General features: G+C 37.4%; 10 protein-coding genes across 20 annotated transcripts in view; 5 read left to right on the forward strand and 5 right to left on the reverse strand.

The window, feature by feature from the left end:
- Positions 1-5,482: 5,482 nt before the first annotated feature.
- On the reverse strand, positions 5,483-50,793 carry kcnk12 (potassium channel, subfamily K, member 12). Its single transcript, XM_038280107.1, has 2 exons — positions 49,882-50,793; positions 5,483-10,108 (listed from the first exon to the last, which is right to left on the reverse strand). Exons 1-2 carry the CDS (start codon positions 50,219-50,221, stop codon positions 9,216-9,218), a joined length of 1,233 nt encoding a protein of 410 aa, XP_038136035.1. The 5' UTR covers positions 50,222-50,793; the 3' UTR covers positions 5,483-9,215.
- Positions 50,794-82,685: 31,892 nt separating this feature from the next.
- Positions 82,686-108,062, forward strand: golga4 (golgin A4). 8 transcript variants are annotated; one of them, XM_038280139.1, is made up of 25 exons: positions 82,686-82,907; positions 84,892-84,972; positions 86,067-86,168; positions 90,063-90,131; positions 90,218-90,553; positions 90,647-90,694; positions 90,778-90,834; positions 90,927-91,025; positions 91,271-91,406; positions 91,826-92,016; positions 93,060-93,143; positions 93,581-93,728; positions 93,803-93,981; positions 94,158-94,256; positions 94,347-94,502; positions 95,109-98,863; positions 98,945-99,066; positions 99,306-99,436; positions 100,104-100,190; positions 102,328-102,348; positions 102,497-102,565; positions 102,861-102,936; positions 105,000-105,097; positions 107,521-107,607; positions 107,696-108,062. In XM_038280139.1, exons 1-25 carry the CDS (start codon positions 82,827-82,829, stop codon positions 107,708-107,710), a joined length of 6,327 nt encoding a protein of 2,108 aa, XP_038136067.1. In that variant the 5' UTR covers positions 82,686-82,826; the 3' UTR covers positions 107,711-108,062. The 8 variants fall into 8 exon arrangements, with proteins under 8 accessions (XP_038136067.1, XP_038136068.1, XP_038136069.1 ...); XM_038280140.1 differs by having other exon boundaries at positions 90,221-90,553; XM_038280141.1 differs by having other exon boundaries at positions 84,895-84,972.
- Positions 108,063-112,082: 4,020 nt separating this feature from the next.
- itga9 (integrin, alpha 9) lies at positions 112,083-184,813 on the forward strand. The gene is made up of 28 exons (XM_038280148.1): positions 112,083-112,258; positions 112,480-112,607; positions 117,958-118,064; positions 120,030-120,153; positions 121,695-121,762; positions 129,966-130,095; positions 131,162-131,247; positions 131,320-131,382; positions 131,840-131,977; positions 132,193-132,298; positions 133,705-133,799; positions 135,113-135,203; positions 135,516-135,561; positions 135,698-135,852; positions 138,303-138,463; positions 160,532-160,684; positions 162,416-162,492; positions 162,983-163,130; positions 167,983-168,069; positions 168,174-168,253; positions 169,918-170,001; positions 170,564-170,672; positions 170,777-170,884; positions 174,105-174,230; positions 174,335-174,454; positions 174,546-174,641; positions 180,561-180,680; positions 182,299-184,813. The coding sequence occupies exons 1-28, from the start codon at positions 112,083-112,085 to the stop codon at positions 182,395-182,397; spliced, it is 3,081 nt and encodes a 1,026-aa protein (XP_038136076.1). The 3' UTR covers positions 182,398-184,813.
- A 6,421-nt stretch (positions 184,814-191,234) lies between these two features.
- On the forward strand, positions 191,235-193,664 carry LOC119780192 (vinculin). The gene is made up of 4 exons (XM_038280111.1): positions 191,235-191,368; positions 191,447-191,619; positions 192,580-192,697; positions 193,335-193,664. The coding sequence occupies exons 1-4, from the start codon at positions 191,312-191,314 to the stop codon at positions 193,533-193,535; spliced, it is 549 nt and encodes a 182-aa protein (XP_038136039.1). The 5' UTR covers positions 191,235-191,311; the 3' UTR covers positions 193,536-193,664.
- A 1,456-nt stretch (positions 193,665-195,120) lies between these two features.
- LOC119780203 (zinc finger CCCH domain-containing protein 6) lies at positions 195,121-206,487 on the reverse strand. Its single transcript, XM_038280149.1, has 12 exons — positions 205,937-206,487; positions 203,600-203,825; positions 202,859-202,972; positions 202,536-202,770; positions 202,299-202,441; positions 202,049-202,177; positions 201,846-201,960; positions 200,806-200,915; positions 200,510-200,727; positions 200,049-200,431; positions 199,779-199,961; positions 195,121-198,791 (listed from the first exon to the last, which is right to left on the reverse strand). Exons 1-12 carry the CDS (start codon positions 206,020-206,022, stop codon positions 197,272-197,274), a joined length of 3,462 nt encoding a protein of 1,153 aa, XP_038136077.1. The 5' UTR covers positions 206,023-206,487; the 3' UTR covers positions 195,121-197,271.
- Positions 206,488-209,122: 2,635 nt separating this feature from the next.
- LOC119780205 (fibulin-7) lies at positions 209,123-224,425 on the forward strand. Of its 3 annotated transcripts, none has more exons than XM_038280154.1 (8): positions 209,123-209,420; positions 211,268-211,480; positions 216,697-216,873; positions 220,384-220,509; positions 220,596-220,733; positions 221,159-221,296; positions 221,628-221,766; positions 222,485-224,425. In XM_038280154.1, exons 2-8 carry the CDS (start codon positions 211,324-211,326, stop codon positions 222,855-222,857), a joined length of 1,248 nt encoding a protein of 415 aa, XP_038136082.1. In that variant the 5' UTR covers positions 209,123-209,420; positions 211,268-211,323; the 3' UTR covers positions 222,858-224,425. The 3 variants fall into 3 exon arrangements, with proteins under 3 accessions (XP_038136082.1, XP_038136080.1, XP_038136081.1); XM_038280152.1 differs by having other exon boundaries at positions 211,315-211,480; XM_038280153.1 differs by having other exon boundaries at positions 211,318-211,480.
- A 3,868-nt stretch (positions 224,426-228,293) lies between these two features.
- Positions 228,294-240,125, reverse strand: tmem87b (transmembrane protein 87B). 2 transcript variants are annotated; one of them, XM_038280151.1, is made up of 19 exons: positions 239,957-240,125; positions 239,165-239,225; positions 238,407-238,498; positions 238,179-238,313; positions 238,047-238,082; positions 237,663-237,810; positions 237,485-237,546; positions 236,707-236,890; positions 233,517-233,616; positions 233,326-233,419; positions 232,692-232,763; positions 231,196-231,304; positions 229,535-229,593; positions 229,335-229,438; positions 229,105-229,175; positions 228,935-229,005; positions 228,712-228,764; positions 228,597-228,627; positions 228,294-228,349 (listed from the first exon to the last, which is right to left on the reverse strand). In XM_038280151.1, the coding sequence occupies exons 1-19, from the start codon at positions 240,104-240,106 to the stop codon at positions 228,308-228,310; spliced, it is 1,674 nt and encodes a 557-aa protein (XP_038136079.1). In that variant the 5' UTR covers positions 240,107-240,125; the 3' UTR covers positions 228,294-228,307. The 2 variants fall into 2 exon arrangements, with proteins under 2 accessions (XP_038136079.1, XP_038136078.1); XM_038280150.1 differs by lacking the exon at positions 232,692-232,763 and adding an exon at positions 233,015-233,086.
- A 1,808-nt stretch (positions 240,126-241,933) lies between these two features.
- Positions 241,934-264,167, reverse strand: mertka (c-mer proto-oncogene tyrosine kinase a). Its single transcript, XM_038280166.1, has 19 exons — positions 263,923-264,167; positions 260,355-260,670; positions 260,173-260,273; positions 259,914-260,084; positions 254,452-254,538; positions 254,253-254,368; positions 253,984-254,173; positions 253,139-253,290; positions 247,951-248,089; positions 246,638-246,782; positions 246,085-246,173; positions 245,894-245,989; positions 245,214-245,294; positions 245,035-245,127; positions 244,822-244,940; positions 244,626-244,735; positions 244,352-244,511; positions 243,733-243,869; positions 241,934-242,717 (listed from the first exon to the last, which is right to left on the reverse strand). Exons 1-19 carry the CDS (start codon positions 264,002-264,004, stop codon positions 242,243-242,245), a joined length of 2,859 nt encoding a protein of 952 aa, XP_038136094.1. The 5' UTR covers positions 264,005-264,167; the 3' UTR covers positions 241,934-242,242.
- Positions 264,168-269,720: 5,553 nt separating this feature from the next.
- Positions 269,721-278,729, reverse strand: lhcgr (luteinizing hormone/choriogonadotropin receptor). Its single transcript, XM_038280108.1, has 11 exons — positions 278,479-278,729; positions 275,948-276,019; positions 275,755-275,829; positions 275,594-275,668; positions 274,311-274,385; positions 274,106-274,183; positions 273,948-274,016; positions 273,781-273,855; positions 273,360-273,545; positions 272,701-272,769; positions 269,721-271,000 (listed from the first exon to the last, which is right to left on the reverse strand). The coding sequence occupies exons 1-11, from the start codon at positions 278,631-278,633 to the stop codon at positions 269,794-269,796; spliced, it is 2,136 nt and encodes a 711-aa protein (XP_038136036.1). The 5' UTR covers positions 278,634-278,729; the 3' UTR covers positions 269,721-269,793.
- Positions 278,730-279,842: 1,113 nt separating this feature from the next.
- sft2d1 (SFT2 domain containing 1) overlaps positions 279,843-288,358 on the forward strand; it is a 15,855-nt gene continuing 7,339 nt past the window's right edge. The window contains exons 1-6 of the mRNA XM_038280156.1: positions 279,843-280,096; positions 280,603-280,689; positions 284,030-284,112; positions 286,548-286,629; positions 287,104-287,139; positions 287,211-287,269. Of these exons, the coding sequence (XP_038136084.1) occupies positions 280,031-280,096; positions 280,603-280,689; positions 284,030-284,112; positions 286,548-286,629; positions 287,104-287,139; positions 287,211-287,269 (413 nt within the window). The 5' untranslated portion in view covers positions 279,843-280,030. The remainder of the gene's footprint in view (positions 280,097-280,602; positions 280,690-284,029; positions 284,113-286,547; positions 286,630-287,103; positions 287,140-287,210; positions 287,270-288,358) is intronic.

Below are 288,358 nucleotides of genomic sequence, written 5' to 3' on the forward strand. Positions count from 1 at the left end.
TGTCTGGTCCAAGTTTCTTGGATCTTCCGCATAGGCAACACTTTACCAAGGGAAGCAGCCCATTCTTGGCCCTCTGATAGCACTGCAGAGCTAACACAGGGTCCATGGGAGCAGTCAGGGGACCATGACGTTCTGTGGCCTGCAAGCACATCTACCTCCCTGGAACAGGGAGGTAGATGTGCTTGTCTGTGGTCGAATGAAACAGGGATTGTGGCTGTGCTCATGGTTGTATCTGACAGTATTTGACTATTGGCTTTGCTCTTTTTACTTACATTTTTAGTTAATGTTATATAATGTTTCTATGCAAACTAAATCAGGCACAGTATGCTGGAAAAGAAGCATAAAAATCTACAATTTTGAAATCTTTATGCACAATTTAAATTTGATTGACTTTGCACATTGTCTGGATTAATACACATATGTATATATGTAAGTGGATGACAGTCCTACTCTCTGCCACGGACATTTATGGACATTTATCACCAGTATTTACATCCCACTAGGATCTAATGCTAGCAAAGTATCTATATATCTATATATATCTATCTATAGATATATAGATAGATATATATTTCAAATTGAAACCACCCAATTGAACAGCTAGTGTCTCTATATAAGTCTTTAGTGATACTCCAAAATGTTTATTTCATTCTGATTTATAACACATTTTATGTTGCTCATAAAAAAATATAAATTGGTAAGCAACATCATACAACAAAATCTTTCACACTCTGGAGACATTAACAAAAACTATACTCATGTTTTATTTTTTTTTACCTGATATAATTCTTATGCTACATTTATTTGTGCAGATTGGTCTAAAATGTAAACTGTAACATAAAGGGAAATGTATTTTTCTATCTAATCCTGGCTCTAATAATACCACACTAATAAGCTCATTATTTTGCATGTTTTAGCTTTGTTCAATCCACCCAAAAGCCCAAGCATCCAAATGAGTTTCATGGCTTTATGGAGCTTATGCACAGGCTTAGTCTTGGCAGTAATTTCCTGAAATCTGTGTTGCTGTCTGAGAAAACTCCAGAAGGACCATGTGGGAATTGTAATGCAATAATCATCTGTCATCAGAGCTATTATAACCCAAAATGTTCAGAAATCTATAAATGGATGAAAAATCCATTCTGTTAGGTCATCTTGAACCCTTCTCCTCAGATATTTTCTCTCTGCAAACCATTAAAAAAAGCCCTTTGAAGAGAAAGACAATAATAAATAAAAGAAGTCAATATCTGGGTCATTATCATTTAATGTAACTCCTTCTCATCTCATATAGGTTTCATTTTCCGTTACATAAATATAAAAGTACAATCATCTGTATAAATGTGCAACTTGCAAACTGAATTCATTTGCATACATTAACTGGATGTTACAGCATGAAGCAAGCAACATGAAACACACACTGAGGTATGGAGTGGTGTAGATATGAATACAGTCACCAGTTAAAAGAACTAGATTTTAGAGTCATTGTGGAGCTTCTAAACCAAGAGTGTGGCTCCAAATCATCTGCCTTCATAAAAAAAAAAAAGGCACACATGTCCTTTAGATTTGGAAATCAAAATCGGAATGAAAACCAGCAACTTTCAAAGCCTTGAGCAGCCAAACACAGTGAATGATAAATAATTTTTTTGCAAAGTCTACAAGGTGTTACCAAGCCCTCTCATATGACTTCCAACCAATTTAATGTCAGTACATTTTGATCACAACAGCGGCTGTTTTAACAGTCATAAACCCTAAGAAGTTAACAGGCCCTTCCTTCGCAGAAATCCAAGAGAGCAAATTGTTACGCATCACACTGTGACTGTGGAGAAATATGGTAAATAAAAGATAATTGTACCACCGCTCCATCAACCGCATCAACAAATTACACACTAACAGTATCTTCAGCCTTTTTTTTTCATGTCAGGCAAATTGTTTCATTATCAGGCTTTCCACGGAAGCATGACATTTTAATGAAGAACCGCTGCCTACAGAGCCGTGTGAATACAGTGCAATATGTGTTTACAGGAAATAAACAGTGTCAGTGATAATTTCCAACAGTTCAAGCATGAATTAACTCTGAGGACTCCGCTTTAGCTCAGGCAGCGCTGCTATCAGAGTCTGCTTTGTATTCTGAATTTTGCACCATCTGACTTTAATTACAGGGTTTGGTGCAGACATGAATCAATTGATAAAAAAAAGATATTGATATCCAAATTCAGAGGCATATCAGTTGCTACCAAACACAAACAACGCTTAAGACCACCTGTTTTCTCTTACAGATAGATATAGAGAACAGCGGGCCCATTAAAACCATTGTAATCAATGGAAATCAATTTTGCAAACTGCAAAAGGATGGTGAGGTCCTGCTTGTTATAAAAAAAAAAGGAAAGCATTTGTTATAATTCATGACTTCTCTAAGGCAATTGATTTAAAGCCACTCATTCAAAAAAGGTGACCAAATGTTACTCTTCATATAATAACGACAGCATCAGTCAGAAGTTTACATACATCATCATCATCATTTCCAGCCTTTGATGGTTGATTCTTTCATTAGTGGAGTTGCTGCACAGCATCAACTTTAGAGATTTTTAAGACAACAATTAGTCAGCCAAGTTTCAATTGGCTGCATATTGATCCACACAGACTCTGAATAATTACTGCAGGCTAAAATATGTATATACATACATCCACGCTAGCACTTGGACATATGAGCCTTAACAATGTTTGAGTTGAAAGAGCATATAGAAGCAGTATTGGTGTCTAAAGTGAATCCAAAAAGGGCTGAAATCATCAGCACAGAGAAAGAAACAGGTGCTTCAGATCCAGAATGACCCAAATTTGCTGCTAATCACAATCAGGAGGAAAAAGTCTTCCAGAGAAAAAGTTTTACGGTCACATATGACAAGAGTGTTTTTCCACACTGGTAAGACAAATATTTAGAGAAGGGGTCACCAACGTGGTGCCTGTGGGCACCAAGCAGCCCTCAAAGTCCACCCTCAGCATCTTCTGAAAACAGAACAACTCACCAGGGGACTAAGTTAGAAATTTTATTTTAAGCTGCAGCTCTTATTTTGTATCATTATAAAGCATTTTATCATATCATCTTCTCATTGGAACGTTTAAGCATTTATAGGGATTTAAAAATTACAATACATAAAAGTAAATTAGAAATGAAAAGAAACAACAGAAATATGTTTATTATCTATGAAGTTTAGGTCAACGCTGACTCCTCCAGTTCATAGGTCAGTATTGGTAGCCCCTATGACTCAGTACCCATGCAGTAGCCCTCAGTCTTAAAAAGGTTGGTGACCCCTAATTTAGAGAAATCAAGCTGATGTTTTTAGGTTCAAGAAAACTGTAATAAATTTTAAGCACGGCGATGGCAGCATCATGCTGATGGCCCTATAGACCAATGTTTTTAGAAACTAATGTTTGGACTGTTCTCAGATCTAGCCAACCATATTAAATGAGACAGCTCAAATATTCAGCCAGAATTACTGTTTAAGATTTTTTTTTTCATATAGAAAACAACAATACTTTCAAACTTAATGAGATGCTTTTGTTTTAAAGTCCACAGTATAAAGGAATTATTCATCTACATTATTTAAAGCCCTAAATTACCATTGAAGCTATGCTATGCAATGGGGAGTAAGATCTGTTGAAATTTCCAAATTACTGTATATATGCTAAAAAAAGCTGGATATGTTCCATTTTCAAGGAAGATACAGATTAAAACCTTGTTATTTTTATGTGAATAACATCTTCAGGAGAACAGTGGCTTATATTCAAGAAAGAACTCAAAATACCATGTTTTCTTTTAGTCCTGTGTGGTATGGTATAACTATACAAGTATATGAAAAGGAAGCGATCCTTTTAGAAAGTAAGGTTAGAATAATTAGCAGCTGATTATATAGGTGCGTAAAAAAATCAGAAACCTCCACCTCTCTAACCTTAGGTTACAGAATAAAGTTGAAGGTTCACATTATCATTTAGTTTAGATTAATTTAAAGAGGGACCTTCTATAAGACCCTTTTAATCCTCTGGGACGATTGATGGAAGGGAAACCATCACTGGTTCAGAAAGCTCTGCTAAAACATATGAACTGTAGCGTCATGACCGTAGGAGAGCAAAGGATTAGCTTTGCTAAAAGTTTTAACACATTTCCTCATCTTCTGTCAGGGAAATAAACATGTTTTGGGGTGAATATGAAATATAAATATATTCCAGTCAAAAACATAATTTATGCAGAAACAAAGCCAACCCTTTGAAAAATTTTCTCCTTTTTTCCAAATTCATGCTTATGCAGGATGGATAATTTCTGGTTCTTTCATCTCATTTCATCTGCTGATTGACTGTAAAACAGGCAAGTTGCAGACTTGTTCAGTGATCCACATGTAAATAATTGAACTATATGTAGAAAAATAGATTTAAAACAGTACTCTGTTTTATATACAGCTATGGCTTTACCATGATGGCATGCAGGAACAACTAAGACAGGCCTGAAAGTTGAACTACCTGAGTCATTTTCTCTATTCCTCTTGTGAGACTATAGGGAGGAAAGGAAATTATTCAGATCTATGCACTACAACTCAGAGCTTCATTCACTTCAGTTAAATGGTCTTTTAAAGACATTCCAGTTCTTTACATATATACATTTATGACATGTCTGTTATTCACAGTGTAAGAGCGATGAGCAGGATCAGACAGATCTGCAAGATAAAGGAAGCAGGAGGGGTTTGCTGCAGTGAATACAAAGTGGGAGCAGAAATGATGGGGAACACAGAAAGAAAGAAAAAAACAAAAAGCAAAGTGCACTGAGGGACATTAGATGCTGAAGATAGATGGAGTCTGTGGGTGAACCAGTGGCCGTACATTTGCATTGCACATGAGTCTGGATCCGAAAGGGGTCGATTAACATCCTCACGACTTCCAGCTGCTGTTCCCACTGCAGCGCTTCGTCCATCACTGTCACCAGGACAGTGTAGCTGATAGTTTCCTCTTCTGTTAAACTGATGTTTCCAGATATCAAACATTGCACGGCTCCATATCTCTAACATAAATAGCCGCTAGACTGTAGAGAACTCCATGTGATCCAACACAATCTGAAACACTGAAACTGAGAGTTAAACATCCCTGTATGTCAGATGCAAAACAACAGACCGGTTTGTGATTTTAATGATCGAAGATGACTTTTCCCTGATGCAAAGCTTTGTAAATTTAAATAAAACGTATGAATTTCTAAATGTAGTTATAAGAAAGTGTCAGAATGTCATTATAGTTTCCAGAGTGAGGGAAGTAAAGGTTGGCTTGGAGAATAAAAACGCAGATATGCCTCTCAGTAGGAGGCATGCATTGATCCTTCTTTGAGGACTGTGCTGCAGGGGACCTTTTCTTAAAGGGATGCTGAGTGCCCAAATTAAGCATCATCAAAAATATAAAGAAAAATAGACATAAATCAGCAAGAAGGAGGAAAAAAATATATATATTTCAGCATAAACTACATCTCTACTTCTAAGTCCGTTGGATCTGTTTTAAACACAGATTTTGATTTTACAGTCCTATAGAGAGTTATTTCAGAAATGTTTCCTCCTTCAAACTCTTATAGTCATCGCTTCTTATTTGCATCACAAACGTACTCTGCTGCTCCCCTTGAATCTGCTCTAACAGCTTTGATTATTATATGAGTTTCCAAACAGCAATGTCTTTATTAAATGCAGTTAAAATCTCTGCTCAAATTTCTATATGAGACCTTTGTATTAATTTACCAGTAGCTGACAAAAATCTAACTGATCCGTCAATGCAAACATATAATAAGGTTAAAAAACAACAAACCTGGTCTTTGGCTTTGTTGATGAAAACATTTCATCCATTATCCAAAGAGCTTTCTCAGTTCAAAGCTAGTAGGGAAGACGTCTGAGCTTTTTAGGCTTGTTTTGGATTTAAATCCCATACAGCTCAAACTCCCCAAAGAGCAGAGTTAGTGCCCACTTTGAGCAGCACTAATGGTGGCTGTGAGGTGCTTGGTTTGAATTTTACTGAACATCAAGCTTAATGTTTAAATGTTTCTTCCTCTATTTCCTTTTTTCTTGTCCTTTCTCAAGAAATAACTGGCATTTGACCCCCAGAAGAGAGTCCCTTATCTTGGAGAGCCGTATTAGATTCTTTAGTAAAGTAGTCTAAATTTTCCTCACTGGACTGAACTGAGAATTGTGGAGCTTAGTTTGTGTTTAAGAATTTTGTCCTTGGGATTAACCAACCTCTGTCTGAGAGATCAGTTATGTCTGAAATGCACTGATACTGTTTTTGAAGAAAATCTTTCTGAGTTTTTTCAGACGTTCCAAAAATGCAATGGAATCCTTTGTGTGTTTTATTTTCCTTTTATAATGGAACCAACAATCCCCTGTTAGGAGAGTCCAATCTGCACATGAGAATTACATCTGCAGAATAACAGCCTTCAGATGAAGATCAAAAAAATTTCAACCGCCAAAAAATTAGGTTTAGTTGTTTTTTTGTTTTGCTTTAAACTTTTAAAATAACCTTGTCCTGGATGATGGCGAATCTTTAACAGGCTTTAAATGTTTACCCCCCTAATGTGTGAATTCTTTTTCAGAATGTTCTCTGCCTTTAAAACCTTTTCAGAATTAGATGCACAAGCATTATTGTCACAAACACTAAGTGGAGCATTTTACAGGAAATATTAACGTATCTCAAATTTCATCTAGATTTATTAAAAGTAAAAGACCTGATAATAACTTGACTTTGATTAGGTCATTATGACATGCATTTGTTTGGATCAAAACCATCTCAAATGTTTACAGCTGTCCTGCTTAAAGTTGAATCTTCACCCCAGTTTTATTTTTTATCTTTTGGAGCCTCTTTTGGGTTTATTTTATGGTTTGCCTTGAATTAAGAACCATCTATCTCCACATAATCCAATGAATAGCCTTGTTGTACCTGCTAGAGAAAACAATCTACGCAGCATGGTTCTGCCATTACCATGATACACTATGTTTAGGGACAGTGTTGAGAGTAATAATGTTACCTAAAAAATTAAATTTGTAACTTTGCTTGTTAGTCATTAAAAAACAAACCAATTACTTTTCACACATTAGTATAGACAGTGCGATACCTGCAATCTAAAGCAGCGTGTTACTACAACTTGATCAATCAAAGCAACTATGAGCGGCAGATCTTAGCTGAGGGTCAAGTAAAGCTGATATAGTGACATACAAAGTGCTGATTGGCTGAGAACCTGTAATGTGGGCGGGTGTTCACCTTACCTTGAACACAGGCTGAGAGGAGAGAAGATGGCACAGAGCCAATGAGAGTCCCTAAAAGTAAATCTAGAATCAAAAGCTAAACATTCCTGCGATATACTCATTATGTGCCAGAAAAAAGAATTTGTACATCTGTTAGAAGCACCTCTGATCTAAAGAAGCACCTAACATTGCCACATGTTGCTCTCTGGTATACTGAGTTCACTTGCATGGTTTACTGCTGTTTTCCCCCCCAGAAATGCTGTAAATCTGCAGTTATGCTGGGTGTTTTTCTCCAGTGGTGTGACCCCTGTTTAATTCTACATGATCATATTGTAACTCACTTGTTTAGCCACATACACCAAAATGGTACAAATTAGTGTATGTTTTTCAGATACGAAACCTTTTAAATTATTTATTTCAATAATTTATATCAAAAATCTTATATTTAATAATTTAACAATTTGTATTGAAGTTCCAATATCAGGAAAGTTTTCCAAATTCTTCAACATCTTAGATTGTAAAAAGGAAATGCATTGTTATTTGACTAGTATTTAGTTACGTTGATTGTACATTCACTTACTCAACTAGTAGCTATAACTAGTTACTCTTTTAAGTGACATTCTCCTCACTGATGTGGACTGTCCATTCTGAAGGAGGGCCAATAAATGTAGATTTTTGTCCCCTGTATTCAGACCATTTTCTTTTAGGTCCTTGCTGTCTATTTAAATTAGTTTCGGGCAAACAGACTTTCTAATTGTTTTGTTTCTATTATTTGATTTAGGGGTGTCACAGGGGGCTAAGCATAACTAGGGAACCCTCCTCTTTATTTTGTTTTATCAATTCAGCATACAGGTGTGCATTACTGTGTTATATCACATTAAATCCCTATAAAATACATTGAAACATGTGGAATTAAGGGCCAAAATCTAAGAAATGTATGAATATATATTGGATAAGCTGAATCCTTTTGAAATCACAAAATGTTTCATGAAAACCTTTGCATTCTAGTGAAAAGGACCTCCTCATACATCTTTAACCTATCTAGTGTTTTTCTCCTTTTCTTCTTTTTGCAATTTCTTTATAATACACTGCAGTTAATACCAAACAGAAAAAAAACTCTTTATTTTCCTCACAGTGAGTTGTTTAGCTTGAAACATACAGCATGGTGAAAGAAAGATATGGTTGGTGCCATCTTTTACCCTTTAAGTCAGTGTCTGGCCACTCAAACATGTGCATATAGCTGATAAGAAGGCCAGTTTCTCTCTCTCAAGAAACAGATTTTCATTCTTCATCTTTTTCCTTTTTTCCATTTGCAGAGAGAGGAAATTTCTCTTTGTAGCTTGTTGGTGTAGCACTGGAAAGCTGTCCTATGCTACAACCCCCTTTAAATCAGCTACATCATGGCCATGATGTGAAGGTCTACTTTTCACTGTTGGCCCCAAGAAAAGAAATTAATCAACAAAAGGCAGGATAGGGGTAAAAGAAAGGAAACGTTGAAAAATGGTGCAAAATGTACAAGAAATATAATGCATAGATCAGTATGTGCTATATCAGTCAGCGGTTATACTTTTTTTGTCAGCATATGTACATTCAAATGAACTGGCAACACTCCAAGAAAGCAAAAACTGTGCAGTTTGCTTCACTTGGCTCTTTTACAGCACAATGATTCAACCATAAAAGGTCTGATGAACTGACTGGGTGCACCAACTGCTTCCAGCCAAGAGCTGATATTTTAAAGCTCATTCTTTTTGAGTCTTAGGTTGAGAGTGCTGTCACCATGCTTTAAGAGGAGCTCTGTGATTCTCTGTTCATGCCATCATCCTTAGAAGAGGTTTTTAATTCCAGTCAGGAGTATAAAAATGATATATGACATGCATAACAAGGTACCATTTCAGCAGAACTGCAGGGTTCCACTATAAAGTTGAGAGATGTTTGGATGCTTTGTTTTCCTCTCTGCATGTTCTACCTGGAGTTACTCGTCTCTGCCAGTCTGTTGTTCATGATACCAAGGGCCCCCACGCCCCCAGAGAAGCCATTATGGCGAGAGCTGCCACAGACCGTCCTGGGATATCCGTTGGCAGACTCAGACAGCTGCTTCTGCATGAGAGCAAGGGACACCTTGTTTGAAGCCGCCAGGTCCTTCATGGAGATCATTTCCCCTGATAGCCTCCGTCCTTCAGTGTCACTATCACATGGACCGTCTGAGTCAGGCTGATGACTGAACCGACTCTGACGACCCCTGGAGCCTGGGCGGATGGCGTTGCGCCTGCCCAGGAGGGCGTTTGCCTTACTGCAACGCTGACAAAACAAACAGCTCATTTTCTCCAGCATCCAGTTGAGCACCTGCTTGATAACAATAGAAATTACATTGAAGAGTGAGTAGATGCAACAGACGCCCATTAGCATTAGGAAGAAGTTGGCCACCCTATAGAGGCTTTGGTATTGGTAGGCAGCACTCTGGCTGCTGACAAAGTCGCCAAAGCCAATGGTGCTGAAGGTGACGAAGCAGAAGTAGAGTGAATCTAAGTATGCCCAGCCCTCTACGGGGCTGTACATAGCCGACGCACAGCAGGAGATGGTTATGGCTGACAGTCCCAGAATCAGCATCACGTGGTACACGGATGGCTTCCATCCTGGGAGAGAGTAGGCTGAGAAGTCATGCCGGATTCCTGGTGGAAGGAGACCGCTGTTCCTGATTCTTCTTTCTCTCACAGCCTTCATTACAACAGCCAGGAGTGTTATAATGCGCTCCAGGAAGAGGTTAAAAAAGAGGATAGTGGCAGCGCAGCCCAGAAGCCCATAAAATATCAGGAACACTTTCCCAGCAATTGTCACAGGCGTCGTCATCCCAAACCCTGCAGGGACATAAAGACATTGCACAGTTATCCTCAAAGCTGAGACTCAAATATATGGAGATGGCAGAGGTTAAAGGATGGCTGAGGTGAGAAAGAGTGTTCAAACATAGAATAATAAGTCTGCATTTATAAAGAAATGTATGGACTTTATACTGAAACATAAGTTACTGTATAATTCCAGACATAGTCGACCTGTAGAAGAGCTTTGCAGGTACAGCAGATCCTTAAGTTTCCAAAATACTCTTCAGTAAGTTATAAAGTAATCGAAGTACATGTTTTTTAATCAGAAATGTTTATTTCTCTTATCCTGCATAATCATACCATAAAGCTGCAGAAAATCCAAAAATCAGTTTCTTAGAAATTGTGAATATTAAATAAGATCATTAAAAAAGGGTAGTTAGTACAGAAATGTTATGTTAAGGACATACTACTGCCTCAACAGTCATGAGGAGGATTTGGCAGTTGTCAAAAAGAGTTAGTGATACCCACCACAAGGAGCATAACCACAACACTGCAGCGCGTATCTCTACGGTTTAGTTCTGCATCCTGTTTTATTATAGAAAATGTCTGGAAAGTTGAACAGACAGAAAAATGCCTGGTGGAAAGAAAATGCACGACAAGCAGGGATAACTACGGCCTTGACAAGTATGAAGCCAAAGCTTTTCAAGAGATTAGGGGAGATTCACAGGGTGTGGAGTAATGCTGAAGTTGGTGCTTTAAGAGCCAGCACACCCAGACATGACCAGGACAGGAGGAAAAACAATTGTCTTCTGTGTGGATTTTTAATCTGAGACAACACTATAAGCTGAGGAGAAAAACCGGATTTGACTATTTATCTGTGGTCCATTTGTTGAAATGAGAAATTGCCTTTAATTACATAATTAAGAGTTTGAATTAAGAGGGAGATAGATAAAATCCATGGGAGGTACAATATAAATTTCTGCTGTCACTTATGGTTTGGTGGGACATGTCATCTGTTGGTCCATTTTGTTTTATTAAGTTCAAAGTGCAGCCATATTGGAGGAAAATATGAGGCCATTTCATACGGTAATTCACTTTGATGACAAGATTTTTTGATAAATTGTTTTTGCTTTCAGTAGAATTTGGCTCCTGCCTTCACTGTTAAAAGCATAAATGCTTGATCGTCCAGGTTGGCTTGATACAGAATTTCAATGACCAGTCTGCCATTAATAAGCAGAATGACAACTAATCTGAGATGGATTGGAGGAATCCCTGTGATGGACTGGCGATCTGTCCAGGGTGTACCCCACCTCTCGCCTGTAGACAGCTGGAGATAGGCACCAGCACGCCTAACGACCCCGCTTTGGATAAGATGAATGGATGTATGGATTGGAGGAAATTTATTTTTTAACCAGATCATTTAATTTTTCTTGATGTATAAATGATAAAACAGGGTCCTAAATCAAAGCCTTGGGATACCCCGTATCGGAGCTTAATAAATATCCACCAGCTGTTCATACAGATGCTAAGGCTTCAAACAGAAGGCTCAGTGTCTTTTTAAAGAAAAGTGATGCTATTCTTAATGAATTGTGTATATGCAATATGCTGAATGTACTTAGAGCTGGGCGATATGGCGATATATATCGTGAGGACGAGAGAAACATGTCTATCGTGACCTTTCTCCTCTATTTTTTCTATCGTGATAAACTTTTTTATTATTACTGCTAATATACATTTTAATATAATTTGTTAATATAACAATTTTGCGTTTTTGCTATGCAAACTCTAAGTGTATATAACAAAAAAAAAAGAGAATAAAAAGATAATGTGTAGAGAACGTGGTTTTGCGACACTACACCGCTTTACGTCACGCGGCTTTGCACCATACGTTTGCGACATTACTGACGGAGAGAGCCCGCGAAATTTCTTTCTGGCTTGAAAAAAAATGAATGATGGACACCCAAGAAGATGTTACCACAGCAGCGGTTACAGAGTCCGAAACGGTTGCCAGGTCACAGACACAACAAACACCACTTTTGCCCAAAAGGGGAGGCAGCTCGGTTGTTTGGTTATATTTCGGATTTCAGCCATCTGATAAAGAACAAACGTAGCCGATATGTAAACTGTGCAGCAAAGCCGTTCCAGCGGCTGATGCAAATACTTCCGGCCTCTTTTACCACCTGAAGAAAAATCATGAACAAGAACACGGGAAACTACAACCACTCCGATCAAAACAAACAAGGGATGAAAATACAGGAAGCACTGGAAAGAAATTCTCACAGCCGAAGCTTAACGAAGCATTCGCCCAAGGATCACAATATGAGAAGACGTCTCAGCGACACAAGCAGATCACAGGTGCTATTTCACGCTATATCTGTAAAGGCATGGCCCCCGTTTACATAGTCGAGAAAGACAGCTTTCGGGACCTCGTCTAATATGCTTACTAAAATGCTCAACCCTGTCCATCTGACGGACTATGAAAACATAAAATGCAACATCAGTTGTGGTATTAGGGGTGGGTATTGCCAAAGAAGTCACGATTCGATTCGAAACACGATTCACAGGCCGCGATGCGATTCTATCACGATGCATCACGATACTTGAATTATTGCGATGCATTGCAATATTTTCTCCTCCATGTTTTGTTTTTGAATGACTCGGCACAGTATCCCACGGCCGGAAATGCTTGTGACACAAGGCAGCGTGCGTCAACACATTTGCAGCGACATTTACTGGACTGGAAGTTGTATTACACTTGTTTTTGGCTGATGTTAGCCAACCATTCATGCAATTTTATTTATTAATTTTTTTAAATTAATAATCGATACTTGGCGTCAAGAATCGATGCAGTAGATCACGAAAATTGGAATCACGATGCATCATCATGACGATTATTTTGCACACCCCTATGTGGTATATCGTGATATATATCGTTATTGTGATATAAAATAATCCATATCGTGATATAGTTTTTTTCCATATCGCCCAGCCCTAAATGTACTGATAGATTTTTACCTCAAAAGAGGTAATTTCTTAGAATCTTCTATGCGGCTGTCACAGTTTAACCTGGGTGTTCCAGCTGTGGAAGCGTCTTTAGAATGAACAGCAGATACTGTCTGCTCAGGAATTACTGTTAGTCTCCTGTCATGTCAGGTTTAATGTGATGCTAAGCCTAGAGCATTATCTCCAATATATAACTGTTACAATGATAATGTAGAAAACAACTAACTAATAAAAACAGCTTTTATTAGTTAGATTATTATTACACTAGGGCTGCTCAGTGGCGCAGTGGGTAGCACTGCTGCCTTGCAGCAAGAAGGTTCCAGGTTTGGGGTCTTTCTGCATGGAGTTTGAATGTTCTCCCTGAGCATGTGTGGGTTCTCTCCGGGTACTCCAGCTTCCTCCCACAGTCCAAAAACAAGACTGTTAGGTTAATTGGCTTCTCTGATTTATCCTTAGGTGTGAGTGTGTGCGTGAATGGTTGTATGTCCTGTTTGTATCTCTGTTGCGCTGCGATGAACTGGTGACCTGTCCAGGGTGTACCCGCCTCTCAACAATAGACAGCTGTAGATAAGCTTGGGATAAGCATGATTGTTACACTAATTAGAAGAGCACATTTTTTAAAGAAATGAATATATGAAAAAAAAAATGCTGCTGAAGTAAAAAAAAGTCTTTCAAGGTCCAAATATTACCTTGGATCCGTCTACAGGATTCACAGTTTTGTTGCATAAAAGATATTAGCTATAAATTACCTACTGTACATGCAAAGCTTCCTCCACTATTATTAGCTTTCTTTATAAAAGTTGTGTAAAAGCCCTTTGAATTAATTTATATATTTTTTTACAAAGTTTTTGATCTCAAGTATTCATGTAATACTTGTAATACTAGCCATTGCATTTAATTTATAGTTCAGTTTAACAGTGCTTTCATTACTTTGCTACACATACTACTCAGAACATCTTATGCACCAACTCAGACACAGACATTCAAAGCGTTATGCCATGTGTCAACAAAACAACAGATGCTTTATTTGTCAACAAATAAAAACGTGCTCAAATATCAACAAGTTCACTTTTAGGCCAAGGTTTATAGATTTTCCATTGTCATTTCAGTCTCCTCGGAGCATTAGGCCAGATCGTTTTCCTCTCTTTCTCCTCCAACCGCCCCTGTCCGGTAATAAATGGCATCAATAGTATGACAATACTTTCTTTATGATGGCCAGAATGGCTTTTTTGACCTTATCTCCGGCCATGAAAACCACTCTCAAGAGCGTCTTCTGTTGACATGCCAGCTCATTTAGATCAATTCTGATTGATACAGATTGTTTTATAGACAGGAGGGAACACAGCCCCATCGTGTTCAGTGCCGGCGGATAAAAAAACAAACAAACAAAGTCTTGTGTATGTTGTCCACACTGAAATATCTGCCTTTATGATAGTGACATAGTTCACCAGCAGACATCAAGAAAACCCTCTGGGGCGCAGACAGGTGAAGGGCACCGATTACCCAAATTGAGCCCTTCAGTAAAATCCTACTTTAGTGTTCATAGTTAATTAATTAACAGCCCAAGACTCTTTAACCTGCCTGAATCAGTGGGAAAACAGATTACATCTTCTCTGGGCTCGCTGAGACAGCCTTCCGCACCATCTCTCATTACCAAGTAAATTACCTAAGAGAGGAAAAGGCTCCAGGCATCGATTCAGTGTAGCATTTCAGAGTCATTACTCCAGACCACTGTGTCAAGACACATTAGAGGATAGAAACCAATAATAGGAAGCAAAGCCTAAGCAAGTAAACACAGGCTTATTTGTTTACAAAGACTTCTTTATTTGTACAATAAAGCAATTCAATGAAGGCTACAAGTGAAGCCAGCGGGAGAAAGATGAAGGCGCTGACCTCAACAATCGAGTTGAAAAGAATTATTTCATCCAGCAGAACTTGATAAGGCAGAAAATTATATGTGTGCTAATCCGATTCAGTCCGAGCTCTGGGAGAATGTTTATTCATTAACATTAAATAAAGTATTCTCTACTCAACATGGAAAATTGCGCTATGCTTCAGTGGCTGCACACATAATTACACACTAGAGATTCAAGAAGGAGGAGAGTTATCTAGATGGCGCCATTTGTAACCATTAATTATAATATGACAGTTTTTTTAGCAAAGGTCGGCTCTAATGTTTTATCAGACTGAAAGTGGAAATTGAAGGATGGAGAAAACCACGTTGTGATTTCACATCCCTTCGAGCAATAGCAGTTTATAAACACATTTCACCTCTTTTCTCCAGGCCACATTCAAATGTCCTCTTAGAATGATAGTTCAACTCAGAACAGTTTCTCAGTCCTGCAGGTTGCAAGTGTGAACTCTTCAAAATACGAAAAGCACAGGACATGCAAGATCGAAGTCATCAATTTTTTTTCTCCTATAGCAGTGATAATCTTAATACATAAAAAATTTAAAAACATTAAAAACAAAAATTCTCTACTCAGAGTTGATTTGTATTTTTCAGCAAACCATAACTAAACTAAAGTTTTAGCTCTTATTGCACATTTACAGAAAAATGGGTTTATACGTCCATTCTAGAAATAAATACATTTTTCCGAATAACAATATAGACACCTCAACTCAAAATCAAATAATAACATTCAAAAAGTTTACAAAAACAATCAAAAAGTCAATTATTGGAGATCCAGTAAAGTAAAGAGACAAAAAATACAATAAAAAGGAGACAAAAAATCTGACCTTTTCTTAGAGAGGAATTTGAAGGTAATGAATAATGAAGGTTCACAGAATAATTTGCTGAATAGAAGCTTAACTTCCATAAAGTTCCATCAGCAAGGCAAGGCAACTTTATCTATATAGCACAATTCAGTACAGGACAAGTCACTGCGCTTTGCAAAAATTAATCTATAAAACAGAAGAAAAGTGTAAAAATATTAAAGTCAGACTGTTTGCAAATGAAGATAAAGGCATAATAAAAGCAGGTAGTTAAACAAATAAAATAGTTCCACTGTCAAAGCAGCTTTAGACAAATAGGTTTCAGCCCTTCCATAGGCTTCTGGAAGTTAGTTCCAGATAAGTGGCAAACAGGAACTAAATGCTGCTTCTCCAGATTTGGTTCTAATTCTGGGTGTACAGAATTAGGCTTGAACTAGAAGACCTAAATGGTCTGGGAGGTTGATACACTGACAACAAATCTGTTATGTAATGAGGTGCTGATCCCTTCAGTGATTTATGGACAAACAGAAGGATTTTAAAGTATCTTCTCTGAGCTACAGGGAGACAGTGGGAGGGCTTCAAACTGGGCTGATGTTCTCTACTTCCTTAGTTCTAGTACGAACACGGGCAGCAGTGTGTTGGATCAGTTGCACCTGTCTGATGGACTTTTTAGGCAAACCTGTAAAGGTACTGTTGCAGTAATCAATCCTACTAAAACAATTACATGAATGAGCTTTTCTAGTTCCTGCTTGGACATTAGTCATTTAATCATGGACATATTCTTCAGGCTGACCTGGTAACTGTCTTTATGTGCCTCGGAAAGTTCAGGTCTGAGTCCATCATGACACCAAGATTTTGCCTATAATCAGTGGTTTCTAGCTGAAGCTGTAGTAGCTGAAGCTGTAGTAGCTGAAGCTGTAGTAGCTGAAGCTGTGAGCTAACTCTGGATCTCTCCTCTTTTTATCCGAAAATTATTACCTCAGTTTTGTTTTTATTCACTTAATAAAGTTATGGTGCAAGTTATGCATATGATCTGTTCTAAGCATCTAGCAAATGCTCTGACTGGTTCATATTCACCTGGTGACATTCTGATGTAAAGCTGTGTGTCGTCTGCATAGTTATGGTAACTGATCTGGTTGTTTGCTATAATCTGAGCAAAGGGAAGCATGTAGAAGTTGAACACAAGCGGCCCCAGAATGGAGCCTTCAGGAACCTCACATGTGATTTTCCTGGTCTCCGTTTTAAAGTTCCCTACTGACACATTGAAGACCCTGTGCTTCGGTTAGGATTTAAACCGCTCTGGTGTTGTACCAGAAAGGCCAACCCAGTTTTCCAGACAGATCAGAATCTCTCTTTGAAGGATGAAGAGTTTTTCAGCACAGTTCTGAATACATTATTTAAATCACAAAAATAATGAGTGAAAGAAGAACATGTACCTCAGTCTGTCAGACTTGACCGCATCTTACCAAAGTAAAACTTTAAAAAAAAGAGGCCTTGCACACCATGGCCTATTGGTTAGGGCAAAGAGCTTGGAATCCTGATGCTCCAGACCCAACCCCATAGACTGCCACTCTGGGTCCCTGAGCTAAGACCCTTAACCCCACACTGCTCCCCTGGTGCCGCACAATGGCAGCCTAATGCTTCAAAGCAGTGATCTAGGATTGTGATTTTGCCTACCTTAGATCACTTACCAGCTCAAGCCATGTAATGAGTTTTCATATGAATTGATAGAATGCTCTTTTCAGTACCAGGCATAATGCACAAAAACAAGAAGGATATGATTTTCCTTAAAGCATCTGGCTGTGACTACAGAGGTAATGCTGATTCTGAGGCAGTTTTCAAATGAGAAAACTACTTACAGTGTCATTGGTGAAGTTGGAAACATTGTGTGTTTTAATTATTGTCTAAATTTGACCTGAAGACTCAAACTAGAGACACGATAATTAGCTTTTTTGTTTTCAAACTTGCCTAAGAAACTAAAATCTAAGCCACTATTTCTTTCTAAAGATGAAAACCTGTAAAACTGCTGTAATCAGCACTTTTTAAAATAACACTGGATCAAAAAGCTGAACTGTCAAACACAATCAGCATCTACTACACAGTGCTGAACCTCATTTCAGCTCCTTTGTGTTCTTAAACATGCAGCCTCACAACTAAACATAAGCCACCTATGAAGTGTAACCTTTGACAGGCATTATTTTTGGCTGCTTTTCCGTGATCCTGTCAGAGGTAAAATTGATTATCACTGTGGGACAATTTGTGGAGTAGAAAATGACAGCTAACAACTGCAACATTTTAAGAAAAAAAAGAAGGTAAAGTTTATCCTCACGTTGTTAAGTTGACCAAACTGACTGCAGCAGAAATATAGGATTTAATCTGTCTGCTGGTGCATGGTATTCTTTATCTCCTTCCTGAAGGCAGGATGTCTGTTTTTATCCTGGATGGGTAAGGAAATGAATGATTGGAAGGTCACAAAGTTTATTAAGAGGTATGCTGGCGATTTCACTACATACATTTCCGATACATTACAGGCTATTATTTTCCTTCACTGAAATATTCTAGCAGATAAAACATAAAGTGTGAATAGACTTGATAAAACAAGAATAGAATAACACCAAGCAAACATAGTTAGATTTAAAGTGTGAAGCTTTCACTAAAAGGGCACTAGTGTGTTTTTTGTTTTGCAACTGATCTTAACTAAATTTGTCATAGCCACCCCCAGTATCTATACTGTGGTTATACTGTAGCTCAACAGCTTGATTATTGGTTCTTACTGAATAAATAATTTTTTTTAAAACCTGACCATGCTTCTTTTGTTTCTTCATTATAAATATTTTAAAAATAAAATTTGCACAGATATAAAAAGTCCATGTTCAGAGTTTTTGCTGCTGACAAGTGACACAATGACAGTGTCCTCTGCAAATCTAATGGCTCTGTTGCACTTTTGCCAATAAAAGAAAGCACAGTTTCAAATAAAGCACTGCATATTCTCACTACCTGTGTCAAATCCACCAACCAGGAAATATTACTTATATCAGTGTGAAAAGAAAAGTTCACAAATAAAAGTTCAAAGCAAATTCAGACCAGAAATACATTTGCTATATCATCAAAGCTTTACATCAGAGGTCTTCAACGTTTTCCAGGCCAAGGACCCCCAAACCAATGGCGAGATGGAGCTGTTGGGATCTGGAGCTGTACCACCTTCCTCCAGCAGAGTGCGCCGTGGGTCTCCTGGAGCTGGAGTCTTCCAGCACACCTGAGACGCATCTACTCATCAAGAGACCTGCCCTTTATAACCAGCTGCCAGACCTTGCTTCGACGCCGCAGTGTTGACCTAGTTTGGTTAGCGACCTGAGCCTAGAACCTGAAGAATCTTAGCTGTCTCTTGAGAGAGATCTGATTCTAACTCTCCCTTGTTTTTGCCTCATAGGAAACCTGTCTCTAACCTGAAGCTCTGGATGAGCTTAACCTGCCGAGATTGCCCTCGTGAGCCAAACCTGAAGATTCCTATGTGGATTCCCCTGCTGCTCTTAACTAAGAGCTGGAAACTCTGATCAAGGTCTGCCATTAAAGTCAGAAGCAAGACGCTGCAGCTGCTCTTGGACTCTGCTAAACAAACAGTCTCTGGACCCAATGGTTCCCTCTCTCTCAAAGAGAAGCCCTGACTCAATCAAGGTATACTCTTGAATTATCAAAGACTCATAACTCATCAGCCTGCTTCCTAATCAAACTATCATCTCTGCAGACTTCAGTGAACCAGCCCGGACCAGTTCCTGATCCAGTTCATGATCATGTGTTTTTGTGCATACTCAATAAACTCTGTTAAACTTTTACCCAGCCTCCGTTGTGTTCTGCATGTGGGCTAAGAACCTAAGACCCATCATGACAGGAGCGGGGCAATATGGTATGGAGCGGGGATATATGGTATGAAATTGTGTTATATCAAACTAGTCCTAATGTAACAAAAGTAATTTCGCCTTGGGATTATTAGCATTGATGACTGAAAGACATCTTCTGCCTCCATTTATCTGTTTACTACAGTGTGTTGAATTCGTGTTAATGTGTTTAAAGACATTTCAATTAATGGAAAAAAATTGCAGGAGGTAATATAAAAAAAAAAAAAAAATTGAATCAACCAAAACTTTCGCGACCCCCATGCAGAACCTCCTTGGACCCCCTAGGGGTCGCGGACCCCCTGTTGAAGACCTCCGCTTTACATCATATCTGCTCACATTAAGATCATTTTTTTTTCTACTTTAGGTTTCTTTCAGTGAAATGTAACTGTAAGTTAAGGCATCTACTTTGGCTCAAGTATTTCTGAAATGGAGGTATCGGTACATTGAAATTATTTCAGGTCATTATAGAGCACTTTGCACGTATCAAGGCTCGGTGCGGCCTGCCCTTCTCAAAAACCCAACCAGACAAATCAAACGCACCCTACAGGTTTTCCAAAGATAAATGTCATTTTCTTTAACGTTTTGACCCGTTTCACCCAGAATCCACTTTAAAAAAAAAAAACTTCTTTAAGGTTTTTCGAATCTTGGCGAAACTTTAGTGCTGCAGAAAAATAGTAACAGCTAAACTGTAGTTGGGGTTTATAATTGTTGCAGGTGGCCTCAACATAATAATTTTTATGACTCTCCATGAGTACAATCTACAACATACAATGATAAGTCAATCAATTTAATCAATCAATTTAAGCTTAACAAATTGTTATTCATATTAGGCTTGACAGGGCAAAAGGCAGAAAATGCTAACCTATGTAACAAAGTGGAAAACCTAAAATATAACACAGATCAAACATACCAAAACAGGAACTAATTAAGGTCATGCCACAGCATTTTATGTAGAGTTTTAGTCCTGATTCATTTTAGATTTTGAGCCAATCAGGTGTGGCGTGTTTGTTTTGCTTTGGTTTATTGTGCTTCTGCATAACTCAACTGGACTTGAGCTCAAGATCACAACTGATGGCAAACTCACGGCTCCATCAATAAGCCCAGGCTGTCCATGTCCCGAAGCAGTGGAGCAGACCCAGGCCTTCATACAGTACCTCCTCGAGCATATCTGACAACTGGTGTGAAATTCTACAAAGCTTTCTTAATTTTACAACATTTATACTGTCTTTATACTGTAGCAGAACCTACTGCTCCAAAAAAAATTAAACTTTTATCTCACCGGTCTTTAGAATATGCCGACTCTAAGAAATGTGAAGTTAAATAAGGTCATTCTATAAGTACTGTTCAAACTGCTTTGTGTCTTTTTGCAAGATTTAATCTAATTGATCACATTTGTCGTAAGAAGCAATGTTTTTGGAGTCTAACAGCACCCAAAAGATAAAAGGAACTACATATTTGGTATATTTCAGATGTAGAAGGGAGAAAGGAGCTGTCCAGTTCTGAAGCAGTGTCATACATGGGATCAAAGATATTGTCCTAGAGGAATGTTATTTTTTTGTAGAGTATTTTTCTGTCACTTACTACCTGCAATAGTTCAGGTGACATCAAAGCACAGAACTGGTACTTCTGATTAACTTATCCATCTGCTTTTTCTATGTTTATTGGTGATAACAATACAAGAAGGCTGACTGTGTCAAATAATTAATGATCACCTGCTAGACTCCAAAAGACAAAAGCTTCCCTAGGGGATAGAGTCTCTTCTAACGCTGCACCAAAGTTCCAGTGCAGGGAATTGTTCAGATGAACATCTCAGCAGACTCCATTAACTCAGTTTCATACAGGCATTTCCCTTTATATTTATTGGTGACGCTGTGGACAGTTTGCAACTGCAAAAAGCTCATTGTTTTTCCTCTATGCATTTATCTGGAAATGTTTCAGCTATTGACATAGTTTTTTACAACAACCTGGATGAGTCATCAAGTCGTTCTTTAAGTAATTTTGGTTTCTTGGTCATTCCCAGAATGTTTAGATACTCTACAGTGTTTTTCTAAATTAAAGATAAAGCATCTGAATTGGGTTCGCTGAAAACCCAAATGCTTTTGTTAAACCCTTCCCAGACATTTATGATTTAGTGTCTTGGTTGCCATTAAATTTATAGATCATTCAGCTTACTTCATGTTCCAACAAGTTTTATTTAAGTGATTTCTATTTTCTACTGGCCTGATACTAAAGAGGCCCAAGTATAGCCAGCTACACTAAACTCCTCCAAAAATGTTTTTATCTGAATAAATTCTGGATTTCAAAAGGGGATCAATCAATAATTAATCTATTTTAGACAAGTTCCTTTTACATAATAAATAATTTCCTGGGGTCTCATATATTGGTATTAAATCACACAAAGATGAACTGACATTTATGGAGCACAGATATGCTTTTGCCAAACAAAACTTCCTACGTATGAAAAACTATTCTCATAATATGAATAACATAGTAGGCTCAGCAGCTTAATATGAGTTTAGATGTAAATGAAAATGGAAGCAATACTATTACCAGGCTCCCTGTGTGTCTTACAATTCACGAAAAAGATCATCCTCAAAGCTTGTGTTGTGTTTGATAAAAGCCCGCTTGACACCTTTTACAAATTAACGCACCCTCAAAGAGGAATATTGATTCAACTGACTGGAATAATATCCTCCCAAGGTTGTTGCTATAAATCTCTCTGCCTAATGTTAGAGTAGGCTGTTGCAGAAATGAGTTCAGTAAAAATAGCTAAAAGGTTAGTTGGCAAAATCGGGATGTTAGAGAGGCGATGTTTAATAGGAACCTTTGAGACTCTTGATCCCAGATTGACAGGAAATCCTCATGCTTTTCCTTTTTTCTTAATTTTTTTTTGCCAGCTTTAAAGAAACATCTTTTCTTAAAACCTATAGCATCTTAAAAATGTAGAATTGAATTATTCTAATCAAATAACTAATAGATGTGTCCTAAAAAAAAAATGCCAATAAAACCAAATGTTCCTTGATCAGTAAATGCTTCCAAACTGTGCGGAAATAAAAACCAGCAGAGAACGGCACCCTTGCCCACCCTTCTGATGACAAGCTTATGTGACGAACAGGAACTGATTAGTCACGAGCATGGCTCAGCAGGGGTCCGCAGAGAGGACATAGGGCCAAAGAAGCAGCACTACAGCCAGACCTGCGACACTATCACTGAGCCATCTGCTGAGGTACTGCCAAGTTTACTGACTGCAACAGAAATACACACAGGATGTTGCCAGGTTTACAAATAGCGCATCAAAAAATAGGTCAGTTAAATTGGAAATCATATCAGTGCATATGTGCACTGTACTCTGAATAGAATACTGTAATATCACCTGTCTAAAAGCCAGGACATTCAACATGTCTGAGAAAGCCTGCAGCAAAGCAATGAGACTTTGAATTTATCACCCTGCTCACCAGCACGTAATACAAGTTAATGGCATTTGTTCTGCTTGTCAATGCAATGATAATGAGCATGCAGCGATAAGAAATATTGGACCAGCAGGATTATAAAGAACCGTGTGGGGGACATTCATTAAACCCTGTCGATAGAAGATATAAATTACATATGTATCACTTTGTATAGGTAGCCTCTAGAGCAGCAGTGTTACACCGATCAGATGAAGGCCTAAAATAGATATTTTTATGATTTTATAACTACTAAATCTATTTTTTTCTAAAATTGTATATCAGTTTGTAATTCACCCACAAAACAGAGCCTGGAGGACTGATGACTCGGCCGTAGTCTATATTGATTTTTTTTTTTTTTTTTTTTACTCAGAGGAAAAAACAAGCTGTATTGCTTTTGGATCTGGATCAACATTTATTCCTCGATTTTATTTCAATGCATTTTTCAGAATTTTGGTTGACAATAAAACACATCGAAATATGGGCTTAAAACTATTAAAAATACATTAATTCTCATTAAACCTTTATGCTGTTTTTGATATCACAACCACAATCTTATTATATCAATATGATGAATAAATAAGGTTTCTTTGTCTTTCAATTTAAAGCCGTGAATAAGGGCTAATAGGCTTGTTAGAGAACACTGTAAACAAACACAACCATGAAGACAAATTAACATGCAAGGCAGGTCAGTTATTGGGATTGTGGAGAAGTTTAAAACTGGGTTAGGTTGTGAAACATTGCTGAATCCATCATCTGAGATGGAAAGAGTGCAACAAAACTAAAAACTTATCAATACATGCAAATCCACTTTAAATGACAGGTCAATAGGAGAACATTATGGAGTGGCTAAGAGCCTCATCGAAACTCAGGGGGAGCTTAACAGGAGAACTATCCATCATGTACTCTAGTAATCTAGATATTATTGAGGAAAGACAAGAGGAAGAAAGAAACCAATAAAAAATGTTGTTAGAAGTTTTCCTGAAGTCATCAGAGGCTACAGTAAACGGTGTAAATCTTTTGTTTTCTGTATGGAAAATCTTATATTCCACAATGAGACACGGTGGTGGCAGCATCCTGCATCTACTGTACGGCTACAACTAATGATTATTTTGCAAAATGATTCATCTGTCAATTTTTTTTTTTAGATTAATGGATTAATAATTGGATAGCAAAAGGATTGTTAAACAAGGCTTTTAACGGAATTAAACCAGGTGAAACTCAAACTCTCCCACTTCAGGAGTTCTGGATAGAGCATACTGACAGATGAGAAATGTTTTTTATCTTAAATGCAAAATGTTTATATATTTTTTTCTTTTCATTTTGATATAATTCCTGCTTTAGAATTCGAATACAGGACAATCCTGGATAGACACCTGGAATCTGCAGCAGGACGCAATCCTTAATTTATATATATATTGTTAGGATTATTTTTATTATTCATTTATGAGTCATTAAAACCCTAATATTACTTGCATGTTACATGTCAAAACTAATGTTTTTCCAACCGGGTTTATCTAATAAGGACAGTTCTTCTGTCAGGATGAACGCTTATCATATTCTTTCCGTACATAATAGAGATTTAGAAACTAAGAGTAAATCATTCTTAACAGCGAGTTCTCTTTGCTTTCATCTGGGACACTGAGTATTAGTTTAATATGGCTGGAGCCAGGGATCCGAACATTCACAAACGTGTATGATGTAACCGTGTGACTTGATCACATGACAGGGTGTAATACTGGAGTTGTAAAAAATGCTTTTTTAACTGCATTTTACGGCCTTCTTCCTGGAGAAGCAAGCCTTGCACTTAACAATTGCTCTGGTCGTTTGCCATATCTCATGGTTATTTTAATACACATACTACATTAAGAGGTGATCTTCTTTCAGGAATATGTATATATATATATATATATATATATATATATATATATATATATATATATATATATATATATATATATATATATATATATACATATATATATATATATATATATACATATATATATATATATATATATATATATATATATATATATATATATATATATATATATACATATACATATATAGTATATTTGCTGTCCCTAGAACTGTACTCTTCTGGACTGAGATATATCAGAAGTATTTCCAGGAATCTGCTGTAACCACTCCTCAAGGCCCAAGTGCCCCAATGACCACTGGCACTATGGATACATTGACCTTCCAGGTTTTCTCCAGCTCTACACAGAGCCCGTGGTATTTCTCTAGTTTTTCTAGTTCTTTTTTTCTGATGTTGCAGTCACTTTGTATTGCTATATCAACCACAATGGCAATCTCTCTCTCTCTCTCTCTCTCTCTCTCTCTCTCTATATATATATATATATATATATATATATATATATATATATATATATATATATATATATATATATATATATATATATATATATATATATATATATATATTTATGGACAGAAACTTCAGCCTTGCAAAGATATTTTAACCTGACAAGGATCAGGTTGTTGAATGCAAATGAAACTGCAGTATTTCAATGAATAACCTCCTTTTTCTTTCTTGTGTCATGTTGTCTCATAATTTCAAAAGTATAAAAGTTTAACACATTAATGCAACAAAATAACAATGTATATGGGTATGAATACTTTTTAGAGTGCTCTAACTACAAACTATAATGAGGATTTTGTCAACTTAATTTACTGTATACCATATATTTCATATGACTTGATGCTTTTCTGGCAGATCTACACCATGTCTCTCAGCTTACGGATAAACTTTTCTCATAGGTCGCTATTCAGTTCTAAGTTGCTCATTTCAACTGTGAACCTACTGTAGCTTTTAAACTACTCTTATATCAGCACAATAAGCCTTCATCTTAAGCTGTTAAGTATTACAGATACAATGCTTTTGTAATACGAACTCCCACCATACATATCCGCCTTAGCTTTTTGCCAATTACAGGAAAATATTCACAGCATTTGCCAAAGGGGAAATGAATGCTTGAGGTTAAGCAGCCATGTGAAAAGCAAAATCACGAATCCATGAAATTCAGGGCTGTGCGGAAACTTGATCCCCGTCAGGGACTGCAGAGTTAGTGACAGCTGCAATAACGATCTCAGATCTCACATAGAGAAACCGCAGAAAGCTGTCAAAGAAAAGTGATAAAGGTACGCTCTGTTGCTCACAATTAGATCAAGTGCCTACTGTACCTCTCCAGAAACTAAACATGCCATTTCTGTGCCAGCCTGAAGGTAGCTATATAATTTGAAGGTGGACATGTGGACCAAATATGTTAGGTTGCACATGATCCTGTAAATTCTTTTCCCTGAAAGAGTATAAAAAACAACCTTATCTAAACAGGTTATATGACCCCAGCAGATGTGGATGTTGTATCTCGCTGCTCTGAGGATGGATGATGCAGTAACGGTTCTTTCTTTTGTAATCTAATCAAAGTGATGAACCATCTTCCAAACTCAAGGACAAGCTCTCAGTTAGAATGTGCATCTTTAACTTTCTCCCACCATCTTCAGCTTTGGTTGAAACTCATGGAAAACGATGAGGCTCAAGGAGATCTGAAAGTCCTTTAAACTAGTTTGCATACATTTACATATCTTTGGACTGTTTGCTTCTATTTATTTAGAACATATCCAGCTGTTACACAAACAGTCCTGCAATAACACAAAGGAATATCCACTCCTCAAGAAAATTAGTTTTTGATGCTAATAATGCAGATAAATCTTACTGCCAGCTGGAAAGAAGTTTCTTTTTCTGCTTATTGCAGTTTTAAACTTTTACACCTTATAGTTTTTAGTGATTTTTTCCCCTTTTTGAAAGACATGAATCCAGATTAAAATCGAAATGGTTCTTGTCAAAAAGAAATCTTAAATAGAATCCACCACAGCATATTCACAATCTGCTCTGTTATTAAAAACAAAGTATAATGCAGTTTGGGGAAAAAGGAGCAAAAAGAAACTGCAGTGTCCTGTAAAATGAAATTGGTCTCACTTGATAAGCTGGGTCTGTAGGATTCTCTACGTAGACAAACACGTTTAGGCCAGTTAAAGCGGATTTATGACCACCTGGAAAGGAACTCAGAGGTGGGTACTCAGGAGCATGATGGAGATTTATTGAAGTCTCTCTCTCTCTTCCTCTCTCTCTCTCTCTCTCTCTCTCTCTCTTCCTATCTCTCTCTCTCTTTCACAAGCGTGTACATGTTACCCACATTTATACATGACAAGAGAAACATAAAGGAATAGCTGCGTTTATAGATCTTTGGTAAGCACTCAGAAGTAGATAACAACGGTAAGAAGAATATGGCGTGATGATGAAAAAAAACCCATGTCTGCAGCTTGTAGCTGTATTTCTGCAACTTTTATTTCAGGTGTCGGTCACCAGGACAGGCAGAGGTCATAATCATACCTGGTGATTCCGATTCTCTAGATTTACAATTAATTCTTTTTGATTAGATGAAATAATAAATTGAATTGCTGGTATTACAAACCTTTTGAGCTGTTAGCTAAATTACATCTCCTGGCAGTTAAACAACATAGTGATAATGGTATTATATTAAAATTCATTAGAAACTTAACAAAGTAATGGTAGTTAAGGGTGGATGTATAGATGGTGGAAAATGCATATTTAAAAAATGTATCAATGGTTATATCAAATGATCTTTCGTTATTAATATAGAATTGATTTAGACTTGGAAAATATTTTTTTAACACAGCCCTAATTATTAATAGGTTAAATTATCAATTAAATTTAAATCTAAAGAGGTTAATTAAGTCAAATTACCACTTCTTCACAACTTCTAAAGCTTTAACTTGTGTTCAGTTACAATAATATTGTGAGCACAACCCTCTCTGGTCGTTCTTTCAATGCTTTATAGAGAATACTGAGTAGAAGAGCTATAATACAGATTTAATAGACATTGTACAGAAATATTTTCCTCCATAATTTAGACTCCTCCCCATAGACCTTTAATGCTGCAGAGCTGCTATTCAGCTTGGCTAAACCACCAACGAGACCATTTTTATACTGAGTGTTCGAACTGTGCATTTTCTAAAAAGACTTGTGGTGCCTTTCATGTGACTGAAGGCCCTCTGTTTTCCATTTTTAACTGTGACATTTCCTTCGAGCCTGTGATGTCACCCAGCAGTCCGACGAGATCTAAAGTGGAGGGGGGGGAGACTGACTTATTGACCGGCTCACATTAGTCCTTTGAGGTGATTCTTATTCTTTGCAGCATAACTGTTGTTACACAGGCAGAAAGGCTCCACAGAAAGTCTCTGAGGTTTCCAACCTTTTAAGCATGATAAGATATAGCTGTTAGACAGGAATCAGCAGTTTCTGGGACAGTCTAGCAACAGAAACCAAAGTGAGAGACAGACCACAACAAGTCTGAAGCAGCGCAGCCATGAATTCATTTTCACAGATTGCAAAGTGGTCCCACCCACCTCCTGGTAACACGTTTAGCAACAGTAACACCAACACAGATGGCTTTAGCCCAGCAAGGCTGAACTCATTGATTAATTTAAATAAGAGATCAACACCTCACCATGTAAACACAGCACACCTTCAGGAATGAGTAAGTCCGTGGTCTCTCACACTGCTTAAAAGTCAGGAACACACTCCACCAGACTGATGTGACCCTTCCTTGTAACCTTGTTGCAACATGGATTACAAAGCAGAGTACAGTACTGGGGGGGCTGTAATAGGCAGTTCTTCTCTAGAAACACAGGGTCCGGTCAGGCATGTAATAGTTTCACAGACCTCAGCAGGGAGGGTCAATAAAGTTCAGTTGCTAAATCAGCGTTTTTGAAATCAACTCAAAAAAGACTCACAGAGAAATATTGACTCTCAGAGACTTAACGTCCAATGACTTTCTAAAATAACCAGAGGGCATCACACACAGAGTACCCTTGTATTATAACAGAACAAGTCTATGTGTTTTATTTCAAATGATTTTGCTTGGTTTAACATTTTTCTTAAACTCCCAAACGTCAATCTGCACACCAACCTTGTATACATGAACTAATTAGCCATGCATTAAGTCAAACTAGTAGTGGCATATATAAAATATTTAGATTCCTTTACACGCTAATAGTGATAATAATAATAAAAATACAAAGTCCCCATTTTGTTATGTGCTCCAAGTGCTGCTAACTTGATGGGTGTGATGTAAAGATAACACACCGGCCTGCAGTCATGCCACATAACACCAATTATCAAAATTAGTTTATGAGTTTCATTTCCACTTTCTGTTCTGTCAAATTATTTTTGTTCATTCTTTCATTTTATCAAGGAGTAAACTGGAAACAGAATTGCCACTGATTTTGCTGCAGGACTTCCTGACTTTTTTAATATCAGTTATTTTTTTCTGCTCAGTCTAGGGCTTTTTTAATTTTTTTCTTTTTTTTGTTCTTTCTCTTTTTATTTATTTTAGAATATAATGATACTGACTCTAAAATATCTTGAATTATATTTTGTCCTTGTCTTATATAAAGCTCCAACTCGGTTTTACACAGACTCATCAGTTATTAAGGGAACCATGTCTGTTTTACAACATAGAAAAAGTGGGATGTGAGATAAAAGGGTGGAAGATCTCAGTTAATGTTATTAGTTCAAAGAGTCTGTTTTTGGCTCCTTAAGTGTTTATTGGAAATTAGTCTGCCTTTAACAGAAAGTTAGAAATATCCCCAACAAAAGAAGCAGGTATTATGCAATGTTCAGATATGTCGGTGCTGTCCATGGTGCTAAAAAGACAATAATGCAAAATCCACTTTTTTTAGTCTTTGAATACATTTTGTTGCTCACTTGGAATCTCAAGGAACAAAGAAATGTTTAAATTAGCCCTTACATGTGTTCTGTGAATAGCTTTTTGTTTGTTTAGCCAATTAATTAAATCTGTTCAGTGTTCTAATTTTCTCTTTATGTTTCTTAACAATAATACCTTAGCTTCTAAGGTAAGTACTTCTAAGGACCTCTGTCTTACAAGTTTTTCAAATCTGCCAATTTCATTTATCTTTTTTGTAGTCTACATTAAAGAATTTCTAAACTCTAATTTAAATTGTTCAGTTGTTTTGGGTATGAATCCACACAATTTATCACACCGTCCCCCAATGTTCTTTAAGTTAATACCGGTAGTTACTAGATATAGATGGATGGTGTGTTAACAAAGTTAATCTGACCACTGTAGTTCTGAGGCCCATCATCTTCATTGTCCTCTAGCTCTGGGTCATGGCAGGGTGTAAATCGTCTAGTTCTTTTTAAAGAAGCAGACCAAAGTGAACTGTTAAAAGAGGGCCTTGGAGCTACAAAAGTGAGGAATTAAGACCAAAGCATTCCAGTTCCACTTTATGTGATCACAATCGAATATTTTAAAAGTAAAAAACAAAGTATTTAAAAACACAATAGGTCCATTTTAAAACTAAATTTTGTTGAATTTGAAATTTTTTTTTGTGCATGGTGGCACTGTTGCCTTGTTGCCAGATTGTTTTGTGTTCAAATCCTGACTAGGGGTCTATTTCCATGATGTTTCATTTTGTTCTGTGGATATCTGGCCTCTCCCTCTATTTCATCTACTCTCAGATTAATTAGACTCTCTAATTGTGTGCCGGTGTGTGTGTGTTGGGGTGGTGGTGGGTGGGGGGTTATGTGTGTATGGTTGTTTGTCTTTAGTGTGTCTGCATTGTGCTGGATAGAGTTGCAACCTTTCCTGGTGACTTATCTCTTTCAATAAATCCTCCTGCACCGACTAACACAGACTTCTGCTGCTTTAGTCACATTTAGTTGTTTATTCAACTAACGGGGCAAAATTTTGTTTTAAATAAACACTTGGTATGCATTTAGTCAATTTAAATAATATCCTATCTTATGCTTCCAGTAAAACTAAAGCTAAGAAAACGCTTGACTTAATCCTGATTGCGATTCAATTTTATTCAAATTGGAATAAAACAAGATAAACAAAATACGGTAGCTGCATTTATAATCCACAAGAAATGGTGTCTGATATAAGCTTGACTTCATTTATTACTGCATATTTAATAAGATGAAGAAAAAACTATAAAATTTGTGCAGCAAGTTAAAAACAAGCTGTCTGAATTGCACTTTGTTCTTTTTAAGGTTCAATCTTAATCTAGGAATAAGCATTAATATTATAAAAAAAATATTTTATTTGTCTTAAAGCATTGAAGCATTATTTTAAATCTCTTGGACTGTCATCTCTACGGAAGCGTATTGCATTCACAAAAGAAAAGAAAAAAACACCTTATCACATAATTACGAGATCAGAATCTCATAATTACGAGATATTATCTCGTAATCATGGGATCTTTTCTGATAATTACGAGAAAAGATCTCGTAATTATATAATTCTACATATTTGGTTATGATTACTTGAGCCGGTAATGAAGCATCTCTCAGATGCTTCATTACTGTGACAATGACACTCTCAGATCATGGTCTTCATGATCACTTCTTAAAAATATCTGTATCTGTTCCACTGAACAGTTCTTTGTTCAGTAGTCTGTCCTGTGGTCTGTCCTGATACACATTGGAGCTCCGCTGCTGTTTTCCACCTCATCAATAATGTATGCGGCTATAACCCTGGGATTACTACTAGTGGATTAAGCAAGAAGCCTTATGACCATACGCGAAAATCTGTCAACAGCTCCATTAATACGTATGGTTCCGTATGGTTTTAGTTTTTCATATGAATCGACATGCCACATAAAGTTGGGACCTGGTTGTTTTAAACGAAAATTCAGAAAAGAAAAGCTGAATTCTGGTCTATTTACTGAACACTGGCCTTATTTGCCCCGTCTCCTATTGTGTCTTCTGCAAGTGGGTGGCTGTAAGGGTTTTGGAGCAGAAAGCTGCAGTAGCTGCCAGGGGGCAAGTACAAGCAGGACCCAATTTATCCCAAGTAATAAACATCCCCAATCAAAATCCACCACAGTACAAAACAACATTGTGATCTTACTGTGCTGGGACAGAACATTTATACTTTTACCCTAAAATATTTAAGATTAATTGCTCTATTTTTCTGGCATTTGTTCTTCTCTTAGATGATTCTATGGTGACTAATATTAAAATTCACAGGTCATAAAACTTTTACAGAGAGTTGTCCTATGTTCTAATTGGCAGCTGTCAGCTTTCACTCTTCCCTGATGGTTATAAATAGTAGCTGCATTGATGGAAACTGTGTTACCAGAACAGGCTCTTGTGCCCTCCTTAATAAGATTCAAAACAGGAAAACTAAAACGGTAAATTTAGGGCAATGATGCAGTGAAGAACAGTTGGAGGATTAAAAACTGTATGTAGTTTAGAACAGTATGGAAGTTTGTTAATTGTGTATACATGCAGCAAGTACAGTAGAGAAATAAAATCATTAAAACAAAACATTTCACAAACTTATACAGTAGAAAGATTCCTATATCCCAATGTAAAGTTAATGGATCTGCATTTTATTCTTTACTGTCTGCCATTTTAAGAAAGAGTTCTACTTCTTTTTGCATATACAGGTGCTGGTCATAAAATTAGAATATCATGAAAAAGTAGATTGATTTCAGTAATTCCATTTAAAAAGTGAAACTTGTATATTATATTCATACATTACATACAAACTCATATATTTCAGATGTTTATTTTGTTTAATTTTGATGATTACAAATGACAACAAATGAAAATCTCAAATTCATCATATCAGAAAATTAGAATATTGTGAAAAGGTTCAAAATTGATGGCCCCTGGTGCCACACTCTAATCAGCTAATTAACTCAAACCACCTGCAAAAGCCTTTAAATGGTCTTTCAGTCTAGTTCTATAGGCTACACAATCATGGGGAAGACTGCTGACTTGACAGTTGTCCAAAAGACGACCATCGACACCTTGCACAAGGAGGGCAAGACACAAAAGGTCATCGCTAAAGAGGCTGGCTGTTCACAGAGCTCAGTGTCCAAGCACATTAATAGAGAGGCGAAGGGAAGGAAAAGATGTGGTCGAAAAAAGTGTACAAGCAAGAGAGATAACCGCACCCTGGAGAGGATTGTGAAACAAAACCCATTCAAAAATGTGGGGGAGATTCACAAAGAGTGGACTGCAGCTGGAGTGAGTGCTTCAAGAACCACCACACACAGACGTATGAAAGACATGGGTTTCTGCTGTCGCATTCCTTGTGTCAAGCCACTTTTGAACCACAGACAGCGTCAGAAGCGTCTTGCCTGGGCTAAAGAGAAACAGGACTGGACTGCTGGTGAGTGGTCCAAAGTCATGTTCTCTGATGAAAGTAAATTTTGCATTTCCTTTGGAAATCAAGGTCCCAGAGTCTGGAGGAAAAGAAGAGAGGCACTTCATCCACGTTGCTTGAAGTCCAGTGTAAAGTTTCCCCAGTCAGTGATGGTTTGGGGTGCCATGTCATCTGCTGGTGTTGGTCCATTGTGTTTTCTGAGGTCCAGGGTCAACGCAGCCACATACCAGGAAGTTTTAGAGCACTTCATGCTTCCTGCAGCTGACCAACTTTTTGGAGATGCAGATTTCATTTTCCAACAGGACTTGGCACCTGCACACAGTGCCAAAGCTACCAGTACCTGGTTGAAGGACCATGGTATCCCTGTTCTTAATTGGCCAGCAAACTCTCCTGACCTTAACCCCATAGAAAATCTATGGGGTATTGTGAAGAAGAAGATGCAATACACCAGACCCAACAATTCAGAAGAGCTAAAAGCCACTATTAGAGCAACCTGGGCTATCATAACACCTGAGCAGTGCCACAGACTGATCGACTCCATGCCACGCCGCATTGCTGCAGTAATACAGGCCAAAGGAGGCCCAACTAAATACTGAGTGCTGTACATGCTCATACTTTTCATGTTCATACTTTTCAGTTGGCCAACATTTCTATAAATCCTTTGTTTTTATTGGTCTTCAGTAATATTCTAATTTTCTGATATGATGAATTTGAGATTTTCATTTGTTGTCATTTGTAATCATCAAAATTAAACAAAATAAACATCTGAAATATATGAGTTTGTATGTAATGTATGAATATAATATACAAGTTTCACTTTTTAAATGGAATTACTGAAATCAATCTACTTTTTCATGATATTCTAATTTTATGACCAGCACCTGTATACTTATTACAGAAATAAACACAGTATTTTTTTAAAAGTCTAACGATCAACTATCCACCAACACTTTTAGCCAAAGAACAGATGCTGCGATGCCCTTAGTTATATAACAGTAATTGCTGATCTTTTTATTTTTTGTTAGTTTTTATGTCAACACACCCATGCCCTTTCCTGGCTCACTTTTGAAAATTCAGCATCCTCAGCATTTACCGTCTGCCGAAATCAATCAGATCAATAAATCGTTAATACATTTTAAAAAATAGCAACAACAACATTAAAGCTCCATAACAAAGCCCTTGGATTCCAATCTACCATCTATCAGAGCACAATCTGGATCTCAAAGAAAATCATAAAAGCAGCATCAGCACAGTCAGAAAAAGGATCTGACTCTTGGAAAAAGTACCGATTGAACATAATACTAGATAAACGGTTTCAGATTTATCACTTTACAACCATGAACTTCAACAGATTTTGATGTAATACACCAACACAAATTATTACACAGTTGAGAAGCAGATATAGTAGCTACAATCTTCAAAGAAAATAAAAAAATAAAAACTTGGAAAGTTTTTTGTCTTCATCCCCTGGAGGCAATACTGTATTAAATCAGTCTTCTGCTGTGATTTGGGAGTTCAAGCTTCATCAGCTTTGCACATCTAAAAACCATTTTACTCGTTTTTCTTTTAAATACAGCTCAAGGTTAGTCAAACGGGGAAGAAAAAAAAACATCTGAGTGGCAGTTTTTAGAGTCTTGCCAATTTTTCCCATTGAATTTAGGTGTAGACTTTGACTAGGCCACTCTGGAGCATTCCATTGTAGCATATCTATGTTTGAGGTCATTGACCTGTTGAAGTGTAAGCCTTCACACCAGTCGTGTCTGTTGTATTTTTATGTTTAATGGCATATTGCTTTCACTCCATGTACTCTATGTATATAGGTTACTGGAACCAGAATTTCCCTGAAGGAATAATCCCAAGGGATATATACATTTGAGTCTAAGTCTTAGGTTTTGTACCAGGATTAAGTACCCATTTCCCACCAGACTTCAGATTTGATCCTGGTAATGAAAGAGTCCCTATAACATAATACTGCTTTATAGTACTATAATACTAAAGCATTTTTCACTCCTCCTACTCTTACATCATTTTGAAAAATACCGCCTCTGTCACTGTTTTGTTGTTGTTTTATGAGAAACGTTTGGTTTTTATTGTTTGGATTAGTAATAGAACAGTGCCCCCTGTTTAAACTGCTGTGTTCCTTTATCTTGATGGCTATTGTTTACAAATGTTCTCAGAGGCCCTCACAAAACAGCCAAATCTATATTTTAATTAAACTAAAAAACTGAGCATACCTACTAGTTACATGAGTTTTGAAAGGATTTAGTCAGTAACAGGATTTTATTTAGTTCAAGACCCATACAACTGAATCATATAGTATCAAAAAACATTTCTGATGTATTCTTTTCCCATCTACTTTGAAATTTTGCCCAACTTAGTGTTGGCATTTCAGATAAAGTGCGTAAAATTAAGTCTAGTCATAAAGCCACACAGTTTTGATAAGCTTCATGGAGCCTTAATATTTTGGAATGGCCCTGTATCAAGCCACTCATCTCCCCCAGCTCAGAGTCAGACCACCAGTCGCCTTCTATTTCCATAGGAACCTAGGGTCATGGTTGACATTTTCAGCTGAAACCTGGGAAATATCCCATCATTTGGACCTTAGCTAAATGAGGGAGATAATTAAAAAGATTTATCTGTAAAATGCTGGCCCAGTCACCTCCACTGCCCAGTGGTTGAATGTATAACCTTATCTGACATGTGAATGGGAGATTTGCATTAGGAATGTGCAACCTGTAGATCTACAGTATCTGCATATTGCTATCATGTCTATATGGACCAAACTCTCTGAAGAATGTTTCCAGGACCTTGATGAATCTTTGCCATTAAGGATAAAGACAGTTCAAAAGGAAAAAGGGCGCCCAACCTGGTACTGGAAAGGTGTACCTAATAATATTGACAGTGAGTGTATAACCACAACATTAAGCACCATAAATTGAAATCATAAATCATCATCAGCATCATAAATGTCTGAAAAATCAGAATACACATGCACATTCTGATTGTTCAACAATGAACTATGGCCAAAGATGTTGCACATTTGCATTGTTGAATAAAGAAGACCTTCTAATCACTAAATACACATGCTTACTTTTCATAATCCCCAGACATACAATGGTTCAATCTTCAGGAGTTCTCTGGAAATAAACGTAAGCTGTGTTGAGGAAGTACTGTTCCAAATCTGCCTTTTTGTGCTACGAATATTACAACAAACACAATGTAATCTCAAGGTAAGTCTTGCTGTCACAGTGTGGTTTTCTGCAACACCTTTGTACTAATTCTATAAAATGTACAAAAGAAGACTGACTCAGTGTGACAGGGGCTTTATTTCCTCATCAGTTTATGTGAAACTTATTTAACCACATGGGTGAACTATACACACATACTGAGCATTAACCTCTGAGCCTAAGATAGTCAGGTAATTGGCAGCTATAGAAAATAAAAAAGTAAATATACAAGTAGTGGTTTGGGATTGAGATTAGTTTGTTGGTGGGTCGTGTTTTAAATAATTCACTTCATAAATGTTAGACAACATGATTTTTTCTAAATGTACATGTTAACTTAAATGTGCACAATGTAACTATTTTTGGATGTAGTTGGACGGATGGTTTAGGCTAAGACATGTGATAGCATGAGCTTTGCAATGTGGAAACACCAAAAGATTAGCAGATATTTGCCAAAGCTGCAGAATGACACAACATTTTGTTAAAAACATACTAAGTATGGCATTAGATTTTGAAATGAGTTTGTCTTGAGTTACTGGTGGACTCATGTGATTTGAGATATAAATTCTGGTGTATGTGCAAGGTAACAGGAGGTCCTACTATCATTCATATTGCCTTAACCTTTTCTTTTGTCTTTGGTCCAAAAAGAAGCAGTGATACTTTCTTTGTATGTCATTTCAGCGGTGTTTCCTCGTCATTTGCCATTATCAGAACATTATTCTGATTCAGTTCAGGTTCTTACTTTGTGTCTCCTAGTTTTAACTTTAGCTCCTCTTTGGCTAACATAAATATAAATCTTGCCATGCATATAAAATATGTACCTACCTTTTTCCAAGATAGTTGTGTATTTCTTCAGCCTCCCTGACTTCTGCTAAGTTCTGCATGATGCAAAGGTCGTTTATTATATCTGAATACACACTGCTCAAACTCAGCAAGTTTTGCCTCAAGGTAAACAACTTGAACTACCTGTGCATTGCCTGCTTGCAGCATATTGTCCATTTTCTTATTATGTCTCTTGTTTCGTTGTTTCTCTTAAAAGTTTTCAGTTTGGGATAATTTAAGTCTCTATGATTTTTTTATTTTTTTGCATTAAGGGAAAGTGACTGCTATCCAAGAATTGTATAAAAGGAAAGCGTTTAGAATCTTTAAAAAAAATAAAATCAGACAATGTGGTACCCAGAGAAATCATTATGCATAGACTTGCCTGTTAGTCTAACTAACAAAGTACTAACTAAGGGAAAGCAATTACTGCCTACTTTTTCTTCTTTGAAAAAATATGCATTTTGCTGCCTGTAAATGGAGCCTGGCTCATCATGGTGAAGACTTCGAGGAATAAATATTGCTTCTAGTGCCACTAAAGGAAAAATCAGAAGACCAGTGAGGTAATTAGGCACTGATGGTCATTTGGGGAATGATTAGCGGAACCAATTGGCAAACAGATATCAGAGGCTCCTGTTAGCAGTATTTCTTGTTTAGCTGTCGAGTGAAAGGCTTTAGAGTGTGCCAGGCTACCACAGAGAATGAGTATGATATTATTGAGGCTCCACACCAACATGGGTACCCTTTTCTGTCAAATAATAATTTTGAGAGGGATCTTCCTGTTCAGTTGTTTCCCAAACTAAAAATAGTTTTATTATTATTATTTTAAATAGTATTTCTTTTTGATTATTCTATTCCTTTTTTATGAATTATTTGCATACTTTCTTCAATTTTAGATGTACCTAACTAATATTTGGTTTAGTGTAAAAAGTTGCAGCTTAGCCACGCACCAACAAGCTCTTGGTGGCTGAAACAGAAGAATATGTTTAAAATAGTGGGAATGATGCCAGAAAAGTTCTTTAAAAATTACTTCAACGTCAAAGCAGATGGGAGAAAGAGTAGGCATTATGAATACAAAAATATCCATATTTACTTGTAATGCAAGATTTTACAATTGGACTGGAAAGTGTACAGATTGTATGGTTTATATGGACATAAGTAATTGGAATAAAACAGCTGGTTAGACATGAAATATGTCAAGTGTAACGTCATGATAGCACCTAGCCTATTTTGGAAATATGTCATACTGTTTGACTGGGGGTGCACATGCATGCTCAGATCAACTTGCCCAATTCAAAATAACTTAAAGGCGTGTTTACCTCTGGTCCTCTCCCTGATCTGACCAGTGATGAAATGTTTAGCCGCATGTCGTCATTCAGCCGCTGGTATTCTAGGTGATGTCCTGAAAGCGATGTGGGCTACATTGATAATTGGGAGTCTTTTTAGGGAAAGCCTGGTTGGATTGGTCAATTATAGAGACGTATCTAATCTTCCTTTCCTATCTAAAATTCTTGATAAAAAAGTTGCCAAACAAGTGTGTGACAAACTGCGCTATAAGGAACTTTTTGAAGAGTTTTAATCTGGTTTTAGAGCACTGAAACAGCTCAAGTCAAAGTCACAAATTATATTCTCATGGCCTCAGATAATGAACTAATAACTGTATCAAACTGATTGATACAGTTGATCATAATATTCTTTTAGAAAGAATATATAGAATAATTTTGTAGGAATTGAGGGAACAGCAATAGACTGGTTTGAATCTTATTTATCTGACAGATTTCAGTTTGTTCACATTAATGATAAATCTTGCTTCTGCTCCAGGGTGACCTTCAGAGTACCACAGGGACAAGTGCTAAGACAATGCTCTTTTCTATATATATGCTCCCAATTATTAGAATTATTAGAAAGCAGATTAATTTACATTCTTATGCTGATGAAACTCAGCTTTATCTGTCTATTAATCCAGATGAAACTAACCCATTACATAGACTACAGGCATGTCTTGAAGACATAAAAACCTGAATGACTCTTAACTTTCTGCTTCTGAATGCAGACAAAACAGAAGTTAAGCTGATTAGTCAGTCACTTTGTTTGGATAGAATTAAAATCATCTCCTATAATAAAGTAAAAATATTGGTGTTATTTAAATCCCATAATAGAGAGATTTCTAGAATTGCCTTCTGTAATAATGCAAAATATACATCTGAACATGCTTTGGAATGGGGAGAGCAGGCCAGCATTAAGCTCCAGGAGTAGCCCACACCTCCACTCTATTAAAATGCATTATACCTACAATCTGTGTTCATTCCAAGAAATCAATCAATCTAAATCAGGCATGTTCAAAGACAGTCCTCAAGGGCCCCTGTCCTACAGATTTTCAATGGCTGTGTCTGAACATCAGGCCAAACATCTATAATGGGCACTTTATAGGGGTTACACCATTTTAAATGAGTGTACAAATGTCTTTTAGATGAAGAAGTAATGGACTCAAAAATTTCCCAAATGCACCTTGAAAGAAATATTTTTTTAGGAGTTCATGAAAATACAAAATAATGATTTACCCGTTTGAACAGAGGGATAGAAACATGCCCATTTTATCTGTTACCACGACTTCTTTTTATAATCCGCAACATCTTGATGGCTAAATCTAGGCCAGAAATTTTGCAACTCAGTGTCAAATCAACAAAAGGTGAGGGACTTAAGCTGCATGTCTCGGTTATTTCTGTGAGCCCCGCAGAGTGTTCACCATTCTGCATTTCAGATTCACAATGTTCACATTGGTTGTCATCATCGAAGAAGAGAAGTTATTGCTGCATGAAGCTCATATCCCACCAACGTGAAAAAAATAGAAGGAATAGTAAATGGCCTGTACTTATATAGCACTTTTTCAAGTCAGGAGACTAAAGCCAAGCAATTTATACTACATTCAGTCATTCACACACGCTACACTGTAGCCACAGCTGCACTGGTGCTCACTGACAGAAGTGAGGCTGCCATACACTGGCAGCCACCAGGCCCTCTGACCACCATCAGTAGACAATGCAGGTGAAGTGTCTTGCCCAAGGACACAATGACACTGAAAGCCAGAGCCGGGGCTTGAATCGTCAATCCTTCGGTTTCAGGGCAAGCTCCTACACCCAATGCCACTGTCGACCCGATGGAAAGGTTATTGCTTCTTTAGTGCAGGACTACAAGGACTCACCTCTGCCTCCCTGCCTCTGCATTTGGGTCCTCAAAATCTCAACCAAACCTTGTATTGTATGCTCATCTTATTTTGATTAACCACTTGATTGACCACTGTCCTTTCAGATTATATATATTGTTTTATTTACCCATATAAATTGTGGATTGGTTTGATCACATTATGTTTGCTATAAATTAGTCAAAAGCTTATTTGATCACAATCCAGATTCTTCCAGATAAACGTTGGTTCTTAAATGTAAAACCCATTTTAAACTGTGACTGAATCGTTTTATTGGTTTTGGTTTTCAACAGTGTTTTTCCTTCTTCTTTCTGTACATAGTAGCTTAGTTCAGTTGAGTTTTATCAGTTCAGTTTAAGAGTTTTTCAATTAGATATATTTGACAGAGCTGAATGATTTTTAGGTATCAAACTTTAATATTTTGAATTAAAGTTGTGGTGAATTTATTCTATATACGTGCACAGTTAGCTGTTTGATGCTATTTAAGCTTGATTCACATGTTCCTTTGTTGTCCTAAAACAGTCAGTTGGGGCGTGTGTTCACAGAAAAATATATGATAGCCATATTATTCGATTAATTTGATTGCCCACCTCTAAAAGGGGTCCGCAATAAATATATCATAATTGCACAAAATGAGCTGTGCAGATTCTTCATCTATTAACATTTAACTGCTAACATTAATGAGCTACCAAGAAACAATTTGCAGTATGTGTATCTAACCTGCTCTATTTTTAATTTCCATGCAATAGTGCCAGGCTGACTAAAAAGCAGGAATCATGGAAAAATAAAAAGTGATGTTAACACTGGTGGAATATTATTAGCGGTGGCAACCCCTACTGTGATAGCATTGATTATATGGCATAATGGGGACCTACACTGGTCCTGACCTACTGAACCTTCATTTAACGCTGTTGAGGGAAAGGTGTGTGGAATTCATATCATACGGAAATTGTTATATTGGGAAGGTTAGTTTCTCCAAGGCTAAAAAAACATATCTTCACATGAAGATTGGTCCTTCACCACAAGGCTGATGGAAAGGAAGGATTGGGATACTATTTTTTTTTAAGTAATATTTCATTAAGAAAAGTGTGGGTGCATAATGGCAGGTTTAATGTAAAGAATGTTGTAGGAACACTGTTTTGGGGTTAAGACATGCCTTATTAAAGGACTGAGGATAATGTTTCCTGCCATGATGTTGGCGCTGATGACTTGCTGGATTGTTCATGTTATTCATCTGCTCCAGCTTCTATTTAACCAGCTCTCTAACCATTAATCAGTGCCAGATTATTCTCGAGCCAGTGGGGAGAATGTGCCAGCATTACCTTAGTTTTTCTGATTACCCTTTCTGCCTCTCAACAACTGAGCCTGTCTGTTCCCATGTGATCTATTTTAACCTGCCTGCTTCCAGTCATCAGACAAGATTATTTTTGAGCCAGTGGTGAGACTGTTCAGTTTTACCTTAATTTCTGATTACCTATTTCTGACCAGTTGTGCCTCTCAACCACTGAGCCTGCCTGTTCCAGTCTGATCTGCAGCCACCAGTCTTCCCGTCTGGATTCTGTGTGTTTGCTGACTTCCTATCACTTACCTGGATTTCCCTTCAGAACCTTTTCTGACTTCTGATCTCCTGGTTCTGAATCCTGAGCGTGTTCTCAACACAGACTTTGCCCTCTGACTTATCCTATCCTCCTTATTTTGCTTGGATCTGGTCTCATACTTGTTCCCCTTCTTCTGGAGCAGCAGCGTCTGGGACACTCTGGGCGGCACTCACTGCATCTTGTTGGCAGACCACCAGCTGGATTCTACCTCATTCTTCAGGCATGAACTGAACAGTTAAATCAGGTTAGTGACTCATGTTAATAATCATCCTCCGTCAGATTAATCTGGTCACTAACCTGAGTTTTCCACTTGCGGAGGTTCCTGCCTTAGATGTCTAAGCTGCTACTGCAGATCCGCAGTTTTTAAATTAACGCTTTTTGAGATATCTGACCGTCTGTCTGCCTTGAACACTGGGTCCCCCGTTCTGAGCTGTGACAGGTTGCTGTGAGAAATATCCATCCGTTCATCTTCTACCTCTTGTCCATTGGGGCTACGGGGGGCTGGTGCCTATCTCCAGTGGTCTTTGGGCAAAAGGCGGGTTATACCCTGGAGCACTCAGCAATCCATCATCACAGAGACATAAAGCCATCCACACACAGGCAATTTAGAGACACCAGTTAACCAAACAGTCAGGATTTTGGACTGTCAGACATGGCTGGAGTATGCACATAGAAGTCTGCATGTTCAGGGAGAACATGCAGACTTCAGGATCTTTCTTGCTGCTGGACAACAGTGCTCATAAATGTGGGAAACATATCTTAATTGTTAAAAGCCTAATTTGCATTTGGGTGGCCGCAACTCAGTGGTTAAAGCTAAAATGGCTAATGTGTAAAGTATTTTGCTTGTTTAGTATAAAAGAAAGGCGGCATCTAAGACCAATCCTCTAACCATTTGTGCCGTTTTAGCTTAAGAATGCATCATATTTTAAAGCAACACAAGGCACCTGTGGGTTCAACAAGCTAAAAGAATAATATGGTATTCTCTGGAAGAAAACATCTTTACTGTGTTGAAAGGCCATGAAGCAGCACTTGTTTTGATGTCTGAGTATCTCAAGTCAGCAAATAGCTTTCTGTATATGGCAGTTGTTTAGATCTTATTTGAGAAAAAAAAAAACAGCAACACACTTTGCAGTCATTCTCTCCTGTATCTCTGAAACAACACATCGCCAAAGGCACTAATAGTCAGTGATCCAGTGAACAAACCTCTGGTAAACAACCACATCATGTGGTCACAGATTTGCTTTTATCTTTCAAAGTGGTACCATGGAGGCACATCAAGGAGAGCAAGGAGTCATTGCTGATTTGAAACATCTCCCACAGCTGAGTCAGAGACAGGAAGTGTTTGGGAGGAGCTCCCAGAGCACATAGGGGGAATGCCTCCCTGAGAAAAAGTAGTGTGGGGGAGGAACTCAAATCCTTTTCTTGTCAACCGTTTACAAGTATACCATACTAGAGGACGGGCATAAACACGCCAATGAACTAAATTGGTGGAGGACATCAAAGTTGGAAGAAATCAACTCAAGCCAAACAGAAAAACAAATGGATATTTAGAGAAAACAAAGTTCTCCCTTTTACTCACTTCTTTACCTGAGCAGCTGAGTCAGTTTAGATACTCTGCCTGTCAGGGAAGACAGTGATGCTACATGACAACTAGAGTACAAAGGAGGACAACCCGCCTCAGACATGTAAGCAAACACAGCTGCTGTAGCTGAGTGCACAGTCGCCCTGAGAGCTTCATAGAAGTGCATTTGTGTATCTAACAGCGGAAGGTGGGAAGGCCAATAAAGCTATCTTGACAGGTTTACAGTAAATAAAGTTGTGACAGATCTGCCTATGTGAATCCAATTTTCCCTGAGCAATCATAGCGTACATGACCATCAGTTTCCCCTTTCATCCTATTTCACTGCACTTTTCGATTAGAAGTAATAGCCAGGGGTATGCCATCATGTGGTACTTATACATATACATATATATATATATATATATATATATATATATATATATATATATATATATATATATATATATATATATATATATATATATGTGTGTGTTTACGCTGTCAGCTTTAACTATTACCTGCTGTGTTTTTTATCCATTTATATCCACTCTCTGTCTAAAGTAATTGAAAAAAGAATTTATACACTGATACATTTTTCACTTTCAGAGATCTTAGTTTCTAGAGGCGCTGTGGAGTCCCAAAGTTTATGTAAGAATCTATCAAAAGGACAGTCATGATCACCTGTTGAGACAGAGGTGTGGCAAAGTTCTTTGGCAAGAGCTGAGAGACTAGTCCGAGTGGAAGGAGTGAAATACTGCTTGAAACCGTATTAGGAGCTGCAAAACATTTGAGATTTGGGCAGAGAATCAAATTACAGCAGCTCAGCACTTAACACATAAACAGAGCCATTGATCGGTAGTTAAAAGCACATAAGTGTAATTGCCCAAATCCAGAAGTATCTCTATTTATGAATTTTGCAGTCTCTAAAAGCTTCTAAAAAAACAGCTGTAGTTGTAGTAAAAGTTGGTCTTACAAGATATTAAACCAGGAGAGCTAAAAATAGTATCAGGATCATTATATTCAGCATAAGGATGCCACCACCACATTTAAAGGTGTAGTGTTTTGTAACATATCTCTTGGCTTCATCTGAAAGTAGCTGGTTGCAGAGGATTTTATTTAAGGGTATCAGGATAAAAAATTGCCGAATAAAAAGGCACATTACAGAGTATTCTTTTCCATTCATGTCACAAATCAAATTTTTTTTTTTGCTGGTCAATTCTATGAGATCTCGATAAATAAAGTTTACATGTCATAACAAATGTTAAAAAAAGGGATTTAAATATTTTTTGTAGGGGCCGTATCTGCCTGACGATGGATGGGTAGAAAATGGGTGTCAGAGCCATCAGGCATGCAGAGCATTACACCGTTGGCCCTGGAGTTGCCCTGGGAGGTACACTTGCTCTTTTCTGACCTATTGCATGAGTAAATGTTAAATGGGGGGAGGAGAATGGAAGGGGCTTCTCATTGACATTCTTCTTAGTTTGATGAGAAATGTGGCAAAAATAGAGAGGGTGCACCCATGGGTGCTGTCCTATAGCCAGCAATGAGTGAGCAGTTCCAAATGGCAAACAAATCAGATGTTGCCCCCATTTCTAAAGTCCATCAGAGCCAATTTGAACACATGAACAGAAAAAAGCGAACTAAAAACTGAGCAGTTTAATCTGATATTCAGCGTATGAGCCAGTGGAAAGGAAGTGCTCCACAGGGAGGCTGCTCCAGACCCTCAGATATCCAGACTGAAAGTAATGATATGATTATTTAACCATTTAGAAAGACAGGTGGTCCAAAAAACCCATCTGGTGAAAAAATACTTTATTGTTAAAGTCTTCATAGTTTGAGGTTATTACTGTGTATTTGGATTTTTTTTTTCTTTTTGCTTTCTGATTCAGCTTTATAAGACTCTTGAGTGTATGGAGGATATGAAACATTTACACGCCCCTGTTAAAATCTCAGGTCTTCATATTAAAAGGGAGATATTAAAAAATAGAAATAATTTCAGAATTTACTCCACCTTTATGCTAACAACAGTTTAAGTATTAGAGATTTTTGGGAGGTCAAATATGTTTTCTTTTTTCTGATTTAATTACCAACAATAATTGTCCAACCCTGGTTCAACCCTGGTTCTAATATACACATCAGTACCAGTGTATACAACTATTCCACTATTCTATAAAGAGGCATCTGTTACATGCATCACTGGCTCATCTACTAATTTAGATCTTTCAACTGCTCTTGCTGTATTATCTCTATTGGAACAGTTAAAACCAATGGCTTTCCTTTTTGTAGAATAGAGTCTGCAACCTATTAGGCCTTATAATAGCGCTTTTGACTGTCTTAAATCTTAATTAATAAAAGAAGATTTTATTACTGTTGCCACGTGCTAGCCTGACCTTTATTATTCTAACGTGAGAAACCCAGCTAACTGGGATGAAAGATGCTGAATTTAAGACTAGTGTTGCACCGATACAGATTCCAGTATCGGACAGGGCCCCGATCCAGCATTAAAATGGTGGTATCAGTATTGGCGAGTACCAACAAATAGGGCACCGATACCATTTTGAGAGCCAAAAGTTTATTCAACTATTGTCATCCATTCCAGGTAGGCAATAAAACTTCTACTGGATTCACTTTGTATTAGTCTTTTTCCTGCTTCACAAAGGTAGGCAGCAGCTTGACAAAGCCATGATGGCAATTATTGTACATCCAAGTAGTATGCAGTCCTTCATATGCACACGCACACATCAATTTCAAACAGATGGTATCGGTATGGTACCGGTATCGGCCAATACTGCACACCCAGGTATCGAGTATCGGTATCAGTGCCACAAAATGGCATTGACGCAACACTATTTATTGAATAATTTTTTAACAACTTTTAGAATTTATTTTTTTTTGTCTAAGGTTTTAAAATACAAATGTTCTTTTTAAAACAACTTCAGTCTAGGTTTAGATCAAGACAGTAATAACACTTTTTTTTTTAAACAAGATAATGATATAGCTATGTCTGTTTTTTTTAAAGTTCCCAATGATCTTGGTGTGGTTGGACCTCACAGCAGCCTTTGATGCAGTGTATCATTCTCTCACATGCTACAATGTTGTGTCGCTGCCAATTTAAAACTTTTAACTCTTCTAGTACTCCTCTTATGTTCAATTCCACAAGGCTCCATTCTTGTCCCTCTATTATTTTTACAACATGCTGCCACACAGATCTGTTAGAACCTCGCATTATTTATCTTTTCACTTCCATGCAGATGACATACATGACCAATGGTCTCTTAAACCAAGTTGTTGCTATGCATTTCATTGGCTACTGGATTAAATTACTGCCATCCAGCAGTGGTTTAGCTGGAATATTTTAGTTTTTGTAGACATCAAATTTAATTAATTTTATTTGGAGGCAGCACCACTTTACTTGCGTTTGAGTCCAACTGAGGGAAAACTGATAGAAAGTCATCAGTAATATTTGATGAGAATTAACATTAAAACAATTTGACTGACTCTGTTTTCAGGACATATTCTTTATCATTTGCATTTTGACCAAAGTAAAGCCTTTTTTGAAATGTCATGAAGCTATTTATGCAAGGGTCTCCCAGTTGAGGACAAATCACATTCAGCTTATCCAGAATGCAGCCACCAGTATTTTAACCAACACCTAACAAAGATATGCACATGACCCTTGTTATATGTTGTTTACGTTGGCCAATTGTTAAGTATAGATGTTACACCGTTTTGTAAGAGTCTTATAACTTTGCCTCCTTGGCTGCTTAGTGGCGCAGTGAGTATCACTGCTGCCTTGCAGCAAGAAAGTCCTGGGTTCAATTCCCTGCCTGGAGGGTCTTTCCGCATGGAGTTTGCATGTTCTCCCTGAGCATGCATGGGTTCTTTCTGGGTACTCTGGCTTCCTCCCACATAAACAAAAACATGACTGTTAGCTTCTCTAAATTCTCCTTAGGTGTGTGTGAATGGTTGTTTGTCTCTGTGTTGCCTTCTGATGGACTGGCAACCTCTCTCGCCTGTAGACAGCTGCAGACACCAGCAACCCAGCTTGGGATAAGCGTGACAGAAAATAGATGGAAGGATGGAACTTTGCATCTTTAATTTTTCCTAATCTTTAGGCATTTCTCTACATGTAAGGTCATTGGGATCATTCAATAAGCTTAAATTGGATCCTCCAGTGATTAGCTGAAATGCTTCGCCCGGCTGGCATAGCATTTCAGTGACACAACATTTTTTTGTTGTATCACCAGCACTCTGGAATCTGCTACTTTGCACCTTTACGCCATCACCCAATTCTTTTTTTTTTTTTAATACAAACTGAAGACAAAGAAGGAACAGGACTTTTCTTCTTTAACCAAACAAAATATCTTCTCTGATCTTGTTGAATGTATTTATGGTTTCAATGTTATATTGCTTGGTCTCCTTTTTTGGGTGGTTTCAAAGAGCTTTTTAAATCTTTAGATAAAATAACATATTTTCCAGACTATAAGCCGCTGCCTTTTCCCATGCTTGGAACAATGCTGCTTATACTAAGGTGGGGTTTTTATGTGGATTTTTCCTAACTGCCGGTGGTGGATGTTGGAAATCTAAGAAGGGGCTAACTTACATATAGCATATTGCTAGCTCATGCTAGCAGCAGGCACAACAGAGAACAAACGTCCCGAATTCACTCATTTTGTCATTTATTTGCTGCATTAAAGCTGTCAAGTAAAATAACTGACTGTGCACAACTCCTACAGAGCTGAAATGAAGACCTGATGAAGCCCCATCTTTCCTTAGAAGCTCTTACTAAAGTTCAGTAGTTATGAGCGGCACATAGCTGGGTGCGTTTAAAAAAAAAGTAGCTTATAGTGATCTGCACTCTATAACTGGAAAATACAGTATTTCCTTTTTTGGTGGATTTGTTATTCATGATTATGGCTCGGGAGGATTTCATCAGAAATGGTTCAATGTGCTTTAGCAGACTTCAAATGTGCCTTTGTTCATTTTTAACAAGACTATATTTCCTAATTTCTTAAGAAGAGAGGTCCATCTTGTTTCATGTCATCACATTTCAGCTGTATAGGAGATCTTTGTTGCATTTTTACATGGTAAATACTTGCTGGAAATTTTTGCATTAGGCTTCATGGCAACATCCTCTAACCATAAAAAAAAACTATCTAATTTCATTGTCTTGTTAACCAGTTCTATAAATCAATACAAATTGGTCACTTTGACCAGAATATTGGTTAAGTAATATAGTTAGCTTGAAAACCAAGGCCAGGGCTTAAACCAACAATCATCTTGTTGAAGGGCAAACTCCTACATCCAACACCACTGTCACAACACCAATATTTGAAATTTAATACCACTTAATACTAATGTTACAACCAAGGTTAAAACTGAGATTAGCATGCTGCATATGTGGACATCATTGTAATTCTTCTCTACACACTGCACTTGACTACAGCCAAACAGTCAGAATAGTAAACCAACTGTTACCATTTTTATTGGTTATTTGGATAACCAAATAATTTGGTTGATCAGAAACTGACGGCTGGGTCAGAAAATTGGTTTAAACAACTAGATTATTTTTCATCCAACCTATTCCTAAAGTGTATCTTTGTCCTGACTAATACTGTTTGTGATTTAAATCCGTCTAATGTTCATAAAGCTCTCAATGGACAATGGCATTTGCTGTGGAATGCACCAAAAAAAGGGCCTCACTAGAAGAGCAGAACTTTTTCTGAGGTTAATCAGAAGCATTTTATGTGAGTTCTGACCCTTATTTTAGGTGAGTTTGAATGTTAAGGCTGTTCAGATTTGTTCAGATTTGTACAACCAAATTATTTTAGCCTATCTTTAACACCCATGCCCCCCAAACACCTGCAGGACCTCGCCTTGCCCAGGAGGGATTTAATTTACTTTTTCAGTTAAGTTTAAAAAAAAAAACATGCATCATAGGCAGAAAAAAGCTTTTGAAATTATGTAGCCTATTTGATTCTCGTTGATCTGATCTTATAAACAGAGAGGCTATTTTTAACAATGGTGTGTGGATTTTTGTTCTTCAGATATGGCAAAATGGACTCAAAGGTCAAAAGTAAGCAGTTGCAAACATCACCCACCTATAGTCGACACCACAGTTCCAACAAAATAAAAAGCGCCTGTAAAATCCCATCTCGGTCTTAGTGCATCAGCCCGGATCCCGGCGGCTATAGCGGCTTCGTACTCCCGAAGAAAAGAGTTGAGCTCCTGTAGGCTGATGTTGAACGTCTCACTAAAGTTAAGCAGCGTCCCGTTCCAGCGGCCGTGAGCCCGCAGCTCCGAGGGCCTCTCTATGGCTGAGAAAACTGCAGCGCCGCACAGCAGGTACACCAGGATGAGGACGGCGAGCAAAACGAAGCGCCCGTTGTCTTCGTTCAGGTGCAGGGAGCGGCAGCCCTGCAGTCGCAGGCTGGGCATCATCCAAATTTCAGCACCACACGCGCGTCGGACAGCGACAAGCTCCACATCGAGTGCAGCGTTCACGGGTCGGCGGCCACGCGCTTGAAGTCACAGTCCTGCTGAGCTTGGAGGCAACATTTCCTCTACTTACTTTGCGTACCACATTGTAGTTGTTTTAAAGAGTGATGGTTTTCACTCCTTATGTAGATGCAAGCGTGGTGATCCTCAAAGAGTTCACAAGTAAAGCTCCAGGCGCTTAGTTTCATAATACATACATATTCTCCCACGTTAGTGGCAATGCAGTTGCTGTTAAGTGGACTGCAGATTGAATCCAACAACGACCCGCGCGTCTTTGTGCACCAACAGGCAGCCGAGGACTCCGACTTTCCCGCACCAAATCCCGGGTTTCTCCAAAATATAAACAGGGAGGATCCAATATGTCTAACTTACAGATGCCTTATACAAAAAAATTATCCAATTCTCGATCTTAAATAAAGTCCCGCATCCTCAGGTTTGGTGATCTGGGAAGAGAGAAGCTGCAGTCTTTGTGTGCATGTTGTAGTGGCACGCTGAATCCCACTACAGCGCATATGGTGAGATCACTCTTCACTATAGATCGGGTCTTGTGCAGTTGGCAGGTAATGAGGAGGATTCCCGCGCTTCTTTCCCTTTCTTCAGATGACATGCATATTCCCTGCAAGGCAGACTTTGTTACCATATGCAATGCTCAATCTGGGTGTTATTTTATTGATCAGATTTATACATTTGAGGGGCTCCATGGTGCAATATAGGATGTTTTCTTTAGGCTAACCACTGCAACTAATACAAAGCACTTATATATAGCCTAAGGTTGTAACAGACAAATAAAGTGTGCAATTAAATATTTAACAAAGCAGACATTTTTGCAGATGGAAGAGAAACTAGGCTCTAATTGGTTATCTAGAAAATTATAAAATATAACCAGAAATGTTAATAAATGCTTAACTTGTGTAAACACTAACTAAGATAATGTCTTGAAAACACTTTTAACTGAAAAGTGTGGTGTACTTTTGTAGCCAGCAATTTATATAATCATTTCCTGATGCTATTCAGCTGCAGATTTTAAGGGGATATATTTGACAGTTTTGACTATAACGCTTTGAACAAACATGGGGCTATTCTTTCTGACAAGAGCCGGAGTTCAGTGACATTGGGAGCATCTGTTTACGTTATGTATTTCAACAAATTCTCTTTTGGATTCATGTCTGGATTTTGACAGTTCATTTTCATTTGAGGAATATGGATCTATCAAGTTTTCATCCAGCCTGTTATTAGCTCCACTTAACTCCCAATATATGACCAATCTATAGGTAAAGAAAAGCACTTTCACAATGTGATACTGCCTCCTTGTTTCACTGTGATGCTTGTGTTCAGATTGATAGACAGTATTTATTTTCCTCTAAACATTCTGGATGCTGAAAATACTTTTCATGTCAGGGTTCTGCCCTCTGTTTAAGTTTGTTCTTAGCTTCTTTGTATTTGTAGTTGTTGTCTAGCAGCTCATCATGTATGTTTTCCCTGATTTCCCCTTGATTGTGGTGTTTTCTATATTCCTTATTTTGGATTTTTGCCTCAGCTGCTTGTGACTACTTTATCAAATCAGTAAAACTCATCTCTGCCTCTTCGCCTCTGCACTTGGGTCCTCAAAACCTTAACCCAACTGTGGCATTTCAGAAATGTTCTCATCTAACCAGAGCATATCTTTCCACTTTTTCCATCTGTCTCCATTACATTGATTTGCAGCAAACTCCTATTAGAAGTCATGTTTGTCATGTTTGCCATTACCCTTTGTAACAAATATTCATGGATCAGTGCTTCTATATCCCTTTTGTGTGTCTGCTTTATTCTCATTGAACCTCCTTTCAGCCTTAGCAGAAGACTGCGGAAGCTGAGCCTGATGTGCTGCTGAGACTTCCATACTTTGGTTTTACTCACATTTTAATTAAACAAGAAAAGCTTTCACATGTATTCCACAGCTTTTAATCTCACAGAAGTAGTCACAGATAAAGTTTCCTCAAAAAGAAAAAAATACATATTACTCTGTACTTCCAGACTCTCAACTAGGTGAGTGACTTGAAAGACTACCCCATGAACGTCGCTCTTTTCTTAAAGTGACAGTCACCTACTTTACTGCTCTGCTAGAATTGAAAAAATACTTTTTTCAGCAACGTTCAATAACATTTAAAATCAACATGTATACAAATGAAGTAGTGTCAATTTAACTTGTTCTTTTACCGTAATTACCTATTTATTGCCCATTGACAAAAATAAAATATGCCTTGAACCAACAAACAAAGTATTCATATTTATAGACATAAAATATATGAACTAAAACTTTGTTCTTGGTTCTGCTGGAGGGTTCCTCCTGTTAAAAATGGAATCATTTCCTCTTCACTGACATGTATTCTCAGTGTAAGTGATTATTGCAGTCAACAACACAATGCATGCTCATCCAAGAGTGGCAAATTCTGCAGCGTCAGTGAGTGAGCAATTAATTGGGTTTACTATATTGAAAACTTTGAACCAATGCCACTGTTTGATTTGATTGAAATGTCTTTGTAAAGTGGGATGACATGTATTAAGTAAAACTGAACTAAAAAAAAAAAAAAAGGTTTGCACTGCTTTTCATTAACATTTACTTCTTTCATTTAACCATCCTAGGTTTTTGGAGTGCACAACATATAAAAGCTCTTACCTCTTAGCTCAGGATCTCCTCAGGTTCTCCATAGTAACCAGGGTCCTCTAGACTATTATGAAATGTTTTATTTGCTTTATCAGTCAGCTTAACTTGTAAAAAGATAATATCTTGTTCAATCCACCATTTCTGAATGGTGGACTGAACAGAGCACATTGAGCTTAAAATATTATTTAATTGCATACATCTAGTTTAAACTTCAACTCTGACTTGTCTCTGGTGTTTTTTGTTTTTAAACAAGATGTGTGTACTCATATCACAAGTTTCTCTAACAAACCTGTGATATGGTTCACAGAACAGCTGTACTGATACTGAGATTAAAGTAATCACAGGTAGACTCTGTTTACCAATGAGGTGACCTCTGACCTCTGATTGGTTTAGCCTTATTTTATTCAAAGGTAAGGGGGCAAATTATAAATGTATGCAAAACATTTCAGATCTTGATGTATTAATTTTAGAGTAAACAACAAATCACTGGTTTTAAGATATAATATGACAACAAAAAAAAGGAAAATGGCCAGAAAATGTATGTCTAGCAAAAAAAGTAAATACAGAAATAATTTCCTCAAAATAAATGCTCCTGAAATGTGTCTCTTTCCACATAAAAAAAAGACTAACAACGTACCTGACAGGGAACAAATGTGATCCATGTTGTGTGTATTCAGACACTGGACACAGTCACGTTGGGAAATTGGTTGAGGACATATGGGTATGATCTCACCCTGATGCTGTCATCATTCAATTAACTTAAAATGACAAATTATCCACTATGTCTGCTCCTAAAGAAACTAGACGGGTGTCCTGACTGTGGTTTCTTTTATCCAAACAGTAGGTCAGCATATTTACAAATAGATTTTATGACAGTGCTCTGATTATCTCATAAGGTCTATGAAAAGTTACTTTTATTTCTATTTGCAGTGTGGTTAAGAATCAATTAACAATCAATTACTACTTAGATGCATGAAGGAAAAACGTAGAATATGCATAATTGCGTAGAACCCTTATGAAATAGTCAGGATATATCTAAAAACATAAAGAGCAATATGGAATAAAGACAATGAACGTAAATATACCAGAAAATGTGGAATCAACATGTTAGACTCACCAGGCTCTGACAGGCATGCTCTCCTTTTCCAGGGGGAAAGATGGCAGCAGGGTTGCACTAGGTGACGTTATTGATTACCCTTTCTAATCTAGTTAATTGCTTTACAAATATAAAGACTGACTGCAGAACAAGGGCACGCTCAGCACAATTATCTCAGCTATACAGTCTGTCCTTGTCAAGTCTGATCTTAACCTAAAAATGCAGGAAAAATTTAACAGAAGAAGACTTCAATGAGAATGGGAGTCTGTGGTCAGACAGTTGGCTTGTCATTTTATTTATGAATAAATGTATTAGATCTGTATGATGTGGGGTGTATTTTAGAAAAAAAAACTTGCCATGCTGTAGGACTTATTAGTAATAGCAGTGAAAAATCCTTGTAAAACCTTAAGGCAGAGGAAGCAGAGAAACACACAGCTTGTGCTTTGTTTCCAATTCATTTATGCTGCTCTTCACCTACTAATTTCTTAATTTCAGAGTGATTGGTAGTAGTGGTGGTGGTTGTGGGAGGTGGTGGGGCAGTATCTCACCATGTACTGGCAGGGAGGTGGGAAAGTCATTAGGCTTTCAGATGCTTGCTCATACCTGCAGGACATTTAGGGTCCCCAGTCCACTTCACCGTCAGTTAGTGCTAGCATTCCTCGGTTTTGTGAGTTATCTGCAAATGTGGAAGCAAACTACAGAGATCCTTGCTTTTCACTTACCAATATATTGTTTTGTTTTTTTATTTATGCTATTTCTTATGAAAGTACAGAAAGGACCAAAACATTCAATGCAATTATGAGGTAATTATACCTGTCTGTCGTCAGATTGTATAGCGCTGTAGCCATGAAGTGGGGTATAAATAACTGATTTTACCCACTATACTGATTCCAAATCACCTACATTAATGTTCTTAATTAGATATATAAGTTCCTTTTAGATAAGATTAGAATATTACATTACCCTTTCCGGACCTTTTAAATCAAAGGGTTGCTCTCTGCCTCAAGCTAACATGGTCAAGTATCCTGGGGTCTTATTAATGACCAATGGTTGGCATAAAAAGAAACCATCTTGCAGCTTTGTCTAATAGCTGCTTTGGGGAGTGGCGGTCTAGTGATTAGGGCATTGCGGTTGGAATCCTGAGTATCTGAATTCAAGCCCCACTCCCACGGCCTGCTGGGTTACCTGAGCAAAGACCCTAACCCCCACACCTTTTGTTTAGTCAGAAGTATGTTTAAAAGAATGCTTAAACACACAAATTTAATGGATTTATACAATGGGTTTATACTTGCATAGCTATGTTTATTTAACTTTGTTTTAATTTCAAACCAACAATGATTATTAAAAAGGTTGTACCTTTCTAATAAAGTCAGTTAAAAGTATTTAAAGAGATCATGTCAGAGTTTTCTAATGATAATACCCACTGTGGCCAAGACACAGAACCGCAGCACTCTTCTGCTTCTTCTCATATCTCATGTTTGTACTTTACAAGTATTTTATTTTATTATTTACATTTTTTCCCTTACCTGGAGTTGCCGTTGTTGTGTGAGTTGACCTGGATGCAGGCCGTGTCTGAGTTTCCACAAAATCCACCTTGAATATAAGACTTTGATTGTTTGGAAGGTCTGACATATTTGACATGGGCGTGCTTGACATCACATCTGCGCAGCAGCGTGGAAATTTCTGACAAAAAGTAAACTCAGGGAAATAGGCTACAGGCTTATAGATGCATTGGCGCTGAACAGCTTAGGTGCCAGTCTGCTCATCAAATGATGTTTTAGTCATAAAGGATCAGATAAAAAGGCTACAGTAAAATATCAGTAAAAACTTGCATAATGTCTCTTTAAATAATGTAAATTATGTGACTAAAACACTATTTTGAAGAGGGCTCAGATGTTTGAAAAATTTACTTTGATAATATGAGGATTTCATCACCAGTCTGTTCAAAACTTTATAATTCAGAGAAATACCTGTTCAGATGAGACGTAACCAAGAACCTATTTTGAATGATAGTGATCCTGAGGCGAGCAGACGAAACAGCTTTAAAAGCTGACACATGTCTACAGTGGAATAAAAATGATCCCTCCGGTCCTGGAAAGGCTTTAAAACTGCAGACACTAAGCACATCGCTGCTGAGAGAAAATGCAAAGGAAAAGCAATGGGAAGGAAAATATAGCCTAAGTCTCTTAAGGACATTTCTGTGCAAAACTATATTATTGTTTTAAGTTTAGTTAATATGTCTGCATTTAAGCACACTTTCTAAACATAGTGTTCAATTAGTTATGTCATTTGGGGACAAAAAAAATGTTAATTAAAAATTAAAAGCAGAAATATACCACAAGTAATATTCAAAACATTCCCCATAGGTAGCATACAGTTACTCTCATTAGTAATTACATTGTACCTGTTATATTACATGTAAATTATGATTTCATTTGCCCAGAGATTCTTATTAATTTCCCCATCTTTAAACGGTAATGATAGTAAGTGAGGACATGCCTGGTGGGTCGATCTGGTAGCATCAAACTCAAATATTCTTCAGGAAGAACCGGCCTAACCATGTCCCACTACTCATCAACAGCCCAGCTGTAGAGGTGGTCAGCAGTGTTGGGAAAGTTCTCTTTCTATGTGAACTAGTTCAAAGTTCAGTTCACACATTTTAAAATGAACTAGTTCAGTTCATAGTTCATAATTCAAAATTTTGAACTAAGTTCACAGTTCCAAAAAATGAACTAGTTCATAGTTCTTTTTTTTTTTTCATATATTGCTCAATTACACCATAGCCTACTGTAGAACCACAGGAAGCAATTATTTTATCAGTTGTAACACTGAAACTGTGCGTCAGATTTCATCTTCATATCCAGTTTTGAATCCTTATCCAACCAGCATTTCCCCATTGTTGCTTTAACGCTTTGTTGTTGCCCATTCACTTCACACTAGTAGCAGCTGCAGCTTTCACCCCTACAGTATATTCTCAAAAACATCAGGAAAAATGTGCTGCTTGAATGGTCTTTTTTATGAGGAATTATTAAAAGAAAAACAGGAAAGTAGTCTTTAAGGTGCAAATGTTTTTTTTTTTTTTTATTATTATTATTCCATTTGAAATTCCATTTCAGTACATACTAAAAAAGAATACTGGAATCCTGGAAAATTATACCAGGCAGATTTAAGTACGGATTTTTTTACTGAAAGCCGGCGGGCAAAGTTTGCAGAGAAATGTAAGATTGTTGCGATCATCCTCACAGACCACCTGGTCATAAACCTCTTTTAAGTGATCATACTGCTGCTTTGTCGCATCCACGGTCGCCTCCATGCTGCTGTGGCTTCAACGCTGCATTTTGTTTTGATGATGCACGCGGCTGTAGGCTACGACACTGGTAGCTGGTGTTGCCAGATTGGGTGTTTTTCCCGCTACATATTAAGGCCTGTTTACGGTGTGATTTAGCCGGGGTTTCGCCTGGAGGACTCTATAGAAATCTGGCAACCTATCGAACGGAGTTGAACTGAGAGAGCGTGCCGTTCACAGACACCAGAATGAACGAGTTCACAATAACGTTCATCAGGCAGTAATACAGTACGTTCAGTTCACGTTTGCGCAAAATATGAACGAGTTCATGAACTTTCGTTCAATGAACGCGTTCAGGCACAACACTGGTGGTCAGCAGCACCAAATTCCTAGGGTTGCATCACAGACACCTTCAGCTGGACTGTAAACACCACCTCACTGGTCAAAAGGGCGTAAAAAGCGCTTGTACTTCCTACGGAGGATGAGGAGAGCCCACCTGCTCCCACCCATTCTCTGATCTTCTACAGAAGCACCATAGAGAGTGTTCTGACCAGCTGTCTCACTGTGTGGTGTGGAGGCTGCAGCACCTCAGACTGGAAGAAGGTGAGGAGAGTAGTGAGAACAGACGAGGGGATCATGGGGGCTCCTCTTCCCTCCATTAAAGACATTTCATCCCAGCTCTGTGTGTCCCGACCCCGTAACATTATAAAGGACCACTCAGACCCCCACCATGGACTGTTCTCCCTGCTGCTCTCTGGGAAGAGGCTTCACAGCATTCGATGCAGCAACAGCAGATTCTGCAACAGTCTCTTCCCCACTGCCATTAGACTGCTGAACTGTTGAAAAAAATGTGAATCAAGTTACAGACTCTGTATCACACTGATGACACCAAACCAAAATACTGAATATTTGCAACATATATGTATTTAATGCTCTGAACTTCCATATCGATGTGTTTTTTGCACCATGTGTTTTTTTTCTCCCACACTGTTTACACACACTCTGTGTATACAAAATGACAATAAAAGTTGTCTAAGTCTGTCTAAGTAATGTTTGTTTGTCCATCCTTTTTGCTAATTTTTTCTTTCATTAATATAATGATCCCATCACACAGCCTAAATATAACAAGTAACACTCAAGAATGGATTAGATAAAAAAATAAGTAAATAGACAAGAAAGAAATAAAAACAGGACATAAAAAACACAAAATAAATGGACACTTTCAAACCCTAATCACTTACAATTGCCTTTTGCTATGTCAGCAGATGTATGTTCAAGTAGAAACTTGTTCTTAGTAGATTTTATCGTGATAAAAAGTCGTCAAAGTCATCTTATATCCAGTGGTTTTAAACTTGAGCCTGCAAGTTAAAGACATATGATCTGCAAGAACATCTTTACTCTTGCCAATCCATTCTCTAACCATTCTCCTCTCTATCGAAAAATCTGTTCTGTAAATATACTTGCCCTTTGCTTTTTTCCATTTATTGCATTCAATTGTTATAATCCCCCCCAACCCCACCAAAAAAAACAAACAAACAAAAAAACACACACACACAGAGAGCTTTTTCATTTATACATTTACATCACAATTTAAAATGGGACTCCATTAGCTTATAATCAGGGACCCAGACCCACACCAGAAAGGAAAATACACATCAAAATGGAAATATACAACTTTACTAATACACATAAAACACAACAAAAAACAAATCGCCATCCAGAATCTTCATACCTCAACAGCATGAAAATTCTGGATCTTTGTACACTGTTTACATTTCCATACAATTTGCATTGTGTAAGGAATCTCTTCATACCAGAACTCATCACAGTCACAAAACACAAGAAAGAAAGAAAATACAGCCATATAGGAGAAACTACTATGTTTTTATATTGATGACAGACTCTAAAATAACATTTTAAGCAAATTCTGGTTTTCAGCTTTGTTATATTAACTGATAAAAAAAATAAAAAAAAACACCAGTGCAGTTAGGTACTTTGTAGAAATGCTTCAGGCAGCAGGGCACATGCAGCCTAAATGGCCTGTTACAGGAATTACAAAGGATAAGCGAGGAAGACAGATCAGAGACAATCCTTCAGAGTGCAGCAATGGGGGCTCCTGCAGAGAATAAAGATGAGGAGGCAAGAGGACAGGCATCCATTAAATAATTGTGTGAAGTGAAATACATGGAGAGAAGTGAGGGATTCCCCTTAGTACTCTGAGCAGAGTTTGCCCCCAGTGATTGAAAACATATGGTCAAATCAATCATCTTGTCATATATAAAAGTGTCCCTAACAAATTGTTTATTTTTTAACCTTTTGTGAACAACAAATACGCTACAGAATGTGTTCATCATCTTCACACGGAATACCCTTGTGACGGACATATCTGTGGGATTGTTACTTGCTTTTTCATGTCCTCTTGCTTGTTGCCTTTTTTCAACAAGTATTTTGGACGGACAATCTTTCATGGTTGTCTTGCAGTTAATTTATACCTTTTATGATTTCTGCATTGATTTGCAGTAGGTGAGTTCACAATAAATGAAAAACCACTCCCAACTCATCCCACCAAGACTAGTTTGCCATCAAGAATCAAATTAAATTTCTACCCCAGCAACAATAGTTCCTCCAGGGAGCCCTGAGAGGTAAATCATTTCGAAGGGGTTGGTTAGGGCAGCTCATTCACCCACCGGACTGGCCTTTTATTTTGCTAAAGAAACACATCCTTTTGGCCAAACTCAGCTTCTCAGCAGTGGATCGACGTGAGTCCTGGTCAAAAGAATAGGTTTTTTCTAATCTTCACATCACTTGCTGTGCATTTCTCTTTAAAGAGTAAAGCTGTTTTGGCTGAGATATGGAGACGAATTCTGCGTAAGAAAATGGGGAAACATTAGCATTTCTTTCTGTAAAACCGGTGAAGACTAAATATGGATCCATTGTTTGATTTCTCAAACATTACGTGGCCTGTCTGCTCTTAAACTTGCCATTTCCTTTGAAGTATTTAAGCTATTTAATGTGCTTCTAAAAGTGTTAATGCTATAATGAGAACAATCATCACAGCATTTGTTAATACTATTTAAACCTTCTCATGTTTTGTCAAATAAAAAATTTGAAACTTACAATTTTTTTGTTTGGATTTTATGTCACAAGCCAACAACAAGTAAAAGGTAAATATAGCTTTTTCTTATGTAGTTTGACTAACCACTATAAGTTTTTTGTGAAAAAAGAAAAAAGGAAAGCTATACTGTACACGTTTTTCTGTTTTCTGCTGCAGCCTATATTTATGCTGTAGAGCCTAAATACAATTCATAGCAAACAACCGGACTAGAACATCACATACTTATTTCCAGGCTGTAAAACAACTTTACACTGCAAAAAAAGAAGTATATAGTATATCTAAAGTATTTTTTTCTTAAAATAAGTGATTTTTTTTTTCTTGGATTGGGGAGGAAGGTGAGACACTTTGCCAGTGGAACAAGACAATTTGCATTTGAAATAAGAAAAACAAAATTGCATTGTCTTATTTCAAGTGCATATTATCTGAACATCTTATTTTAAGAGTAAAAATACTCATTCTGTTGGCAGATCATCTTATTTACCTACTTAAATTACTAAGGCTAAATGCACTTAATTTAAGATTTCTTTTTACTTATTTCTACATTGTTTTTGCATTGTAAGCTCTTTATATATACTATAAAAGGTCATTTATGCTATAGGACTTTATTAAAGACCCCTGCAGTTTGCTACAGGCCAATCAGGAGATACTTTAACCATTAGGAAGGAGCTGCTCTTGTTAGACAATATTTTGGCTTACGTGCAAAATAGGAAGAATTAAATACTACTCAGCCTGATAACACATTTTGCTTTATGAAAAAAAAAATGGTGGAAGCATCATGCTGTGGAGATATTTTTCTACACAGTGAAAGCTTATAGGAGTTGAACAGTGAAAGCAGCTATATCTGGGCCAGCCTGGAGGGAAACCTGGAAGCTACAAAAAAAAATAAATAAAGAAAGAAAAATACTGCAGCTGGGGCAGAGACTCAGTTTGAACAGGGCAGCTACCCAGATAACAAAATCGGAGCATTGTTAAAAGAATGATCAAGTAAAAGTATAGATCTAAAACAACATTTAAAATCAATGCTAAGATTCTAAATTTAATCCAAAATGATTGAGCTATTATTATTCTCCAAGGACAGATAAGCAAAAGGTTAAGTCTCCAGATGTGCAAGACTGATATAACCATTTTCCAAACAATGTTTAATAGAAGGAACATGAAATTTTCTGCGAACAAAGCATTTTTTTTTATTTGAGATGGAAAATCATTTTCAGAATTATACACAACTATGTTGGTCTATCATATTATCTGAATAGCATATATTGAAATTTAGGCTTCTAAAATAAAGAAATGTTTAGGTCAAGTTTATTGCTGCCACACACTTTATTTATTATTCCTGGCTTGTAGACAATATTTTTTTGTATTCTCTGCATCACTTCCTGCCATCCCGCCATGTTTTAGCTTCTCTCTCCTCCTCCTACTTGAAGGTCCACTCTACTCTGATGTAACAGTTTATTGGATATAAGAGGCTATCTGAAGCACAACTGCTCATTTTTGTTAAAATCATAAATAGCTGGTTTCAGTTAAGAGGACTTAATGAGAAAGAAAAAGCTCCAGGCAGCCTGTTGTTTTCTCTGCAAGAGAAAATAGCCTATCGGTTTAGATTTTGAGTTTCTTCTGCAAACACATCTAATACACACAAACACACACACCCACACGCACACACACACCCAAACAAGAACTCAGAGTGCATATCTGATCATTTGCATGCCTTTAATGCAACACGATGGTTTAGAGGTAGCTACACAGCAGTCTAGGCTTTTTTTCAAATCAAAACTCCAGTTTTTAAGAGGATTTTGAACCATATTTCTCTTGATTAATCACTCTGAACAGTCACCCAGTCAAAACCTGGAGGCGGGCTTCATGAGTAACAGCTCCAGGCTGTTGTGGTCCATGGGAGTTCTCCTACTTTTCAAACCTGTTTATTTTTCCAGTAGCTCTCAGATCTGAGGGGCAGCCAGGGGCAAGAGTTTAAAAACAAACATTAATTCCTGTGAATTTTTTTGTTTGTACACACCTCTTTAGGCTGTATTACTCCTCTTATAAACAAGACTATTGATATTTCTTTATCAACAAGTCCCGACTTTGTAGATACAGCTTTGTGACTAATTTTCAGTCTAGTACCAGTGAAAAACATTTCACTGTAGATGCCCAAAAACTGATTTCTTACTAAGCATCTATGTGAGTTAAATCCTTAGCACCAATATTTAGCTTCAGCTGCAACTCTTTGTTTTTGTGGACCTGCTCATTCTGCCTGATTGGATATCATTTATACAACTGTTCTACCCTCTCCCACCTGTGGCATTAGGTTAATAGGGACACGTTGATTAAGAAAGAAATTAACATTCTTTTGAAATTTGGCATTGTAGCAGGGACGGCCCAAACCTGCATGGGCCCTAGGCAAAATTTGACTTTGCAGCCCTTTATTTCTTCCATAATATAGATATATGCAATTAAAAAGGCCAATGATCAGATCATTCAAAATACCAAAATAAACTCATTGCTGCTCTGGCAGCTTAAATTATGGGCTTCTACTTCTATGCATCTTATAGTGTTACTAAGAGTAATAAAATAAACTAGTATTTAAGTTATTCACAATAAAAACATCATGTGGATTGTACTTTTTTGGTTCCAACTGCAACAACATCTTGCAAAAACATCAAGCACAAAATACAATATATTTCATAAATAAAAGCAAATCATCAATCTCTATAAAAACAGCCATAATTAAATACAATAAAAAATAAAATATCATAATTTTCTTAGTAATTGAAATTAAAAAAACATAAAACCAGGTAGAAATTGAAATGAAATTTAAGGTTGAATTATTAGTTCCTAAAGTTATGTAAATGTTTGTAACTATATACAAAAGCTCTATTTTTAAAAATCAAAAACTACCTTTACCCACACATCTTACTTTTGTGGTTCCTGTTTTTTAATCTCTGCACATCACAGGATCAGAGAGAAAAGCTTTTTCTTTATACTAATCCCTGCCAGCCTACTCTGTATTTCTTTTGGAAGATCTCAGGCAGTTCTTTAACAACTTGAATTTGGAAAAGCTCCTCTCTGCAGATGCAACAGCCATGGGAAGGGTTAAGGCCATCCTGGGAGCGACCCAGAGATTTTGGTTGAACTCAGATCTCATTTGAAACAGGTACATTTGTAAATGAGCCTGTGCTTCGGGATGTCTGGAGGGTTTTCTATCTCTGAAGCCAATGCATCTTATTACTTCTTATTAGACTGTCGTACAAAGATAAGTTTGTCTCTGACAAGTTTACACTGGTCCTTCCTTGACTGTGTGTCATTTTTTTTTTCATTCATAAGTAATGGTTTCTAGATAATTAAAGATATATTGGTATATTAATGCACACCTTTGTCATAAAATTTTATGCTTTTGTTTCTTTAATCATATAGAAATCATAAGGGCCGTAAGGAGTCCCTAGTTTGCATGTGCCTTGGTCTGGCCCTGGAAACAAGTACTGTACTAAAAATAAGAGAAGTAGCAAAAATAATTGAAAATATTTTCAAAATGCATAACATGTTCAAAACTACTGTGATAATATTACAGAATAAATTGGTTTTGTAAGAAGTAAAGGATAAAAAAATGAGGTAGATTCACATGCAGTAGGGTATCCTGCACTTCTTATGATAAATCAAATAAAAGCATGTCTGCAATAATATTTTAATTATGCATCACTTTAAATTATACATTTCTTTCCTGGGTTTAATTAAACCCCAATTTCCTCAATGCAACAAAAAGCTTAAAAGTAATTTTTTCTCTATGCTTTTTTTTTTTTTTTTTTTTTTTTTTTTACAGGAAACTCATTTATAATATCTATTCCAATTCACCATTCCGGGAAGCAATATGTGGTTTTTAATGTTGGTTACCAGTGAAAAATGCAACTTCTTCAATAAGAATTCGGAGCAGCCTATTGCGTTCCAGGCATTCTCTGAAGGTTTCCTGCAAACATTAGAATATTAACAGTAGTTAATAATAGTAGTGTGAGAATCTGTTGACAGTACTGTTTTTTTTTGTTTTTTTTTTACATAAAACAACATGTGGGGAAAAAAACTAACAATTCACTTCAATATTGATGCACTATGCCCTCTTTGAAACATGGTGGAAAGAGTTTAATTCTGTAAGATGCTTCTTTTCAGCATGAACAGATAATGTGATCAGAGTTAGAAAAAAACAAAACAATTATTACACTGGTTGGGGCAGCTGTCTGTCGATCGTCACCTCACAGTGAGATGGATATGCTGGAAGAAAAGAAAGCCAGACTTAAAGGCTGGTTGCAAGATCTAGACAACCCATCTGACATGCCTTCGCTGGGAGAAACAGGGCAAGAGGACTTGATATCACCCCTGACTGAGGTCAACAAGGTGGTAAAAAAAAACTAGATGATGGCAAGGCCTTAGAGGTGGAAGAGACCTGAGTAATTTAGGTCTCTGGGTGTTGTTGGCTTTTTTGACTGACACACCTCTTCTGTTGGTCCCCCTAACCACAGGAGGATCGCACTTCTTAGCCTCTGCAGGAAGGCCAGGCTGGTGGAGGGGAGAGTCCAGCTGATTGTCTTTGGTTCAGGAGGAGAAGTCTAGCAGTGGAACACAGCTCCAAGAGTTTCTGCTGAGATGGGTGCTCTCACGATCTGGATCCAGATAAGTTAAAGACGAGTATGATTGTGAGTACTTTCTATTTTCTTGTTTTACAGCAGAACATGCTGTACTTTAATGAAAATGCTTATGGCTTTTGGTTAAAAAAATGTCAGAACAATTGCTGAAACTATTTCAGATTTTACAAGCTTTTTCTACTCACAAACACTCCCTGTAAACAACTAAATAATATTGCAGTAATCATACTTTATCTCCGTATAATATAGACCCTTACTAATGATGCATATTTTATTTAAACCTGATGGTCTGAAACACCATGTGCAAACAGTACTGAAGGAAATCTGTCTCTGCCCACAGCTCATTTATCATGATGACAGCTTACTATAGCTTTTTTCTCACTCCATAAGGTCTCTCTGTTTCAGCGCTTTACCAAACTTTTTTAATTGAGGTCTTGTGTGGGTGATCCTATTACTTTGCTATATAGTGAACCCAAATAATGTTACACACCTGCACGTGTAACACAAAGATGTTTTTCAAAGAACTATTCTTTTTTTGTAGAAAATGAAATAATTTTGACTTAAAGGTTTTAGGCTGGTCATGTTGGAAAACTCAAGCTTGAGATTTACATAACATAGAAAAAGATATTTTAATGTTTTATTTAAAATCCTTCCAAGGAGGAGAAAGGTAGGCTTTTTATAAATGTTATTGAAAAATATATTTTGGTTTTGATTTAATGACTTGTGTCTATATTTTACAGTTACTTTGATACCTCTATTGGGAATGTTTTTATGTCTTGGTTGTTTCTGTACTATTTTCAGTTTTTCATTGTTTTGTTTTCCTATCGGAATACAAAACACAACAATTCTGACAAATTTGGGGTTTTTTATTCTACATTTTTGATTATTCACCACTTTGCAGATTTTCTGTATCTAAGGGGATGAGCACAGTCTTGCTTAGTGACAGTTTTTTTTGCCTTTAAGTAAGTTCTATCAGACGACATTCCAAGTTTCTCCTCCTCCGGATTCGGGGTATAAATCTTAAATCCTGGACTCAAGCAAAAGCTAAGATAATTTTCCTTCTGTTCAAGTCTTTAAATTATTATTTTCTTCAAGTAATAAGATCACATTTAAGGTTAGAATATAACATCAGTCAAATATCAAAACATATTTTAATACATGATATGAACTTGATGAAAAGTATATTAAATACCTGGTTAAAGGTTGTTATTTTCAAAATGTATTTATAATCAGTAGAATAAGTGCTTTGAGTTTTCTTATTTCTGTTAAAACATATCTTAAAATAATAATGAATAGAGGCTGGAGCAGGTGGAGCAGATGAGCAGTAATGAGAGAACTGTGTGGAGCTAGGCAGGTGAATGAAATTAGCCAGTCAAAATACAACAGAGAATGATATTATATCCAAAGTCATAATGGTTTATTATGCTAATACAGAACAGTTTTAAAATGCATGTTTGCTCCAAGGCAGAGGATTAGGGTTTTTGTTCTGCTAACAAATACTGCATTTATCCAAATTGGACGTGACAAGATTACAGTTTCTTTCTTTTACTAATGGCTCAGCTGTTTTAGTTCAGCCGCAAAGAGCTCCAACGGTGAGGGATAAGAGCTACCAGCAGGACTGCTCTTATTCTCCACCGCAAAGCAGCATTTTTCTACCACCAGTATGGTGATCAGAGCTTAGGTCGACAATTCATCCTGCCTTTACAGGAAGGAGCCCTGCATCCAAATTACGAAACCAAACCTTTTCTCTTCTCTCATGGAGGCAGTGAGGAGGCTGGAGACACTTTCAATGACAGGAGTGATGACTAATCACATTATTAGCAACAGATGAGCTGCTATCTGTGGCAGCTGATGCCGTGTTGTATAACAAAGACATGAAAGTGGATCTAATTGGACACATATGCATATCAGTGCAGAAGTTAATGGGAAATTGGTTGGTATAATTCATTAATAAATAAGATAAGTGAGTAACTTTGGTGAGGTTATTCTGCCTTTTTGGGATACAGGCACAGTAGTATCCCAGTGTATCAGCATAGTAAACAAACAAAAAAAATCAAAGGCTGGGGTCTGGTTTCAGAATAACAATGTCAAATAAGCCAATATATAAGCCAATATATAAATGCGCTCAGGAAAAACCAATGCTTAAAAGCTTCAACGTCTTAAGTATCTTTTTTCCTCTAATGGAGAAACAGGACCGGCTCCAGGTTAAAGCAAATTTTGAGACTGCTTAAGTTAACCAGGACAGTTTAATAAATGCAGCAGCCTTGCCTGTATTCAATAAAAAAAATTATAAAATCTTGAAAATAATGTTAATGAAGTAATTATGTAAAGCTTGTTCCACCTTTAAACAGCTGCTTCTATAAAACTAGTGTATGCACACTGTAACCTATCAGTGAGTTGTACCTCGTTTCAAAGACAGTATGTGAACACAACATGAAATCTTTCTACTGATTGTAGGCTCCAAATAAAAATGATTGAAGTAATTCAGAGAAATATCCTTTTTTTGTATTCATTCAAGCCTCTTCCTAAAGAAACGGTGGGAAACTCCTGGATAATTTGGCTTCTTAGTTTATATGGATAAACAAAACAACTCTGTAAATACATCTATTCACATATGATGGCTTGTTGCTCATTAAACAAACATATAATTCAGATTCTATGTTTCAAAGGTTCTGTGATTACCATTTAACAAGTTATTTACAGACTATTAATTTAACATGCTGTAAATTTTAATGACAGTTTCCCTATTTAAGACGATTTACTATTAGGATTCTCCTCTTTATGTGAAAGCTTGACCATTCCTGCCAAGATTAAATGTTGAATATGATGAAATTTACTCTGTAAAGAGCCTTAAAATGACTTTTCTTGCAAATAGGCTTTATATAATTTAACTGAAATGAATTTATTAACTGATGGTCAAGCATGCATAATATAACAGGCTTGTTAATGGGTCAATTGTGGCTGAAGTCAATGGGCTAGTCTGAATTTTTCCATGTAATTCCCTGTGAGTGTACTATTGGTAACTGTTTTTTCTTTTTCTTTATTGTTCTAAACAATACCTCTACCTCTTTGCAATTTTGTACCTTTAAAGTTTTGGGTATTTGTACCAAACTTGTTGATTAGTTTCTCTGTATCATTAAGTTATGTATTATTAGAAATTTAATTAATTAATTTATGTAATTCTGAATGTATTTAATGTTGAACACAGTACCTTGAAGCCAGACTAAGATTTGTTAAGAGGTTCAGATAACTGAATTTAGATTATCTGACAAAAACCCTACATGGAAACTAAAACCTTATTGCTTCATTCAATTCAGTTCCAAACTATGTTATTGATCTTGAAGGGAAATGTAGTTTTACCTCATAATAATAGCCATAGGCAGGAAGAATCTTCTGCATCCCATGACACAGAAATATTTAAAAAATTCAATGTTAATGTTATGACAGCTACTAAAAACTGATGATGACCTGCTGATCATGTATAAACTAGCAAATTTTACTGCAGTGGGGAGAAATATTCAGTTACGGTAACAGCAATTGTAATTTCTGTGATTACAACCTTAACACACATTATATATCAAATAAATAAATAAGCACGTATCACCTTTTGGAATCAAACAAACTTACATATAAAGTCCTGTATTTATGTAGAATTGAGATGGACTGGAGATGCTGTAAAGCATTTAAATGGGAAAAAAGTGGGGTCTACGAGAAATAGCAATGTGAAGAGCAGCAAGTACTGTAAATATTAAACAGACTCAGATGACAGCCTCCTCCTTTGTTTATATTTTATACAAGTAAAAATTAGAGGAATAAACTCTGTTCTACTAAAACACCACAACCTTAATTTTTGTCATAATAAGGTTCCATAACTTTAATAGTTACCTCCAAACAGCTAGATTATTATTATTTTTTTCTTTTCTTCAAACCACATTCCTGCAGAGCTATGATATACTGGTGTTGATGAAACAAAAGGAAGTGAGAGAAGAAACAATAATGTCCCTGGGGTAAATGAGCAGCCGTTTTTGATGCTACCACTGCAGAAAAAGCCCTAATAACTTTCTCTACAATGAGATTCTGCAGTTTAACTCTCCCTCAATGCTCCCATTTGGTATCCATGATCACAGAAAATTGAGGCTTACATGCAGAAAGTTACACATAGAATAATGGGGGTATTGGTGGGATCATGACGTAAAGAAACACACTGAGAGATGATTGAGCTCATATTAAACCGCTTTTCATAAATGTGTTTGTTAAATATTTAATTATTACAGAAGGTGGTAACCCTGAGATCAAACACAAGCCTGGAAAGATGTTGGTCAAAGATGATGTAATCAAGCAGGACTTTTGCTCTTTCACACCAAGCAATCGTTAGGGAGTCATAAAACCACATGTGCAGAGCATTTATTAGTTAAATTGTTAATGGCTAATTTCAAAGCAGATAAAAATCTATAACCTAAAATCAAAAATGTATTTTATTAATGAGGCTTTAATGTAAATAGAAGGTATGTGCTTTTGTTCATGTTACAGAATGGGGAGACATGCCGTTGCATACATCACTGGAAGCAGTAAAAAAAAAAAAAAAGAATTGTGGGTAATAGAGCAATGACCCTAATGAAGATCACAAGCCAAAACACTTTGGTCAGCAAAAAAGTTAATACTGCAAGTGTTGCAAGAGGCTTCACTTCACCAAGCTTGTCCCATGATTACTTGCAGCCACAGTGTCTACCTCAGCACTAAATCCTTTTTAGTGTCACGCTAAAAAAATTTAATCAATAATCATTCTTTGTCAGGTTTTCTTTGCTTTTAAGGTTTTAAACCTTTATAACATCTTACTATTTAAATATCAGATATGGAGAAAGATAGCTCAATTGTTTGTAGGAGCCTCTTTGTCATGATCTCAACACTGATGCTGGTCTGTTTCCTCACAAGACACCCCTGCCCATTCTCATTACTACTCATCTGACCCCCATGCACCTATCAGTATATAACCAGCCTTCAGACCAAACATCAGTGCCAGATTATTTTAAGCCATTGGTGAGATCTATTCCAGCATTTTGATCCCTGACTGCCTGTCTGTTTTGCCTGATCCTGATCTGTTTGTCTGCCTGCCTGTTGCCTAATCTGGAACTTTTTCTCAACCTCGTCCTTGATTTCCCTCTGGTGCTTCATTGGAGTTCCTGGCTCTGACACTTGATTTTACCCCAGACTATGAATTCAGTCCTCCTGTTCTTCCTGACTATTGTCTTCACAGTTTTTACTCTCTGCCTGACCATTCTCATTGTAAGTCGGCTGGAATTATTCTCTGGGATGTCCCGACCAGTGACGGCAACATCAGCGCTACTATCAACCTGCTAAAACCTAACCTCATGGTTGCTCCCAAACTGAGGATTAAGAAAAGGTTTGTGACCATTATGTTTATGATTGATGCACATCGTAAAGCTAACCTGGTTGCTAATCACCTGTCTCCATTTCCAGAGTTTCCTGCTTTAGTCACTGACACCACCTGCAGCAGTTTCTTTTCAATAGACTGTGTTAAGCTTTCACACTGGTTGTCTGGTGGGAATTCTGGTCCATCTGTTCTGATCATCACACTCTAATCCATAAAAGTCTGTTTATGTTTGGCTTCATACCCTACAATATAGATAAAATCATGAATAAAATATAACGTATGACTTGCTATAGCAGAATTGCTCATCTGCTGAGGATTTAGCCTTCTAACCAGGTTGATCAAGTGGGGATGCATGGGAATTTTTTTTTTAGGCTGATGTTTATCCTTTGGAGAAGAGTATAGGTCATTTACAGCAGCAGGTACAACCAAAATTAAGCTTTGGGTGTACATTACCATCACTAACACTAATGCAGCTCCAACTGAAACAAATTGCTTCAATCGGTGACGAGTAATTAAATCAGTTGATTCAACTTAATTTCAGCTGAAGCAATTTTTTTCTGTTTGGGCTGAATTTTCTTTTTAGAGTGTAACTGGAAGGATGACGTCATTTAAATCCTAACAATACGAATAGTAGAAACTAGTACCAAGAATTAGCATTTCTTGCAGGAAGTCCTTCACAATAAAAGGTGCTCAGGAAGTCCATCTCAATGCTTAAGCACCTTGAGATGTCCAGGGGTCTACCTAGTGCGAGGACCTAGAGAGTCACTGAAAAAGAAAAAGAGCCATAGCAAATGTAACATTTAAATCATATAATTTGAAATCCAATTTGAAGAGGCAGTTTCTAATTAGACTAGCCTGACGTAGTCCGACTCAATTCTAGTCAGAATATGAGTCTGATACTGCTCCATAGAGCTGTGATTATGGGGCGTGTTTTGAACGAACCAGGAAAAAAATGCCTCTGCACTCAATTGGATAGACCTACAACCAATAAGAGCAACGGAGTGCGTGACGTATGTTAAGCGAGGCATAGTTGTTGTCCACAAAAATCAAAGCGTGCAGTTTCACGCCTAGAATAAGAAGATGAGACTTGATCGCGTTTCTCTGTTCCTCTTTTAAAATTAATTTGCTGTCGATATCTTCTAGAACAGACCTAATAGCAGAATCTACTCACCCAAACTCTTCAGCGGCAGCCATTATTGTTGTCACCCAAGCGCGCTTTGGTCACGTGGTTGATAACGTTACTCTTGATCATCTGTCCATCATCGTATAAAGCCCGCCCTGACAATTTGATTGGATCGCCTAACAGTGGGCTTTAATACTCGCGCTACTATGGAGCAGAGCCAGACCGAACTTCCCGAACTCAAACCTTGTGGGCGGGACTAAGTTCGGAATGGCACCCAGGCTATAATTAGACATTTTTAATCGAATTATTAAAGAGGAATTCCTTATTCCATTTCCACATTTTCAAATCCTTTTTGAAATGTTATTTTCTTTTTACCTTACCAGTTCCATTTACTATTTCCGTGACCCTTCTGGTTCCTGAGCATAATGAAAACCAGTTAAGTTATTCACAGTTGCTCCTCCACTGTAACCAGCTCTGTCTTTGGTTAGACAGCCACATTTGGTCAAGGAGAATAGCTAATAAGAGAGCTGGTTACATCTGTGGAGCTAATGTGATTGGCAGTAAACTACCATAGACAGATGAAAGTCTGATTGATAGAAAATAAGAAATTTTTGATTGAATATGACACTATTACTGTAATTAATCATCAAACCTTTGTAGCATAGAATTAAAAAAAAATAAATACATTTTCAGTTACTTCAGTTAACATAATTATGTGTTTATATGTTGATCAAAATTAAATGAAATGTGGAGCATGATTTAAAGTTGACAGACTACTTATGATGCCTTCTGGGGTTAATTTTATTCTCTCTCAATCCTATTTTTGTAAAAACATTTCTGACTAATGTTGGCTTGAGTTGTCCCTGCTGTTTTAAATTGTTGCTTTATGGGAAAGAAATCTGATAGGAGTTTCAACTCCAGACTAAAGCATAAATGACAAAAGAATATACAGTACCTTCATATTATATGAAAGTAACTAAAGCATCAAATCACTTTAAAGCCACATCTGGACTTGCAGCACACAGCAAATAGCAAAGCATCTTAATATTTAGAAACAAAACAAGATGAGATTTACTTACTAAGTTATTCTAATTTAGATTTTTATTTTTTATTTTAGGGAAACCTGGTCAAATAGTAACATCCTAATGAATATGATTGATCTGCTGGGATATGTTACTCGAGAAGTTGGCAGTGTGAGAAAGGAGTTGGTGACTTGATCTATAATAGATCAGCCTTAAATATTCCATCATTTAACTGTATACTTGCAGTTTAAACTGTTTACTTTTCACCCAGGATGAAATGCAGTATTAGTTTTTTTTATAACCGACTCTCATAATGTTTCATTTTATGACAAGTTTGATAAACTGTTAAGGTCACTAAAGCTCAAACTGATACAATTGTATAGAAATATTTTAACATAAACTGCATTCCAAGATAAATAGCATAAAATCATTACTTATGCAATAAAAATAATCCAAACTCATAGAACATTACCAAATTTATTTTCACAAATAAAATGGAATGAGTGATTAAAATCAACTACTTTTGATCAACTACTTTTGACTAATTTGATCACAAGAGGACCATGACCATGATGACAGACGGAAACTGACTAAAAATCAGACAGTTTTTTCTGGAGTAAATTGCAAACAAAATTGAGTCCCTAAACAGAGAATGCTCCTGTTTGAAAATGAGCTGAAAAACTTAAAATTCAATTCAATTCAATTCAGTTTATTTATATAGCGCCAAATTCACAACACATGTCATCTCAAGGCACTTTACAGTTCAACCAGATCATACAGTCAAATTGATACAAAGTTTTCTATCTAAGGAAAACCAGTTGATTGCATTGACTCATTGACTCAAATACAATCCCCCACACTAAGCATGCTTGTAGCAACAGTGGAGAGGAAAAACTCCCTTTTAACAGGAAGAAACCTCCAGCAGAACCAGGCTAAGTGTGAGCGGCCATCTGCCGAGGCCGACTGGGGTTCAAGGAGACAGAAGCAGAGATACAAAAAGCAGCTGTAAAAGGCGGCCCCGTCCAGGAAACACACAGCCAGGCAGACGAGCTCCAAGGCAGCTCCCATGTCAGAGGACGAAGAGAGCACATCCACTCAGTCACGGTCAGAGAAACAGGACCACACTGGAAAACAGGCCAATCTCCAACATCTATAAACAAGGGTGTTGATGGAAGCAGCACAGCTGATGTTTCTTTCCAGGATGACGTCACAGCCAAACAGGAACAGACGAGGCAAAGCTACTCTGAGGAAAAGCAGAGAGAGCAGAAGGTTAGAGATTGAACTAACAGATTCTGCAGAATAGGAGAACAGAGAGAGAATGAAGCAGAATGATGAAATGGGGGTCCCTATGTCCTCCAAAAGTCTAAGCCTATAGCAGCATAACTATAGAGATAAAAAAAGAAATAAAAAATGTAAATCATAGCTGTTATGTTCTAATGGAGACACATTTATGTTTACATGTTCATTAAAAAATAATAGGAAATGACTGCTGTGATGGACTGGTGACCTATCCCGGGTTTACCCCGCCTTTTGCCTACACACTGCTGGAGATAGGCGCTGGCCGCACCATGGCCCTTACCGAATAAGCAGGAGAGGATGGATGGATTGATGGATACAAAAAAAACAACTAATTTACACTTGATAAAATAAAGATAATATACAACCTATAAAAGAGAGGAACTTGGCATTAAAACAAATTGTTCAGACAATATCACAAATAAATATGCATGTTTTAAAAGGACTGGGAAATGACGTGGTTGGTGAAATGACAAAAGCAAAGTGATCTTTTTTATGCATGTGTTTGTTGAAACACAGGGCAACATGCAAACAAGCTAACCAACAGGGAATCCAGTCAAAGTAAATATTTAACTGAATATAAAAGGAAAGTTAGAACTGAAGATTTGTAAAATAGCAATTAGCATTAATTTATTGGAAGTGTTGCAGCAAATTTCCACCCCTGTTTTGTGTCATATTGGGATGTTCTTTCTCATGTTTTTAAAACACACCAGTGGATCAAGGTGAGATCAGTTAAGCAATTCTAAAGCTTGAGACATATTAGTCTAATCTTGCCTGCTAGCTGAATTCTCACAGTATTCCTGAGTTCACTAACACATGAGAATCCACCTTGCACCACTCCAGCTTAGATCTTTTGAATCCCACCCAAAATGGATTAGCCATTCACATTTTATTTTTGTACTTCAAAGCAAAACAAAATAAACATGGTGGCGCAGGATGAGGCACAAATCTTTAAAACTTTAAACCTGTATTTCAGATAAAACCAAAACATTTTTTTTCCTTAAAAGGTGAAAATCTTAACTTATCTGGATAGTAATGTATTAAATGGATACATGAAGCAACAATACTCTGCATACATGTGCATATTCTCTTATCAGGCTTCAGAATTATTAACTCAGTTGCTTGTAACATCTTAATTTATGCAGGAAAACTGGAGAAAAACTGTCTGCTGTTTAATCATACACAAAAAGTGTCTCACTGTATTTTTCTTTAGAGAAAAAACATGCAGAAAGATATAAAAGTATATATAAATCCAAAGAAAATCTTGGAAGTATCTGATTTCTTGGGGTCAGTGGAGGCTGCTGCTCTTTGAAACAGAACAGGGGAGGCTCAGTGATGTTAATTAAATCCAAATGTCACATATTGTATTAACAAATGCTGAAACACATAAAACACATCAATGGGAGAAAATAGCTGTTGTGAAGCACTTGGAAATAATAAACTCTAGAAACCTTGGAGTTCTGCACAACATGACTGTTCTGTCTGAATTATCAATTTTCCCTCTGGAAAACCTCCACACTGTCTGATGATGCTTGTCAAATAGGGAGTACAGCTTTTGGGTAACTGAAAAGTTACACAAACTAAGTTACAAATATAACAAACAGAATATGCTCTACATTATAAAATACAAAGCATATAGAGGTGGGTACATTGCATATTTACAACAAAGTACATGTAAAGAAATTATGTGTTTTTTGTTAAACTCTGTGAGATGGGCTGTGCCTATATGTCCTGTCATTTAAAGGATTATGGCTAAGCATATAGCTCCTATGCACCTGGAGGTCCTTATGCTAAATGAATTATCTATCTCACTATTCAGGACTGACGGCTGACCCACATTTGCTTTGGCTGAAGCGCAGCACCTTTGAAGGTGGCAACCCTTGGAAACTGCTTTGGGCTTACCTTTCTTATACCTCATTCAAAATAGTTAGGTTATCCTAAGCTATTTTCTGTATGCTGCTATAGGCTTAGGCCACTGGAAGGAACAGGGACCACTTTTCATCATTTTATTTCATTCTATCTCTGTTCTACCATCTACTGTATTTGATAGTTCATCTTATAACTTTATGTTCTCTCTGCTTTTTCTCATAGTAGCTTTATCTGGTCTGTTCCTTTTTGGCTGTGCCTTTATTCCGGTGAGAAATATCAGCTGGGCTGCTGCCATCTAAACTTTCAGTTTTAGATGCCTAGTCATAGATTTGGGTTCAGTTTCTACTGTGACTAACTTTATTTGCTCTCTTTGATCCCTTGACATGGAGACTGGCTCAGAGCTTGCCTGCTTTACTGTTTCTTTCCTAGACAGAGCCACATGTAGAGCTAGTTTACTGTTACGTTTTGTAAGTCTGTTTCTTTTTTGCATGTCTGCTTCTTTCTCCTTGAACCCCCCAGCTGGCCTTGGCAGAAGTCAGCTCACATGCTCCTGTCAGAGGTTTATATCTGTTAAAAGGTAGCTTTTCCTGTCCACTGTCACAGAATACTTGTTTAGTGTGAGGGATTACTGTAGAGCTAATGAAAAAATGTAAGCAAATATCGTCACCACCACGAGGAGAGTGCCCTGCAAGTCAATGACTCAATACAATCAGCTTTTTTCCCTACAGTTTTTTGCCAAACTGACTGTATGATCTAATTGAATTCTCTCTGTAAAGTCCCTTGAGATGAGATATGCTGTGAATTGGCATTTATGAATAAACTGAATTGAATTGTATTATATCTTTTTATTCATCTATAATTTTATATTAATCTGTGTCATAAATGCCTAATATAAATGTCATAAATGCCATTGTTTCTTTGGATGGAAAACCCTAAGAGGGTTAATGTGTAGGCTGCATAATTTGCCTATGGCTGACGTTTAGTTACAGCGTCCCTGCAAGAACTGATAAATTAAAAGAATTCACATAATAATTAATGCTATTGTTCCTGCAATCACTAGCTGCTGCTTAATAAAATAAAAAACAGTGTAATGCTTTAACGCAGCTAAGGACCAATTAGCAGAATTCTTAAACCCTTCATGAAGCTGTGGCTCACCTATAATTGGGGAAATAGCCTCAATAAATGTTATGTTAAAGCATAGCATGCAGGTCCACTCATCGTCCATGGCACAAAAAACAGTTTGAGTTTGGCATCAAGCCTTTGTTGAAGTCATTAGGAAAATATAGTCTTGTTTTTGCTCCTCATGTGTTCTCCTCTGCCATCAGCTCATTTGCAAACACCTGCTCCTGATTAACAGGGACTGCTCTTCAGCCAGCGGTGTTTTACAAGCCCACTAGATAAATCGGAAATGACAACGTGAGGCTGCTGCAGTGTTCCAGAGCCCTTGTTAGCATATAAATAGCTGCATCAGCATTTTATTTCTATATTGGAAAGGGTCTATTTGAAAATGGAAACTTTTTCACAGTTGTGACTCATCTGCTCAGTTAAATGGGGGAGTGCCATGATTACTGTCACAGGTTAGCCTTCCTGGAAGGACCGTTTAAAATTCTACATTTTGTGTGAGAAGTCCATTTAATCTGAAACTTGTGGATTGTATTGTAGGGCCTTTGGAAACATTTGAAACTTTGGGTTATTTTGATCTATTTTATTAGGTTAATGCAGATTATACTTAGGATCTGTTTGCTTATTTATGCAGCAGTTCCCACTCCTTTATTTTTATATGTACCCCACTTATTAAGAAAGGTCTGTCACCATTCCTACAAAAAAAAAAAAAAAAAAAAAACAGCAGAGCTAAATTATTTTCTTATTTGCTTAATTTTTGAAAACATGGAGCAAAATCCTTTTCTATGTGTTATAAAATAGGTGTGTTTAGATGCAGAGGAAGTGCTGGGGAAAAAAGGGATTACTTATCCTCACATTTCTGTTCCTCTGTTGTAAACATATTTTTCAGTTACTTTTAAAGCCAGATCACTTAAATAGTTTCAAAAACCATGGATAACTCTTGTCAACTGGCTATGAAACATTCTGGTTCACTTTTAGCTGTGCATTTCATCCCCATATGCCAATGACAGACACATGGCAAGAAACTGCTTCTGAAACAGGCTCTCAAAGCTGGCACTGCTCTGCAGTGACAGGATGCAGAAGCACAGAACAACCAGATGATGACACCATGGGAGATGGGAAAAGAGCAGCAGCTACCAGTCTTTATCAATAAATCAGTCAGTTTTGGAGGACTTGCCTCCGCAACCTTAGTTCATAATCATAATTCTATGCTCCAAGCAAAATAAAGTAAAAAAAAATTGAAATATTGTGTTGAAAAGGTAATATTGGATTGTCTCTGCCTTTGGAAAGGAAGAGAAAAAGAGCTTTTAAAAGATGCAATATCAGTGATTGTACACATTCAATTTAATTAGTGTTGTTCCCTAAAGAGAAACAATTAGGCATGAATTGATTTCATGAGACTGTGCAGTTTTGGGGCCAAACACGGCAAATGTCAGGGCTGCATTGCTATCCTGCAGGCTGGACTTTGATTCTGGGTTCTGTCAAACACCTGCCACTAAAAAGCTGGATCCCAGATCCTGATTCAGATCCAGCTGACTGCAACCACCAACATGGCATCTGTTAAATGAGATGCATTTAGAAATACAGTTTTGTCAATGCACCATAAATTAATTATGTTGGAATTTGACTTTGACATAATCAAGACTTAGTTTGGAGTCATCTATTCCATTGCATTGCAGTCCTACAGAAAAAGCTTAATGTTCCAGGAAAATACATCAAGAAGTTCATTTACAGTGATCCAATGAGACTTTTTTCCTTTTGGAAATGTCAAATATTACCAAACTCTATATGTATACATATTGTTTGTGTACAAATTCTTGTTTTATCTTTAAAAGCAAATTATGTAGCTACATAGCAACCGATCCTTATTTCATTTTTGGATGTTGAGGTGAATGATGCTCTATAAAACTAGAAATATAGAAATGTGCTCTAAAAGAAATATGATTTTATTTGATTTATCCAAATGAAAGAGACTAAATGTGTATGCATGCTATTATATCATGATATTTATTTGTGAAAGTAAATAATTTGTATTGTATAAACTCCCCCTTTTTTCATAATCTATGCTGCTTTGTTGAACGTGTGTCATATAAAAAATGTCTAAATAACATGGAAGAAAAGAAAGGGGAAAAGCTTAAAGTAAAACATTTTTTTAAGAAAACACTACTGAGAACATGTCTAATGTTCTGTTTGATGTACTGGAGAAATGCTAGGAGAACCTCCAGAACTGATTGCTCTGTTTTGACTTAACATCCCTGAGCTGAAGGCCTGAAGATGAAGAATCAACTGCTGTACAGTGGAGGGGAGAGGCATCACTTTGCCGTTAACCACCCATCGCTTGCACGTGCTGTACCAACCAGCCACCGGAGATCAACCTCAGTCTCCGATGGGTGGCTGCTGAGGCGAAAACAAAAGACTCAAAATGCTGAAACCTTAAATTATATCATTCTTTTTATTATAGAAGATTTGCAGCTTAAGATATTCCCTCTAAAGCTGAAAGACAAGCGTGACTCAGAGACTCAAATATTTCCACATGGCCTTATCCCAGAACAGGGAAGATACCACCTATTTAAACCATGACTCATGCCTACAATGTGATCTTCTCCATCAACTTTTCTGTCTGTTGCTGTTTTCATTGCATTACCCGAGGACACTATGACTCAGGAGAGCAAGATGCATGCTCTATATTTAGATGCGCATCGATACGAGATTAACATGACCCATCAGAAAGCTGGGACTTCAGTACGGACAGCATTTTAATGTGTGCATATTACAATGTAATAAAAAATTGTTTAAAGTGAAGACAGTTATAACTTAAATGTTTTAAATCACATGTTAAATATTTTTATTTTGTAGTTATCACTTTATAGAGCTAATTTCTGTAATTATTTTTCAGTATTTATGTTTGGGTTCATTTCAAATTTACATAATTTTCAAGTTTACAAAACATCACTTGGGTGGTTCAAGAGGATTTTTAAAATATGATGTTTCAGTTAATATTGTCACATATTTTACTGTAGTTGAAAGTGATGTTTATTGGCTTTATTCTTATTTATTATATTTTTGTATACTTTGGGGATAAGAGGTAGTCTCAAAGGAGTACATTTTGTATACTTGTTGAAATATTTAACATATTGAAAGATCAATTTATATGTATTGATAAAAGGGGTATTATGTGCACTTGGAAGGCCTCGAGGCATTGGGAATATTCCCCAGTTTCATACATTTTACAATCTTTTTTTTTGTGATAACTGAAAAAGATGACAGCACCTTTAGAGTTTGCTGTATTGAAAGTGTGTCACATTTAAAAAAAATTTCAGTTACAAACTGTTCTTTGTACCCAGCAGAATATTTGCAGAAAAAAAGGATGAATGGTAAGATATTACTTAGTTCTTTTAGACCCAGTCCAAGGGCTTTACAGTGGAAATGGAAATGATTCGAGAGGAAAAGAGGCATTCATTATTCCACAGGCAGCTGTGAAGGTGGCAACACTGGTTAACCCTGCAAATTTGTTCCGCTACATTCAACCTGAGTGATATTTGAATGATTAAGTTCTATTTCTATCAAAAGGACACAATAAACCTAGTCATAAATGTAGATAGATAGAGAAAACTCGTTAAAAGTCCTTTAAATGTGCCTGAAGCAAAACATTAGCACATTGATTGAGCAGCGCCCTCTTCTGTCCACATAAAACTGCTGCATGTATTTACAGTGCATCTCCCTCAAATGGATTTGTAAGAACTGTTTATATTTTTTCATTTCCAAAACTAACATCGAAGGTGTAACTGAAAATATTATTATTCTGTGCCTCAGATGTTTGATAGAAGAAAACCTTTATAGTCCTCTGTCTGCAGACATTTATAGCACCGTATAATGCATTTCTACCTATTGGGCTTTTCAAAGAATTGCAAATGTATTAATTTGCAAAAAAATTATATTTATAAATAAAACACTTTTTCCAGTGTAAACTCTACTCAAGTAGTGAGTAAGTAAATAAGCCAATGTCTATTTACATTTTAGTGTGTAAAGTTTTGTTCAAATTCAGAATATAATAATTTCAACAAAAAAAATATTATTTCTAAACAATAATTTTATGCATGACACAAACTTTTCAAAATAAAATTTTCACCATAAACTATATGAAAACTTTTTTTTTTTACAGTGTCCTTTCTGGCGATGTGGCAATAAGAATAATTGTCTTGATGCCCAAAAAGAGAGCCCAACATTTTGCTTTCACAAGTGGAGCAGTATGGCTATAACCATAGTGTTCTGCTTGATTTATGCATATATATATAGCTTTATCATAATTCATGCAGGGAGTTTTACAGATTTTATGGATATTGCAATGTGGTTGAACAGGAAAGGAAAAAGAGAAAAAAGGAGAAAAGATGAAAGAAGGAGGAGATAAAAGGGGAAATAAAAGGGAGATAACAATAAAACATATTCATTCTGCTTCATCACCTGCAAAGAGATGTAAAAAGAACAGCACAACCGACGGATATAATATAAGAATACAATAAAGTAACACCTTGATACTGCTGAAGTACATGTGTACTGTGGTAGCTGAAGACAAGAATATGGGCAGCTGTAGTTAAACGCAATTTTTACAATACAGTAGGTGATTTGTAAGACCTGTATTAAATATATCTACTTTTTACTGTATTTTCACAGTTCTCCCAATTGGCTTATCAAAGTCGATTATTGGGAGACTAAAACACCAAAGCTTTTGTAGAACAAATCATGAGTTTTTTAACATAATCTTTAACTTCCAATTTATGTTTGGTGCATTTTCATTTAAAACAAGCCTATTCTTTATTTATTGAGGTTCTTTTTGAAGGGTAGAGTAGCCAAAAAATATAAGCAATAGTAAGAGCAGGGATTCTTCATAATTAAAGCACTTTACTACAGTAAAAAGTAACAGAGAAATCAAAATTACTCTTTAAAGTTCCTGTTTTTATGTATTCTCTTATTCAATTAAATGTATCTGAGAAAATTTAATAAGTCACCACCTACCTTTGATCCTAGTTATAGCTATCAGTTGACTTTAGGTCTGTAGTACTATGACTGGGTCCGTCTCAGATTTATTTCCATCGTAAAAATGTTTTGATCCCAAATCGTTCCATTGCAATTCAATTTCAATTAAATTCAATTCAGTTTATTTATATAGCGCCAATTCACAACACAAGTCTTCTCAAGGCACTTTACAGTTCAACCAGATCAGTCAAACTGATTCACAGTTTTCTATCTAAGGAAAACCAGTTGATTGGATTGACTCAAATGCAATCCCTCACACTAAGCATGCTTGTAGCGACCGTGGAGAGGAATAACTCCCTTTTAACAGGAAGAAACCTCCAGCAGAACCATTGCACTGATTAAATACTTTAGTCACTGTTCTCCTCTAAGGTGATCCTCCAGTCTTAAATATTTTGAGGCTTGACCTCTTCTAGGTTTTTTTGCTCCATTGTACACTTCGCATAAAGTCTGTTCAGTTTCCATGCTAGAAAAAAGATAGGAAAGTTGTATATGAAGGGCTATGTGCTGTGTTGTTTTTTAATCCATGCATTGCATTATGTGCACAGGCCAAAACATTTAATTCTAGGTGTCATCTAACCAGAACATTTAAATGCTGGCAAAATAGCTATAAAATCCAAAATCCTATAAATAAATACATATATACATAAAATACAAAAAAAATGTCATTAATATCAACTTAGTACATCTTTGTACAAAATAGAGCGTGTGTGAATGCACTGTTTACATTTAGGCCGGACTGGCACTTTAAATCTGGACATCCAGCTTTCTTCCACGTTGGCCGCGCATGCGCAGAAGACGTTGTTACCTGCTGATGCGAACAGGGAAGTCGAGGCCCCGAAGACTGGATAACGGGCTGAAAATAAAACCAATTTACTGACGTATAGTTAAAGTGTCCCATCCACTTGCCGGTTGCGTGATAAAATGTTTAAGAAACTTAAGCAGAAGATAAACGAGGAGCAGTCTCCGCAGAGGAATTTGCAGACAGGACAGCAGCAGGCCCAGGTTAGTTGAGCTAACTTAGCTAACATCTGTTTGTGTTATTGCTAGGATGTCAGCTCATAAACTCTTACAGAAAAGGAGTTTGTGACTTGAAGGGAACCTTGTGTCACGTTCAATCTAAATAACTTTACATTAAATCAACTTCAATAAACTTGGAAGTGAAATATTTAGCACTATGCTAAGCTATTCTTCTAGGTTAGCTGTTTGTAGTTGAAATGGATAGTTGATAGAAAACTTGAACTGGTATTTCTGGTTGTCCTGGAAAGTAGAAAATGGCATAAGGAATGAACCATGAATGCTTTTTAGAGCACATACAAGCTTTAAATCTCACTAAACACGTTGACAGGTTAGGTGTGACTTGTGCAGCTTGTTAGGATTTTGCAGAATGAAGGTTGAAGGTTTTTGCACTTTGCCCTACATTAAAGACTCACCTCAGGTGGTCTGACTTTTAATTCGTTTTTTACTTATCTGTAATGATTAGTTAAAATCATAACATGTGAAAATAGTACTTTTAAATCTCTTTGTTTTGTAAGTTTTTGCTATTACTTTCTTTGTAACTTCAATGGTAAGTGTCATAAGGTTATTAAGCCAGAGGCCCATCTTAACGTGTTGATATGATAGTGTTTTAAATAGGAATACATCGATCCACATTTTTCCTCTTTTCTAAATCTGATACTCAATTTAGGAGACCTATAGATACTGTTCCTATACCAGAGCTTTGTTTTCTTTATTTTTCTTAATTTTTTATTTTTTTTAAAGTCTCTATAAACATTGATATATATCAATATTCGAATGAGTATCCTAAAGCTAACTTGAGTTTAGTATAAGGTCAGAAAAGAAAGTCTTTAAAACATTAAATCATCTTTAAAAAAAAAACAACAGCATCCTGAAAACAAATTTGCAATTATAAGTTTTCCAATTGACTGTATCTATTAAAACAAATACATTTTTACTGATTAAGCAATTTTTAACCTAAATTAAATGTCCTATAGAACCAGACTGAATACATCTGTTCCTGTGGATCAGGCACATTTCGTCGATACCTGACCTATAATTTTCTTCAGGTTTAGGACAGAGTCGGGTATTAATATCGGATCTGTCCATTTCTAGTTTTAAATCTATTCTTATATTTTTGGGAGTTTTCTCTGACTTCATTTTTAATCGATTAATCAATACAGAAAATTGCTCTTTATGAGTCTGTCAGTAACAACATCCACCTCAGGAGATAGACCGAGGGTTGTGTTAGTTAAAATACAAAACAGGTAATCCGTTATTTCATAACAATCGTCAACAGTTTGATGTTACTAACAGAATAAGGAAGCTGGAGAACAGTGTGGAATAGAATGAATGTGTATTTCCAGCATAAGGATTGTGACTCTGTTTTTGTTGGATGCTCAACACTTTCACACATGTGCTCCTGTCACCACCTGGTTCCACAATCTAATGTTCTAAAAGCACAAACAGCCCTGTGATCTTACTGAATACTTGTTCAATAGGATCCATAAGTTATCTAAAACGGGGATTTCTGATTGTATAATTATCCTGTATCTATAATCAAAATGGGCTATACAGTTATTGGAGGTCTGCAAACAAATGTCCCCTTTAGCAGAAATCTAATTTTGTTGACATCAAAGTAGTATTGTTGGACGACAGGTGGAGCTCAGACATATGGTTATGGTTATGGATTCTTTATTGTTACACTTGGCTGGATTGTCTTTATTTTGGGTTTGTTTTAGTTTATGTTTAAAAAGCAAAGAGTTTTACTATATATATCTGCACCCAAGTTATTCTCGTCTGTGCTTTTTGCAGTTCAATATCTGTATAACCTAGCATGTTTTTACTACAAATTGAAGAAAATCACAAAATGAGGTAGATAATAATTAAGACTTTATTCAGTAGCTAAAAGTTTGATATTAATATGTGAAATTATGGGTTTGTAACATTATTTTAAAACTGAAGATCCTAAAAACAGATCAATCTATCCTAGCAGACAGGCAGTGGAGACCGACGCGGCAGTCAGACCCTCCCTCTCCATCATGACGGCTCACCCTTCCCCAGTGACAGACAGGTGAGCATGGAGCCGGTCTTTTAATATGTTTGTCTGCAATGAATATGCATTATTTGTGTCGAAACGGTGAGCAACGACTCCGCTTATGCACTGATTTTCTGTCTAAATTATTGTCTCTGAATCCCTAAAACAAATCTGTAATGTGTTTTGCTTATTGCTACCCCAGTAACACACCAACACATCCTGCTGATTCCTCTGCAAAGGGAAGGTGAACAAGACAGCAATATGTTATAAAACACTGGGTTTAATTAAGGACAGCAGCCTGTGTTTTAGTGTTTATGAATAATTTATGTACCTTCCTTTCAGTGTTTTTCTGGAAACTGGTTGTTTTGCTCCAGCAGATCTGGGCTAGTCTGTGGAAGTATTTTTAGATAAATCAGAAGCACTTTGGGCGTCCAGAGGCGTACTGGCTATGACTGCAAGATGATGCAGCATATGGTTGGTGTATCTCCTGACGTGCTAAAATGTAAATGTCGAGTCTTGAAATATTTATCTTTTAAATTTTTCATTTAAAACTAGCGTTGGTGCAGTGCAAATAAATCAATTACATATTATTTACGGACATAACGCATAATAGAACAGGAGAATGTCTTTTTAGGTGAATATTTATGCACTAGGTTCTGCCTTTAGGGGAAATATAATGATGTATTTATACCCTAGTATCAGCAAACAAAGGTTCTGGTGGCATCACATCTTTTTTCCCATCTCATGGTTCTGTAACACTTTGACATCTTTGTCTCCTTTGTTTATTTGGTCACTGGAATCAGTTTTCTTAGTATAAATGAAATTGTAAAGAGATGTCAAACTGTTGATCATGATTCATTGATGTTAATGAAGTCTTTCACTTTTCAGCTTTTTCTTATTTTTCTTCCAGCTCATGTCTTGTCTCTCTGTATCTCACTCTCTGCTTTCTCTCTCCCATCCATCTTTACCACACTTGACCAGCTTACTTTTGGACAGCCTTGCTAGACCCCCCACCCTCCCTCCACTCCCTCAGCACTATTTCACTTTCATGGTGTTGTTTTTTTCTCATTGCTCTCTGTGTTCCTCTCCTTTCCCCACCTTTCGTCCCGACTCTGCACTGACGGGGTCAGATGCTGGCCGGGATGATAGCAGAGCCCGCTTTTCTCTCTGAGTATACTATCTTTGCTCTGGACCATTCAAATCGACCCAAAACGGCCCAGGTAGCCAGTGTGGTGAGTTTGTCCTCACTTCCTGCCTCGTCCTCCTGCTTCTCCTTCTCCTCTTCCTGTCCCGTTCCTTCCTCCCGTCTTCTGCGCGTTTGGGGAATCGTTAGAGGACTGTGTCTCGAGTAGGGACAGCTTGTTCCCTGGTCCCGTTTCCTTTTGGACTTAGCAATAAGAAGGCATCTAACACAGTAACCCGGTCCTGCATCTAATGGGAGTTGTGGTTTGTATTGTGGGATAGGTTCTTCTGTGCGTTGTGTCCTGTTTTTGTCATTGCCCGAACCTTTCAGTTGTCTTTACCTGGCAAAAAAATTAAGAACCCCTTCTTTGTTTTTTAGTACATTTAGCTGCTTGTTTTTTTTAGGCCTTCCTAACATCCTGCTAAATTTGCCTTGTGGCCTTTGTCCCCAATCTCCAGGTCTGTTTATTTGGAAAATTTAGATTTCCTGTAGAGGTCAATAAATTAAATTAAACAAATCTCTTCCAAATAAACAAACCCAGTAGGTTCTGTTTGATTTAGTGCCTTAAAGTTTATATGATTTCAGGTGGAGAAACATTACAGATTACATTTTGAGTTTACAACACAAAGAAGTCAAATTTGGTTCTAAACCACTAATAATGATTTCTATTTAGCATGATTCATGAGCTGCTATTAAAAATAAAACTACAGATTATATGCAAAACACTTGTGTTATGTCCATTATGGGTAAGAAGACCTGTCTCTTCCTGAATGGCTCACAGTGTTTCAGTATTGAACATTACTTGTTTGGTAGGCAGACAAACAGTCTCCAGGCTACATAGATGTGAACTCTATCTCATTGTGTACAGTGTAAACAGATTCCCAGCAGTAGGTTTAGTACCAACTGCCTCTGAAGACTTGTCTGTTTAGAAGACACATTTAGAAAAATATTGCTTTCAATTCTGGTTGATTTTAGAATTTTTCTTTAGATTTTCTGCCTTTGATTGTCGATATAAGGAGAAGCGGTGACATGACACATCAAACGTGCACTACCTGTAAAACAGGTTTTTATTTACTTATTAAAAAAAGACAAATAACAAAATGTTAAACTGTTCTCAAAAATTTCGATAAACGGATGTCTTTCTCTGCTGATGACTTACATAACCGGCGGGTAGACCCGTTTCTGAAAGATTTTCATGGTTTGGATTTCAGAGTGACCTGTTGGTGTCAGGGATGTTACTGTGTTCATTGGCCACCCCTGGTCAATCATTTGCCATCCCTGTGCCCGCTCCTACCAGGTGATTGGTTGTTCCCCCTGGGGTTTAAATCAATAGCCCTGGAACAAGCAGTTCTCCCCATTTTTTTACTGGCTGATCCAAATTTGAGGTCAGTCATAATGATGTCTAATTTCTTTTTATCCCCTTAGATCATAACCCAGAAAAAATGCTTGCACAATCTGTACAATTTATAAACAGATGTAGGACATGTTAACCAAAAAAACAAAACATAAGATGTTTCACAAATTCGATAGTAATTTTACTATCGAATTTGTGAAATAATTTATAGTAATAATTTATAGTAACGTCACTGATGTTTACTCCAGTGAAGAAAGCCCTGCATTGAAACTCTATTAAGTGCTCAAATTTGATGCATAGGCATATTTTAGGAAAAAAAAAAAAAAAGACAAAACAACCTTTTTCTTCTTTCCAATGAACTGTTTTGTAATTGTTTAGAATAAGTCTGTATATTTGATAGATAATTGCCATTTTGCCCTTCTGATGAGATGATTTTAATTCTGCAGATAAGAAGCCAGTAGTCTGAGTTTGGATGTTGTGCAGTGACCGCTTGGACTTAGACAACTTTTACTGTCATTTTGTATACACAGAGTGTATAAAACAAAATTTAATTTTGTATAGCTTTCATGCAATTTCCATTTCTTAAAGGGCAGTAGTGATCAAATGTGAACAGTGTGTGAGAAAAAAAAAACACATTGATATGGAAGTTCAGAGCATTTATATATGGTGCATAGCTGCAGCTATCAATTCAATTCATCTCATAATTTCTATCATGTTTCTTCAACATTATGTCTTCACATAATGTTGATTTCTAAATCACTTCCAGTTGACCATTAAACGGTTTGCACTACAGAACATTTTTATAGTTTTTTTTTTATGTTTGTTCTTCCAAATGACCATAATGCCTCAGAGGGTTAACTTTAAATTGACTTTCTGCTTGGTAACAGAGAATTTCAGAGTACTTCTATGGTGTATGCTTTAGTGATGTGGTTTTAATTATAATTTTTTTTAAACTAAAAGATAGATTAATTGATTTTCTTCAGTTATACACAATAATAGCATGAAAGGGCAGCGAACACCTCAGTGTGTGAACATTTAATACTAAAATATTTTAAAGCAATCTCCTAATTAGTGCAGTTAAATTTTGTTTCGTAATCTATTCCCCTGTAATCTTGTTTAATATAGTGATACAAATTGTGCCTTAAATGTCTGCTCACAAGAATTTTGTATTCCGTGTTTTGTGTGGCTTAATTTCCCCTAAATTTCAAACCTGGATTGTTTTACGTCTAAAACCTCCAAAAAAGCCCCTCCCTTTGAGAGACATCCTTTGAAGCCCGTCAAAGGCCTTGCTTTTATGATTTCTGAAGCTGAGTTTTGAGTTAAAATGGTAAATGTAACATAAAAAAATGGTTTTATCATCTTTTTTTGCCTACTATAAATCTAAGATGAGTTTTAAGTTAAAATGGTAAATGTAACATAAAAAAATGGTTTTATCATCTTTTTTTGCCTACTATAAATCTAATATGTATCTGCATCAATCAGATCACCATAAACACTGATACTGACCTCCAAATAAAACTTTCCTATTATTGAAGACACCATCAGTACCTCTGCAGTGCAGTCGATCCACCACACAACATACTGTATCTTTAAAAATAAACCTAGTTGTTTCTCAATCCAGAAAATCCTATCATGATCTGCTCTAAGTACACGTTTCCCACAGGAACATCTGCAAAGGTGCACCACCCACTACAAACATTTGTGTGTAATTAATCATCAGCCTCTGTGAAAATAACCGCCCAGTGCAAACACGATATTGGCTTAAAGGCTCATAAAATAGTCGACATAAACTGCTTCCATGTTTTTGAGAATGGTTTAAGAATGCTTAAGCACCCTTGGACTAATGAATCGGAATTTATACAAAGTAAAAATGCCAAGAAAGAGTGTTACTGCATGTGGGATATTTACTGTTTAGAAACTTTAGTAGCAGCTCACCTAAAACTTTATCCATCTTTAATTTAGATATTTTTGCTTTTTTTTTAAGCAGAGCTTTGGTCTGATAAACCATTTAAAACTGAAATATATATGTATTTTTCCCTACCACATATTTCTTAATAAGTGAGAAGGTAAATAAACACAAATAAAGAAAGAAAATGCATTTATTTGCTTTGTAACCTATAGAAGAAGGGGTATTTAGGAGCTGGACAAGTGAGGAGAATGGTTGCTTTCTATGAAGCTGATAACAAATCGATCAAACCAACTAGGCTGCTATATATTCACCTCCTTCTGTTTTGCCTTTGTAATATTCTAATACAGCTTCACACAGCACTGCCAAGCATCTCTAATTCAAATACCAGCCCTCCTACCTGACTTTAACTGTCTGTCTGAGCTCATGGCTGCTCTCTATAGTACTGTTTTAACCCTTTGTTTTAGTTTCTTTTACAGTAGAGATGCCTTCTTTTTTGTATTTAACCCCTCTGTTTTTCCAAATTGCATGAGGGTACCCATTGCCCCTGCATTGCTCCCAGCAATACTAATATTGCTCCCTTCAGAGTAATCAGGGAGAGCCACGCTGGGTGTGGATGACTAATTGGCCCAGGTTCACTGTCACGGCTTCTTCCTTTCTGATCATGTGTTTATATCCTTCAGACTGCCTCCAAAGGACTTGGACGATCTCCCAGAGGTAGCATCAATGGAGATGACAGTGCTTCTCCTCATGTATGTTTATATGTCCTCCATGACTTTCAGCTTATTACAGAAATTGTGTCACACGCCCCCTAATGTTTTCCCTTTCATGCTGTCAGCAGAGAGAGGAGTCGCAGGCACAATCGTTTGCGCAGAAACTGCAGCTGAAAGTTCCTTCAATGGAGTCACTGATTCGTAGCGGTGCCAGTCGGGCTGAAAATCTGTTTCGCTCCTCATCTAAAGAAAACCTGGTTCGGAGCCCCTCACATGACTCCCTGACACCTTTGGGAGAACATGAGCCCTCGGGGGCCCCAGCGTATGACCCTCCCTCAGATATCGAAAGCGAAGCTGAGGAGCCACCAGGGAGCGCAGAGGCTCTTTCTAAAGAGCAGTTGGTGCACCGGCTGCTTCAGGTGGAGAGGAGTTTAGGGAAGTACAGAGGAAAGTACTCTGAGGTGAGACACAGGACTGGCTCCAAGGAGAATGAAAATCCTAAGCATGAATAGGAAAGTAATCTTTCTTTTTGTGCCCATTTCTTTGTTGTGTAGCTGGTGACTGCATACCGCACAGTGCATCGAGAAAAAGAGAAAACACAGGTATGTTCAACTTCAATACAGTTTTAAATCATTCTTGTATGTTTTTTGAAACGATTCAGAAGTTTTGTTTGTCCTCTACGCAGGCCATCCTCAGTCAGAGTCAAGATAAAGCACTACGCAGGATAGGGGAGCTACGTGAGGTACTTCTGCTTTAAATGGCTAATGTCTATCTAATAATCACAGAAGTTGCACAGCTAAGTTAACTTTGCTATTTCTGTGTCTTTGTTTTTAGGAGCTACAAATGGACCAGCAGGCCAAGAAACACCTGCAGGATGAGTTTGATGCTGCACTGGAGGAGAAGGACCAGATGATCAGTGTCCTTCAAACACAGGTGAGGAACCTATGAAACATACAGTTAACAGGAATATTTTCATTCTAGGATAACAGTTTTAATATATATTAATCAGGTTTTTGAAAGTGTTTTTTAAACTCAAAATTGAACCTAAAACTTGCCAAGTTATTGCAAACAGATTTTGCAAAGTTGTTATAATTTTTCTGCACACGAAATGAAGCAATGACCATAAAACAAGAATAATCAACATGTTGAAGATTGTTGTTTATTTTTCTCTCTGAAAGGTGGCCTTATTGAAAAAACGAGTTAAAGGAGTTTCTGACGAGCCTCTTCCTTCTGAGGCTGAAGCGGCTTCAGATTCTACCTCTGCTGCTGAAAGCCCATCAAAAGAACAAGGAGTGGAATCAGAGACACATGAGGGTAAGCAGACTCTTGATAGATCTCTCACCTCTTTAGTAAATATAGTCCACCTGTGAAGGTCTTTGAGCTTTCATCCCTGCACAAAATGTAAATTTAAGTATCTAATGAGTGAGTATGTTTTTCTTAAAACAAGTGCATTTAGTCTTGAATTAAGCAGGTAAGTGAGACTCTGCCAATGGAACAAGACAATTCACTAATACTACTAATAATACTACTCTGCCAATGGAATATTAATTCCATTGGCAGATCATCTTATTTACCTACTCAAATTAAGGGATAATTATCTTATTTTAAAAAAATTCTACTTATTTTTCGATAATGTTTGCAGTGTTTGAAATTTTCTGATCAAACTTCTTCATTAAGGTTAGGTACCCTCTTTTTTTGTGTGTTTGACTGGTGCATTTGGTTTCTCTGAGCAGTAGAGGGCAACAGTGATCCAGCCAAACTCATGGAGGATCTTCAGAAAAGGGTTAAGAGGCAAGAAAACCTGCTACACAAGTGCAAGGAAGTGATGCGGACACACAAGGAGCGGAGCATACAGCTGAGCAGTGAGAACGAGGCTCTGCAGCTGCAGCTGCAGGAGAGACTTCAGGAGTTGGAGAAAATAAAGGTGCTCAAACTGAGTTTTAAAGCAGTACAATTCAAGTACAAATTACTCACATTGTTTTAAGTCAAACAGAGCTATGAAGTTCATAAACAGCTGCATGTTTTCAAATACTTTGTTGTTTTAAAAAGATTTTTTTATTGATCGTTTTTAACTATATTTTAGGTCTCTATAAAAAAATTGCAGTTATTTAAATGAGGATATGGCTTCAAATGACAAAGCTGTGTTGGGGTAATGAATTTCATGCTTCAAAATGTCTGCCAGAGTCTTTTCGGTTCAGTGAGAATGTGACTCCATTATCTCAGTGACACAGTGGATAGCTGTGGTACTCCGTGTCCAAACATCCAGATTCTCTGGCCAGGGTCCATGGCGAGGGGTCGTGTCATGTCAGCTTGACATAACTGAACAATTGTTTTCATTAAACTCAAAACATTTTGCTTCAGTGGTATGTTTGACTTCTGTTTCTTCTCCATATCTACCATCATGTTCTGCAGCATATGATAGCAGCTGTTTACAGCTGGAAAACACACTGTCCTGATAGACGGCCAGTCTGCTGCCGCAGGTCGTTTAGATCTCATTTATTTCCATGGTTTTCCCGGTCCATTCTCTGAGCAGTTTTTTTTTTATTTTTTGGAAAGGAAAGTTTAACAGGTGTAATGCCTTCTGAAGCAGCTAGACTAGAACATATTTTACAGATTAAAGCCCTTTTAGATGTCCTGTTCTCTGATATTTAATGGAAAGGCCATGTAGGCCTGTAGCAGCTCAAGTCCACTAAGCCTCCTCTACTGTAATCACTTGTAAATCTGTGGTCGCACAGAGACATGGTTACCACATGTGGACTCTGTGCTGTAATTTTGGTTAAGTTGTCGGTTTAGCTGGGCTTGTGTTAGCTGGTTTGTGGGTGAGCCAACCTTGGAGGTGCAGAAAACATCTTATTTTAAAGTTCTCTGATCAGAACCTATACAGAAAATGAGTTGGACTGAAGAGCTCTTAGTTATGCTGGTGCTCTATATTGATCTATTCAACTGTCCAATGTTTTATGTTCAAAGGATGTGCATACTACAGAAAAGACTAAGTTGATCACTCAGCTACGGGATGCCAAAAATCTTATTGAGCAACTGGAGCAGGACAAGGTGGGTGAGAAGCTTTTACTTTTTTACATCTTGATTAAAGGGCTTGTAGCTTAAGTATGTTGTTTTTCCTCAGTCATTGGCTGAATAGGTTGGACACAGTGATCCACCATATTGTTTCTCTTAATCTTTGACCTCTGCTCTACAGGGAGTTGAAGCACTCAGGCATGCAATGTGATGCATTGTGGATGTCAAATGCTATTAACAGCTTAACTTGGGTGTAAAATTGCAGACATACTCGAAGCATTAGTAAACGTTTTTTATTATTATGGTTGTATTTGAAGATGCACTGGTGATGTTTTTCCTAAGTACTGATGTGCAGTCATACTCTGAAAGAAAAATATCAGTCAGAGTCATCAAGCTTATTTTGGTTGGTTGATAATTGGGTTGCATCATTGCATATCACTACATATGTTAATTTAGTTTAACATTTTTCCCAGGGAATGGTTATCGCTGAAACCAAGCGGCAGATGCACGAGACTCTGGAAATGAAAGAAGAGGAGGTTGCACAGTTACGCTCCAGACTCCAGCAGGCTGTAACCCAGAAGGAGGAATTACAAGAGCAGAAGGAAAAGGCTGAGAAATCAGGTTAGGGCAAATCAAGTTTGAAATCATACAACATTGTACCGCTTTAAATGGTAACAGTTGTTCATGTCCTGAAGCTTTTGAAGAGCTAGAACGGGCTCTGGGTGAGGCTCAGAGGGCAGAGGAGGCCAGAAAACAGCTGCAAGTCCAGCTTGAGGAGAGAGTAAAAGAAGTAGAAAGGACAAGTGAGGAGGAAAGGAAGAATCTTCAGCAGGAGCTCACAAGAGTTAAACAGGAAGTTGTTGCAATAATGAAGGTCAGAAAGTAACTTCTGCTGAGTAGTCATGATTTTATCTTTCTCCTGAAGGAGGTCGTTGGTTTATTTAATGTTAGAACTTTTTTCAATGTTTCTATGTTTTTTAATATTTTGCTCCTCTAAAAAATCATCATCTTGTTTCTATGAAGGCATGTTAATTTTATAATTAATTTCAGAAATCTTCAGAGGAAACTGTAGCTAATTTGGAAAAAGCCCACAGCGAAGCTTTAGCTGCTAAAGAAGAGGAAATAAAGGAAAGAATCAGCAAAGCAGTGGTTGGTGCCACTTTCTTTATTTATAATTGAAGCATCATAATGTGAACAGACCTAAGAAAGATCTAAATGTCAAATGATTCTGTTTCCCAGGAGCAATGTAAAGTGGAGTTTGAGCAGTTATCTAAGGAACAAGAACAGCAGGCCTCTCTGGCAATGGAGGATGCAGAGTTACAGAAGACCGCTATTAGAATGGAAGCTGATAATAAAGTGAAGGAGATACAGCTGGAGCTGGAGGCTGCCAGAACAGTGAGTTATGCTTTTCTTATTTTAAGTGTTTAATTTTAACTTTAGGTGAAAAAAAACAACAAAAAAACTTTAAGACATTGACATTAAAAGTTTAAACTTTCAAAACAATTTTGTATAAAATTGAATATCATATTTTAATAAAGTAGTATTAAGAGTCCTTTCCTTTAATTTATCAGTAAATGAAATGGCTTTTGACATTATGCTAAATACAAAGTTTACTCTAAAACATGACATGTGCCCAGTTTTTATTTTGTAAAATAAAAAGAGAAAAAGTCCTATAAGGCAGCTTTTGCTGCCAGATTATTATTCGTTCAATTGATTATGAAATCAAAGGAATGAATTGACATAATGTCTTTGCAATGTTTTTAAACTTAAACTGGGTTTTTATTTTTGCTATTTACAGTTCATTAAATCATTTTGTTTTTTCAAACTTTGATACTTCGGTTTATTGAGAAATGCTACTTTATTAAAAATTTATTTTTTGATTAATTCAAAAATAAAGACCATAATAATCAAACACCAAAATAACCAATAGCTGCATACCTAATACCTTCTTGAAATGATCTGACTATTTGATCTGACTTCCTGCAATAAATGTGATTGCAGAGGATTTTGGAGATGGAAAGCTCTGTTAGCAATATCTCCCAAGATGAATCCAGTTTGTCTCAACAACTTTCCATTCAGTTGGAAGAGCTGAAGAATAACCATGAAGAGCAAATCGCCGGATTAAAAGCAAAACAACAGGATTTGCTAGAAAATGAGAAGGATGCTCTAATCCAGCAGCATAATGCTGCTTTAGAGGATATCAAGGAGAAACACAGAGCGGAAATGGAGACCCTCCTAAAAGATAAGGAGCTACAGTTCCAGGCTCATGTTGAAGACATTAACCTGAAGACTTTGGAGAAACTGGATGGGAAGCAGTCAGAGTTGGAGGCCCTTTCTGCTGAGCTTTCAGAGGTTTTAAACAGTAAACAAAGTTTGGAAGAGAGGCTGGTGGCAGCTCAAGAGAGCGCTAAGGTAGCTCTACAGGAATATGAGCAAAAGCTTCAAGAGCAGGTGTCAAAACACAGTGCTGAGGTTGAAAGTATCAAACATGAGCATGAGCAATCTATTGGAGGGGTAGAGAAAACTTTGAAACAGGAGCTTAATGCATTGAAGATTGTTCTGAGGGAAAAGGATAAAGAGGTTGAAGAACTTCTTCTTAGAGAGAAAACAGTACAGGAGAAAGAACATTCCACTGCAAAAAATCTAGAAATAAAGATTAGGGAGATTGAAGAGCTGCAACAGAGTTTATTGCAAACTCAGCAAGAAAACACAAGCTTGAAGGAATCAAATGCTCAGTTAAATAAGGCCTCAGAGGATCTGGATCAGTGTCAGAAGAGTTTGGCAGAGCTGAAGGATCAGTTGGAAATTGCCAACAACAAATGTCAGGAAAAAGAGAAGATGCTCCTAGAAATGCAGAATCAGTTAGAAGAAATCAAAGAGAAGCTCTTAGAGAAGGAGAGAATATATGCAGCAGAGCAACAAAAACACCTAGAAGAGCAAAGATGCCTTAAGAAACAACTGGATGATGAAAAAGCTGCTCATGAACTCCAGCTAAAAAGCACTATATCTGAGATGGAATCAAAGATGAAAAAACAGGAAACAAAGATGGAAAAGGTAAAGCAAAAGGCCAAAGAAATGCAGGAGAGCTTCAAGAAAAAGCTACAACAAAACGAAGAAAATATGAAGCAGGAACTCGCAAAAAAGGAGGTGGAACTTCAGCAGAAAGAGCAGCAAATCCAAGAAAAAATTGTGGAGATGGCTCAGAAGAGCTCACAAGGCCTCAGCAGTGCTGTATCAGATCTGCAGGCAAACCATAAAGAAGAGCTAGAGAAACTGCACACAACCCATAAGCAAGAGATGGAAGCACTGGGGCATCGTTGGCAAGAGAAACTTGCCCTGCAGGAGGAAGAGCTAACAGAGAAACATTCACTCAGCCTTCAAGAGAAAGCTCAGGAACTGGAGGAAACATCTCAGCAACTCAGCAGAAACCAGACGGACTACCAACAAGTGCTGCAAGAACTGAGAGATCTAAAGGAGGACCTGGCAATCCGTGAAACTACTGTGCAGAAGCTGCAGGAAGAACTTAATGAAGCAGCAGTTAAACTGGAAAGTTTGACTCAGGGAGAAGCACTGCTAAAGGAGCAAATCGAGACGACGGAGAGGAACCTGAACCAGGCTCTGAATGAGAGAAACGCCCTTCAAGATAAGCTGAAGACTGCAGAAGAAGAAAGTAAAGCAAGTTTAAAGACTCTGTCTGATAAGTTGAATGAAACGGAGGAACAGCTTCAAGCACTGAAAACTTCCAGAGCAACAGACACTAAAGATATGGAGAGTAAAATGGAGCAAACTTCTGCACAGCTGCAAGCGAAGGAAGCTGAATTCCAGCAGCAGTTAGATATGATCATCGACAAAATGGACCATTATTGTAAGGAGGTTCAGTCTAAAGTAGAGTATTCCTCTGATGAACTCAAACAGCGAGTAGAATGTCGCGTTAAAGAGCTGAATGATAGACTGCTGTGCAGTCAGGGGAGCCTGGGGCGCTTACAAAGCATTTTCCGTTCCAAGTTGGATAGAATATGCACTTTAGAGGAAAATCTCCTCCAGCACACAGAGGAGAACAAGAATCTATGCATTTCATTAGAACACATGACTGCTCAGGTAGATGTTCACAAAGAGCATATCAAAGCCTTAACTCAAGAGAAGGAGAGCAGCTCTCTTTCAGTCAGCCAGCAGCTTCAGGAAATGGAGGAACTGAGCGAAGCAAACAGAACCATGTTAGAAAACATGAAAACAAATGAGTTGCTTATCACCGACTTGAAAAATCAGCTTGCAAGTAGCATGCAGGACAAGGAGGAAGCCATAAACAAGCTGAAGGAGCAGTACGAGAAGGAGAGACAAGAGAGCATGGACAGATTAGAGCAGGAGAGAACGGCTGCATTGGAGCAGGCGGAGGTGCTGAGGATAAGCCTGATGGAGCAGGAGAAGAAGGCCGAGGCAAAGTGCAACCAGAATGAAGACACTGTTAAAGCTCTGCAGAACAGGCTCGAAGTGCTGGAGAAAGAAATCTCAGAAAAGAATGAAGCTCTGCAAAGGTTGTCGGCAAGTATTGACAATCAGTCCATCAGCAAGTCTGAGATGGACCAAGTGTTGAGTGAAAAAGAGCAGAAAGTCAGTGACCTCACATCAGAACTTAAAAGCTGCATCAGCCGACTTTCTGAGCTTCAGGAGACGCTCGACCTAAAGAAGACAGAATGCGAGCAGCTCACATCAGAGCTCAAACAGCAGCATATCAGCAGGGAGAACGAGAAGAAGGAGTTGGTGGAGCAGCTGCATCATGTCCAAATGCAGTGTGCTCAAAACGGTAATTTAGAACAAGAGATGGTAGAAAAATTGAGCTCCCTTGAGGAGGAGAACAAAAAGTGTAAACTTGCACTGGAGAATCAAAGAGAGGAATTTGAAAGGATGAAAGATGAGATTAACAAGAGCAAGGAGGAGAGTCTCAAAGGAACTGAGGAGAGGTTATCTGCAGAGAGCGCTCGGAAGATATCAGAGTTGAAAAAGAAAGCGGAGCAGAAAATTAGTCAGATCAGAAAACAGTTAACAGCACAGCTTGAGGAGAAGGAGCAGACAATTAGGTCTCTCCAGAGTAGCCTGGAGGAAAACAAGAGCAATGAGACCTTGAACAAAAAACAAGTGCAGACCTTAGAGGAAAAAAACAGATTGCTTGAAGAAGATCTTGTCAGGGTTAGAGAAGAGCAGGAGAAAATTCTGAGTAACGAGAGGCTTGAGAAAGAGAGATCTTTAGAAGAGCTGAGAGTCGAATATGAAGACAGGCTAATGTCTCTTCAGAAGGAGGCCGCGCAGCAAGTGGAGCTCAGAAAAACTGAAACGACTCTGCATGAACTCCAGGCAAAGCTAAAAGAAGCAGAAGAGCAAAATGAAACCCTCCTCACAGAAATAAATCGTCTGAAAGATGAAATGAGTGAAAGAGATGCTCAGCTCAGCCAGCTTTCTAGTAAGGTCCAGAACTCTTCAGAGCCTGAAGTCCAGGTGGAGAGTAGCAGCTTGAATCAAACAATGAGCGCCATTGAACATGAAGTAGCTAACCACTCTCCTATGCCAGAAGTGGAGGATGTTGATGATCAGACTTTGCAAACTCTTAAAAGCAAACTAAGCCATATGAAGAACGAGAAAGAGAGGATCCAGAAGGACTTTACCAGGTTACAGAAGGACATGAGACAGCTGAGGAAGGAGCATGAACACGATCTGGAGTATCTGAAGAAAGAGCTGCAGGAAGAGAATGAGAAAAGGCTAAAGTAAGTCTCTATCCGTATTTATGCACCATGTGTTGCTGGATGCTATTTTTCCAGCTGCATTTTCACCGTCTGCTTTTATAGGGTGGAGCTGGAAGATGTGGAAATGAAGCACAACTCTGCTATAAAGCAGCTTATGAGGGAGTTCAACTCACAGATGGCTTTGAAGGAGAAGGAGCTCGACTCTGCTGTGAAGGAGACCATAGGTATCACAAGTTTCCCCACTGTTCATCAGATTAAGTTTACAGGGATTAAATAAAGCAAAAACAAGATGCTTTCAGCTTCAGACAAATACTTATCAAATAGAAATCAATCAAATCACGTTATTGTACAAGAAAATTTTGAAGATAATTGGTGAAAACATTTTTGTAAAAAAACATAATTATAACTTATGGTAGCTTCAAACTTATACGTTATCTCTGCATTCTTGTTTTTCTGCACCCAGCCAAGGCCCAGGCAGTGGAAGCTGAGCTCATCAGTGGTCATAGAGACGAGGCCAGCCAGCTGAGGAAGGTGATTTCCCAGAAGGACGACGATCTGCAAAGAACTGTGCAAAAATATGAGCAGGTTATACAGGTAGGTTAGAAAACTTCAAACATTGCTGTTTCTCAAAGGCCACATTTGTTTTTAGAGTGACAAATAAGCTTGAATGTATGATGGTAAATGTCGATCCCCTAAAATATTTTTTAGCACAAAGATTGTACTGTAACTTTATTCACATGGATGGGTACAACTCTGGAAGATCAGCCAGCTTCTCTCTGCATCTTATTTATCCATCTTTCTGTCTCCACCTTTTTTATATTTGTGTTTCTGTCTCTGTCATGTTTCCAGTTACTTAAGAACAGTCTTGAGTCTTATTTTCAGAGATTATTTAATATTAGGTTAAACTTTGAGGCCTTAACAGAACACCCTCTTATTACACTGCATACAAAACACTTGGTTTAATAACAAGATCATGTCTGAAGACACTCTGTTGGACTTCCTTCCTATTGAGGTTTTAAATACCATTTTTATTTATTTTTTCTTCACAAGTCTGGACTCCTTAGTGTTGGTCTATCCAATTCAATTAATTAAAGTTGTCATTTAAAGTAATAAATCTTGAAAAGTTTCGGGGTTGGAGTTTTTGCAAGGCAATGTAACGGAGGGAAATCTAAGGTCAGCTGACATAGTTGAATTGTGAAGTTAAGATAACAAACAGGAAGTGCCTCAGTTGCTACTCCTGTAACTATTTATCTGTTTTTAGGATCGAGAGGAGGAGATGGGAGACAGAGTTTGGCAGGTTCAGAAACAGCTAGAAGAGCTTCAGTCACGCTGCCAGAGCACTTCAGAGGTAAAACCTGGTTTCAAGCATCTGCGTCACAGTCTAGTGATGCATCAGGGACCTTCGTGCTGTTATAGGAGGGTTTATAGCTGCAGCCAATATAGTCTCTTATATATACATGCCACAAGGGGTTTAGACAAAACCTTTCTGTTCAGATCATAAGTCACCTTTCTTGAGCTGCAATAAACATTAATGGTGACATAAAGTTACTCTTTTTCTCAGCTCCAAGACTAAAGGCTGAAATACGCGAATTTAGTTCTGAATAAAAGCATTTCAGTGCACATTAAATTGAAAGTTCAAATTCAGGTTAACCCATTTAGGCCTAAAACGCCTGGAAAAAACACCTTAAAAACCTATGGCCGATTTTAAAAAATACCCCTAAAACCTGAAGTTTTTCTGTAAATTCAGCAACTGTGTCAACGCCTTAATTATTGATATCTCAGCTTCTGTAGCAGATAGAACTCAAAATATATTTTATCTTTGAAATTCTTCCAAAAAAAAAATGTGAAAAGCAGTAATCAAAAAAAAAAAAAATTCAACCTTTTATTTTTTCCATATGTGATCATGTCTTCATTGAGAATGTGCAATATAAAACGTTTTCAAAATAAAGAACAAACATTACATAAATAACTATCTGATGATTACTTATTAACAGTATTATTATGCATAATAATGCATATGTCTGTGTTATAAATTGCATACAACCTACCTCCAGATGGCCACAAATCTGTCCCGGGACATATTTTGGGGGAACTGCGTCCTGAAGAGAGGTTTACATACACAGCCCAATAAATGTCTTCATCTCCGTCACAGTCACGGGTGACCACTTTGCCATCTTTGCTCTTGTTGGAGTTTGGTTTGTTTGGTCACTGTACCTATTCGTCTCGGTAACTAGATGCATCCAAAGTTCTTCATTAAAAATATGCTCAAATGCCTGCAGCGGTGTGGCGTCTGCAGGCAAATCAACTTTCACTCCAGGTGTGCGGTTGAAAACACTCCGTGCATTGCGGTGGTAGTTCGATTGGTTCAGCGCGTTCAAAGTCATCATTTCATCTATACCGTCATCAAAGCCGACACACTCCTCAAAATCACTGCCTTCCGACAACTCTTCTCTGTCAAACTCCTCCATGTTTGCTTGAAAAAAACGTCTTTCTTCTTGCTTGACTTATATGCTCTCCCGGCGTCAATGGTAGAATGACGCAACAGCACCCCCGGCTTGAATGGTAGAAATGCGGTAATGCTTTCCCGGCCTAAATGGGTTAAAGAGCATAGCATAGCAGTTCAATAAAGAGGAAATCTGTCCAAGAGTTGCCTTCTCTTTGAATGGCGTCTCTTTGCAGTCTTGTGGCTGCTCTCCAAAGGGCGCCGGATGCTGCAAGGTTGCATTTGAATCGCTTAGGAATGCTTTCCTTACGAAACGGATCCTGTGAGGCAGCAGTCAGCCTCTTCTCTGGTCTCAATTATTATCTCACCAGCTTTAGATTTATACTGCCGAATGCTCTGATGCTCTATACGCTAACTGGAAAGTGTCCAGTAATGGCTCCACAGAGATGTCTCCAGGTGCAGTTAGAACAGTGCAGAGGTTTTTCTTACATGAAAAAATATTTTTAGCAAAAATAAACACCAGATATAATATTGCTCTGACTGCTGCATTTTTCCCAGTTGAAGTCATTGGGACTGGATGGATGTGTGCCAATGAAGGCCTTTCCTCACCACAGACAGATGTAAAGATCTGTGCATCCATACATCAATTAATAATCCATTATTAGGTTATCCATCATTCATTTGTACATTACATATCTATCCCTCTATCCAGACAATATTTATACACCACCATCCATCCATTTTATATCCGTCCATCATTCATTTCAGACCCAGCCATCCATTTGTCATCTGTTGTTCGACTCTTAAGTTCATCCATCTGACTTTCTATCAATCTGTTCAGTCCTGGTTCTACTTTTTCGGTGTTCTTCTGAACCCTTTCCTCATCTAGTTGATTTTGCTTTGCAGTTTTGCCCACTGATAATTTTACGATTCATTATGTCAGATAATTTTAATATCTCCAAGGTTCAAAATAGAGACAAACTTTCATTTATTGATCTCATAATTTATATGACATGTCTGACTCCTCTTTTTGCCTATACAGGTTACCCCTGAGGACCTAAAGGTAATTATGCTAGTTCCAGTTCTCCTTCTGTAATCGTTTATAGAAGCATTATATACTTTAAATGTGGAAATTTAAAAACAATAAAGGTTTATTTATTTTTCCCCTTGCTTGTCAGAAGGACATTCATCCTCTGTCGCTTTGATTGCAGGCTCAGCTCGCTGAGAAGACGACCCTCCTGAGCGAGGCTCGGCTGAAAGAGCAGGAGTTTGTTGAGAGGGTAAGAGTCAGCGCTGCAGTGGGATACCCAAAGAGGAGCCTGTTCCCAGAAACCTGTGGCCTCCGGCAGAAACACAGAGTGCTCTCCTGCTGCATCGATTTAATTGCTCAACACATCTGTTTACATTTGATTTAACCCTGTAAACAATCGGAGCAACACCTCCCACCGATTTCATTTTTCAATAAACATCCCCTAATAGCCATTAAAAGCTTGTATCCCAGCTAACAGATTGAAAGAAATTAACCCTTAAAGGTCACAAAAATAACTTGTTCATGTTTTTCTTTCTTTCTGTTAGATTAACTCTCTTGAAGATAAGATCAAATTTCTCCACCGCAGTCCTGTTGTAACTCATCTTGGGGGGACATACAAAGGTAATCTTTGCATCAGCAATTACTCCTACTTTATGCTCCAACTTCACTTTAGATGATCCCAGCAGAAATAAAGTGAATAAACAATGAGAAAGATACAATAAAATGGATGGAATACTTTACAGTATTTACATCCACTAAAGTTTATAATGATGTCATAACAATGAATTGTCGGTATTGATGGTAGCTTTAAATGACCTGGTTTCTCATCTATAGCTTAAATCAAAATTGAAACATTTTGGAACCAAACACCCTGTTAGGTATCTGACCAAAAACTGTCAGCTCTAAAGAAAGGAACATTTTTTAGGGTATTTAGAAATAACAATCGAATTCTATTCAAGCCTTTCATGACCTCCTGTAAGTCTAGCGTCCGTGGTGAAGTGAGATTACATTAGTATCTACTGAAAATGTTCCGACTAAAAAAGAAGCCCTTTAGTCCTAAAATAACCTTGAAATTCTGAAATTTGAAACTCCTCAGATTAACGAACCAAAAGCTTTCTGCAAATATTGTAAATAAAACATTGAGTTGTTAGGAGTTTAGATAAAGATTTTGAACCTCAGAACTCTGAACTAACTTTTAGGCATGGGGGTGGTAGTATCATGGTGGTTTAAGGGTTTGGTTTTCTTTTTCCTGCCAGTAATACCTATGTATCATGCAAAGTGGATGAAATTATGTAGTGTATTAAGAATTGTATTGACAGTCTTAGTGAAGGTGAGTATATTTGAGATTGTTTATATAATTTTGATCCATTGCAGATTAGATTAAATCTGCCCTTAAATAATAATTAATTCATTAATTAAAGTTCAGCTCCACTTTTTTTTTTCTTCAAAGTTGCACCAACATCCCAATCTGGAAAAAATAATTTATGCTGATGAGTGTAATTGAAGGGGTGACTGATGCTGTGCAGACCACTGTTAGGAGTACTCCGGTTATTTTCAGGATCCACACACTCAAAATGTGCCTATATTTGCTGTGAATATAAAGCCCTGAAACAAGTTTCTTTATGATGTGTCTGTTGCTAGAAACCATCTTTGCAATGAAGTTTTATTTAAGTTAAGAATTATAGTTGAGTAGTCTGTATAAACTTGAATGTATGCCTTTAATTGACTGGGTAGAAGTCTGCAGTATTCTCTGGTTTATCGTAAACTTGGCAGTATTTGCAGACACTGAGGGAGGGCCGCTGGTGTAATAAAGAAGGTCTGCTGACAGGGAGTTTGGGGGTGGTGAAGAAGCCACCTTTTTAAACATAATGGGTTTTGCAGGCTGTGTGCTTAACTTTACTGCTGTATAGACTATTCTAAAGTCTTCTTTATTAGGAAAACAAATTATGTCTATCAGTTTATTTTCTATATGTTTGGCAGATTTACAAGCTTCCTTTTATTCTGTAAGTTCTCCATTAGGTATGTTTAGAGCACCCAGAGCTGAGGTCTTAGGCTGCTGATCACTGGTTTCATGAAGCAGTGATTGGTTGGGTAGTGAGCTCATCCAAGGGCAGGAAAAGGTCAGGAGGACAAAGGCTACAGGATTTATCGGAGACCCCTTAATCCGTGTCAGAGATCAAAGAGTAGTTTGGATGCCTTCTTCCCTTTTTTCATTCTAAATGCAAGGACATTTATTAAATCCGATGATGGTTGCTCTGAAGCACAAAGCATGTAAGTGTTTTTGTTTATTGAAGAGCTGCTGAAGCTGAAGCTGCAGCTAAATTGTGACTAGATCCATCCAAACTGTAAATTTAGCCCTTCCCCGTCCTGGTTATTGATTAACAATTGTAGCTCAGGGGGGGAATATTTAATTAATAAAATTCAGAAATACACATATATAAGTGACAGACTTAATATTTGAAAAGTAGAGGTTTACTCTTCAACGCAGTTTCATTTGAGGCTTTTTTCAATCAAGATGGAGCGATGAGCTCAATTTTATATAATAGGAAGGTGATAAATGTGTAATAGCAGATTTATTTCTTTTTATTGACCTTGTTTTATTTGTTTGTTTGTTTTCTTGTTTGTTTTTTATAAAACATGCTCCTCCATTTGAACCATGCAAATCCCTTTTTTTCTCATTACAGATCCTGGAATTAAAACCCCAGATTCTCTGTCAGAGTCTACAGAGATTGAGTACTTGAGGAAGGTGTTGTTTGAATACATGATGGGACGGGAAACAAAAGTAAGCCTTTATTTTATGAGTTCTTTATTGTTTCTGACAAAACACATTGAACACCCAGATATACACCCACTGAAAAAGTCTTTATATTGAAATTATTTCAGTATAAAACCAAATGAATATTATTTGAGAGAGCAGTTTAAATTCTGCTCTCATGTCAGTCGGATGCTGGATACCAGCAGTAATTCTTTGCACATTATATTTATCCACCCAGATGTTGTAACTTACCTTAAAGGTCCAGCTGATAGAAGGTCTAAATAAATGCGACTACCAAACTCCTAGCCCAGCGAACTATCCCCACCCGCCAGCAGCCAAAATAATTTTTCCTGTGAGTGGTCAAGCCTCGATCAATGCCCCAGGCCCTAGAACTGGCGGGCCAATCACAACGCAGAGATGTGTTTAGAATTTTTGAATGCAAAGCGGGCGGGGTTTTTAGGGCATGTAGACAAAGCAACAACTATTGAACAGTTCTTGTTTGACTCAGCTTTGGAATCAGTTTTAGACTTGGGGTTTTCGTTGAAACGTGAGCAGGAAGTGGCTCTACACTCTTTATTTTTAAGAAGGATGTATTCTTTTTTTTCTCTTATATACATATATATATATATATATATATTATTTTTTTTTTTTTCAATAAATAAATAAATAAAAAAGGGCGTATTCGCTATTTTACTGACAGGCTGTTTACACTCCCCAACCAGCTTTCTGTCTCACTTACGTCACAGTCATTTGCGCTCATTGGTCAGAGCGATGACCAATAGGCACATAGCGGTTTGAAAGACAAGGGGTTGCTCACATCAACAACATCAACAATCTTCTGATGTCTCATTCCTCGGAGCCAGACTAAATTACACATTTAATCTCACATTTAGTCTGGTTTATCAGGTTACCAAACTCCATTACTTGCTGATAATGCTAATCGAATCATGTTTGTCTTGTTTACTTATTGTTGCATTTTCTAATAGTTTTGACTTAAGGGCAGGTGTTAGCAACTTGATTTATCACCAACGAGCTGATCAGGGAGCACTTTCTATGCATTTGACTCTTTTTATCTTGTAGCTATGTGCTTCAATGTATTTGAAGAAGTATTTTTTTTTTTTTTTATGGCAGACCAACAAAAAATTAGTAAATGTCGTAAAATCAAATTAAAATCATGGTAGATTTTTATTTTTATTTTTTTTTCTGAAATTTTTAGAATTGGGTTTTAAAACCATGAGTCTAAATTGAAAATTGTTTGACTTCATTTACTGCTGCATACCCTTTGGGGAATGTCTCTTTTGTCTTTAAACAGACTGTTATTGAAAAATGGCTCAATCCTATAGGGATTGAGACATTTTTAATGTGTTTAACTGTGAAATGTTTGCTAAAATCTTTCCATCCAGCTTCCCCTGATGGAGAAAAGCATCCCTACAACACAGTTGTTTAGTGTTAGTATTTCACCTCACACAGCATCTATTGTTTCTAAAGATGGCAGTTGGTTACTCTGGGTTTAATTTATTAGGATAAGTTAATAGATAGTTGGATATATCTAAATAAATAAAGTTTATAGTTTAGATAAAGTTTCAAAAAGCATGTGTCCTTTTCCGTTTTAATTAATACTCATGTGCTACTCAGTGTTAGTCAACACAAAATCCTGCTTTCATTAGCTATAAAAACTGTATTTCTCAACATGGCAGCTACTTAATAGTTACATATGGTTACATATGTCGTTGGATTAAAAGTGATCCAAATTAAATCCAAACATTTCTTTAGGTTCTTGGTGCTTAATATTTTGTCTCTTACTATAGAATAACCAGAAGTTCTTGATTGTGTTTAATTATCCAGCTGATTTATTTTTACTCTTAAGGGATTTCCTTTATAGTTCACATTATATATGATAACAGTTGCAGAAAATAAGCTAATATTGGTTAAACTGTATTGCAGAGCGATATTGAGTTAATGTGTTCCCATCATGCAGAAACGGAAGGAACAGCGATCTTTCTAGCTAAGATGACAGGATCTTGAACTCGGCAATTATTTTCCCCTCCTCTCAACAAACACCTACATTTTAAAACTACATGGCAGCCCTCTTGTGTGCAGGATGTCCTAGAGGCTGCCTGCAAGCACATGCATCCTGCATGACGCAGATTTGCCATTTAATGTCCTGCTGGCCTTGTTTAGAGTTAGTGGAGCAGTTAGCTTTCCTACACTGCACCACTGTTTCTGATTATCTCCAGCATTTATGGGGAAATGCGTGCTCAGTGGCAGATGGGCCTGAAGTTGATTATAGAGATCATTTTCATTCTTCTCCTTTTGTCTTGTTAGGCTTTTATTGTCTCAGAGCAACTATAATTGGATTTTGTGATGTGTCAAAGGTAGCAGTGAGTACATTTTGTTTTTAAGTGGATAATTCTCTTCTTAAAACCAGAAAATGTCATTTTGTTTTGCAGACGATGGCTAAGGTGATTACTTCTATGCTCAAGTTTTCTCCAGATCAAGCACAAAAGGTTTTGGAGAAAGAAGACTCCAAACCAATAGTAAGCATGTTATTAACCCAATGACTAATATTCGGTAGCTCATATCTTCCTTTTGCTAAATATGAATGTCATGTTTGTCTCTCCACAGCCTTGGTTACGATGATTTTGTTTGCTTTGAGAACTTCATGATGAAGATATGCTGCTGATGGGGAAAGCTGCCATGGATTATTTGGAGTCCTTCCCTCTGAATCAAGTCTTTTTATGTTTGTGTGTAAAGTTGTGTGTTTGTGAGCACATTCTGGGGTATATGTGTGTTTGTGTGTGTGAGAGAAGTTTGTGAAAATTCATTCAAATGTACGAGGGAATAGTTTTGTTTTTTTTTTGACGGATACACAAATCCTCTATAATCCATCTCTACTTAAACTATAATTTATGTTTTTAATAATATTATGGGTTATTTTAGGATGTTTATATTAAAAAAAAAGGCTTGTGCAATAAATGATATCACACACTAAGGTTGACAGTCACTTGATTTATATGTTCCTGTGTAGTTACTTTGTCCGATTCGCTTCCTCTTTAAAATTGTAGACGACCCTTTAACTGTGCATTCGCACTATTAGAAGATTTTGGACTTGGTTTGTTCAATGCAGCTTTTTTTATGCTTTATATTTTGACACTGACTAAGAAACTACAACACTCCACAAGTGTAAATTGTGTAATAAAAAAAACTGTGATAAAGGGAACATGGCTTTACATTTTATGGCAAATTAAATCTTATTCAAAAATTTGATTTTGTCCCTTTTTTCATGATATGTCATATATATGAATAATTTACTTTTGATTTTAGTTTTTTAAAGCATTTTAATAAAGAGCTGAAGATTAAGTTTCTTACAAAGAAAGCTGTAGCATGGAGGTTAAAACATGTGGGTTTGAAACTCTAAGCTTGAGTCACTTTTTTCTTTGTTACAAAATACCATTAGATTTGAATATTAATTTACATTAGGAAGATAAAGTCTTTATCATATGGCTGATTCTGGAGGATATCATGCTTTTTGCCTATTTAAACATCAGTAGGTCAGCGGAAGCAGCTTTATTGCAGAAATATTAAAGAGGCAGTTAGGCTTGCTAACCAGATGTTTCTTGGGTGCTTTAGTTAAATCTTTGCTGAAGCTCTCAAAGGTCTAATTAAAATTTTCTTAATACCTTCAAAATTATCAGTAAGTTAAAAAAAAAAGTGAATTTTTCAATTAAAAGACAAATTTAACAAAAAAATCTTTTTTTTATCTTATATTTATGAACTTTGATAAAACTTTCTCTGAGGACTTTTTTTATTATTAATGCTGTTGTATGATGCACTGTAACACAAATGTTTTTAGGCTAAATTTGTGCTGAATCACACCCACATATTGCACATAAACAGTGCAGTATAAGAAACGTGAATATAATAGAAATATGCTATAGGTTGAAAAGAGCATAATAAACCTTTTTTTAGCCTATTTATGTTGAGAGAGCAACACAAAGTATCTCATAATGAACGGGAAGAAGAATGATCCATCATTTGCTGATTTCCTTTCTCGTTATTCACTTACAATTTCTAAGAAATATGTGTGGCCTTTATTTGCCTTCAGGCCCCATTCACTAAGATGGATAATCACATTTTACTGCACGTCTTTGGGTGGGAGTCTTTACCAGCTGGCAGTAATGCTTAGAAAACAGCTCAAACTCAAGATTGTGTTGGGAAAAAAAATAACTTTTGAATTTTTTTCTTAATATCTTCCTAGATTTTAGATCTGGACCATTCTGAATACACTTTGATATGAAATATTTAATAAACTTTTGTCTTTCTGCTCATGAAATCGGTTCTGCTCAGACAGGGGCGTAGCTAGATGGGGTGGCCATTGGCACCCCTGTTTCCACCCCTACAACATGAATTGTTGTTGCCATATGTTGGTGGTGGTTCTCTGTTAAACCAGAGGGTGGAAGCATTGATACTCTCAGGTAGAATGTCCTAATTAATTTGACATTTTAATTGTTGGTGTATTAAAAATAATCTCAAAAGAAAAATACAGATTTTTTTAATTTTTTTCAAACCAATATACTAACATTAAAGATGACAATCAGAATCTATAATCTTTATGAACTAGTTTTCATTTATTGGGCATTTATATGTTTCTGTAAGCCATATATGATTCTTAATGTTAATTAGAGATAAATAAACACATTTAATCATGTATATATATGTAAATGCTAAACAGAAAAATTATTGATTAAAGATTTAGTACATATTTTTCTGGAAATGTGGGTAAAAGATGTCCAAGTCACTTCAGTAACTTTGCATGCTCAAGACCTTCCTTGCTCTTCCGCCATGACATGAAAGAATCTCCCAAATACACACTGGTGGTATTTCTTTCTTCTGACACCTTCCTCTTCTTTTCATAAAATGATAAGAGACCTTGCTTCTTGTAACTCCTAACCATCTTCAGAATGTAAAATGGAGCTGCAATGAATGTCTGTCACCAAAGCTAACAGAATACATAAATGCTCGTGTGCAGTAACAGGATGTTACACAAACTGGTGTGCAATGGATAAGGGGAACCCTCTGTAGCTCAGGGGTGGAGCTAGATGGGGGGCCAGGGGTGACCATGGCCACCCTTAGCCAATCTGTGGCTACCCCTACCATTTTTTCCCCCTCCAATACAGAGGGTGGCATCAGTAATACTCTCAAGTAGAATATTTAAAACATTTTAATTTTTCATATATTAACAATTACTTAACAAAAACACAGTGGTTAATTATGCACATCAATATACCAACAATGGAGATGATTAGTAGAGAATTCATGCTCTTTCAGAACTAGATTTTGTGATGTATGCGGTAAAGAGAAAATTATGCGTCTCTCCAAGTCATCTAACAGTCTTCAGTTAAATCATAGATACTGTAAATAACTATTTCAATAAAAACCTATTAAATTATGAATTTATGTAGATATTATGATTGTAAATATCGATTTAATGCAGAATGATATTGATAAAAGTAGGTAAGTAATGTCGATGGAAAAGATGTTCGCTTCAGAACGCAAATTTAAAAGAATTTTATCCACTATACCTTTTATCTAGAAGGATGTTTAAATAAATGCATCAATTTTTTTTAGCAAAGGCTGTAGGAAACTATAGTTTTTTTTTTATTTAGACATATGGACGTTTGTGTTCCTGTTGGAACAGTATATATTGAGCATGAGGTTCTGGTGCCTAGCCACCTTTGGCCACCCCTCAGTGTGCATTGGTTATTGCCTGGCCAAACTTATAATAAAATTTGGCTACACCTATGCTGTTGCTTAAAGTCAAAGGAAGATTGTCCTCCATACCTTTATATAAAACAGCAAGAGCTTTAGAAAAATGTAGTTTGTCTTCGGTGATTTATTTGGTAAAACGGTTGGTTGGTTTAGTGTGATTAGTGTAGAATTACCTTAACTGGGTTCTGGCATCTATGTTTTCAACTACCCCTCAGTTGCACATTTATTTTGTTTACTAAAGCTTTCTGACGAAACAGCCCACTCACACAAAAATCTGATTTATAATAGGATAAATATGCACACAAGTGGACCCTTAAGTTGTAAAAGGTGCTGGATACACATATTGCTCTGCTGATTTCTTCTTGTAAATAAAAAGACAAAGAAAAAGTATAATTTTCATCACACTTCAAAAAAACTTTCTATTTTGTGTCAGTATCACATAAAAGCCCAGTAACACATTAAAGTTTGTGGTAGTTACCTGATGAACTAAGAACATTCATTAGAAATAGAGAACTTTATGCATTCAGACAAAAGCAAAAAGTTTCACACTTTGGTGGCAAAAAAAAAAAAATAATAATAACACCAACAATATGTTTGGTTTTATCAGAGAATGTCAGGTTTTGAATCCAAGGCATCTTATGTAAAGTATTTAATGCTTTTTAAAGTTTATTTGCGGCCTGTAGAGGACAGCAGCGAGTTCCCAACTTCCTCTTTTGTTGTGCCTGAACCCCAATAAAGCTCATGGATGTAATGTGATGCTCAGCGCCTTTAAACCACTCGCCTCTTTTCTGTCTGTGTCTGTTATGACAGAAAAGAATGTCAACAAACAGAGCTTCCGGTCCGACCCTTCATAATAAAGTACCGCCTTCCGATCAGTGACTTTAAAATTAGTTCACAGAAAGTGGTGCTCTTATTTTTATGTGGAAAAATAACACCTCTTACTTCCACTCTACCTCTGATGGACTTGACTCTTGGCTGCATTTATTTGAGCCAAGCGAGTCTGCGAGCAACTTTCCCAGTCTGATCAGAATGGAGAGAAGCTGACGCACGTTGTTAACTTTCCTCCTGTAGCCTTTGCTTATGCCACCGCAGAACAGATGAGGCGCTAAACGGAGCAGGAGCAACTAAAAATCAATTTGCAAAACTTTTGACGGGTGACCGGCAGGGGATTTCTCCACATAACTTTACGTTTTATCAGGTTTTTGACACTCTTACCGCGTTATTACGCACGACGCGCAAAAGGATGGTTCCTCCGCAGCGGCACAGAGCGGGAGTGCAGCAAAGTTTTTATGTCTTTCTCTTTATTTCTCTGGCTCGCTCTTATAATATTGACTTAGAACATCCTTTGGTGTTCAAAGGACCAAGTTCTAGTTTTTTTGGCTACTCTGTCTTGGAACATTTTCATGAAAACACACGCTGGTGAGTCTCAGCTGGGAATATATCTCTTTTTTAATTATTATGCTTTTGATTTTTTAATTTGCACTCACAAGTGTATATTTGAATATGGCCCTCATAAAATAACAAATTAGTTTGCTTTGTCATACTTTTGTTTTATCCTCTCCAGGGCAAATGTTGGAGATGAACTAAGTTGTTTTGTTTTGTTTTTTCCCCCCAATGCTCTCCTCTCTTTATGTGTACAGGGTCATAGTGGGAGCACCCAAGGCAAATTCTTCCTACAGCAGCTCTGTGCGCTCTCCTGGAGCTGTGTTTAAATGTCGGGTTCACAGTAACCCTGAGCGGCGCTGTACGGAGATGGATCTGGGGAGAGGTCAGTCACCCCCACCACTGCTGCCTGCACGCATCTCCATATAGTGGCACATATTACATATTCACTATAGTCACATGATCCCAAATTCTAAATTCAATTTAAGTAAAAAAAATAAATAAAAAAAAATAGGCTTCAAGCCACATATTTCTCTCTCTTCTTCATCCATTGCAGTTTTTAAGCATCTGTTTTGTTTTATCAGACTTTACAGTCCTCAAGTGTTGTTTTTTTTTTTGCTCTAAAACAATGGGTCTTATGTGCGCAGACTTCATAAATATTTGGATTAATATGATTTATGTTTCTGCTAATATTTTCCAAGCTCATGAGCCAAAGCGTAGGACTTAGTACTCCCTTACTCTTAAAAGCCCCCCTCTGCCCCCCATCATGCTCTGTTGATATGGTCAAGGCACAGAGGGCGCAGATATGGCTTTAATATTAACTCTGCTCTCAGCTAGTGAGCAAATAAAATAAAAAACAAACAAAAGAACAGTCCCAGGGAGACACTTGGCAAAATGTGCCATAACTGAATTAGTGGCTCTCATGGAAATACAACAAACTATGTCTCTGCACTTATTGTTTCCAAAATCATTTGTTCTCAGTATTGGCAAATTACAAAAGGAATAAAACAGTCACATAAACTGGGTTACTAAGGGATTTTAAACTTCCTATAGTTTATTAGCCAAAAACTTCCAAGCATTTTTATTGAACATTATGTGATAAACTAAAAAAAGTTTTAATCTAATATTATTTACTTTAAAAAAAAAGTCTGCAAAGAGTGCATTTTTTTCTTCAGTCCCCCACTATAATATATTTTTTTATAGAGCAACCTCCCACTGCAGTTACATCTGCAGGTGTTTTGAGGTATTTTACTACCAGCTTTGCATTGAGGAAGCTGGAGATTTTTGCCATTGTGTCTTTGCAACATAGCTCCAGTTAATCAGATTAAATAAAGAGTGCCTACAGCAATTTTCACATCTTGCTGTAGATATTATTTTTCGTTTAAATCTGGACTTAAATGATCCAATTCGACCCATAGAAGCATTAGATTTAGTTAGTACTATTTTTTTTTGTTTTGTTTTTTTGTAATTGTCCTGCATGGTATCTCACCAGCTTAGTCTCATTTTGCTTTTGCTGCCTTAACAGATTTTCTTCTGTGACAGGGTTACAGTATGTCCAATCTTAGTTGTTGATGTGCATGTAGACCAAAAAACTCAATATTTTGGTCTGAGTAATGCACTTTCTAATCAAAAGCTGATTGAAATCAAATGATAAAAAAAAACGGTAAGGGAATGAATAAATGCATTCTAATACTTTACGTCTTCTGGAGCTTTATTGGCTTTCCATTTAAAGGAATAGTACACCCAAAACATGATTAGCCTTCATTTTCTACTCACCTCCATGCTGAACAACACTCTGGAGTACTTTTTTGATATCTCAAATGCATCTGGAGATCTGGGAGGCTTCTTGCTGTCTGCTGACATTCAAATAATGGAGGTCCATGGCGCCCGAGACAGAAAGGTCCATAAAAGTCCACAAAAACGTGTCAATATTCCTCCATACTGCTCGTCCAATGTAATCCAAGTGTCCTGAGTGGGTAGCATCCAGAATTTACTCGAAACGAAGTAATTTAGAATGTTTTTAGAGCATAAACAGTAGTGTATAGGATTTCCTAATAGCGCCCCCATGCGCGCTCACGATTCTACGGAAGCCGGCAGACCAAACCGGAAGGAAGTGCGCATTCAGCGTCTGGTCTGCCGATAATGCAAGCGTAGAAGAAGAAATGTGCTGTTTACCTGTGCAAAGAAAGAAACAACGAAAGAAAAATGTCTGAGGACTTCAGTGTTGAGGAAGAGCATGAGTTCTTTGCCGAGCTGAATGCGCTGGTTTGGTCTGCCGGCTTCCGTAGAATCGTGAGCGCGCATGGGGGCGCTATTAGGAAATCCTATACACTACTGTTTAGGCTCTAAAACGTTCTAAATGACTTCGTTTCGAGTAAATTCTGGATGCTACCCACTCAGGACACTTGGATTACATTGGACGAGCAGTATGGAGGAATATTGACAAGTTTTTGTGGACTTTTGTGGACCTTTCTGTCTCGGGCGCCATAGACCTCCATTATTTGAATGTCAGCAGACAGCAAGAAGCCTCCCAGATCTCCAGATGCATTTGAGATATCAAAAAAGTACTCCAGAGTGTTGTTCAGCATGGAGGTGAGTAGAAAATGAAGGCTAATCATGTTTTGGGTGTACTATTCCTTTAACAGGTTGATGATTAAAAAATATGTTTTACATCTGTTGTAATCTGAGGAGTCTGTATCTGTCTTCAGAAGAAGGTAGTGAGAACAGATTAAGCTCAGTTTGGTTCCTCAAAATAAAACTTCCTTCTTTGGCAGTATTTCCACGTAGATGTCTTTGCAGGAGAGTCATGGTGTGTTAATTATGCACTCTCTAATCTGCAGTGGGTACTGCAGGTGCCCTCTGTCTTCTTCAGTTCAATTTGAAAACTGCTTTTTACAGCAGAGGGTCAAATGTTTTGTAATTACAGATACACATGGCAGGATAGCGGGGTGGGGTTAAAGGGAGGTTGGGGAGGTTTACTTTAACTTCCTGAGGAAGAAAAGCGTCTGTTAGTCCTTCCTCTCTGAGTAAGATATCGTTGTGTTCCCAGAGAGACCAGTTGAAATGTATGACTAGTGAGTCTCCTTAACTCTGCCTAATATTTTATTGGTTTTGGAAATGTCAAAAAGCTGGATTTCAGATTTTTCTCTGAAGAGTTTTCCTGAATCCTCTCTCTGTTGGCAGTTATCATTGATAACATATGTATCCATCCTGTTACTGTTCAAGAAAAAGATGGAGGATGTTTGTGCTCCAGCAGTGACATTCTGGGGTTTTTCATTCAGGAACAATAAGATTTGGTTAAAAATGGTTGAAAATGGACCTAAAATAAACATTTAGGCTTTTCACAGCTCAACTAAGTTTCTCTGCACTCCTTTTTTTGTATATGAATTTGGCACCAAAGGTTAAAGGTAACTGTTTCACAGTGAACAAAACTGAGGTACTTATTTTAATATATACATCTCTGTATTTGATTCTGTATGCTCTGCATGCTAATTGAAGATTATGTTTTTATTCTTCGAGATAAGAAAAGTTCAGTATCAGGGCACAATCTTTTCTCATCACAAAACCTCAAAACTGACTCAGTCAAAACCCTTGTTATTAACATGGATACAATTATGACTTATACTGGATGTTTTTAGCCATTGTTAAGCTTTTAAATGAACAGATTATCTGTTTATAATTGCAAAATGGATGGAAATCTAAACATGTGAAATGCCTAGAGCATTTTAACCAACTTTATAATATCTTATTTATGGGAAAATTTACTTTAACTGGTAAAACGAATCCTGAGTACATTTTTTTTACTCCATTAAATGTTTTTTTCCCTTGCAAATACATTCATATCTCTTCACAGTTTCACATTTTGTCACATTATAACCACAGACTTCAAGGCAAGAACATTATTATGAAGTGATTTAAGATGAAAAAAATCTAAAATAAAATGTGGTATAAAGTTTTTTTTTCAGTCACATTGAGGCAGTTTTAACAGAACCAATTTTTACTAGAAAGCTGCAATTTTGTGAGAGTTGGGACTCAACCTGTTTAGCACATCTATAAAGTTTAAGATCAGTCCAAACTTTTTCGATGTTTTCAACTTGTCTAAATGAATTATCCATTTCTAAACAGAAGTCACCCTCCGGCGCTGCAACTAATGTTTATTTTTCTTATTGATTAATCTTTTAAGTTAAGATAATTTTTTCGATTAATAATTTCATAGCATGATGTGATTATATATTGAATATATATTTATAGAATTTGTATCAGGGGAAGGTGTCAGAGTCTTGGTCTGTTTGTTCCTGTTTTTCTTGGTTTTCCATTTGTTGTCCTCTGCTGCCCTCTTGTGTCCTCCCTTGCTCTGTTTTTCTGTTCTGCCTTCACCTGTTTTCAATCCCCTCGTTAGCTCTCTCTTTGTCTCTGTCCCCTTTAAAAGCCCTCCCTCTTCAGTTCCTGTTTGCTGGATCCTCATCTAACTTCTGTCTGTGTACCTCGTCTCTCCCTGGCTCCTAGTTTTGGTTTACCCCTGATGTCTCCTTGGTTCAGGTGCGTTTGTTGTTTTTCTGTTGGACTCTGATCCCTGCCCCTGGATCTGTGAACCTGAATAAATTGACTTTAATTCACCTCTGCCTACTGGTCTCTGCATTTGGGTCCTCCTAACAAACACCGCCTCATGACAGAAGGTACCAGTATTCTGGATCAAGCTTATTTACTGAAAAACTATGCTTTTTTAAGCATTAATACAATGGTGTATACATGTTTTAGATGCTTTATTCCAATAATAATCAGAATGATTGTTTTTGGTCTTAAATTCCTCATAGTTTTGCGCCGATCCATTCATACAAGTTGGTTGCATTGCAGCGGGAAACACATACAGTAACACATGCAAGACCAGGGTTGAACATCTTTGCTAGTCATGGCTTGTGGTAAACTACAAACTAGACTTGATCCCACAATGACTTTCCTCTTGTCGCCTGTCTAGAGGACAATTTAGTTTGTTAGAAATAGTTGCACTGTCAACAGATTCCTCTGCCTGAGCTGATATTATTTGCTGCTCCTCTAAGGTTAACATTAGCCTTTTAAAGGTATTGTGAAGGATTTTTTAAAAGCCCTTTCCCCTTTTAAAAACAAATGTGCGTGCACGCAGTTTAAAATGTGCTGCTCTTATAGCTCATACGAGCTTACTGCATCCACATACAGCGGAGACAGCGGAGTATTTTTTTTTTTTAGACTTTAGAAACTCAGAAGCTGATCAAATATCGGGTTAAATATCGGTTTGGTGGCCGATGTCCGATATTCAGTTTTAAGGCTGATACAGGCAGATACCGATAGGGGGCCGATTATATTGTGCATCCCTATCTGAAACACTTTTTCTCCTCGATGTTTTTGGATCATTTTTGCTGGTCTGCTACATAAATTCCCAATAAAATTTTTTACTTTTTATGGCTGTGAAGTGATAAAACATAGAAGGAGTATTAGTAATTTTTGATAGTTGCTGTATTAGCAATGACACAATCAGTAAATCAACTATCGCTGTGCTACAATGAAATTGACATGATTTGTTTTTGTTTTTCCAATAAAATTATTTGTGCAGTTTTATTAATGTGTTTATTTTTTTCAAACTTTGCACACCGTCTTAAACTGAGCTGTGTAAAATCCATCCCAGACTCAGAAGAAACTAGTTGTTTTCTCCCTCCATCCTGATGACTCAGAGTCTGCAAACTGCTTTCTGTATCTTTCAGGAAACAAACTCAGAGAGTCGTGTGGAAAGACGTGCCAAGGAGACAGAGATGACGAGTGGATGGGGGTCAGCTTGGCCCGCCAGAACCGAGCCAACGGCAAAATACTGGTGGGCCAAAGTTTCTTCTTCTGCAGTTTATTTAATATGAACCATGTCTACTCGTAAAGCACAAACCAGATTATGCCCACATCATTGTTACAAATGTTTTACCCTGAACCACACTGTTAAACCACAGCTGGCCTCAGCTTTACTCCCTCGCTCTGGTTAAAAACGCCTCTTTCCATCCTCACAAACTCCTCCTGGCACAGTTACTAAGAATGAAGGATGTAAAAAAAGTATTCTCAAAGCTTTTCCATGAATGTGAAGCTAGAATGAATGTTTTAACTATTGTTTTATGCTGGAGAAGTTTGTTAAAAGTATATTTTACCATTTAAAGGGCGTCACAGTGGTGTAAATCCCTCACATGCTCGGTTAAGAGTTAGCACATAGATCGACAGTGGCCAGAGTTTGTTTAGGCTTCAGCCCCCACAGTGGTGGTCTGATGTAAGGGGCAGCCTTCCATGAAATATGAACTTCTATCTCCTGCTGAGGGCAGTGAGCAAACTCGGGGAGGGGGGTCTTTACAGAACTGTTTCTTGGTGGCTACTACAGCTTTAAAGGCAGTATTGACAGGTGACTGTTTATCAAAAAAAAAGCTTGGCAGCAGATTTTTAAGAAATCACAGAAAATGTATTTTTTAAAAAGATCTGTTGAGTCTATATTTTTGTGTTTGGTCCAGTTTGTAGTGGAATTCTCTGGCTTCTAACCAGTGCCCCCAGCCTCACCCGCCTGTCTGTGAAAAACTCTGTAGGTCTTAAAGTTTTAAGAACATGGGAGTTGAGTTGTGTAACAAAAAAAACAACCAAAAAAAGTTTTAAGCTGCACTCTCTGGCAGTTTTGACAGTGCTGCAATGAAACAGGAGGAGGCTGCTCTGCAAAAGGCCACGTGTTGCCCGGCCTCTACTAAGCATGCACGTTTTTCTTTCTTTTTTTTTGTTTAACTCATCTGTGCGGACTCAGCAGAGGAATAACGGCTGCTTGGCAGATGTGTACAGTGGTGATTTCATCTGTGCCTCCAGTGAAAGCTTTTTCTGTGACGACAGAGCTCTTTAAAACAGAACATGAACGTCAGCATGGTGCTGCCCTCTCGCTCCAAATACGCCTCTGTAGCAGAAGTGAGCAGTTTTCTCTGGTTTCACAAAGGAAAGAAAGAGATGCTGCATTGTTTCCGTCAATCAATTTCTCTTTGAAATAAAATATTGTCTCACCATTTTAAGTCATGATCCCAGAGAGTCATTTAATGCTGTGTTTATGTCCGTCGGCTGCAGGGGTCTCAAATTGCATTTGGAATAATTGTGTGTGTGTTTCTGTGGGGAAGCAAGGGGGAATTTTTTTTACTTGTTGAGGGGTGGGTGGTTGGGTTTAAGTGCAGGCATTCAGGACTGTCCCCAGAGCCACAGGAGCCTCACCACAGATCCCCAGGGTTACTAAATTATTACCACAGTCGCACATGTATGTAGCCTGTTTTTTAGGCCAAAATATAGACCTTATTATCCTGATAGGTTATAGATCTGCGGGTTGTATGATAGAAAACAGAAGAAAAACCCTGTAAAAATATTGTTTTTAAATTGCTTAATATCATCCTACAAAGAAAACTATCTTTAGAAGTTGCTCTTTTGCCCTTTGATCTGTTTTTTTTTTCTTCCTGCCTTTCGTGTTTGACGTTACGTTTTATCCAGTTTGCTGTTTTGCAATAAAAGCACACATGTTGATGAGAAATTACAGCTTGGCAAACACAGAGCTCAGGCTGCAAGAGAGATATTCACACCACAGACCATGGCTGTTATTGCATGGTCGGGGGGTTATGGACAAGCTTTTATGCCCCCCCTTCTTTCTGACGATAATAGGGAGCCACAGAGACGTGCTGACTCCGGCTCGGCAAGGAGGGAGCTGCTGAGGCGAACGGATCAGTGGAAAGATGCCTGAAGTACTCATGTTGTTACTGAATGAGGTTATTTCTGCTTCCTGTTGCAGGCTTGCGCTCACCGCTGGAAGAACGTCTTCTATGACAACGAACTCATCCTTCCACACGGGTACTGCTCCGTCATTCCTTCGACACTCCAAGAAGGGACGATACCGCTTATCCCTTGTTATGAAGGTATAACAGAAAAACAAGCGTTGCTCATTTTAAGACCAAAAATTTGTGCTTCAGAGTTTTTACACATGAAAATCAAAAAAATGTTGGTGCTATTTGGTATATTCATTTTTTTTATATTTATTTCTCATTATTACCTTCAGCTCCATGGCTTTGAACCTCATCTTTCTTTTCCCAATACTTTTAAACTGACTGTAAAACACACAATCAGTTCATTTTGAGGGTAGAAACCAAATCAGTTTGCTTATCTTAACCTTTGTGCAACAATCTTTGTTGATCACCTGCAAAACACCAACATATTGTACATACTAAATGATGTCTATGTTATTACCTCTTGTTTGGAACCTTTGATGATTAGACACCTTGTCTTTGGAGTGATAGCACCATGATATTTCATTATGGGATGACACACTCAAAAATAAACCTTCAGATACAGCTTTGTAATCTTGTATCAGTTGCACAACAACGTTGTGGGCATAAAGTATGGGTATAAAAGTAGAAATCACACTTCAAATATTTAGATAGGAAAAAATTGGAACACCATATTTACCTTTCCTCATGATGCTCTACGTTTTGTTGGCCTTTTCCTTGGTATATTTGTTTTCTAATTGTGACATAATGTCTACATTAACAAGGCTCAGAATCTATGACACATCTTTCAGTGTAAAAATAGAACCTAATGACATTTTGACTTTTGGTTAAGATTAGACCCACATGTTGATTGTATGCGGCTGCAGGCCAGTCTTTATTTTTTTATTTTTTTTTATCTCTATCATCTTGTGAGCTTACACATTTTTTCCTGGGATATGCTAACGGGGTTCAAATCATAAGTTGACTTTGCCCAGCATTTCATCATGGAGCGTTATCTCAACAGTCAGCGTCATCATCAGGGAGGCTTAGCTCTCCCTCTGGTCTGGAATTGGTGTTCTGGCAGGAGCAGCTGCAGAGCAGCTAGAATGTAGCTCAATCCATCTCTCTTCAGTCCAAAGAGACTTATATTTTTTGAAAACACTGCTCTGCTAAGGGGCAGGACAAGAAATGGTTTCGGCTTGGTTTCCCAGAAATTAGGTGAACAATAATAATAAAAAAAAGCTTTTGGTTATAATAAATCAAATCTTTTTTCCACCTGATTGTTTTCTGTGGTAAAAAATGTTCACCCTTTAATAACTTGAATTAACTTAAGCCAAAATACTGTTTGTATAATTTAACATGTGATTTATTAAGATGTATATCAAATTTCTCTTTGCACCATTACGATGCTCTCAGTTCAGGATTAGTTTCCTTTTTCATCTCTCTGCCAGTAGTTTGACCTGCTGTACTATATTTACTGTGAATTTTCCATTAAAATCCAAACTCAATATTTTTGTAACCTGTGAGCAACTTAAAACTGAAGCTCCACCCCTCCCTTCAGTCTGCATTCTGCCGCTGGATTTCTCAAATTGTACTGTGACTTTGACTTCCTCCATAAGGAAGGCAGGAGCAAAGACACCAGTAAATGCTGGTTGGAGCAGCTAAATCATTTGTGGTTTGTTTTTTTCTTGCAGACCATAAGCACAGGTATGGGGAAGAGCACGGCTCGTGCCAAGCTGGGATTGCGGGGGCTTTCACAGAGGTCAGTAGCAGTGCTTTCTAATCTTGATATCACATTTAATCCCTTGCTCATCTAATAGAAAGATGTTATCGTCAGGATGCCTGTCAAACATCATCAGTCAGTTCTATGATAATTTAAGAGTTTAAAGTGGATTTGCTGCCTTCACTGAAATCACCACATAGAGATGAAACCTCAGAATGTTGTTTCATATTTAGGGCTGCAACTAACAATTATTTTGCAAATCGATTATTCTTATACATTGTTTTTCTTCGATTAATAATCGGATAGCCAAAAATTCCTTAAAGAAGACTTTTTATTAAATTAAACCTGGTGAACCTCAAACTTTCCTACTTTAGAAGTTCTTGTTAGAGCATATTGACAGATTATTATTCTTTTTTTAATCTTAACTGCAAAATCTTTAGATTTTTTTTACAATCTTGGTATAATTACTGCTCTAAGTGGGTTGCTCTGTCAGCTGAAGGCATGTTTTTTCAGTCTCTATATTACATTTAACGATTAATCAATTACTAAATGAGTTGATGATTAGTTCAATAATCGATTAATAACGATTAATCCGATTAATTATTTCAGCCTTAGTCATATTAAATGTTTACTTCATTTTAGATATTGCAAATGATAACTGAAAAATAAGTGAAATAAGCCAGATGTTGTTGTTTTAGTAGCCAGACTGTGGTCTTCTTTATAAATGTTCAAAACTTGTGTTATGTAGGCAAAGACACTTAAACGCAAACTAATATTACACACAAACATCATTGGCCCTTTTCATTGACTAGATTTGCAATTGCTGCACTTTAGCTTAACTTTACATGCTACATTTCTATGCACATAATTTTCTCTTAGGGATGTTTAATATTTTCTACAAGTGTTTTTAAATTTATCTGTGCATTATCTATGCCATCTAAGCCAGGTCTCTGCAAACCATCATTATGGTTCATAATGAGAATAAGTATTCTTGACCACACAGGATGTTGAGTAATGTGAAATACAGTCAACGATTTTCATAATGCAAAATACCAACAATGCAATAAACTATTAAATATTTGTTTTAATATATTTAATATGGTTTGCATATATTTTTACTAGAGCTGCTAGTGCTTTGTCAGTTGATGAATACTCCTAAAATTTCAGATGCCAGTAAGGTAATGCAGATATTGCTAAAACAATGGTATTCTGGATAAGAGCAGCTCAATCAAGCTTCCGTCGTTGAAAGTTGAAGTTCAGATTTAGTTAAAACGTTGAAGAATTCATAGAGCTGCTGCTCCTACACTCAGAGAGAGCAACATTCAGTCATCTGGAGAGGATACCTTCTCTTTGGAGGATATTTAGGCACATATTACTGGGAGCAACCCATACAATAACATTTCATCCATTAGGCCTGAGAAAATGTTGGCATTTCCCAAAACCAGCTTGAAAATGTTGCAATATAAACTGGATTTTTTTTATATAGCTATTAAAATCTTAATAATTAAGAAATTATGCTTGTGTTTATGTAACTTCACATAAGTAAGTTAAGAACCCAACAAAAATAAACACTGATCCTAAAGAACAACTCCATCAGTTAGGTTAAATTATATTTAATAAAAACAAATATTTTTCTAAAATAGCATGTCCATAGGATGTATAGAATGGTTCAAAATAGAAATATTAATTTTACTGAAAAAATATGGTATATAAATAATTATTTTTCTAAATTCTGATGGGTCAAAATTGTGTACTGTATACGTTTTTACTGCTGGTTTTGATGCCGAAGATTATACGAAAATATTCTCCATCAGATTCAAGTGGTGTGAGGCACATCTCAGGCATTGTCAGATCCTAGTAGATCTGTGATAGAGCTGAGAAATGGCCGCTTCTTGGCATTATATTTCTCAGATTCAAGCACAAAAACGAAAAAAGGAAAATAGGTGAATATCTGTCACCAATTTAACAAAGTATAGAGTTTCTGAATCTACCCAGAAGTTGCTGCTTTTTTATCGCCTTTAGAAAACCTCATGGAACCACCAGTTGAATAAAACTAGTAGAAAAAGCTGTTAGAGGGTAGAGCGGGTGCCACATTTAAACATGCGCAGCTGGTAAGACGAGAGCCATCTTTCAGCCAGCGGACTGGCAGTGCACAGTAAAATGTACTGTTGGTGGAGTTCTGCTTTACTCTCCAACCCCTCAACTGGAGAAAATGGATCACTTTGGCACCCTTTCTAACAAACTAAGACTTGTAGTGCTTCAAAACTTCAATAACATAAAAAAAAAACATTTTGGTTTTGAAAAAAAGTAGCTTTTTTGAAACAAAAAAAACTTGGAATACTTTAAATATTCTGATCTTTTTCATGAGCACCATGGTCAAACCTTCAAAGTATCTTTAATGCTGTGCGCTTTGTTGACTTTGACTGTGGTATTCCAAGGATAGTTAGCAGAGACGTCCTGCATGGTGAACAGAACAAGATCTTTTTCACATTTGTTTAAGAAGTCAAATGATGTGGAAAATCTGAATTCTCCATTTGGATTTGCGCAATGTTTATATCACAGCCACAGGGGCTGTGCTGATTAACTGCTGATAAGTATTAGCTTATGTTTCCATGTACAGAGACACTAGGAAAGGCTTTGGCTGATACATGTGACCTGTGGTGTGGTTCCGCGAGATAAATGGTTAAAAAAGCAAGACTATCCTCTGAAGCTTGCATGACATCATCCTTGGAGGGAGAGTACCTTTTTTGTATACATCCAGTGTCAAAAGCTTGATCTCTGTTAAATCAGTGAAATACAACCACAGAGAAATGAAAAAAGCCTTTGATTCTATTGTATGCCGTTAGGAATGTGAAAAAAAAAATGGACAAACAAAATTAAGTTAAAAGCTTGTATATATGAGTCGTTCAACCCGGTTTTTTTGTACAAGAACACAGAAATACTTTCCTGATGTTAGTCATGCGTGACATGCTCTGTAAACTGTTTTCTTTTTTTTTTTTTTTTTTTTTTTTTTTTTTTTTTCCTTTCCTTTTTTTTTTTTTTTTTTACAGTGTCCTGTCTGGCAAGGTGGCAATAAGAATAATTGTCTTGATGCCAAAAGGAGCCCAACAGATTTTACTTTCACAAGTGTAGCGGTATCGCAATTGCCATACCGCTCCACTTGTTTCATGTATATAAATTGCTTTATTATAATTATGCAGGGAGTTTTACAGTTCATATGGACACTGCAATGTAAGTAGAGCAGAAAAACAGAAGAAGAAGAAGGAAAAAGAAAAAGAAAAAAACAGGACAAAAGATGAAAGAAAGAGGAGATAGGAAGGAGACAATGACAAAACATTTTCAGTCTGCTTCAGCACCTGTAATGAGATGGAGGAAAAAAAAAAAAAAAAAAAAAAAAGGAACAGCACAACCAAAAAACATGGTACGAGATATACAATAAAGCAAACACCTTGAAACTATCACTAAAGTAATATTATTAAGTCTGACATGTACTCTGTGTTACCTGAAGATATGAATGTGGGGTTTCTGTTTGGAAGTGAATCTCTAAGTACCTGAAGCCTAGCACCTGTAGTTGTTTGTGAGGGTGAACTTGTGCATGTAAAGTTTTAACCATAGAAAAAAATGCTCAATAGTGGTTGTGGAGAGCCGGAGAGGCACACCCCCCAGAGCACTGAGTCCAGCGCCGGGAGACCCAAAGCCCCAGGCGCCCAAGGGGACCCCAGAAGCGAAGGCACCAAGGCGGGGCCAGCCCCGGAAATCAGACCCCACCAAGGCAGGAGGAGAGACAGCCACGAGGAAGCCCCCCAGCCACCGCCATGCCGGCGCCCCGGGGTGCCGCGGGGACGAGTCCGCGGGCCCCGCCGGCAGCCGGCCACCCCGAAGTAGGGCCGGGCGCCGAACACCAGCCCCCCCACGGCGCCGACCGAAACGCCCCAGCCCCACAGAGCACCGAAACACGCCCCGCCCCCCCGCACCAAGCCCCGGCGACCGGCCGCAACACCCACCGCGACCGCACCACCAAGGAAAACACTAAGGCGGCCCCGCCCCCGGCCGGGGCCCATGCGCATCCGCCGCGAACCGGCCACGAGCGCCGCGGGACCCCCCCCAAAACGCCCCCCCGGCCAAAAGCGCAGCCCCACCCCACCAAGACCGATGCCAACAGCGCGCAACGAAACACACCGCGCACAGAATCAGCCCGAGAGCAGAAAAGCCGCCCGGCGCAAAACCGCAAGAGGAGCAGACCGCAGCCGGCGCAACCACCCCCCCCAGCAGCCCGAGGGGCAGCACAAAGCCAGAGCGGAGCGAACCGCGCCGCCCCCCCACCGGACGATGCCAAAGCAGCCCAGCCACGTCCGCCACCCCCCCCCGCAGCCCGCACCAGGCCCCGACACGCGGCCAGAGCAGCTCCGCCGCCCCGGCCCCCCACCACGCGCCGGTCATAGCCACCCCAGGCCCCCACCCGCCCCGCAGCCCCATCCGCCGCGATCAGTGGGAACAGAGCAGCCCCGCCATGCCTCCAGGAGGGAAAACCCACCCGAATACCCAGCCAGCGCAGCCAGCCCGCCCAGACCGGCCCCCCAACACTACCCCCGCCGGAGCCGCCCGGACCCCCACACACCAGCGGCGCGCCGCCAGCAGGACCCCCACCCAGCAGGCCCGCCTGCCCCCCGAGAAAACAGACATGCCAAACCCCCCAAAGAAAAAAAGAGAAAAAAAAAAAAAAAAAAAAAAGGGGCCCCCACAATGCGACAGCGGACACCAGACACCGACCCGCCCGCAACCGCTCCCCCCCACAGAGGAAGAGAAAAAAAAAAAAAAAAAAAAATAACAAATAAATAGGTAAATAAATAAATTAATTAATAATTACAACTAAAACTGTTTTCTATGTCTCAGGTTACATTGACCCTCAGTTTAGACCCACAGTGATGTACTCTGGACTAAGTTAGCCAAATGTGTCCCCAGTAGAAATGGCCTGGTGGGAGCTGAAAAGACAAATAAGATTGTTAAAGAAAATCTATTTTAAGTATCTTGATCTGTGGAATTCATAATTGGGACATCCCCCCTGATAATCGAATGAAAATAAAAATATTAATAACAAATATTTGATTTAAAAGAAGTCTATAACATCTATAAAGCCAGGAGACAGTCACTGTATACACTTTGGACCACTTATGACAGCCAGCGTGTCTTTCTAGCACATTTGGACACTTTGATACTTCATTAAATTCATAAATTGTATTGAGAAACACAATGATATAAATAGGGCTGAAACAATGAATTGGAGTATTCATGTTTAATCAATTATTGAATTAATCATCAACTAATTTAGCAATCAATTAATCGCTAACTGGAGTATGGAGACTAAAACATGCCATTAGCTGCAGATGAACACTTTTAGAGCAGTAATTATACCAACATTGCAAAATAAAATAAAATAAAATTTATATATATATATATATATATATATATATATATATATATATATATATATATATATATATATATATATATATAAATTATAAATTATATGTATTTAAGATGAAAAAACTTTTTCGTCTGCCAATATGCTCTACCCAAAACTAAAATGAAAAAGTAAAATTTTCACATGGTTTAATTTTGTATAAATGTTTTTTTATATACATATACTTTGAGGAACTATTCTCTCTCCAAATATGAATTGATTAATCAAAAAAAAAGTCTACAGATAAATCGACTAGCAAGATGATCGTTATTTGCAGCCCTGCATATAAATATAATTATAATAATAATAATAATATATGTTTTATATTTAGATGTTATGTAAAATGTAATCTCCAGTTCATGATAGCATGCTTCTGACATAGAAATTAAATATTTTGGTTTAGATTTGATGGAAAAAGATTTTAAGAAAAAGAGAAATAATTTAATAGCACAAATGAGTTTAAAGGTCCATACAGCAGGTTACAGTTTCTGATAAGGAATAAAAAAAGAACAGATTGAAAATGTTTCCTAGTTCTCACATTAGGTGCACCTGGTCAGACCTTTGTATTCATAATATTGAAGGAGATTTGCTCTTTTTAAATATCAGACTTTTATTGTGGCGTGCTCCACTGTTGAGGTGAAAGTCAACACTATGTGCTTTATGAGCTCATGCAATCTGCCTGAGGTCTTCAAAAAGAATAACCTAGTAAATAGCCCGACCCACCAGAGGTCAAAATTATTTTTGCCTGCGAGTGGTAGCCTATCAATGCTGATCAATGCCTCAGGCCCTAGAACTGGCCAATCACAACAAAGAGATGTGTTTTGAGTTTTTGAATGCAAAGCGGGCGGGGTTTTGAGGGCGTGAAGACAAAGCTGCGCGATGCTGGAGAAAGCACAACAAGGAAGATGGCAACAACTATTGAACAGTTCTCATTTGACACAGCTTTGGAATCAGTTTTGGAAAGATTAGGGGTTTTCGTTGAAACGTGAGCAGGACGAGGCTCTACGCTTATTCATTTTTTAAGAAGGACATATCCGCCGTTCTACCGACCACCAGCTTTCTGTCGCCATACTACGTCACAGTCAGTTGGGCTCATTGGTCAGGGCGTTGGCCAATAGGCACAGACATGGTTTGTCAGGCTACAAAAAGAAGAGTTTTGCACTTTATGTGTCTGGTAAAGAATTTAAAGAAAGCTCAAAATATTTAGAAACTAGTTATTCCCCTTTTTGAGGACACAGGCTACAATTGGAGGACATTCAAAACAACGGCTCTGCAAACATGTCCCGATCTGTTCATCCATGCAAATTTACTCTCAGTGAAGATGATGGAAATCCTTAAAGAAGACTCCAAAAACCCAAAAATGTTTACAGGCTGTTGCTGCTTCTATTATGTAGTGATTATCTGCACAATTAGAAAGACACTGTGAGAGTTTAACTACCATTGGAGACGAGCAAGAAGAAAACATTTGCTCTCTAAAAAAGCATGAAAGTTAGACTGAAGTTTCCCAGAGAGACAGATAATTTTTACTGCTGCCAGCTCAATATCATAGAGTCCAACATTGATTCCACCATGTATCAGAGGACTCTTTAGGAAAATTTGAGAGCTTCTTTGGAGGAAAGTTAAAGGTGGAGCAGATCTGGACACTCCAACGTAATGTTTGCCAAAAAGGAACAATTATATCCAAAAAGTGGTTGAAATTAAGTCTCACTGAGATGCTTTGGGGTAAGTTAAAATAGGCTGTGCCTGAAGGAAACCTCGCCAACATCTCTGAAAGTAAAGAGTGAGACAGCTTTCTTTATAACAATGTCAGACACTGGATTCAAGAAATGTCTGCCTGGAGTCAATTCAGGCAAAGGAGGTGTAGGACCAGCTATTAGAGGTTTGTCTTAACCTTTTTCGATATAAACATTTTAGTTTGTATCCTTTGTTTAATGATGCAATGATATGTGAACATTTCTTTCAAAATAACATTTAATAAAATGTATTTTCTACTAAAATGAAATTATTTACAATCATAGTATTTTTAGTAGTTAGTTCATTTTTTGTAAGATACCTAAAGTGCCATAAACCTAACAGATGATGTGCTTTGTGGGAAGTTTTAAACCAACTAATGTTAAAGAAGCAGAGAAAAGAAGTAGAAATGCAAAGAGTGGAAACCTGAGACATTATCAGGCTACCTTTTCCTCCATGGTAGAAGACCGTCAGAGACGATCTGGTAAACCGTTTGAACCCCCCACCTTTTAAAGAATGCAAGGAATTGAAAGAAAAGACATCCAACTGTTCTGGCTCTATCCTTGTCTGAACTTTTGCTCCGTGTCCCCGGTGGTGCCCAGATGTTTGACGCCACAGCAGAGGGAAGGCATACCGCTGACTAAGGTCCTGACTGTGTTGTTTAGTTTGTTTGTTTTAATGAAAACATCCCAGCAGTAAATCCACATTTCCGGGTGCAACTAATGTGCATTTTAACTGATTATGATGCATCTTTTATGGGTTGTTTTTGTACAAAGAGAGTATCTTATCTGATGATTTGCTGATGTTATGAATTTTAGTTTTCTTTTTTACTCTTTCTAAATCTCATCAATCAGGACTGCTTCTTTTGGCGCCCAATGAGAGTGAGTGTTTAAAAGCAGATAGCACAAACCATACTGTGGTCGCTGGTTAACCAGACATCCGCCCCTCAGTGTTTTTCCTTTCTTTCTCCTTCTCTGTACTTTGTCTGTTATAGAAACAGGTTACTGCAGTGAAGCCAGCGCTTAAATTTATCTGCTCTCTCATGCTTAGGAGCTGGTGGTGATGGGGGCTCCGGGGTCGTATTATTGGACCGGGACAGTAAAGGTGTACAATATGACTTCTGACACCCTCTACAGCCCAAGCCAAGACAACATCGACTCACACAGATTCAGCTACCTTGGTGAGAGCCACTAACTTAAAAGATTAAATGTACAATGCTGGTGATAAACTTAGAAACACTTCCAAAGAATTGAATGTGCCGTAGGAGACGTTATTCAGAGTGTGATTATACTAGTAAACTACGTCACTAACTGATGAAGGGCTTTGAAAGAAAGAGTTGTTTTTTTTTCTTGCAAAAGTTTGAGTTTATGATTCCTTTTCTATAACTTCTTCAAAGTTGAAGCTATGAATACAGGGCTATTCATATCTAGAGCCCTCTAGCTTTAAACATGGACCCTTTGCTTGTTTTTGGAAAACAACACAATTCATGATTCTGCCTGGATATTTGACAACTTCCTCTATCAGATATGTTTATTTGAATTGATTTGTTTATTTATAAAGATATTAGATACATTTTCAATATAGATTTAATACTAACCTGTCTGCTAATCTCCAAAGCTAGTTTTAACTTGTGTTTGGGATCATTGTAGTGCTTTAATAAGAAACAGAGGTAGTTTGGAGGTAGTTTTCCTTCTTTAAGAGACCAGGTTTCCTAGGAATTTTAATACTGGTACTTACACATCTCCCAGTTTTTGTAAACTTGACCCTTTGGATCAGATGGTTGAAATCAAGTCATGAGAGGTTTCCAGCAGCACATTAATCCAAGACACATCAGAAATGATTTAGGTAGGGATAAAGCAGGCTTACTGTATATTTGGAATATATTTTTTACTTTTAAATTATGTGAGCTATGTTTAAAGTCTGTTTGGGCTATATGTTACAAATCTAATAAAAATATCAGTCAACTGTCCAGCAAGAACTATGCTACAACAATGTGGAGGGCTCCCTAAATTATGTGGTTTTGCTAAGATATATATGCAACTTTCAGTGAAGGTGTGCGTATATATTTCTGTCCTGTATGTATATTTATGTTTCTGTGTGAATTTGAGAAAATCTGCATAAAATTTAAGATCTCTCACCTAATTTTTCTTTTCAAAAACAATTTAAGTGGTTTAAAAATCCATGCCCATGAGTGCAAACTGCTCAAATATTGAATAGGATAAATGATTTGTTCTCTGTGGTTCCAGGTTATGCTGTGACTGCTGGACACTTCTCTTCTACTAATGCAATAGACGTAGCTGCTGGGGCTCCTCAGCACAACAACGTCGGAGAAGTATGAACTCTACCAGTTTTGGAAATTGTTCATGTTGCGCCATTATATTGAGTTTATTTCTCTTCTGAACAGGTTTACATTTTTAAACTTGATGGTGGGTCTCTTGTGAAGACTTTTCAAGCCTCAGGGAAAATGGTATGTACCTGGATAGGATCCTCTGTAAACTGAAATATTTCAGATGGTCTTGCTTTTTACTCATTCATACATTTTTAGTTTTTTCTTGTTGTCTTACTAATTTTCTTTCAGCTAAAACAATGCAGACTTATTGGTTAATCAGCTTTAGGAATCTTGTAACAGGCCCTTGAGATACATTGCAGACTACTCTAATTGCTTTGTTGTTAGGAACCCGTTGTTTATGTCTGCGTTAGTGTTTAGGGAGAAACACATTGGCCACAAACCAAAACCTGAGAGGTTTTTTTAATCATTTATAGAGTTACGTAAAACCAGAGCCAATTTAAAGCATACACTTTGAAGAATTTGTTAATTATTTATAGAGAGATAAAAGCAAAAGTTAAGGAGAGAGTGATGTGTTTCAATGTACCTATACTGTCTGTGATCTGACCCATTGCTCTGTGGCTCAACTTGGTTCCAGATGGGCTCTTACTTTGGCTCCTCATTGTGTGCAGTTGATCTGAACCAGGACGGCCTGTCGGACCTGCTGGTGGGGGCACCCATGCACAGCCAGCTCCGGGATGAGGGCCAGGTGTCTGTGTACCTCAGCAAGGGCAATGTGAGTGGTATATGACTCAGCAGAAAAAGGAACACAACTCTACCACAACTGCAGACTGATATTACAAGAAAATGTATCTCTTTTACCTTCCCCATTTGAATATGCTTGTTTCTAAGTTTCTGAATGTTTTTGGATTAAGTTTTAGTGAGTTAAACCTCTGGGTTCATTTACCAAATGAATAACATCTGATCTAATTTGGTTCCCAAATGTTTCAGGGGGCGATGGAGGAGCATGCAGTTTTGAGTGGCGACATTGCTTTCAATGCACACTTTGGAGAGTGCATCTCAGCCATTGGAGACATTGATGATGATGGTTATCAAGGTTTGTCAAAAAAAAAAAATAATAATAATAATTTCTACTTTAGACAATATTGAAGATTCACCTTCTAGCATGAGAACAAGTCTAAACGTAAAGCAAGGACTATAAGCATTTCCCCATGTTAAGATTTGATATGGCAGGGAATGAAAATGAGTGTTTATAGAAGCTATTTATCTAGTCAAACTGAGATTGAGCTGTTTTCAGATTTTTTAGGCATGCAAAGCTGATAAAATTTCTAAACATTTTGTAGCTGTGAATTCAGTGATGGGTAGTTCTATAATAAGTATTATTTCCTTTCCAACTTATATTTATTGATTTTTTTTGTGTTGGTCTATCACATAAAATCCTAAGTATAAAGTTATCCTGGGACAGAAGTTGGCAAAGATTCAAGCAGTAGGAATGCTTTGGGTAGTAAAGCTTTAGATTATTTTTGGTTGCATATTTTCACAGCTCTCCAGATTGGCTGATCACCTTAATTCAACTCAAAAGAGTAACATTAGTCAAGTTCATAATCACTGAATAGTTGCTTGACATGTTAAGTAGGTGTTGCTAAACAAGTTCTTTTTCACAGAAATTACCCAGACATTTTGGAGTGCATTTGCATTTCTCACCTTTCTGCACACTTATCCATGCAGATACAAACCAAATTCTCCACTAACACTTAGACATACCGTTAAACTGTTTATTTTCCTGGCACTTGCTCGTTTTGGCTGAAATAGAGCTCTCCTTGGCGACCATCCCTCACTCACGGCAGGAAGCTTCTGCCTGGTTTCATCTCCCTGTGAGATATCCCTCAAGGCTTGCAGCCTGGCACCAGCATGTGTGTGTTTGTGCACAGGGAAAGATGGCAGCTGGGAATCATAACTCACCCTGTAACTCATCACTCTCGGGTTGTGGGAAAGTGCCAGATGTTCTTGTTGACTGACAGATGATTATTTACAACTTAACTGCTACCATTTAACTTTAAAGAGCTACCGTAAAACCATTGCCAACAGAGTTTAATTTTGTCTCTATACAGTAAATAAACCATTGTGTATTGCTTCTTGTTCCATTTCTGCCTGGTGCATTTCTCTGTACGGAGGTGTCTTGGTTTATTAGAGGAAGTCTAAATTTGGGACTTTCTGCTAAAATAAGCTGATGAGGGCATTTCAGTCTCTTTGCCAGCACCTAATAGCCTTGTTTCCACTTTCTCAGGGGTCGCACAAGTTTTACAGTCCCTAACAGTGCTTAATTGTCGATTATGAGTCTTGCTTTTTAGAGCTTGTTTCCCAGGCACAGGCCAACTGAATGCAAACAGGAGGTCAATGAAACCATTTTCCTTTCACAAACACACTCAGTCTTTCTTATAACCCCTCATTAATGGGCCGACTTTTAACAGAACCATATTTTCTCCTTATTTGTCTCCCCAGATGTAGCCATAGGAGCCCCTAAAGAAGATGACTATAGTGGAGCGGTCTATATCTACCATGGAGACTCAACAGGAATTACCAGAAAATACTCAATGGTATTTATCCCTTTATTAAATTAAAAAAATCGGGAAAAGGAAAACAGATACAATTGTTTCTGATGTGAAAGGCTTCGATCCTTTTTCTTGTTTGAAAATGTATAATGTTTGTTTTAACAGCTTTAACCATGACAACGCTGAACAATCTGATTAAAAACATGTGGCTGCCTTTCTTTTTTTTTAAAGTAGCTGAGTGGTGAAGAGCAGCATCGCAGGTGGTGTTTAGCCTCACGATTAAATGTTAGCCCCACACAGCTCCTGAAAAACACGGACAAGCTATTCTTTTTTGCCCACTTCTCAGTGGCCAGACACATTTTTAACAAGGTATTTTGGCATTTTGTCTGCTCTATCCATCAAGGACCTTCCCTTTAGAGGCCATGGATTCTGTCCTGATAAGAATGTCTTCAAAGACATTTGGGAGGTGTAATCCTTTCACTGTTTGAGGGTTTGCCTTGTAGAAACTTTACCCTACTCCCCTACCACTTGACTAAACTAAGCCAAGATGTGGAAAAAGACAGGATGAAACATTGTTCTCATTTTGTTTACATTTTAACCACAAACTTAAATGTATTTAATCAGGATTTGATTTTGTAGACTATAACAAAGTATTTGAATTTATTTGGAATTGTAAAAAAAAAATCTGAATGCTTTTGTATATATATTTGTTCTTATGCATGCCCTCAAATAAGACTCAGTGCAACCAAATCCCTTATCAGCACAGAACGTACCTTTTTAAAACTATTTAATATCTGCATAAGTTATGCTTTTCTGTAATGAAAAGGCATAAGGGAACAAACCAAAGCATGAAGACTTATTAACCAAATAGTCAAGTCAAGGATAAAATAAAGAATAAAATCGACCTATCAATGAAATGATAATGGAACAGCTGCATCCCGAACAACGCATGGCCATCCTGCCAAACAGACAGGCTCAGCATGGAGAGAACTGATGGGTTCACCTATAAAAACAAGAAAATCTATCAGGACTATTTGGACTGATGAACCTTAACAAAAACATACACCCAGATCTAGAATGCAATGATTTAGATCAGCGTTTATCTTTGTGTGCAAATGGCATTGTCTGGACCTAATTTCTATTGCAAGTTTATTACAAAACATATTAATATATTCAGGGAATTCTACATATTGGAATCTATTTCTTAAAGTTTTTTTTTTTTCAACATTTAATGCAGTCATGTTTTAGATCTCATACCTGAAACACAAACTTGGTTAAAAAAAAAAAAAACTGTCACTTTGTGTCAATATTGTTCACCTGATAATTTGTAATTATAAAAGGGTTCTTATTTGTTTCAGAAACTATCCGGGCGCAGTGTAAGTCCTGGGCTGCAGATGTTTGGCCAGTCCATCTCTGGTAATGTGGACATGGACAGCAATGGATATGCAGGTACAGGAAGAGCATACCAAATGTTATTATCCTTAAACATAAACATAAAAATAAAAAGGATTGGTTTCTTGTTTTCTGTTCTAGCATTTGAAGTTTTTTCATGTCAACAATAGTGTATTTTCACCCTTGTGACTGACAGAAGCATGTTGTTTACTGCATTCCAAAGCTGTCAGACTGAGCCTGTGTGACATTTAGACACCTCAGTCTGTGCATTGTTTTCAATCTGCAGGTGTTAAGACTGCTGACTGCAGATGTTGCAGTGCTGTCATCTCTTCTTAATGCTTTTCCAAATCAATGTTTTCCTTGCTGCAGATGTCACCATCGGAGCTTTTCTGGCAGACAGTGTGGTTCTGCTGAGGTGAGTTCTGCTGTAATTCTCTCTGCTGCTTGACTATCTGTTCAGGCCTAAGTAGTATTTCTTTCTCTTCCTCATAGCGGTTGTAATGATGGTTTTCTCCCACGCCGTGTTTATGTCTGGGTTTGTGTGGTCATAGGTCGCGGCCTGTCATTACAGTGGATGTCTCAATTATTCTGCCCGTCTCCATCAACATCTCCGTGCCTCAGTGCCACGAAGGACACCAGAACCTGAATTGCTTCAACATCACAATCTGCATGCGCTTCAGGGGGAGAGAGGTGCCTGGAGAAATAGGTGACAAATTTTGATTGTAAGATGCATCCATCCATCCATCCATCCATCCATCCATCCATCCATCCATCCATCCATCCATCCATCCATCCATCCATCCATCCATCCATCCATCCATCCATCCATCCATCCATTAAAATGTATAAGGATAGAAAATTTCAGAGAAGACATTATAAGTCATAATGGAAAATGCAGAAAAATAAACCTCTTTAGCTGGCTGATTTGAAATAATTACTTTGAGTATTGCAAAGCTGTAGAATGTCAGTGTTAAGTAGGAAATAAAGAATGGCATAAATGTACAGTGGGAAACTTAAGCTGACCGATGTAGTAAAATAAATGAAGTACAGCTCAGCACTGAGTTGTACATGAGAAAAAAGTGTTTCTAATTAGGTCTCCTCTGAGAGAGGTCTATTTCAGAAGGTGCCCTGAGAAAGGGTAATTGCCTTGAATATCACTTCCTGAAATTTCAGTGGAATATAAATATGTTTAGATAAAATAAGGCTAGGTTACTTGCCCATGGCTGACTTTGATCTTGCCCTCTGCTTACATGTTCTTGGGTGTGCCTGATGACAGCTGAGGTGCAGTCCTGTTCAAGTGTTTGGGTGTGGTCTTTCACAGCCTCCCCCAAGGGGAACAGCAGCCCTTTCGTTGCATAATGATACTGTCCAGGCTGGACAGAATAAAGCCTTTCTGTTTACCCGTCTGGCCGTTACTATGGAAAGTGAAGCACTGTTTGTTCGGTGACTCCCAGAGTAAAACCTTCCTGTACCTCCTGTGAAATGAGCTCATGGCGCTCACTCAGTTGGACAGCAGAAACAGAAGGCTTAGTTTGGTCTGAATTGGGTGTGTTTACCACCCCTCCCACTGTTTTACCAGAAAGACACCCTCCAGGGGAAATGACTGCAGAATGAGGCTTATTCATTCAGAGGAGCCCTTTTTAAATGTCCAGAAGCCCATATATGGTTATCCCAAAAACACGGTTAATGGTAACTTCATTCTTGTGACTTGTGAGGGCCAATGGGATGTTTTAAGGAAGGTACCAACTAGCAGCAAGACGGAGACCAGGGGAGACAGAAGAAAACACCAGGGAGAAGATTGTGGGGAACTTTAAAGTGGAGTTAGATTAGAAAAAAAAATGTTTTGAGCATCTTATGGAGCAATTTTCACCCTATCCTCTGTAGATGAAGTATAATGTAGCACATCTACAAAACCTAGAAAGTCAACAACTTAAGCTCAGATTGGGAAACAGCTGTTGACAGGAAGTGTTTTAGCCATGTTTTTCTCTGCATATCATCCTTCACATTGGGTGTTTCCTGAACAGACCTGGTGTTATGCCTGTAACAAGTATAAGATGCATTAACCAAAAATGAGTCCAGAATAAAGATTTTCATAAAAAGCAGTCAGATTTATTACTGCTGTATTCCATCCACCACAATCTGATAATGAGAGCAAAGACTAAAAAACAGCTTATTTGCATGCACCAAAACTGCACAACTACGGGCACCGTAGGCATGGATGGACTGGGAATCCAGGGCTGTTGGCTAGCCTCATTCATTACTCATACAGGTTTATCATCTCGTTATCTCAAGAAATCAATAACTGTTTTCCCGTGATAATGAGCTAATCATCTTGTTATGATTGTAAATTTGTAAATTTTTCATCTTGTAAATTTATGGTTTAACCGCGACAACGAGATAGTTATGTCATTATCTGGAGAAGGCAAAGAAAAGAAAAAAAATCGAGTAAGACCGCTCTCGGCTTCCGTAAATTTAGTTCTTCTCTTTTAGCTGTTATAAACCTCTTGGTTTCACATAGCTAAGAAATAGAATAGAATAAAATAGAATAGAATAGCCCTGTACTGTCCCACAATGAGGAAATGGTGGTGTTTACAAAAGCAAAGGTTATAGTAGAGGTGATCACACAATGTGCACCTAGAAAAGTGTATGAAAATAACAGATAGCAAAATAAAACAGAGTATTGTACGGTTCAGTGTTTTTACTTTGGAGAATAAAAAATCAATAACAGCTGTAGACATTTTCACAGTAAAGGATAGGTGGAAAATAATCATTAAAAAGTCATTAATAAGTCATTAATATTAAATACTTTTTATTAATAAACTGTAGCTCTCAGCATCTCTCTGCCTGCCTTATTAATGATACATTATTCAATTAGCCAGGGGAACTATGAAAAACTGCATTGGATGTACTGAATTAGTCTTGCTACACTCATCTTCATACATTAAAGCACTACATAATGATCCAACCAAAATGTTTCCGTCTTCCCACATGATTCATTTGTTTAATTTCGTTCCAATAGGCAATAATTTACTTTTTCCCATGTTCTGCTGGCAATGAGCAGAAAACCAAACCCTGCGTGTTTAAAGCGTTTCCCAGGACTGTCTTGACTCAACTGTGTCAAGACACACAGTTGACCAGGCTTCTCCCTCTTCTTAGAGTTGCTGTACAACCTGACTGCTGATATGGATAAACGACAGAAAAACCAGCCTTCTAGGATTTATTTCGCACAATCGGGGTCTCAGATCAGCCAAATGAACCAGCAGCTGAGCCTGGAATTCAACAGAGAGAAATGCCAAAGCTACACTGCCTATGTTAAGGTAGGTTTAGATTGTGATTCTCATTGCTACAGTAGCTGGTTTTCATCCACTTTTCTTTTTTTTACCCTGAGAGTTTCACTGGATTTTAGGCAGGTTTGTTTCTAGATGTGTATTTAGAACAAAACAGGGGAAAACTCACAGAAAAAGCTGCATAACAGCATTGCTACTGGTGTTAGGAGAATTTAAGGCTGCATGTCGACAGTCATGTGCTGGGAAGCTGTTTGCATCACCCTAATGGGTTGGGTTAAAGGTATCAGTCAGGAGCTTGATGGTCCCTGAAACCATGCAGTTCAAGTGTGTATCTGGAGAAACAAGAAACAGACTCTCCTTTGTCATTGCATAATCCCACTATTGTGTTCCTCTATGACTTAGTCTTGTGGCTGCATGGAGAGTCTTCATCCTAAGGGTATTATCCATGTATCAGCTCCTCTGGTACAAGGCCTGTAAATATTGCTGCTGTTTCTAATGGAGGTCTTAAGGCACTTTCGCTGTAGGAGGGCGAGCCGCCAGCTGAGCGAGGCTGTCATTACTGCTCCCTCATCTCATTCTTCAACCATTTGGCCGTAATGAATGCATACCCCTTGGACTGGCTCTAGCTAAGCTTCCTCCTCTGTAAGGTCGCGCATGTTTTTATAAAGATGCTTCCATTAATTTGAGTGTTTAAGACTTCAATATCTGACATTTCATACTTAAGATCTCCGTCCCTGTCTTTAACATATAGTGTCTCACTAAATTATTCTCACTCATTTTTTTGTCAAATTAAAAAACTTCAGTGTATTTTGTTGTAACTCTTTTTATCATCTTTTTAAAAATATCCCCAAAAAATTGATTGCAGCAAATAGTGTGGGTTCTCACCAGCTTCCTCCTATAATCCAAAAAATGAAAATAAATGTGTGCATGGTTGTTTTGTGTTTTCAGGGTGTCTTTTAAATATTCAAAAAGTTTTCCCTCCTCTTCTTATTTTGCTCCGTTTTTTGTTTGTCTCTCGCATAAAATCACAATGAAATACACTCAAGTTTGTTGTTGCAATGCAGCAAAATGTGGAGAGATTCATGAGGTGTGATTAATGATGTTAGGCAATGCAAATATAGTTTTAACTTCATATAAAAATCTGTAAATTATGTCTTTTTTCAGGAAATAAATCTCTTAATTCAACAATTAATCCAGAACTCTTCAGGCTTGTATGTGTCCAACTGGTGTGTAGATTTCACATACCGTGTCTGTGGCATCTCTCCTACTGTGTGAGATAAAAAACACTTCTGCTCTACAGAGCAACCCTTCAGGTAATATATTAGTCTTGGGATGCTACTAAAGTTGCATGATGCACATAAAGTCTGCTGCTGATAATGAAAAGCAGGGCTACAGATGCTCTGATCACAGTTACAGCCACTTCTAGAGGTGCAGGTAGGCAGATTTAGTTACACCTAAGCGGTTCCAGACTAACTGCACTGTTCTCTTCTGTTCGGCAGTCGTCATGCTAAACATCATCAGGTCCCTGGCTCATATGGAGGCCAAGTGGTTTTGATCTTCTAGACTACCTAGAGAAGAAAGCAAACAATAGCATCCTCAGGTGTTAAACTATTTCTGCCATGCTCAGGGGATTTTAAAATTGGACATTATAAATCCTTTTCAGGGGTGACTTGTGGATTCGTTTTGAGAAGCTTAACTGATGCGTTGATTCTGCATGATTTTATGATATTATTCTATTGCTAAATATGGCCACAGATTCTACCTGCTAAGCTGCACAACAAGGAAATAGCAAAAACTGTATAACCACACAGGATTCTAAAGGTGTGGTCCTAAAAATGACAACTTTGACCGACTGTTTACAATTTAAATTTGCAGGAACAGGCAAAAAAAATTATGTCTTTGCGTGAAAACTGTCCTAACATTATAGTTTCTGTCATCAAACTACATGGCACCGTAATCATAGATTATCCGATACTGCTAAAAGATGGTCTGGTATCATCTGCCCCCTTCATGTGTCTGCCTACATGAGCTAGTCCTGCCATTCCTCAGAGTTATGCTAATGGAAACCAGCTGGTAGCGAAACTGCATCCATAAGGATCGGAGAGGCGGGGGGATCGTGCACACCACCTCATCCTGTTCTCAAACAAAAACATACACTGAACTCGCAAGGCTAAGCCTGCCCTTCTCAGCAGGGTGCATAGCTGCTGTTGTGTTGATTGTAAATGTATGCTGGCACTGCTGATGGAAAAGTCTCACGTCAGGTTTGATTGCTCTAGCACTGATATATGAGGAAAACTGTAAGGCTGACCATGAACAATTTGGCCCATATGGCCACCCATAGTTTTATATCATCTGGAAGTTTTGACACCTTTTTTTTTTACTCTAGGAGCTGTGCAAGGCTGTCAGTTATTCATATCACATTTTTTATAAAGCAGAGTTTTTCAAAGCCCTCTCTAAACCAACAATGAGGTAAAAACTGCGCTCTGTCCTATGTAAAAAATATATATATTTTATATAGGCCAGAGCGCCTATATAAAATATATATTTTTTATATAAATATATATATATATATATATATATATATATATATATATATATATATATATATATATATATATATATATATATATTAGGGCTATATTATGCAATACAACTAACTATTTTTATTACAAATCGACTAATCTGTCAGTAAACTTTTTAAATTAATCAATTAATAATCTAACATAGCCAAAGATTCCTTAAAGAAGAGTTATTACGAAATTAAATCAGGTGAAACTCAAACTATTTCCCTTGAGGGTTCTGGGTAGAGCATATTCACAGAAACATTTTTATTGTACTTTTTTTCTTGAATTCAAAATGTTGATATATTTGTTTACAATCTTGGCATAATTACTGCGCTAAGTTGCTTTTTCAGCTAAAGGCATGTTTGAGAGTCTCAATACTCCAGTTAACGATTAATCGATGATTAAATTAGTTACAAAAGTGCTCAATTTTGGCTTAGCTTATGTCAATGGAAGTTGCGTACATATTAATATCGGATATCCATCTGATAATAGCCAAAAAAATTATATTGGATTATATCAACCTGCATCTGAAACCATCAGGTATTTGCATACTGACTGAAGGTCTCTGCTTCTGCTAAAGTTTCTGAAACTCACTGGTTAATATTGCATGGGTCAATTGCCTCACACCTACTGTTGTTGACTCTGTTGTAGTAATAGTACTTGATTTATTCTTTTCTAGCAATCTATAGTACCAAAAAAAGTAATAAAAGCATGTATGATTGGTGCTAATATCATGTCTGGTCAATATTGGTATTGGACAATTCTTAAAGTTGCAATATCTGTATTGTATCGGATATCAAAAAGTTGTATCGAGGCACATCTAGTACAGAATGAATGATTCAGAGGGATCTTAATTAATAGAGTTGATAAATATTTAGTGTTACTAAGAAACCACTCTTTAATGTGATTTTTAGCTATGCTTCACTTGCCGTACTCCTAAAGCCGGGCATACATTGTGCGGTTTTTTTGCCTTTTTCTGGAAGAATTTCCAGTTGTGTGTGAATATAGAAGCAACTCCAGTGATTCAGAACACTTTTTTCACAATTTTTACTTAAAATTTTTAAAAGATTTATAAGAGACCAATTTCTTTATCCAAACACCTGCTCAAGTAGAACCACAAAGCATAGGCCTAACAGTTAGAAAGCACTGTGTGCTGATGCTTAATAGGCCTCCGTGGTTAGCTTATCAGATAACAGAAGCCTGTTAGGGAGGGGTGTTGTAAAAGAGCAAGATAAAGTATCTTGTTACAGTTAGGAAGATAAAATGGGAAGGAAAAAATAAAGTGGAGCTTGAGCGTTAACCAGAAATATTTCTCTAAAAAGAAAAGAAAGTCTTGCATAAAGAACTGGGCATTAATTTTAACAGCCAGCTGCTAGACTTCATTTGTTAAAGTTGTGTAAGTGCAGCAGATTCGCTCAATTGATGTGAAATCACGCAAAAGCTGGATGTACCCCTCAGTGAATAACAGCGAGACATCCAGAGCAGAAACAGAATTATTCAGAGAAAAAGAAGTTGCCGCATTTTTCAGGAGTAATTCTTTCTAATATTATGCCGGCCTTTCGTGTTTGTCATTTTAAGCATGTTTTCTTTGGCATGAATTAACAGCGTACCAGCCCTCCAGATGGTCTTTGTTTGGTTATTTTTAGCTGAATAAACTCCATACAGACTTTCACTTAGGTTGTAAAAAATAGTCAAGATGACTGCTGCATTATGAGAAGTTCAGAAGTTCGGGCCAGATGTATTTTTCATGAGAAGGAAAAGCTATTAAGTTTAAAAGAGAGCCCCTGGATTTATGCAGGATGTCTTTAGTCTGATGTGTGATTAGTCAGTTCGTATTGTACTGTTGGCTTGTTATAAGTTTCGGGTTTTATGTCTCATTTTGTTGAGGTAAAGCTTATTATTGAGGCATTCAGACTATTCAGTCTTGTTATGGTGAAACAACTTGCATGTCTGCTTAATGATTGTTACTGAAACTGAAACTACAGCTGTAAAACATTTAATATCATGTATGAGACATGTTGCAAACATTTTGTAAACATACCAACTAACTTAGGCCGAATGGAGAAGCTAAAAGGACATGCACATTAATGCTAACTTTTCTTCTGCTTTGAGGTTTAAAAAGTATTTTAAATTGAACTGAATTAAAGTCAGCTGTCAGCTGCTTGTGGAACCTCAAATATAACAAAAAGAAAATGCAATTGCCATTTAAATAACTTTATTTCTTTTACTTTAAAGGAGTTTTGATCAACTGTTTCCTACATGCAATACGTCTTCTGTCGATAAAACTGAAGCAGTATGCAAAGCTTTTTAAATGCAAAGCTCCTAAATATTTTCCCACTGAGTATTTAGTGTTTGAGCAGACTTTTGTAAGATCTGAATTTTCTTCTTTTAGCCCTTTGAAAAAAATTGTAGATGTGTCTTGGTGATTTTCTTCATTAGATCATTAGCCCTCCACCCTTTTACTTCACAGTTGGAAAAAGTTTCCTTTGCCTTTATATTTCTTTAAATGTCACGTTGAAAACCTAACCACCCTATGAGTCAGATACTTCTAGAGGCATTTAAATTGCATACAGATACTGTAATTGCCATATGTATTACATTAGTTGACATGGCTTTGAAGGAGGTATATCCTGATCTTCCTTATATGTAGCTTGTTTCAGTTTATTAAAGTAAGTAGTTCTTCATCCTAAGCTCTTTAAAGTTATCCTGCAGCATTTGTATCAGTTTAAGATTTGCTAATAAATATATATATATATTTGATAATAAACCCTCCAACCCTGAACTAGATTGTTTTTTTTTGTCTTGATACAACTATGCTAACTTCCTACATTTAAAAAGACACGGCTTTGTTTGACTGTGCTTCCTAAACAAGTTAATTTTAGGGGTTTTATTTGTCATTATTTGGTCTTGTATGCCATTTTCTCAATGATAAGCCCTGTGGAGTCATAGATGGAGCTTTTGCAACAGCATTACATTGCTTCGCCTTTGAATAAACTTGCTGAACTTTTCAAGCGGGGCAGTTTTTCTATTGTAAATAATCTTTCCAAATCCGCTGTAGCTTAATTAACTTCCGACTGTTTATAAATGGCCTTATAATCCTCTATAAACTGATGCTTTGCAGCAGTTGCTTCTCTCAGATCTTTGAAAATTACCATCGTTCTGTTGTCTGTCTGTATAAAACAAAACAGAATGGTCTAGACTTGGTAAAATAACTACTTTCTTTCTCTCTCAAGATGTAGTTTACTGTTTTTGATCAGTTATTGATATCCTTCCTGTTGGAACCTGTCTGCCTTTCAAGTGTAGAGGTAGTAATAATGTATACATCTTTCAAATATTTTAGTTTTGTTTAAATTAAATACCTTTAAGCTTATTGTTTCAACTCATCATATATGCGACTTTAAACCTAAACAATTACAAATTATATATTTATAATTTATATAGACTGCAGTTGGATTATCTGGCAGCAAGCTGTAGAGGAGGAATTTTGAAAAGTATTCAGTTTATGCTCTGTATGTAGCTTCCTCGTGCCGCATGTCGAGTGTTCGGCATACATGTGCAGAGATTTAAAGCATAACAGGTGCCATGTCAACATACATTGTGATATATATTTAACTGCAAGCTGTAAAGCATTGTTGATTCTTTGAGCCAGGTACTGTTTGGTGTCAGGCTGACTATGATCACTGGGTTTTCATCTGTTGCTTGTTTTAGTAAATACCTTGTAAGCAGTCTGTCCCTTGTTTAATACTCTGAGCTTTGTTCATGTTTAAGTTTTTGGTTGTCCATCCATCATCATGTGCGTTTTTACTCCAGTAGCCTCATTTGAGCCAGGCCCACGTGAGCTTTGAATTCGTGCCAGAAGTCAGCTCCATTTGTGGTCAGGAGAAGTTTAGCGCCACATTGTAGATGCATCGCAGCCTCTGAGGAGGAGTTAAAATAAGCAGTCGGAGCCCTGCCTTTAACAGTTGTCTGTTTTATATAGCTGGAAAGGCATCCTAGCCCACTTTCCACTGGCCTACTTTACACACAGTGCTCAGCATGTATATCTCATTTTATCTTAACATTTGTTATGACACCAGTGGAGTATTTAAAGGTCCAGTAAACCTTGTTCTCACTACTGCGGCTGTTACAAAGGCTTCAGTAGGACGGATAATTAGATATGAGAAGGGATGCTGCTTCTGCACGCAAACAGATGCACAGATGAGAGTTTTTAATGCAATTTTGCAATTTTCAACTATAGTAGAGATGCGGTGGTTAGATTTTAGGTTGCAAAATAAAAAAGTGAGGGAATATTCCCCTTTAAAATAATACTAGAGGTATTTAAAGATTGCTTTGACAGATAATGAATCAAGCAACCTCTTTAGAGACCTTTCATTGTGGATTTTAAATTAGTTTTACATCTAAAATTGTTATATTTGAATACATTTTTATTATAAAAAAATGTTTAAATTTTTGATTTTGGATTTTAAACTTGTTTGATATTTAAAAATAATGGACATGAAATGTTACTCCGGAAGAACCAGGGCCTCATTTTTTATAGCCCTGTTCTGAAAAATTGCATACACTTACTTCGAGAAAACAAGTATATGCAAATATTGTCATATTTCTGAGGCAGTGGACAGATCCATTGAATGTGGATCAAGCACACATGATAAAATGTAAAACACCTGTGTTGATATGCCTCCATTTAAAAACTCAGATGGATGAAATCATGCCTTGCATCTCAAAAACAAAATTAGATCTAAAAAAGATTAACTTTCAGGCACGTGAATTAAAAATGCCCTAAATTAGGTTTACTTTATGTGAGTTTTGCTCCATCTAACATGAGTTATGTACTAAAATTTTTATGTAAGCATACTGTAAGTCCACAGAATAGATTAGTTACTCTGGGACCTTTAGAGAGATCAATACATCAGCCATGAAGTTGTAGGTTTGCACATATTTATGCTCTCGGTTCATTACTGAAACCACTTAACTTTGTTTGGCAAAGAGCATACACCACATTTTTGTGTGTATATTTAGCATATGCACAGAGCCTCTGGAGTCCTGCATTTTTTCAGTGGTTGACGGATGACTATATTGTATTTGACCAGCATTCCCACGCAAATTCCACAAACCCACCCATCAAGGTAAGCTAAAGTTGATTTGAAATATCAGCCACACTCACCATTTGACCCCAGTCTGCATTCTGCAGACAAACAGGAAACTTAGGAGAGAAAAGTAAAGGAGGAGTTCCTGTCACCACATCCCAAACAGTCTCCAGTGGCACAAAAGAGACACAGAACCTCTGCACTTTTTGACAGCCATGAGCAACGACCACACTGCTCTTTTTGTTTTCATCTTTTGAGCTAAACTTGAACATGCAATTCCCTTGACCCCCCCCCCCCAACCGTTTCATTCAGCTCAGTCCAAGAGGGCCAATCCAGTGAAAGTATATAACAGGAAGGTAATCAAACCCAGCTGTTCCTTGTTTCACATGGCAGTAAGTCAAGCAACTCTTTAAGAAGAATAGATTGAAAAATTGGAAGACCTACTAGAGCTAGTCACATTGGTAATATAGTAAAAAAAGCAGAGACTCTCATTAACTGACAAAATAATGTTAGATAAAAATTTAGGTTGCAAGAGATAGTATTTGCAGGATACTAAAGATGCAACCTTTGGGTTAAATTTAGAACAGGCTAAACATTTAATCAGGATTTCCCTACAAGATTTTCTCAGCAAGAACATGAGACTCTTCTTCAGGGCAGAGAACAAGCATTAGTTAGATTTCTTAAGTCTTTTATGTACAAAAAAAACTACAAGTCAGGTTTTATCTTTGCAATAACTGCTCATTAAACACTGTATTTTGTTGCCATGGCAAATTCATTATTTCCCTTCCTGAACCTGACCAGAGGTTGTGCAGGTTTGATGAATTGTTGATTTTGGCAGCTTGCTAGGCAGAATGTTTCTGCAGCCTGTTGGCCACAGTGCTGCCACATGATGCCACCGCAAGGCAGCTTAATGGGTGGCCAAGTCTGACCACAATGAAAGAGTCTCCCTGGCCAAGGTTTCCCCTTGCACCACCGAGGAAACACTGTGTATCTGAATGCAACTGTAGTGGAATCTTAGTTTCTTACTGCGATGCAGTGATGCATCCTCTCAGAAATTTCACTAAGTCAGTCTTGACCTTTCCTACTTTTGTAAAATTAGGATTATGAAACATGTTTTAAATCCATAATTGATATGTTTCCATACATTTGATCAAGTATTTGGTAGACAAGCCTTTTAAAATGGGTCAATGCTCCACAAGCCCCTCTCAGTAGTTTATTGGATTTTGTGGCACATTTGACTGTTATATTGTGACTGAATTAAAGACTCCCCACAACAAGGACTAACAATAATTGCAACACTTTCTTTACTGCCAATTGAACCATTTGTATACAAAATTATATATATATATATATATATATATATATATATATATATATATATATATATATATATATATATATATAATATTATATTTAACTCTATATTTATATTAAACTCTTTTAATGTTTTGAATTAGAAGACTTATACAGTATACAGATTTCTCTTTTTTCTCTTAGTGCAGGTCCACAGATCTCTACCTGTTATCCTGGTTTATTTCTTGTCTTCCATGCTGTCACATTAGGAGTCACTGTTTGAGCTGTACATAAAAAATGAAAATAACTGTTGCAGAAGCTAATAAAACCAAGACAATGTCCTGTTTTTGTGCCCAGGCTGTGTGAAGTAATAGTAACATTAGTGCATCTAAACTTTTAGAAGTGAAAAATTTGTAAAACTAAACTCTAAACTGAAACAAGAAACATTTAGTCTGTTTTTAAAGTGAAAGAGTAAAAAGAAAGGGTTGGTCTAGAAATAGACAGGTTTTGTCACAAAAGATACCCAATGAACATAAAATCTGCACAATCCATTTAGGTATGTTGAGCAATGACTGCATCTACAGAATCCAAGTGAGGTAAATCATACAAAATATAACTTTGCAAGCTCCAGTTTAATCCCAGCGTAGTCTGAAAACAATGGCTCCAACATTAACATGGAAACAAAATCTCCCAGATTTATATAAATAAGAAAATCCGCTGCAGGAAGCAGCTGGAGACCTCCCTCATCACCAGGATGGAGTAGATCCAAACTCACTGACAAACACACTGAGCTCCAATTTGAAAACTTCACAGTTTAAGATGTTTCTCCCTGCCAACACATCCATCAGGATGACCTTTACTCTTCAGACTGAAATAGCCTTTCAATAATAAATATCTCTTGCTATTAAGGTTCTAAAAGAATCTCCTCATTATGTGAAAATGTCTTTGCTGACTAACTTCCTGTTTATGCCCCCCCCCCCCCAAAAAAAAAATTTATCAAGATTTAAAATGAAGTTTATCTTTCAAACACAGGAAGTCTTGTGACGCGTGTTGTTCTTTCTAAACAGCAACATTCAGAAATAACACATTGACACCATTAGCAAGATGGATTCAGTTCATCCATCCTGCTAATCCCCATAAAACATCCTCTTTGATCTAGATCTTTTCCAAGCACAGGATATTTACTCTTTACCCTTTAATCTAAATCCCAAATAGTAATCCTCTATAACGGATATGAGATATAAAAGCATTGTTTTTTCTTGTTGATGGCCTCTTGATAATTTTGATATTCTTGCTTTGTGCTTTTAAGACGATAAAACCAAATTAGATTTCAATATGATTTTCATTAAATATAAATAGGGATGCAACTACTTTCAGCTAGAGCTGGGCGATATGGCGATATATATCGTGAGGACGAGAGAAACATGTCTATCGTGACCTTTCTCCTCTATTTTTTCTATCGTGATAAACTTTTTTATTATTATTATTACTGCTAATATACATTTTAATATAATTTGTTAATATAACAATTTTGCGTTTTTGCTATGCAAACTCTAAGTGTATATAACAAAAAAAAAAGAGAATAAAAAGATAATGTGTAGAGAACGTGGTTTTGCGACACTACACCGCTTTACATCACGCGGCTTTGCACCATACGTTTGCGACATTACTGACGGAGAGAGCCCGCGAAATTTCTTTCTGGCTTGAAAAAAAATGAATGATGGACACCCAAGAAGATGTTACCACAGCAGCGGTTACAGAGTCCGAAACGGTTGCCAGGTCACAGACACAACAAACACCACTTTTGCCCAAAAGGGGAGGCAGCTCGGTTGTTTGGTTATATTTCGGATTTCAGCCATCTGATAAAGAACAAACGTAGCCGATATGTAAACTGTGCAGCAAAGCCGTTCCAGCGGCTGATGCAAATACTTCCGGCCTCTTTTACCACCTGAAGAAAAATCATGAACAAGAACACGGGAAACTACAACCACTCCGATCAAAACAAACAAGGGATGAAAATACAGGAAGCACTGGAAAGAAATTCTCACAGCCGAAGCTTAACGAAGCATTCGCCCAAGGATCACAATATGAGAAGACGTCTCAGCGACACAAGCAGATCACAGGTGCTATTTCACGCTATATCTGTAAAGGCATGGCCCCCGTTTACATAGTCGAGAAAGACAGCTTTCGGGACCTCGTCTAATATGCTTACTAATATGCTCAACCCTGTCCATCTGACGGACTATGAAAACATAAAATGCAACATCAGTTGTGGTATTAGGGGTGGGTATTGCCAAAGAAGTCACGATTCGATTCGAAACACGATTCACAGGCCGCGATGCGATTCTATCACGATGCATCACGATACTTGAATTATTGCGATGCATTGCAATATTTTCTCCTCCATGTTTTGTTTTTGAATGACTCGGCACAGTATCCCACGGCCGGAAATGCTTGTGACACAAGGCAGCGTGCGTCAACACATTTGCAGCGACATTTACTGGACTGGAAGTTGTATTACACTTGTTTTTGGCTGATGTTAGCCAACCATTCATGCAATTTTATTTATTCATTTTTTAAAATTAATAATCGATACTTGGCGTCAAGAATCGATGCAGTAGATCACGAAAATTGGAATCACGATGCATCATCATGACGATTATTTTGCACACCCCTATGTGGTATATCGTGATATATATCGTTATTGTGATATAAAATAATCCATATCGTGATATAGTTTTTTTCCATATCGCCCAGCCCTACTTTCAGCACAGCCGACAAAGTTGACTTGTAAAATTGATCTCATCTTGTTCCCCCCCTTTTGCGTTTATCTATACAGAACTATATGACAGGAAATGCCATCTTATCTTTGACACTTCATAGGACTAAAAAGCTTCTTTTTTTTTTTCACGGTGCATATCTAATTGAGTCAAAATTCAGAAAAGCATCTTGAAGCTATTAAATAAATTACAGTAAGTGTGTTCAATACTTGTTCTATGTGTCATTTCACTTTATTTCACATAACTTAAAATTCTGGACATTTCTGGTTTGATTGCTTTATATGTATATGGAATGCATGGATTGTTCCCGGCATCTGGTGGAAATTTCCTGTCAATAGCACCTCGAAAAATATATTTACTGAGAAAAATAGTGATGTGTTAAATACTTATTTTACCCACTGTACTGTCCCATTGAATAACATTTCTAAAACAATCAACGTTGATAGTGTAATGCAGTTTGAGGATATGTGTAAGGAAGTCTTACTGATTGCCTTGAAGCATTGACTTTGTAATAACCCTTCGTCTTAAAAGCCATTTGTTGACTTTAGAAAATCAGATTCTTTAAATATAAAGATCAAGAAGAAGCAGCTTCAATACATCATAAACTCAACATTTAATGTAAAACTTTGAGTGAGCAACTCATCTCTCAACTTTTTATTTGTGCCCATTTTAAATACTTGCTGTGTAATCCATTTTCATAACTCAAAACATTTAAGTTGAGTCCACGCATATTATGTTTTTGAAAAACGTGGAACCTGAAAGATCAGTTTTACCCCATTGGGCAGTAGGTGTAGTTGGATGGGAATAAAATAGAGTGCAGGCATTCTGAAGAGGAAGAACAATGACCTGCTGGTTCTTTGATTAATCAAATTTCCATCCAAATAGGATGTTCCCTACAAACATACATTTTAAAGGCGGTTTCCGCAAAAGGAGCCTACTGTCACTAAGTTAAGTTTACTCAAAATTATTCAGTATTGCAAACTTAATGTGAACTAGAGGCAAAATGCTAAAATCTTTGAGGCAAGGAGTTTTCACGTTTCCTTTTAGTAAAGTACACTGAATGCATTTTACAGTGTATGTGCAGCTTTCTGCTGTTACCTGCTGGATATTGAAGGGACGGGAATCAAACGTATATAAATAAACATTTCAATTTATAAAGAAAAGTAAATGAAATACTCACAGTTGTCTGCTGTAGAGGCACAGTTAACAGCAATAGTATGGATGGTACCGGTAATCTAAAACTCACGGATTGCAGCTACTCAATGGCAGCACTAGCTGCAATTAGCTGCTTCAATTAAAATAATGTTATAATCTAAGCATTGGTGGATCAGTAGTTTTTTCAAGGTAAAGCTAAAGAAAAGAGGAATACACAGAGTTGATACTAGGAATAGATTTATTGATGCCTCCCTCCAGGAAGGAGATGCTTTTAAAATTATTTTCTGAAACACAGAGCAAATTAATACTTTCTATAACAAGAAGCACCTCTCAGGCTTGCTTTCTGTGGAAATGAGCCTCATGAGCCTCTAAAATTAATGGTAGCTATAATTTTGAATAATAAATGAACAGAGGGTAAAAAGAGAAACAAGCAGAGTGAAGAATCTTGGTCATACTGTATTGAATGATAAAGGTAGAACATTGCATTGCTCTCTTCATTGCCTAAAACTTGAGGAAAACCTTTAAAAACTGTTTGATTCCTTCTTCCGAACAACTTGTAAAAAAAGTTTGTTTTTCTCTTTTACTAATTGGAAACCAATTCTCTAGTTCTTATTAAAGGAATGATCATTTTATTAATTTCACATTCATAGGTCAGGTTATAACATAAATCAGTTTACAAACGTAAACACTTCTGAATGGCAATATTTGGCCTCCTATTTCTCTCCTCCTTTCCTGTTTAACACCATGCCATCTTGTTTGTCAAATCAGCTCTAATTGTGAAACTGAAAAGAGAACAGAAAACAAATAATGAGTGGAAAATTTCACATCCATGTAATTTAAAGACACTTTACTTAATTTTCATACATATTGATTATTGAAGCAGTTATAGTCATTAGCATTGCCGTTAAATCAAGTCATTGTTGATAGAGTCTAGTAGAAAAAAACGTTGCTGATGAGTTTTCTATGTAGGAGCAGTTCCCCATGGGGGAAGTGAGGCACCTTCCTTAGTTCCTTTATAAATCCCAGCTGTGGCTGTAGCTGTCCAACCGTCAGATGTTGAATGCCTTCATCATGATGCGAACACGGCTGTAAAAGTTTCCTGTAAATTTCTGTTTACGTGAGCATTGTTTTCTGTACCAATAAAACCAGCATAACCAAATTATTGGGTAAAAAAGCATGTTACCTTATATCCACCCATAAAGTTTTATTTATTACAGGTGTTTTGGGAAATTCTTCATTTTCCTTTTGGTTTGTATTTTCTGTAAGAAAAAGAAGTTGCAAGTAGCATAAAAAAAACAAAAGAAAAGAAGGACTATTTTACTGAGAATCAAACAGTATTTTTTTTTTGTCTTACCGGTATTTTTTATTTTACCACATGCATGACGGTGCAGATGGTAAACATTTCCTGTGGCTGAAGTGATGAGCTTGTCTGTGTATTCAGGAGGAAATGTATGTTTGCTCATGGGAGGCATTGCAACACACAGTCCTTCAGAACGACAGACTGTCCTCCTGCAATTTAGACTTTGGATGATGTTTAGTGTCTCCTAAATAGAAATAGGTAAACATAAGCAAAAAGCAGGAAAACTGGGAGTTTTCATGGCCAGAGATACTTATCTACATTTCCAAGTATGTAAAAACCAGTAGGATTGTTTTACACATTGACCAAGGAAATTGGCATCAATAGTTCAAGCTAATAGTAATGTTTAATAGTAGGCATTAAATTGTGGTTGTGGGTGCAGTTTTTAAAGATGTATTCAGATGCAAACTACAAAAGAAAAACTTGTGATACCTGCATCTCTATATATTTCTAAAATGCAAAGCAGCGATTCTGGGTTTTTAGACTTAAGCTAAGCAAAATTAGTTTTTACCCTTTCTTTTTCTCTTCTTTTTTTCTTTCCTTCCTTCCTCTATTTTTTCCATAAAGAAAATCCAAAACTAATTTTGACATCTCTACAGTGTTTTTGTACATGTTATATAGTAAGGTGGTACTTTTTATAGGGTTGACAATCACTCTTTCCTGCCTACATGTTGAGTCATGAGGTACTAAGGATTATTTTTTTCTAATCAAGTTGTTGCCGGAATTTGGACATACATCTGAGTAGCATCACTGCTTCCACTTCCAGGAATGGCTCATGCTGAATGAGAACAAGATAAAACTGCATGCATTTAGTATGACTAGTAGTGCTGTTTTTAAATTTCTCGGGAAAAGTTGGTTTTGGAAATAATGAGGGTTAAAAATTATATATTTTTTTCTTTTATTTCCATCTCATGTTTGCCTGACAGAAATTAAGTTTCTCTGACTCATGTTATAGTTTTACACTGACAATAAGAAATGTATTACGGGGGCACAGGAATGGGGTCTAAGGGAGGTTACTTTTAGTGATGACTGTACCATGATTAATTCATTTGAATTTAAATAAGTTTGATGATTTCAACAAGTTTTCTACTTTATTCATTTTCGGCAGCAAAACAATAAATTAATAAATAAAAATAGCCAGATTTAAATAAAAGACACCACTTAGGGGAAAATTTGACTTTTCTAAAATTGATTCACAGCAATCGTCTTCCATTTCCTGTGGGGGAAACTAATCACAACCAATTCTGCATCAAGTCAAGCTGCACACAAATTAAATTTTAACTTGTGTGAGCTTGAGAAATACAAAAAAAAAAAAGAAGAAAACTTGGTTTATAGGCGGCAGTGATGATTGTCACAAGTCCTTGACTGTGTCCTTGAAGGAAGCTATATCGTTGGAAAAAAATACATTTCCTGCCACTGACGACAACAGCCTGACCTGAGGAGGTGCACCCTGGGGAATTTTAACAGGATGTGAGGCTTTGCTGTTAGAGCTGATTGAACGTTGTTCTAGATATGTGATTCGAGGGGGTTGGTGGGGGTCTTTGACATTGTAGGTTCAGAAATCTATATATGTTTGAAAAGATAAAGGAGATTTATTTTTCCTGAGTTAAATAATGTTTTTGTAGTGATACATTGAGTTTTAAGGTCAGCTTTTAGCAGGAGCAGTGAAAAAATACAGTACCGGTAATTTACTATTTAAAGAAGACAATACTTCTATGGGGAGTTGACGTTTTATATGGTTTTAGCATCTTACAGCCGTGATGACAGTGGTAAGCATTGATAGCATTACAGTGTCCATATATATATATATATATATATTTATTCTATAAATTGTCATTTTATAGAAATACTTAACAAGTTTATATAATAACTCTTTGAACTCAGTTTGGTCTTCCTGTTATCTAATTTAAGTCTAACCCTGTAATTAGTTAACTCAGTCACAATCTTTTCACCAGAGTATTGTCATAATGTTGGAGGTAACTTTGAATAAACGTTCTAAAAATGTATGGCGAATGATGCCTTATGATTAGCTTTTCTACCTTAAAAGTAATTATTTATCAGTAAGCAGGTTTTACTTTTAACCTTGTTTATACCTCACAAAAAGAGAAAAGTCAAACCAAACGACATCAATAAAATAGGAAGTTCATATTGAAGTGATGCCAAGTCAAGAACGCACGATACATTTTTGACTACTTTTTCTACTGCCTTTTCTAGACTTATTGCATTACTGAGGGTAACAGCTCTATTTTCAGAAATTTACATATTTCAGATTTTTTTGTTGCAATGTGACAACATTAGATCCCATACACTCTTTTGCAGATACAGGTTGAGATCTGCACATCTAGATGAAGTAACTTTCAGTTGAATTTAGTGGCCATTCATGTAATGTTATTGGTTTATTTTTACAGATTGTTGTAGATTTTTCTCGGCACTGAATTATTGGTGTTGATAATCCTTACGGTTACACTACTGTTCTACTGAATGTGTACTCTGTCCAGGCACAGTGGGAATCTGTGACAAGCTTCACCTTTTTGTTTAACATTCGAATTTTACAGATGTGACCTATATCATTCTTTCCATATATTAATCTGTCTAAAATGAATCTCCTCAAAAATAATGTCGACGTTGGGTTGGAATCTGATATTGGATCTCATCTGTATTCTCCATTGATTTAGGGGAATAACTCTGCTCCCTGTGCCGCTAGTTTGTCATTCTAAACTTCCTAACATTTTTGATGATAGTTTAAATCTCTAAATGATGCACATTAAGGTCAATATAAGATAAGCTTAGTATCTGCTTGACTAACAAATGTTGCACACATTGCTCTAAATACATTTCTAATTGTCTCCTTGTGTCCCTCTGTACGCTTATCACCCCTATCGCTGACAAGCTGGATCCTTTCATCACTTTACTATAAAAGCTTTTTCCATTTAGACACAGATTCCCCCCGCACTTAACTCTTCAATAAAATAGCTTCAACCTGTAAATCATCTAAACATCCTTTGTCCTTAAAAGGAGTTCTTTGAGTAAAGTCGGGGCTGATGCTGAACCCTTTTGAGGGAGTGGTTTGGCTGAGAGTAAAGCTCTTGTGTGTTTCAGCCAAGCATGTGGCATTTAAATTGAGCATCAGAGCATTTCAGAGCCTTACGTCACCCTCCCCACACCCACAGTGGTAAAGCTGCTCTGTGTGCAGGAAGTGGGGAGTTTGGTGAGTTGCCATTGTGTTGATCCTATTAATATGTGACATGCAGAGATTATATTTTACATAAAAGTTTGGAAAATTTAAAAAAGAGAATTGAAAACCTAAAAATGTTTATTAGTTTAAATATTTTGATCAAAGCCCTTAACATAAAGTATATATGAGATGTCAACAATAATCTCACATTCATACCTGTATAATAATCCAGGTGTATTAGTCCACTAATTAATTAAGGGGTGGGAAATAGTTCATACTAAAGTCAAGGATTTTTCTGATAATCAAACGTTATTTGTTTCTCCTATGGAGAAGTTGAATTCGCCAATTTTCCTATTTTTGTATTGTTTCTCTGGATCCAGCTTAAAGGTTTATTTGATGCATGTTTGCTACCGTCGTCTTGAAATAACTTAAAGCATCTTTTACACTCCAAATTCTTCTTCATAAAACAAAAGGGTATATATCTCCACCCCCTTTGTTTAGATTAATGCTTTGCACAATCAGCATTTTTAAGGCCACTGCTGATAATAATAGTTTTAATAAGTCTAACAGATTACCAATACTGCCGATTTTTGAGGGGGCAAGTTTTGAAGCTAATATTCATCTTTCATTTTCCTTTGACATGGTAAAATGAACCAACTGTAATAAATGATACACAAGTCGCAATTTAAATAAAAAAATACACATTTCTAAACCAATCAAACAAAACATTAATAATGAAGAGCAAACAGAGGGAGCAGCAATCAATGTGATTTCAGGATCAGAATCAGAAATACTTTAATAATCCCAGAGGGAAATTACTTTTAACTCCAGTTACAGTTTTATACAATATATACACACATCCAACTATACAATATAATAAAGATAAAAAAATAAGAATAAAAAGAGATAAAGAGATAAAATATATACACAGATTTACATGATTTCAAGGCATGGCTGCTGAATGCACTAGTGAATCGGAGGGGGCATGCATGTATTTGGCTGCTGCAGATACAAAAGAAAAAACAAAACAAAAAAGCGCTAAGGTGGACCCGAAATATGGGCAGGCTGATATGTCTGTATAACTTTATTTCGCAAAGGTAGAAATGTCAGATGTGTTTAGTGCCTGACCCATAGCTGCTGTAGTATTACAGTAGATTCTCTTAAAGATAGATTAAAGATATCTGCATTTTTTCAGAGTTACAGTACCATGGGCTTCTTGGCTGCTTATTATGCTCTGTTGAAAAAACGGATAAAATGAGACTGTAAACAGAAAGTATATTGGCAGTCAAGTGAATGAGTGAGTGCTACTTAAATGTTGTTATAGTTTAAAACATGTAGAAATGCAGCACTACAGTATGTTCATCCAATGAATTAACACCACTTCTATTTTCAGGCAAGTAGTGTGAAGTGTATCATAAAATAACAAAACTGCTGGAGCATGCAGATTTTCTTAATGCTGTTGCAGAGAAAAATGCAGCTTAAATGAAAGCCTGCTGTTTCTCCCTGAACTTAGTTGAATGAAGTCCTCTGTGTTGAAGTGCTGCAAGAAACCTCAGTTAAATGCATTGAGAAATGTGACAAAACATGGGATGTTTACTTAATTTATTTCAGGGTTCAGATACAAAATTAATCTGTAAATTGTTTTCATATTAAAAAGCAACCAACCATTAAGAGAATGAATGATGTATTGACACTCCCAGTGGAGCATGTGTTTTAGAAGCATTCAACACAGTAAATGCCTGTTAACCCTTGAATAGCCCTGCTCTTGCTGAACCTCACCAGCCTGTGAGGAGCAGTTGTTGGGGTTCCTTTCATAAAGTCATTTGTAGCTGCCAGAAAACACTGGCCAGTTTCTCCATCTCGGCTGCAGCTCAGGAACTCCTCTGTTCCATAAATGCAGGATCAGGAGGAGGGGAAATTACCCTAGCAGAGGTGTAATTCTGGGTGGGGTAATTGGCAACACCGATCAAGGGATATTAAAAGCTCAGGACAAAAGTTACCAAACAGACCCGGTACTTTAAATGCACATGGTTAATCCTGAGAGAGCCCCAGTTTACCTGTAGTATTGCTTCCTGTTTGAAACATGAAAATAATTTATAATGTTTACATTCATTGATTATCTGTCAAATTCTGATTATGTGGATAAAAAATTAGATTAGATTTTCTGTTCTATTATTAGCCATTTTGTCCACTGTGTCCCCTGTGGCATCTATGAGATAAGCAGGGGGACTGAAGTGGTCCTCTCCCCGGAGGTCAGTTCAGTCAGAGGACAAAGGACAAGGGCCACTTCAAGCATCCTGTTTTAATCACCGCTGAGGCTGAAGGCGTTGCCAGCATTTAACACAGTGTACCACCACTAAATAACTGTGTCATGTTACAGAGAGATGTAGCCGACATACGGCTGGAACAGCAGCGCTTCTGTGCTTTCAAATGAGGCGTGAAGTTGTGACAGATGGACCGTGAACGTCTCATGTCTCAATCAGTCCTTCATCCTAGAATTGTTTGTGGATTCCGTTCTCAAGTAATATGATTTTTGTATTTTTCTCCATAATAGTTGCTAACAGTGGCAACCTGGGACTAATTACTTGATTAATTTTGTATATATTGATTATTTAATTGTAAAACTCAAAGTACAACTTTGCAAAGTAACTATTAGTTACAGACTTAAAAACTTTCATATCTGTTGTAAATAACTTAGAGCCATGAAAAGAAACTCCAAGGATAAGATAGTCAGAGTTATAACAAGCTTATAGACTTAGAGACTTAAACTTAATTGTCATCTTGCATACACGAGATTTTTGCAAGAGATGAAATTTTGATGCACACAGCTTTCATCAGTGAATGAGCAGCTTGCAACAGTGAAATGAACATTACCATTTATAAAGTGCAGCAGTGTTTAGAATGTAGACAGTGTAGGAGAAAAGAAAAAACAGTTAGTCATTGGTGCAAAGGGAATTGATGTGGAAAGGTTTAGTGTAGTGCAAAATAAAAAAAATAAATATGGTGCAAAATGCAGTAGAACATTCAGTTGTGTTCTACTTAAATGGATTATGAAAAAAATATGCTTTTTTAGAGATTAGAGTTTCAACAGTTCAGCAGTCAGACATGGCAACGGGGGAAAAGCTGCTGCAGAACCCGCTGGCCCTGCAGCGGATGCTGCAAAGCCTCTTCCCAGAGGGCAGCAGGGAGAAAGGTCCATGGTGGGGTTGTGAGGGGTCGCTGATGATATTATTGCACCGGACATGCAGCAAAGGAATGAAATGTCTTTAATGGGTGAAAGAGGAGCCCCGATGAACCCGTCTGCCGTCCTCACAGCAGGGAGGTATTGCATTTTCAATATCTATGACATATATTACAGTCAGAAAGGACAGCTTAGGTGCAAAGCTTGGTAACATATAATATCTTAATTTAAATTACCTTATTTAAATTACCCCTTGCAATCACTCAGATTGGACAAATTCCAGCAGTTTCTCATGAGATGTTGTTGGTGTAAACCTACCAGGGCTGGTCTTTAATATCTTTTTTTAAACAGGTTTTGGATTGCTGAAGTCAAACCATTTGAAGAGTAAAAAAAAAACATGGATAGAGCTCAACTAATAGCTATGCAGTAATCAAGGCTGTGTCCTTATCTGCGTTTGGCACCATTTCCCAAATGAACTTCAAATAATCAGAAATTTGTCTGTTCATGTCCTGCGCTAACATTGGCTCCTTCCTGTCATAACGCTCCCAGTGTTGATGGACTCGGTGTGTTTGACACCAGTAATGTGCCCATGTGCTTAAAGCCCAGACTGACCCTGTACCTAACAGAGGGCAGAGGATGGGTGGGTGGTCAGTGTGATCCACTGTGATAAAGGACAAAAAAAAAGAGTAGGTGATAAAGAACGGCTGGCTTTGATGGCAAGAGGAAGACAAAAGGAAGAGCTTTTTATTGACATTGAGGGCTTGGTTCTGTGCTGCTGGACATTGGTGAGGCTCAGAGACACAGGTTAGGGTTAGTGTTTTCCCTGCAACTTTTAGATAGCCATTTCAAAGCACTGTCTATCTACCTCCTTTCAAAGAGCGGAGTGTTGATTTGATAGAAGCAGCAGAATAAAATCCCTTATCACCATCAGCTTTTCCCATGTGTGTCATCCAGCTCTGTCATCTATTGAAGATTAAAGATCTGATCACATTAAGCTGCCTGTTTCATTCTGTCTGCATTATTTCCAAACCCAGCGCCAAATCAAACAATCATTGTTGAGGTCTCAGTCGGAGCAGCCAAAGTTAAGCGATATCTCCCAGAGGCAGTGCCAGCAGGTTTAAAAAAAGATCAACTTTGCTTGGAACTCGCAGAGGTTCTGCTTTTATTAAGTTCAAAAAGTAAAACGCAAAAAAAAATGCAAATAAAAAAAAAGGGGGCCACTGTTGAGAGAGAAGTGTCACTCATCCGTTTAAATAGTTTCACATGATCCGCGTTGAGCCTCGTGAGATATTATCACATCATATCCAGACTGTGTGATCTTCTAAAAATCTGCTGTGTTCTGTTTTTGCACCACATGTTAATTTGAAAAATACATTAAATTACTTTAATCACCAAGATGACTGTTACTTCTCTGAGGTTAAATGCAGCTTTTGCAGTTTTTCTGTCTGTTTTGTCCAAAATGGGACAGATTCTTTGCAATCATCTCGTTGTTTGTGTTCTCTGCAGAAAGAAGTGAAGGATGTATTCACAGCTATTACATTCGAGGTGGCGTACAGCCTGGGGAAACATGTGATGACGGGACATCAGCAGCGGGAGCTGCCTGCGCTCACCCCCGTGCTGAGATGGAGGAAAGGAAACAAGATTGCTGTCAAGAATGAGGTACAGCAGTTTAGCATAATTGACAGCAAGGATCATATAGTGTGAAAGATAAGTTTAAAGGTATTGGTCACACAGATGGTACGATTAAGGTAAATTATTGTGTCTCATACTCACGATTTATCAGTAAGATGAGCCGTCAGTTTGCTTAATCTTCACAATTATTGGTGCGCCTGGTAAAAATGTAAAAAAAGAAAAAAAAAAAACAGGAATATATTTTTTTATTGCTGTAGAATATTCCCCAAGTTAAAATAATCTCCAAAGTCCAAACTTTATTTGTGTACTAAGGACCTACTGTATGCTAAGAAATAACTGTTTTACTAAAACCCAGAGTAGCTGTTTTTTTTTCTCAAATCAGTTTTTAAATTTACATTTCCAAATGTTTTTCAAAATATATTAAAATGTATATTAGTGATCCATGACTGTTGAGGATCTGTGATGTTTTGGGCCAGTTCCACTCCCATGAGCCCTGAGAATCTTTTGCATTTCCTTACTAACTCTTTGAAATACAAGGGCATACTAAAAACGAATATTATGACTTCTAAAATAACTACTAATGGCTCATAACTTAGCCCATTCAACAGGATTAAAACCATATGTCCAAATCTAAAGAGAAATAATTCATCCTATAAAAGCTCCCCTTTTCCATCTCACTCTACAAATATATTGAAATCATGTGGGGTGAGATGAGGAGAAAAAAAATCATAAGAGAGAAACCAGGACTCTAGATGATCTAGAAGTTAGGTTGAGACATATGATCATGAAGCCTTTCTGTATTATGTAGAATAAGTGGTGTCTTACTGGAGGCGTGGGCTGTAGAAATCAATCATTGAGGGATCCCAATAAGAAGGGAACCACCTTCATCATTTGTCAGTGGAGGATTTTTCCCACTGCATGATTTTTTCAAATTAAGGGCCTCTATTTCTAGAATGAGATTCTACTATAAGAGCCATTTATTTTCAAGCTTTTTGCACAATGACCAGGGGGTGTCGATAAGCGTGGAGGACACTGCACCTTTAAGAGAACTCTTTTCTCCTCTGACCTGACTACTACTCTTTTCTAATTCTTTTTAAAAGAATGTATTTTCAGGCATTTTGTTTTGCTTGTTTTTAATCTGGCCATCATAAGTTTTGTTTGCTTGTTGTTTTGTTCTACTGCTCAAGTCTTTGAAGACCCCCAAATAAATATCATTCATTCTCTCACCCCCTGGACTCAGCAGTAGCTTCATTGCAGTTATTGTTCCCTGTAGGCATGTGGAGAATAAGTCAACCACAGTTTAGAATTATATATATATTTTTTTTATTTACTTATCATTGTTTTTCTTCAAGGTTTTTATCTGAGTTGCATCTTGAATGACCGATTTATTTTCTTTCAAATCATCCCTAGGCTTTCCCAAATCTGCTGCTCCACTGTTTTTTGTTTTTGTTTTTTTTTGCAATAAAATGATAAAAGATTTACCCTTTAAGTATATTCTCATTCCATTTATCAGAAATAAACTCAACAAAAGGAAACTAAACCCATTGGTTTTATTTTCCTCTTGTGATTTAACCTCATAGCACTTACCCAGCTGGGACTAAATCAAACCAAGGAAACAGATTAGCTTTCTTGGAATATAATATTTTGAATGGCTCCAACAACAGCACAACACTGCCCCCTGCCTGAGCACTGAGTCTTGTGTATTGTGCATGAACAGCGTGAGGTCATTTAAACTCTTACTTTGCATTTCCTCTTCAGACCTGGTTTGAGAAGAACTGCCTGTCAGATGACTGTGCTGCAGACCTGAGGCTTCATGGGAGGCTCCTGCTGTCCGGGTAAAAAAGTCTCTACATTATAGTTGAGCTTCACTCTGTGGGTCTCCTTTTTCAGTTCAGAGACACCAAACTGATGTAATAAGCCTTGTGGGTGTGGGCAGGGGAACCATGACGCATGCCTGGAAAATATCCATATGTTTTCCGTAGACAGGGAGGTTCCTTTTTTAGATTTTTGAATCTTTCTGTGTTTCATGAAAAACCTGTTTCTATTTGTCCTGTTATTCCAAAGTTTTTACACACAATTCATATGGTCTTGACTTAAAATAGAGTAAAAAATCCTCCTTTGAAATATATCCCATACCTTTAAAGTCAAAATCAGCAACATACAGTAAAACAATAACCAGCTATAATGATTGACATAAATACAGGATAACCAATAAAATCCAAAACAACCTGCCTAACTAGAGCTAACTGCATTTACTCTAACTCTGTTAAATGTTTCTTGATGATTGATTATTTTCTGTGCTGTTTTCTTTAAAATCCATAACAGGCTCTATATCAGACCACATTTGGCTCTTGGCGCAGTCCGAAACGTCTCCTTAAACGTGACTATCTCCAACGCTGGAGATGATGCCTACGACACCAACATCTACTTCAACTTCTCCAGGGAAGTTTACTACATCAACTTCTGGCAGAAGGTCAGTAGCACTTTGAGTATTTTACTGTTTATTTACAGTTTAGCATGTATGTTCAGTAAACATCAATTTGTTGTATGGTGCCTTGCAAATGTATTCAAGTCTATTATATATATTTCATAAAAAGTAGTGCATAAATGTGAAGTGGGAAAAAATTGGTTTTCTATGGGTTTTGTTTTTGGATTGTGGATTGCCTCTGTATTACAGTAAGCCACACAGGTTCAATACTTAGTGGGACTTCTGCTGTAATACCAGCAGGCAAAGCACTTCTTTACCAGCTTTGCAAATCTTGAGTACAGATATGTTTGCCTTTTCTTCCTTGCCAGATTGTATAGACCGTCTGTCTTTAAATCCTGAAATTAAAAAAGATCTGGACTTAGATTTGGTCATTCTAACACATGCATATAACATTTCATTTTAGTGCTGGCTTTATATTTAGATCCATGTTTCTGTTCAAAAATTAAACTTTGCCTCAGTCTCAAATCTACTGCACCTTCCAGAGGTTTTCATGCTGTGTGTTGCTCTATATTTTTATCCTTCCATCTTACTGTCCATTGTTATCAGCAAAAGGACCTTCTGCTGACCAAAGGCCCATAGCATAATACTGCCGCCACCTGTATTCAGTAGCTGTAACTGAAACAAGAGCTTACCAAATGCTCCTTTTTTACTGAATGTATAATAACTGGCACTAAGGGAATGCACATGCTATCTTGGTAAAAGAAACCACCAATGGTATTAAAATATGAAATGTATAAAGCATAGGTATAACCGAGAGGAAGATTAGCATGAGGTTGAATACAGAGGTAAATTAAGCAAGAAGTCCAGTTAAGAACACAGCGATCCTCTAGTCTATAACCACAGTTCCACCATATTTACATCATCAGTAGCCGTTCAGATTCAATATGCATCTAATCATCAGATGAAATGGTGCATAAAGCATGAAGATAATATATCACACTCACCAGAGAGTCTGATTATTCATAAACAAAATCCATCCTTCTGTCTTTGTGCAGGAAGACTATTTTTAGGCTCCAGTGGCCTTTATTTTGTTATTTTTGAAAGTATGTAGACAGGAAAGTGGGTTATCAAGAGAGGGGAGTGACATTCTGCAAAGGTCAGCAGGCCCTGCGACAGCCGGTACATGGGTTGTGCACTCTAACTCCACTCCATCTTAGCATTTCCATTTAGTATTAGACATTTAGGCCAGAAAAACTTTTAAAAATCTAAAATGCAGATTGTTGCATGCTTTAACTTGGCTGTAAACATTATGGTCAAACAGACTAATCAGAGGACAGAAAATGCTGACATGGGGCGGGCCCGCTAGCTGGTCCTGTTGAGCAATTCTGAAATCTGATTGATTGATATTCCCCACTAATACTGGTAACATCAGCCAGCACTGCTGATTCTGAAGGCCGTGGTCAGATCTGTAATTGAAGCAGCATAGCCAAGAGAAATGGTACAGAAGTAAGAGAAAGGATTGTTTGGAATAAAGGAATACAGTTGGATAGAAGAAAATGAAAGTTTAGGTTATGACTGTAGGTTAGTGTTCCTGATTGATTTTAGTCCAGCAGTGAAGGCTTTGAAGGTCCTGACAGCCAGAATTGGATAACTCCGAGAAATTACATTTACAAAGCACTTTCTTCCATGTTTGTCTTGTAAACATTTTATTGAGTTTTCTCATTAATACTGGACTTGATGGGTTATCATATTAAAGGAGGCTACCTGCAGTTAACTTAGATTTTTATTGTTAAAAGAAAGAAGTATACATTATTTTATTTTACTTCACAGTTTTGCAGAGTTGTTACTTGCATCAATTCCCAAGGGAAACAAACGAGCTATGCATTATTTTAAATGCAGCATCTCTGCAAAGATAATTTAGGATTAGAGGAGTGCATTCTGAATAATGAGGCCCAATAAGGTGATGTTATTTTGTGAGGACCTAGGATCTAATTCCCCAGAGCTGCATTGGTAGACATGAAGATGAAAGGACTAGAAGTAGGGCAGCTGCAGCAGGGCAGCAACAGCTGTCACATCTCAGAGGGCAGCCTCTTTAACCAACCTGCTATACACTTACCTCTGTTACTCATTCATCACAGACGTCTCAAGTCAACAATACATGAGTTACACTCGTGAGAACATTGCAGAACAGATCTAACCTATGTTCCCACAAGTTACCACATTATTTATGTCTAAAAATGTGTTTAAGAGCTTTTTCTTGGGTAGAATTGCACACGGGTGATTGAAAATGTTGTTTTTATACTTTAACCTCTAATAGTTTAAGCATACTGACTGTTTAAGATATATCTGCCCACGTCCACCCAACAGTAGCTGAGTCGATGGATTTAACAGTATCCACCTCTGCCTTTGCATGCATCTGTGTGCTCACTCATAGCAAACACACGCCAGGATCCACTCACAACCCAGAGATAGGGCAGGTCAGATGGCACGCTTTGTCTGCCTCCATCAGGAAGGCTTTTCCTTTTTAATAATGGACCCCGCGTTTATCCTTCAGCTGTTTTTTTGCTAGTGCAATGGACACCATCGCCTCCACAAACCACACAGCCTGAGGTGGAGTTTTAAGACTCCAACAAAGGTGAAATTGAATTTAAATAGAATACACACTGCAGGGAAATATAAAAAAAAACAGTGAGTGTGTTTCAGTTTCACAGCAGATCTAATGAATCCATCTGACATTTGGAGTCAGTTTACTAGGCAGCCTCGGAGCCTCGTTTTGCTTTGGAAGATGATAATTCAGGGTGGTCTGCTGCACAAAGGAAACAGGAAGTGAACAGTAGGAAGGGATTACAAAGAGGCCACACAGCAGATTTATTACTATATGCTTTAAGCAGTATAGTAATTACCACTTAACCAGTCTGAGGTGATGCTGTGACCCCCTCTTCCTGAGCCTTTTTCTCAACTCAGCAATGAACCAGTTAGACACGTGTCCCCCTTAAATTTACAGTATGGATCAGTTGAGTTAATTTTCTGATGTCCCTGAGAAATGGTTTGAGAAACAGCACAGTACCTCAACCTACTCATCTTGTTCCTTCAAATATGAGTTTATTTTTCTTTAGATCTTTTATGAATAATAGTTTATTTTTGTCCTTTTATAAAGAAGACCAGATGTTTTGTGCCACAAGGTTATCTTCCATATCCCTTTTCTTAATTGGCAGAGCCGAAACTGAAAAATCTAACTTCTTCTCAATTGCATCAAAACCTGAACACACCCAGGAAGCATTCAATATTCCTTTGGAGACTACTTCAAGAAGTGACAGGACTAGATGTTTTAGAAAAGCCGCTGTATTTCCTTGTCTTTATTCCCACATTTGTCATAGCACCAGCATACATGGTGAGTTAGGAAACGGTAAGACAGCAGTGTCATTTCAGCACTGTTTTGACATTTTGAGCATAATGACGCTGTGGTTAAACGATTAGAGGTTTGGAAGGTGATTGAGGAAAGTGGAAGCCAAGGAATATTTAAATCATTGATTTTCTTGGCTAAATTATGTGATATTTTTCATAGTTAAGCCGATGAAAACATTAATCTGCATACCTACAACGAATAGTTTTAAGTGGGTGATGACTCTGGCTTGGACTGGGCCAACCTAAGCAAAGCCAAATGTCAAAATACTTTGATCAATGGAGACTTTAGAACACAGGCAAATCATGGAGATAAACAGGCCTCCCCTGAATTGTCCTTCACACTAACATCCCACTGTAAAAGATGCCCCATGCATACTCTGGAGCAGCGTAAACAGAGCTGGTGATGTTTAGTAGCCCTGCCTCTTCAGTCCCAACCCTCAGTGAGAAAGAGCAGAAAAGGAAAGTAAAGAAGTGCTGAATAAACAGAGTTTGTCTGCTCTGTCACTGCCGAGTCACAGTGTGCCACTTGTCAACACAATCTGCTTTCTGTCAGGACTTTGCCAGGTGGATAATGGGTAAATAGGTTGACTTTCCTTATCTCAATCCTGCCCATCACCATGGGATCAGCACTGTTTCCACAGCAGCATGCAGGGTTACAGGAAATACAGGAAATTCCATCATTGCCAGCTAGCCTTGGAGACCTCCGACCCTCCACTGGCCTCTGTCGGCACAGCTCACTGTGATCTCCGTAAAGTAGAGCGCTACTTACAGTATTAAAGATGACTCAATAAATTGTGTATGGGTGGGTAGTGGGAATCTGCTGAACAGGGGGTAGGTGGATGATAAATCAACAGGAAGTCAACAGAGACTATCATCACCTCTTGCACCAACTTCTTACTGGATATTTCAAAAGTGCTGCCTCCCTTTTTTTCTTTTTTTACCCTCTGCAGTTGTGAGGCATCTCTGCTCCCAGAGAATGAGCTCAGCTGAAAGCCTCTCACTGAACTCTCACTAAAAGAATTCGTACTCCTCATGGGGTCAAGCCCTCACTGTTTATACAGCGCAGCCTGCAAAGCTCTATGTTGTTTAGACAAGCTTCCAAACACACAGTCTGGCCGTTGTCCAATTACCCACCCGCTAAGATGTGTGCCATCATAGCTTTGTACATTCTTTGTTTAAACCCGATTTAGAGCTCTACAAAAAAACTCAAACCTATTCCCTTAGTTGAAAACACAAATTTCTCTGTTCATACTGTAAATATTTAGAGGAATTTGCGCCTGAGTGTTTTCTATTGAAATTTTTTTTTTGTCTGCCTTTCAAAGCCGGCGTGATTTTTATCCCTGACCTTATGAGAACTGATCGCTTTTTGTTGTAGTCTGCCTCTTTTCTCCTGGTTCTTCCTTTTTCTTGTCATTCATCTAGATGCATGTCACCCTCGCTGTCTCCACTTTGTCTGCTCTCATCAACTCTCTGTCTGTCTTTCTCTTTGCAGGAAGATAAGGGTATTTCCTGTGGACTTGTCGATCTAGACTTCCTCAAATGCAGTGTGGGATTTCCCTTTATGAGAGCTCAAACAAAGGTAGTCGGATCTTCTTAATTAAGAATTAATGGCATTTTTTGTTGAGGAAGTGTGATTTATTTTAGGAAATCTGCTCATTATTGTTCCGACTCTTCTCTTTACAGTACCATTTTGCAGTCATCTTTGACACAAGTCAGGTTTCAGGAGGAAATGACACATTGCAGTTCTTAGTTCAAGCAAAAAGGTATGTCTAAACTAAACATAATTTCCAGCGTTAGTAAAAATTTCTAATTGAAGCCTTCTTTCTCTGAAATGCTTAACCACTTGGTTGATTATTACATTTTTTTTTACCTCATACACTTTTTCTCTGTGCCCTACATTACAGTCAGAAATGTATTTCATTCAGGATTTTGAGTGATAGTGCAGATGATGCAAAGTTGGAAAGATTGAAAAAAAGGAAGCATTTTTAGGCAAATAAACATTAGAAAAGATAATAATATGAAGGTGTTTGGCCAACTTTTGGTCCAATACCCTAAAATAAAATCCAATACTGAGTTCAAAAGTCACCTACATAGAAAATAAAGTCCAGCTGTATGTAATTTGACCTCTGTAAAAACACAGTTTTGTGAGGATAGCAGGTTTGTTAGATAATATTAGTAAAGAAATAACACAATGAAGAACAAGAAAAACACATGGCTGTCCTCCTAAAATGAAAAAGAGCATTAATCAAAGAGGCAGAGCTTTGTGGCAATGATTGAGTAGCCACACTGGGCTTAAGTGGTGGAATCTGCTGGCAGGACAGAAGGAAGTTGGAAGAAGTCCCATTTTTGTTTGTCTGAAGCCATTTAAAGGGGCTAAGTAAGCTTGTGGAAGCTCATTGCCTTTGAGTCAATGAGTCGATGCGATCAACTGGTTTTGCTGAGATAGAAAACTTTGAATCAATTTGATCTGGTGAACTGTAAAGTGCCTGGAGATGACATGTGTTGTGAATTGGCGCTATAGAAATAAACTGAATTGAATTGAATCGAACTGAATATCACACAGCATGCATGGAAGCATATAGTAGTGGCAGCATGAAGGTGTGGGGAAGAGTTGATGCTAAGATAACATATGAATTTGAAGAAAACCTGTTAATATCCGCAAAAGCTTTGAGGCTGGGGTTGAGGTTAACCATCTAGCTCAGTGGTTCTCAATCCTGGTCTTCAAGAACCTCTTCTCTGTATGTTATTACATAGACTCTTCCCCAGCCATCAAGTACTGCAGATGGCTGATTCATTTAATTGAGGTGTGTGGTAACAAGGAGACACTTAAAACAGGCATGGCAGTGGTACTTGAGAGAACTTGAGGGACAGGACTGAGAACCGCAGCTGATGAACAAAAAATCCCTCAGAATTAGGGCTGCATTATATTGCAATACCAAAATCAGTGGTGATATATGTCTATTATCTTTAGATGATACCTAATTTGTATGTGAGAATGACCCATTCAGTTTCTTATAACTCAACTTCACTTGCTCTTCTGTATAACATAGTTTTAGACAGTAACTCTAAATCCAGTTTATATGAATTTGAAATATTGTATAAAGAACAAAAATCTAGAAATCTATATCCTTGGATCTGCAAAGCTGGCATAGAGATACACCAAATGACTCGCAACACAAGAGTATGTAAACTGTTGGGCTGGATATCTATGCACACTTAAACCCTGTAGTTTTTTCAAAATAAAATACAAAACTGTGGTGTTTTCCTTCCACATTAGAATTATACCCTGCTTTATATTTATTAAGTATTTCACATAAATAAAGCAGAAGCTCTTGGTATTCAAAAGTATGAAAAGTCTGTGATTTAAGGAAACCTTTGCAACAGTTGAGACTCTGACTGCAATTTTTTTACTCTGCTTTTTTTTTAGTGCCAACCCTGAGCACAAACTTTCCGACAACAGCTTAGACCTGTCCATCCCTCTGATCCATGAGACCGACACCACCATTACTGGGTAAGGAACGACAGGATTAGCCATGATGCTACAGTTACCAGTTTACAGATTTAAAGCTGTCTAACAGACATCTCAGTCACATGTGGTCTGGTTCTCCATCTGTGGCCTCGCAGGAAGAGAGGGAGTGTTTTTCTCCCTGTGGAGGATATCAGCTCCAAAAGAATTATCTTTGATACTTTATCATAGCTCTACTTCACAGAGGAAAGAGAGAGATGTTAATTGATATTTGTCAGAGCTTTAACATCTGATAAGGCTGCTGTGGTTAATGATGGAAGCATGAGACTAAATCTGGACTCATTTTTCAGTTGCTAAAGAAAACCCCTCTAAACACTGCAGAAAAAGGGGAGAGCAGGGATTTGTTTTAGTTCTTTAAATAGGCTTTATACATAGTCTGGAAACATCCAAGGTATCCAAATGTTTAATGAACTATTTTCTTGAGAAAAAATGTATAAAAAGAATAAGTCTGACCACCAAACAAATATCTACCAAACCGAAGTGTGAACTTTGCATGTGTGACTTGTTCATAAAACTTTTGTATGATGGATCACTGGTTGTGTTGCAGTGTGGTGACCCCAGGCTCCTTTGTATATGGAAACTCCATAGATGCCTCCCGTTTCGTCCAGTTGGATGACATGACGTGCAACTTTCAGCTTCTCAATTTGACCTTCCAGGTACTTGAAGTGTAGAGAATGTATAGTTTCTATTTTAAAAATCTTCCCTTGTGTATAATCCTCTCACTTTATTTTCTTTATGTCTCTGTGCAATATGGTTCCAGGCCATAAACAAGGGGCCCAGTAGGCTGCCAGGCTCTACTGTGGACATCAGAATACCCAACAGACTTGTTGCTAAAGGACCAGACATGTTCCACGTGCTGGAAACCCAAGTGGGTACCAACATCTAATCATATTTTATATATTTTGTATGTGTGTATGTATTTATGTATCTTATTATTTTTATGTATTTACTTAATTAAAATATTAATTTACAGAAATTAATATTTTATGTTAATTTTTCCTTGAGAGAGTAACAGGTTTACCTTTTTCTTCCTTGACCCATTTCTTTAAACTATGCACGGTGGGATCATGAGCTTGAAACCAAAATGTTGGTGGTGCTGCTGAGCCCACCTTTCCATTTTGTCACACTATATTTTTCATTTAGATAGAGTAACACAATCCTCCCACTGCGTTAAGGTGTTTGCCTAACCCTTGAATAGCTTCTTTAATATATAGCTAGATCATGGAGGAGCTCAAGCTGTTAATTGTATTTACTGTGCATGTGTAGACGGTGGTGGTATATCCCACCTCCTCATCTCCATCTGGAATCACTTTCATGGGATCAGCCAGCTTGAAAGGATCAGGGACCTGCAGAGTGGGCTACTGCTTCGTACCACCCCAAGTCAGGAACCATATCTTATAGGCTTAAACATTCCAGCTCCCAACTCACTGCACAGTCACACATTTATGTTTTATAGCTTATATCTTTACATATAATCTGTTGATAGAGATTATTTAAAGTTCTATGAATGTTACTCCATTATTTTTGGTTTGTTTTATATAGTGGACAAGGGGTGCAGATACACCACAAATTCATAAATACCCAACAAATACAAAGAGAACTGCAAAGTCAAATATAACACATAACAAAAAAAATATTAACACACAAAATACATGCAGTAAATGGCTGCAATCACGGAAAAAAGAAAGCAGCAAAGTGCAAACATGTTGCAAACACAGAAAATATGGCAATCAAGCACACAAAACATATGCAAATGAAATATTCTGCAAATACATGAACAAGCTGCAAACACATAAATGATGCTAACACACAAAAGACATGCAAAGGGAATTGCTACAGTAACAAAACAGCTGTGATTTAAAAGGTACGGGAAGAAAGTGTAACACAATAGAATCAGTCCAGACCAGACCACTAGCGGGAGAAAATCATCAACTCACATGGGACCAGATCATGGATATTACTTCAAGTTAATGTCCTTAGATTGGGCCCTTAGTAAAAATGTACGCAGGAGGACATTTGCAGAAAAGAAAGAAAAGGCACGTTTTCCTTTTAATCTTTCTTAACCAATAATCTCTCTAAACATCCCATTTATGTCTTTACTAAGGTTCTTGTCCCTTAATAAGTTGATAAACATCTTTACCTAGTGGTCTGGAGCACTTCTGCTACGCAAAGCTGATTTTGAGCTTTTTCTTAATGTGAAGTTGTTTTTGCCTCTTTCCATATTTTTCCTTGCAGTGTTTTTTGTTTTTGTGCATGAGCATCATGTATGTATTTAATGAGGGTTTTGTGTTTTTAGTGCGTTTGCCCTTTGCTGCTCTCTATTTTTTATGGTTGCAGTATGGCTCCTTTGCAGCATTCTTCCATTACATTCATTTTGTCTGATAGTGTACTTATTGTTTGCAGTACTTTGTGTATTTGCACTGCATTTGCACCGATCGATCACCATTTTTCTTTATGCTCCTATAGCCCTAATTTTTTAATATTGGCTTAAGTTAGTGTCACCATTAAAGCAGAATATGAATCTATGCTTGAGCCCATGTCAGTACAGAGACACAGCCATGCTCAGAAATAGCAGGGTGAATAATAAGGAAGTCTGGGAGAGAATTTCACCTCCATAGCTTCAGATGAGTCACAGGAGAGTGTGGATGGGAAAAGGCTTCCTGGAGGTTGTCCAGTAAAACATACTTCTAAATCACACCATATGGGATCTCTGTGTAGGAGGAGTGCCAGTTTATTGCATAGGAGAACTTCCTGTAAGCCCTTGAGACTCAATAAACAGTAGAATTTGTCCTTAATGAAGACAGAGGTCCTGTGTTGTAATTTTTTGGATTAAATTCACATCCTAAACAATATACATGCATTGACTTAGCTGGGTCATTGAAGCATATAGTGCATCTGGGGTAGTGCTGTCGAAGATTTAAAGCATTTTTCCTTCTCAGCATATGAAAGGGTGTTTAAACACTTTACAAAAAAATGAGAAAAATGACCCAAGCACAGGATTCTGTAACCCGTCTTTTGCAGATTTAAATTGATATCCTTCAGCCAGCAGGCAGTTCTGGCTGAAGTAGAGGAAATCTCACCTCCTGATATTTATCTTCTTGCTTTGGCATTTCAGCATCTTGCCCCTGTGCCTTAGAGTACTTCTGTTGTTTCAGGGTCTATTGGCATTTATTAAAATTTTCTTTAGTAATAACTGCACATAATGATCAAAAGTTAAACGGCACACTTAAATTTGCAAAATATTTGTACTTTTTTGTTTTACATTCATGTAAAAGATGATTGTAGAAGAAGAATGCTGTAAGACAGGAGTCTAAGATAGGAGTTTTTCTTGGATATTTGGACCTATGACTAGTTAAAATTTATTTCAACAATCAAACAATGAAAACTAAATCCTTCAAAAGCTATTTTTGGGAAAATTGGAGGCATAAAGTATTGTTACTTTTTTGGAATAAGTTAGTACACGGCATAAGTTTATTCCAGCCGCAGACTGTGAGAAGCTTAAAGAAAAAAAAAAAACATCAAAACCTTGTCAAAGGATTTCCACCAGGGTCTTTCCCTGGTGATATAAGACTGCATTCCTGCACAATCAGAGAGAGGTTGCACCAGTTAAACTGTCATGTTGGTGTGCAAAAGGGAAACCTTTGCTCTCCAGAAGGCCAGACTACAGCTTGCCTGAGAGAAAATAGGCATAGACCAAAACACATGGGATTATTTTTCTTGGACTGATGAGTTTTTAGAGCCTTTTTTTTAACCAACAGGCGAAAGAAAGATGTTGGTATAAACCACGTATTTACAGTAGGGGTTCTCTGCTGCAGCAGGTTGGGATCAGCTCAATATTTAATCCACCATGACTTCCAACATAAATCAAGTGATGCAGTAAAAATGAACATATCTGTAAATAAAAAAGCCCCCGCAGAGAGGTGGAGAAATAAAGCTTTGGTCCTGTAATTTTACATTATTTTTTGGGTTGTCACCTGTTATGTCAGGTTCATTCAAACATGACCTAAAATGTCTCCTTTAGGGTAGCCCTATTGTTCCTGGCTATATAATAATTATAACTTAATTCTTTCATTATGTATTGATTTAAGGTGTCAGATAGTCGAGGGAACTGCACCTTTCACAGGAACCCGACGCCGTGCACCATCCCCCAGGAAAAAGAAAATATCTTCCACTCCATATTTGCATTTTTCACCAAATCTGGGCGGAAAGTCTTGGTAAACAGACAGCACCCACATATTGACTTCTCAGACTTTTTTTTTTATCTATCACACATTTCTCTCACTGCTTACATCCACTTCTCTGTGTGTGTTTTTCCCAGGATTGTGATCGGCCTGGAAGGGCATGTATGACTATCTCCTGCAGTCTGGGTCCACAGCTAAAAGAAGAAGCTTTGAACATAGATATAAAACTTCTACTGAACACAGAAATTTTACAAATAGTAGGATATGCTTCAATTACTCATTAGATTCACCTTGATTGTATTTAAATTAGGGGGGAAAAATTGTAATGTATTGCCTTAATACCTGCAGGATAGTTCCTCTGTGCTCCAGTTTGTAACCAGAGGCAACATCCAAGTAAATCACAGAGCGATTGAGGTGCCAAATGGGCTGCCAGAAGATATTTCTGTAAGTATTGTGTTAACTAACATTCTGCTCACTGATTTAAATCATATTTGTTTTTTGCCTTAAATTAATTTAACAGAAAAAAATGTCTTTCTCATCGAAATATGTAAAAGGCAACTTTGCCATACAACATTAGGGTCACATTTCTATGTCAGGTGCATGTTTAAAGATCATTTGTATTTTTCCCCATGGTCCTACATTGCATTATATTCAGAGCTTGCAGTACTTTTTTGTAGGGAAAAAAATTACTGAAATTCTTACTAATAGATCCTTAATGATCTTTTCAATAAAGTCACTGGTTTAAGAGTAGTATCTCTAACACTCGTATGATATGAATGACTAGGCAAATTATGTCAAAAGTACTGGAAGTATTAATGTAAATTTAGTAGAAAATTGTTTGTATTGCACACAGAAGAGAGAGACAGATGTTAAACCCCCCATCTGAACCAGTACTCAGTGCTGTCATAGTTGATAGAGAATGAAGATGAAAGGTATGTAAGGTGAGACCTGGGGTCTTAGCCCCAACAGTCTTATAGCACTAGATATAAAGCTGTGTTGGAACCTTGCTGCGTTGCTCAACAGTCTATGTTGTTTATTTCTATGTGTCCAAATGAGACAAAGCAGTGTTCTAATAAGTTTTTTGATTGTGCTTTTAGGATAAGTTGAATTTCAGACATGATGATAAACTGTATACAATTAACTTTAAATATATTGATAATGTAGAATGTTAATTTTGATTAGTTAATTGGTGTGTTTTAATTTGTGTTATAATATTCCCTGCCTGATTTGCTTCTGTCAGTCCGCCTCTGTATAACAGTCTACAAGTGACTTTATGTATATATCTTTGTATATATACATACAGTAATTTGAACTGACAATTTTTAATAAATATCAAGTAGGAAAAATTGAAAGGAACACTCTGTCATGAGATTAAATTGCTAATAGTAGTTTTCTGGTCACTGAGTATAGCCGTGGGTTTTCTGACTTAAAAAGGTTAGGTTGGGTTTGATGCTGTTTGCACACGCATACAACTTTTTTTTTTTTTTTTTTATTATATGTTCCAAATTCATTATGTATGTTTGCTTCAATGCATGCAGCAGCTTATCACCAAAGCAAATTGCTTTGCTTGACAAAAAAGCTGTTTCTGATGTTCTGCTTCTGAAGCTGGCAGAAATAGTTCTGATATCCCTTTAAGTTTAAGGTTGCAGTTTTTATGAAACTCCAATGTACTTTTTGCTTGATAGGACTGAATGACTGATACCTAATTTCACTAAAGATAATCCAAGGTCAGCTCTAATTGAACCACAGTTGGAGTATCTTTAGTGATATACAGTAATCATCTTTTTATGTGAGTTTAAAACAGTTGCCTTTTTAAACCCTGTTTTTCTGGCTGATGTGTATTCAGTAATGAATATCTCTGCATTATTACCATTATATAGAGAGTTAATCAGGTTGCTATTAGGCTCCACTAAACCACAAAAAGCCTCCTTTGTGGATCAGCTACATGAAGGAAATGAGAACAAGAACCAGCTGCTATACTGCGTACTTAGATTTGAATTGGCTGTTTTAGATGCACACAAGGACAGCCCCTCCCCCTGCTGCATTTTGCTGAGTGATTAAATGGACCTGCAGATCAAATTTGACAATTATCCTGAGGACCCAGGCTGCTCATAAGGGGATCTCTTTAGAGATTGGGGTGCTGACTAGATTGCCACCCCATTGACCCTGAGCAATGATGGTGCTTGGAAAATCTAGAGCTGTTATTAATATATCCATACCGCGCTGCTCTTTCAGCACTTAGTGTGTGTGCTCTGTCCCTCGACCATTGCTCTCCTGGCCTTTGGTAAACACTCTTACTCTATCCCCTGGGATCGCAGCAGGCTAGAGTAAACAGTGATTTGTGGTCTTTATATGTTCTGCTGCTTTCAGCACAACGAAGACCCCATTTTTGCAACACCAATGAGATTCTGTTAAATCCACATATCATAATTCCATAAAAAGCTGGGGAAATACTTTTTCTGTTTTGAAAGATGCCCTCTGGTTTTGATTTTTTCAATGACGTGATGTTTTAGCTCTGTTCCAATAGGGTTGGTGGTTGTAAAGAACCCAAAGGCCGAAAAGGGAGACACTGGTGGAGCAGAAATAAAGATGTTTAGTGATACAATAAGCAACTTATAAAAACAAACTCCCAAGATCCAAAAACAGAGCTGAAGATTACAAAAGAAGTTAAATCCAAAACAATAAAGCATATAAATAAGCAGTGTACTTTCCCATGGTAAGAACTCAGAAGGGGGAAAAAAATGTTAAAAAACAAAACGTTCTTATTTGAGTTTGTTTAAACAGCATGTGTGCAGTTTTATAATCTTACTCAGAGGCCACCAAACTCTTGTGATCAGTTCACAGACCCTCTAGTCAGAGCCCTAAATGATTTAAAGAACTCAGATGAGAATGTACAGTGTAAAGTCAGTCGGACTAGAGCAGACTGGTCTTTTTTTGTCTTGATTTCATGGAACCATAAACGAGTCGTTATCAATTTTTGAACATAAGCTCAATCCAGCTTTGATTTGTAGGAGGTCAATATCGTCCACACCATACTAGCAAGTATATTTCCCCTGGTGCTTTGCGAAACTGAGAATTTTTTTAGAGAGCTCTAGTCAAACATCAGACATTTATCCACTTGAGATGCTGTTAAATTATCTATATTGATTGTATAGGCCACTAGAATCCCTCCACTCTGGTGTTAATGGCTTCTTGTTATAGCAAATTGTAATGAAAGCAGTCATATTTTCAATGAGAGCCATCTTAGTTTAGTGTGTGCATGGTTTTAAAACCATAAATAAAATATATATATTATAATATATTTATAATATATATTTATTCTGATCATGATATTGAAATGAACCATATAATCTAAAACATATTTTATGCAACATCAAGGACTGTAAAAAAAAAACAAAAAAACACCAATATATGTCACCATTTTGCAACTGACCTCAGTTTTGCAATTGAGTTCAGTTGCAAAAAAAGTTTAGTTTTAAGCCCAATGACCAGTAAAGCTTTCATCTCTTCTATTATGCATTATAGCAGTTTAATTCTTGGAATCTGGATTAAGGGAGGGTCATGTTAACGTGGGAAAATATTCAGTAGAAATATTTGTCATTCCTTGTACTTTGGTTTTGTTTTTGTTTTGACACAGACTTGGCAACTCATGCTACGTTTTTGTTCACTTTAAGATCCATGTTCATCTGTCTCTTCTTTAACTGTACTTCCTTTTTAGGCTGAACCGCAATGTGTGGGGACATGATGTTTAACTGAAAGTATTGTTTGGATTTGTTAAGAGACATTTAGTAATTATCCAACAACTTCATGACCCTAAGAATAGGTGGTTTTCCACTTTAGGTTTAGATGTAGCGTTATGCAGATTTATCTCTATTTTTTTAGTGATTCATTATTTAACTAATGATAAAGAAATAAGAATGCAGCATAGTTCAAATCAGGAAAAAAAAGAACAGAAACTGACTTACTGTCATTTTAAACAAGTATAAACACGTATATTTTCATTTGGTGAATTAAATACATACACCACTAAAATAACATATTTGAGTTACAAATTTAAATAAATGTAACAGCATTACAGGTGCTCAAAATATTTTCTATAATTTCTAAAATTATGACCACATTTATCATTGATCTAAACCTATTCACACTCTATTTCAATCTCTTTCAAACCAGAAAGTATCTTTTTAGGTAAAAAAACAAAAACTACTGTAAGTGATTAATTGTCTAGCAGACAACATTCATTCCTGTCATGGGAAATTTGCTAAGATTGCTGCTATTTACCACACAGTTTATATATATTTAAAAGCTGCCAGATATCCAAATACAAATAAACGTTTTTGCCGCAATGAGTAGCACTGCTGTCTTGCAGCAAGAAGGTTCCTGGTTTGATTCTCGGTCCAGGGTCTTTCTGCATGGAGTTTGCATGTTCTTCCTTAGCATGTGTGGGTTATCTCCGGGTACCCCTGCTTCCTCTCACAGTCCAAAAACATGACTGTTAGGTTAAGTGGCGTCTCTAAAGTCCCCTTAGGTGTGAGTGTGTGTGTGAATTGTTGTTTTCCTGGTTGCTTCTGTGTTGCCCTGCAATGGACTTTCGATCTGTCCAGGGTGGACTCTGCCTCTCGCCTATAGACAGCACCCCTCGCAACCTCGCTTGGGGTAAGCGTGACGGAAAATAGATGGATGGACCTTAATTTATTAAATGCTCAAACCTTTACATTTAAAGGAAGATGCAACAAATAGAAAAATAGTTGAAAAAAGTATTATGAAAGTTGTTTTCAATGTAACTGGTTAGAAAAGATGAGTCTGGAAGCCCTTTTTAACCATATCCTGTTATTTGACTAATCAATGTTACTTATCATAGTTCTTAATTAATAACTTGTTTGAGATTTGGTGGTTTGAAAAGCACCTGCAGATGCTACATTCAAATAATTCTTATGGACAGAATATTTTGCAAATCTTGGCATGAAACATTTTTCACAGCAAAATAGAAATGACAGCCTGGTTAAGCTAGAGATCACAATCTTTATGCTAAAAAATAAGATGCATATAGAGTTAATGCTAGAGTGTTTTATTGGCTACAGTATAACTAAGTACAGTATTTGTTTAATTTCTCTGTATCTTCCTAGTATTTTAACAACAAAATCATGGTTTCCTCAGGGTTCAGTTTTTGGACGAATTGTTGTGTTTTATTTTGTCCATTTATTTATATCTTCTGTTACAGCTATGTCTATTACAATCTGATTTTTCATCGATCTTAAATAGCAGTGTGAATTTTATTTTTCCGATTCCAATACCAGTATCAGAAATGTCTCTGATACTGCCAAAAATTCTGGCATCGGTATCGGCGAAAATTGGAGTTATTCCTTACATTTTTAAAACAAACGTTACTCGTTACTCTTGGCTTCGGTTTTATGTTTATAAATATTTATTTCAAGTCATGTGCGCCATCCAATGCAGATCGTTGACGCCATCCACATCTAGTGAAAACTAGTGTAATTGGATGAGTCATATAACGCAAACACTCATTGGTTAGCTAAAGGAAATCATCAGAAGCTAGCAGGTGTTCTTCAAACTGCAAACGTGAATTGTCTATGCTATGCTACAATGTCTGATTCAGAAAAATGGTTGAAATGTCTGAAAGGTTGGACACAGGCGAGAGCATATTGGGAGGTGGAGACGGAGACCAACGAGACCTCCCTCATCCTTGGCCATATCAAAGAATTTTTCGAAATAGTCGAATAATTGAGCTTTCAATTCATATAGTGACATCTGGCTGTTTTTTTTAAGGTTGCTTTATACTTGAGTAAAGAGGTCAAGTTGATACTTCAACTTTTACCAGAGTCTTTTTAAACAGCAGTATCTATACTTCGACTTAAGTAACAAATGTGTGTACTTTTGACATCACTGTAAAACAGGGAACATTAACCTTGTTAACAGCCACTGCTTCAAACATCTGGTGTAAAATGCAAAGGTCATCATGAACCCCCAATTTCATTCTACTACTTCCTTCACCATAAAGTATGGCCTGGGGATTAATATCGATTGTTGATTATGTTGAATTCATTTACCTTCATTTTCAAACTAAGCTAATTTAGATTGTAATATGTTTATGCTCTCTGATGCAGTAAAGTGCCTTAAGTTGACGTGTTGTAAATGAGCACAATATAAATAAACTGAATTGAATTGAAATTGAATTGAGTTACATGTAGCTCCTCCTGAACTAAAAGCCAAGGCCCTGGATCGGAGAGTTTTTTTGTTTTTTTTCTACACAATGCTTTTTCATCATTGGTGCATGACTTCATGTGCATTCTTTGGTGCATGTGTATTGTATTTGACTGTGACTCCCTAAATCTTTTGCTTCAGCTGGTGTTCGAGGCCCTCCACAATCAGGAGCCAAGGGGTTACGTCGTAGGCTGGATCATCGCTATCAGTCTCCTTGTGGGAATTCTCATCTTTTTGCTGTTGGCTGTGCTACTTTGGAAGGTAATCACACACACAGATTGTGATTTTTGTTCAACATATAGCGTGTGAAAGCTAATAAATAGTGTGTGTGTGACAGCCAGGAGCAATGTGTTTTACTCTGGTTAGATGTCAGCACGGTATCCAGTTGACTAGAGGCAGCTGGAGGTAGGGGAAATGAGGTGGGGGTCAAAGCTTTCTTAAGGCCTTTGACAACCATGAAAATGACAAATCACAGACTGGACAATAATTCACACCATACTGTTTGCATGAAAGAAGAATTTAAAGGGAAAACGGCAATTATTTTGATACCCAAAGAAGCCGTTAGCACAAATCTCCTTTTCTTTTTCACCGCCTCATCTTCCAATGGGAATACCACATCTAAACTTTGGAATGTCGGTCCAGGGACACATTATCCAAGCTATTCCCCAAGTCCTGAGATCCTGCCAAAACAAACCTTGCTTACAACTCCAGTACATGTCCTGTATTGCATTTATCAGGAAATGCCTGAGATGAGTGCAGGTCTATATCTATACACTTTAGCTGCCAAATGTAGATACCATAAATGAAAAGAGGCGAGTTAAAGAAACGTTTGCTTTTTGAGACTGCTCTCTTCATAGATTTATATTCTTATTTTTGGATTGACCTTGTAATATTTAATAAAATCTCAATGCAAAACGCTGCAAAGTATAGCTTGCTTTAATAAAAAACATGTGCTAAAGTTTAACATTTACTTTCAAGGTATATATATATATATATATATATATATATATATATATATATATATATATACATACATACATACATACATGGTTTTGCATGGTTTTGCATGCATGCATAAATTGCAATGGCAATTTATGGATGCTTGTGTGGATCAGATTGTAGATCCTACAGTGCTTTCCTAAACTGATTTCCTGTCCCCAAGATATCTGTTGTCTTCCATCTCTTTCACAGTGGGAGAAATATCAAATTCATAATGTTTCACCCAAAGATAAAAATCATTCACCGTTTACTTGGCGTCATGCATGTTATGTGACCTAAAACTGTGTTATTTTGTAAAGATGCAGCTGAAACATGAAGCTGTTGTAGATAAAGTGTTCACTGGTAGTGCTTTCAAAGAAACTCAACTGCTCATGGTCAGCGGCCATGTCCTGCAAAGGTATTTATAGGGAGGCAGAGATTGAACTAAACAAATACACAACATATTTTTAGAGTTGTTTTTGCCGGAATAATTTGTAAACGTGTTATTTTCTTTTTGCCTTAAAAGTTTACACCAAAATGTGTGAGGGACCCAAAGATCCCAATGAAATACATATAGATTTATGGATGCAATGCGACAGAATACAAAGAGGTTTAGGGATAATATTAATTTGCAGGACAGTGTGATAAAGTTTAATTAATATTAAAAGAAACAAAATAATTTTTTGACAGCAATAACAACTTTTTTTTGTTGTTATTGTTTCTTAAACAGTGTTGTTGAAATTGTAATCACATTAATCAACTAATATGATGTTTAATGCACAAATTAGATATTCTCCAACTAGAATTTAGATATATATTGTATGTGGTTTATATATAAGGCTCCTTGCAGTCTGTTGTTGTCCCTCTGAGAACTCAATTTGTCCTCCCTCTTACTTAACAGATGGGTTTCTTCCGTCGGCACTACAGAGAGATCATCGAAGCTGAAAAGAACCGGAAAGACAGTGATGAAAGCTGGGACTGGATGGACAAGGACCAATGAGACATTCAATTGGGGCCCAAGAGGAGCCAGTGAGATGAGGGTCAAAAATGATCCAGTAGCACTTGGAGCCCCGCCGCCTCCGGCGGCACCAGATTCTTCAAAGTCTTTCATATGTGGAAGAGAAGATTATTCTCCATATTTTCTGGAGACTCTGTTTTTTTCTGCAGATGGGATGGGAGGGGTGGTTCAGGGAACAGGCTTCTGTTTTGAATATGTGGCTTTATGAAGGATACTTGCTGTGGAAATCAGCAATTCTGTGATGAGGGGTCTCCACTTGGCTGGAGCCAAGCTGCAGATTTTACACCAACGCCTGTAGCGGGGGACAATGGAGAGGGAAGGAATAACGGTGGACAACAAAACCCTCAGGGCTGTGTTACATAGCAAATTTATTTTTATACATTCACTTTCAAGCCATATAAAAAAGTAAGCTTTGAGAGAAAATTAGCTTTTTAATGCCATTAGAAACATTCTGTGTCTGCAGTCTGTTTTTCCTAAAAGCACTGATGTTTAAGAATGAATGCCTTTGCTCAAAAGCTTTTAATTTTGTGCCAAAGATCTGTCCTTGGTAATATATTAGTGGAGTCATTTGTGTTTTCCGCTCATTCCTGTTACAGGAACTAGAAGATTGCTCAAATCATTTTCAGTAAATTGGAATATTATTAAAAATATATATTTCAGTAATTAAATTAAACAATAAAGCTCCTCTTAATTACACACAGTGATATATTTAAAGCATAGTTAACTATTAGTTTTGATGATTTAATCCCCACTTCTAATGAAATGCCAAGATTCAGGTTCTCAGAATATCAAAATTACATGAAATCAGTAAAAAGGATTTTTTTAATTAAAAAACATTACAAAATTATGTCATCATAATCAATATTGGGGAAACTGCGGACTGGACAGTGGTCAAGCATACAGTTATTCTGTTTCTTAGTCCTGAATTCAAGCTAATTAATGGAAAGTTGAATGGAAGGAAAACATAGCAGAGATTGTGGCACAAATTACAGGGATGACCACAACCTAGAGAGATACAGCATATCACTGTCCAACATGGTTTTATATATGATTTCCACTTTTTGAATGGAATTACTGAAATAAATATTTTTTTTTAAAACATCCTAATTTATTGAGATGCACCTGTATCTTTTCTTTACCTTTTTTCGGTTTGTGTAATTTTATTTCTACACATCTGGCTGAGTCCTTTTTGGAAATTAATCAAAGAAGCTTTAAAGACCATGGGAGAAATGTTCATTATGTGATATTCACTGTAGAGCTTTCATTTAAAACTTTGTTTAGTCTATTCTTATTAATGTGTAAACATGCAAAAACGGACTTGTTCTATCCAATTGTGAGCAGCAATCTTCTCTCCTCAGACATTTTAATTTAGTTATATTTAAATTGAGCTAAGCTGTTTCTTAAGAATGCATTGCATTTTTCAGGTTAACCCCCCAAAAAATTAGCTACAGTATTACATTTAGGACTCTTGTTATAAAAGCTGTTTTCTTTTGCTTTTTTCAAAGCTTCTCCAAATTTTATTTAAACTATAAGATGATGGATTTTCAGAACTCTATTCAGGGCTGTTCTATCTACAGTTGTTTACAGTGAGTTGGCCGACAGCACGAGTAATGTTTGAAAATACATGGGACTTGGCTGCACTCAGCCACCAAATAGAAACAAGCTCTTTGGGACTAATGGGAATAACTTTACTCATGATGAAAGCATAAAAGGGTGTACTAGCTTTTAGACACAAAAGCACGTTTAAATTGAAGATTAACAGGTCAAGTGCAGCATGCTTTTTAAACAGTATGGTTCTTAGTAAAATCTGGAGATTTGCATTTCTACACATTTAAATAGCCTATTGTAAGAAAACATTAAAAAGAAGGCTTTTTCAATTTCTTAAATTTGAAAGTTAAAAGAAAAAATACCATATAAATATATATAGAAAACACCAGATTTACATTTAATGTGCAATTCTTGAGATCACTAGCATTACTTAACCTGCTCAGACTTTAGCTCTAAGCCACTTTATAGCTACGTATGGCTGTTTCACACTTATTGTGCAGAATATTTTGTCACTATTGAGTTTCACTGGCATTAGAGCAGCATATACTGTACACCTTCACGTCTTCCCTCTGCACCAGTGTTTAAGATGCAAAGCTTCATTTATGAAATCATTTAAGAAATCGACACTTGACTTTTTTGTTGTTGTTGTTGTTTTGTTTTTGTAAAAGTCTGACTGTGATGATTCAGTGTTGGATGCCTTTGTTAATCTCACCAATGTTTGGACTTTTGTTCTGAGTGTACTACTGTCAGTGAGTATCCTTTCCATTATAGTTTGCTGTACCTTTGATGTTTAAATTCATGTCTGAGCTGTATATTTATCTATTGATAAATTTCAGTGTGAAATATCCAAGCTCTGTGCTTTTTCTTTGGTTCGATGCTTTGCTTTTGGTATAATTTTGCGCCACCTGCTGGAAGCATTGCTACTCCACTGATAAAATCTTCACTGAAGATTTTTGTTTTTGGTATTTTAGTATAGGAAGGGTTTTGTCAAAAGTGACTTACTTCATCTGAAAAAAAAAAACTGTTTAAACAGCATAAGCTGTAACACATTTTTATCTGAAAAGTACTTTTCCATTCCTGGTCTTTAAAAGCAAAACAAAAAACATTTAAAGTATTTATTACCAGTGATGTTAATGGATTACATTTGGCTATATCAGTCAGCAAGGCAGTACCTGTATTTTTATTTATGCTTCAGACAAAAGTTCCATAACTCTGTTAATGCAATACACACTTATTATTTCCAAAATGGTTTTAGCCTTCGTTTAGCAGAACACAACATATCTTTTTTTTCTTTTTGGGTAAAGGTAAAGTTAAAAGTGAAATTATTATAATTTAATAACAATTTTTATCCATTATGTTGGAAGCTAACTATAAAACGTTTTTCTGTTATTGTCATTAAATTTGTCATTGTATGTTTAAACTATGCACTCATTTAGATCATTCCTGCAAATGACTCACGTCTCCTAAAAACAGCAGCAAACTTCTCTAGTATTCATAGCCTTTATTCCTGTGTGATCCAAGGCCTTCATAGATCTTAACAGACTTTAGTCCTGCCTGTGCAGATGTGCTTCTAGTTTTTCTAGATCAGACCTAAGTAACGTCAATGACTTGTGATCAGTGCCTCTATCTTAACACCTGCAGCATAAAATAATGCTGGTGTAGAGTAACATATTTTCCTCTTAAATAAACAACAAACCACTCCTAAGGGTGACCTTTATTGCAATTTATTATATTCAGGTTGCAGGTGTAGTTTATTTGCATTAGAAATATCTATTTTATTAAAAAAAAAAAGTTATATATATATATATATATATACCTTATCATTTAAACTTATGTTGTGTGAAGCTAATTAGGGGACAGCAGTTGCTATGAAACACTGAAATCAGGCACCTGCTAAATTATTAAAACAGCTGCAGCTCTGAGTACAACAGAAGCTCAACAGCCTAAACTGTTGGATTTCTCCTTTTATTTTCATCATCAACAGCGATCAGAGCTATGTCCTCACTACTGGAATACAGCGTTGTCAAGACTGTAGCATTGGAGAGAGTGGTGGCGCCCATTGCAACACATTTATGTTACCTTGTGTTGCTGTGTGACAGTATGGATGAGCCCGGGCAATTCAGCCAGCTGGAAGCAGCAGCTCAGGGGGTAACTAAAGCCACTGAGAACATGGCAGCAGTGGTCTCCAGGTATGTACCATCTGGTCAAAATCCACTGCTGATTTGGAATCTTCAGCTGTGTGCTCAGATAAATATCTGACCCTTTAACATTTTAGGTTAATTAGTAACACAGATGATGAAGTTCTGCACATGGAGATGTCATCCTTGCTGGAGCCATTCAGTGTATCTGGTCACCATGTCCTGCTGGCGGCTCAGAAACTCAGCATCCAGCCTAATATGCCTGAGCACAGAGAGGAACTCGTCGCTGCAACACAGAATGTCTTCCTGGGAGTTGTCAAAGTAAAGTATTTTATTTAGCTACACAGTTTTGGGGAAATAAGTTTTCTGTAAATGTAGCAAAACAATCAATTCTGAAACAATGTCTCACTCAGAAGGTGAATTACAACTTTTATTTTTTTATTTCATTTTCTTAAGCTTAAACCTAAAAGAGAACATTCATTAGGCAAAGCAGCTGACATACACAGCTCCGTGTCTGTCTGTTAACATCACACATCCATCATCCGCTTTTCTCTCAGGGTCACCATGAAACGGGTGCCATTTTCCAGCAGTCTTTGGCCAAAAGGCACGTAGCCAGTCCATCGCAGTGCAGACACATACAACTATGTGTATACACACGAGCATACACACACATACTGAGGGCAAATTAGAGGAGCCAGTTAACCTAACCATCATGTTTTTTAGACTGTGAGAGGAACCCATAATCCCCGGAGAGAATCCACGGATCGATGGGAAGAGATTGCATACTCCATTCAGAAAGACCCTCGGCTGGCAATTGTTTACTAATAATTTCTGGCCATGTAGTACACAGAAAAAAAAAATACAAATATAAAAACTTTACTGTAGATCCCTTTGAGTATAACATTTCCTCTATAAAACCTGGATACTACAGCATTTTGATTTAGGGATGTATTTCATAAGCAAGGATTGGGATTCTGGGCCGAGCTGATGGAGAAATGGAGTTGAATAGGGTGCTGCTAGAGAAGACATTCATCTTTCAGCATGCTGGCAACCCAAAACACAAGGCAACATTGTAATGACTTGGGCATATATATGTGTAAGAATGGCAAAGTCAAAGTATAAACCTATATCTGGATGATAAAAGTAATATTTAGGATTTAATTTGAGATGCTTCTTTCCCCTTACCTCCCTAAGAGATCTAATGATTCAGCTTGTCTTTATGCCGATTTCTTCTCCATTATTTAAATACAATGTTTTATTTAGGACTGCTAAGTTGCGCAGTGAGTAGCACTGCTGCCTTGCAGCGAGAAGGTTCCGGGCCTGATTCCTGGCCAGGGGTCTTTCTGCATGATGTTTGCATGTTCTCCCTGTGCATGCGCAGGTACTCCGTCCTCCTCCCACAGTCTAAAAACATGACTGTTAGGTTAATTGGCTTCTCTAATTTTTCCTTAGTTGTGAATGGTTGTTTGTCTCTGTGTTGCCTTGCGATGGACTGGCAACCTGTCCAGGGTGTACTCCGCCTCTCGCCCGTATACAGTTGAAGAGCACCCCTCACGACCCCAGCTGGGAGAAAGTGTGATGGAAGATGGATGGATGTTTTTTTTTTTAAATAGAGCAGATATTTATGGAGTTGCTATGCTCATGCCTCTGTTTTTATATCAGTCTGAATTTTTGAGTAAATGTCAAATCTTTGTTAAATCTCGTCTGAAAATAAACCTCTGATTGCAGATTCTGTTGGTGGAGGATGGAGCAGTTGTGAGGAAAGTCCTGGCTGCAGCCGATCGGGTTCTGGAGTCTCTCACCGAGGTCGGCTTCTCTTTGGATATGAAATCGCTTCTCAAATCCTTCCAAGACTTTTCAGAAACTTTGCTTACCCTCAATGCCCTCACAGTAGACAGGGCCCAATCTTTACAGGATTCTAGACAGACAAAGCAGCTTCTTGACTCTTTGGGAACACTGAGGAAGTGCATCCCCATGCTGCACACAGCAATGTGCACCACCATCAAACACCCAACAAGTGACCAGGCCCAAGCAGCCAAGACGTTCATTCTGGACAAGATCCAAAGCACTGTTAGAGACATCAGTGCAACTCTCAGCAATGATGACCACAGCGGACCATTGGGACCGTATGGGTACTATACTGGGAGGCATAACGGACTGTTGCACCTCCTTAATAGTCACTCTAGTTACCAAATTCAGGACAGTGGCTTTGACAGCATGGTTAGAGACATTGTGTTCCACTCAATGGTTGTGGCCAATTCTTCACGAAAAGAAGCTCAGCAAAGAATAGTCAGTCATTGTCGTCAAATCCTTCAGTTTTGGTCTGACATAAAACAGATCTTAAAATCATCTGAGGAAAGTGATGATTCTGATCAGATATTTAACAAGACCTGTCCTTTGTTAGTCCAACAAATACAAATGCTGGACAAAGCACTAAAAACTGCAGTTCTTCATCAAGTCTTAGACACTTTTCTTAGAGCCACATGTACAGTTGATGAATTATCTGGTACTATAAAAAGGCTCTTAGAAGGAGATGCCACTAAAATGATGGATCTGATGTTTCTCCAGCCAGCAGTAGAGGATTTTATTTCATCCACTGATGGGATAATCCAAGTAGCAACCTTCGTCTCAGCTATTACTGAAGATGTAAAGAGCTTAGAGAATGTGGAGAACTCACAGGCGTGCCTTAAGAGGCTAAGAGCTCAGACTGCCTCTCTTTCACTGGAGCTGGGAGAAAATTCATGGCAAACCCTTCAAAAGCTTCATGATGTGTGCCTGAAATGGGAGGAGGAGGCAAGTCAGCTACAAGAAGCTCTCAGCGATGTGATGGATGTAAGAGAGTTCACAAGTCTCGCCATCAGTGAGATGGTTAAAGAGCATTATGGTTGTGATGAAGCATTTAGAGAGCAGAGCTATAAACTATTTGATGAACATGCTAAAAACCTAATCTCACATGCAAAGCTAGTGCTTCGCTCAGTGAAAAGGCACCTAGACAGGAGCAACCAACCAATCTACAGGAATGGTCTGCTGGTCTTGCTCAAACAGGCTCAGTCCTCTCAAAGCAAAGTGGATGAATCGGTCAGAAATATGCTACAAGGCTCCACTCTGAATGTGGAGATGTATTCGGCATTCACGAACATTGTTTTAGCAGCTATTCAAAATTTTAAGGTGCTCAAGGAAGGACTGGATGGACATCAGCACCCACATCTCCTCAGCCCGCTGCGAGAGGAGGCGCGCAAACCAGAAATCTCACAGTTGTCTTCAACCATCGAAGATATTCATGGGATAAGCTTGGATCATGTGGCGAGAGACCCTGTTTCTCCTGTTTCTGAAATGATGGGAATGGATTCTCTAACAAAACATGATGAGCTTTCAAACACAGAAAATGTAGAAGCAGCTCATAAAGATGACAACAATGATTTAAAGAAGCCAGCTGTCCAAGATGAGCCTAAACCAATCCTTGTTGACCTTTTACCCCTTCTGTATGAAGTTCTGACTGTGACTAAAGGAAAAGACGTGTCCACTCTCAACCAGGTTTGCACTAGAGTTCTTGAGCTGTCAAATTGTTATGCCCAGGCTACAAAAGATGGCTCAACAATTGTTGACACAGTTGGGTCTCAAATGCTGGAGAGCTTTAGATCAGAATTAGTGTCTTTGACGCCTCTGCTGGTACAGACAGCGCAGGAGACAGCAATGAGCACAGCAATGAGCACTGAAAGTCTGCGCAAACAAAGCGTGCAGTTCTCTGACCTCATTAACAACATCCGGAAGATTTTGCTGCCTGTGGCTGGACTGTGGTATCATGCTGTGTGTGCAGAACTTCAGAGAAACCTGCTAACTGAAACTCACAGTGCTTCGCAAAATCTAAATTACGTGATAAATGTATTCACTGGTGTGGTCCAGTTCCTGATGTCGTCTGATTTGAAGTCAGCTGACCGTCAGGAAACATTCAACGTCTTGAACAATAAGCTTAGCAAAGCCCAGAGTAATACAAGGTTTCTGACAGAGCTGTCTTCCTCTTCTGAAAGACAGGTGGATCATATTGAGGGACACTGTATCCTTTGGAGTCTTTCTGTTCAGGTTTTACTGAACTCTCTGGATATGATTCTAGGCACCTGTGCCACAATAAACCAGCTCAATCCTCAAAAACGACTTTTGGCTCTTTCTGAGAGCTCTTTAAGAATTCAAGAGGCTGCAAGACTAACCAGTTTGAACTGCAAAAGTGCTTACAAGTCAAAGCACCTGACGAGCTTTCAGGATGAACTCAAAACATTGACCGATGATTATCTTGAAGCTTCAAAAGAACTTGAAACAGTGCCAAGTCTGAACCAACTTGCAAATTCAGATTTCCTACAGAGACAACTCTTTATCAAAATTAGAGTGCTTTCTAATCAGTTAAGTAAAGAAAATAAGGACTTTGTATCTGCTTTTCAAAATATTGTTGAACTTACTCATTCTGCTGCTGGACATCTGAGAGATTCAGAACATGCAGAAGAGACAGAGAAAGAATTTGAAACCTCATCCCAGAAACTTGTTGAAAACGTTCAATCTGCAGCCAGAAGAGTGGAGGATTGCTTGAACTACATCCGTGACCCACGGGCCCGCTCAAACCTGAGGTCTATCGGCGATCACCTGTGCTTTCAGATTTCAGAAATAATCAGCAGAGCGAGGCTCATGATGGAGACTCATTCTATTTGTGACACTCTTAGCTTGGATGTACAGATCCAGTGCTGGTCAGCAAAAGCTCATTATCTTGTGGCAGAGATCATGAAGCAAGATGGGATTCAACATGAAGCTAAGGAGGGCATCAAGGTTGGTTTACAGGGAAGATCCTGCACAGATTTTAACAAAGAATTGGCTATGATGCCATCTAGAGTTAAAGAAGTGGAATTTACTAACTCAGCCATACCACTGCTGGAAGAGAAGGATGGAACTGCAGATGCAGCAGAACCAAATGTGAGCCTGGAAGCTTTGGCAAAACAAGTTTCCAAAGATGATAGAAAACATGTAAGGATTTTGAAAACTACAAGATTGTCTGTTTAAACATTCCTTAGTGTCAGTGTGAAAATTTAGCATTTGTTTTACAGCTTGGGACCTCCTCTGCTACATACAGAGAAGGTTTTCCTCTGAGTTACACTGCCATTTTCCTAAAGCGAAAAAATGAACACTGGGATCAAAAGAACAACAAAATAGTCCAGGTGACGAGAAAGATGGCTGACACAATAAATCACATGACGCAGTACTTAAAGAAGAAAGGCCCGATACTGGTAATGATCAAAAGATGCACCTCTTACATCTGTATTTCAGCGACTATTAACTAATTCATTGCATCTCTTTCTCGCCAGAACAAAGATGCATTTGTTAATGCAGCGAAAGATGTGATCTCAAACACTCAGACTGTTACTCAGTTCATCAGAGTTATTGCCAACCTGAGCCTGGACAAACAGTGCACGGTTGAACTTTCCCTCATCATCGAACAGATTCTGACCATCACTAATCAGCTCAACATCATATCCAGGTTAGCCATCTTTTAAAATAGAATCTCACATCAATATGATGTTTTACATCACCAAATAACTTTTTATGTCATTTAAAGATAAGTTAAATGAATAATGATTGAATATTACAATGAAGATTTTGTTTAGTGAAGGGAAAAGGTACAGTAGATCCAAACCAACATGGCCCTTTAGAGTCCTGCCTATGGTATGCTGTCAGAAATCTTCATTATGTTTCCTTTTTTTATATATTCACAGGTGAACTCGTTAGTCTGTTTTGGATCATTTTGCTGCTGAGTATCCCAAGTTATCTCATGTCTTTCAGGGTTTTTTTGGAATACAACAGAATATGAGATAGTGGTCCCGGAAAAAAAAACAAAGCACCCCAAGATCACCATTTCCCTACCCAATCCGCCCCGGAAGCACGATTCGTACCATCAGCTCATTTGCTCATTTACCCCATGTTTATCTGCATTTTAGTTGCTTCTGCAAATCAGCTGCTGGTACGGATCGTGGTTCAGATCAGGTAGTGACACACTGTAGTGAACTTTTGAAGGACTCTTGGAGTAATTGTGGTTAAGTGGCCATTCCTCTGAAATATTTCCCTCAGTTTTATGTTTTCTCCATTACCAGGTAATAAACTCAGCTATCTAAAAACAGTTAATCACAGTTCATTTATGTTTTATCAAAGGGCTGGGAGGGGTTGAGGGTTAGTATGTTCTATATAGGGTAAACATCCAAACAAAGTTATTTAAATGTTCATTTCTCTGAACAGATTAACTTATTTAAAAGGTACATTTTATGTTAATGCAGGTTATCTTTGTCTAAAAGTAACATGTGTTTGATTATCTAACCAGATCCACAGAACAAAAAAATATATATAGGCTGAAAAATTCTGTCAAGGAGTAAATTGTATATTACACAACAAATGTCAAGTGAAAGTGCAATATTTACTGAGCCTACTGTTTTTCCTTTTCATATAGTGTAAATGCTGTCACACCTGGGTGCAAATCATCTGATGAGATCCTGGTAAAGAACGCACAAAATCTTTTTCAGACTGTTCTGAGAGGGCTCCATGCTGCAGAAACAGCGTGCATTACGGTAAATATCACCATAAATTCACATAAACAAGCCGACATTAATTTGTTCAGTAAGAAAATCAATTACAAGGATTCTAAAAAATAAGGGCATTTAAACTTGTACATGAATAGTTACTTTTTAATGTTCAGGTCCATTTGTTTTGGATTTAAGTAATCATTTAACTTGAGGTTGTTTGACATTATTAAACAACCCTTTTTTGTTGGCTTGTATTGAATAATTCAAAGGCAAGAAGTATGTTACTGCCTCTGCCCCGCTTTCCTCTCTTAGGACATTATGGTTTTGATGTTAAAAAGTTTCTGTTCGAAAAAACTATCTAAACATTAGACCTTTGCCGTCCTTTTGAAAGCCAAACTTCAAGGATAGAAAGCATAAAACATCTACAGTAGATGAATTAAACCAGTGAGGACTAACAATAAGAGAAAAAGAATAATCTTACATTTTTATTTCTCCTTATTTACTGGAGAATTTTATATGGAAACTGATTATTCACTTAAATAAGCCAATATGCATGTATTTAAAAAAATGACTTTTAATCACTGTTTCTAGAATTAAAAGCTACTGTTTTATGATGTTTTCTTTATTCGGTTTCATGTCTCTGAAATTCAAAAAAGACCTTTTTTTTTTTACACTATTTCAGGGTCTGAAGCAGCCAGAACCAAACTCAGACGACGCAGAGGCCACAGCCTTGTGCTTCCAGTGGAAAAAAAACTTAGAGATCCATCGAGCCCAGCAGACCACCAACCCAGAAACTGATGATCTCGGTTTAAGAAAAACATCATTGCACACTTTAGCTCCCAGTCTGGCCCCGCAGGTTAATGTAAAGACCACCTTCAAGTAACACTTGAAGGTAGTCTTTACATTAACTACCTTCAAGTAGATGTATGATGGCCATTATGAAGTCAGGCTCCTTATATGTCAAAAAGCTGTCAGAAAGATCAACTCCTTCCTTTCTATTGGACAATCTATATCATAAATGTTAAATAGCAAGATTTCTGTGTATCACTAAGATAAAGGTTACTTTACAATACAGAAAAATTTAATCTTTACTTTCATTTTTACTTAATTTAATGAGGTTGCAAGAAACAGAAACGATAAGAAAAATTATAAAAGGGGAAGCTCAAGTGTATGTAACTGAGCTTTTAAGAATTAAGCAGTAGAAAAATCTTAATGTTTTAAAAGCTAAGTGGCTCTTTAAATGTTTAAGACAAACTGTACTAATATCATATAGTAATCTAAGTATAGGGGAAAAAATAATTGAATAAAGTAAAAATTTTCCGTTTTGGTCATACCAGTAAAAGGCCCAGAAATCACGACTTCTGCCCAGAGGGAAACTTAGGGATGCTGCAAAAGAAGCAGAAAGGTGTTGCTGGAAAAAGGGATATCCCAGTGTCCCTCCTGGCAACCTTTCCTCCTATTTAACCTTAGATCACTGGAAGACCACAACAGCCTTTTTTCATTCTCCAGCCTCCAATTTGAGAACCTCCGCTGTAGAAATGAGAAAGTTTCATACTCTTTGATCTGGAAATCAGGCAGTTAGTTTCCCAACAAGACCAGATGAATCAATCCAGCATGAGGGTTCTGTTTTCACTAAAAGGGAATTGTTGGAACAACCCAGGGAACAATGATTGGAAATTGTTTGATTTTAACCCAGTTTGTTGTAATTCTCAGTTATTTTAGGTGAAATTTAAACAAATATTTGATAAGAGGAACAAAGAGCAGATAAAATGCAAGCATTTTTCTTTTTTTCCATTATTGCAACAGATTGACCCAGCTGCAGAGTCTCAGTCACAGAACAGCTGCAACTTATTAGAAGGGATTTCCAAGAAAAGGAGTCGTCATGGTGCGATGATCAGCCAATCAGAAAATGACTCACATCCAATAAGCAGCCAACAATAAAAATAGATTCTTATATCTCAACCACCTTCTTTAGACAAGGGAGAAACAGAACGTCTTAACAATCCCTTTGAAAATAATTTCTCATGGTGGGCCATTTTGAATAAAGTATAAATTATTTTAGAAACTAACCAGCTTGAAAGTTTATTATGAGATTGTATTAACGTTTTCTAGAGCCGCAAATTCTGATTTTTGAATAATAGTGATAATGTCAAATTAAAGGAAATAAATTGAGGGGTTATTTTCAGTCATAAAACTTTTGAAAAAAAAAAAAAAAAAAAAAACATTTTAAAAATGCTGAAACACCAATTTCCTTAGTAGAGGTTATGACAAGCTAAAATATAAAATTATACAAAGGGTCAAATTTGCTATCTGTGTATATCACAGTATGTATTTTTAGCTTAAAAAAATAAACCAACTAAATTACATTAATGAAATATTAATAAAGGTCCATGTGAGTAAAACCCTCTAATAGTATAATCTATGTAAAACTACAAAAACAGGCAAATAAAGATAACACACAAACACTGTATGTGACTGTGAAGGGAAAATGTTTCTTCTTCACTTCTTTATTCAATATATCCCAAATAAAAGCACTTAAATAATGGGCATGTGTAGTTAAAACCGAGAAGCTGGTGTCAGCTTACAATGGAGCGCTGAGTAAAATGCTCTGTACAAATAAGAAAAAAAAATGCCTGTTCACAATAGAAAATATGAAGGAAATAAAAAAAAGGTAACAGATTATCCTCAAGGAAACAGAAAGTTCCACACATTACAGAAAAAAAAAATGCTTTGTACTACAACATTCATACTTTACGCATAAAAGCTCATATACAATGCTTTACAAAAAAAAAAAAAACATGAAAAGTGCAGTAAAGGATTCATTTCTTACATATATACATTTACTTTTAATGCCTTTCAGATTGTTCTTCTTTACAAAATATACACACAAAATTTTTATTTTGTTTTATTTTATGTATAATTTTCAGTATCTAGAATAGCTGTTACTCCATAGATTGTGTTTATTTCTTAAATGGCACAGCATCATGGTTTGCAAAAGTATCTGTATCCCTTCGAATACTGCAAATGTTCCTTCCTTATAACCATATATATAACCACAGGTGTTCAGGTTTTCCTCTGGTATTATTTGGATTATATCGACCAACACAAAGCAACGTATAACTCTAAAGTGAAGGAGAAGTTAAACAGCCTTCTGGCCCTTAACAGAATTAGAAAAGTGGAGCATCATTTTTTTTGCTCGGCGAACCTACAATCAGTGAAACTAAAATTCACTGTAACAGGATTTTATGTGATGGTCCAACACAAAAAATGGCAGGACTGGACAATTTTCCCAAAAATCTAAACTGCAATTAATTTAAACCAATATTGAGGTGCAATTTTATTTGGATGTAGATGTTTCACTCCAGGGTTTTAGTTTTTTTCATTACCCTGCATGTCCAGTCTGCAATGTTTCAGAACTTTACTGCAACCTTTGTTTAGAAAATTGCTTACATGCACAGATCTGCATGCCAGTTGGAAGTTTTTCATTTTTTGTTGGAAGCAAACCCCCTTTAAACATCTAGAAGCTAGAAGAGAGTCTTAAATGTAACATTACCAAATTTGAGTGCTTCTGCAATTTTATGGTACAAATGCAAATAATGCCCAGCCCTACAAAGTAGTGTATAATTGTGGAAACCAACTTAAAAATGCAGCTCAGTATGAAACATAGAGGAAATTGGAGGAGCTTTTCTTCAGCAGGAAAAATAAGGCTGTTCAGAGCCCAGAGGAAGATGAATGGAAGCTACAGCCGCCATTCATCTCATCCACAGTAAACTGTTGTCGAGCTCTGAACAAAATCAGACCTGAATAACCTCCTCAAGATGAAGCATCCTGCTAAAGATTGTGGGATTATGTTGCTAGATTTAGATGTGAAGGGAAAAATCTAAAATCTGGAATATGAAATCTGCGTTTCAGATCACAGGGTTGGAAAAGCCTTGTCTGGTGGTTCTGCAATGGATACAAACACAGACCTTACCATTTTTTTTTTTTATCTGTAGGAAAGTTTTCCTGTGGGAAACAACATAAAATTTAAATAAAATACAAGGAAGTTTGTAGTATTTCAAAACATTCAAAACATACAAACACATCTGCAAGGCCTGGTAAATCAAACTGAGAACATAATGCCCCATCAGGGCAAAGAAAAAGAAACTATATCATTTTCTGCTAAGATGATGAAGTAAAACATTACAGCAAAAGGCTTAACCGTTTAATAGTTTATAAAGTGTAACACCTGGAAAAATAAATCCCATTTTTATATGATTAATGTGATGAGAAGATTCTCTTTGATTATTATAAGTCGTTGAGAAATTAAAAAGCTCCTCTCTGTTAAAAAAAAGGGGTAAAAAAGGTAAATATGAAATAAAGGACATACAATAAGCTCCCAGTGGAAAGGAATAAATACGGTGAAAATGTGTCTTATAATTAACGTGGTCTGCCAGAAGGAAATATTTGCACATTGAAAATCCTCAACATTCCACACTCTTATTTTTTGATAAGTAATAACCCAAACATGAATATATACAGAAATAAATAGAGCCATGTATTACTAAAGAAAAATATGTGGCAATGTTCTAACAATTAAAAAAAACGTAGAATTTGTTTTCATCTCAGCACTGAAGAATCTACTGACAGAACGGAGACGCAGTGGGATCAAAAGTCTTGAAAACATCCTTTAGCGTTCTGTCATCCGTCTCGTCTGGATCTTTCTGCTCTGCTTCTTCTTCTAGAACCTCCTCCTTTTCATTGTGATCCTCCTCCTCTACCTCCCCCTCCTGCTCCCTGCTGATCTCCGTCTCTTCCTGTGCTCCTGCAGTGCCCTGTCCTCCTTGTTTAGCGTGCCTGGGGTCGGTGTACTGAGGCCGGATCAGCCCGGCCAGCGCCGGGATGGGGAGATTATGGACTGCGGGGGGTTTGACAGGTGAGACGGGAGGAGGCTCGCTGGGAGAAGTAGGAGGGGTTTGATTTGAGGTGACCTCTGTGCTCTTTACCTCTTCAAACGAGCCGCTGCGCTGAGTAGGCGAGAGAGATGTTGCCATGGAGATCTCCGTTTTGGACGGTTGTTTCAAAATCCCAGGTTTGTTAGGAGGTTCGACCGGCTCCTTCTGTGTCGGCTCTGTTTGGGAGCGGGGATCGTACAAGCGGATCCCCCCAAGGATTGTGGTGGGACTCTCCAGCCCTCCGTCGGAGGATGCCAACCGCGGGGCATACGGTGGCAGCCGCTCAGTTTCCGGCTTGCCTTGGGCAGCTTGGGGAGAGGAGTTACTACTGGCCTTCTGGAGCCTAGGGTCCACCAGTCCTCCCGCAGAGGAGTGATCCTTCTGGCCCAGCACTTTGGAGTCTAGACTTCCTTTACGCTTGAGTCTGGGGTCCAGAGATTTCTGCTGCCGTGGATCTATGGGTCTCTCTGTAGAGGATCGGGACTCCGTGGATCCAGTGGCGATTCGACCCAACCGTTCTTTCAAACGGGCTGCTACTAGTCTGGGGTCAGAAGGTGTAGGGCTGGAACCTACGGAATGGTCCGGAAGGTTCGTTCGGTTCATCTGAGCGTCTGCAATCAGTGGTGGAAGCGGCAGGTTGATGGAGTGCTCTTGTTTGGGAACAAGGGAAGGGATGAGGTCCTCAGGTGCCCACACCACCGTATGAGCAAAGGCAGGTCGCTGCAGCAGAATGTCCACCCGAATGTGACTGAACTGTTTCAGCTGACAGCGCGGATCCCGCAGCACCAGGCCAGGACTGGCTTCCAGCGGGATAAGAACTGCTCTATCCTTCAGCTCCCTCTCTCCTTCTACATCATCCTCACCGGTCGGAGCCTTTTGTGGAGTCGGATGACCTTGCTGGCGACCGAGATCGGTTGGTCTCACCTTCCTGGGATCTCTGGGGAGCCTCGATTCAGCGCCTGAGTCCAACTCTTTACTGGGATCTGGGAGTCGCTGTCTAGGGTCCGTCTTCATCCGAGGGTCGCTGGATGGTGCGCGTTCTTTCATGAGCCTGGGATCTCCCAGTGCTGGAGCCGCCGAAGCAGCGTGGAGAAGCTTCGATTGACTCTGCTGCATCTCATTTTGCTTTTTTAAAGATTTGAGGATGGAGGAGACACAAGAGGCCCCGTCCTCCTCGTCGCTGGAGTACCAGTTTGTTGTTTCATCTGCAGAGAAATATATACCGTTAGCAACATTCACACTTCCTGCTAAATGTTCAACTGTTTTACATTTCATAACATGACAACCACAACTTATTAGACCTTTTTTGTTTATGAGTTTCTTTAATCTGTACCTTAGGGAACGGCATTGCAAAAGGTTGCGCAAAAGTATGGTGGAAGTTGAAAAGTCACATGGATTTCACTTTTTTTTTTTTTACAAAACCCTTTCCTAAAGTGAAGTCTGAGTTCACATTTAGTCCCACTTACTCATATCTATACATGAATCACCTATACATTAATTCATTCCCCTTCTGTGCAATTTAATCTCTATATAAATCCAGCTCATCTGTGAAGGTTTTGTTAGATAACGCTAGTGAACAAACATTATCATGACGACCAGAAAGAACAGCAATCAGGTCAGATATAAGCTGTGGAGAAGTGGGCGATATCACTAAGAACTGTCTGCTGAATTGCAAAAGAATTTGCTTTGCCCCTTAAGTGAAAATCTCTCTGCTGAGTACTAATCATCACTAGAAAGTCTCTGCATAAATTCTGTCTTTATGCAGTTTTAATTACTGCAAAGATCTGGAAGAAAACCCATCTGCAACAGACTTGAGACTGACCAGTCCCAAGTATAACAAATGTTGGGCTGAGCTGACAACAATGGAAAAGAAGAATGTTTTTAGTCTCTCATGCAAAGCTGGTAGAGATATACAGCAAACAAATAAGAATGTGTTAGATCAGACACAGGGGTGCCTGAATTGATATGCACACTGCAGAGTTTTGAAAGATTTAAAAAGTTAAAGTTAAATAAAAAAACAACTAAGTTTGAGTTTGTAGCATGATATAATAAGAAAAAACACTATTTCTGCAAGACATTTAAAACGCTGCTGTGGCCTTACCTAATGTACTGTGATATTTATAGGCTTCCAGGTAGACTGTCATTTATCATTTTCATTTCTTCCATTCAGAGCATTAAACATGTCTACTTACCCCTGTTTTCACTCTTATCCAACTGTCCATCTGCTCTGTGTGGCTCCTTGCCCTGGGACTCCTGCTGCTGCTGCGTCAGATGCAACAAGATGGCCTTCTGCACCGCTGGTGGCAAAGACTGTAACTGTGACTCTGCACCCAAAAGCTGCTGAAGGCTCTGTATGAAAGCCTGACCAGGTTCCACTACAATATGAAAAAAATGCATCATAGCTTAGTAACATGCGAAGGGTTAAAAAACGTATTTAACGGCTGTTTTAGAATATCACCGACCTCCCTGTTGACCCATTGCCTGGTTTTGGAAGAGGTTGCTAAAACTGTCTGATGGGTTCTGACCAAATGATGAGAAGGACAACATGTTTTGTAACAGCTGCAGGTCTGGTGGAAATGGAGGCTTCTGCACGTTTATCTGCTGGTTGATAGCGGCTGCATGGAAGGGTGGGGGCGGACCAGTGGGGGGTGGTAGTTGCATTGGGAATCCGTGATGCGGCTGCTTTCCTGGGGGACTCTGTGGCATAGGTGGGCCAATAACAGCTGATTCAGCTGGGGCTGCAGGAGGAGGACCTGAAGCCACAGCAGCACCACCCTGCATGTCCTCTGAACCTCCACTAAACTGAGCGTCTCCATCCCCCTGGTTCTGGGTATAGCTGGAGCCACTGAAAAGTAAAGATGATTGTTAGAGTCATGAAAAGTTGGAGTTTTAGATCACGTTGATTAAAGAACACTCTGGTTACCTCAGAGCGATTTTTTGTGCCAAATCAACAGTAGGATGAACTTTAATTTCAAACAGAGAGGGAATCTTCTTGCCACAGTCTGTGGGGCTGCTCTGCCCTGGGGTGGGCAGCAACCCCACTCCAGGCGGGGGCTTTGGTAGTGGTGCGATACCCTGCTTTCTAAGATCCTCCAGCTCCAACTCGTCTTCTCTGGCATTCTCCTCCTCTGTGTTTATTATCTATCGTATGAAACAGAGGGGAAGCATTCAAATAACAGAACATCTCACTTCTGAATTTAAAGATTAGGTCTGCTTTACCTTATCAAGCAGCTCTTTCGTCACATCATTCAAAGCATCATGGGAGAATTTGCAGTTATCCCCTTGGTAACATTTGGCTCCTGTGTGAAAAAACTTGCAGGGGTATTCATGTGCAAACAAAGGTTAAGGAACCTTTTCAGGATCAGTACTTTGGCCGCTTTGTAAAAATATTCACACCCTGGAAACTTTCTAGTTTTGTTACATTAAGACCCTATAATTAAATACCTATCATTGACAGAATATTTGCATTTAACTGAACTGAGAGGCTAAAGAATAATACAAATTTATTTCAAATGTATAAAGGACTTTACACATTTTAAAAGGTAATGAAATAAAACTGATAAGTTAAAATTACCTTCCTTTAATCTGATTTCCAGTGCAATCACTTGCTAAAAGTAACCTAATTAACAAATAGAGTATCCCTTTGTATCATTTAATATCAAAACAGCTTTTTAAGGCAGCAGAGGGATGTTGGGGAACATTAGGGCCCTGTCACACCTTGTCGATTTAGACAGCGTATGCCTAACGTCCCAGAAACTTCTAAAATGCTGGCTGAACTTTCTATATATTTTTTCAAGTTTAGTCGTACATATAGCATATTCATAATGAGTCCAGAACTTATGTCCAATGACAGCCTAACTTATGCATAACACACGGCAGCGTAATGCCCATGAAATGATGCACAAGCCAAAGTCCTAAGGGGAGCAGTGATGCGCCCGGAGTCGCCCGGTCTGCATAAAAAGATGTCTTTGATCGCGATATTAACCTAGCTGCTGTTTACCACACATTCAAAAAAACAAAACAAAAAAAGAAAGAAGAGGAAAAAAGACAGAAAGAAGGTTGGCAGTCAGAGCAGATTCAGCTTCATGTGACCGACTACCTTATCCTCCTAACAATTAGTTCCTCCTTTATCTTTATCACGTATCTTAGTAAAATACAGTTTGCTGTTATAAGGTGAGGAAACATGGAAATAGTTATGTATAAAAACATTTACCAGAAACTGCTCATAAATATAAATCAGAATATTTAGTGAAGGATATTATGCATGTAAATGCAGTGGTCTCCTTTGCTGCAGTATCCTTGCAGGTAAAACTTGCAAAGCTCCTTTTTCTTATCAGGTACCACAAGCTCATGTTCAAATTTGCACTGTTCCCCCTGTGCAAAGAAAGGACAAAATATTTCAACATAAGTATCATCAGTCATCGCTGTGAAAAGAAGCTGCAGGACATTTAAGCTGCTATACCTTGATGCAGCGACCCTCAAGGAAGTACTTGCAGATGTATCTACCATTATGTTCAACTGTATGCTGACTGATGAACTCCTTGCTCATGATTGGCCATTTCTTCTGAAAGCCAGAGGAGCTTTTTCCCTCCTGTGGCAGATTATAGAAATTAAATAATTATATAACAGAAAAACAATGCATGCTGAATGAATGGCAGGGGTTGTAACAACATGCAAACTGAGTGAGTTTTCCAGGGAGAGACAGTACATACAGGTCCCATGTCTTCCATTCCCAGGTCTCCTCCTCGGCCCCGTCCACGTCCACCCCACGGTTTGCCCTTCATCTTCTTGTTCTTCATCAGCATCCCTCGCCCTCTTCCTGGTCCACTCCCTCTTCCCCTTCCTCTCTGTCCGACTGAAATAAAATTAAACAGATCTCTTCAGTAACACTGAAGTAAAAGAAAAGTAATCTGAGGAAAAAGCTGTTTGGATCTAAAAAGGATTCATACACTGTTGTTGCTTCATGCCTCTCAAGTTTCCTCTGCTCATCTGTTCCTTTGAGTAGCGTCCCCTTCCCTGACTCCCATCTTTAGACTGCTGGTACTCTGACATGTCATCTTCATAGTCCTCCTCTTCCTCTTCATAGTCGTACTTGTCATCGCTGTAGTCATCGCTGTATTTATCAAAGTCGCTGCTCTTTGGCGGAGACGACTTCTTCGAGTTTCCATGGAGTCCCTTCGAATGCTATCAGTTAAAACAAACACAGTTTTATTTTGTTTTTTTCCCAAAAACTCGCATAGTGCTGCTGATGCACAAGTAATGATGAACTCACTAGAGAGGACTGGTTCTCAGGCTCCCGGCTGTAACCTTGGCCCTTCCTGCTTTTGGGCCTTTCATAGTCTGAGTCGTAGCTGTCGGAGCTGGAGCTGCTGGAGGGAGAATGATGCTGGAGAGAGGAGGAAACGAAACCTGCTTTAGTGGAATTTAAATCAACCAAAAACAGCTTAAAATTATGCAAAAATATTCAGCTGCAGACAGAAAAGCAGCATGAAGATGTTTATTACTGATTTAGCGAATGAGAAACGACCGACTACCTTATCCCATTGGAGACAGGCAACTGTTAATGCCTCTCACAAGTAATGGAAGCGTCAAAGTTTGGTAGATAGAGATGTTTTTTCTTCTTTTACTGCTGAGAGCTGAATTCAGGACATGTGGTAGAACTATCACCTTCCTGGTGTCGAGCTAAATACGTTGAAACTCAGACTTTAGCTGCAGATCAAACCTCATCAATCCCCAACACACCCAAAATGGGCTTTATCTCTGACTCCTCCTTGTTGCTTTTGCACCTTTTTTCCTCCATGTTTTACTCTACACTATACTATCATTTATTCTGCTTGCAAGCAGTGCTCTGTTAAAAGCATACTTGTGGAAGGCGTCAGTGAAAATCTATATATACATACGTTACAATTTGGAGGGTTGAATTACTGAAATACAATTATATTTTTAATTTATATGCTTTTCAGTTTTGCCTAAAACTCATCCTGTTGTAATAATGAGGCGGCTGATAACTCACTCTTTGTCTTTCACGTTTCCTCCTTTTGGACCTCCTCTTCTCCCTCGTCTTTTTGTATCTTTTCCTCGAATGTCTGCGTCCTTTTTCTTCTTTCTCTTTAGTTTTCTCTTTTTCTTTTTCCTTCTCTTTCTCGTTGTCATCCTTCACCTCAGCGGCCTCTTTGTTCTCCTCTTCGATCTCGATGCCCTCATCATCTATTTCTCCATCTTCCAGCTCACCATCCTCCCTAAGAGAACATTTTACATTTAATGCCAAATTTGTTTTCCTTATAGGTGATATTACATAGAAAAACATAAATATTTTATTTAGAAAATAGTTAACACCCTCAGTAAAGTCAGCCTCTAAACACCGGATGTCTTCCCCACAAAGGACCAATTCTCTAGTTATTTAATACACTTTAAATCTTATCACTAACTGAAACAGCTAATATATGAAGTTTGACTTCTTTCATAACATTTGTCAAAAAAAGTATGTCCTATTTTCTCTCATCTTTATATAAACCAATGAAAACTTTTTGATTTAAGGTTCAAGAGGTTTACAGCATTTTATTAATTAATAATAATAATAATAATCTGTTATCAAAATAAGGGATAAAAAGTTTTGATTAAAATAACACTAATTAAAGTCCATAAAAAATACATCCATCAGCAGATGAATCAAAGCATAGGTGTTTTGTATAAAAAATATAACCTATTATTATTTAGGTGCAGTTTCACATCAGCATTAAACACTTTGGATCTCCTTTTAGCATTTCAGTTATAAAAGGACATCTATTACAGGACTAGATTTTGAAGGATTTGCAAAAAAATATAGAATAAATTCCAAAATATATATATTTTTGTTTTTTTTTTATTAAATAACATAACCAAACATAAATTATCCTTTAACACCTTTTGGTGAAAATACAGTAAATAAACTATAATGTATGATTATAGGAACAAATTAGAACAGCTCATTTATAATTGACTAATCAGTTCAACTGCTTATGAGAGGATAATGATTCAGCATTTTTTACCCAGTTTAAACTTGAGACATTCAGTTTGGTGTTCTCCTGCACAGCAAAAAATTAAGTATTTTTTTTCCCTCAAAATAAGAGGATTTTATTCTTGAACAGATCAGGTGAGACACTGTGCCAATGGAATAAGACAATTTATATTTAAAATAAGAAAAAAAGTGCATCATTTTATTTCAATAGTATGTAAATATGTCACCTCGGCTCCTGCAGCAAACTTTTGATATTGTTCTTATAAAGCAACATGTCTGATCTATTTATTTATGGGAGGTATAATTAGCTCTAAAAATTAAAAAACAACAGGTAAGCAAAAAGTTTGCCAAGAGGACTAGTGTAGACAAAGATCTGGACCTCTGGAATAATGTTCTTTATCTGGAAGAGTCTAAGAATTATTTGGATACTAAAACAAAGGAATTTTCCAGGGACTGCAGGGATCAAATCATTTGTGAAGCAAAGCGCAAGTGTCCCCTTTGGGGATGTTTTTCTACAGTAGAACCTGGTCAGCAGACCATCATATATAATAATCTATCAGAGGATTAAACATTAATAATATTAAATACAATATTGTTGTGATGGAAATAATTGCTATGCTTCTATTTAAAAAAAAAAGCAATCAGATTATTTTGCTATTTTCACTAAAGGTTTTTGTATTATAAGAATGTCAAAGGTTTATGCATAAACTAAATGAAGCAAATACTGAGATGATTTTTTACCTATAAATTACTTAAAATTAAATTATATAATTAAATCAGTAGCAGATGCAAGAGATCACAAGTCAAGAGGTGCACAAGATTTTTTTTCCCCTTTTTTTGTGGGGGGGGGGGGGGGGGGGGAGTTTAATAGTTGCTCAATAAAAATTTTTTTTTTTTTTTTTGCTAGGTTTCATTAAAATAAAGAGTACATAGATAAAAGCTTGGAGCTAGAGGAACCAAAGGTCAACCTTGCATGAACCCTTTCTGAGCAGTTCTGCCAGGTGACCGCCAGGGGGAGTATGGCAGCATGATGGGCGTGGTGCCTTCGTCATTAGTTATTTGCATAATGTCCTGCAGATGGCAACAACAGCTCTATGAATCCCAGCAGCATAACAACAGAACGATGAGGTCTGAAACCTCGCATGGAAATGATAATGAATCATCAAAGTGAATATGGAAAAAATAGAGGCTGTTTGCACAGATATGCACCAAATAAATGCATGCAAAAAGAATATTAAGAGGGGGAGGAACCTTGAAAATGTCTGCAATAAACATTAACACAAGCATGTAGACCCACAGCACTGAAGCGCACAGATGAGCGTATTAAGAATTGCATTAAGAACATTACTCGACCTTTCATCCCCTGCAAGTTCAGAGTCTGTCATGTTTTTGTCAAGAACGGGGGCTGGGGGACTGGAAACAAGGCTCACAGAAGCCATTTGGAGAGAGAGAGGTAAAAAAAAAATGACGGATCTGGTTATCCTTCTCCTCGGTATCAAGAGTGAATTATAACACGGTCACTCAAAGGAGACGGCTGGTTTGTGAGAGATGCTGGAAGATTTCAGACTGGAAAAGACTCACGGTGTTACATGTCTCGACAGAGACAGTAAACAGACACTCTCCTCTTTCATACTCAGTGGCGTTTTAACCCTGTGAGCACAACTCGACACCCCGCTTTGCTAATGTCCCGTCGGTTGACAGCTGCCACGGTGGAAATAGAGGAGACGGAGGGAGAAACAGACAGCAATGTAAACCATGTTCGCTGGTTTCAGCATCCTCACAGGCTTTCTCAACAAGGGATATCATCACAAAATGGCTTCTGAGTTATGCCGCACATTCCTCGACAATGACTCCACCACCTATTTATAGGCTGGACGGATCTATCTAACAGGGATAGAAAATCTCGACCGGCAATTGGTCAGAAATAGCACGCGCAAATAAACCGGTTATTGTGATTGGTTCATAGAAATGCCAGTCGATTTCAGCGAATTCATTAAAACCAACGCCTTTTTCAAGGCAGCTCTTACTGGTTTAGCTGTCTGGTTAAACTGCCATGACGCCCCTAAACGACATTTAATGTATAAAACTCATATCGATGGTAGTTGTTCTTAATCGCTCTATTGACAACATCGTATGTCTTCTCTTGTTCCTTCATCGAAGGTTGCTTGGCTATAATTGCAGAGTGACACCCCAGTTGCACTGTACAAAACGTACATATACGAGTCAGCCATATTGTGAGTGGCAAGTGCGCCATACAAATCAAAGCAAGTGTGGTTGGAAACTCTGTTTATCAATGAAATACACACTTTTACTCTAGAGCAGAAGTCTTCAACAGGGGTCCTCGGAGGTACTGCATGGGGGTCACGAAAGTTTTGGTTGATTAGACTTTATTTTTATACCCTCCCCCCCAACCCCTCCCCCCCCCCGAAAATTTTTCCACTGTCTTTAAATACACATTAACATGAATTCAACACACTAGCAAACAGATAAATGGAGGCAGAACATGTCTTTTAATCATCAATGCCAGTGGCGGTTCTAGACCAAATGTCCCAGGGGGCCAGCCGGGGGCCAGCGTGTTTTCATGGGGGCACAGGAAAGCATGAAATAAAAAACAGGGCAAGAGATTCAAACATATCAAGAGAGCTGCATGAAGTTACATTTTTATTCAATTAGATTTGACTATACAATTCCTATTTCTTATTACATCAATAAACATTCATATTTTTAAATATTGAATTTGACAAATTTTTGACTTAATTTAAGTGAAAATTACCGTTTTCTCTGAAATCTGAATTAGAATTAAATAATGTGATAATATATAAATAAAGCTGTAAAAATTAGCGCAATTTGTTTTGAAAAAAACATTTAGCAGATGAAAACTGGGATCCTATCTCAACACCACTGAAGCTATCATGTTTTTGTTTTTCATAAAAAAAAACAGGGGCACATGCCCCTGTCGGCCCCTGTCTAGAACCGCCCATGATCAATGGACACATTCAGCGACACACAGGAGCTCTTTCAAGCTGGGCACTGTTTCATTCACAACACCTGTCCCATCAGCGCGGAATCATAATCAGAAATACTTTAATAATCCCAGGGCGAAATTACTTTTGTTACATGTCTCCATCTGTAATAGAGGGACTATAGGACCAATTTGATATAACACAATTTCATACAATCTATGTTATTAGGGGGTCCCAGCTCCATCAATTTGGGGGTCCTTAGCTTGAAAAACATTGAAGACTCCTGCTCTAGAGAGTTTGTATGCATTGTTTTTGTCGCTATAGACTATGTCCACTTTAGCCTTTATTACAAAAATGCTAATCAAGACACTAATATCCAGATATGTACTAAATCTTTAAAACTTTTGAATCTTGTTTTTTAGGTAATAATTATAGTGAAGTAAGATTCATGTTTATGATAAGTTGAGTATTGTATAAAATAACAGCAAAAGAACGCAGTTACATTTTTGTATTTATTATTTTTGTTTTATTTATTTTTTCAGAAAATTGTATTCACATCTCTATTCTTCCACTCTGCAGAATCTGTTCAATCTCTAACGTTATGCTCTCTCTGCCTTTTCTCATAGTAGCTTCGCCTTGTCTGTTCCTGTTTGGCTGTGACTCCATCCTGGAGAGAAATATCAGCTGTGCTGCTGCCATCAACACCTTTGTTTACAGACGTTGTAGATCGGCCTGTTTTTCCAGTGTCCTGTTTCTCTGACTGTGACTGGCTGGATGCGTTCTCTTCATCCTCTGATATGGAAGCTCGTCTGCCTGGCTGTGTGTTTCCTGGACGGTGCCACCTTTTACAGTTGCTTTTTGTATCTCTGCTTCTGTCTCCTTGAACACCAGACGGCCTCGGCAGATGGCCGCTCACACCGAGCCTGGTTCTGCTGGAGATTTCTTCCTGTTAAAAGGGAGTTTTTCCTCTCCACTATCGCTACAAGCATGCTTAGTGTGAGGGGTTGCCTCCCAGTCAATGAATCAATGCAATCAACTGGTTTTCCTTAGATAGAAACCTTTCATCAATTTGACTGTATGATCTGGTGAACTGTAAAGTGCCTTAAGATGACATGGGTTGTGAATTGGTGCTATAGAAATAAACTGAATTTAATTGAAAAAGGTGGCAACGTCCCCCTGTGCTGATTACGCCAACGCCATACCTGCAATTCCGAAATGTAACAGCAGGTGTCGCCAAAACCCTCTAAATAAAAAAAAATGAATTGTTTTTATTTGGGAACTGCTCATGAAGTGTTTCAACAGACCGATATTCTTACAAGAGTTTCATCTTTAACTGAATATTATTTGGTTATTAAAATCAATTGTATTATATTACTCTATTAAAACATCCTGCAAAAGTAGGGAAATGTTTTTATCATATTCTTTCCATTGGGACTTCAAGTTGAAGAGATATTATATCTATTAACCGAAACTGTATTTAATTAGATTTTTTTTTTCTTCTTCTTGTCAGCTAGAGAAAAATGAAATGAGAAACTGCATAAAGTCTCTGTGTGGGAGGGATTCTAGCTGAAGCAACAAAAGGGCAGCCTGCAGAGCTCAGAGAGGCTGGGATAAACTTTCCAAGAGGACAGACGAGGAAAAAAGCGCATCTCTGTTTCGGACACCTGATGGGCATCGTCTCATATTTGAACCGTCTCATTGTCTTTATGCGAATTTTGTTTAGGATAATGAAAAACGGAAGTCGCACAATTATTTAAAGGGACATCGACAGGAACTGCAGGTTTTGTTTTTCAGAAATGGCTTTGTCTATTAGAAGCAGGTGTTTGATTTTGCTGTGTTTGACAACTCTTCACTGCGGCCATGCAGCTCTTCAGGTAAGAGGAATTTAGTTTATTCACTTTTGAAGAATAGAATTGAATCATATTTATAAATATATCCAGAAACAAAAAGTGATTACTGTACACTTGTAAAATATTTCTTTAAAACATTTTGTCAGATTAAAACTGAACTCTTAAATTCATTTTATGTTATTAGACCAACTTGAAATATTTGCAAAATTTTAAAAACAAAATAAGGGTTTGACTTTTTAGACACACACAAAGGCCCTACATTCTTCTACTAATTCCACCATTGGTAGAGCCACCTTTGCTGCACTTACAGCCACTAGACCTTTAATAACTGTATTTATTTTTTATTTGCGTAGTTCTAACACATACATATACTTTGAAGAAATGGTTCCTCCAGCTTCATGTTTGGGGTCTGTGTCCTGCTGAAAAACAAAACCCCCAGCCCAATATCAATCTTTTCCATCCCCTGAAAGGCTTTCATTCACGATTTCTCTATACAGTATCTATCCCAATCCATCCCCAAATCTACTTCAATCAACTTCCCTGAACCCAGTGTAAAAAGCATCCCAAAGCATGATGCTTCCACCACTATGTTACACTGTTGGGATGGTGTGTGTATATGCAGTGTTAACTCTTCGCCATATAAAGTGCCAGAAAAATCATGATGCATCACTGAACCCGTCATTCACTGAACGTTATTGATACTGAGACCATCCTACATAAACACACTATGCATGCCTAGCTATCTAGGTTGTAGGATGCAAGCAGCTGCCCCTCCAAATGTGGAAATTGGATGGATGAATTAAATCACTCACAGATTAGCTCTGTTTAATTTTTAAGGTGACTTCCTTGATGGCTCTTGATTGGATTGGATAATTTTTAGGGATACTAGAGTAATGGGGGGCTGAATACATACCGTATACATCACAATCTTCAGGTTTTGATTTCTAAAACGTTTTTACTGTCATGTGTAGTTTTTGCTTCCGCTTTACAATTTTTGCCCTACAGCTTATATCACATAATCACAATTTAATACATTGGAATTTGCACTAAAAAATTGTGAAAAACTTTAAAATTATGTAATTTTTCCACTAAAAGTAACTCTAAAAAGGAAATTATCCCCATATTTTAGCTTGTAAACAAACAAAATTTACTTCTGGATATGAATCTTCCCATGTCTTGTCAGCTGGTGGCACATCCCTTTGCCTGGAGTAGGTAAAATAAGCACAGGCTAGACCGAGCTGCAGTTCTAATGTACTGAGACTAATTGCAATTGTACAAAGTTTTCCGTATGCCAGAGGAGGAATTTAAGGTATGCTGCAAAGGGAAATTGTCCCAGTGAGCTTGTGATTAACAACCCTTCTAAAAGGATTAGAGGCACTTTCTTTGAGGAATTTTGTAATGGTTTGGGTCTAGAGCTTTTTCCTCAAAGGAAGTGTGACAGCCATGCTATTTTTGAGCTGGATCATCCAGTGAGCCTGCCCCTTCACCTGCGGTCATGCAAAAGATACAGAGGAACAGCAGTTTGGACTAAGTTTCCTCTAACATCTCCCAGACAGCTTTTGTCCAGCTGTGCCTGCCACTGTGGTTGTGGTAGTGGAAGTGAAAGGAGGTGAGGGGAGTAATAAACCAAGATGGTTTATGAGAAAGCTGCAGGGTCTGACATCAAAACAGATCAAGGCGAGTCTTAAAATATATCTATTAATATGGTTTTAATTATAAGGAACCGTTTGTAACCATGAGAACTCTGTTTTAATGTTAAAACATCTGGATGATGTATTAATTCACCATTCGTGATTTGACCCCATTAGACGAAATTAACCATTTCCCTTTATGCATCCATTGTATTCTGAGATCTTCTTTTTTACGCCAAGACTCCTCCACACTACTCTTTGGTTCATGGCCCCTCGTGTTTTACCAGCAGTCCTGCATGGATAAGCACCAGGTGGTCGGGGTGCTGCGTCAGATGGAGAAGTTCTTGAAAGGCCAGGAGATTCGGTTTACAGAGGGTCTCCGGATAATGAAGTCAAAACTGGCATCACTTCAGAACTCCGTGTCCAAGTTACCTCAAGCTGATCAGTCGGCTGGTGAGTAATTAGACATGAATCATCTCTGTAGGAGATAACTTTAAGAAAAAGAAATATATTTTTACATTATGTTAAGTCCTAATAAGTCTTGGCATTGCAGGAGAGTGAATTAGTATTTATACCGATATGATATAATTTGTGGTAAGGAATAAAATTAAAACCTTGAATTTTCTGCTTTTAGAAAAGTAGATGCTTTCAAATTTCAAATGTTATACAATATACCTTAGATATCTCTTTATTAATAGATTTTCGTAATGGAATTCTTAACAACATGCTAGATAAGTATCCCGACATTCTACAAAGATTTTCACAGCAAAGACTTTCAGGTCAAATTATCATTTACTATGCAGTAAAGGCTAAAGAAAGTTTTATATTGTACTTTCAAAATTGATGATATCCCTTGACGGTTTTCACATTTTACACCGAAAAACTTTAATGCACTCTATTAAAATTGTATCTGATAGACCAACATTAGGTACTGTAGAAATGGACAGGGTCAATTAGAAAAGGAGCCAAGAAGCTCATGGTAACTTGGAGGAGCTACAGAGATCCACAGCTCTGAAGGAAAATTACTGACTATATATTAGCCATCCACTAGTCTAATTTGATATGACTGCACTTACAGTCTTGCATTTTAAGATATTCTGAGCTGCTTATAAAATGAACCCTTAAGAAGACATTTTCACTGTACATAAGCCTAAACACACTGATTACCATGATGAAAAATAATATTGTCAGCGTTATGCTGTGGATGCTATTAATAAACAGACAGGGAAGGATTGAAACTTTTTTTTTTCAATAAAAAATTTAAATTGATTAAAAATAGTGACGATCGGTGTTTGTTTTACACTGTTCAACTGACGTGATGCAACTGCAGGATCGTTCTGCATATGGGAAAATACAAATCAATCAAAACACTTTCCACAAACCGAAGGAAGTATAATGGACACAGGCATGTTGGTTGTGAGGGACGTTGTGTTCTACTCCTTTTACTGTTATTGAACAGGGTGAGTAAATAATGCTCTCCTAATGCAAAGTCCTGGTACTACGAGAGTGGGCCACTTCAGGACAAATCGAGATTGCTGATTGGTCAGTTGGTGATTACCCTCCGGGATCAATTGAATATTCTCATTTTAATGGGCGAAACCAAAACCAATTGCATGTCTTAACATTTGTGCATACTAAAAAATCAATTGCACATGTAATTTGGTGGCCCTTATTGGAAGTAAAATGCAACAGTTTGTATGGAATACTATTTGTGTTAGAATGGAGTCCGGATCTAGACTTAACTGAGACTCTGCTGCATAACTTAAAACATTCTTTTTTCCAGTTTTTTTGTCCAATCTGAATGGAATGAGCCATTTTACTGAAAGAATGTGGGCAGCTGGTAGAGGCATACTTCAAAAGGTTTGTGGAAGTAAATGAGGCAAAAAGCTGCACAAAGCATCAATGCAGTGGGCTTTATACAAATGCTCATCCCACTTCACACATCTTTACAAATCCTAAATCTGTGTTTGGGGTTATACCTTCTCTAAAAATGAAAAGTGTTAGGGCTATGGATACTTTTACAAGTTAATGCATCCAGTCTATGTTGGAGGTTTCCACTGAAGGACAGTCAAGTGGAAGAAAACCAAATATTCCATAATATCAGGTTTACGATACTTTTGGAGCAACTCCCTTGTCAAAGTTGATCTTCAAACGGGATTCTTACTCAGTGAGTGACAACAGAAAGCCAGATGAAGCTTCCTGGGTTATTGGATAATGGAGTCATTCAGCAGTTCAAGGCTTTCTCAGTTACAGAGCTTGGTACTTGACAGAGGAAGTGGATTTGTGGAATTGTGTTGCTTGGCAGCGGACTCTGGGACAAATTTGTTCATGAGGGACCATCCAGCTCATAACTCTCTGAGGAGGGCTGCAGAGGACAGGAGGAGGAGGCTGATATTTTATACAGAGCAATAAAACCTCAGACAAATGAAGAGATGGAAAGACACACAAATAGGCTAAAAATCATATACTTTTTACACTTACACATTTATAAGCCAGCTTCATTTTTCCAGCGAATACACTGAGATGTAGGGGGACCTAAACAATCGAAATATCAGAGTTGGATAGATGATAGTTGTTTCACCTGTACTGCTTAAGGATAATTAATGTAATGTTTTTTTTCTGATTTAGCATGACAATAGCTGAAGATCTTTGTAATATTGAGGAAGGCAATTATACTTCTTAGCTGCTCTGGTGAAGATCGTTAATGGAAGTATAAACCGATTCAGCATTATTGCATTTTAGGGACCATAATGAGTATCCCTATTCTTTATACTTTATACATTTGTTTTGAAAAAAGATGAACTTTATATTCTCCCACAACATTTCAAAAGATTGGAGCACCTGGGGAGAAAGATAGAAAGGTCTTTAACTTTTGACCATAAAAAAATCTCTTTAGATGCTGTAAATTCAGAGACTTCCATTGTCAATTATCCATCCATCTTGTACTGCTTGTCCATCAGAGTCGGGATGTGATGTGGGCAAATCGCAGGATACACCCTGGACTGGTTGCCAGTCTTGCAGAGCATTGTGAACTATTCTAAGCTGACTTCACCCTTCTTCTTTAAGATATAGGTCGTAGGTGACCATCAAAGATTGGTTTGTGCCTCCTAAACCATTTCTATGTAGCTTTCTTGATATGATTTTGATCTCTTTGCTGTTGGAAGAATCAGTGACAGCTTCAGGTTCTTTTCTGTATCTCAAAGTCCTATGCATGGTCACAAGGCTCTACAAACCTTTGGAAAATAAAGAAGCCTAGTTAACACAATGTGCTTTTTCACATATTAACTATCTAGAATGTTTGTAAATAGAATATCTCTCCTCACTAAAGTGCAAAATCCCGTTAAATTGGCCAGTGAATTAGTTACTCCAGATTTTCTACTTTTTATTTTGTGATGATAAGACAGAAAAGCCTCTTGCTTTTATTACTTATTTCTAAAAAAAAATCTTTCCATCTTCCTTAATGAGTGTGTGGACAGATGTAGCACCTCCCTCCTCCAGGTTAAGTTTTCAAAGTCAAAATTTTAAATTAATCATTGCTGTTGTCAGATATGGGTGCATTTATGTGTATTGCCTATTTATTTTCTTCTATTTCTGAAATGCAACGATAAAAATACATCTAACTTATCTTAAAAATAGCACTTTCTATCCTTTTGCCCTGTTTGAAAGAGTGTATATGTGATTCTGTTTTATGCCATATTTAAACCCCAAGAAACCAGGTCATCCTGGCTAAGCACCAAAATAAATTACAGACTTGCTCTCAGTGTATCACCACTCCGACTTTGCAGGTCTTCTGGTTTAAGTCTTCTCTTCATACCCAGAACTAGAAAAGAATGTAGAGAAGCAACTTTCACTTCTTATGATCCACTAACCTGGAACAAATTCATAGAAAAATGTAAACTGCTGAAACCCTAAGCCGCTTAAAATCATTTGTAAAGAGTTGCCTTCTACTCTGCTATCTAAACATTAGTAGTTTAAGTTTGTAGACTAATCTTCTCCAGGTTCTTTCTAGTTCTTGCCTGAGGCTTTGGTGTTTATCCCATTTCTCTGGTTCTTTTTTCCTGATGTTCCCATCCTTAGGCATGGCCACATTGACCCCTATGGCTGCTTATCAATGATCTGGTTGGGTTGGCTACTAGCATTTTGTCTGTTTGTATCTAATACTCACAGGATCTTAGCTCAGTTATTCTCAACCACCATGGAAGGTTGCTCCCATTTTGTTGCTCCATGTTGTATTCTGGATAGATGCTTCAGTACAATACACCAGCCATTTGGCTAAAGCATTACATGCATTCCCTTCCTGCTAGCATCTTACACACTGCTATAAGATGTAGTGTTATTTCAAAGGCCTCTCTGCATAGCCTGCACCTGAGACCTGGGTTCCTTTTTCTCTGCTTCTCAAGTCCTGTTCCTGTGAGGCAATGATCAGTGCTTCTCTGCTGTCCTTCAGTCCGACCCACTATACCAGGGGTGTCAAACTGGTTCCAGAAAGGGCCGTGTGGCTGCAGGTTTTCTTTCCAACCAAGCAATAGCACACCAGACTCCAGTCGTCTCATTAAGGGGTTCCAATCTGAACATGATGACTTGATGAGATGAATGAAGTCTGGTGTGCTATTGCTTGGCTGGAAATAAAACATGTAGCCACACGGCCCTTTCTGGAATCAGTTTGACACCCCTGCACTATACCCATTGGAAGGATTTGATTATATCAGCCAATTCAGCTATCTGTTGGTGGTATAGGTGTCAAAACCACTGTCATGGATGAAAACAGTACAGGAACAACTGTACTGAATAAGGTCTGGAACTAGTGGTGGTGCTCAAGCAGAGGAATAAGGTGGTGGTGATCAATTTTGCAATACCAAGTGACATCAGAAAGAAGGAACAGGGAAACCTCAGGTAACAATCAGGGCTGAGAGAAGACCTAGAAGACCTAGAGAGGATGTGGAAGGCACAACATCCGAGATCTCCATCCAGAAAGCCACAGTCCTTGGAAAAGGTAAAATTCCGTGCAGGATCCTCGATCAGTTTGAAAGGCAAAAGCACCATCAGGAGTTTATAAAAGAATCTCTCAATAGATAATTTTTTATGGCTACTGGTTGTTTTATAATCGAAGGAAATCTTGATTTTCGAAGGATTACTAATTCTCTTAAAATATGTTGGTGTTTTTATTTATTCTTTTGTTCTTTTATTCTGAACTGTAAAACATGTTCAGAAAATGTTTAGTTAGACAGACGTGTCCTGTTGTTTACTTAAAAAAGGATTGGAAATTACTAAAATTTTGTGAAAGGTTAACTGTCTAAATGTTTTTTGTTTAAATCACGAAAGCAGAAAAACAAACATCTAACTGCAGGAGGTTACCTTGGAGGAAGAACAGGAGTCTCATTAAAGCCAAAAAAATCTTTTCCAATAACAGTGTTATATAATTTGATTATTCAACTTTCAAGCATAATAGCTGAAATAAATTTTGACTTGTAGGACTTAACTGACCCATAACAGTGGTGGGTACTGCACTGGTTGACTGTAAATGAGGCGTTCTTACATTTGTTTTCTATGAACGATCTATGCTGCCCAGTGACACGTGTATATCCCCAGGCCAGGAATGCCAGAGGATGTTGGGAGGCTTACTGCACATGTGACCCTACTTCCTCTCATGCTCTTTCTTTCTCCCGCAGCTCCGACCACCTGCCCCTCCTTAGAAGCCCCTGCTCATGGAACAAAATTCGGCTCAAAGCATTTTGTTGGGCATGAAGTCCATTTCACTTGCTCACAGGGGTTCCAGCTTATCGGTTCTTCCACCCGGGTTTGTCGAGACAATGGCACCTGGTCTGGTGTCAGTGCAATTTGTAAAGGTGAGGTACAGTTGAAGAATACTGTAATATGTTGTGATCTGCCATTTATTCTAAAAGTACCTTTTTATCTCCTTCTTGTCCTAATATATCACTAAAACTATTAGGAGGTATGAAGTAATTATTTTTTAGGTTACTGAGAGAAACTTCAACTCAGAAAACCAAACAGATGTGCACAGATAAAGGAGAAATAAAAAGTCTTTCTTCAGAGGGACTGGAATTCTTTGGTGTTTTGAATGAATGACTTGTTAAATTGGGATTGAATGTCTGTGAACACAGAATAACACCTGCACTACATTCCACTGAGGGGTGCTTTCCCCTGTTGGTTTCTTTCTTTATTACCAACAGAGCCTGGGCTACTGTAAGATAAGCCACCAGGCATCAGCACCCCTCCCTGCTGCTCATGTTTCTGCAATTCTTTGTCAGACATCCTAAGATGGGGTTAGGGCCAACCATCATAACCAGAGTAGGGTCTGATAGCTCAGAAGTATGCCAGGCATGCTACTGATAGTAATTTCTGCCTGAACTGATCGCAGGTTTCTCTAAAATATTTCAAGTATCACACTCAGTTGAACATGAACATAGATTTATTGACTTTACTCGTTGAAATAACATGATGGGGCTTGATTCTGCAAAGCATAGGATTCCAGTTCATGTTTTTCTACTCAGCAGAAAAGCTACATGTTTACTTATTTCTCAAAAAATCATTTACAGAGAGCAAGAATCCCCTAAATACTAAAAGAAGTTTAAAAATATCGCATAGAGTGCAGCATGTCTTTTCATGACATGGTCCAGTGGTAACCACCAGAGAAGCCAAATAAATATTAAAGGGACTGCTTGTCATTCGGTTTACAGTTGAGAGGGTAGCAGCTGCTTGTAATTTCTACATTTTTTTATTTAGGGGTGAATTTGAGTCTATTTACATTGAGCTCATTGCAGAGTGGAGTCCATGCAATATGTATTGGAGAGTGTTTTTGTGTTGCATTTTGTAAGATTTTTATAAAAACCAAAACTTTCCCTGGCAAAATAAAGCTTAAATTTGCACTAATAAAAATAATAGATGTTTTTTTTGAGGCAATCATCACTAAATATGTTTGCTGAATGAAAATTACTGAGTCTATACCGATGTCTTTATTTTATTTCAAAAAGTAAAACAAAAATTGTGGTTCATACAAAGTTATTTATGCCCCTGACACCATCAAAGCATTGCAACGCCGGAAAAAAAGGTTCTATCTATTCATCTTTGCAAAACAACTCGATCTCGGTCACATTAATGGCCTCTGTTAATTCATTTTTGTCACCAATTCACAGCTGGATTTTTTTACAAAGCAAAATGTTAGATTATGTGTTGGTGTTGTAAGTTGAAAGTACAGGGTAAATTCCTTACTCTTGTTTAGTCTAATTCAACTACACGGGAGTTCATTTCTCCAAAGAGTTGCTATTAACCTGGGGAGTTAAATAAATCATCTCAGTGCATAAAGAGCATTTATAGAGTTTCTTCTAGAATGACCTATGTAATGTGTTTGCTGGAAGACCAGAACAACTCTTAGAGTGAGACAGCGGCAAAAAACAAGTTTTATTGAGTGATGTCATTAGCTTTATGCAGTAAAATGGTGAGCTAATGAGTAAAGTGACAGGGCTGGGCCAGAGAATCCCAGCTCTGTCTGCCTCAATCAGTGTTGTAAAATCAACAGTCTTGTCATTTTGCGTGAGAACTTTTTCTTTATTTTATTGTCTTTGAGTAAGACACTTCACCACCATCGGCTTCTAATGGTGATCAGAGGGCCATGGAACACCAGTTTCCACCGGCCTTGCTTCTGTCAGTGTGCTCCAAGATAGCTGCAGCTACAATTTACTTTAGTATGTAAATGTGTGGGTGAATGACTAACACCGGTGTAAATTGTAAAAAGATAACACCACACATTAGGGATCAATGAAATCAAAACTAGTGTTTAATATTAAGTTTTGACAATTTGCACTGGTGTTAAATAAATATCAAACTATTTTGTTCAAATGAATTCAGTTTATTTAAATGGCACCAATTCACAATACATTTTATCTCAAGGGACCTTAAAGAGATAATACAGTCAAATTGGTAAGGAAAACCAGCTGATTGCATCCAGTCATTGATTTGCAAACATGCTCCTCCTGGATGAGCCTGTTGGGACAAACTTTGATTACATTTTGCCATTGAATCCTCGGCAATCCCTCACACCGAGGATGCATGTAACGACAGTGGAGAGGAAAACTCCCTTTTAACAGAAGGAAACCTCCAGCAGAACCAGAACCAGGCTCAGTGTGAGCGGACATCTGTGGAAGTTGACTGGGCTTCAATGAGATAGAAACAGACATAGAAAAAGAGGCAGATATACATCTCGTCCAGGAAACACACAGCCAGGCAGATGAGCTCCAAGCCAATTCTGCTAGTTACAGTAAAAGAAACAGGACTACACTGGAAACAGGCCAAGCTCCAATATCTATAAACAGAGATGTTCATGGCAGCAGAATAGCTGATAATTTTATCCAGGATGGTGTCACAGCCAAACAGGAAGAGAATATAAATAGAATAAATCAGAATTTGAAAAAGTGGTTCCTATGTCATCCAGCAGCCCACATAAATAGCAGCACAAATACAGAAAGCAGCACAAGATAATCTATCTATCTCTGTCTAACCTTTTCTATTTTAACTGCGTAACACTTTTAATCATGTAATATTAACTAAACAATCTTTAGTGTACCAAAAAATTATATTCATAATTTCCAAATAGACTAAACTATTCAGCTATTTAATTCAATGATTACAAAATTTAGAACAATAAATCCAATTTTTCCAACAATTACAAGATATTAAGCCATTATACCAAGTAAGTTTTTATTCTTGCTTGAGTATTTCTTTGGATGAAAACTTTCTACTTTTTCTTAAGTCTAAAAACGTGTTTAAATAGTGCTACTCTTTATTGAGGAAAAATTTTAGGTATTCTCCTCTGCACACAGGTGAGCTTGTGTTGGTGAACTTCTAAGCAGATTTTTGCACTGTATTTCATAATGCAATTAGTTATGCATATGCACAACATTTTCAGATGGTTATCTTTTAACTGGTAATTCCTAAACCTATACAGAATATATTTTCCACCTAACTATGCACTGCTTTGTGTCGGACTATTCCGTAAAGTCTCAATGAAATATATTGAAGCGTGTGCTCCAGGATAATAAATACTTTTACAAGGCGATGTACATCTGAAATCGTAATCAAGAAGATTTTTTTCTTACAGCAGAACCAGGCATAATAAAATACTTCATATGTTTTAAAATGCCTTAAAAAGTTGCATGTTGGCACAAGGACCTTCCATCAATAAAAATGATCTAATAATTGTTGAATGTCAGTGGTGAAATCAAAAGCTTTCCGGTCTGGAATTCCAGCCCCTTATGTAAAAGGTTTATATGTTACTTCGGACATTTATGTTGTCACTTCAAAAAAATGAGAGGATATTTCTTTATTTTTTATATCTGCAGATATAAGTGAGTGTGTGAGTAACCCCTGCCAAAATGGAGGTACGTGTGTGGAAGGTGTAAACCAATACAAATGCACCTGCCCCCATAACTGGAGCGGCTCCCACTGCCAGCACCAAACCCAAACTGGTGAGTAACCATATGTGTTGCTTGGTTTATTTGGAGCTGCATGTCAGTCTGCTAATGCTCTTTTAACTGTGTCCTGTTTGATGCAGCACCGCCCGAATGGAGTGTGATGAACGATCCGGCGTTTAGTCGGAGACCTCGCTGTGCCCAAATCAACCAAGCCCAGCACTGCAGCTGTGATGCAGGCTTCCACATGAGTGGCACGTCTGACAACAGCATCTGCCAGGGTGAGCTGTAATGATTGGTTAACTTAATTAATCCCTGTGGGGAAATTCTCCTTTGGCTGGTTATCCTCCTTGGAATATAAGGTCAGCCACAGAGCAGCTCCCTGTGACTGCAGGGTTCGCTGCAAATCGCAGATGTTGAACAGACTTTATAGCAGAAAAATATCACTGAAGGCCAAAAAAACTTTTTCTCTTCTGGCTGCAACAGGCAGAGCAATGTGTGAAGCGGGTCTGCACTAAACCATTTAATCCTCTTGAATATCCCGAGCTGATTAGCATACATTTAGGTCAGAGTTTAGTTGTTTATGTCTTTACTTCACGAGTTCTGAAAGAAGAGGGATTGTTTTTCAGGAGTAGCTAAGAAAGAGGCTGTGCAAAAGTATTTGTGGAAGATTAAAGTAAACAGTAAATTTTTTCTTTTTTTGCAGATGTTAATGAATGTGAAGTGTATCGGTTGGACCAAGGAGGGAAACTCTGCTTCCATGAGTGTGTGAACATCCCTGGGTCATACCACTGCTCCTGTCCTGTTGGTTACAAGTTACTTCCAGATGGGCGGACCTGTGAAGGTGAGTGACAGGGTGGAGCTGAGGACAAAGGCTCATTCACGTGCCTTTGGCTGCAGAACTGCCACGGTATGCATGTCCATAGAGCATGATATCTGTTCTTTCACCAGAGATGTCTGTCTAATGCCCTAGTTTGCTTTCATACTTCACCCCTAAAGGTAATGGTGCTTTGCAGCTGGAAAACATGACCTCACGTTTTTCCTGCAAAAACACATTCAACAGAAACTAAAATAAAAATAAAAAAACCTAAAAGGCCACAGAACACCAACCCCACCCCAGTATCCACACCATGAACCAGGGTGTCAGTCCTTTGCCACTGCTGTTTGTCTTCCAGATGTGGATGAGTGTTTAAGCCAGAAGCATAACTGTAGCAGAGGTACGTCTTGCATCAACACTGGGGGAAGCTTTCGATGCGTCAACCCTGAGTGTCCCCGTTCCCATGGCAACATCAGCTACGTCAAGACAACTCCTTTGTAAGTGGACACAGCCCAGAAGTACTAAAAAAATAATTGAAACATGACTTCCACAACTGTGGCAAAAAAACAACATATTTTGACCTCCTCAGGGTTTTCCAGATAAAATATTTGGAGGGAAATTCTGGTTGGGTTTTATATGAGATGGAATTTAGATGAGAAGACTTAGGCTTTGTTTGGTTTTTGTGAAGTGAAAAGAAGACCATGGTGAAAGATGTGTACCAAGTTTTTTTGTGGTTGTTTCTCAGTTTTTTTTTTTAGCACTTTCTTTCATTTCAGATGTTTATGCACATTTTGTATATTAGCTGAGCTGCCTTTTAAATTGTATTTTTTACCATCCCTATTCAAGGTTCTGACAAGTTTACCTGAAATTTGGCTCATTCCTCCTGACAGAACTGGTGTTCGGAGTTATGTGTTTATTGATCAGTTTGTTTGCTTTCTATTGAACATTTTTATAATAACTTTTAATATACATTTTGCATAAAAAATAAATTAGAAATATTCTTTAATTTCCAAGTGTTCTTATGTTTAGCACATTTAAACTACATCATGCCTACAGTGATAAGTCTGAACAGTTTCTAAACTTGGATTTGTTCTGTGTTACCTTTTTTACTGGAGGATCTTCATTATGTATTTTTATTTCCCTTAAAGTTGCACACACATTTGTTGTAACCTAATGGAGTCTGTCTGATTGAACTTGTATCTTTTTATCCTGCAGTCAGTGTGAGAGAAACCCCTGTCCCATGAACAGCCGCTCCTGCCATCTGGCTCCTAAGACCCTGTCGTTCCACTACCTGTCCCTTCCCTCCAACCTGCAGACTCCTGCCACGCTGTTCCGCATGGCAACCGCAGCCGCCCCCGGCCGTACAGGACCAGACAGCCTGCGCTTCGGTATAGCTGGGGGGAACTCCCGAGGCATCTTCGTCATGCAGCGCTCAGACAGACAGACAGGTGAGCTGATACTGGTACAGCAGCTTCGTGGGCCTCATGAGGTCAGTGTCGATGTGGAGATGTCCGAATACGCTGATCGCAGCTTTCAGGCCAAACACGTTGCAAAAGTCCACATTCTAGTTTCGCCTTATAATTTCTGAGGGTGAACCTGGAGGAGAAGCACAGCTCAAAGAACTTTGCAGGAACAAGGAAGAGCGCACAAAGGCCACCAAGGTGGAAAAGAAAATGTGTAAGCCGTCACACATGCTTTAATACATCTTTCTAATATGGTCTAAAAATGAGGGCTGGTTGTTGTACACTGTCATAAAAAAATATACATATCCTCTTTTGTTGCTTATTTGGTGCAAATAAATGTTTCAGGTCATTAATCATTTTCTAATGTCAGACAAAAATCCTGTTTTCAAATGGTGATTTAATATACTAAGGGAAAATAGCTCAACACATTCTTTGCCCCTTTTCTAAATCATAAATAGATTTTAATTAACTAAAGATGTATAAGACCTAAGTTGAATTTTACCAGCAAGTCACAGTTCAGATATCGGCTGTTTATAAGGACGTGTCTCTCAAATGATGTAGGCTAAATGAAGTACTGTAGGCTAAAAAACAACAGGCTATGTCCTGATTTAAAGAAATCCAAGAGGAGAATAGAAAAGTAAATCATCTTGGTGTTGAAAGGTTAAGCATAGATTTAATCTAAGGGTCTAGTCTATTGCAAACCATTAATTGCATATAGAGAAAGCATTGAAAAGTGGTGAGAACAACAAAATGACATCAAAAGAGGTAAATATGACTATGGATTAAAAAAGGCATGCACTAGGAAGTCAGAAGGCCAAAACTACAGCTAACTAAAATAGAAATAAAATAAATATTTTGTGAACTTATGAGATAAAAGTATAAAGCTCTGAAAAGTCTGCATTCTATTACATCTGGTGTAAAACTACCATAGTATGTCAAAGAAAGACCATCATCCTGAGAGTCTGACATGGAGGTCATCTTGGGACAGTTTTTTTGTTTGTTTTGCCTGAATGATTTCCTGTAATTGATGTAACCAAGAAATCATTTTCCATGAGAATGCTGAACCATAGATTTGTGACCTTAGGCTCAAACTTCTACATTATGCATCAAGGCAGAAATATTACCTCTGACTCAAAAAACCATGAAGGTTTCAAACAGGTCTAGTCAAAACCAAGAAAAAATAAAACATTCAATGTGGCTGAATGCCTAGGTTCATTTTGATAGAATTTCCTTTAATGAATAAAAATATTCATCTAGGAATATCAGTTATTTTCAGTCACAAGCTATATGTTTTCACAGCAGCATAATTCATATAATCTGGGTCAAGAGAATCATTATGTATGTGTAGAAGCTGATGTAGAAGCCTGATAAACATCCCTACATGACATCAGGGCTTGTTTTAGCTCTAATTTATTGGAAACATTCTTGGTGGATTTTAAAGTGTAACTAACATCTTATGTGCAAATCTTACCCTATACTGTTTATTGTGATTTTGTTTTTTGTTTTGCCAAAGCTTGCATTGATGTTCATCTAGCAGCAGCGTTTATCTCTTAATGTCATAATCTGTATGTTATGCAGAGATACTCAGATTTTTTTCACAGTGCAGTCAGACTGTTTCTGACATGTTACACAAACCCTCTGATATTCTAAAAATCTCAAACATTGCCACAATAAAGCCACTCTGATATTTCAACACGTATTAGAAGTGCTTTTCTTGAAGCAAGACAGTGGACAATTAAATGTCCTGATGGTGGTATTTGTTTCATTCAGCTAGCACTGGGGATTGAATTATAATGAGTGAAATGCAAACCCTTGCATAGCTGATAAATGAAGGTTGGATTGCTGCAAAAGGCCTTCTTGATGAAAGGATAAAAGGGTAGGGAGGAATGTGTTCTCAATAATGTAACCCATGAAGGAAAAAATCTCCTTGGTGATACAAGTCAAAGCATTACCCAAATGTCTTGGAGGGGGGAAAAAAACACTGTGACTATTTTTATTTGACTTACATATAAGGAACAGCAACTGTCACATCTTAAGAACATATCTCATTGCATATTTTTATCATTGAGAAAAAAAAAAGAAGCTAATGCTCACCACATGTTTTCTTAACTGGCCACACCGTCCTCCTCTCTTGTCTCCATCCAGGGGTTTACGTCGCAATAAAAGAGGCCAAGAGAGCTGCATGCTTTCAGAAAAATCAAAACACGTGTCCCGACGTTACACTCTTCTCCTCAGATGACTACGTGCCTCAGAGGCAGTGATAACCAAATTTTAGGTTGCTAAGTACGCTTCAGTCCTACACACGGGCTGTTTGAAGTTCACCATTTTAAGTAGAAAGGAAACTACATGAGAAATATGCAAGGCTTAGAGCTGTTAAAGAGCCGCTTTTTCACGTTATCACATTGCAGCTACAGTGTGAAAGCAGGAAAATAAAGATTTTAAATAAATAAAAAATGATGAATAGGGAGTCAGCTGCCTTACTTTGATACCTTTGCATAAAATCCATAATTTAAAGGGAGCGATATGCACTTAGTGTGTAAAATTAGAACAACAAACAAAACTGATATTTTTCTCCTGGATGATGTCACAGCTGAACAGGGCCAGATCAGCTACTAGGATGAGAAAAAGCAGAGAGATTATAAAGTTATAAGCGGAACTAACAAGCACTGCGGAATGGCACAACATAAAAAGAATAAAGAAGATTGAAGTAATGTGGTCCCTATGTCCTCCAGCAGTCTAGGTCTATAGCAGCATAACTAAAGCGATAGCTCTGGATAACCTGAGCCACTTTAACTATATGCTTTGTCAAAGAGAAAAGTTTTAAGTTTATTGTTAAAAGCAGACAAGTTTACCTCCCTCACAGACTAAAACTGGTTGATGAGAACACATGTATGTGTTAGAATGGCCTAGTCCAAGTCCAGACCAGAATAAAAATGTATCATCTGTGGTAAGACTTGAAGAGTGATGTTTAAAGATGCTCTCCATGTTTTCTTGCTGAGTTTGTGGCTCTATTTAGGAATATTAATACTTTTGAAAACTCAGTAATACACAGAATGACAAAAAGTAAAGTGCTTTCTTACACCTGTAACACCTTACATTTTACCCCTTGTAAACAAAGTAAACAGAAGTATATGAATGTGGGTTATTATTCAAATGATACTTGAAAAGAGCTTCCGTGAACTTTATTATCCCGATTTGCGGTGAACCTTCCTGCAACTGGTGCTAGTCAGCATTGTTCTGCAATTTTTGTTACTTACAGCAAGTTTTTTCTGTGTACATATCCTGAAACTGAACTCAGCTAAACAGTATTGACTATAGGAATCCAATTTTAAGTCTCAGCAGAACTGAAGTAATCTAATAACTGCTGAACAGAAGGCTTAATGATGTGCATAACAACAAAAAACAAAGGAGTACATGTTAAACTGGGATCCACTGTTGTCCACCAACAAAGGTTTGATGTTAAAGCTCCACAAAACATAACTTAGAAGTCAGTAAGGATGGTTTAACAGATCCGACTAATATGCATTACTGCAACAAAAATGTATAAGTGTGGCTACAGATATATTTCACTGTCTGAAGTTGCATTTACCTATGCGTGATGCCATATTAATTTATTCCTCAGCAGTTTATCTGAATTATTATATTCTAGTTTTAGATATTCAATCCAACCAGGTCAAAGTAAATTAAATAAAAAAAATCACTATCAATAATCCTTTATCGAGCTACACCTCAATTTGATGATTTATCTCATTTAGGTTTAACTAATTCTTTTGGTTTTCTGGTATAGACCTAGTAGCCCACACCATGATCCTACCACACCCATGCTTGATGGTTGGTTAACTACTTTTTGGTCTGAAATTCATACCACCTTCATGTTATTGCAGGCAGATAACAGAATCCTTGATGTGGTCATAAAGCTCTCCCTAAATTTTCCTCCATAAAAGTGGTAGTTTGGGTCAGTTGAATGATCAAACACGCTTCTGAATTCAAAAAAATATTTATTGAGTGTTGTACAGATTGTGAAAAAAGGACACCCTGATGTTGCAGGGTTCAACTGCAATACTTCGGGTCAATTTCAGAAAGGAAAAAGACAAAAAAAAAAAAATCTCTTATCCAAACACTTCCCGCTGTGGAATCATTAAAAAAAACAGAACTGAGCGAAAACACACCTGTGCAAATAATCTGAGGTCGGCAGCAGGTGTCTGCAGTTTTATATCGCAGAGCAGTTTGCCATCATAAGCACAAATATTTCCAGGTTTCCAACCAATACAAAAAATGCAATGAAGATATTATAAAGCCACTCATGTGGTCAGCCTACTTTATGCTGACCAAATTACCTACAATGTGTGATGACGTCGCCAAGACAAACGGAATGAGTCAAGCTGTTACATTTATAAAAAAAACCGAAAGGAGACACACGGAAGTCTGGCAGGCCAGTCATTTCAGAAAGCTGAAAAAGATTTAAAACTGAACGAGCATGGATGTTACTGAGTTTTTTTGTTAGCCGGATCATTTTAATCAGTAAAGACCACAAACCTGAAGCAGACCACATATTTAGGATACTGCAGACTCCAAATGGAAACACGCTGTAAACACACTGTACAGTAAACAGACATAAACACAACTGATTAACGTATAAGTTCACTTGAAACAGAAATAAATAAGGAAATAACCTAATTTCGTATGAAACAGACACACACCACATTGTGCCAAACCCCATCCTGCAACCCACACCCATACAGTAGTTTCAAACATGATCATCTCTATTTCTACTGCAGCTACAATAACATTAAACCCTAAACTTCTCTTTTTTCTCTCCAACAATCGCTAACTCTCTGGATGCTGGGCCGTTTTAATTAGAGACACAAAAAACTCTTTCACTCATGCTGTTCTCAGACACCCCCCACAAAGAAAGCACAGACATATAGGCACAGCTTTGATACTGAAAGTGCATAGAGCAAATGATTTATGCAAAATCATCGTGTTGCAGTTTACATCATTTTTTTTTATAGCTTTCCATTTTAGGTCTGAATGAAAACAAAATGTCCAGGAAATTCCTGATGCATTCAAAACAGATTCTCCTGCCTTCTATAAACATCAGGAAGTTCAATGGTGTAGTTTAAATCTTTAAATTATCTCCCATCTTATATATATATATATATATATATATATATATATATATATATATATATATATATATGCTTATGCATGAGGCCCATTCAACTAAAATACATCTTTAGTGTACAGATAGAAATTATTATATAGCTGGATAAAAAAAGGAAATACTCTCTTTGCCAAGCTCAAAAATTATCGAAGATTGGGAAATTGTGAATCGCTTGGTCTGCAAAAAGAAAAGAAATGTACATTTCTGAAAACATTGCCAGAAAAAAAGCAAAAGAACAGCAACATTATTTTGTTAAAAAACTGTGTTGCCTGCACTACTACCCTGTAAAGTAGCAGCTACTCAGGAGGATGTCTTGAAAAAAAGACAAAAACAATGGCCCTCCGCCAACTTCCGCTAAAAACAATCCTGATGGAGACTCTGGAGCAGCTGCTGTGTCTATCCATCACTTCATCACTCCAGCTTTGACATCTCAAACTTTGTCGTCATAATTTCCTAAAAAGTATCAAAAAATTGTTTCAATTACTTATTGTTTCATCGAAATATCACACATTAACCCAAACAAAACCATTCAGAATCATCTGATACTCATAATCGATTAGCCATTAGCAATAGCAGATAATTTTGCTAATGCACTACCAAAGGAAAAAATATTTTCTGCAGGCTAGGTGCCAATAATAATTGTGGTAGCTGTATTTGATACACTAATCATTTTGTGTTTTTTTAGCAATGCTTCTCATACCTCGTCTGAGTCGAGCAGGACTGGAAGGGCTCTGTGGGGACAGGATGAAAAGAAGAAAACAGAAAATTAAATCTATGACAAAAAAATATTTTACTACACTACTAAGGATGCTTACACATCAGTAAGAGAGCTAGGAATGTTGTCCTCCACCCATTTCAAATCTTCCTCCTGATTGAATAGAACAAAGAATCAGATCAAATGCCGCCATCTACTGGTACAAGACTCAGATGCAGATATATTGCTCTCATTTTGCTTCCATTATTTCAAGCTGTCATTTATGGCCAAGGCTGAGTAATCAAGTCATGACAAAATCTATTTAATGCTGAAGCATTACTCACCGGGTTTGTTTCTGGAAGCTTTGCAGTGCCATTTGTCTCAGTTTTAGCCGCTCTCAACTTTATACCATCGGCTGTAATGCGGGAGAGAATTCAATTGAAACACATTTATACCAAAAAAGGACGACGTATTTACAATTTTTCAGAAAAAGCTTTCATGTTAAAAACCGTACCAATGTTTGAAGATGCGATGAACTCAATCTCATCATCATCAGAGTCATCGATGAGAGGTGTGAACGCATATCTGCTGGTACAGAAAAAAATAGTAATAATAAATATTTCACGGGCTGAATCAGAGGGTGTTTGTTTGGGGGCACTATCTGTTTGAAAGTTTTTTCTGATATGAAACACGGGGTGTGTCATATCATATCAGGCTCCTTTTATCTTGACTGTTTGAAATTACCTCTGGTTGTTTGCTGAAGGCCGCCATAAAAACATTATAACAAGCAGAACAAAGGAGAACAGGAATCTCCAGAAAGCATCCTCCACCCAAACCTCGATCCAGTCCTAAGAATAAAAACATATGGAATTTTTCCAAACCCTCAAAAATAAGCATTAAAAAAATTAACAGTATGACATTAAAAATAAGTAAGGCATACTTACAGACTGGCAATTTGCAAGGTGCAACTTTTTAGCAGACCAAACCATAAAGATGACAGATGCTAAAAGGAAAAGGTGAAAGTGAAAAACTGCAGCACTTATAAGATTTTATGCAGATTTAAAAAAAAGTTAGGATCTACGGCCAAAACATCACAGTAATAAGAGGTGAAGTTAGCAAGCTGCATGTAAAACAGCTGGATCCCAAAACATTTATGTAAAAAAATACCAGACTCAGCTTTTCTGATTTTTTATTTTTTTTTTTTTAAACTACAGAATATTGAAGTTCACAAAAAAACTTAACAGCTTGCTTGAACAACAACATTACCTCTAAATTGACAGCACTCTATTTGCATGCATCCATGGTTCAACTAAACACTTGGAACAACTCAGAGAACATATGTTTAAAGGTCTTTATTTGTCTTTAAAATCCCTGGATTATAAACTGATAAATTCAGAATAAGAGCAAGCACAATCTGCAGGAAACTTTCCTTACATCCCCTAAAAGCCTGAAGATCAATTTAAAAACATCTGGAACCCAGAACTCAGTCCGATCCAAGTTTATTTTAGATGTCCTGATTGGTCAAAGGGGTAAAAAGACCTGATTTACTTATTTTGTCTAATTGTAGTGCTGGCTACGCTCAAAGGTACCGGTAATCCTTTTTTTTTTTGGAGATGCATAAAATAAACTGTACTTTTTACCAGCTGCATAATCTTTCTAAAATACTGAGAAAATGCATCCCTTATTTTGATAGGATGATAAATCCTGCACATTAAAACCATTTATGCATTAATTTGGTCCAGACACAGAGGTCTAATTTTCTTTTAGCAACAGGTCACTAGGATGGACGATGAGCCATAAAGATCTTGCCATGATAAAGCCTGCGAGTCTCCATTAGAACAATTAGATACTATAATGATAAGCAAAAAAAAATAAAAAAATTTCTGTCCTACCAATAACAGCATGTAAAGCCATGTTTTCAGTTGAATGAGGCGAAGAGTAACCTTATAGGCAACAAAAGAGTGGGTTTTACATGTAACAAAGGAGGAATTTCTCATGCCTACTATTAAAAAAGGTGGAGGCTCTGTGATGCTGTGGACCTCTTTCCATTCCAGTGTTTTTCTTTTTCATTTTGGTCTTTGAAAAGCATTAATAATCCAAAACATTTGGCCAAATCTTCTGGAAAGAGCTGATGAAGGTTCTCAGTCATCGAGGTCATAGTCATTCTGTAAAAATTCAAAAAATATCCACTGGTCTTGGTTTCCAAGATTTGAAGACGTTTCGCCACCTCTCCAGGAAGCTTTCTCAATTCAAATGTTTGAATTTAGAAAGCTTCCTGGAGAGGTGGCGAAACGTCTTCAAATCTTGGAAACCAAGTCCAGTGGATATTTTTTGAATTTTAACGGAACTTCTGGAAAGAGAAAGCATCATGTATCCTTTTGTTCTGTGAGCATTGAGAGGTGGAGGACAATAATTATACCACCAGCAATTTTGTTAAATTCAGGGTTTTTCTTTTCCTTACATTTCTCACAATTGGATGAGAGTTTGCCACTGAAATAAAGGTTGAATAGTTTTTGCCCTTTTGCGCATCTTTTTTCATACAAGGGGGAAAACAATGCAGGTTAGGAAAGTAACTTTGCTTTATTACTACAGGTTCAGTACTTACCAATGACAGCAAATATGAGCGTGTTTGTAAAGTGTCTGTAGAGAGAAAGCTTCACTGGGTTTCTCCTCAGCTTCAGAGTCTTGATGGTTTGTGCTAAGCTGACAAAGATGTAGCAGTGGCAGTCAAGGGAAATAAATAGCAGGAATCATATGGAAAAGAAATGCTAAACGGATCCATTTGGACCCTTTAGATTAAAGTGATGCATTTACTGTAGCTGAGACTAAATAGTGGTCTGAGCTCAAGCAGTGGTTCCTGCTAAAGTCTGGGCTACTTCATTTAAATTATAACCATTTTCCAGTTCTAAATCCAAAAAGCTCCTGGGTTCGCTAATAGATATGTGCAGTGACCAAACTAACTACAAAGAACAATACATGGGGAAAATTTTATTCTCTGCTTTTTATACTATTAGGGTGTTATTAATTCCTTGATGTTTGGTCAGCTTTCAACGGACCAGACATTGTTTAATCATTTGTCTGGACCCACTATTTACAGTGGAATAGGTCCACTTCCTAAAAACAATCCCAGGGGTGTTTGATTCAGGTCTGTGAGTGACTTTGTTTACAGGTTATGGTTTACTTGCAAAAAGTAGAATAAGAAAGCAAACCAGACAAGAGAAATAAGGGTTTGCCTAGACCTAATGTATGAATACACTCCATAAATCATGCATGTTGCTAAGAAAGCACAGCATTGTGTAATAGATATAATAGTTTTTACATCAGAAGGGAATTTTTATGAAATATGGGAGACTGAGATATTATTTGAAGTGTCTTTTTTTTTCTATACAGGATCACACTGCAGAAGATCTGGTAATTTTTTTCATCTTAGGTCATTGTTGTTGTTGTTTTCCACCTCCCCAGGTCCAGGTTAGCAGTTTCTGGCGAGACTGCTGCCCCCGCAACCCGATAAAATATTAATCTCTGGAGTCAAATTGGAGACTCAAACTAAAGCCAATCCTTCATGTACCATTACTAGGCCTGCTAATTATTTTACCCTTTACCTAAAACTATGATGTTAAGATACTCATAGGTGAATACATTTTGTTATTGCCAATTTTTTGTACATTTACCAAAGAAAATATTTCTTATTCGAAGGGCTTTAACCATTATAACTCATACAATCATTTTTATGTAAACCTGGGATATAAAACTTAAATGACATCTTTACAATCAACGACAGCAGGTCATGATGAAAAACAACTTATTTAGAGATTTAAAGGTTCAGTTTGACATCAAATGCACTGTTTGAAAAACATGACACAGACTGTAAATATGGGAAAATGTCATCATGCACAGGAGAGGATAAGAGAACAGTTGCATTGTCATACAAAAAAAAAAAAAACAAGCAGGTAGAGATTCAAATAATAATGTGTATTATTTCTCATCAGATGCCAGGTAAATGCTACAATGATCCTAAATTACTTTGAAATTAACCGATGAAAGTTTTGAGGAGTAAAAAGGAACCCTGAAGGGAAAGGTTGTAGGAGCACAAAAGGATATCCACCAGCATAAAGAGGAATCAAGCAGAGCCAGGGGAATGTTTGCCAACAGGGCCAAGTCTGAGTCTTTGGTCTGGAGTGGATCAAAGTGCAAACGACACACAAAAAAGAAGAGAAAGATGAGGGGGAAAAAATCAGAGATCGGATGGGAGATAAGAGAGGCAGCAAAGAACCCCAAACAAATGAGTATTTACCCAGGTGAAATAAAGAAACCAATCATCAAACCCCAAAAGGAGAGACATCCAAATTCCACCGACACAGTACACGACCACTTCATGTTTCATTAAGAGCTGATTACTGCTGATGAGTTTACTGAAAGGATATGAACCAGATGGCGCAGGAATCAAACACAGCCAGAACAATGGCTGTAATGAGAGCGGGGCCATTGTCTCGACCCTTCAGTATGAGTCCCAAAACATATCGAGAAAAACACATTGTGATGTCACGTTTAAGCCGGAACACAATCACATCTAAACTATGTCATGTTTTAAATGCCGTATTTTGCTTTGCTAAATATTTAGTTGATTATTGCAACTTCTCCCCCATTTAGCTATTTATTAGTTTTTAAATAATGATTTATTAGGTTTGTTTCATACAAGTAATTTTCAGAAAGATCTAGAGAGAGGTCGACTCACCCCTGTAATCCTCAAGACGCCCTCAACGCTTGCGAATCCAAAGTAGAGGATGCCGAGTCCCACGACTCTGTGCATCACTGTTCCAAGCCTTGGCCTGGAAAAAAAAAACAAAAACAAAACACAGAAACGTAAAGATAAATGCTTAATTTCATACAAAACCAAAACTGGATGGTTTCTTTGAAATGACACACTTTATAATGCCATAGCCAAGGCTGACGATGATGACAAGCAGTCGTGCCAAAGTCCTTTTCAGAGCAGAGACCAACTCAGCAAAGATCAACAAGCCAGGAGCTGCAGCAAAAGAAACAAGAAGCAATAAGATTTCAAATTGATCTGTGAAGAACATTTAAAACAACAAGTTGTTACCAAATTGCTGAACAATAATAGAAACGTTTATTGGTAAAATAAATATACAGTATATATGTAAAAACTAAAAATAGACATTTAATACTCAACATGTGTCAAACACTAGAGATTCAAACACTGGACAGAAAGACGTCTGTATGATGTTGGAAGGGAAATTACCCTTAAATAAATTTATTTCTGAACTTGTTTTTAAGGCAACCAAGAGGAATTACCGAATACAGATGCCCTCAGAAGAAAAGTAGATCCACCGTTGTGTTTGGTGAACATTACATTCTGATATTGTGAACCATTTACTAGCATATGCAGTGTAGTAACTAGCAGCCATGATATTGCATGTTGCTGACTCTGTGTAGCTTCCTCATTGACTGAAAAAGATATTTGCAAAGTCATTGGAGAGTTCAAAGAGGTCTATCTTTCTGTGAGAAATGGATGTCAGTTATAAATAAAATAAAGAAATTAATTGAACTTTACTGATCTCACAATGGAGAAATTAACTCTCTGCATCTAACCCGTCCCCTTTGGGGAGCAGTGGGCTGCCATTGTGCGGCACCCATGGAGCAATTGGGGGTTAAGACCCAGAGAGGCAGTCTGTGGGGATGGGCTTCAAACTCACAACCTCAGAAACCAAGCCCTATGCCCTAACCACTAGGCCGCCACTCCCCCCTTAATTAATCAATCTGCCCTTATTTAAGCATGAAGGCAGCAGATCGATTACCAGAGTAAAAATCTTACTTTTTGTAGGATTCTACTCATTGGATTTTACCTTAACTTAAAAAAGTGCAGTCTCAAACATAGACCATTTTCTGAGGTAAACTTTAAGTATTTTGAATTAAAAGAAACTCTGGTTATTGCAGGCTAAAAACCAAACCACCTTTTTTTCTTCTTCCTCTGCACCATGATTGGCATCATTTCTTGACCAAAACCTTATTTGCATTTTTATCAGGTTTTTACTCTCCAAGCTCAGGATACCTTGGAGTTACACCTTAATAACTAATTACACCCTCTGATCGCAGGCACGGTCACCTTGAGTACAGAAGTCCCAAACAGACAATGCAGCGATGCATGGGGAGATGTTGCTTATGATTGTGTGTTGCACAGTAGTTCTACGGGCTCCATCGTGCTACAAGTTTTCTTCACATAACTGAGGGAGGAAATGGATTACAGGAAAGTTCTTTCTTGCGCGACAATAAATGCAAAACGTTCTGAAAACATATTGCACAATATTAGTGAGTCAGGTTGTCATTTCCTGTTTCCTAACTGCATCAGAGTCTCCCACAAACACAGTGTGTCTGAACCTCTGTGTTGAGCTCCAAGAAAATGTGGATCTTCTAGACAGACAAAATTAACATTAAACAGTTGTCTATCAAATCCCAAGACCCAAATAAAATAAAAGCTGCTGGGGTGACATTAAACCCAAAAACAAAAGTTAGTCAACTTCCTCAATGAATTTTCAGAAGCAGTCGTTACACAACTAAATATTATCCCAGTCTTTTACAGGCTATCTTTAAGCAATATTCAGGTTATATAGAGATTTGACTTTCCAAAGAAATGCTAAGTTGGTGCTGCTTTTTAAAGTGTAATGTTCCTTTGAAACAATTATTTTGAGATAAAAAAATTTTATATAAAATGACTTACATCTTAAAAGATAAAACACCTAATAACACCTTTGATATTTTCCAGAATAAAAAAGGTTCGGCCTATAAATCAGGCTAAATTTACCTGGACCTCCTCAGACTGAAGAAGTTTCCAGGACAAAACGTTTCAACAAAGAAGATCCAGGGAACCAATTTAACCTATTTTATGACTTTTCTACTTGGATTTAGGGCTGGGCGATATGGAAAAAAAACTATATCACGATATGGATTATTTTATATCACAATAACGATATATATCACGATATACCACAACTGATGTTGCATTTTATGTTTTCATAGTCCGTCAGATGGACAGGGTTGAAAAAAATCTTTCATCGCCTATTTTTTACCCATCATCATCTGGGTGACGTAAAGCGGTGTAGTGTCGCAAAACCACGTTCTCTACACATTATCTTTTTATTCTCTTTTTTTTTCGTTATATATACTTAGAGTTTGCATAGCAAAAACGCAAAATGTTATATTAACAAATTATATTAAAATGTATATTAGCAGTAATAATAATAATAATAAAAAAGTTTATCACGATAGAAAAAATAGAGGAGAAAGGTCACGATAGACATGTTTCTCTCGTCCTCACGATATATATCGCCATATCGCCCAGCTCTACTTGGATTATTGAGATTAGGGCTGAAACAATTAATCAGATTAATCGATTAATGAAAGAAACGTCCCTAATTTCGTAATCAAGTAATTGTTAACTGGAATAAAGAGATTCAAAAACAAGCCTTTAGCTGACAGATCAACCTACATAGAGTAGTAATTATTCCAAGATTGTAAAAAAGATATATATATATATATATATATATATATATATATATATATATATATATATATATATATATATATATATATGAACATTTTGCATTTAAAATAAAAAAAAAATAAAAATCTTTATCCATATGCTCTATCTAGAACTCCTCAAGAGTTCCACCTGGTTTAATTGTGCAAAAAGCCTTTAATGAGTCTTTGGCTATCTGATTTTAATTTCTAAAAAATAATCAAAAGATTAATCAATTTGTAAAATAATCATTAGTTGCAGCCATAATTTAGATTAATCAGGATATTAGACCACTATATCGTACAATGCCTTATCAATTTAATCACACTTTGACACTTGTACCTTTTCGGTACCTTCATGTTTCCAAATGTGCATTCTCTTTTTTTAAGTGTATAGTTTAAACACTTTGAATTAATTGTGTAGGAATTGTGTTATACAAAAAACTCTCTTACAACCATCTCCAATGCATTCAGTCATTTGGACCTTAACATTTTAAACACATCTATTAGGGTTTGTATATTTAAGCAGCTTCTATCTTAAACAAGAATGGCATAATTGGTGTGACTGTCGTAAGAAACTCACAAGCCGAGCCGACGCCGTTGGTGTTTTCATATTCAGCACAGAAGACGGCCTTCTCCACCATGCCGAGGAAAATGACGCCTGCTATCCAGAACTGGATCCTCAGCAGATCTTTCCAGTAGCAGGCCGCCCAGATGAACCACAGCAAGGCGTACAGGATGTAAACCACACACATCACCATGTAAAACTACAAACAAACAGAAAAATAGAGGACAGTCAGATGTCACACATGAAGGCAATTCAAAATTTACTATAAACTAATATCATAAGGTGTTTTATATAGCAAACTTATATAGATCTAGTTTTTATTTTAGAAATTCAAGCATTATTTATTAAAGACAGAATGAAAATTTTTAGTTACATGACTGTTATAGTTAATAATAAATCTTATAAATTTTTTAATGAAATAACAATCAACCGATTTAACAATCAAATAATCGTTTGTAGTCTAAAGGCTCTAAAACAGGTTTGGTGAAGGAACCTACTCAGAGGAGCAATGAAGCCAAACTTCTACAATAGATATTTACATTTTGCCTTGAGATAAAGATCCTCCTTGGTCAGTAAATATGCTCCATCCAAAACTTATTTTGACATTTCAGGACCCCATAGTACTACTTTTTTAGAGGTTCAGTTAGGAAAGGATTCTTTTTTGAAGTAAACTTAAAAAAACAAATGCTAGATTAATTCATGACTAAAATAACCAATAGCTGCTGCACTACATATAATACACGTATCAAAAAAAATTATAAAATTAGAACAGATCCATAAAGTCTCTACTTACGATCATGAGCGGCCACTCTGTGATAGAAATGAAGCCATGGCTGCCTTTCATCACCACATTGACTAAAAAACAAAACAAAAACACAAGTCTAAGCATCAGATAAACCCCGTAAAAATCCAAACATAACATTTCTCTACACCAGCTGATTTCTAAGTCATTTTTTTATTAAATATCCCACCTGTTAAATTCCATTTGGCCTCCTTTATACTGGAGTTAACCTTAACAACCAGCAGGTAAGGCCCGTCCCTCCATGTAGTAGCTATAACGTTCGCTTTGGTGCTGTTCATGTTGTACTCGACTGAAATCCATTCTGGGTCGCTGTTTTTCTGCATAGTTTGACAAGCAAAGGAGAAGTTACCAGTTTTAACATCAAAGAAAATATAAATAACATCCCCCCCTGAATAGCATAATGGTCACGGACACAGACTTTTAATACAGATTCAGACTTAAAAACGAGACTTAAATGAAATACCAGGCCGTGTAGGAGGACTGAATTTAAAACTTTAGTTTTTCTGTGCTTTTATTAAGTAAAAAAGCAAATCGTACGTAGCGTAACTAGTACCTTACTCTCTGCAGGACGTGGTTTAGCCATGGCTTTCTGAAAAAAAAACCCCAAAAAAAAGACACTGGATCATGAAAAATGTTGTTATTAAACATGTAAATAAATGCGCTGAAGAACAAACAGCAAACCTACGTTGAGCCCAGTTAAGGAGAGTGGGTCCTTTTTGCATGGTACCGGACTGTGTATGTGTTCTATGTACTCGCCCGGCGCGTTAGGTTTAGGGTCCAGGTTATCCCCGTGGCTTAGTGGCGCCCTTTCATACATCTCCTACAGGACATCAAAATCAGAACTAAGCATTAAGTTGTAATGTTCGCAAGAAAAACTGCACAGGTGAACCAGACAAGAACTTATTTTACTTACCTCAATATTATTATATTCATTGTAACAGGAGTAATATTTCAAAAGCCAGTGGATTGTTATTTTCACCTCCTTGGAACAACTACAAGACACAACTGAGAGATGAAGATATTTTTTTAATAAAATAAAAGTAAAAGCACAGAACACAGCAAAAGTCTAGGTTAAGATTAGGCTTGGTTTTATATATAAAGGCTAATACACTTCCCACTTCAGCTCTTTGGACAGCTTTAAATCATCACGCTGTGGAGACTAAGCAGGTATCCCTGCAAACAAGGTCTATAAACTATTGTCATTTATAAATACTAATAGAAAATATGTATAAAACAATTTTTACATAATTTCATTAAACTCCGATCCAGAACCACATGTCCTTCTCGGGGATACAGGCAGAGGAAAGGATTTCATCCCCTAAAACCTCACAACCAAACTAAGCAATGTTGGAAGTAGGGTTCAGTTATTTTTAAAAGATAAAGGTTATGTCTAAAGAGGCATTTCCCCCTGTCCTTCCCACAACCAGACTGCATAGTATCTAGCAAATATGAGATTGCTCTACTTCATGCTAGAAGACTAAAAATAATATAAGCCTAAGATATTCAGAACAATAAAGCCATGACAATAACATTTTGCGAGCTTCTTTATTATTTATAACATCATCAATAAATGTTAAAGAACATTTTACTCAACTATAGCATACCATGATGATCTTAGAATAGCCCATGCCTGTTCTCAGGTCAGAAAGTAACATAACAATTAAGTCTTACCTTTCAGGACAACATCTGTGTCTTTAAACATAGCTTTCTTTAATATTAGTGGCCTGGAATCCTGCAAAACATTAAATAAAAAATGCCAGTAAAAATGCAGTGAGATGAATAATAGGTTAGTGGTTAAATAATGTTGAAATCAAGCCTCTTTTAAATAGAAAATTTAGGATCTGTCTGTACTGCATTGAAGTAAAAGAGGTGTTCAGAAGATAAACAAAGTGGTTTCCATATGGTTCAGCTTGTCCTAGAGATCAAGTAATAAAGTAGAGGAAACTGGATCTCCTCAGATCTCTACCTGCATTATTTATTGATGAAGATGTCCTGATTCTCTAAGAAGTCTCTAAGAACTGAACCATCATAGTTATAAACATTAGGACTCAGCTTTGAATGATGCAGGGAGGCTAACAGATAAAGTAAAGGACACAGACCTGAAAACAGCCAAACGTTAACAGAGACAAATCAATTACCTTAAGATTATTTTCGAAATATAACGAAAAAAAAGTTAAACTTTAAAGCTGGAAGGTGCTAGTTTGCATCAGCTAATTATAGAATATTTACTAGCATTTCGCTTAAGGCTAACTGCTAATAAGCTAAAAACATTCTGCTTGAACTTTTATCAGTTTAGCGAAGAAAATGGCCATCTTATATTAATATATGATTAAATTGACTATCCAAATGACTGTTTTCATTTAAAGCACACATTAAACTAATTAGTTAAAATGTAAAGACTAGTGTAGCTAACGTTAGCTTAAGGTGCTGCAATTGTCTGCACTATTTCCAGGTGATACTTACATCAGTAACCTCAATGGTCCATTTCCCTGTTTCTGGTGATGCGGCTGCTTCATGTATACCACTGTGTAAAGCTATGAAAAACAGCATCCATTGATAAAACAGTCCTAAGCCTGGAAACCTCCACGTCCTCATCCTGACAGCAGCTGCCATGTTTGTTCATGACGTTACGAGCACTGCCCTGTAGGAGGCGCTCTGAACGCACCACAAGAAAAAAGAAATCAAAAAGTATTTTTGTTACATTTAGTATGGTACTACAGAAGAGGATTAGGGCCACCGAAAAAATAGAACGGTTAACTGATTGTTATATTTTATTTCAGTATAATATGAGAAAGAAAATACGGAATTCTGACTTTAATCTCAGAATTCTGACTTTAACCTCAGAATTCTGACTTTAACCTCAGAATTTTTTTTTCTCATGTTATACTGAAATAAAATTTAAAATCAGTTAACCTTTTTTTATTTTTTCAGTGGCCCTAATCCTCTTCCATACTTTAGTACTTCATTTAGCAAAACTTTCATGTTATTTTAACCCTGTAATTCCAAATGTATCTGATACATACGGTTTCTGAAATGTTTTGCGTCTGACACCTTTTGCATAATTTAATGGTAAAAACTTTGCTCAAAATCCTATTGTACACAATCAGATATACCTGTTAACAGAGGGCAGAAGACTACACAAAAAATAATCTTGACTTATCGCAAAGTAATAAATTATTAATATCAAAAATGTATTTCTGTTTTTTCTTTTTACATATTTTGTTAAAAGGCCAAATAAGGACTTCAAACCAAAAACAAGTAATTTTCTGTTTTGTTTTATTCTTGGATCGGGCTTTAAAGGGTTAAAAGGCATGAACAATTGTGAACAGAACAATTCTCTTACAATGATTTCAGGGCCAAGGACCCCCAAAATGATGGCGAGATGGAGCGTGGACCCGTAATTATATATATTGTATGAAATTGTGTTATATCAAACTGGTTCTATAGTCACTTTATTACACATGGAGTAATGTAACGAAAGTAATTTCGCACTGGGATTATTAAAGTATTCCTGATTCTGATTCCTCTTTGTGAATGAAATGGTGTCCAGCTTGAAAGAGCTCCCGAATGTGTGCAATGATGACTGAAAGACATATTTTGCCTCCATTGATCTGTTTACTACAGTGTGTTGAATTCATGCTAATGTGTATTTAAAGACATTTAAATAAGTGGAAAAAATTGCAGGGGGGAATAAAAAAAAGTCTAATCAACCAAAACTTCCGCGACCCCCATGCAATACCTTCGTGGAGGGTCGCAGACCCCCTGTTGAAGAACTCCGCTTTAAGGTATTAAACCAATCACAAAATATACAGAGTGCCCAAAGCATGAATGTGTCCCTGCATATTCACTTATCAATAAACTGAGAGTTAGTCATACTATTAGTCTAGTCATACCATTAAGCACATAACCAACTAGGGAACTTAGTTTTTGATAAATAAGTATTACATTTCTTAGGGAAATCCCAAGCAAAACAACTTTCTCAGAATGTCAGAGATGCACTCTTAATTTGGTTGAAATTCTTATATTATCACAAATAAAGTATATGATTATTTAGTAGACATAGAATACTGCATTCTGCAGAATATCAATGAATTGAGAAAATATTCCACAGACCAGTGTATAGAGGCCTTGGTCCTGATGTCTTTCTTGCTGCATGTCTTCTAACTCTCTATCTCTACTCTTAACAAAAAAGGCTGCTTCCACAAAAACAAAAACAAAAAACAATTTGACCAAAATAATAATTTCACTATCATTAATTCTCTTTGGACATTTCTCAGAGACATTATGTAATTGTCATAGGTTTTTGCCTTCCACAAACATGGAAATCTAAGGGATATGATCCAAATAAAAGGAACTTGGAAATACACATAATGTGTTTTTATCAATATTTTTACCTATATTTCCTATAAATACGACAGTAATTGAGTCACATAATTGCGGTTCAGTCTTTATGGCACAAAATTTATTTTTACAACAAAAGATTTCTTTATAAACACTCTGTACATTTCCATATTTACACTGAATCCCATTTATTCAAATCCGACAACAGGTTCACAGTTCAGAGAAGCTTATCAAAATATATCCTTAAACATGTTTCGAGTTGAGGTAAATTAAATATTCCAGACACTAAAACACAAGCTGGCCATACTGAAGCTAATACTGCTCATAATAACAAGATCCAGGGCATGGTTGTGGGCAAGTTGTTAATGCTGGTGAACTTTGGTGAGAGGTCCATTGCTGTTATAGGAATCATTTTAACAGGAATGAATCGTCATCTGAGCTGTGTTCCACTGCCGCCGCATCCAACGTTTGATCTTCATTTGTTCGACTCAAAGTGTCCCTTGATAAAAGCGGAGTCTCCACTGAGGGGGATCTTAAGGTATTATTAGAAGAGACCACCACTACGTAACGTTCACTGTCCTCATTATCCTCCTCCTCCACCTCCTCCTCCCTCTGCTGCTTGTATCCATGAATATCTGCAGTAACAACAGCGTTCTCTGCTACCCGACGGCTGCAGGATGGGGTGGAGCTTAACGCAAAGCATGCAGCAGCCACTTCTTCCCCAGGGTCCTCATCAGGAAAGCTGGTGTTAATATAAATAATATCCTCTCTACTGGAAGACTCTGGAAGCTTTTCTGCCAGCTTTTCCAACATTTCTCGCAGTTGTGGAAACAAGGGTCTGTCCACCGGATCAGCTCTCCAGCAGCTGTACATGATCTCATACCTATGCAGTGGGATTAAAAGGAAACAGTCATGTATTTTTACTTTGAAAAAAAGAAATAGCCCATGTACATTTTATACTGAAGAAAAAATATGTATGAATGGAAAAATAAATGATAAAATCATTTGTTTAGCCCCAAGGAGCAGTCTGCTTCATCCTGTTTTTTTTCATTATAAAGAGGCATTCTCTACTAATCTACAGTCTTCTATGTTCCTGTTCATTGTAAGTGGGTTAAACAAAGTTAGATGCAGCTTTTGAGTTTTAAATGCAAAGATAAATTTGCTGTTGTGACCATCAAATTGCCTTTAATTTTGGTCACTTCTGGGTGCTAGAAATCCAGGTCTTAACATGCTCAAAAGGCAATGTCCAGACTGTGAGATGCTGCCATTTATTATGCACACACACTGAATGCGATCCGGATTCCTGTGTGCCCGCTATGGCAGCGTGCAAAGGAAATGGTCATATCGATCCATATATGGATATAATGTTTTTTTTACAGAGAGCTTTAAAAAAAAAAAAAACCTTTACCTCCCCACACCCTTATCTTGAGTTCACCCACGGCGCCACCATCGTAGAGCAAAAATATAGAGTAACAATTCACAAACAAACCAATTAGCGCCACCAAACCAATGTATTGTAACTAAATAAAATAGATCCAAACAACCCCTGGACACAGAACTACAAATGTCAGTTTTGACTAAAATATTTTGGTGGCTGCACCTACTAGATTTTCCTGCTGTGTAAATCCAGAAATAACTGTCTAAAATATGTCAATTTTAGGTAAAGAGCTTTTGTCCAGGTATCTACTAGAAGGGAAACTTTTTAATAAAGTTACTTGTGCAAGTCCTACCTGCATATTCTTTTATATTTCAAAAGGGGTTGTTATGCTATGGAGTGATATGTTATAGTAGGTTATATATCTCATATAACTCAATATTCCACCTTTATTTTTGAAAAACAGCCAAATTAGGCAATATATTTTATTATTTGAAATGATTTTGACTGAATAAACACTCACAGTTCATCCAAACAGTTGGGTGGCTGCTTCAGTCTGTGGCCCTCCACAAGATAATCATAAATCTCATGGTTCTGGACCCCTGGGTATGGCGTCATGCCTCGTGTAGCAATTTCCCACATGGTTACACCAAAAGCCCACTGTGGACAATTTCAAAAGTAAAACATTATTTTCGATTATTGGGACCAGGCAAGTATTAAAAAAACATGGCAAGCATAAACCGCAAAAAATTGACTGGATTATTCGAAATAATTAAAACTTCTTCAAAATGTAAAATGTTCTTCGGATTTAAAACATTTAGATCACATCTCTATCATTTAAATACTATAAAAAGTCTTTGGTTTCTTAGTCTTAATGTTTGCTTGGCTTTTTATTAAGTGGGAAAATAATAAAAAGAAAACCAGGAAAGTTGTAAAGTAAACGTTTGACATTATCCCACAAATATCAGCAGCAAATTTACTCAGATGTTTAAGGCATCTGAAAATAGAGCTTTAAGTTAAAGGAACTGGAAGCTTCAACAATCAAAACAACTTTTTTTTTTTTAAGTTAGTTAGTTCTCCATTTAGTTGTTGCCTGATGGTTTTAATGAACCATTACAGGGGCAGAGCTACATCATACTTACAACATCACTCTTCACAGTGAACACTCTGTCTGCGAGACTTTCCAGTGCAATCCACTTTACGGGCATTTTAGATATCCTTCCCTGCCTGTAATAATCTCCGCTGTAGATCTTTTTTGATAACCCAAAATCAGCGACACAGACTGTCAGATCATCTCGCAGCCTGTAAAACATGCATGTGTTAGTGAGAAAAAAAAACAAAAAACAAACAAATCTCTTAGGTAAAGTTTTTTTTATTAAGCAAACGTCATAAACAAATAACAAAACCTGAACCCACATGCAGTTACGTGCCGCCAGATCGCGATGCAGAAAATTGCGACTGCTGAGATACTCCATACCCAAAGCAATGTCAACCATGAACCTCAGGAGATTCTGAGTGGGTAGGAACTGTCCAAAGAGGAGGGAATGGAGTTGATGTCAAAATAAAATGTGAAATAAAATGTGCATATGTTACATAATGGCTGTAATTTTACCATGGGGCTCTCTCCGTGGCGTGAGCGCAGCAGGAAGCTATGAAGATCTCCGTGTTTCATGAACGGGAGGATGACCATAGGTTTGGGAAAATGTCCGCATCCATTTTCTAAGCACACACCTTAGAGGGTCAAATTAACACAAAAATGTCAGATAAGAACAGATGACAGGGAGGCCAGAAGAGAGATTCGAAGAGGTCAATAGGTTAGTCATACCCAGCAGATTGATGACATTAGGATGGTGGAAATCTTTCATGCAGGCCGCCTCATTTAAAAACTCTTCAATTTCCCTTTGAGAGAAGCTTTCCACTGATAGAAAAAAAAACACTTTTATATTTGTTCTTTGTTTTAAGCTTAACACACGTTTAAAATCTTCATATAATACTTAGGCTTACATTTCATTGTCTTCACTGCAACTTTTTCTGAGGTACCGTCTGTGTGTTTTAATCGTCCCTCAACAACTGAGCCAAATTCACCTGTAAACAACAGAACCGATATAAGCAATCTGATTTCAAATATGTTCATTCACCTTCATTTATGAGGCCCCAAGAAAGTATTCACACCCCCAAGAATCCATCCATCCATCCATTTTCTGACATGCTTATCCCTGCTTGGGTCACGAGGGGTGCTGGTGCCTATCTCCAGCTGTCAATGGGCGAGAGGCATGGTACACCCTGGGCAGGTAAGTATTCTAATTTCCCATTCCTGACTTAATATTTTGAATCAGCATCTTTGCCAGCCTTCACCTTTGTTAAGTTTGCCGATTCACTCCTTTTTCTGCAGATCTGAAGTTCATTGAAAACAGGAATCGACTGAGCTCGATGTTGCGCATCACAGAAAAGTCTGTGAAAGCTTAATTACCTTGAATGTTATAGTTTATTATACATGCAAAGAAAAATTAAAGGGAAAATCCTTATTTTGCCTCTGTAAGGGTATTTTCTGGTAAACTTATGCCAAAGAAAACCAAACCAAAGACAGAAATAAAATTAAATACAAAAATAAAGAAATAAAACGTGGAACCGTTGGTGTGAATACTTTCAGGTAGCACTGTAGATGACCAAAATGGTTCCCTCACCTTCTCCAAGAATTTTTCCAATTGAAAGAAAATTTCTTGCAATCATAACGTCCTGCAGTTTGGCCTGGAGTTCTTCACTTACACCAAGGTTCCCAACTGGACAGAAGAGAAAGGTGAATAAATATTACTTCAAATATCTGACTAAAGGAGATGAACAAATTCCATTGATTTTAATAAGTTTAAGAACATACGTGTGATGGCTACAGCCGAGGGGCTGTATGATCTCTGGTTAGTGTATTGTATCACAGGCTCTGACTGTTCTGCACTGCCCAGCTTCCACCTGCAGAGGGCGACAAAAGAGAAGAAACATTTCCACTGCTGTCAGAGGAGTTACAAGGAAAACTAAAAGGCTGGAGAAGGATTATTCACATCTAAGGGTCATCCAGTAGTGAGGAAGAAATCTTGCATGTTTATTCCTAACTTGACTTTCAAATTTTTTTATTTTTTTATCTTTGCACCAGCCTATGACAAATTCCTCTCCATTTCCTGAATCTCAAACCTGAGTCATGGCCTCTACAAAAAGGAAAACCAACAGCTGCCCCATTATTATGTGTACACAGTGATGACTAACATGATTTAAATCCAGCTCATAAAGATGGGTATATATCTGTATAATTGTACTACTATAAAAGAATTGTTTGTTTTCTAGCTAAAATTAAACATCTAACTGCCTGTCTGTCTTCTAGAACTAAATAAATAACAATTAGGATGCTGCAGTTAATCAGTGTGTATTGGTCAACATACCCAAAACAGGATACAGACGTCTTGTGCCGTACACACAGGACCCCCCAGATGACAAGCAGCAGCAGAGCGATGGCACAAAACAGGCCTAGTATGACTGAGACAGCGTATGGGACCCTGGTGTCTGGGATGGATGTAGGAATCACATCTGAAACAGAGATAAGATTAGGCTGCAACATTGAAAATCATGGTCAAAGCTCTGATTTAACCCAAAAAAAAACAATCTACTATTTCAGGCATTGAAGAATAATAGATACAAATGTATTTCCTACCTCTCCATTCAAACAAAAATTTTAAATAAAAGGAAATTACAACAACGAAAATATGTATATTTCACAATTACTCTAAAGCGACTCTAAAGGTGTATTATTCTAAAGCAACCAATCAGATCCCATTTCCCATTTCCTAGGAGCTAGGCGGAGGGAGACATGCATCTGGCTGTTGTTGAGCTCGCTGTCTGAATGACGGCGCGCACTGATACGAACAGAGAGAAAATAGGACCAATTGATAACGACGTGTGACTTTTTCCACTACAATGTTTTTGGGATGCAAAAATATCACTCTTTTGAACACATAATGTTTTGGGAAGAGAAAAGTTTTATTTCGCTGGTCCTAAAAACCTGCCGGACTACTTTCGGCTTGACCAAAACTGGACGATAACTCTGCTCACACGACGCTGCCAGGGGTAAGTCAGTGTGATTGCATGCCACTGGTGATGGGGATGCCATACAGATTCATGTCAAAAATACCGAACTATCCCTTTAAGCTGAGGTGGACTGTCACGTCTTAGTGTGGTTGCAGTTGTTCCATACTCTCTTATTGTCAGATAATGGAACGAAACAAGGTATATTCATAGCTTGAACTGTCGCTGTTTTACACTTCCTAACATCTTTCTTCTTGACCCGTCTGTTCCTGGCTTTTGATGATATCCTTTACAGAACAGCTTCATCTGTACACAGATCAAAATACACACAGAAGGTCCTTCCTTTTTGTGTCTCTTACTTTGTATTGACCTGACAAGAAAAATCCCCCCAAAGTGCACCAACGTTTGAGGTCAAATGAAAAATTAAGAAAAGTTAAATAATTATCAGGACTTCTGAAAAGTCTTGAAGTTTGATACGTGTAACACAATGCAAAGCTTTTTAACCTTCATATTAATTCAGTGTTTTGTTAACTATTGTCATGTTTTAGAATATTTCATTCAAACACTTGACTGGTCTTTATAAACACATCAGCAAACCATTTCTGTTCACCAGATTTGCAGCCAAGATGCCTTGGGTGATAAGTTAGACAGATAAAACAAACAGGCGGCTTACTGTCTTTTGGCGGAACATAGAGTAACAATGGCTGGCTGACCATGCCGCTCCCTGCCTGCGTACATGCTGCCACCTCCACACTGTAGGTCACGTTGAATGTTTTTATATCGACAACAGCCGCTGTGTTCTCAGTGTGCACCTGAAATAAAACACAAGAACTGCAATGAAGAACTTTACCATTCATATTATTTGCAATAAAACCATAAATTACCCTTTTTATTAGAAAAAATTAAAAAGAAAAAAGAACAATAGGACTAAGTAAAGTTTTACTTTGGGCTAAATAAAAGTAAGAACATTGTACACCATAGAAACTAACTGCATGTGGAGGTGTTGTGAAGCACTTCCAGTATGAAACCTGTTTGGAAAGTCCTAAGAACTCCACATGGAGGATTACTGTAAAAAAAAAAAAAGGAAGGACATAAAGTCTCTGATGAAGCTCGTGCTAAATGTGAAGGAACATGTGACAGACACAGCTCCAAATTTCACAACACTTATGGTTCCATCTGGAGGTGGTTGGCTTTCCCAAAGTGCTGACCGAGGAAGCGTCTAACATATTTATTTATTTATTTTTTGAGTTCTCACAGCACTAGTGACTTGTTTTTTTGACAGTAGGCTGACATGGGGGTATGAGAGAGAGGGAGAGACATGCAGGAAAAGACCACAGGCCGGATTCAAACCCAGGTCACTCGCGTCGAGGACTAAGGCCTCCATACATGGGTCCTAACCACTGCACCACCTGCACACCCAGCTGAGATACATCTTGTAATATCCTTGTATCGCACTGAGAAATAATTAATTGACATAAACTTAGATCCATCAGGATAACACAATCATTTATATAAGCTAACCCCATGCATGAGGCTGTTGCATGACTGGAGAACTCATTCAGTGACGGACTGCTGCTCCCTATGTACAGAAAGAAAGGAGCGTTAAAGCAGATCCTTCCTCCCAGCAACTGTTAGACTTTCTAAGCATCACCACTTCTGACAAACTCAATACATGTTTATGTGTCTGCTAGCTTTTCACCTCTCTTTTTATTTAAATTGTCTGTTTATTTTTTTTTCATTTCCATAAAAACCAATGCAGGATATGAAGAAAAAAATGTAAAACATCCAAATAATTTACTTCTTTTGTTTAATTATGTAGTTGTTTTTTTCATATAGTAAATGGCCTGTACTTATATAAGGGCTTTAACAAGTCATGGTAAGGCTCAGCAATGAGCTCTATGCACAACAGCACTACCTCCTAAATTTAAGGAAGCTCTTTTGTTTCCTGACTTTCATTATTGGATGAACTGATCAATCCAGGTGTGTCTGGCCATGGTTACTGAGATCAGTTTGCAATATAATTTCAGTCACATTACATTACGTAGTGGTAATACGTTTAAAGTGGGTTTGCCACCACACACAAGGGTAACACTGCGCAGATCCATTCATGCAAGTCAAGGTAAGCACTTTCCTATGTAACGTAATGTTTCCCATGTAATGTTCAGCCACAATGGACTTTGCCAAAAAGCAGGTTTTCAAGGTCTTGAAGACATTAAAATTCACATCTACAAGCAACATCTAAATGCTTACTGTGTGGTTAGTGCAAAGTAAAAAAAAAAAGAATTAAGATCACAATTCTGTTTAAAACAAACAAACAAACAAAAAAGAATCCTGAATGCTTTCGCTTTTGATTTTCTTTGAATATCTTTGATCTATCTCTTGAGGTCAGATGAAGTTGAAAATGAAATAGTTTGAGTTAAAATCATTGTTACATTTGGGGGAAAAAAGGGGAGGTTTGTAAGACTGAGAACACATATCTATTTGGAAGAACGGGGAGCAAAATTATGTTGTCTGGATGTTTTGCTGCAGAAGAGCGTAGAGTCCTTCGCAAAATAGATATGAGGGGAACATTATGTGAGAATATTGCAGCATTTTTCCACATAATGTGGGTTTTCTCATGGACAATAGTTGCACTGGTTACAAAATTGCTTAAGGCCAAAAATGTCAAGGCTTCGGTGTGGCCATCAAGAGCCCTGAGCTCATGAAAAAAACACATGAAACGGTTTGTGTAGAAAGGCTTCCTTCAAGTCTGACTCTGTTGCACTTGTTCTCTTGGAAGAAAATTTTTTTTTTAAGTAAACCATTTTAAGATGTTGGTGAAAGGATACACAAAACCATTTGGACTAAGTCCTATAGTTTTCAAGGCAAAGTGTCTCTTGGAGGAAATCAAACTTCCTTTACTTATTACCCTTAGTAGATTAAGCATACAGGAATTATTTTGGTAACTGACTGAAAAACAGGAAAGGTGTTGTTTAGGGTCAGACAGTGAGGAAAAGGTAAAGTGAGCAATGGTTAAAATCTTTAATGCACTTTATAATTATATACAGTATCCAGTTCAACTTATTGTTTCCTACAAACACTGCAGATCCATAAACACCTCACCAGTTAACATCCCACCAGATAACTCTGAGGATTAAACGACTTGCCATTGTGCAAAGTTCCCGAAAAAGACAGAGAAATGACATTTCTCTCTTAAAGGGACAGCTGGACGATAAATAGATTTACCCAATTAATCAAACTTTTTGTTAAGGAGAAACTATGTTTTGGAAAATCTGGATTTTTGGTGATGTCAGCCCATCTCTTTGTTGTTAGATGTATACTCCTTAATAGGTAAAATATCTCATTGTTCAACACTGATAGCTAAAAACATTATGTGTGTCATATTGTCACTATTTACAATGGCAAAGTCTGGTAACTGGATTTTCATGAGTGCATCAGAGTTTACACTAAGATGCACTTTGAATTCAGGCGAACTGCCACAAGAAATACAAGCAGGTTCCTAAAAGTAATTTCTGTAATTTATAATCTGCTTTTTATGAAAAAGAAAGGAAGAAAAAAATTTATTTTGCTATGAACTTTTTTAGTTTTTACTCTGAGCCCAGCCTTACTCACAGGATAATTATTCGTAAGGTACAAAACCTTGTGTATTCATACTTTTTTCCCTCAGATGACTCATTTCCTAATGGAAATAATACTGATGTCCAGTTTTCACACTGTCTAGTTCCTTTGATTTCAGCACATAAGGGAAAGACAGGAAATAGGATTGTACTAGAGTGCTTAACATACAGTACTTTAACTATGACACTAATACACAAGTAGGTGACGTTACTGAATGATGGTTTCTAGAAAATATTCTTAAGAAAAACATCCAGATTCAGATTCCTTTGTTGTCATAAATATAATAATGAACAATACTGTAAGATTTAAAACAACCTCAAAAGGGCTTAGAACAATAAGTATTGACATTCCCTTATCTTTTGTAATTATTAAGGGAAGTTGGGGGGGGAAAAAAATCACACTGCTGACAGACAAGAGGGAAGTTGACCCTCGTTTCACAAGTCAGCACAAACTTTTGGAAGCTGCCACATTCCTTCACATACTTGAAATTTAAGTCATGGTAATGCAATTTACTGAGATGTTAAAACAGTTCACACTTAAATGCATGAATAAAGACCATCTTACTTTTCTTAATATCAATCAAGTAGAACCTGAGCAAATGCAGAACAGGAAATTGTGATTTTATTTATTAGGGTAAAGATTATCCAAGCCAACCTGATCCCATGTGAAAAAGTAACCATCATCCTTTGTTAAATCAGGATTTAGCAAAGAATAAAACATTTTTGGATGGTTTTTCTCTACCAATACCCAAGTCTGGTTACAACCTGACATGTACAGTAGCTTTAAGACGTCACCTAAATAGAACCTATCTGGCAACATGAAGCAGGCTAAAATGCCCCAAAAAGTAGCATGTCATGCCCAGATATAAAGAAAATCAAACACAGATAACCTAACAGTATAAGCTTAAGATTGGGAAATGTTTGCATCCATGAGTTCTGAGGTAAAAGACAAAACTGGAACTTTTTTATTATGTGCGTCACGTTACATCCAGAATGAAATAAGCAGAGTTAGAGAAAGAACAGGTAGGCGGTGGGAGTCAAATGGTCTGGGGCTGCTTTGCTGTTTCACGATCTGGATTACTTTCAATAATTAAGGAAACAATAAATTCCATTCTCCTATAGAAACTCCTGAAGGACTAAATCCTGTCACTCGGCATTAAAATTAACTGTTCCCAAAACGCACCAGGAACTCCATCAAAAAAGGCTGAAGCAAAAAAACAAAACAAAACAAAACAAAAATAAATAAGGTTTTGAAATCATTCAGTCAAAGACCAGATACTTTGTTCGACTACATTTTTTCAAGAAAATATACATTTCATTGCAGCCTACATCAGTATTATATTGCATATTTCCATCACTATATGAACATAATGTACTCATCTTACGATTTCTACTATCAGCAGGATAATGTCATAAAAGGTCTACAGTTCTCCAATGGCCTCCACATTCAGCAGATCTCCAACTTATACAGTAATTTTTGGATGCAGTGAAGTGGAGATCAGCAGTTGACTAGTCTATGGAAATGTCATGATGCTAAAGTGTCAATATGGAGCAAAATCTGCAGAATTTTTCTGACATTTTGCAAGAGGAATCCAACTCAGCAGTAGGAATGCATACCTTTAATGTGGCAAATATTTACTTTTTACTTGTTAAAAGAACTGTAAAAAAAAGGACTTAACATAATCTCCTTTTTCTGAACAAGCCAGATAAAATACCAATTGTTAACAGCAAAGCTAGTGAAATGCATTTTTTTCCCCTCTTAACTTGTTTTCACTCATTCTTGGCCTAAAGGATAATTACGGTACATGAGGTAATCTGAGAAAAGAATCTAGCCTCAGAGCATTTTCTCTGCTTTTTATGGTAGACAAGAAATCTCATTCTACAGCAAACTCTGTATTTATTACACGGTGCTTCCTGAGTGCTGTAGACAGGCACAAGTTTACAGCCCTCTGCTTTGCATTTGAAGCTGTGAGAGCACATCTGCATCAGAAAAAACAGCCTGCACAGGACACATGAGGAAAAATAACAACTGTTCCATAGACTCACACTGGAATTTGGACACATTATACAAACATTGTGGTTTCAAGGACTATTAACTAGATCTGATATTTTTCGATAACGTCTTTATAATCCTTCCTCTCTAAGGTTTAAGGGATCCAGGCTTGGGTGCATTATATCTCCTAACAGAGGACTTAAGCAGGGAATAAATTTAAACTGTATTCACTCTGTTGCAGAGAAGCTCACCTTGATCTCATCTTGACCTGCTCTGTGTTTTACAATGACATCATAACCCTGCAGGATGCCGTTTATTTTGTCCTCTGGTGGAGGTTTCCACTTAATCACCAGGCTTGTGCCATTCAGCTGCACAGTGATATTGCTGGGGTAACTCGATGGCACTGAGAACATGACAAGAAATGGGAACAAACTGATTAAGATAATGGTAAGCATCATAACAAAGAAATAAATTGAACAGTAAGGGAGCCTAAGACACAAAACCAAACATGATCCGCATCAAAATAACTGAAGTAGTTTGAATTCATTTGGTGTTTGGGGACTTCCAGGAATGCCATGTCAAATCTTTTAACTACAATACTCTCTGTGGTGACTTTAGGAAGGAAATTGAAAGCAGCTCCACCCATTGAGAGCTTTCTGTTTAGTCAGTGGGCCACTCCTGTTTCCTGAGTGACCCATCAAGAAAACACCAGATTTACTGGACAATCCACTTCTCCGTAGGGGCATTTGCAGTAGTCGTAAAATAATTAGTTGTGTAAGTTCTGAAAATTCTAGTTATAACATCCTAATGAAAAGGAGAAATTTCCACTGAGCTTACTTGAAATGGGAAGCTGGCTGTGCTACTTACAGTGTTGCAATCACTAAAACCCAACAAAGAATTATGAGATATTGAAGCAAATAAATAACTATGAGGGTAATGAAGCAGATACAATAAACAGACAGGAATTATTATGGGTTTTCTTTGACACAAGATGGATTAAATTTTAATTGATCTCATTTTAAACCAGCTTTAGAATTGATCTGATCCAACTCCAAACAAAACCCCAGAATATAAGGTTGCCTAAACTGTAACACACCTCCTTCTGTGGTGTTGTCCTGGATCCACATGGAGACCGGAGAGGCCCCCAACTCATTGCTACAGGAAACACTCATGTTGTACCTCGTCATAGCTCTGAGCCCGGGGACTTCACAATGGAAAGGCGGTACTGTGACGTTGATGAACCTGGTTGTAGTCACCTCCCCTTTCCTCTGACTCACCTCCCTAACCTTGGATGGAGCAGAGATCAGGTGAGAGATCTGAAGACGAGAAGCTACTGCAGCATTTTTCCTCACATGTGGGACTTACCCTAATGTGACAGTTGGTGAGGGGAGAGAAGCCATCGTGTCCAGGGATCCAGCTCAGTAAAAGCTTATTTGGCCGTTTCTCCATCACCTTAAGATGAGTCACAGGACTGGGAAGAACTAAACAAAAACATTAAAATATTTGCTTAGCCTACATACAAAATGATTTTAAAAAATCCATCCAAAAAAGTTCTAGTTTGTACCTTTGACGTTAATCTCAGCTGCCAAGGATGTAGTGACACCCCTCGCATTGTGAGCTTCGCAGCCGAACCGAGTTTGCTTATTAACACCTGAAAATTGAGCAATGAAATGGGTAAAGTTACACACATTAGATACCATTTCCCAGCAATGCTGTGCAAAACTTAGGAGAAAAATAAGCAGGAAACATTGTCTCTGTTCTCTAGATTTTGGGCAACAAGTCAAATTCTTTTGGAAGCTGAAAGTTCAGAGCAAGAGCTTTCCAGTCTGATGCACAGTGGTAACAATCCTAAAACGGGGCCCTTTTTCCTGGATGCCCAATGTTTCTCATTCAACTGCCAGAGTAGAGTAGGACCAGGACATCTGTGAAATAATGTCCCCTTTGTGCTCAATTTTCCTGCATCTGAGCCTCGGAAACTCTTTTGCAAAGCTGATCCCAGAGCATCCCGAAAACAACAGAAACTAATTAAAGCCACAGATCAATCCTCACTGTGTTAAAGCAAAAAAAAAACAAGGTGCTATTGTGAAGCTGAAAATATAATAATACACATCTGTTTAGCTGATGGTGTAATACACAAAAACACTAGGAACTGTAATTAAAGGGAAAGGTGATTCTCCAAAGTATTGACTCACTTTGGTATAATAGGAACATAAAAAAAAATGCATTCCCATATTTACAGGAAAAAGGAAATGAATCAGGGTCAAGTGTTGTCATTTCTGCTTTCACCCTACTCTAGTAAGTAAATCAAAACAAAAGCAATAATACATACAGAAATCTGTGGGGGGGGGGTTCCACATGGAAACTGGGATGAGGTTCAGTATGAGCAAGAATAGCTTAAGTGCATTCAGCACCCTCTAATTTTCAGGTTTGGGTTTCCTCCAGCTCCCAGCCTGGGATGTCGACTCTTTCCATCTTCTATGCATAAAGCAAATACAGTCTCAAATCCAGAAGGAAGTCATTAAAAAGTTAATCTGAAGTGTATTTGTTTTTCATAAAATGAAACTAATGGCTAAATGAAGTTGATCAAACTTCTTGTTTTGGAGGTTTAAGAGCATTTAAACTCTCAGATAACATGCTAACTCAATTTGAATTACATTCAAGTTGAGAGTTAGGTTGTTTATATATTTCAGGATATAAATGTTAAACTCTCCTAGAGGAAAAGATAAGCATGCATCTGCAAAGTGATGCTGAAAAGATAAACTTACTTTGAGATATTATTTTATCATTTAACACCAATTAATTCTATTATTCTTTTTAAACCTTCTGAAGGGAACATCTTATTTATAAGATTAGGGATGATTAATGTTAACAATGAGGTTTGCAGTGTGTTGCATTGAACAGGATGAATCTGTTTGAATGTTTCCAGTAGTGGTTTTACTTTGGAAACATATTGGACTTTACTTTAAGCCAGGAAAAAAAGAGTTCATTTGGAAAACACAGGTGAAGTAAGCTAAAATGATTTTCAGTAAACATTTGGTGAACCTGGGATGAGCTGACTCAGTCAGATCATCAGTGTCTGGTCAGGTGGCTCAGCCACACTCTGGAATCAAGGAAGCTGTAATTGTTTTCAGAAACGTGCCACAAGTTTGTGAAACTTGAGAAAAACTGACTTTTCAGCTGTTTGGGTAGGCAGAAAAAACAGATATAAGGTCTCAATAATTAAATGTTAGAAGGGTTATGCAATGTTCTTGTTTTATGAACAGCGCAACCCATGGTTAACCACTGTAATAACAGCAGTTTAATTATATGAACAGACCTTTATCTTTTGTGACCGGGGGCCCTTGACCCCCTCAATGGGTGCAAAGGGGTTAGTTTGCAGTAAAGCACGTTTGCACTGCTCTGGTATGCCAATATTTGGTCCTGCACAGGGCCCTGCCTGCAGCCTGCCAGGCTCTGTGTTCTGGCTCTCCTTACTGGGCTGTGGGCCGTCCTGTGAATGAGCCTTTGTCCACCGATCCAACCCCCGAACAGCCAGGCCCCTTACACACGCAGGACCAGAGCACAGCTTTATACCTTTAACCCCTCAGCTTCTGGTAATGGTAGGGCTGCTTAGACTGAGGGAGCGTTTAGATTCAATCTCATGCTTCTGATAATGTTAACTCTGAGAGAAAGTGTCCATAAAGGAGCGTATGTTGGGGAACTAAGACAACATTATTTCCAAAAAAGGTCTGTGTTCCTCTATTGTTGTAACATCCAAGGACACTACTTTGTGTTAAAAAGTCTAGGGCACAACATCTGAGTAACCCTGATAACTGCAGCTTTTTAAGGCAACACAAAACATTTTTGAGCAACAGAAACCAGCAGTCTATGGCAACCAGATCAGCCAAAACAGCACTATGCTGAAACAGGACTAAATTAGCTTAGAAGTCACAATCTAAGCACTCCCTCCATTTGCTCTGTTATTCATCAGACACACCCCCCCTCTGATCTTGACTGTGTCAAAGAAATCATAACAAAAGAAAGTCAGCACTAAGCTCAATGGGGAGGCTGACTTTTTTCAATATCAAATTAATTCAGTTTTTTTATATATTATGAAACATTGTCCCAGTTGTTGTTACTCTGTGCTATTTGTTATACATTTCCCTTAACTTTAACAGCACTGATAAAAAATGTGCTTTCAGTGCTTTGTCTATGGCTGTGTTCCTCAGTGCTGGTCATTTTGACCTACTGCTCTGTACTTTAAGCTTTCAACTTTTTGCTTTAGGATTTGCATGACTGGACTGCCTCCTCCATATGTGATCTGTTTAAGCACTTCTGTTTGCGGGATCTGTTTAAGTTTGTAGCGCTGCTAATGAGCCGTCTGTTTAAACCTAGTTTGTTTAAGCAAAAAAAAAAAGTGATGTCATTTAAGCAATAGTTTATCAAAGTCTCTTAAAAAAGGAATGTCTGTAAAACCATAAATGGCTAATTTCCAAGTTAGTAATAAGTAATAACATATACTGCCTTGTTAAAAGTATTTCCCCTAAATCTAACATGTTAGAAAACATTGGCATCCAAATCAATATTCCACATCGGCATTAAAAGCTCTATGCGTATGGTAAGACATGGTGGTGGCAGGAGCAAGCTGTGGGACGGCATGTCTGCCCCAGTGCAGAGAGTGTTTCTTTATGTGTTTGGTTTGCACTCAGCCCTTTTAATATATTTTCTTCAGTCTTTTAAAGTCATCATGCTGGCCTGTTAGTGTGCTTGGTGTGTGTGATTTGTAATGGGGGCAGGTATGGGTGTAATTCTAGAAATTCTGTGTTGGATGGCAATGGAGTAATGTTTTTGATTGTAGAAAGCACTTTGAACTACATTAATTGTATGAAAATGCTTTACAAACAGAGATTGATTGATGATTGATTTTCTTCAGCAGAGACAGAGAAGCAGAAGACAGCTGATGGGATGAAAACTAGGCAATCATACAGAAGATTAAGACAAAGCAAACACAAAAGTGGGAAATACCCCAAAACACATGCCGTTGGTTCAGTCAAGGGCCTGATTTCAAACATATAAAAAAGCAGAAAATAAATGCATGTTAAGCTTTTTTATTTTTTTCTGTAAAAATATTTGAACACCATCTTAACAGGTATGCACCACCATGTATTTGTCTATTGCATTAAAGCCTAGTAAAATTAGGGCTGCAACTAACAATTGTTTTGCAAATGGATTAATCTGTCGATTACTATTTTCAATTATTCGATTAGTAATCGGCTAGCAAAAGGTTAATTAAAGAAGGCTTTTGCAAAATTAAACCAGGTGAAACTAAAGCTTTTCCACTTAAGGAGTTCTGGATGGAGCATATCTATAGACAAAAAACGATTTATATCTTAAATGTAAAATGTTTAAATATTTTTTTTTTACAATTTTGTTAGAATTATTGCTCTAAGTTGTTTGCTCTGTCAGCTAAAAGCACGTTTTAGTCTCTACACTGCAGTAAATGATTAATCGATTCCTAAATTAGTTGACGATTATTATTTCAATAATTGATTAATCACGATTAATCTGATTAATTGTTTTATTCCTAAGTGAAATATACTGAATGTTGTGGTTGTAAAGTCACAAAATATCAGACAGTTTAAAGGATATTAATATCTGTGAGGTTACTCAGCATATGCCTAATGTACACTATCATCATCACAACTTAGGAAACAGTCAGGTTAAGGACCTTGCTTTCACATCAGCAGCAAAAAACATTATATCAGACACCCATTTAAAGGAAGAACTTTGATGCTTTAATTTACTCTATTTTCATTAAAGCAGTTAAACAAGTTAATCAGGACATAAAAAAACGGTGATACCTAAAAGTGGAAAAAACATGTCCCCTTTAAAGCAGTAACTGGCATATACCTTTGATGTCTTATTAGAAGTTTAAAGGGTAGCTTCCTATCTAAACCCCCGCACGTCTAATAAATACACAGTGCGGCTTTAATAGTTAGATTTAATGACAGAAAGCTGGAAGCCATGCTTAGCCTTGTTTCCATAGAAGCACCAAAAAAAGACAGCATGATGCATCTGAGGTTGGATCATAAACATGGTGCCTGCTTGGTCCCCAAAACATCAACAACTCTATAGGACATTTTTATTTCACGACTATGTGTTATAACACAAGTTCCCAGTTGGTTCCATAGGGTTGCCATCTGCTCACACATCTGTAAAACTGTTTTGGGCAGCTTCTTAGAGGTGTGTGCTTCTAACATCCAGCTCTTTCTCTAATGTTGCATCGGCTGAGCAGATACAGAAAGCATCAACCAGGCAGGAGTGACCGCTGTTAACCGCTCAGAAAAACAAAACGCTGACTAATCTCAATGCAATGAGCAAGGTGCAGCTGCTGAAGCAGCAGAGACGAGGCAGAACAGAAACTACTGACAGGGTAGGGACAGCATGACCAAACACTTTTATCCGGAAAGGATAAATACCCATATATGTTGATGATTATGTTTTTAACATGAAATAAAAACAAAACCACTTTATCATTATTGAAAGAATCAGTTTAGCTGCTGGAAACATCTGGATTTTTCTGATTGAAAACTAACATATGAGGTTTATCAATACATGTTTTCAATAAATCCCTATGGGTGGATCAGAATCAGAATCAGAATCAGGTTTATTGCCATTGTTAGTGAAGGAGTTCACAAACTAGGAATTTTTTATGGTACAATCGTGCAACATGAAACATATAATATGGAATAGATAAATAAAATTATAAAAATCTCTAAAAACACTGTGGGTATAAGGCATGCAAAAAATGTAAAATAAGATTTTTTACTTTAAAAAAGAAAAGTACGGGAAGAGGAGGAACAAAATGTAAGTGTGATAAATCCCTAACTCCATTTGTCATGTTCCCCCAAACTTATTCACAGAGTCACCAAGATTCTCTGCTGTCACATTAATATCTATTATGAGATCAAAATATAAGAAGAGCAGCAAGAGCCTCTCACCTTGTAACCAGAACAGGCAGACAATCAGAAAACTTGATGGATTTACCTTCCACAGTCCAGTTGTTGGGAGACACCATTTTCTCAGTGACATGTAGTCCATCACGGAGCCAACGAATATAAACTGGTTCTGGAGGCCCCACTGCGCTGCAGGTCAGGGTGAAAGGTGTGCCGCTTGTCACATTCAAGTTCTCTGGTTGATGTGTAAATGATGGCAGACCTGAGGAGGAACATTTTTAAAAGTGCATAATATTGATCAAAAGCTGTCAATAAAGAAGCATTTGCTGTTATGACCTTATTAAACCTACCTTCTACCTCCAAAAAGACTGACTGAGACCTTTTAATCACATTGTTGACACTCAGCGTGCAGTAATATTCTCCAGCATCACCTCTCTGCACCTTTTTAATGCTGTAATGTAACAAATAGTGACATATTATCCCCTCTACTTTTTGTGTTAACAATTCCCTTTTTTTTGTTCTGAGAACCTACATGACAGTGGAGAGGACAGACGTGACTCCATCTGCGATGCTCTTGAGTTCATTGATCCCCAGGTGATGGTCATGGGACAGGTCCTCCCCGTTCTTCTTCCACACAATATAGGGGTCCAGTCTTGTATCGGGGATGTCAATTGAACAGTTGAATTTAGCCTCTTGGTCCACTGACAGCTGGATGGAGTGGATGGTGGGTTTGAACTGCAGCTGTTTGAGCTGGTCTTTGCTCAGATAAACTGGGGAACTATGGCGTGGAACCACAACAGGATCAAAGGACCTGGTTGGTCTGCGGAAGTTGTCCCTAGATTGCTGAACTGTGTATAGAGGACAAGATGTTAGGAATCAAACAACAGTTGAAGTATAAAAGAGAAAATAACCTTTAGATTTACTGCATGTTTATCACACTAAACTTTATTGTAAAAACTCTATGAGGACGTTAATATAAATTTGGAGTTATGGAGTCACACTTTATATCATCGCCTTAGCATATTCTATTCTTATTTTTAACTTGTGTGTCTTATCAGATGAGATTTAAAAGCAGCTATCTGTTGGGATCCTCAGGCTTGCCCACCAGAGGGCGCCGAGGATCCTCTTCTGCTCTCTTTGTCTTTTCTTTAGGGCTGGAGTCATTGTTATGGTTCTGGAGATTACCCTCTGCCTCCAGCAGAGTGCGCCGTGGGTCCTCCTGAGCTGAGCCTTCCACACACCTGTGGCTGATCTACTAATCAGGAGGACCACAGTATTTAAGCTGCCTTCAAACCTTGATTCCACGCCGCAGTGTTGATCTTAGTTGGTTAGCTTCCTGAACCTTCTGCTATTGACTGAGTCTTGGTTGTTCCTAGGTCGAGACCAGATTCTAATATCTCTTATCTCTGCCTCACAGGGATCCTGTCTCTTCGTGAAAGCTCTGGATGAGCTTAACCTCCTGCCTCTTCGTGAAAGCTCTGGATGAGCTTAACCTCCTGCCTCTTCGTGAAAGCTCTGGAAGAGCTTAACCTCCTGTCCCTTCGTGAAGCTCTGGTAGAGCTGTCTCCCTGGCAACCTGTCTCTGGTCTGCAGCTCTGGGAGAGCTGCATCACAGTAAACCAGTCTCAAGCCTGAAGCTCTTGGAAAACCTAACCTGCTAAGCTGCCCTGGTGAGCCAACCCTAAGATTCCTACATGGTTGGAACCTGACGACCCCTATGTGGAGTTTCCCTAGAGGTTCCCATGTGGATTTCCCGTGTCTTCCCTGTTGTTCTCTGAGTTGAGCTGGAAGCTCAGATCTTAGTTAGCTTTGCTAAGCTAACAGCTAGAGGCTTAGCCCCTCATGAACTCTGAAACCAACCATCTCCCTTTCCCTGCTCGGACCCCAGTGAACCAGCCCCCCGCCTGAACTGTTATTCACGTGCTTGTGCCTTAAAATAAACTCTTTGGACTTTTTACCAGTGACTCTGTGTGTGTTCTGCATCTTGGGCTTTACTCTAAGAGAACCCATCATGACACTATCTGTCTTATGTTTGCAGATATTTCAAGTAACAAAGTACAAATACTTTGTTACCTTACTTAAGTAGAAACTTGGCTATATGTACTTTACTGGAGTAATTCTTTTTCGACAACTTTTTACTTATATGGTACTCTTTTCATTTTTTTTTTTTTTTTTGCTATTATCTCTACTTTGTAATCCTTACATTTTAAAAATAGAGTAGTTTGTTTTGTTTTATTTAAGCTAATTTTCGTTATGGCCTGCTGGTATTTAAAAAAATAAAAATAAAAATCATAAAAATTATTTGCTTTATCCTAAAAATTTATTTCTTTGTGGTTGGACTCGGTACTGCAACAACTTGTTCCCCACATACCAAAATAAATAGTTCTTCATATGATACAAAGTTAAATTTTGCACTGTTACCATTAGTAATATCAATAAGAAAATTTATGAGGAAATTATCATCCAGAATTATAGAAAAACTTTCCTTTAATAAGCCAATGCAATAAAGCATCTGTTCTTAACATTTTTTCCTGCATTACTTTTACTTTTATACTTTAAGTGGTTTAAAAATGGTACCTTACATTTTACCTTGGGGAAAAAGCTGAAGTTAAAACTTTAACTTCTATAAAAGTGTTTTAAATAGTAGGATTTGTACTTCTACTTGAATATAAACATTAATACTTTTGACACCTTTGTATGTTTGTGTGTGACAGAAATTCAGCGTCACCCATAGGCTGAAAAAACATACAGAAGAAGCACATGGATTGAGCCTTAAAAATCTGGTAGAGGCCATGAAAGACATGAGAAAATGCATGTTTAAATCCCATTTAAACAATCCGGAACAAATTACAAATGATTTAAAGGGTCAAACTTTTAGATTTCGTAACCAGAATTTTTTTTATAATAACCAATGTACACTGAGGGGGGGCCGAAAGCGGATCGGCACCAATCTACATTGTTCCAACAGGAAAATGAATGAGCAAAACATCCATATTTTCTAAATAAAGAGAAACTTTACTTTCCTACAGCCTTTGTTAACAAATAGACAAATATATTTAAACATCCGTAGTTTCCAGATAAAAGGTATAGTGGATAAAACGCTTTCAGTTTTGAGTTCTGGGGCGTAAATCTTTTTCATTGTCATTACTTACATTCTCCATAAAATTGATATTTACAAGTACTAATATCTTCATAAATTGATTATTTGATAAGTTTTTATCAGAATTTTTATTCATCTATGATTTCACTGAAGACTCCTAGACTACTTGCAGAGACATATTTTCTCTTTACCCCATATAACACAAAATCTAGTTCTGAAAAGAGCGTTAATTCTGTACTTATTATTTTTTATGTTAATACTGTATATTGATGTGTATAATTAACCAAAAAAATGAAAATGCTTTGAATATTCCACTTGAGAGTATTACTGTTGCCACCACATGTATTAGTTTGTTTCTCAAATAAAATGCATAACAATATTACAGCTTTTCACTATTTATTTCAACTTTGAAACATTGTCTAGCCTATAAGGTAAAAAAAAATAAATAATTAACCAATTAATCGAATCGAATCATATCGTGATTTATTCTTGAGTATCGAAAATAATCGAATTGTTGAGTAAGTAAGTTGATACTGAATCGAATCGCCATGTTGGGTTTGATTTACACCTCTAGCTGAGCGCCACCCCTGGCCCCCGATCTAGCGCTGCCCCTGCTACCAGTTTACTGTTTATTTCTCATCAGTCATGTACTTTGAACCTACCCTAAACTGTATAAACAGTACCCAGCATGAAACCAAAACCCAACTAATCTAATCAATTAAGATTTCCTGCCTTAGGTTATATATATATATATATATATATATATATATATATATATATATATTTTTTTTTTTTTTTTATTATAATATATTTGTTTTTTTGTTTGTTTGTTTTTTTTTTAAATAAACACCTTACATTTTAATTAAAATGCCACTGAGCTGCAATCCCCTGCAGCTTTAGGCTCAGGAATACACCAGTAGATTACTCCTACTGCTACTTCAGGATCCATGGATCCGCTCAGTAAAAGCCGCACTCCCCCAAAGGAAAACAAACAACTTACCGCTGAGAGAAGTCCCCAGAAAACAGGCTGTGATCAGCAGCGCAGCAGCTCCAAAACAGCCAGAGTTTAACATATTTTCCATCAATAATCTGTTCCCACCAAGTAGCTGCCCTTTGGTCCCACAGCGGTAACAGGTAAAGTTTTTAAGGCTATTGTGTTCCGGACGGTTCAGCTCAGAATGAACGCAGCATCAGCCACAGGAGCTGGTTCAATGCTTTTTCAGTGGGGTTGTTGACTGAGGGGCTACATGCTTGGAGAGAAAGTTTGGTGTTTCTCAAACGTCACAACAGATGGGTCCCATAAAGGCGGGACTGAGAGAGAGCAACCCAATTCTACGGTGGCTGAGAAGTGCAAAACACATTTACAATTCAAAAACACATTAACAAATAAAAAACAAAATAACATTTGAAGAAACAAAATTATATTTTGTGAAACAAATGTATTTTTGAAAAAAAAGTTTAAATTTTTAAAAACAAATTTACATTTTAGCAAACAAATTTACATTAACAAATAAACAAAATAAAATTTGAAGAAACAAAATTATATTTTATGAAACAAATGTATTTTTGAAAAAAAAGTTTAAATTTTTAAAAACACATTTACAATTCAAAAACACATTAACAAATAAAAAACAAAATAACATTTGAAGAAACAAAATTATATTTTATGAAACAAATGTATTTTTGGAAAAAAAAGTTTAAATTTTTAAAAACAAATTTACATTTTAGGAAACAAATTCACATTTTAAATAAGTTAGATTTTAGGTGAGAGAAAGTTTCATTTTAGAGAAAAAAAAATACATTATAGGGAAACAAATTTACATCAAAAAAAAATTGACCGTTCGGAAACACTTGTACAAGTGCAAAGACAAAACTGCAAGTGGCAAAACAAATTTACATAGCCAAAAACAAATTAACAGAAGACGGCTACACGGAAAGGGAATGTCCCAGTGACCGGATGTGACGTCACGATTACATTACCCTGACTTGTAGTACAAACAGCTCAAGCTGTAGTCCTCCTGCTTCACGTGAAAAGTCAGCGGCGATTTCCCTTCGTACAGTTGGGAGGACCTGGCCTCAATTAACTTGCGAAGGACATCGGCCTCCGAGCAAGCGCGGCAAAGGGCCCAATCGTTATGGCAAGCTTGGGAAGGGCAAATCGGTTCAGTGCAAGCTATGCGGAGGACACAAAAGCATCCATGCAGTTCGGCAGCTGTACGTTGACGTCTTTGGCTGGAGTTCCTCCGAAAAGTTTCAGAAAACGAAGAAAGATGGTGGTAAAATGCTAAAACAGTCGGTTGCAAATAAGAAAAAAGCTCATAATTCTTTCATTAAATCCTGACTTTCACTCAGACAAATAAGACAAACGGGACGTGACGTCACACGGCATGACATCCTCGTACAGCTTTGTAATTTGTTTTACTAATTAAATTCCAGGCAGTGTTGCACTTACAAGCAATGTATTCCAACGGTTGATTACATCGTTCCTAAATGTCAAAATCTTTCAATCCACCTAAACTCATTTGATTGATTTGTTTCCAAAATTGTTTAAAAATTTGAACACAATAGCAGTTTTAAAAAGAAATGTTAGTTAGTTGTAATGTGTTTGAATGTAACATGAAAATTTAAATGTCAAAAAAGCATAAAATATAATTGCTATGTATTTTGTTTATTGAAGTAAATTGCTAAATGTATTGTTTTGAAAAATTAAACTTCTGAAAAATAAACAAAATATAATTTTGGTCTTGATAATGTTATGTGTAAGCTGTTAAATGGATCTTTGAGAAAAACCCAAGCCACGTTCAAACACAGAGAAAAATAATCAAAACTCATGGTGATACTCAGACAAATGGAATACTTGATCCTCACTTAATTTTTAAAAAAGATCAAATTTTAGTATCTTTTCAATGAGTTGGAAGGATTAATGTACGTGCTCATTCGACATAAAAAAAACATAAAGAAAATCAATAAGAATATTTTGACAGCCTGCAGAAAGATTAATTTATTTTGAGTCAGAGTTATAGAGAGAGATATGTACATGGGCAAATAGATGGAAAGAATTGCACTGAAGCTGTTTTTCTTAAGTTTACGCTAACCGAACAATGTTTTCAGCCAATTTACACCATTTTGTTCTTCGTGCGGACGGTCTCTGGAACTTTTACGGGACACGGACCAGGTGGCAGGACCAAGCAGCAGGGCCGGGCGTATTACTGGCCGGAGCCACTATTATTTTGTCATGTAGTTTTTTAATTACTTTTCTTTGGTATTTAATTATTTTTTGGGTATTTTTCCTGCCGTTTTTCGGCAAATGCCTTATTTATAGTACTTCTAACTAGATTGTTTCATATATATATATATATATATATATATATATATATATATATATATATATATATATATATATATATATAGGCTATATATTGTGATGTTATATATATATATATATATATATATATATATATATATATATATATATATATATATATATATATATAGGCTATATATTGTGATGTTATCGCTTAATAACCTGTATTAAAATGTATTCTTTATGGGTTTCTTTTTATTGTGATGTTATTGCTTAATAAACTGCATTAAAACTTTTATAATGTCACATTTACTTGATGGAACGGAGTACTTTATCTGCGAATAAGTGGCCTCGGCCGGCAGCAGCCACCATCGGCCTCTCCGATGGCAAGCTCTGCCGGCAGCGGCCACCATCGGCCTCTCCGATGGCAAGCTCTGCCGACAGCGGCCACCATCGGCCTCTCCGATGGCAAGCTCTGCCGGCAGCGGCCACCATCGGCCTCTCCGATGGCAGGCTCTGCCGACAGCGGCCACCATCGGCCTCTCCGATGGCAAGCTCTGCCGGCAGCGGCCACCATCGGCCTCTCCGATGGCAGGCTCTGCCGGCAGCCACTGTCACGAATTGAGCCCGGCCCTGCTGCTTGGTCCTGCCACCTTGTACCGTGTCCCGTAAAAGTTCCAGAGAGCGTCCGCACGAAGAACAAAATGGTGTAAATTGGCTGAAAACATTGTTCGGTTAGCGTAAACTTAAGAAAAACAGCTTCAGTGCAATTCTTTCCATCTAAAATCGCCGCTGACTTTTCACGTGAAGCAGGAGGACTACAGATTGAGCTGTTTGTACTACAAGTCAGGGTAATCGTGACGTCACATCCGGCCACTGGGACATTCCCTTTTCGTGTAGCCGTCTTTTGTTAATTTGTTTTTGGCTATGTAAATGTGTTTTGCCACTTGCAGTTTTGTCTTTGCACTTGTACAAGTGTTTCCGAACGGTCAATTTTTTTTTAGATGTAAATTTGTTTCCCTATAATGTATTTTTTTTTCTCTAAAATGAAACTTTCTCTCACCTAAAATCTAACTTATTTAAAATGTGAATTTGTTTCCTTAAATGTAAATTTGTTTTTAAAAATTTAAACTTTTTTTTTCAAAAATAAATTGTTTCATAAAATATAATTGTTTCTTCAAATGTTATTTTGTTTTTTATTTGTTAATGTGTTTTTGAATTGTAAATGTGTTTTTAAAAATTTAAACTTTTTTTTTTCAAAAATACATTTGTTTCATAAAATATAATTTTGTTTCTTCAAATGTTATTTTGTTTATTTGTTAATGTAAATTTGTTTGCTAAAATGTAAATTTGTTTTTAAAAATTTAAACTTTTTTTTCAAAAATACATTTGTTTCACAAAATATAATTTTGTTTCTTCAAATGTTATTTTGTTTTTTATTTGTTAATGTGTTTTTGAATTGTAAATGTGTTTTGCACTTCTCAGCCACCGTACAATACAGCAGAAATGAATAAAATAAAATAAAAAATACAATGGTGATACTCAGACTAAAAGGAATCACTTTATTTCCTCGGAACTTAATTATTTTAACTGAATTTTAACAGAATCACGTTCTTATAGTTTAAACATATATTAGTAGTCAATAAGAGTCTGAGCTTAACTGCTCCGCCTTGTGGTCATTCACATAAAAATATATACATTTTTAAAGCTGATAATCAGAATAAGAATTATTTTATCCATCCCTTGCAAGAAATGTATTTATTTATTTATTTTTTTGCAGTCCAGACGTTTATAGAAGAGAAAAAATAAGACTATAAGTACAATGGAGCAAAATAAAATATAGAATAATAAGACAGAATAAAATAAGTTAAATTTGTAAAATTACAACCCCCACAGTAAAAAATTACACCCTTCCCATAGAAACAGTGTAAAATAAGATATAAAAGTAAAAAAAAAAGTATAAAAGCAAATTAAGAAAAGAACTACATTGTATACAATCTACAGTATTTACAATTTACAAGGTTGCTCAGTAAATTATAATAGAATAACATAGCATACTGTAAATAGGGTTGGTTTCGGTGTTTTTTATTCCCCAGATTTGTACATTTAAATTTTACTCTTCAAAACACTTAAATACACATTTCTATTTTTTTGTACATAAAAAATGTCCCCTTCATTCTTGACAACAGTCAACATAATCCATACCACGGTTACTGTGACTATTTCTCTCTGTACAATTAAGTCCACAGTGTTGAAACGGTTTTCCTTTAAAGGACATTTTAAATGAATGCATTAAAATTAATGCATGTTTATTTTATTTTTCACATATTATCCCATTACAACGAAGAACTGCATTATAATTATGATACATTTGAATTTAGGCCACCTAAATCAATAATTTGAAGAAACATCTTTTGATGCTACTGGAGCAGCAAACCTTTGGAAATTCTTCATATGGCTTATGAACTAAAAACACCAATTTTCAGGGCTTATCGCTGGTTTTCAGTAAGATTAGGGTCTGGACTATTAAATGTTTCCCTTCTATTACATGGGTATGAATAAAATGGCCCAATTTTTCATTGTATTGTCAGTGAACCTCCTCCCATGTTGCCCTATAACATATTTTCTCCTGTGAGCCCCGTGTATTTAGCATCATCCACCTTTCTACAAGTCTGACTAGCTTCCCTGTCCCTACTAAGTAAAGCATCCCCATTGCTTGATGCTGCCACTATCATGTTTCTCACAGAGACCAGTTTTGGCCTCATGTGACCAGAAACATCTTCTTTCCACATCTGAAAAACTATTACTAGGACATCTTCTTGTTTCCTTCAGCAATGTCTTTCTACTTTTCCATAAATACCAGATTACAGTTTTCCTTCCTAAGCTAATTTTTGTAGCTACCTAAAGGTTTCCACAGGTGTCTTGGCTCTGCTTCGATTAATGCTCCACATATCTGTCTAATTCTCTCTAATAAACAGCTGAGCACGTCTCAAATAGCTGTCTTTACTCTGAGAACTAACTAAGTTAATTGCTGTATTTCAGCCGACTTCTGAAGGAAGTTGGTTTTACTGGATGTGTAGAGGTATCAAAACAAAGGAGGCTGAATAAAAATGAATGCAGTACTCTTCAAACTTCTATTTGCAGAACTATGGTTGGTCTATTAAATATGTTGAAACATTATAATATTGCGTAAGAGCGAAGGGTATGAATACCTTTCCAAGACACTGGTCATATGATAAACAGCAAGGTTCATGAATAATGATGTCATTGCTGTTTTTTTTTTTTTTAATGAACCAGTATTTTTTCTTGATCTGAACATGAAGGGGTGCATCATGTGTCAAATAAGCACAATTATAGTTTTAACAGTAAAATGTATTCAGAAAAAGGTTATTAGAACTGTTTGTTTTTTGTTTGTTTTTTACTTTTCTGGAAAAGATAATAGTCAATCTTCAACAGTGCAGCGAGACCACAGTCATATAAATATATGACTACAAGTAACGACTCCCATTTAAAGTAAAATACCCCCCTAATGTTCCTTATGTCCGGATTTTCTGTTTCTTTCAGTTTTCAGGTTATCTCCTGCTCATCTTTAGGTTGAAGTTCCTGATGTGATTTGGGAGCTAGGTTTACTCCAATCTGGGATCCTTTATTACTGGATCTCAGGTTGCTCTTTATTGCATTTTCTGAGCAGCAATGCCAACGATAAACGTCGGCCTTGCTTTTATGGCATCCCATGACGTTCATCAGTTGATAGGCATCTTTTCTGAAGGCCTTGGTAAAAATAGCATAGAGGAAGGGGTTGGCGCAGGAATTGATGGGGAAGAAGAGGACCAACAGAATCTTGGAGTTTGTGACTGTGATGAGAGGAACCTTAAAGGCGGCAGAAATAGCGAAAAAGGAGATGGGTGCCATGCAGAGGAAGTCGGTGAAGATGAGGACAGCCATGCGTTTTGCTATCCTGGTGTCTGTGCTTCTTTCCGGGAACTCTGGCTTCTTCACAGCCAGGTAAATAAGCACATAACAGACACACACAATAATGAAGGCCCCCACATTGAGGAGTAGAATGATAATGATGAAGGCCTGAGCTAGAGGAGTCTCTATGTCCATGGGTAAGCACATGCTGACTTTGGTGTAGCTGCTTACACCAACCAGTGGCAGCATCCCCATACCTAGACAGAGTAACCAACCAGCTGCCATAATACCTGCAGCCTGCGTCAGGACAAGATGACGCTCTACATGTAGAGCATTGGTGATGGTGTGCCACCGCTCCAAGGTGATGGTGGAAAGCGTGTAGACTGACAGCTCACCACCAAACACAGACAAAAATCCTGCAGCACTACAGCCCGGCCCGGTTTGCCACTCAATGGCATTCTGGCTGTAGTGACCACGAGTCCTCAGGTCTACTGTAGCTATTATAAGAAGGTAAACGCCAATGCAGAGGTCAGCAAAAGCCAGGTGGCACATGAGGAAGCGAGGCACGGTCAGCTTGGTCCGGCTGGTAAAGAAAACCAGAAGCACCATCAGGTTTCCTGTGATAGCGAGGATGTTGATGAACCAAATAGCAACTCTGAGGAAACTAAAACCGGAGAGATCCTCACAGGGATTGAAAGCATCTTCCTCCGGCGTGCAGATTATTGGGTGGGAGTGATAGAAGCCCAGCTCCAGATAGTGGAAGTCCAGATCTTGGAAGGTGTCATCCTGGTCAGCTTCAGAAAAATAAGACAAGCTCCCCAGTGAAGGTGTTCCATCTGTGCCTCTGAGAGCAACCTGGCATCTGATTTAAATAGACAAAAAAGATGGAGAGAAAAAGATTTATGTTGATCTACTGATAAACTAAACTATGTTGACTGAAGATTTTTCTTTTTAAGGGATTGTTTGGATTATTTAAGTTGAAGTTTTCGTAAGAGAAGAGCATACGTACATAGATGCTGGTTTAATGGGATATAATCTAAACAAACTGCTTATAATGAGATCATACCTGCAACTTTCACTGTGAAATATGAATTTCTATGTTGAATGCTGAACCTGGGAGAGAGATCTGGCTTCCTGGTAGAATTCCAGACTATAGAGGGTGATTTTTTTAAACTTTTTAAATAGGAACTCACAAAATGTCAAAATTCGGGTACAAAGAGAACATAAATCGTCAGCGCAGTGAAAAGTTAACATTGAGAGACTTTTTAAAGTACATACACTATATTGCCAAAAGTATTTGCTCACCCATCCAAATTATTGGAATCAGGTGTTCCAATCACTTCCATGGCCACAGGTGTATAAATTCAAGCACCTAGGCATGCAGACTGTTTTTACAAAAATTTGTGAAAGAATGGGTCGCTCTCAGGAGCTCAGTGAATTCCAGCGTGGAACTGTGATAGGATGCCACCTGTGCAACAAATCCAGTCGTGAAATTTCCTCGCTCCTAAATATTCCACAGTCAACTGTCAGCTGTATTATAAGAAAATGGAAGTGTTTGGGAACGACAGCAACTCAGCCACGAAGTGGTAGGCCACGTAAACTGACGGAGCGGGGTCAGCGGATGCTGAAGCGCATAGTGCGAAGAGGTCGCCAACTTTCTGCAGAGTCAATCACTACAGACCTTCAAACTTCATGTGGCCTTCAGATTAGCTCAAGAACAGTGCGCAGAGAGCTTCATGGAATGGGTTTCCATGGTCGAGCAGCTGCATCCAAGCCATACATCACCAAGTGCAATGCAAAGCGTCGGATGCGGTGGTGTAAAGCACGCCGCCACTGGACTCTAGAGCAGTGGAGACGCGTTCTCTGGAGTGACGAATCGCGCTTCTCCATCTGGCAATCTGATGGACGGGTCTGGGTTTGGCGGTTGCCAGGAGAACGGTACTTGTCTGACTGCATTGTGCCAAGTGTAAAGTTTGGTGGAGGGGGGATTATGGTGTGGGGTTGTTTTTCAGGAGCTGGGCTTGGCCCCTTAGTTCCAGTGAAAGGAACTCTGAATGCTTCAGCATACCAAGACATTTTGGACAATTCCATGCTCCCAACTTTGTGGGAACAGTTTGGAGCTGGCCCCTTCCTCTTCCAACATGACTGTGCACCAGTGCACAAAGCAAGGTCCATAAAGACATGGATGACAGAGTCTGGTGTGGATGAACTTGACTGGCCTGCACAGAGTCCTGACCTCAACCCGATAGAACACCTTTGGGATGAATTAGAGCGGAGACTGAGAGCCAGGCCTTCTCGTCCAACATCAGTGTGCGACCTCACAAATGCGCTTCTGGAAGAATGGTAAAAAATTCCCATAAACACACTCCTAAACCTTGTGGACAGCCTTCCCAGAAGAGTTGAAGCTGTTCTAGCTGCAAAGGGTGGACCGACGTCATATTGAACCCTATGGATTAGGAACGGGATGTCACTTAAGCTCATATGTGAGTCAAGGCAGGTGAGCAAATACTTTTGGCAATATAGTGTATCTTTTGGAGGATGATTCATAAACAAATATGTCACCTTGCTGATGGATTCCCTTCTTTGCATGATGTAGATATGTTATCCCATGGATGGTTAGCTGAAGAGTCCCTTGGAAAAAGAAGAAATATATATATATATATGTAGAGAGAGGGAGAGAGATTTACATTTGAATACTTCTGTCTCGTTAAGAAATCTAATTTCAAAATGCAAAAAATTATAAAAAGCCTATTTGATATTATTGATTTTTCTTACTTATTTTTTACCAACCCTGCAGGGTCGGTTATTATTGATTTTACACAAAATCTTCTTAAAGCTCATTCTTGAATTCTTGGGATTTTGTCCATGCAATAGTTCTTCATGGATTAACTAGAAATTAAATTTAGATGTCTTTTTTATACCTTTAAAAAGTTTAATTTTAGTATTCATTTTGAATGCATGGTACATTTCAGGGCAGGAATTATAACTGAAAAAGCGTTAGAAATGGCTAAGCATCATTTGTGAGTTTCTAGTTTTCTATACATGCTGCCAGCTTGTAGAGAAACATTATAGAAATGAAACATTTGTTTTCTGCCTGTAGGTCAAATGGTTTGTCAAAGAAAGAGGCCTACTCCTGTGCTAAACTGACAGGGTGATGGGGCAAAATCAACTCCAAGATACTGCATCCTTTCCCTTATTTTACACTTTAAAGAGCAAATCACCTGTGAGTGCTCCAGCTCAGAAGGGCACAACAGTGGCTATTATAGGTGAGATGGGCCTCTCGAAGGCTGCTCAGACCCTTCAGAGGAGGCAAGCTTTTCAAACCATATGCTGACTGAGCGGACAGCACCAGAACAGCATCCAGTCCGTGAGCAGGTAACTTTGTAAGAGCTGTTGCAGAAACATCCCTGTGAAATAACAGAGGACAGCATCACATGAGAAGCCTTATTTTTGGACCTTTGCACAGGTGAATGGCCTAGTAAAAATTTAACAGCAGCAGTCAACCAGCCTCTGCTGCAAGTACTTAATAAGCGGGCAATGGAACAGAATGAAGACAAGCATTTGACCTAAAAATATTGCTTGATTGTGTCATCAAAGTAAAAAAAAAAAAAAAAAGAATAAAAAAAAAAATATATAACTTACAAGACTCCAGGACCAGTGGCTCCTTGGAAAGCATCACTGTGGATCACTTTAAGGTGACGATTATTCTTTAATAACCTAGATATGAAAAAAGTGAGACCAGTGAGCATATTTTCCCTTTGACTAGCATGGATTTAAAAAAGATTATTCAGTAGAAGTCTGCAAGATACAGCTTATCGATCTTTGTCCCATTGAAGGCGTGGTTGTATATCCCTCTGATACCATTGTTGTAGAGGTTCCTGCGTTTAAAGTTTGGCTTTGAAAAGGATCATTGCAATTAAGCAAATCTAAAAAGCTGACAAAAGGAAGGATGGAGAGGCAGACTTACAATGCAACATATCCCTCAGTCATTCCAAGAAAAGAATTTGGAGGCAATTCCAGTAGATGAAGGTTGTCACATATTTCCCTGCAACATAATAACCAATCAGACTGCAAAAATCTGTATTATTGCGGATAGTAAGAGTCGAACTGTACCACTAAGCAATGTGGTGTGGGATAAATGAATCCCTCTTGTGAATTTTTGGGGGACTTACAGAATGAAGTCTGATTTGAGAGAACCGATTGATGTAACGTCTGGGAAGACTGTTATTCCAGTGTTTGAGATGCTCCTGCAGTAATAAACAAAATTAGATGTCCATAATAATTGCAGACTTAGATGTGAAGCAAAACAATCAGAAAATGCTTTCTTGTAACCCCGTCTGCTTTTTGTGTCTGATGCTGTAGCTCATCTTGCAAAATTATAAACCCAGAGAATTTTTAAAACTATTATTAGATTACAAAAAAGTTCAGCGGTGGAATTGTTTGAAACATCTGCACAAAGTAGCATATCATTTGGGGGGGAGAAGAAAATGATAATTTTCTCTATATTCTGAATAATCTGAAAAGTGTGGTATATACGCTTCCAAATGACACTGAATCTAGATAAGGAATCAGGACATAATGGAAGCCATGTCAAAAAATTCCCCTTCCAAGATTACTCTGTGTAATCTTAGAAGAAATTTTCTAACCCTCCTGAAGACATGAATCACAACAGCATGATGCTGCCACCACCACGGTTCACCATAGGGCTTTGATGGGTATGATGTGAATTGTTTGTTTTTTGAAACATCATGCTGCCTATAAAGTTCAGTTTTGGTCTACTATGAGTTGAGTGCCCTCTTCCATTAAGTGTGTGTAATGTCCATATATTGTTTAGAGAAAACAGCAGTGGAGACTTAGTGTGGAGCTATTACATTGATGGCTTTGCTCCCACTCTTTTATCAGAGCAAATTTTGCAGAGAATGTGACTTTTTTCTTCTTCTTCTCATGTCAACTCAATATTCAACTTAAGCTGTTAGGCAAATTAAGCAGCTATTTGCAGCTCCCCCAGAGTTACAATTGGTTATTTTGCTGCTTGTTTGATTATCAGTGTCCATTTATGGTCATATCTTTGTAAGTCTGCAGTCCTTCCATTATAAGATGATCAAAGGATCATAACCTCAAAGATTAAACATACTGTAGAGTCATGAATAAACTATGATTTAAACTATTAATTTAACAAACTGGTTGGATTGGTTTTTATTTTGAGGTTTCAGAGCAAAGTTGGCTAAATAAAAATGAAAACCTCACTCTTAATTTGTAAAAAAAAAAAAGTGAAAACTGTGCTTTAGTTTGCTTTAATTTCTCAATCCTGTACGATGTTCTGCTGGTCTATTAAACAAATTGCTTAAAGTCAAATAGATGATTGTTTCTGCAAAGTAGAAAAGTACTTAACAATACATTAATTAAGGCTTAACTTTAAACCTGAAAGTGCTATGCATTTGAAAAGTTGCCTCACAAATAGTGAAGGTTTGGAAGATTGTTAAAGGCTCTCCTGTCGATGTGTCTGAGACTCCTGGCATTCTGGATTGAACTGTTTAGTTGGGGAGAAAAGAGAGCAGTTCAACAGTTAAGTGTCTACAGTGATCAGGAAGAAAAAATCTTACGAGCAGGACTTACATCTCAGAGAGGTTGAGAAGGTTGCTAAATGCTAGTTCCTTTATACTTTCCAGGGTTACACTTTGGGCAATCTCACTGCAAAAATTAAAAACACAGAATAGTTCAGATGACTAGCTCGGTGTACCCATTGTTTTTCAGTATCAGCTAAACATGATCTCTAACAGTAGAACAGAAAACGGGTTGCAATACTTACATCCTCCGAACTCCTCTCAAATCCTCAAAAGAATGGCTTGATATAGTTTTAAAAGAAAGGTGATAAAGAAACCTAAAAGTGATAAAAGTTGAGCATTAGGTTATGATGGCGAGGTGGCTGCATGTCGGTGTAGCACTGCTAGCTTGATTCTAACATTCTTTTACTAATATTACATTTTTGAATCACATTTTCTTTTTCTTTTATTTTTTTTTTATTTTTACCTCTGCTGTTGGATGTTGTGCATGTGATATGATTTTTCCATATCTTTTCATTTTTGGACATTTGTTTATTATGCATAACCATAGGAAGTTGTTTTTTTAAGCTCATTAAAATCTCAATAGTTGAAATAATACTTAAACATCTGCAAGTCCTGGCTGAGTTGAAAAGGAAGCACCAAGGATGCAGAGCAGAGCAGGAGCAAGGATAAGAAAAAGGAGAAGGAAATACAAGCCTTCATCAATCATTATTAGTAATCCAAGCTTTAGCAATGACCCAGACAGAATATTAGGAATGTAGTGTTATGTGTTTTACCTACAGTAAACATGTCTGCAGGATCATATCCCTGACTTCAATGTCTCTCCTTTAATATCTCACCATATTAGCAGACAGAATTTTAAAGAAGCCTCATATTGAGTTGGAACTGTAAAGTCATCTACAAAAAGGGCAATAGTAGACTGTACTTCCTAAGCAGGCTTAGATCCTTCAGTATTTGCAGCAAGATCCTGCATATATTCTATAAATCCGTTTTGGGGAGTTTGATCTTCTCTGCCATCAGCTGATCTGGTAACATCAGAGTAAATGACTTACAGAAGCTCAACAAGCTTATAAAGAAGGTGAGGTAAGCTGGAACTCCTCTACGTTGATTTTACTTGGAAGAAAACTGTATAAAATGAAGAACATTAGACAACCATGAGCATCCTCTTTAAAAGAATGAACAGCAACAGAGTATCTTCAGTTGAAAGCTTCTCTGAATTTGCTGCAAGACAGACCACTACATAAGATCCTTCCCGCCTACAGCTTCCAGCATATACAACTTTTTTTTTTTTTTAAGAAAAAAACATATGCCTTACTACAACATTTAATTTCACTTTGAGGGCAATAAAATCATTTTTTGAAGTTTGAATTTGGCTATTATGACAAAAAATGTTTGATCAAATGAAGGTTTGGCATTAAAACCCCCAAATGTTCTACTTTCTATTAGGCATGGTGAGAGTAGAATCATGCTGTTTAACTGTCTTGTCCCCAGTGGCATGAAAACTTCTCCAGTTCAATAGAAAACCAGGGGACTAAAACTCAATACCCAAGAGGCAGAGTGGTTCAATTGAGATCTGTTTCAACAAACCAAAATCAGAAAATTACTTTTCACCATGACTAGCACTCAACTAAATGTAAATCATGGATTAAGAAATCAAGATAAAACGCCTCTTTGAAGAAAACCTTAATATCTTATAGGCGATAATTACATCACCATATCAGTGCTTTGAAAACAGCTCATTTAGAGTTCCTAAACTATTATAGGAAGGAGGGGTTAATAGATGTTGATAAAGTTTTATTATAGGCCTGTTAAAGGCAAAATAAAGAATTAAAGAAAAAAATTGCCACCAAGATGGAGATTTATAAGGGATTTTTAATAAAAAAAATAGGAGGGATGTATTTTATGGTTGAGTTTCTATGTCATTATTTTCATTTGTTTCAATCTGTTTTTTTGTTTTTTTTGTCTCATCATTTTCCTCCGACAGCAACTAGTTTCCCCAAGTATAAAGTTTCTGTAGCCAGCATCTGATCCAATTATGAAGGTGCCATCCTTGTTGTTCACACTTATCAGAGCAAAGTCAAGGTCCAGTGGTTTTAAAAAAAACTAGAGGTCAAGATTCCACATCTTCGTGTTTCGTCACAGTTTCTGGGGGTGAACTCGGAGGCCTCGGAAGCATAAGAGAAGAGGATGCTGTCTGTACCTGACCTTGTGAAGCCAACTTGACATGTTCTTCAGAAGTAATTGAAGTAGTAGTTGAAGTCACGCTGAGGATCTATTTGTTGCATGGGGTGACCCTGAAGGTCTGTGCATATGTTTTTATTAAGCTGTTCTTTTATGATGATAAACAATGAGTGGAAGAGATGATTGCTAAAAAGTTTTCTGGAACAAAGTTTAGACGGCTGTCAAAAGCTGCACATTGCATTGGTCCATGACAGTCTGTATAATGCAAAATCGTAAAACAATAGATAATATTTAGTCTGAAGAAGGAGCCTGATGCAAATTAAATGTTTATTAAAAAGAATATTTCTCAAATCTTATTAGTAAGATTTTTAAAGAATGCACTTCTAAATATAACAGTCCAATTACTAATTTCATTTTTATGCAACAAAGCAAGTTTGGTTCAAACTCGAACATTTCATTGTGCGTAATTACGCGCGATTTGTCTGAAAAATAATCAAAGAGCTACTTAACATCATATCCATAGTAAAATTTCATGACATGCACGAATAGCGCGGGTTTTAGAATGTTGTAACCAATCAATAACCCTTAGACTTACAGTCTTTTGTTCCATTGATCCTTCTCTGCATCTGCTGGATCCATACATCTGATTGTCTGGGTGGAGCATCGGCAGATACTCGGGCACAGGAAACATGAGCAGCCATAAAAGAACGGGCCCAACAGGAGCAGATATACGGGGAGCGGCACCCACATCACTGCCAGTGTCTGAAACGTCCGAACCCTGAGAAGGCGCTCTGCTCACTGAGCCCACTGCGCTCACTGCACCAACTGCGCTAAGTGAGCCCACTGCGCGCAGGGAGAAACAGCTGAAGCTGTATAAGAGCGCAGAGGGGGATCAGAGCTACATGAACTACAACTACAGCGATTATCACTCTTATTTTTACAATGGCCCCCAATATTATTATGAAATAAGAATTAATATTTCATTAAAGTTTGCACTGAATTGCTAATGTTGGCCTGTTTTTCTGAGGAAGAATATGTAACACTGTTTAGATTACATAAAAAACACTTTGTACAGTTTGGGGAAATTGTACCTTATCTCTAAAGCTACTTTTTTATTGTTGCTGTCAAAATGTCTTCTCTCTGGTATATTCACAAAGAGCCAGTGTCCCTTAGAGGAGCAGTATGACCTTAAAAGTTTCCCACAATAAATGTCTTTTGTTATCAATTTTATTCATCCTTGAAACAAAAGATGTTTTTGCAAATATTACAGTGGAATAGAATATCTACTATAAAACACATCCCTTATATCTGCTGGCTATGAGACTCAAAATAGATAATTATTACCAGCAGCAGGATATTGCTTATTGTTCCTGATTTTCATTTAGTATGAACAGGTGCGCAAAATAAATGTTATATTGCTAAGTAATTGTTAGAAACATTTAATAATATAAGACTTAACCAGAAAAAAATAAACGATTTAATTTTAAGGTATGATGTTGAAGTATTAAGGGATACATTGGTAACTCGTTTGTACTGAAAAGTCTGTGCGAATTTATACACTATTTGCTTGCCAATCCTGAGTGAACGGCCCGCTGCTGATGCTTCCACTAGGTGGCGACAATGGGACAGAAAAAAGACACCGCTAATGATGCGGCCAGAGCAGTCAACTTCACTAGATAATATTGTGAAATGTCACGTTTTTATTTTAGTTTTTGCATTTTCTGTCGTATTTTCCTATTTGTTAGATTTTTATTTTTATTTTATTTATTTTACACACAACTAAAATCTAGTTAAATGTAGTTAAAATATATAGGCATAGTCAGTTTGGGTCACTTTCATAAACTTTCGTAACACCGTTATGCCCAATAAAGAGGCAGCTGTAACCGTCCAGAGGAGGCGTCATAGTTGTTTTAAGGGTCTGATCTTCGGTCAGTTAAAACGCCTCTTTCAGGAAATACGCCACTCATGGTCTAACTGTAAACTGATTCCAGGTCAGCCAGTCGCAGTGAAGACGTCCTGAAGCCAGGAAGTGTGGAGCAACTAATGTCAGCGATAGTAGTCATTGAACACCAACGGACACTCTTTAGTCTGGACTGTTTTGGTGTCATTATTTCTTCTTAAACCTTTACGTGTTTGAGTTTTTGACGATGGATAAACTGCGACGTGTTCTGAGCGGCCGGGAAGACAATGAAGAACTCGGGTTAACTGCACAGGTTAGCTTAGTGTTTGACAGCTGCTAATGCTAACTGTGTCCAAAAAACCTTGTTATTATAAGTTACTGTCTCAGGCAACCGCATTTAAACATGTCTAATCAGTAATGCTAAATGTTACTACTTTTCAATATGTGTTTTCTTGTTCGATGCGGATTTTTCTAAACTGACAGCTAACTTTTACCTTAGCCTTTAGCAGAATTAGCTAACTTTTTTTCTAATAAGTCATGCCTTAAATGAGCTTCTATGTCATTGCTAGCTTTTAACTGTAACTGTTTTGCTTATATTCTTGCACGCTTTCACATTTAGGAGGATATAAGGTAAGGTTCTGCTTGGTTTCACTTTGATCAAAACGCTGCTTTTGTTTTGACGTTTTAATGTATAAGTTGGCCTGTAGCTTTAAAAATGCTTGGCTCCAGCCACCATAGTTGAATGTCCGGTGGAAGCCTGTGGGTCTCAGTGTAGGTCATTAGACTTGTCGTGTGATATCCTCTCATTGTTCTCACCAGGTCCTTGATGGCAGCTCTCTCAGCTTCAGCACCAGGGTGAAATGGTTTGTCATATGCTTTGCTGTAGGCATCCTGTTCTCCATACTCGTGAGTGTCTCTGCAGCTCTGCTTATAAAACTGACAGTAAAAATAAAATGTTCACCTTAAACATAAATTTGCTAAATTAGCAGAGAGCCAGTTTCTTCCTTTGATTGACCTAACTCGCAGGGGCGAACCTAGATGGGGGGCCAGGGTCGGATTGACCACCCCCACCATTTTCCCCCTCTAATACAGATGGTGTAAGCAGTAATACTTTCAAGTGGAATATTCAAAACATTTAAATTTTCCATATATTAACAATTACTTAAAGAGGAATGCTGTTTTTTTTTTTTTACATTGGCCCCTTGATTTTAGGTTATTACATCATGTTCAACTCACCCATATGAGTTTTGTGTCATTTGGAGCCGTTCTGAAGATATTGGGTTAGGTTATATCCAACTAACGTCTTCCTATTGGCAACGACTCATAATGTATTCTTTATGGTACGCCAGCATTCATAACATGTAGGCGAATCACTGTCCCCCAGACATCCGCGGTTATATTTTTTATATTTATATTTTTGAAAAACAAAGTTAAGTGTGTATGGCGCATCCGTCCACCGGACTGGAGTTGTGACCAGCAGCCCGGGCCACAGACGGCTACGCTCTACCCCTTATATTCATTCGGCTAGCTAATCTGAATCATTAAATTCCATTTCGAGAGCGAGATCATCTGTGGTAGTAGCACTAGACATCTTCCAGGCATGTGAGTAAAACTAGCAGCAGTTCAGCGGACAGGATGAATAAATGGTAGCTGGCGCGCACGGATGACGTCATACTTAAAAAATATATAAGTATAAAAAAATATAACCGTGGATGTCTGGGGGACAGTGATTCGCCTACATGTTATGAATGCTGGTGTACCATAAAGAATACATTATGAACAGTTTAGTTTGTGCCTTCAAGTCGTTGCCCATAAGAAGACGTTACTTGGATATAACCCAATGGAATATCTTCAGAACAGCTCCAAATGACACTATACTCACATAGGTGAGTAGAACATGATGTAATAATGTAAAATCAAGGGCCCAATGTAAAAAAAACCCGCCATTCTCCTTTAACAAAAACACTTTGTTTAATTATGCACATCAATATACTAACATTAAAGATGATAAATACAGAATTAATGCTCTTTTCAGAACTAAACTTTGTGTTTTATCAGGTAAAGAAGAAATTATGTGTCTCTGCAAGTGATCAAGGAGTCTTCAGTGAGATCATAGATAAATAACTACTTTAATAAAAACTAATTTAATAATCAATTAATGTAGATATTAGTACTTGTAAATGTCAATTTTATGCAGAATGATTATTGATAAAAGTAGGTACGTAATGCCAATGGAAAAGCTGTTCGCCCCAGAACTCAAACCTGGAAGGATTTTATCTACTATACCTTTTATCTAGACAGATGTTTAAATATATGCGTCTATTTGTTACGAAGGCTGTAAAGTATAGATTGTCTTTATTTAGAAAATATGTATGTGTTCCTTGTTAATTTTCCTGTTGGAACAGCGTAGATTGAGCCTGAGGTTCTGGTGCCACCCCTCAGTGTACATTGGTTATTGCCTGGTCACCCTTATAAACATTTTCTGGCTACACCTCTGCTAAATCGATGCTTTATTGCCGCATAAATAAATAGCTTTACCCAAAGAGTTTGAGCATGTTAGTCATAAGAGGAAGTCTTTTCACACACACACTTATCTGTGAAAATTCACACTGCCTTAAGAAAAACAGCCTTTTGAAGTATAGAGCCAGGCCCTCATTTAAAATCTTTCACCCAACCAGCGTGTATAAGCGATCACTACTTTTGCATTTGGCATTAGAATATTTTTTTTGTTCCCACAATTCAAAATAAGTAGACAGAAAATGTAACTTTTATGACTTTGTTCTTCTTTTTACGTTTGAAAAGAAAAAAAAAACACTTAGAAAGGGAAAACTTTCTGTCATGTTATTTATAAAAAAATATATTTTTTAAGATAGAAAATGAGAAAAGTTCAAGTGAAAAGGGAAAGAGCAACCAGTTTCCAGGACATGAAAGAAATCTTGTTTGTAGATACAAAAAAATAAACATTAGAATCTGTGGTCCTTAACATCTATAAGGTGCATATTGAGCTGATTATAATAGTGTTCACCGATGAGATTAAAAACCCGAGTAACTAAAAGCCTGCTGTTAAATACTTATTGGGCCTGTTGGGAGCCTTGACATAGGTGAATTTTTTATGTTGCAAATACAAACGTAAAGTCTTTTTTGTAGATTTCATATGACAGACCACTGACCAGGTAGTGCATAATGCTTTATATCTTTAATTTAGTTTTATTGTACAGCTCCCTTTAGTCTAATTCAACTAAATAAAAATCTAATAACTGTTGTCTTTAGAAGTGATCGAATATTTAAGTAGAAATAGCCGAAAACCCGGTTTCTAGTTTACTGCATGCCATAGCCACAGCAGACTCAAAGCGATTGAGGAAAATATATACTTTCTAACCTAAAACTCTGTGACAGAAAACTAACAGCCCACACACACTGGGTGATGATGGCAGCATCATACTGTGGGGATGAATTTCCTTAGCCTGTGCAAGTTGAAGGGATGATGGATTGTGCTGAATCACGGGTATCACTGGAATTAGGCTTGTTAGTTTTGAGACTGTAGAGAAGTTTCATCCTCCAGTAGGTGGACACCATAAACATAGAGCCTGAGTTTATAGAATGGTTTAGATCGCTGTGTGTTTGATGGCACCAATAAAAGGCCAGTCCCGAATCAAAATGAGATCCTGACTTGATTTTTTTCTGTTCAAAGGGCCTTTCTATCTAGCTTGACTGGGCTGAGGATCATACATTTGTAAAAGCTACCATTCTAATAAAGTGTATTTAGGTTTGTGATCTAAATTTACACTTGTGTAAACAAAATTACAAATAAAATCTGTCTAAAGTCTCTAAATGTGACAATAATAAAAAAAAAGTTAGAGGTATGACTGCTTTAGCAAGGCCCTCTAAATAGCTCTTTGTTTTTATTTGGTAAAGATAGCTGAACTTATTCCACAGTGCTTATAAATTTAACGCTAGGTTTGTGCATAATTGCTGTTGTACTAGCCCTCATTGTAAGCGTTTATTAATTAGGTGTATCTAAATCATTGTAAATGAGATAAAAAAAAATTTCAACCTAACCTTTGTTGGTCTGTTACTAGAGGAGACCAGCTATATTCCTGTGACGTTTTAAAAGCACAATAGAAAATCTTGAGATTTTAAATCTTTGATTTTCATCCCATTGCTGCATTTCCTTCACCTTTAACCTCTAATGAATGTATGAGGATGTCTTCTACAGCCTACAGAAATTAATCTGCTGTTTTTCCAGGGCTCAGCACTGCTGTTCCTTCCTGGGGGGCTCAAGCTTTTTGCTGTCTTCTACACACTAGGAAATATTGCAGCTTTGTCCAGGTAAGACTTTAGGTAACTCTAGATCTATTTACAGGTGCAGTGAGTTAAATAATAACGTTGTAATAAGTATAATTATTGCATTCTTACTGTGTGCAACATGCACATGCTAAAAGAAAACAATTTGGAAGGGATTGCAATATGCCTTCATGTATCTGGGGGCATAAAAAAGTTTTGAATGTTAAAGAGGAAGTTGGGTCATTAAGAAACTAAAACTAAGTTTAACTAGGTTTAGCTTTGCTGTTTTCAGCATGGTCCGGTGTCCCAACTCTTCCTTCCAGATTTGGCATGGCCTCTCCCCTGCCAACAGATCAATAACAAATCTTTATTTTTTTCACTCATTGTCTCACCTTTTTGCATATATTTTTTAAAATAATATATTTTCACTAACTCTGGTTCTCTTTGTTTAGGCTAAAACACATATTTACTCCGTCTATGTCATAATATGGCGTTAAAGCATAGCAGAAGCATTATTTTCTGTGGCTAAGAGCAGATCTACTGGAATTAGAAATCAAACTCTACATCCAAGGTTATAAGGTTAATATTTTTGGTCAAAAAATAATTATTGCGTTTTTTTTTTTCTAACTGTAGAGACCCTCCCAGATTAGAAATCCTTAGGTTTAACAAAGAAATGTATTCTCCTTCACATCCCCCGTTAAAATGCTGTACAGGCTGACCAATCTTTATCGTTTGTTTCAGATTATTTTTTTTATACATTTTTTTGATAAAACAAAGCCTCTTTTATTTTTCAATGTGTTTTAAAAAAATCGATTTCCTCTCATCAGAGAAAAGCCCACTTGTGGCTGAACAACTGAGTCCTTCTTAGTTGTCGCCCCCGAGACGACAGCTTTTCTTGCGAGCATTAGCAGCATGTGCGTGGACAGGGTGAATAACTCTGTCACACTAAGCAGTTGGAATAACAAGGGAGAGACGAAGCAACAGACCCTCTCTTCCAATCAGTCTGAAGAGTCTGCGTCAACGCACGCTACTCTAATTTCTCATCTAACAGATGTGACACCGAGTGATTCCTGCTACTCACTCAGCTGTACTGGGAAAACGGCTGCGTTCCTCACCAGCTGGGAAAGCCTTCTCCTCTTTAACTTCACTGACGTAAGACATCCGTAATGTTCATCGTAGCGCTGACTGCGTCATTGATGGACAGGAAGTGTTGAACCCGTAATTACTGCAGCATGTTGGGTTAAATTGAACCCAGCGGTAAACCACTTTAAATTATAGTCATACTGCTATGATGAGTGTTTGGATTCTGTCTTTTTTTCTTATGGCACAGGGTCCTAAATCTCTCCATGCTCATATTTAAGGATGTTATTCTCTAGAAGAAAATCGATTAACTATGTTTTTTTAATTTCATTTAAACAGGAGAGAGTAGAGTAATCTTTCTGTGTGATTAAGAAATGGTTTTACATGTTGTGCTCCACCTTTATGTTCTTACTGAACATGCTTTGACAGCAACGACCCCCTACAGGGAAAATTAATTAAAAAGTAAATCATTCTTTAGCATCTCCTTCGAAAATCTTGTAGTTTTTTTTGTAATAAAGTTTTCGTTTTCTGTGCATTTGGCTAAAGCTATCCTTAAAACAATAGATTGTTGGGGAAACTGCTGGGTGAGGAAAATTGATCAATTCAAAAGAGAGATATTCTGTTTATTTATCATCATATAATTTGGCATTCTTAATCGGTGTATCAGATTAAAGCACATTACAGTTAAGAATTATTTGTTTATTCTTCTTTTATATATAAAAAAGATTTAAACTTGAACTGAATCTTTCTGATTTATTATTTTCAGAATATAAAGTCTTTAGGGAACACACGTCTCATTTGATTTGTTGATCTTTAAATCAGGAAAGGTTACATTGACATACACTCAATTTTTTTAAATGCTTTGTTGGTTATTTGACTATCACTTGTCCCGGTAGATTTTGCTTAAGTAAATAGTTATTTAACTATTGTACAGAGGACATTGGTGTAAAGGGGAAGAACAATTATTGGTACTGATGTTCAAAGATGGTTTTCAGTGGTTTCCAAGCTATTTGGTTTTTCTGCATTGCATAAATCATAAAGCTTACTTAGAGATTCCGCAATCTGTCTGTTTTGGCAGCTCATCAGCATGTTCTAATCCTTCATGATGTAATATGGTCATTTCACCCACCCTACTGCGTTACAAATATAAAGGGCACACAATGCATATTAGTTCCAACCTCTGGTGATGTTTCCGACCAAACCGAATTGTTTTGGATATGCGAGTTGGCTAAAAGAACGGCCAATGTCTCAGACTAAAAAGCAAAATTATTCAACCTTTACCTTGGTTTTATTTTATGGCAGAGATTACATTAAACGTAACAGATTAGCTGTTATCTATACCGTGAAATGTATCTTGCACCATATCTACAGCATTTTCTATTTTTTTTTTATTTCTATAGCACCTGTTTCTTGATGGGACCCTTGAAACAGCTGAAGAAGATGTTTGAACCCACAAGACTCATAGCTACCATTGTTATGATGGTAAATGCATTCTACACTGTTTTTACACACATGCCATATGTTTCTCTTATTGCAGACAGGGTTTATTAAAGGATCTACAGTTTTCAGCTCATGATCTTCAAAAGGTTTATGTATATTAAACGAATGCAAACGTGTTTTCATCCACAGATACAAGTTCCAAAGTGATTTGAATGTGCAATTCAGAAAGCAGTGAATGCAAACTTTTTATTTTTGCCATTTTGCCTTCATCAAAATCATATTTTAATGACCAAACCCTGCAAATGTATAGGCAGAGGATTTGCAATTGTAAATCTTATCACACACACAAAATTATTTATATAAAACTCAGTATAAAAGTCGGGTGAAAATATCTGCAGCCATTGTGGCCAAAAAGGAGGCTTTAGTACAATGACAGACGATGGAGAGTGAGTCTATGGACGTGGATTTTCCTTTTAAATGTTCTCTAACCAAGTATTTGTCTTCTCCTTCCCCCAGCTGTGCCTTGTCTTAACACTTTGTGCAGCGTTTTGGGTAAGTGTTCAACAGGCCTGTTAGTATTTAACTCACTAAAATGGATGTTTTAATATATTTATTTTCTACAGTGGAAGAAAAATGGATTGGCCATCATCTTCTGTATTCTACAGTTTTTGTCAATGACCTGGTAAGACTGACTTTGCTGTTTGGTCTCTTTCTCAGCTGCTCTAATTTATTCCAAACATTCAAAAGTTTAGGAGGATGCATAGCTGTCCGTATATATGTATATTGTTTTCATCAGTTGAGTCACTTTTCTTATAGTTTGATATTTTTAGGGATGTCCTGATCAGATATTGATATTGGAACATCAGCCAAAGAGCTATTGTTGGAAAATATCTGCATCTAAAATTTTTGATTCAGCTTCTATCAACTTTTGTTAAACTAAACGTTTTGGTTTGTTATAAATGGGCCGGTTGTTCTTATACTTATTATTGTTGACTATTGTTCTCTGAGTAATTTCACTTTACCTAGCCTTTTCTAACTGTTCTCACTTTAAAATAAGTAAGGAATGTATGTACAGTTGGTCAGTACTCAGAGCTGCTGTGTCAGCATAATCTCTAAAATCAAAGATCTTTATCCAGATATCCGTAGTTCTATTTGAACAGGGAGCCTGAATAGGTGTAAAATTGTTTGCTATCATTAAAACCTCATTAATGCCAGACTTTATTGGATGATTCTTCCTTTATATCTGCTGTAGGAATATCTGCCATATATACATTTTTATACCTAAGTTAGTCTTGTACTTTTTGATTTTATGAACTTAACCAGATGGGAGGGTTTTGAAGACAAACAGCCTGTTAAAGGTCATAACAATATATCATAATTTAACACAAGTCAATGAAATGAAACCTTTTATTTGAGCCGCCCAGATGTAAACGTTCAGTTGGGCTTTGGATTTAGCCACATAAACCTGGTGACTCCATATAATCCTTCAGGATTTTCTGGTTAGCTGCCTTCAGTTCCTCAAAGTAATCCAGGTTTACCCAACTAAGTAAACCGAGACACCACACCGTCAGCAGCATGTTTAACTGTAGGGATCATGTTCTTTGTCAGAATGTTTGTAGATTTATGCCAGATGTAACATGGCTCCACCTGGTTTATTTTTCTGGATCATCTATTCACAGACTAAACCTTAAAAAAGCAGGGATGCAAGATATTACAGTTTTGGCTGATACTAGTTGATAACTGATATTTTATTATTTTTCCCTCCTCTCTT

This window comes from Cyprinodon tularosa, unplaced genomic scaffold (assembly GCF_016077235.1).
Source record: "Cyprinodon tularosa strain WSP-4 unplaced genomic scaffold, ASM1607723v1 ctg157, whole genome shotgun sequence".
In the NCBI taxonomy this organism is placed as follows: domain Eukaryota; kingdom Metazoa; phylum Chordata; class Actinopteri; order Cyprinodontiformes; family Cyprinodontidae; genus Cyprinodon; species Cyprinodon tularosa.

Coding starts and splice junctions, on each gene's coding strand:
- tmem87b (XM_038280151.1), bottom strand. CDS start 240,106: ATGGCAGCTGCTGTCAGGATGAGGACGTGGAGGTTTCCAGGCTTAGGA. Junction 238,499..239,164: donor CACAGATGTTGTCCTGAAAG/GTAAGACTTAAT, acceptor TTCATCTCTCAG/TTGTGTCTTGTAGTTGTTCC. Junction 238,083..238,178: donor TCTCCTTAACTGGGCTCAAC/GTAGGTTTGCTG, acceptor TTTTTTTTTCAG/AAAGCCATGGCTAAACCACG.
- lhcgr (XM_038280108.1), bottom strand. CDS start 278,633: ATGTGGGTGCCGCTCCCCGTATATCTGCTCCTGTTGGGCCCGTTCTTT. Junction 276,020..278,478: donor GATCAATGGAACAAAAGACT/GTAAGTCTAAGG, acceptor TATCACTTTTAG/GTTTCTTTATCACCTTTCTT. Junction 275,669..275,754: donor CTTCTCAACCTCTCTGAGAT/GTAAGTCCTGCT, acceptor CCAACTAAACAG/TTCAATCCAGAATGCCAGGA.
- LOC119780203 (XM_038280149.1), bottom strand. CDS start 206,022: ATGGCTTCTGTGAGCCTTGTTTCCAGTCCCCCAGCCCCCGTTCTTGAC. Junction 202,973..203,599: donor GGAAACGTGAAAGACAAAGA/GTGAGTTATCAG, acceptor TCCTCTCTCCAG/CATCATTCTCCCTCCAGCAG. Junction 200,916..201,845: donor CCACTGCATTTACATGCATA/ATATCCTTCACT, acceptor CTTTGTTTGCAC/ATGAATACCCCTGCAAGTTT.
- LOC119780205 (XM_038280152.1), top strand. CDS start 209,343: ATGGCTTTGTCTATTAGAAGCAGGTGTTTGATTTTGCTGTGTTTGACA. Junction 211,481..216,696: donor TCAAGCTGATCAGTCGGCTG/GTGAGTAATTAG, acceptor TTTCTCCCGCAG/CTCCGACCACCTGCCCCTCC. Junction 221,297..221,627: donor AGATGGGCGGACCTGTGAAG/GTGAGTGACAGG, acceptor TTTGTCTTCCAG/ATGTGGATGAGTGTTTAAGC.
- itga9 (XM_038280148.1), top strand. CDS start 112,083: ATGGTTCCTCCGCAGCGGCACAGAGCGGGAGTGCAGCAAAGTTTTTAT. Junction 130,096..131,161: donor ACACAGATTCAGCTACCTTG/GTGAGAGCCACT, acceptor CTGTGGTTCCAG/GTTATGCTGTGACTGCTGGA. Junction 131,248..131,319: donor AGCACAACAACGTCGGAGAA/GTATGAACTCTA, acceptor TCTTCTGAACAG/GTTTACATTTTTAAACTTGA.
- mertka (XM_038280166.1), bottom strand. CDS start 264,004: ATGGAAAATATGTTAAACTCTGGCTGTTTTGGAGCTGCTGCGCTGCTG. Junction 260,274..260,354: donor TCTGTCCTCTCCACTGTCAT/GTAGGTTCTCAG, acceptor GTTACATTACAG/CATTAAAAAGGTGCAGAGAG. Junction 245,128..245,213: donor TGCAGTGAAGACAATGAAAT/GTAAGCCTAAGT, acceptor TTTTTCTATCAG/TGGAAAGCTTCTCTCAAAGG.
- LOC119780192 (XM_038280111.1), top strand. CDS start 191,312: ATGGCTGACACAATAAATCACATGACGCAGTACTTAAAGAAGAAAGGC. Junction 191,369..191,446: donor AGAAGAAAGGCCCGATACTG/GTAATGATCAAA, acceptor CTTTCTCGCCAG/AACAAAGATGCATTTGTTAA. Junction 191,620..192,579: donor CAGCTCAACATCATATCCAG/GTTAGCCATCTT, acceptor CTTTTCATATAG/TGTAAATGCTGTCACACCTG.
- kcnk12 (XM_038280107.1), bottom strand. CDS start 50,221: ATGATGCCCAGCCTGCGACTGCAGGGCTGCCGCTCCCTGCACCTGAAC. Junction 10,109..49,881: donor AACTGTGGTGTCGACTATAG/GTGGGTGATGTT, acceptor ATGTCCCTGCAG/GGTTTGGGATGACGACGCCT.
- golga4 (XM_038280139.1), top strand. CDS start 82,827: ATGTTTAAGAAACTTAAGCAGAAGATAAACGAGGAGCAGTCTCCGCAG. Junction 90,132..90,217: donor ATGACAGTGCTTCTCCTCAT/GTATGTTTATAT, acceptor TCATGCTGTCAG/CAGAGAGAGGAGTCGCAGGC. Junction 90,695..90,777: donor GAGAAAAAGAGAAAACACAG/GTATGTTCAACT, acceptor TCCTCTACGCAG/GCCATCCTCAGTCAGAGTCA.